General features: G+C 37.5%; 1 protein-coding gene and 1 non-coding gene across 5 annotated transcripts; one reads left to right on the top strand and one right to left on the bottom strand.

Annotated features, from left to right (window-relative positions):
- Window positions 1-133,796: 133,796 nt before the first annotated feature.
- On the bottom strand, window positions 133,797-133,960 carry LOC118143547 (U1 spliceosomal RNA). The gene has a single exon (XR_004727740.2). It is a non-coding gene; the product is annotated as a U1 spliceosomal RNA (small nuclear RNA).
- A 37,265-nt stretch (window positions 133,961-171,225) lies between these two features.
- On the top strand, window positions 171,226-286,717 carry PLPPR5 (phospholipid phosphatase related 5). 4 transcript variants are annotated; one of them, XM_009001766.4, is made up of 6 exons: window positions 171,226-171,551; window positions 217,859-217,991; window positions 221,208-221,458; window positions 255,043-255,219; window positions 261,407-261,541; window positions 283,519-286,717. In XM_009001766.4, the coding sequence occupies exons 1-6, from the start codon at window positions 171,315-171,317 to the stop codon at window positions 283,549-283,551; spliced, it is 966 nt and encodes a 321-aa protein (XP_009000014.2). In that variant the 5' UTR covers window positions 171,226-171,314; the 3' UTR covers window positions 283,552-286,717. The 4 variants fall into 4 exon arrangements, with proteins under 4 accessions (XP_009000014.2, XP_035108123.1, XP_078189200.1 ...); XM_035252232.3 differs by having other exon boundaries at window positions 261,407-261,526; window positions 283,519-285,426; XM_078333074.1 differs by lacking the exon at window positions 283,519-286,717 and adding an exon at window positions 278,664-278,862 and having other exon boundaries at window positions 261,407-261,526.
- Window positions 286,718-288,358: the final 1,641 nt, after the last annotated feature.

The raw sequence follows: 288,358 nt of genomic DNA, 5'->3' as shown, positions 1-288,358 counted from the left end.
TGGTGGTTGCATAGGGACACGGTTATATAAAAATTGTTAAGGTTTTAATGTAAGCATATATACGTTTTATCTATGCTATGCCTAAATTTAAAATATTAACAACTATAAAAAATACTCAGGTTACAATTAAATGAAGTCAAACTCAAGATTCTAAACTGTATTATAATATAATTTCTTACATATAGGGAAAAGTGCTAGAAAATTAAAAGTGGTTACTTCTTGGACAAAGCTTTTGTCTGATGTGTATATTTGTGAAGTAATAATGCATTTTTAAAAATTATTATACTTTAATTTCTGGGATACATGTGCAGGTTTGTTACATAGGTATACACGTGCCATGGTGGTTTGCTGCACTCAGCAGTCTGTCATCTACATTAGGTATTTCTCTTAATGCTATCCCTCCCCTAGTCCCCCACCCTCTGACAGGCCCTAATGTGTGATATTCCCCTCCCTGTGTCCAAATCTTCTTATTGTTCCACTCCCACTTATGAGTGAGAATATGCAGTGTTTGGTTTTCTGTTCCTGTGTTAGTTTGCTGAGGATGATGTTTTCCAGCTTCATCCATGTCCCTGCAAATAACATGAACTCAACCTTTTTTATGGCTGCATAGTATTCCATGGTATATATATATGTGTGTGTGTGTGTGTGTGTGTGTGTGTGTGTGTGTATTTATCCAGTCTATCATTGATAGGCATTTGGGTTGGTTCCAGTCTTTGCTATTATGAACAGTGCTGCAATAAACATATATGTGCATGTGCCTTTATAGCAGAATGATTTATAATCCTTTAGATATATACCCAGTAATGAGATTGCTGGGTTAAATGGTATTTCTGGTTCTAGAATCTTGCGGAATTGTCACATTGTTTTCCACAATGGTTGAACTAATTTACACTCCCTCCAACAGTGTAAAAGCATTTCTACGTCTCCACATCCTCTCCAGAATCTGTTGTTTCCTGACTTTTTAACGATTGCCATTCTATCTGGCAGACTGACCATTAAGAAGCAGGATTTGCTGGTGGGAATTTCAGGAAAGATGCTTTTTGGTCTTTGTTTTGTTTGGAAGCTGGTGGAAGAGCGATCTGTGTCCCGCGAATGGGTATTGTAAGCAATTGGCTATTTGACAAGGCTTTAATATAGCCATCAAGAAGCACACCCACCTAAATGGGCATTCATAACCAATAACCAATTGGAAATCATTTGGTTGCACTATGTACTCACCTCAGGAAAAGACAACTGTGTCTTACTTCAATGCACGACCGAGTAGGACAGAAATTACAGATCAAAAAAGAAAAAAATTGTAAGTAAGTAGGGCAAAAGTGGAAAACTTTTGGACTTAGACTTACAGTCAGAAGATCTGGTTTGAATTCCAGATCTAACTCATAATAGGCATGTAATTTTCAAGAATATGATTTATGACTAATTTTCTTATATATTTAAATATCTTGCAAATATAAAAATGAGACAAGTAAGACGTTTTGAACTTCAAAGCATTCACACAAAGTGTACTGTTGTATGCTATTATAATAATATATAATTGTGTGTGTGCGGAAGATGTTATAGAGAAAACTCAGAACACGTCTTACATATGTTTCATTCACTCCAACACATATCATTTCCTAAATCCTTCTGCAGTGAAAAGCCTCCTTCTTAGGGAAGTCATCTCCTTCCTCTCTCAGTGTGATTTCAGGGAAAGCTGGCATATTACCTGCCCCTGCCTCCTAACTACAAATGATTGGTCCAGTCCTTGGAAACTGACCCAAGGCTGGAGAGAATATTCCTTAAAAATTTATGAACTAGATTAAGAATTAGACATAGTTCTTCTTTGATGGTGGAAATATGAAAACGTTTAACAGCCACACTTCTCATCCAGTAGAAGTAGCCCATCCTCAGTGAGAGAATAAAACAGGGAGGCAAAGAGAAGCAGGATCACAGAAAGAGCAAGTGAAAGAGAAGAGAGCATAAGAGAGTGAGAGGACGTGAGAGAGTGACCCGGCAGCCTTCACTCTGTCGTTTTAGTTGTTTCTAAGCTGAGTTGCATCTCTGCTCTGTCCACTCTTTGCAGTTGAGCTTGAGATAGCCCAGTATCCTTATGATGAATTTCTCCCTTTCTTTAAGCTAGTTTGCTTTTGACCGTTTGAAAGCTAAAGGATTCATATAGGCTGAATTCCTTAGGAAGCAAACTCTGAGATGGTGATTGGCATGCAGAACGTTTGCTCAGGTGTGTTCTTGGGATCAACTCCTGTGAAGGGAAGGGAAGGCAGCAGGGCTGAATAGAAGGAGAAGTTGAGATGGAATGCAGTCTCAATGGAGACCTTAGCTGACCTGACAGACAGCCTGGAAACTATTATGGCCATAGAGATCTGTTTTAATTTGGGGCAGGAGATGTTTTCCCCTTACATTCAGGAGTCACTAGATGTAAGCCATGTTAGAAAGAGTGTGTAGCTGTTGGTGACATATTTTTCTGCAATCAAGGCAATCAGCGAAGTGGGGTGGTAGTTGAGGGTCATTCTCTGGCTGTAGCATCTGGGGGAGTAAAGTCTTCCTTCCTGAATTGGGGATCTGGGTGGCCCATTACAGAATCCCCATAGTCCAACTTATATCCCTTCTATCTGCATAGATTTCAGGTCTACAGAAAAAAACAGGTTCACCTGCAGGACTTGTGAGTGTACCTTTAAAGTTAACTTAAACTATTCCCAAAGTCGTTACTAAAATTGAATGCTTCTTGAATCCTGTTATTTCATCATCATATAAGCTGTTTAATTTTCTTTATTGAATTTCAAAGCAGAGTTTTCAATTCTTGTTCTGGATCAGAATACTCTGCAGAGCTTGTTAAAAATACAGACATATGGGCTGCACTTTGGAGTGACTGAAACAGAAGTTCCTGAGTAGAGCCTGGGAAATCATATTTTTAAAAGCATATAAATGGCACAGTCCTTTTGAAAGGGAAGATCAACTCCCAGATACTAGTTATAAACTCCAGCTTCCATTGGTTTATTATTCTTTAAACTACTTAAAAAGGAACAGGCTATTCAAATGTACAGCTTATTACAATGTAATTAATGACTACAATAGGCACCAAATTCAATGTCAGCAAGCAACCTATGATTCACTGGCCCTGGCGCTGTCATGATAAAATAGGACCCTGTATCTCCCATGCTCTTAAAATAATCCTAGGAGCAATTGTGCTTCTGGTCATGTTTTTCTCCTTCTTGCCTTCTGTTCTCTTGGCCTTTTCACTGGGCAGTTGCTTTTGTTGGCAGCTGTCACACTGTCCCGTGTTGCCTTCACTTCCATGAGGTGTCATTTCCAATAGGCATGATAACCATTTCTACTCTTGAGGACAACAGTCTCCTCCAATCTTTGCCACTGCCAAGGGGCACCACCTATTGCTGGCTTTCCTGGGAACCAGCATGGCGATCTCAGCTAAACACTATCGCCAGTTCCACTGGGTGCTGCTGGTGATGCACTGGGTAAATGCAGAGCCAAATAGATTCTGGCACTTTTAATAAATCAGGAAAAAAGATAGTCTCATTTTTTTATTAAAGATAAAATCAGGTCTATTTGAGTAAAATATGTCTTTTACTTTTGACTTTCTGCCTTCTCCTAGGTTTCAAACAAGTACTCTCTCAGACCCAATTCTGAGTGACAGTACGTTGTACTAAAAAATCTTCCCCTATTCAAATTTTTAAATACTGTTATTAGATGTACGTGTGTGTACCGGTCTTGTCTTTTAGAATTAACTTCTCTGGGAAGTTCCTTAGTCCTTTAAATAGTTAAGTCTCTTAAGGTCTGTTTGACAAATTGACCAAATACACTTGTTGATATGGTTTGGCTGTGTCCCCACCCAAATCTCATTTTGAATTGTAGCTCCCGTAATTTTCACGTGTCATGGGAGGTACCCAGTGAGAGGTAATGAAATCATGAGGGCAGGTTTTTCTCATGCTGTTCTCATGACAGTGAATAAATCTCATGAGATCTGACAGTTTTATAAAGCAAAGTTCTCCTACACATGCTCTCTTACCTACTACCATGCAAGACTTGACTTTGCTCCTCATTCACCTTCTGCCATGATTGTGAGGCCTCCCCAGCCATATGAAACTGTGAGTCAGTTAAATTTCTTTCCCCATAAATTACCTAGTCTTAGGTATGTGTGTATTAGTGGCATGAGAACAGACTAATACATTTGTTTATGTGTGAAACAAGCAATGGATATAGGTTAGTCTCAATGTAGAACTCTTCATCAAATTCTTCTATAGAATACGTGCTTCCTGGATGAGAGTAATAGTAATTCCTAAACTTGCCTTTTAGTATAATTATTCAGGAGGTTTAGAAGAGAACACAAGAGAAAAGTTTTGTGACTTGTGGCTAGACAAGAAGGTTTTAGACATGACATCAAAGCACAATCCATGAAAAAATGTGATAATCGGACTTTGTCAAAATAAAAAGATCTTGCTATAAACTGGGAAAAATATTTGCAAATTACCAATTCAAAATATATAAAATACTCAGGCCAGGCTCAATAGTTCATGCCTGCAAACCTAGCACTTTGGGAGGCTGAGGTGGACAGATCACTTGAGGTCAGGAGTTCGAAACCAACCTGGTCAACATAGTGAAACCTCAGGCCTACTAAAAATACAAAAAAATTAACCAGGTATGGTAATGGGCACCTGTAATCCCAGCTACTTGGGAGGCTGAGACAGGAGAACCACTTGAACCTGGAAGGTGGAGGTTGCAGTGAGCTGAGATTGTGTCACTGCACTCCAGCCTGGGCAACAGAGTGAGACTCCATCTCAAAAAACAAAACAAAACAAAACAAAACAGGAAAACTCAATATCCAACAGTAGGAAAACATAGAAATCAATTTTTAAAATGGGCAAAAGGTTGGACACTTACCAAAAAGATTATGAGGATGGCAAAGAAGATTATTAAAACTGTTAAACATCATCATTCATATGTGAAATGCAAAGTTAAGCATTAATGAGATGCCAGTGTATGCATATACTTATTAGAATACAGAAAATAAAAAATCCTGACAATACCAAGTGCTGATGAGGATGTAGAGCAACTAAAACTCTCATACACTGCTGGTGGTCGTGAAAAAAGGTACAGGTATTCCATAAAATGGTTTGTCAGTTTCTCATCAAGTTAAACATGTAGTTATGACTCAGCAAGTCTGATTTTTTGGGAATGAAAGCTTGTGTTTAGACAAAAACCTGTACACAGATGTTAATATAGTAGCTCTCTTCATAAAGTATTTCCAAAACTGGAGACAGCACAAAAATCCTTCAACGGGTAATAGAGGATGAAACTATGATACCTCAGTAAAATGAAATATTACTCAGCAATGAAAAAGAACAAAATACTGATTCATGTCAGAATTTGAATTAATTTTAAGTGCACTATAATGGGAAAAAGAAGTTAGTTTCAAAAGGTTGCATATCACATGATTTCATTTATATGACATTCCCAAAAAAGATGAAAGACAGAAATGAGCAGATCAGTGGTTGCCAAAGGTTGGGGGAATCGGGTGGAGAGATTATAAAGAAATGACACCAGGGAGTCTGAGGTAATAGAAGGAATTCTTTCCATCTCCTGATAATGGTGGTAATTACTTGAATACGTAAAAGTCGCAAAATTCAAAGACCTGTAAAAGAAACTCTGTGACTACACGATAATTTCAAAAGCAGTATTAATGTTTGTTAAATCCTCATGCTTACAACTGACAAGGATCTGGATGAGTTTTTCAGCTTCTAGCTATAAGGAGCTTATACAATAACATTAGCTGTATTTTCTCTTACTTTTGACCTTGCAGTTAAAATCTCACCTGGCCTCTATGTCTCCTTGTATTAAATCTATATGTTAAATATTGTGTGTGTGTAAGGTATATTTTCTTTGCTCTAACTGTGTTGGCTTCATTTTGATAAGCCCTTCCTATAAGATGACAATAATTTTGGTTTAGGTTTGCCCCACAAGCAAAAAGAAATTACCTCTGTCTCAGTGCTGTGGCTCATGCCTGTAATCCCAGGATTTTGGAAGGCTAAGGAGGATGTATCACCTGAAGTCAGGTTTGAGACCAGCCTAGACAACATAGTGAAAACTCATTTCTACTAAAAATAAATAAATAAATAAATTCTCTGGGCATGGTGGCACACTTCTATAGTCCCAGCTACTTGGGAGGCTGAGGCAGGAGAATCACTTGAACCCAGGAGGCAGAGATTCCAGCAAGCTGAGATCACACCACTGCACTCCAGACTGGGCGACAGAGCAAGACTCCATCTCAAAAATAAATTAATAAAAATAAATGATCTCTTTACAATTGCTTCAAAACTCTCTGAAGGAAACAATTTTCTTTGACCAAGCTATGTGTCTCATGCCCATTCCTCAATGTATCAATTGGCAAGGAGAAAGAACTTTCTCTTCGTCTAGACCTTTGTTTCATGTCTGCTGTTGAGCCAGCCTTATTTATTTTCAGACAAGTATGAAGTAAATATGGTTGACCAAAGGCATGCTGGATAGACAGAAAACATATGTCATCTCTATCAGACTTAGTGCTGGGAAAGACGCTTAACTCTCTTTGTCTCAATTTGACCACACAAAAAGGAAATAATAATCATACTTTCTTCAGCCAATGACGTCATCTATCCACAAGTAAGCTGGATTGCTAACTGGCTGCTTTATGTCTCCCAGCCATCATCACAGGATGTTAGAGACGGTTAAAATGAATGAAGCAACAGTGCCACAGTACCTACATTTCATGCCTATAAACATTGTAGGATGCTAGTAATGAAAGGGTTCGTAAAGAGTCACCGGTCTCAGCCCTCTGATTTCAGGAAAAGTGAAACTTACACATTTCTAGAAAGAAGGAAAAAAAGTATATGTATGATTTTCATGGCATAATATTCTAAGATAAACCCTTGGTAATGTATCACCACCTCGATTCCATCCTTAGGAATCTCAGAACTATCTAAAATTCGACTAAAGTCTTTCATGTTATTGCTTATATGAAACAACAAGTAAACTCATGTCCCATTTTTCTATCTTTAGTAATTTTTTTAAAAGGAAAACTGTAGCTGGCCACTCTATTTTAAATACCTTAATATATATGGAATTGAAAATGTTATTAAGTCATAAATTCCTCCACCAACAATGCTCTCCATATGCTAAATTCTTGATCCACAACATTTTCTTTACAAGTGGCATTTTTAACACTTTAAATACCTATATTTGAACTCTTCAAAATTTCTGAACAATCTCTTTCAGGGCAGCAGAAATCTGAGCTCTACACATTTTCTCAGTAACAACTAAAAACACGAGAAATGTCTCTAGAATAGGAAAAGAAGCATGGGGGGTCTGGAGAAAAGGTTATTGCAGGATTCTGAGGGAGTCCCAACACTTTCCAGACCATCTGGCTGAAATCTAATTGCTAATGAAATGAACAGATTTCTTTTATCCACAAGTATAGCCTAAAGGGGAATTAAGCCAGGATTTTCGAGAATGCCTGGCACAAAAGAGCTGTTGTCAAAGAAACCTAAAAAGGATAGTGATAATGATAGTACATTAAGCCACACAAAATATATATTTTCATTTGCTTTTGGAAAAGAGAGTTAAGGCTGCTTATGTAATAAATTATTATTACCCACTAATTCAGCTGCACTAATTAGAATCAATTTAATGTCTCAAATCTATTATAGAAAATGAATACCAGCCAGGACTCCGATTTTTTTTTTTCCTGAAAAAACTGATACTGTAGCTTTAATTGTGCATGGAACTGAAAAGGTTGTCATGGAGATGGGAATCTGTGATAGGCCTGCTCCACTTCTCTCTGGCCTTGTTCTGAGCCTGAAGTGGAAGGTTCTATTGTTAGAGTAGGATTTCAACTTCTTCCAATAAAACCTGTGTTCAGATTTTTTTCAATGCAGTTTTGTTCCTGTTGCTATCTTTTGTTTCATAAAAACAGTGAGAGTGCTTATAATGATAATGAGAATGTTTTAGAATATTCTGTTTGTGATTGCTGGAGAGCACAAAAAATGGTGTCCAACAAACTCTGATAGTCACTGCGGGCTCCTGCAATAGTTTGGAAACGTTTGCCACCTAGTGGCGGCAATTAAGAAATGCTGAGAGATAGTAAACATTGTGATCTTTTGGCTGTTAGGAAGCAGAAAGAAAAGAGAATTTCTCTATAAACAGATTCTTCATCTCTTTTAGATATAGAACAATTCTGATTTCCCATTTATTCTTAATTAGTTTTTAAGAATAATGTATTACGGGTATTTGTTTATTTCATTTAAATATTGAAATGACTGACATAACATTGTTTATATCTATTATATTTTAATATTTATAGATGCTAAAGTAATATCCTGTGTTTTATTTCTGACTTTTTTGACTTCTCTATTTTTTTCTTGACCTAGGGGTTTATAAATTTTCTTTTATTTTTGAAGGACCAACTTTTGGTCTTCTTTATTAATTTTATGTTTGTTTTCTCTTCATTGGGCTCCTGTGTGTGCCGTTATTTTTTTTCTGCTACTTTCATTGGATTTTCTTTTCTCATAGTTTCTTCAGATAGATATGTAAAGTGTTGATATTCAGTCTTCTTTTCTAACATATGCACATAAATCTGTACATTTTACCTACGCATGACTTCAGTTGCATCCTACATATTTTGATATGCCAACCATGTTATCATTTATTTCTAAACATTTTCTAATTTTCTTTTTTTTTTGAGACGGAGTTTCACTCTTGTGATCCAGGCTGGAGTGCAATGGCGCGATCTCGGCTCACTGCAACCTCCGCCTCCTGGGTTCAGGCAATTCTCCTGCCTCAGCCTCCTGAGTAGCTGGGATTACAGGCACGCGCCACCATGCCCAGCTAATTTTTTGTATCTTTAGTAGAGACGGGGTTTCACCATGTTGACCAGGATGGTCTCGATCTCTTGACCTCGTGATCCACCCGCCTCGGCTTGAGCCACTGCGCCCGGCCACATTTTCTAATTTTCATTGTGATTGTTATCTACGCCGTGTTTAACACCTATATACATGATAGAAATTGTTAAGAGTTTTGTTTTTGGTTTATCGTTTTGTTACTGCTTTCTAGTTTAATTCTACATTCTACAGAGAATAGAACTCCTCTGAGATTTAAAATAAATAAATAGATCCATCAAAGGAATTATTATTTAATAGACTTCTGGTCTATTACACTATTTACACCTGGTGCTTCTCTTCATGCTGTTGCTTGGAATTCCTTTAAGGATCAGCTCACATGTCAATTACTCAATAAGATATTGGCCAATCCCTTCCTTTGATATTTCCTTAATCACAATTAATTTCTTCTTCTGCTGCACAGCCTTTTGTTCTTACTGCTATTGCAGTACCACTTACATTATATCTACAGGTGAGCGTGTGTGTGCGTTTATTCATCTTTTGCAGATTAAGAATTTTCTTGAGAGAAAAATGCTTTATTTTTCATTCCTCTGCACCTACATTACTAGCGGGGGTGTGGTAGGCGTCCCATAAATATTTACGAAATTAGTGCATTGTCTGCCTTTTATTTTTCAGCCCCTCCTGAACCATTCTGCCTCCCCTTCCTTTATCCTTTTTAATCCTCCCCATTGGGATGGTGTCCCCTGCTACAGGGCCTTTGCGAATGGTTTGGTTTGCCTGGAACAACACTCTTCCCTCCACTTTTCACCTGGTTCACACCGACTCATCCTCTGGTTCTCAGTTCAGATATTTTCCTTTGAAGGAAGCTTTTACCCAGTCCCTGACCAAGTAATTCTCCTTGTACCACTTTCAAGGTATATTATTGTTATTCTTAGTGCTTGTAACATTTTCTAAATTTTTCACAAAAATAATTATAAAAGTAAAGTTATAAAATCAATTTGAAAATATTTAACCTTATTGGCAAAAAAAACAGACGAAAACGATTTGAAGGGAAGAATACTCATTCGAATACTTATGTTATTGCAAAAACAACAATATATTGAAAACCCTCAGTTATGCCTCTCGGTGGAATTTTCAGTCTCTCTTCAGTTAGCAAATGCACAAACAACCCCGAGCATGTGCATGGCTCATTACAGTGAAAAAACACAAGCTTGGATTCAGGTCTGGTTTCCAATAGCGTGGCTATTTCAAGCCGTGAGATTGTGATCTTAGAATTTTGATTTCTTCGCCTGTTAAATGGGTTTAACAATAACCATTTTACTGGACAGTTGGAAATATTAGCATACCCTTATTCTTCTAAAATCATCCTTGTTAATTGTTGCTAACCAAAATGTGCTATGAAAGCAAAAATAAGTAAAGATATTGTCCTGGCACTCAAGTAGACCTGTGGCAGAGTTCAATATATAAATCAATGATTATTATGATGAGAGATAACAGTGAGAGGTATGAATAATTCAGGAGCATGGACAGGAGGGCAGTGTGGACAGGCAGGCGGGGGTGCCCCAGTGCTGTCAGTGGGGGTAGGAATAAGCAGACAGTGTTGCCAATCTTCTCTTACACTGGAAGCATATTGGCTCGTACATGTTCTAGCACACTGGTTGGGCAAAACCTTGTCACTTTCCAGCCACTGGGTGCATGATTTGGGGTATATCTTTTTTTTTAAATTGTACTTTAGGTTCTGGGGTACATGTGCAGATCATGCAGGATTGTTGCGTAGGTACACACATGGCAATGTGGTTTGCTGCCTCCATCCCTCTGTCACCCACATCTGGCATTTCTCCCTGTTATCCCTCCCCAACCTCCCCACCCCTTCTGCTGTCCCACCCTTGGCCCCCCCAACAGACCCCAGTGTGTGATGCTCCCCTCCCTGTGTCCATGTGTTCTCCTTGTTCAACACCTGCCTATGAGTGAGAACATGCAGTGTTTGATTTTCTGTTCTTGTGTCAATTTGCTGAGAATGATGGTTTCCAGATTCACCCCTGTCCCTACAAAGGACATGAACTCATCATTTCTTATGGCTGCATAGTATTCCATGATATATATGTGCCACATTTTCCCTGTCCAGTCTACCATCAATGGGCATTTGGATTGGTTCCAGGCCTTTGCTATTGTAAACAGTGCTGCAATGAACATTCGTGTGCATGTGTCCTTATACTTTTAATTTCTATGTGCTTCAGTTTTGTCCTCTGCGATGACAGTAGTAGCTAAAACTCAACAAAGCACTCACTATGTGCCAGGCATGCTTCTAATTGCTTTATGTATCTTAATTTCCTGAATCCGTACAAACAACCTCATTTAACGGAAAAGGAACCAAGGACTGATGAAGTACCAAGTATCTTACCCAAAGCCAAAGAAATAATAAAAATGGCAGAACTGAGATTCAAACTCAGGCAACATTATCTCCAAAGTTTTAACCATAACTGACTCTCTATAGTTCAATGAATAATAATAATAGCTGCATACCCAGCACTAACCACATGACCTGCACACAGGAAGCATTCTATCAGTTTTGGCTTTGATTATTATTAGTTAACTCTAGCAGTGGAACTATTAGTTTAATTTAAAGTATTTTTTAAAATTTAGTTAATTATCCAGGAAATATTTCAAAATCTTGTTTCTCTAGTTTTTACCAATAGATGTAAGCAGATTGCTAATTATGGGCAATGTTTTTGACTTTCAAGAGCCCTCTTGTGGAAAAGTATAATAATCCAGGTAGCATTTTTATTTATCTAAGGATTGTCATATATGTGAAAAGAAATCCTAAATGTAAAGAAAATTCATTATTTTTTTAAATCTGGCATCACATTAGGTTTCACTAAATGTAAGAAATATGTTACTGATGACTCACATTATGAAATTAAGTAGGTAAAACATCGCAGCCCTGTAAAAAATTAAAAAGCAATTCTACAGAAAAAATGAAATCTATTTCATAAGCAACAGCAGCATAAATGACATGGCTTTACAAGTAGTTCCTGTTACCTTTTAAAATTGTCAGAGAAAATCTAAGTTTAAACATTACAGGTAAAAATCTACTATCTAAAGAAAATAATTACAACATTTTCATTTAGTATGAAGTGATAATATTCTTTTCTTTTGTGTCAGTTATTCATTTTAAAACAAGTTTAACTAAGGAATTAACCTTGAACGAGTAATAACCCTGAATATGTTTAAATATGCTATAGTGTTTAAAAGGTTCTTAGAGCAATTGAAGATATGAACTGATTAAATATTAGTGCCTAGATGAATCATTTATTAGATGACTCTATTGTGAGAGTTAATGCATGCCTTTCACCTAGGAGAAAATATTCCCCTGGCAATGAGTATTTATTTGTCTCTAATGTTCCCTGGTTGTTATTGCAGAAATGTGTATCACAGCGCCTTTATCTCTACTTTCATTTATAAAATGATGCTGTTATCTGCTCTCGAAGCAGGGAGACAGCTGCACTTTCTAACTCATGTTTCTGAATCATAATGAGTGGTCCTAGCCATGTGCTTTTTTCTTGTGTGTTTTTTTCTTCTTATCTCCACTCTAAAAATAGAGAGGATATGAAAAACTTGCAATTCTTTCCATTCCATATGAAATTTTTTGTGGTCAAAAGATCTTTTAAATACAGGCTTACTATTTCAGTAATTTCCAAATCTCATCAATTTAACTTCTTAGGAAGAGCTCAATGTTAACTTCCAACTTGCTTCATACAAAGATGTTTACTGAGCATCTGTACTGTTACCCAGGTAATGTGCTAATGTTTTATGGCCATTATCTCTAATTATTTTTACAATAAAAAGACACCATCAATCAGGGTAATTAAGTTGCTCAAGTTCCCAGAACAAGTAGATGCAAAGCTGAGACTGGAACCCACGTCTGTCTGACTTAACTGATGGTTTCCCCGCTATTTTTCAGTGGCTTCCTGGGTTCCTTAGAGACCAGAAAACGTCTTAGGTGCTTCCTAATTTTGGGGAAGGATCTGAGAAGTGTCTGAGTAGGCAGAACTTGGGTTTTCAGCATGTTGCAGAGAAACTTTTTATGTTTCACATTTTGAGGTTCTCAAAGATTTTTTTTTTTGCAAGAGTTCTGCAACCAAAAACAAGATGAATACCGGTTTAACTACATTTACTTGCTCTTATTTCCTTCTCTCTGAATAGGGAGGGGTAGAAGTTTCCTTCAGTGACTTCATTTCCTATTACCACCATCCCCCTTTTCCATCTTCCTGAATCTCACTATAGGTTTTCTCTTGAGTGCTGATTTAGTCTGTTTTAGTACAATATACCGAAGTATATCACAGCTCTGAAGCTCTACCCGTCTTTCTCTTCCAGCTACACTTGAGATGCAAGCTAGAGAACGAAGAGGTAGGGCATAATAGGAAATAGAGTCCACACCTGCGTTCTGAGACCAGTTGGAATATCCAGTTAATATTAATCTCTTAGTTATCACTCTGAAATCTTTTTCTCCATCTATGAAATGGAGTTATTTTGAGGATTAAATGGGCTAGCCCATGAAATTCATATATTAAAATGCTAAATGAAGATTAAAATATTAATGTTCTTTCTGTGTGTGTGTGTGTGTGTGTGTGTGTGTGTGTGTGTGTGTGTCGGAGACAGAGTCTCGCTCTGTTGCTCAGGCTAGAATACAGTGGCCCAATCATAGTTCACTGCAGCTTCAACCTCCCTGGCTCAAGCAATGCTACTGCCTCAGCCTCCAGAGTAACTGGATTATAGGCATGCAACACCATGCCTGAGTGATTATTTTTCTTTTTGTAGAGACCCTGTCTCAAAATAAAGTATTAAAATAAAATTAAAAAGTAAAATTACTGGCGGGAAAGTGTTGGTGCTAGAAGTAAGCATGGGTTGGAGAAGCACTTTAAATGGAGCTGGCAGAGAGGCAGAATCCTGATGGCCAGGTTAAAGAATCTTGATCTTATCCCAAGCATCTCTTAAGTATCATTTTCTCAGGTCTCTTCACCTTGATTTAGTTCTGATAAAACTAAAAGAGTTTAGAAACCTTCTGTTCCTAAGAAGAAGAAAAATCCTAAATTCAACTACTCCATAAGGGAAAATAGTACTTCAAGGAAGGGCTAAATGACTTGGTCAGTGCTCTCCTCTGAACTGCCAGTATGGTGGAGTATTCTCCATGAGCCCCTAAGTTCTTTTCTAGTGCTCTAGTTTACAAAATATGATTCCACAGCTAAGTGTCTGATTGCACTCGTAAAGAAACCCAAAAGAGGCATAGTTCGATATTGCCCTAAATGTAGTGACAATAAATTTGCTTAGGAAATTTATTTGATTTCTCTTTAGTAAAGGGAATAGTTGCTTTTGCGATCAGAAGTCTGTCACTTTCTTCTAATATTCTAGTTTCCAATACATCTTTAAGTAGAATTTCTTTTAAAGAAGACTTGTACATGGCAGTTTTATTGCTTGGAAGCTCAATTTTTTACCGGGAGAAATCCTGAGTGAAACAAATGGTATGTTTTCTGGAAAGCCTCACAGCTATAATTTTTCCTCCTGTGTATGTCAAAAGAAATGAAGTAGAGAAATAAGCAGGAGGACAACCTGGTAAAGACGGCTTAGAAATCTCAATATTTATGTCATTTATCATTAGCAATGGAACTAAATACACCCAAAAATTATGTTAAGGAAGGTGAATGGAAGTAAAAGATGAGGTAGTAGGAAGAGACAGAGTAAAAAGAAACGAAAGAAAGAAAGAGAAAAGGAAGAAACTGTTTTTATATAACTACATCAAAAGACTAAGCATCCTACCCTAGATTAGTATTATGCGTGAGAAGCTTTAAAATTACAAAAGCAAATATTCATATGGCTCTCACTATTGAGTACCTACTAAGTGACCAGGTCTTTACGTGTATTATCTTTGATCTTCACAGCAATCTTTCAAGTTAATTATTATCTCTGTTTCATAGATAAGACTACTGAGACTACAGGTCAAGCAACTTTCTGATAAAAAAAGTTTTATCAGAGCCCACGTTTTTTTCTTATGCTGTAAAACCTCTAAAAAAGAGTCCTCAAATGTGACTACTACCGTTAAAATCAGCCATAGGAATGTCTTTTGAGTACCACATCAAAACAAACCAGTAAACAAATATACCCATTTCCCATCTCCAGGAGATGTCTCTGTTCAGGTTGTTTTGTGTGACCTCTACCTCTATTTCTTAGGAACATCCATTACCAGGGCTGCCATCAGGAAGCGTAACATGGAAGCTTGAGTTTACCATCACTTTCAACTCCTTGACTAGTAACTTACTATCTTTCATAGGTGAGAAACACATTTGTTGTGAGTCATCACGAGGAAATGTAACTGACTCCCAGGTTGCCAGAGACAGGCAACCAGGTAGGAATTGAGAGCTACAACTTCAAATCCTAATCACTTTCATTCATAGCAGATGTAAGTTTCAGAACGGCAGCCTGCAAGATTCTTTTGGGTAGTAAAGATAAAATCACCCACATAAACCATGGCTTTGCCATCTGGAGTGTATTCTTTGGAACTAGTATAGCTGAGTAAAAAAAAAAAATTTCCTTGGCAAAATATTGCTATCCTGTTGCCATAGTCATAATTACATTTCTTTCCATTTTATCATGTGCATGCTTTTTTTTCCCCTTGACCTATTTCTGGGATGCATTTTTAAGATGGAAAAAAAATTCAAGTTGATGTGATAACAGCATCTGGTTTCTCAAATTAAACAGGCAACGTGTATTACCTTTATATTGCCACCTTATTTTTCCTTAAATTATTAGTAATAGAAGCTTTCTGGTGTATGTTTGGATTTTAGAATTTAGGTGAATATATTTTGAATCACATTTCTAAAATCAAGTTGATATTCCTGAAGTAATTTATCCACTGAAGTTGTTGAGTGTGATTCTATTTCTGATATTAGAAGTAAAAAATATATAGAAAATGATATCTAAATATTTTAATTAGACAAACATTTATGAAAAAAATTAGCAAAAATATTTGTAAAACCTATATTCAGTGGTTTTCATTTTTGCTTTAAGGAACTTGTAAAACATTGAGTTAGTTTTGTTACTTTTGTCAGATAAGAAATACTTAAATTTTCCAAACTGTGCTGAGTGAGTATACGAGTTAATAGATATTCTTCAGACTTTGTCTAAGTTTTGTTATTGGTCAAACTATTAAAAAGCCCTGTTTGATAAAGGAGAAATAAGGGACCACAATAGATAATCACATTTTAAAGATTTCCCTGTCAATGATGAAAGAAAAAAAATCTTGTTTTATACAAATATGCACACATACACATATGTATATATACACGCATGTGAATGTATATATATTTACCCTTACACCCATGTATTTCTAATTTATAAACAAATAAAAATTCACTCAATTGCCTCCAAATTGTGACTAAAATATAATACAATTCTCAGTATTTAAAAAATAATTAGATGGAGCTTGAGGCCATTATTCTTAGCAAACTAATGTGGGAACAAAAAACCAGATCCTGCATGTTCTCACTCATAAGTAGGAGCTAACTGATGACAACATGTGAACACATGGAGGGGAACAACACAAACTGGGGCCATCAGAGGGTAGGAGGTGGGAGGAGGCAGTGAACAAATAATCCGCACCACACACCTCCATGACACGTGTTTACCTGTGTAACTAACCTGCACATGTACCTAAGGTCTTAAGTTTTTTTTTTTTTTTTTAACAGAAGAAAAATAAATGAAGAAGAAAACAGTAAAGATATATAGCCATGTCAGCTAGGAATATCAAAACACTTTTCTGTCTTTTAACATCTTCACTAAATTATTCAATATTGAGGAAAAGAAACAGAAATTTCTAATTTTATATTTTAAAATAAGTCCTGTATTTTATGTTTATCACATAGGTATTCATTTCATGAGAAAATACCTAAAGAACTCAAATTTCAAGTTCTGATTATGTCCGCAAAGAGAATTTAATATATTGCATATGTGAGAATATGATTTCTTTGAAGAACCTCAAGGGTTGGGGACTTTTCTGTGGACATGAATGAATTATTAAAAAATGAGAGTTAGGCCAGTAGTTTTATTGACTTTGACAAATTTCATTAATATTCATAAGATTTGATTAGCTTAGTAATGCTTTGTTTTGTAATATACTTTGAATAATTAAAATAAACTCACAAAAATTGTTACATTGGGACCAACTAGACTCTAAGTGCTTGACAGATATTATTTTGGTTTAATCATCTTCCAAGACATTCTCCAAGGTAGTTATTAACCCCATCTTACAAATAAGAATAACATAAACATCCAGAGGTTAAGAAAATAGCCAAACTCATACAATTCAGTATTCAGCCTCAAGGTTGATGTCAAAGCCTGTGTTTTACTATTACACTGTCTTTCCTGTAATCTACATGTTTATTTTCAGCCATTGCCCATTATTTCAGCGTTAATTTCAGGTTGCACTGCATGTGCTTGTAATCTCTTTTCTATCTGGATGAGACACAGTAGACTAGGATTTGTTGTGGTACCACGTTAACTCTAAAAGGTCCATGACTTAACAGCAACCATGCTTTATTTCTTACTCATGTATGCTGTCAAGTTGAAAACTGGAGCTCTGAACTAAAAGGTCCCAGGAAGACTGAGGTTCCACCTTCCGGAAAGTTGCAGGTGCTGCAAGAGAGGGAGAGAGAATGGGGTGTGGCACAGATTTTTCAGTGCCTTCACCTGCAATGATGCAGTCACTTCTACTCACATTTTATTGCCCCGGACTAATCCAAGGGCCCATTTAACTATACGGTCTTAGGGAAGCACAGCTTCTCTTATTCAGGGAAGAACAGAAGGTTTTTCTTTGGTGAACACTGGTAATATCTACCATAGCACTAATATATGTTAATTCTAATTAGCCTTAAGAAGTCTGATAGGTATTAATTGATATAATATTTAAAAGACTATGCCCTCCAAATTATTTAGGGAAAAGCACCTAGACCATATAGTGCACAATACATTATAAGAGGATCAGAGGGAGCACAAAAACAAGCACACAAGCAAAAGAATTAAAGGAATGAGGGAAATAAAGCCAAGCATAATTATTAAAAATACTGATCAGAAAATAACATAGCAATAGAATTAAATTTTGAAAAGATGGTGTCAGCTTTATTAAAGAAACAAAGTCCAACTGCAATGCATGCTATGTGGATGAGTCTTATCTAAATCTAGTTAAAGTGTGACTAATTTTGTATGAGTCAAATCCAGACAAAAAGACAGTAGGAGATGAAATCAGAGATGTACACAGAATGGCAGGTATCTTGAATAGTTTCTCCACCAAATATGAAATAATGAAAATCAGTTAAGCAAGCATCCAACCCAAAAAACTGGGAAAGATCACCAAAATATATGTGAGGAAAGCAATAGGAATGATTTAATAAGAATATTAATGAATTTTGAAATAAGAGGGGAAGGTAGAATAAAACAGAAATTTCCCACTTATGGTTCTTGGAAAACAGCAGCAGTAACAACAACAGCAAGATATCAAGCTTTATCAAGCATCAATATCAAGCTTTATCAAGCTTCAATATCAAGCTTTATCAAGCATCAATATCAAGCTTTATCAAGCTTCAATATCAAGCTTTATCAAGCATCAATATCAAGCTTTATCAAGCATCAGCTATAGTTACCCTGAACATAAATGTTAGTGTCACAAGAATTAGTATATTGTTTTTTTTTCAAGGAGAAACTATATTTTGCATTTAATCATTCTCAGCTATATGTCATTGCTAACTCCAGCCAATTTTCTTCCATTACCAATATATTTGATAATCCAAATGAAGAGAAAAACAAAACAGACAATAACAAGAAAATTAAATCATGAAAGATAGAAAAATTTTAGAAATTAAAAACTAATAATTTTCTCAACTAATGAATATATAAAATCTAATATAAACTGATATTATTGATAAAATATAAATTATGTATTTGACCCAAGAAGAGAAACACTTTCAAAGCACAATTACTAGAAAATATTTTGAGAAAGTTGTCAAGAGATCCTTGAATAACATTTCCAATCAAAATGATTTCAAGGATGTATTCTTTCAAAACATGAATAGAAACAGAAACATTGGTACTTAAACTGTGCCTGATTTCAGAAAAAAGAAATCCTTTCAATTATTTTGCAAACTGAAAATTACACATACACTGGAATCTGACAGATAATATAGAATTAAAAATCAAATCTTTCGGTAATCTGTGCAAATAAAACACCCCAGTAAAACAAAATAATAATTAAAAAAAAACAAATTTGAATATTGATGCAAAAATATGTCATACTCTCCAAATAGTTAATATAATAATATATTTAACATTTCTGTACATGACCTAGTGGCATTATTCTTGGAATTAATGAATAGTTCAGTGAACATCCATTATCTATTAATATGATCAGTTATTTTTGGAAGTTACAAAAGTAGGTAAACTTATCAATGGGTACTAAAACAGGTTTTCTAAAATTCAACTATGATTCCTTTTTAAAAATTATAAACAAAAGAAGGATATTATTTATATTTTTATATACTTAAATGATATTATATTTTAAATGGTCATTATATTAAATGCTCCTTAATGTATAATTATGATATATGTCTCATGGTTTGCAAAATGCTTTACAGTGAGCCATAAAGGTATTCTATTAAAGTCATGAATTAGAAAGACACAGATACTTGCTACTATCTCTATTATTTAATATTGTCACAGAAATGTTAAAGGAGTTAGAAGTTAGAGAAGTAAATACAATGTGTATGCACTGGAAAAGAAAATATAATACATGAATGTCTCTGAATGATATTGTCATATGCTATGTGCCTAGAGATGCCAAGAAATTAACTGAAAAACCAATAGAAGCAATAAGAGAGTGTGGTAAATCAAATTGTCAAATAATCTAAATAATGTGCAAGATAATGTAAAAGCCTCCATAATGCCAACAACCACCAGATAGAGGGAAATTAAGGAAAAAAGATATGTCATCTACAATAATAATAAAATGATAATTTTCAAGAAAAAAACTTTAAATAAATTAAGCAATACACATACGTATAAACCACAGACTTTACTAAGAAGTATAAAATAAAATTTGAATGAAAATATAGACATCTTCTATTCTTCATTTGAAATTTTTAAAAAGATGTTGATTCTACTAAATGAATTTAAATATGCAATGTAATACCACTCAAACTCCCACCAAAATGCTTGGAATTTTGTTACGTGATTCTAAAGTTCATCTGGAAGAGTACACATGGGGAAAACTTAAAATATAGCAGTCATGTGGTATGTAGCAATAAAGCAGTGCGGTACTGCCTCAGAATGGGGAAATCAATAGAAAGGGCCAGATACAAGAGATCAATCAAGTATACGTGGGATAATTTTGTCGTAAGGTATATGATAAAAGTAGCATTTCAAATTAATGGCAGACAAATAGTTTATTCAATAAATAATATTGAGATAACTAGCTAGCCTCATAAAGGAAGTGAAATTGTCTGTAATAGCACAGACATAAAGCCTATTGATCTGGCTCCTGGCCCTTCCATTTCTCCACTGCTCACTGCCAGTAGCTAAGAGAAGCCATCGTCACCTCTCTCCTGGACTAGAAGAGTCTTTTAGCAACTCTCCCCAATCCCGGTTTTCTCTTTAACTTAAATTTGAACAAACATCAGATGAACTAACCAGAGTTTAAAAGAATAAAAATTCAGATTATGACATTTATATTAATAGGAATTTTCAGGAAAGTTTTCTGAGATCATTACTAATTACATAATTTTGTTTATGGTTATATGATAAAGCCAATATTTTAACAGTATCTCACCAATACTGTGATTTCAGACCTAGAATGAAATTTTGGAATATAATGAAGTGAGGCTCCTATGTTCAAATACAGTCACTTTTTTTTATTATTCTCTGATTTCACAATCAGAATTAAACTTTGATGTAAATAATAAATAACGTTAGATGATACAGAAACAATTCCTTTGGTTTGGAATAGGTTATATTTATTTGGGGAGTAGTTTTCTCTTTGTAATAGTCGCATTTTTTATAGGTTTACATTGGGTGAGGGCCAGATCTCAGTACTTACAAAGTATGATTCTCTGACCAGCTGTTTCTTTTCCTGGTACATGCATGGAATGAAGAATCCCAAGAAACATCCTGTAACTATTGAATCAGAATTTGAATTTTCACAAAATTCTCATGTGATTCTTAAGAACATTAATATTTAAGAAGCACTGAACCAGAGTGTCTTCTGGGATAATCTCAGCTCAATCTGCAATTTGAAATTTTCTTTCCATAATACATGAAATCATAGGGAATAAGCAGCTCAGTGCATCTTTCTGTTTGCCTACCTCTTTTCTACCCCTTTGCCAAGTGTAAAAATTAATACATAACACAGAAAATGAGAATTGACAGGGATGTTTTGCCCTATTTTCCCATGATATCAAGCTTTACCAAACATCAACTGTAATTATCCCAAACATAAATGTTAATGTCACAAGTAGTAGTATATTTTTCTTCTTTCAAGAAGAAACTACATTTTGCATTTAATCATTCTCAGCTATATGCCACTGCTAACTCCAGCTTGTTTTCTTCAATTGCCAATGATATATATGTATATATATATATAAATATATATATTTACTTATTTTAAATTTACAATTCAAAGCATTGTGCAAAGATGAAAACATTGAAGCAATTTGGTTCCATCAGTATGTGCATGTGTTACTACTCTGTATGACATTTATAATCTCCCCTGGTAACAAATATGACTTTACAGTTTATGAATGACCTTGAAACGAGTATAAATCTGAAACATGTATTCCAAGTTTTGAGACTATGCTTCTAAATTTGTCTATTTTATATATATATCCACTTACCCTGGGGAGACAGATTTTTTTTTTCTTTTTCATTCTTTCAGTCAAATAATCTTGAACAATAATTATGGGTCTACTTTTGAGGCATAAGCACTTTCTAATCTTTCCCTTCCATCACAGCAGGAAATTGCTTATTGGTATTGTGTATTTCATTTAAAACCAGATGATCTACTCAACAAGATAAATCTTAGCCATATGTTGGTAGCCTGAAAAAAATACCCTAAACAGAAAACATGTTGAGAAAGTAAGGTACTCAGAGAATTGTCCACGCTGCCATTTGTTTTAGGGATTTGAAAATCACGAATATATGCTGTTCTCCTGGATCTCAAGGTACACAATGATTTTTATTTTTTATAACAATGAATAAAGGTCTCTTTTCAACCACTGGAGTTTTCTTTCTTAGACTGTGAAAGAAAGAAGAAGCTCCTTTTTTTCTCACAGGGAAACTTCCTATTGAGTAATTCCTGTGAGGAGACATATAGCTTCATGGAAGGGAAGGAAGGGAGGCCTTGCTGCTGATCTCCCAGACTCACCCCGCAGTGTGGTGTGCAGGGTGAGTCTGGGAGAGGAGATGGCATCACATAGCACTCAGGTTGTGGCCCCAGGTACAGTGAGGTACTCATGGCTACACTCCTCCAGCATCTCTTTATTCATTTTCTCAGCAACTCTCCTTTGAACACATACACTGTTCTAGACACTCAAGAAAAAGGCAGACAAAACTGTTTGCCCTCAAGATCTACTATTCTAGTGAAAGAAGACAAAAATAAATTGACCAAAAAGTGGAATATTAGAAATTAAGAGTTATGAGAAAAAAGTGAAGCAGGGGAAGGGCACAGGCAGAATTAGTAGGGGTCTCTGCAGATGGCTGGTCAGCTGCCTTTCAAGAATCAGTTAAACACTATTTGAGTCTCAGAGTTCCCCTGTGTTGTATTACATGGATGCTGACAAAAGGATTCTCCTTGTTCATATCTATAGGAGATACCATTACAGCCCTGTGTCTCAGGACTGATTTCTTTTCCATTTTTATTCATTTATCTATTCAGTTATTTTTAAAAAAAATATATACTTGATTGTATAATGCCTCTCATCATAACTATCTAAGGGCTTACTGTCGCTATCTGTGTAAAATCCAAAATCCTTACCATGGCCTATGAATCCTCTACCTACGAGCCCATGATTGGGTCTGCTACTGCCTGATTTATGCCCTGCCTTTCTCCTCCTTGCTCACTCACCTCCAGCCATCATGGCCTCCTTGACACACCTAATCTTGCCTCATGGCCTTTATACAGCTATTCTCTTTACCTTGAAGATTCATTGTCCAGATATACACATGGCTTGTTCTTTGGTCTTTCCTCAGTATATTTTCAGAGAAGTCTTTTTTGAGCCTCCACCCCGACCCTCATCTACCCCATTGATCTGTCTTCTTCCTGGATCTCAATTTTATTTATAAATACAGACTGAGTTTTATAGCCCCAAAATGGATGATTTATGAAAGGTTTCTCCATGTAGCTGACACATATGCTGAGGTGCTGATATGGTTTTAGTCTGTGTCCCCATCCAAATCTCATGTCAAATTATAATCCCCAATGTTGGAGGTGGGAACTGATGGGAAGCGATTGAATCATGGGGGTGGATTCCCCCTTTGGTGCTGTTCTTGTGATAGTGAGTGAGCATATTAGTCCATTTTCGTGCTGCTGATAAAGACATACCTGAGACTAGGAAGAAAAAGAGTTTTATTGGGCTTACACTTCAACATGGCTGAGGAGGCCTCAGAATAATGGTGGGAGGTGAAAGACACTTCTTACATGGCAGCAGCAAGAGAAAATGAGAGAGAAGTAAAAGCAGAAACCCCTGATAAAATCATCAGATCTCATGAGACTTATTCGCTACCACAAGAACAGTATGGAGAAAACTGCCCATATGGTTCAAGTTATCTCCCACCAAGTCACTCCCACACACATGAGAATTACGGGAGTACAATTCAGGTTGAGATTTGGGTGGGACCACAGTGCCAAACCATATCATTCCACCCTCAACCCCTCTAAATCTCATGTTCTCACATTTCAAAACCAATCATGTCTTCACAACAGTACCCCAAAGTACTAATTTCAGTATGAACCCAAAAGTCCACAGTCCAAAGCCTTATCTGAGACAAGGCAAGTCCCTTCTGCCTATGAGCTTATGAAATCAAAAGGAAGCTAGTTGCTTCCTTGGTATAATGGGGGTTGAGGCATAGCCATTCCAAACAGGAGAAATTGACTAAAACAAAGGGGTCACAGGGCCCATGCAAGTCCAAAATGCAGCAGGGCAGTCAAATTTTAATGCTCCAAAATGATCTCCTTTGACTCCATGTCTCACATCCAGCTCATGCTGATGCAAGAGGTGGATTCCCATGGTCTTAGGCAGATCTTCCTCTGTGACTTTGCAGGATACAAGCTCCCTCCCAGCTGGATTCATGGGCTGGCATTGAGTGTCTGTGACTTTTCCAGACAAATGGTGCAAACTGTTGGTGGATTTACTACTCTGGGGTCTGGAGGATAGTGGCCATCTTCTCACAGCTCAACTAGTTGGTGCCCAGTAGGATCTCTGTGTGGGGGTTCCAACCACACATTTCCCTTCTGCACTATCTTAGCAGAGGTTCTTCATGAGTGACCCATCCCTGCAGCAAACTTCTGCCTAGATATTCAGGCTTTTCTATACATCATCTGAAATCTAGGCAGAGAATCCCAAACCTCAAGTCTTAACTTCTGTACACTTGCAGGCTCAACACCATTTGGAGGCTGCCAAGCTAGAGGTTTGCACCCTCTGAAGCAATGGCCTCAGCTCTACATTGGCCCCCCTCAGCCATGGCTGGAGCAGGTGAGACACAGGGCACCAAGTCCTTAGGCTGCACACAACATGGGGACACTGGATCTGGCCTACAAAACCATTTTGTCCTAGGCCTCCAGGTCTGTGATGGGAGGGACTGCCATGAAGACCTCTGACATGCCCTAGAAACATTTTCCCAATTGTCTTGGGGATTAACATTCAACTCCTCCTTACGTATGCAAATTTCTGCAGCCAGCTTGGATTTCTCTCTTCAGAAAAGAGGTTTTTCTCTTCTATCACGTTTCCAGACTGCAAATTTTTGGAACTTTTATGCTCTGCTTTCCTTATAAAACTGAATGCGTTTAACAGCACCCAAGTCACTTCTTGAATTCTTTGTGGCTTAGAAATTTCTTCCACTAGCTACCCTAAATCATCTCTTTCAAATTCAAAGTTCCACAAATCTCTAGGGCAGGATCAAAATGCTGCCGATTTCTTTGGTAAAACATAACAAGAATCACTTTTGTTTCAGTTACCAACAAGTTCCTCATCTCCATCTGAGACCACCTCAGCCTGTACCTTATTGTTCATATCACTATTAGACTTTTGGTAAAAACCATTCAACAAGTCTTTAGGAAGTTCCAAACTTTCCCACATTTTCCTGTCTTCTTCTGAGCCCTCCAAACTGTTCCAACCTCTGCCTATTACCCAGTTCCAAAGTCACTGCCACATTTTTGGGTAATTTTTCAGTAATGCCCCACTTTACTGATACCAATTTCATTTTATTAATTTGTTTTCACACCTGGGACTAGGAAGAAAAAGAAGTTTAATTTGGACTTACAATTCCAAGGCTGGGGAAGCCTCAGAATCATGGCAGGAGGTGAAAGGCACTTCTTACATGGCCGTGTCAAGAGAAAATGAGAAAGATGCAAAAGCAGAAACCCTTCATAAAACCATCAGATCTCATGAGAATTATTCACTACCATGAGAACAGTATGGGGAAACCACCCCCATGATTCAAATTATCTCACACTGGGTACCTCCCACAACACATGAGAATTATGGAAGTACAATTCAAGATGAGGTTTGGGTGGGAACACAGAGTCAAACCATATCAGTGAGTTTTCCTGAGATCTGGTTATTTAAATGTGTGTAGCAACTCTGCCCTCCACCTCTTCCTCCTGCTTCCCCTTGGCCTCCCACCATGATTGTAGGAGCAGCAAGACAATTAAACTTCTTTTCTTTATAAATTACCCAGTCTCAGGTATTTATAGCAGTATGAGAATGGACTAATACATACGCAAGTGACAAAGATGGATTCAGTCAATGAAAATCAGAAGAGGTGCTTTCTAGGCAAGTGGAAATTGAGGCAAAAGGTCTAAAGTGGGAATGAGCTTGACAACTTTGACTTACAAGAACATCCATGTGGTCAGAGCAAGGAGGACAAAGAGGAACAAAGTTTTTAGATAAAGTTGGAAAGAAAAGCAAGAGCCAGATCATGTGAGAACTTGGTTTATAGTAAAGAGTTTAGGTGTTATTCTACATCTGATAGGAAGGCTTCATAGCATTTTTGGCAGGAAAGCATTTAGGCAGGTAGTATTTTTAAAGAATCACTTCAGTCATGCAGTAGTGCTATTTACAGAGATTTGGAAGATGAGAGAAGAAGCCTCTTTGGAGGAAAATCATGAATTTTGCTTCCGCTCTCCTTGATATGATACACATATAAAATATCCATATGCAATTATTAAATGTCCTGGAGTTCTGGGAAAATACTATAGATACATTATTATTAAAATGAAAGACACTGATTAATCAAGTAGTATTTACTGATTACCTTCTGTGTGCTCTTCACAACGTGAGATGCCAGAGGAATACAGAAGATATATATTAGACATTCTTATTTCTCTAAGAAACTTTCAAGCTAACTAGGAGTATAGCTAAAATCATAAATTGATTATAGTGCATTTAAGTGCTAACTTTTTAATCTCATCAATAAGAATTGGGGGAAGATGATGATTAGTGTGTTATTTGTCAAATAACAGCTAACGCTACTTTGCTAGATTCTTTTTCTAATTTAATTATTGTCAACTGCAAATTCACGTATTCTTTGTAACTGGAACATAGTAGTGAGGAAAATAGACATGGTCTCACTTCTCATGGAGCTAATGATCTAGTAAAAGATGAAATATTTATGCAAAATCTGTGACCTAAAGCTGTGATGATTGTTATAAAATAAATACTCTTATGTGTTATGAAAACATTTGAGGGACTTGGTCTAATCTGTTATCAGGAAAAGCTTCTGTGCTCAAGTGTTAATTTGAGTAGAATGTGAATGAAGAGCAGGAAGAGAGGATAGGGGATAGAGGTGGAAGGAAAAGCATTGATTTCAGAGAACAATGGATGAAGCCTCTGAATTGTTGGAATCACAGTGCACTTGAGGAAGTGAGAGGAAGCTGTTATGACTGGAGGGACTGGAAGGAGAGTCAAGCAAACGATAGATGAATAGGTTCTTATAATCACGGGAAGAGCAGTGAAAAGTCAGTGAAGGATTCTGAACAGGGAATGTCATGATCAGATTCTTATGTTTTAAGAATGTTCTAGCATGTATATATTCAACAGGTTTGGGAGAGCATAGATCTGGTTTGGTAGGGATAAGAAGTTCCTATAGTGTGAGAACCTATGATAGATGAATGAGATGCTGGTGGTGAGGCTGTTAAAAAGTAGGTAAGTTTGATATTAAATAAATACACAGATGGATAGATAGTAAAGCCAACCGGATGTGGTGATAGATTACATGAAGATAAAGGTGTCAAAGATGATTGTCTGGTTTATGATTCCCTGGTTTGATGATTACTTGGTTTGTGTAGGAACCTGGTAATCGTCTTTGACATCTATGTCTTAGAGGATGGTGTTACCCTTCACTAAGATGGGGCATTTATTTTTGTTGTTAATAAATTTAAATAAGAAAGTATGAAGAATACAGACATGAAGGATATTTTAAATAATATCTATAAAAATCAGTCTTTAAAATGACTGCTGTTTATGACCACACATTAGACTTTTCTTATAACAAAAAGACTGATTTATTATTATGGTACAGCTATTTCCTTCTACCTTAAGAAAGAAAAAAATTACCCCCAATGGTGTATGGTATAACCTTTAGACCTGGGCTAAAGAGTTTATTTTATGACAAAATATTCTGCAAAAAGAAAAATTCTGTCTAAAGTGTCTGTTTCATGTGCAATTAGGAAATATGCAGTCAAAAAAAGGTCTTTTCTCTGTGCTTTTTTTTTTTTAATTTTAATTTTTTTATTTTTTATTTTTTATTTTTTTTTGAGACGGAGTTTCACTCTTGTTACCCAGGCTGGAGTGCAATGGCGCAATCTCGGCTCACCGCAACCTCCGCCCCCTGGGTTCAGGCAATTCTCCTGCCTCAGCCTCCTGAGTAGCTGGGATTACAGGCACGCGCCACCGTGCCCAGCTAATTTTTTGTAATTTTTAGTAGAGACGGGGTTTCACCATGTTGCCCAGGATGGTCTCGATCTGTTGACCTCGTGATCCACCCGCCTCGGCCTCCCAAAGTGCTGGGATTACAGGCTTGAGCCACCACGCCCGGCCTAATTTTTATTTTTTATTGCATTTTAGGTTTTGGGGTACATGTGCAGAGCATGCAATACAGTTGCATAGGTACACACATGGCAGTGTGTTTTGTTTGCTTTCTCCCCTTCACCCACATTTGGCATTTCTCCCCAGGCTATCTTAAGTTCAAGAGTACATGAGCAGGATGTGCATGTTTGTTACATAGGTAAGGTAGGGCATTTAATAATGTCATTTGCTTTCCAAAACAATGTGTTGTATTGGTCACTGCACAGTGACCTTGTAAAGTCAAATGAAGTTTTAAAAGCACACTGTAATTCCAGATTACTTTATTTTTCAGGGCTTTATCTTACAGTGCTTTGCATTTAAGCCAGATATATCCTCTATATATAGAAACTCTTTTATACGCTTGAATAATTTTAGATATTTACTTGCTATAAGTTTACCAAGTTAATCTTGTTAATTTTCCTCACAAAAGCATATCTATAATACATTCTGACCATGAAAATCTTCTTAGCTAATAATTATGATTAATGAAAATGATGCTGCTTCCCTCAACTCTCATCTGCTGTTTTCTCTCATTATAAGCCATCTTCATCCTTTAGAGAGAGCAAAGGGAGAAATTTTATTCAATGAGTGGCACATATTTGCAAGCTTTCTTACATTAATCTCAAGATAATGAAAATTTAAGAAGGCGAAGATTCTTTCCTCCTGTCTGCCTTTTTACATTATTTCCTGATAACATGTCTTTTTACAAAATGAAATGCACATAACACAAAATTAACCATTTTAAAGGGTAGAATTAAGTTGCATTTGGTATGTTCATGATGTTGTGCAATGATAACCTGTATTAAGTTTCAAAATATTTTTATCACCCCAAAAGAAAATCTCATGCGCATTAAGCACTTACACCCGTTCTTCCTTCTTCCCAGCCTCTGGCCCTCACCAATCTGCTTTCTGTGGATAGTATGTCTTCTACTACTTCTCAAAATTAGCCTTTATGTTTAAGTATAAAAATATTTATTCAGAATTTACTTAACATTTAAGTATATTCTTTTGCTATATTAAATTTAAAAGCTTTACCAGCATAAAATTAACATTTATATCTAGCCTACTAATTCTGATTTAATAGGTTAATTTAAATCTCACAGTTGTTTTAAATATTTAAATTCATTCAACAGATATTATAATAACTGAATTATCATAACTGAACACCTTTTACATACTAGGGATCATAAGGATAAAAAGAAATATAATAGGCCAAGCCTGGTGGCTCACACCTGTAATCCCAGCACTATGGGAGGCCAACACAGGCAGATGGAGGTCAGGAGTTTGAAACCAACTTGGGCAACACAGAGAGACCCTGTCTCTACCAAAAATGCAAATAAAGTTGGGCAGGGGGCACATGCCTGTGGTCTTAGTTACTCAGGAGGTTGAGGCAGTAGGATTGCTTGTGCCTCTTACACACACACACACACACACACACACACACACACAAACAGAGAGGAGAGAGAGAGAGAGAGAGAGAGAGACAGACAGAGAGAGAGAGAGAAAGTATAATACATGGTTCTTATATTCAGGGAATAGATTTTAATAAATTTTATTTTGAGTAGTCAGTTTTATTATCAGTAGTAAGTATAAATTGTCAGTAGTAAGTCTAAATTCAGAATCCATCTCATTTCTCAGGTGGAGAAACTGAGGCTCATATGCTAGAAAATGTTTCTATATTGTGCTCTGAACCAATAAGAAGCTACTGACTAGTCAGGAGTGTCAGAGTTTTATTGTCTGAGTCTCTGTATTGTCTGGCAGTCTATTATGAACATGTATATTTGGTCTAGCATATAGAAAAAAAAGAATCTGATTCTTTAGTTGGAGTTACAGTTTGAGTGGAATAATATTCTAAGTAAAATTAAAATGCTATCAAGAAGAAAATAAAGCATTTCAAAGTATGAAAATTAGGTTGTATCTTTATTGGAGAGATAGATGAAATTTATTTAGTTACCAACAACTACTCCTTTTGCAAAAAAAAAAAAAAAAGGCAGCAGGAGGAGGAGATAGAGGAAATTTATTGACAAGACACTGGATATCTTCAGTAATTTAGAAAGAGTTGAGCAATCATATCACTTAAATCCAAGGATGCAGGCTCAGTGTCTCTCCTTTTTAGATTTCAAATTCCTAGGGAAAATTTAATTTGCTTGATTTGGACCAGGTATCTACCAAAAGATTGACTATTTATGGTGAGGGATAGAGGAAGAAAACACACTTAAATGACTTCTGGGGATATTCCATTCAGTACAGTAGCCTTTTCCAGTAAAGCAGAAATAATGTCTGTAAGATAAATAGCTCAAGAGCTTATATATTGCAAAGACATTAGTGTTTGTTTCATGTGCAATTGAGAAATATATTGCTTTAAAGGATATAATGATACAAGGGTCAGACAAACCACGTTCCACAATTAAGTAGCTTAAAAAGTCAGACAGGGAAAAACAAAATATCATCGAAGCTGCTTTACACAACTATCAATTTTGATCACAAATACAGAATTGCAGTGACATTCTTCTATATCTTCTAGCTATGCAGTCTCTGTATTATAGCTGTGTATTTTAGAAATAGGAAAATAGAATACTAATGCAGTGTTTCAGATATTACATTTCTGGATTGAAATACATGACTCCTAAGAGAAATACTGATCGTATTCATAACTCTCTGATCTCCTGTGGAAAGTGTTAATTTATTCTTCATGACCCGATTACCTATCCAGATGAGCCAGGCTGGATAACCTGCACACTTAGAAAATATCTCTTGTTCCTTGATATGATTTAGATCTGTGTCCCTGCCCACATCTCATGCCCAGTTGTAATCACTAATGTTGGAAGAGGGCCTGGTGGGAGGTGATTGAATCATGAGGGTGGATTTCTCCTTTGCTGTTCTTGTAATAGTGAGTTCTCACAAGACCTCGTTGTTTAAAAATGTGTAGCACCGTCTCCCACCCTCTCTTCCTTTTGCTTTGGCCACGTAAGATGTGGCTGCTTCCCCTTCGCCTTCCACCATGATTGTGAATTTCCTGAGGCCTCCTTAGCCATACTTCCTGTGCTGCCTGTTGAACAAAGAGCCAATTAAACCTATTTTCTTTGTAAATTACCCAGTCTCAGGTATTTCTTTATAGCAGTGTGAGAATGGACTAATCCCTTTACCTCAAGAGAAATACCTGGATTGTTTCCTTTTTCCCTCCTCTAAGCCTGGGTGGCACCTAAGTCATAGTAAAGATCAGACGTTGCACAACACAGCCTGCAAATCTGCTTCTGCAGAGAAGCTCCATTTTTGTTTGTTTTGCTTCTTGTTTTCTGCTTCAGGCTTAGCTTAAAGAAAGGGGTCTGCTACTAAAAATAACAGCCAATCGATTGTAAGAAACAGGAAAGTTGCAGACGTTTTTACAAAAGGGGAGCATTGAAAGGGGTTTAAATAGATGACAAAAAGAGGAAACTCAACTCCAGATAAAAGGAGATTGTGAATGAAATTCAATCACACAGATGAGGTAGAGATGTAAAGAACTTTCCTACAGCATCCCCAAATCCCATTTTCTATGTCCCAGCATTTTATTAATGCTTTCCTTTTCAAGAAAAATAACTGGAGGTTAAAGAGAATAAAAGTGAGTAGGGCCTAAAATCTGAAAACCAGGGTTCCGTTACAGTTGTGCTATGTAACTGATGGCATTTGGCAAACTATTTACACTTATAAACCTCACTTTTCTTATGTACAAGGAGATCTTGTGATCACTGCTGATTTTTTTAACTCGGCTGCCATTGTAGAGTTTATATCCAGTAGGGAAACAGGGACAATAAAAAATGTAAATGTTGATAAGGACAATAAAATAAAAGGAGTACTGGTGGTTTTGTTCTGAAGGTCAGTAGAGTGGTGTGTCCTTTTACAAATAGTAGTCAGAGAGGGCCCCTGAAAGGATAGCATTTGAGCAGAGACTTAAATGGAGGGATGCACCAAGCCGTGCACCACTTTCTAAGGTAAGAATATTTCAAAAAAAGGGAATAGCAAATACATACACCCTGAAATGGGGGATTACTTGGTATAATCTAAGAAGCCAGGATACCTTAAGCAGAATGACCAAAGGATGAAAATGGAATCAGAGAAGTTGATCTGGGGGTGGGAGGACATGTGAGGATTTGGGATATTATCATGAGAGACATGGGAAACCATTGAAGGTTTTTGAGCAGAGAAGTGACAAAATGACATATTTTAAAGAAACCACTAAGGCTGTTCTATGGAGAATAGACAGCATGGGGTCATGAGCACAAGTGGAGGCACCAGTTGGAAAGTTGTTGCAACCATCCAGGTGAAATATAATGCTGTTTTACAGATTGTATCTAGAACCTGTAATATACATATGTGCTATTACATTTTCTTTCTTTTCCATTCTATTCCATTCTGAGAAATCCAGTTTAGCTCTGAGTATTTCTCCCTATTTCTTGCTAAATCTAGGAAGAGAGGATTGGCCCATGATGCAATTTCCATAAACCTGACTCCTGTGATCTAGTTCAAGTTATTTTCCAGGCTCTGGTCTGTCCTATTAATAAGAATGCACAGCATTTACTGTGTGAAAATGGCTGAGATGTCAGAATTCACCTAGTGATATTTTGAAATTTACATTTTACTTTGTAAGTGCAGGTTTTCTTTATTAGACAGAGGTAGATAAGAACATAATTTCTCTTGGGCTAGATTCCTTTTAGGTTTGCATTTGTAATGAAAAGCACCATGGTTAGGGAGAGCTGTTACTTTTAGAAAATTGGATTAAAACTGGATTAAAGAACATTTTATTAAGAGCTATGTAAAAACATCATCGGTTTAAAAATATATGGTATAACCCAATCAGATTAAAAGATAGCATATTACAACTTGCACTGCTTGGTTTTAATGGGTTATGGTGATAGTCATAAGCTATTGTGCTGAGGCTTGTTAATGTAGTTATTCAAATTTTAAAATATGACAACCTTTATAAAATATTGCTTCTATTTCTTGATTTAAATATTTATTTTGTGAAGGTGAACAATAAAGAATTCTTAAGTTTTTTGTTTTTGTTTCATTTTTTTTCTATTCTCAACATAGAACTGATTTAGTACAAAAGGTTTGGTCCAAGAATAGCTCAAATGTCTCAAATCCATGATCTTCAGGAGTCCCAGGTTTAGGGGAAGCAGCAATGGGGAACATTAGTCAGGACACAGTTTTTTAAAAACTGCTTATAATTCTCTTTTGCAAAACAAAGAGTCACCTTATGTGTCCATTTCAAAAGCAGATGGTGATGATTGCAGAAGTGTTGTTTTCCACAGCCACTCACCACTCGTTTGCATTCATCCTGCCACCTCATCTGACAATATTTGCCACCAAGACTTCTATGTTACAGGAAACCACACTTTAAAAAAATTGCCGTTTACTAAATTTTACTAAAATGATTCACTTACCACCTGGGTTTTCTGACTTGTTGCCAAACTGCTCTCATATCTCTATAGTCTCTTTTTAGAAGAAATTTAGAACTGCAAAGTTTCCACTTCTAATTCATTAATGTTTTAAGCAGACAGTTACCTCTCCAGGCACTCCACAATCTTCATAGAAAATAAAATCATGGACTATACTGGTATATATATGGGTAGGGGGAGGAGTAGAGATATAGAGAAAGAAATCAAGGTAAAGATACCAATCAGTAAGGATTCAATAGACGTATCCAAAGTTCAATTTCTGTATTTTTCAGAGAAAAAATACTTAACAAAATGAATCCATTTTCTAAAAACAAAGCATGCAAAATTAAGTGTAACATAATTGGAAATGCAGAATATATTTTTATTTCTTTGAAAGGTTATATGAATAACAAAGGCCAATATTACAGTACAAAGTCTTCATATGTATATAATTTGTGCCTATTATCGGATCTATTGAGTTGTCTTAAGATTGCTGGGTAAAGGAAAAGTGTAGGATTAAAGCCAAAAGTTTTAAGTTTAAGCCTAGTGGGATGACTTTGGTCATTTAAATTTTCAGAACTACTTGTATTTCCTTTATTTTTAAACATATGAATTTCCAAAGTCTCTCTATTTCTATGCTTATATCTGTTTCTATGCTTATATCATAGGATTGATGTAAGAGTCAAATAGATTACAAATATAAAAGCTTTTTGAAGGAACAAAATATTTAATATAAATCTGATTGATTTTTTATATTATTACCTTTTCATAAATCAACAAATGATCTCTAGAAAGTGAAGGCAGAATTATGTGTGTTTCAGAGCATAAATATTTAATATAAATCTGTGATTGATTTTTTATATTATTACCTTTTCATAAATCAACAAATGATCTCTAGAAAGTGAAGGCAGAATTATGTGTGTTTCAGAGCATAAATATGTAATACAATGACTTCTACATGTAATTGTATAATTATATATACTATCTTAGTTCTTTCTGGCATATTTCAATTAAATTAAGCTTTCTTAAACTAAGGTATGTAAAAAAGAAGAGAAAATATCTTTTTATTGTATACAGAATAGGAAAAGGTAAAAGAAGGCAAGCTTTGTAACAAATTATTATTTTTCACATTAATTACATCAGAAATAGTGACATCTCTTAATATTTCCAGGTGGTATATGTTATTGTTTGCCAAATATTTACTGCCTTTCCACACCCAATACCTCTATGGAAGTAGATACAATCTTAACCTCAGTTATTGCCCTGGTCTGTGAACTTCTGCCCAATAAATGGGAGTGAGAGTCTGCCAAACCTAATCCTTATGAACAGCTACTCCCACTACCCTTTCTGGGAGCTTCTGATTTCCTTACAAGAAAATGTACCTGAGGATTTTGCTGTACCTCCTGTCTGGGTGCAAAATGAGGCACACAGAATGGCATATATTCTATAGCCTATCTTCAGTCCTGCAAGCAAGTGACTAAATGCCTATTGGTGTATGTTACTGACTTTGGAGTATTGGTTAGGTGGCATTATTATGACAATAGCAAATGATTAATATTGTAATTAGTCACTACTAAGCTCTAAATGAGCTTGTGACCTCTTCCCGGTCTAGGCTTTAGAGTAATAGCCTGTTGGAGGAAGGAAAGTTTTGGGTTTTCAGAGCAGACACTAGCACCCAAATCACTTATCTTAGTGGATGGCAGGAAGTAGAAGGAAAAAGAACAAATGCTCTTGGTTTAAGATTTGGGAAAATGAAAGTTTACTTAGGTGAGAAAACAAAAACAAAAAACACCGGATAACTCAGTTTACATTGTATAAGGAATCAAGGAAGTGAATCAAGAGGCTATTAGTGTTTCAGAACAATCCCTCCCCCTGGAAACTAGAAAATTGGAGATGAAGTGTACCCTCTTCACAAACATACCTTTGCGCTTTTAATACATTGGACTTAACTATTAAGCCTAGGTCAAGCAGGAGCACAGCCAAGTTCCGTTACAGGATCCTCGTGGTGTCCCTTTTCTGGCTGCTAATCTCTGTGGTCAGTGGCACCTTTGCTTGAGTTCTTGTCCTGTGTCCAGGAAGACTGGGGTATGCAAACAAAGGGAGGGTGCACAAGATGAAGAGGAGCTTCACCGAGTGTTAGAAACAGCTCAGAAGAAACACACAGTGGGTAGCTTCTTTCTGTAGGCAGGTTGTCCTGTTGAGTGTTCAACTCTCAGCAGAGAGGAGGCCCTGGAGTGAGTGGCTCCTCTCTGCAGCAGGTCATCCTGACGAATGTCTAGTTCTCAGCAGAGAAGCAGCCCTGGAGAGGGTCACTCCTCTATGGAACTGGTAGTCCCAGTATCTCTGCAGGTCTCTGAAGCTCTCAGCAGAGAGGGTAGCTCCTCTCTGCAGCTGGTCACCCAATTAACTGCTCAGCTCTAGTTGAACATGGATCTTTTATGGGCTTCAGAGGGGAGGAAGTGGATGCCAAGTGCTTCATGAGCAGCCATAGGCAGGCCTGGAAAAGCCACCATAAGTTCCCACTTTGGTCCACGGGACTGATGGCCTGCCCCCAGCCTCAGGCCCTCCCTGGCCTGAAGGTAAGGCTCTTGAGAGACCCGCCCCACTTCTGCTGAGGAATCTGTCTGGCTCCGGCTGCTGTTCTTCACTGCCCAGGATCAGCCACACTCTGTCCTAAGATCAAGCAGGTGCCAACAGCAGGTATAATGCAAGCAGCGGGAGCAGGCACTTCTGAGCCTGTGAGGGCAGTGGGGACCTTCCCAGGTCCCCAAGAACACAGGGAGGCTCAGATCCACAGCTGCAATTTGGGCAGCTGCAGCCTCTCCGAGGAGGGCGGGACTCCAGCCTGGTCCCTGGAGCAGAAGGTCTGGGTCTGCAGCCACAGTTTGGGTGATCGCAGCAGCACCCAGGAAGCTCCCACTCCAAGTTGGAAGGGGCTGGGCTCCATGAAGTGTGCAGCCTGGGCAGCGCCACCCCACTGCAGCCTGGTGATGGCAGAAACAGACCATCTGGCCTCTGCCATCCCTTTCTCAAAGACAGAGGTCCGTAGGCTGTCGGGCAGTTCTGCTCCTACCTTCATAAGCCCCTCCTTCTATTCCAACCACTGTCCCTCTCTAGATCCTCCTGATAGACATGTAATACACTTCTTACTGAGAAAGACTCTGAAACGGGTCACTACTGTAATTAATTAAATTGAATCCAAGGTAGTGCTAAACTCAAAGCCAAAGGTTTATTTTTGATTTATGTTCTCTTCCAAACTATGACTATCCATGTGGTCTGCCCTAACAATGAAATTTAGATATTCTAATAATCAATGAAAACATTCTTGAGATGCTAAAAATTTCTACTATAAACTTTGTCCTATCACCACATTTCCTGGGAGAAATTAATTCTAAAGTTTAACTGTCTTTATAAATCTAAAGCTAAAGTCTAAAATGAATTCAAATCTGATATCAAATTATCTTGTCTTACGAATAAAATATTCAAGGAAATCAAGGTCTTCCATCTGTCCTCTAAAACATTTCATTCTGCCCCATCTCAGCTAGAAAATTCATGTTGGGTGGATTTGAGGTTTCTTCAGTTCTGCATTCTAGACTGTCTCCTAACAGAATGGTGGATTATTTTAATGGAATGAGAATTATTCTAAGGCCTCAGAATTAACTATTTAGTCACTGATATTATGCTTAGGAAGCTCAAAGATTTAAGAGGATATGAAGATTTTATAGCTGTGCTTCCTTGCCAAGATATAAAGTGAGCGACTCTCTACCCCTAACGAGTTAACTCAGGCAGTGTTGTGATCCTAGACACCTGCTTGTATTCAGTGTTGCCCACAGCAGCAGCGGGAGCACAGTGGCATACGGGTGAAGGGGAGAGATAAAAACAAATCTTAACTTTAGGCTGATTCTACACCAGTTTGCCAGAATCAATGCCAACGAAATAAAACTTAATGGAGAGAAATCCTTCTACAAGAGGTTAATTTTGACATTATGAAATTCTCATCTCTAGGGAAATAAAATATCTTCCTCTGTGTAAAATCTCTGAATTTCCACTTTGCTTCTGAACGCTGAGTGTCTGGTAGTCTCACGGTGACTTGATTGTGGCTGTAGGAGCTATCTGTACGCTCTCGAGAGCAGGCTCTGGCGGACTTTTTCCATCACGGCTATTGCCACTGCTTTTTGCATGCAACTCTTTGGACCCGTCTCCTGAAATCTAACTCCTAGGAAGGTTTTCTCTTCATTCTTGCATTTGTTTAAATGGAGAAATCCTTTCCTCAAATTCTTAAGTTGTTGCTGCTATTTTTAAACTTTTATTTCTTTATTTATTTGTAGTGCAATCATAGCTCACTGCTTCAAACTCCCGGGCTCAAGCAATCCTTTTGCCTGAGCCTCCCAAGGAGCTGGAACTGCAGGCACATTCCACCACACCTGGCTAATATTTTTAATTTTTTTTTTTTGGTAGAGTATTTCACTGTGTTGTTCAGGCTGGTCTCAAACTCCTGGGCTCAAGTGACCCTCTTACTTTAGCCTCTCTAAATGCTGGGATTACAGGTGTAAGCCACCGTGCCAGCCAATTGTTGCTGCTGTGGATGCTTCTGAAGTTGTGTCCCTGAGGGCCTGAGAAGAATCAATACTTCTGCCATGTGCATATACATTGGATTCAGTAACCCTAAAGCCATGGTCAGAGCTTGTGTTATTAACTAATCCAGACCAGTTGGAGACCACGTGCCGGGGCCTCACACTGGAGCCTCTGAACCAGCCACATGAATGCAAGATTTGTCCCTCCACAGGACTATGGCTACAAGATAGGATTTGGAGCAGTTTTCCAACACTGTCTCTTTAGGGCTAGTAACAACAACTTAAAATCGGAAACCTCACTAGTTCACAGGAACACCAGCTTCCTTGCAGTTAAAAGTAGCAACTGTGATGCTGCCTCCCAAGGCATTTGTTCAAAATCCAATTTTGAAAAAAAGTGAATTCTATCTCAGCCACTCCCTCAATGGCAGGGCAGGCTGCCCCTTTGGAAACAAGAGGATAAGTCGGAGCAGCATAGGGTCTGTGAGCCTTGCATGCCTTTTAGTTAAGGCCACTTGCCTGCAATCCTTCCTATATAAAAAAAGCCACTCACCTCTGGGCAAATCTGTCATGCCTTCAGTAATGCAGCAAGGTCAAAATCTTGCCTGGTTTGCCTGCTTGATGTCCAAGGCTTAAAGCCACTGACTCAGGCTGCTGCCAACGGTACACCCGGAAAAGAATGGCGTGATATACACCAGCAACACCTGCTGGAGTCACAAACTCACATGCTCTGTACTTTGTCAAGCCCCAGCAAAGCTTGAAAGCATTCACTCTAACAACACTAGAAATCTAGGTTTTTTTCTTTTTTTAAGCTAAATGCCGGACCCTGTTGATCTTTCAGGTAGCCTCACCCACCCAGTCACAGGAAGCACAAGACAATAGGCATCTACTGGAGGGAGAAGGCAGTAACTACCAGTTCACTGCATATTTGAGAGTAGACCAATGACATGCTCTCTGCAGGAAGGCCAATTCAAAGGGGAAAGAAGAGAGAAACAGGTGGAGCTCAACCCAGTTCTTCCTGTCAAATCCATTAGTGATTGTGATGAGGCGCTGAGAGACAAGAAGTGCTTAGGGAATTCAGAAGGAGAGAGAGAAGTCTCACTGATCCCTCAAAGTAAGGCTTCAAAATATTTCTGTCATTAAAACACACTTTTCCCCAATGATGTGAAGTACCACATGTTCAATTACTTCATTTATTTTTATTCATAGGCTTGCAATTGTCCATTCATTCACCGATTTCCAACTGTTTAAATTATAAAGGTGTTTAAGATTATATTTTAAATATTTAAGTAGATAGTTATCCCCTCTTGCTCTTTTCCCACACTAATTTGATGAATATTTAAGGAGTCATTTTCCGAGATTTAACAGTAATAGTTTTCTGATATTTTGAAATCAGATTATAGATGTGGCACAGGATTCTAATACAATAAACACTAACATATACTTATTTGTATTTTTTTCCTTCAACTTCTAGACTTTGAGCTCCAAAAGGGCAAGGGGGACTTATTTTCAGTTCTGCATTTTATACAATAGTTCCCACATATGTTGTGATTGAAACAACAAGATTTTCAAAAAATATATAATTATTTGAAGTTTGGTAACTTGATGCCTCCAGCTTTGATTTTTTTGCTTAAGATTGTGTTGGCTATGCGGGTTCTTTTTTGATTCCATATGAAGTTTAAGGTAGTTTTTTCCAATTGTGAAGAAGGTGAATGGTAGCTTGATGGGGATAGCACTGAATCTATAAATTACTTGGGGCAGTATGGCCATTTGCTCAGTTCTTCCTAACCATGAGCATGGAATATTTTTCCATCTGTTTGAGTCCTCTCTTATTTCCTTGAGCAGTGGTTATTAGTTTTCCTTGAAGAGGTCCTTCACATCCCTGGTTACATGTATTCCTAGGTATTTTATTCTCTTTGTAGCAATTGTGAATGGGAGTTCGCTCATGATTTGGTTCTCTGTTTGTCTGTTATTGGTGTATAAGAATGCTATACTATAAGTCTACAATAATCAAAACAGCATGGTACTGGTACCAAAACAGAGATATAGACCAATGGAACAGAACAGAGGCCTCGGAAGTAATGCCACACATCTACAACCATCTGGTCTTTGACCAACCTGACAAAAACAAACAATGAGGAAAGGATTCCCTATTTAATAAATGGTGTTGAAAAAACTGGCTATGCAGAAAGCTGAAACTGGACCTCTTCCTTACACCTTAACTCCAGATGGATTAAAGATTTAAACATAAAACCAAACACCATCATAACCCTAGAAGAAAATCTAGGCAAAACCATTCAGGACATAGGCATAGGCAAGGACTTCATGACTAAAACACCAAAAGCAATGACAACAAAAGCGAAAATAGACAAATGCGATCTAATTAAACTTAAAAGCTTCTACACAGCAAAAGAAACTATCAGTAGAGTGAACCAGCAACCAACAGAATGGGAAAAATTTTTGTAATCTACCATCTGATAAAGGGCTAATATCCAGAATCTACAAAGAACTTGAACAAATTTACAGGAAAAAAACAACCCCCCAAAAAAGTAGGCAAAGGATGTGAACAGATACTTTTTAAAGGAAGACATTTATGCAGCCAACAAACATACGAAAAAAAAACTCATCATCACTGGTCATTAGAGAAATGCAAATCAAAACCCCATTGAGATTCCGTCTCATACCAGTTAGAATAATAATCATTAAAAAAATCAGGAGACAACAGATGCTGGAGAGGATGTGGAGAAATAGGAACACTTTTACACGGTTAGTGGGAGTGTAAATTAGTCCAACCACTGTGGAAAACAGTGTGGTGATTCCTATAGGGTCTCGAAATAGAAATACCATTTGACTCAGCAATCGTATTACTGGGTATATACCCAAGGGATTATAAATCATTCTATTATAAAGACACATGCACACGTATGTTAATTGTGGCACTATTTACAGTAGCAAAGACCTGAAACCAACCCAAATGCCTATCAATGATAGACTGGACAAAGAAAATGTGGCACATATACACCATGGAATACTGTGCAGGATGAGTTCATGTCCTTTGCAGGGACATGGATGAATCTGGGAACCATCATTCCCAGCAAACTGACACAAGAACAGAAAACCAAACACCACATGTTCTCACTCATAAGTGGGTGTTGAACAATGAGAACACATGGGCACAGGGAGGGGAACATCAGACACTGGGCCTGTTGTGGGGAGGGGGAGCTAGGGGAGGGATAGTAGGGGATGGGGGGATTGGGGAGGGATAACATTAGGCAAATACCTAATGTAGATGACAAGGGGATGAATGCAGCAAACCACCATGGCATGTGTATACCTATGTAACTATCCATGACCTGCACATGTACCCCAGAACTTAAAGTATAATTATATATATATATATGTGTGTGTGTATATATATATATATATATATATATATATATATATGTAAAATTCTTTGTACACAAATGCCTTTTTAAAAGTATCTACTTGGATTCCCTTTCTCTAACTTGTTTATCAGCCGTATGCTGTTTATTCTTCCATATCCAGCAAACAATGTAACCTTCTCTGAGAAGCCTTCACTTACACTTGTCCACGTAGAATCTTAGCCTCTCCTCTACGACGCTGTATTACTATCTATCAGTCTCTGTTTTATCCTCAGCATCTTTTTACTGTGTATTTATTTATCTGTCTTCCTAGAGATAACAAGTTAGGCTATCGACAGAACTGTGATATTCATATTTTTTTCACCCTGAACATTTCCTGACATATACATTTGATAAATGAATGAATGCAAACAATGCAAATTGCTTTTGCTTTGTAATATTTGTTACAAGTGAGAATAAATCTTCTTGTGTAACTATTCTGTGTTTTAATGAATGCTGTTACAAATCATTTTAACTAGGGGCGCTATTAGATTGGCACGGCTCTAGCACTTTAAGTTTCTACCAAAGCAAATCAAACATCTAGCCAATCAGAAACTATCAACTAACCTCTCCCTAGGAACTTGCCACTCTAACCAATTAGTTAAGTGTTCTTTGTCTTGCTTGTGCCAACACTACATAAAAGTTTCCTTTCTCACTTTGCCATCGGAGTGCCAAACTGTTTGCAGTCTGGTGCTGCCCAATTTATGAATCACTGACTGCTCAGATAAACTCTTTAAAATTAGAGTGCAACTAAACTTACTTTATAACGATGTCTTTCTCATTAGAGAGTAGGCTCTAGGAGATTGGGGACCATGTCAATCTTGTTTACCACTGTATTGTCTGGTTCTGGAACAGAGTAGCTTGTCAAAAAATATTTGTTGAATAAATTATTATTACTTCTTTGGGATATAATGAGACCTTATCAAATGTTTATGTGAAACATTTGCATAGAAAAAATTATTATATAAATGATCAGTAGACATTACAGAAAAAGAAATAATCCTATTTTACAATAGGAGTCTTTAAAGTCATTAAAAAAAATTTTTTTTGAGATGGAGTTGCACTCTGTCATTCAGACTGGAATACAGTGGCACAATCTCGGCTCACTGCAACTTCTGGCTCCCAGGTTCAAGCAGTTCTCTGCCTCAGCCTCCTGAGTATCTGGGACTACAGGTGCCTGCCACCACCCCCAGGTAATTTTTTGTATTTTTAGTAGAGATGGGGTTTCACTGTCCTGGCCAGGCTGGTCTTGAACTCTTGATCTTGTGATCCACCTGACTCAGCCTCCCTAAGTGCTGAGATTACAGGCATGAGCCACCACGCCCGGCCTAAAGTCCCTATTTTAAAAGTCATCAAGAGACTGTGATCACAGAAGATGTCCTTCAGCAAAGTAATATATTTTGCTGTAAGTCAGAATATGATGGGAAATCTATTCATAAAACATTGATAGAATGCATATAAATAGGACTTTAACAATTGAAACAGCAGCCATAAGTTTACTGTGTCAACAACAATTTGTTAGCATGAAAGCTGGATAAAATAACATAAAACGAACCATAACACTGTTTCACTTTTATTTCACTCGTTACTTCCAGAATAAATCTTGGCGTAAAATATTTGTCAGAGTTGTGTTGGAAAGTAAGTCATGATATATAGAGTTAAATAAAACTCATCTGGTGAGGATTTATGATTTATAGGGCGTGACTTCCCAAACCCCAATGTGTTGCACTGTGATGTTACAATGATTATTGACATCCGTAGGCAATGGACATTTTTCAGCAAATGTAGGACCACTGTCATATATATGGTTCATTGTTTACTAAAAGGTTGTTACGTGGTATATGACTGTACATGGGAGATACCCAAAGAAGTGAGTAAATATCAAAGAGATAGCTTATAATTGAGACTTAAATACCATCCTCAGAGGAAGCAAAGAAAGGAGGGTAAGGAATGGCTGGTTAGGGAGGTAACCAGAAAAAGTAGAGTGAAACAAGAGTAAGGTTTGTTACGTAGATTTAAATTGGTTACTTTTCCATTGATAAGATTTTCTGATGATTTAGTCATCCTTCTCCTGATACAGAAAGAGAGACATCCTTACAAATGCAGATTTCCTTTATAATGTAAATTGCTCTTACAAAAGGGTAATTTCTACTCTTTTTTCAGGGCTTCGTATGTGTTTGCTATTTCTAAAAATAAGCAGCTCGAAATAATTCTTATGGCAAAGAGGCATATTTTGGGATGGCATATTCTGGTTTCCTGCATGATCATATATACTATATTTGTATGAATAACTGCAAGCATAAATCCTAATCATAACCTCTCAGGAACATTTAAAATAAATCTCTCTAGATCCTGTTAAGAATACATTTGAAAACCTAACTGTAAAACCTTTTTGGAACTTGGTTATAGTAATAGCCCAGTGGGCTCCTCTGGTCCACTGAACAGATAATTATCAATTCCCTGAGACAGGGACATTGTAGTAGAGAAAGGTTTTAATTGACATGATGCTAGCCACATGGGCGACTGGTTTATCACTCAAATCAGTCTCCCTGAAGTCTCAGAGGTTAGGGTTTCTATGGATGATTTGGAGGGCAGGGAGCTAGGGAATGGGTGCTGCTGATTGGTTGGGGAATGAAATCATAGGGGATAGAAAATTATCTGTGTACACTGAGTCTACCTCTGGGTGGGACCAGAGGACCAGTTGAGTCATGAGTCATGTGTCCAGGTGGGGTCCCTTAGTTGCAAGAATGCAAAAGTCTAATTAAAAAAAAAAACTCGAAAGACTATCTCAGGTTCTACAATGGTGATGTTATTTATAGGAGGAATTGGGGAAGTCACAAATATTGTGACCTCTTGCCATATGACCTCTGAGCAGTACAGAATTATAGAATGTATACCTACATCTAATCAGAATTTAGGTCCCTCTCATAATCCTGACCATGAGCCTTTTATTAGTTTTACAAAAGTGATTTAGTTTTGGGAAGCACTATTATCATCCTTGCTTTAAGTTTAAACTATAAACTACATTCCTTCTCAAATTATCTCAGCCTATGCCCAGGAATGACCAAGGACAGTTTGGAGGTTAGAAGCAAGATGGAATAAACTATGTCAGATTTCTCTTACTGTGATAATTTTGCAAAGGTGTTTTCAGCATGATTCATTCATACTAATAATAGCCAATATATATTGAGAATTCATTGTGTATCAGGTGATGTTCAAAGCAATTTATACACGTTGCCTCATTATTTGTTTCAAGCTGCAACATATAGAGCAGGTGTTACTATTATTACTCTTTGATTAAAATGGGATTCAAGGCTGAGAGAGGTCAATGATGAGGCCTATGTTAAAACTGTCAGCAAGTGGCAGAGCTAGACCATGAAATCAGTTTTTTCTATCATCAAAAACTGTGGATGTTTAACCACTGTGCTCTTTTCACAGGACAAACTGGTGGTGTAAGAAACACATCTTTCTTGGTCAGGAGACTATTAAAAGTATACATGAATTTGAATACATTTTGGCATGACATCACTTTCCTCTCTTTGCATGTTTGCATTTCTTATTACTCTCTATTGCCTTAGTAAGCAGCTGATTTGGCTCAATACAGTTAGTTTACCTTCCTTGTTACAGAAGACATTTGATTTTTCAGACTCCTGCTTTATTGAATCAAAGAAGTAGTAAGTTTGGAATCTGGGAGGGAAAATGAAAGGGCATAGGATCACTAAGACTAAATGAAAAACCAACCAAAAATGCTCTAAAGAACATCTCTGTCTATATCTATCTTGGCATCTGTCAACCTCTCCATCTGAATTGGCCTTCAGTGTAGACCTCATTCAATTTTCACTTCATGTATGCCGGGATTTTTGCATGAAGATACTTCAGTTTGGGATTACACAGAATGAAATTGACTTGGAGGACACAGATCTTTCCCACAGTCATTGTGTGATCTAGATGAGAAGACTTCTGGCTGAAAGCAACTTAATAGAGGTGGTATAGTGTAATAAGAAATGTGAGTATAATTAGAGAGACACAGGTTTATAAGAGAAAGAGCATGGGCTTTTCCAAACTCTCACTTTGGGAAACTACCTTAACCAACATGTTTTACTTTTGGCCTATCCAGGGATGAGAATAGCAGAGAACTCCTTTTCTTTTAGGAAGAATGTATAGAGCTCTGAAATGTAGTTTATTTAACTTTTTTACAGTTTAACTTTGGGATGGGTACAGTTTTTATTTTATTTTATTTATTTATTTTTTTTTTGAGACGGAGTTTCGCTCTTGTTACCCAGGCTGGAGTGCAATGGCGCAATCTCGGCTCACCGCAACCTCCGCCTCCTGGGTTCAGGCAATTCTCCTGCCTCAGCCTCCCGAGTAGCTGGGATTACAGGCACGCACCACCGTGCCCAGCTAATTTTTTGTATTTTTAGTAGAGACGGGGTTTCACCATCTTGACCAGGATGGTCCCGATCTGCTGACCTCGTGATCCACCCGCCTCGGCCTCCCAAAGTGGGGTACAGTTTTTATAATTAACCCATCTTTTCTTTGAGATTGTCCTTTCTGCTATTGGGCATGTGAAATAATTTTTCATTTTGAATACTGTATTTTTCAGTTTTAGAATTATTATTTATCTTTTTTGTATTTTTTGGCTATAATTCCCTATCTATTTATGCTTATTGTTTACCTTTTTCATTAGACACTTTTACATATTTATAATAGTTATTTTAAGTTTCTTGTTTATTAATTCTAATCTCTGAGTATCTTTGTGCTTGCTTGTATTGACCATTCTTTTTTTGAAAATAGGTTACATTTTTGTGTTTCTTTACATGTCTTGTAATTTGTATTCTGGATATTTCTATAAAGGAATAGTAGAGACTGAAGTAAATGTATTTATCGCCCTAATCGATTATGCTCTTTTCTCAAATCTATAATTTCGCTAGATCTGGGAGGGGTTACAGTTTGAGTCAATTTCAAGGCACCACTTGTTCCAAGTAATTTGAGGGCCCCTTAGGACTCTCACTCAAGCAGAACTTGACTGAGTTAAGCACCCATAACAATCTTATGAGGTCTTAGTGCTTTATATGTCTTGCTTTTAACATTACCAGAAAACTTTCTCCACTCTCCAGTCCTCTTTCAGCTTTCACCATTCTATACATCTTTTTCCAGTCTTCTGCTCTGAGAAAGAATTGGCAGGTGGGTACAAACTTGCTCTGCATCTAGAGCTCCTTAAGATTTTAACGTCATGCCAGCCTGTGTGTGCCCTTTAAAAGTTTGGCTGGCTTCTCCTTACCCTGTAAATTTCACCATCTATGTTGGGCCTGCACCTTCCCCCACTATGTTTCTATGGATGAACTTGGCAGGAGACACCTTTTCTCCTAGGAGGAGTTTGTAGAGCTCTGAAACTCAGTTCCTTTAACTTCTTTTGTGCACCTCACCTTTCTGATGGGTATTAAAAATTATAATTTCTTTGTACTTTCGCCAAAAAATTCGTTAGTTGTTCTGTTGAAAGCAATGATTATTTGTGATTTTTCTATATATACAAACTGAGAAAATCTGGCCTTAACCATTCTGAGTCACGATTTTGTTCTCTCTATAAGGGAAAATTTTGTGAGGATTTAAATATACCATGTGAAAACTACTTAGTATGGAGCCTGACATTGGTAGGTGGTACCTGATAAATGTTCATGTCTTTCTCCATTAAGTTTGATATCAAGGATGTCAAGTAGAGATACATGCAGCTGTGTGGGTTTTGCCTGGTTAGCATTTGGAAGGGGTTAAGTTTTGAAGACACAGAGCATAGATTGACAGTGAGAAAAAGAAAAACTGAGTTTCTGTCTGCTTTATTTATTTTTTTCAACCAAAGTTTACAGAACACTTACTTATGGACTGTCTTATGATAGGCATTGTTCTTGAAGAGACTTCTAAACCAGAGATCTTGTACTTGTTTTTTTAAATCTTATCAATATAGCCACTATCTTCTACAGAAGCAAACACAGTTATTTCTACTTAGATGCTTGTTTAAAGGGAATGGGAGATAAAGTGGGAGTTGTGGAAACATAATGGAATCTGATAAAAGAAAAATTAAACCAAGAAACAAAACAAGCACAATGGGTAACAAATGCGAAGAGGAAAACCATCCAAGGACAACAGACAATGGCTGACAGTGTTTATCCTTCAATGAAGGAAATGGATTCGTAAACACTTTGTGATATTCTAGAGAAGAGCTACAGATCAGTGCTAGGATTCATCTCAGCGCTCCACACCTGGAAGAATGAATTGGCTTACTGAGGGGGTAGAGGAAAGATCAAAGAGGGAAGCTGCACTGTCAGTTACACTTAACCCTGTTTGAGTTTTCTCTTGATGGTTTTCATTTACTCTGAGCAAAAAGCATCTTCTTGTTAAAGCTGCTTTTTCTCCCAACAGGATAGCCAGATGGGTGACCCCAATAGGAAGATGAAGTAAGCCTTTATGTATGAAAAGACTGTTGTTAAATGGAATAATTACATTTTATAGTGTGCGGATTTTCAGATCAGCCAGTTTTATTGTGAATACATGATTCACAGGAACAAAAGAAAGAAAGGAAATAAAACATAAAGAAAGAAAAAGGTAAGAAGAGAGTCCTGTACATTTTATTTGGGTCATAAGCAAACTAAGACCTCAATGAATTAAAATCCTGTGGGGGTAGGAGTAGAGGTGGAGTTATCCATTTGCGAACTTGACCTATCAGCTGTGACATGAGGCTTCCAGCTGCTGGCAAAACCACTCATCTCTCCCTGGAGGCAGCAGCTGGGCTCTCATCATCCTCTCTATAATTTCCTGCCTGATCTGGAAACATTTGATTAAAATACAAATGCAAAAGCAAACAAACAAAAAAGTTCTAACAAATATCAACGTGTATATAAAGGCCAAATACTTTATTTCTCCTAAAGGCAGTCTTTCTTTTTCATAAAGAGAGTTCTGCTGTGCCATCTGCATTGCTGCCATGTTATCCCTTCTCATTTCCTGTATCTCTGTGGAAGGAGAGATGCCATCAGAAGTCTGCTCTCTAAAAACGGAAACTAAGATTCTCCTGATTGTATGATTTACTCTGTTGAATATAGCACCACATATTTATTATTATTTTATTTATTTTTGAGACAGAATCTCGCTTTGTCACCCAGGCTGGAGTGTAGTGGCGCAAACTTGGCTCACTGCAACCTCTGCCTCCTGGGTTCAAGCGATTCTCCAAGGAGCTGGGATTATAGGCACCTGCTATCATGCCCAGCTATGTTTTGTATTTTTAGTAGAGACAGGGTTCACCTTGTTGGTCAAGCTGGTCTCAAACTCCTGACCTCAAGCAATCCACCTGCCTCGGCCTCCCAAAGTGCTTGGATTACAGGTGTGAGTCACTGTGTCTGGCCCCATATATTTTTTAAAATTACACTTATGAATATTACTCCCTGACAGTCTTTTTGTGGCAGTAACTACTCTAGGAAATAAACATATTCTGAGTGTTCAATTTATAAGTCACTGGCCTTGGTAACTCTTTCATTACTGCCCTCCTTGGCATACTTGAAACCATAGTTCCCCAGGCTTACCTACATCCCAGCACTTACCACATTGTATTTTAAGTGAGAGATGTGATGGCATATTAGAAAGTATATGAGCCTTGTAATTCATCACAACATCTCAGATACTAGCTGTTTGACATTGGGCAAGTTACTCTAAGATTAACTTCTTTCACCTGTAAATTAGTGTAATAAGATTTCTACATGTTGGCCTTTAGGGAAACAGTCAGTGCTAAGCAGAAGCAGATGGCACTAGACTGGCTGCCTTAGGAATTTTTATTCTTTCCTTTATCAATTCATCAATTTCTGTGTTCTTTCAGGTCAAACAGAACATCATAGTTATACTAATTCCTCAAGATTCATGTGGCTTGTTTTTGAATCTTTGATGCACACCTTCCTAATGTCCTCAAATTGATTCTGGTTTGAGCATTGATAAACCCTGATCTCTGAAATTGAGTCTGGCACCAGATCTCTTCTGATCTGTGAGACCTGACTGAGAAACACCTGAGAGGGCACTCTGCTTTATTTCTCCATTTAGAGTCTTTGATGGATAATAAACAATTCCTGATAGTGGCTGTGGATGTTAGAGACCCAGAGGGAAGGAACAGTGGAATTTATCAATTTCCCAATGAATAGATAAAGGATAAATATTCTTACTACTGGAGGAATGTGATTTCTTCTTAAACAAAGTTGAAAGAAAACTCAATAAAATAATCACAAACTTAAAACCCCACACTTCATGCAATACAATTTGGTCTTCCACCATTTCAGTGGAAGATCTCTGATAAGCCTGCTCCATTCCCAGAGATCTTGCAGGATTCTCAATCTCTCTAATAAAAATTTAATCTAAAGAAATTTGACTTTTATTAGTTAAATATCAAGTCCTATTTCTATGCTCAATATAATCTGCTGCATTTACTTTGTATTTGACTAGCACTTAAATGTTAGATATTAAGAGAGAAAGACTCCTTAGGTCCCAGGATCCTGAACACACTTGGGCTTAAGTAGTCACATGTGTCTAAACATCATGAAGGAAAGATCATTTGTTCCTAGAGAAAAATATGGGCAAAGGAATACTTTAAAATTCTCTTCTACTGTCTTAAATTTAGTCTTAACTCTAATGTAATGCTGGTTCTCCAAAAAGTTAAAAATCATCACACAGATAAATCTTTCTTGCCTACGATAGTGTAGACTCCTGACAAGTCAAGAACAAGTCTGTTCTTTCCAAGGCTTGCCTCTTACCACTGCAATTGCAAGAAAAAGGAATCTAGAATACATGTATATGAGAAAGAAAAAAATGTTGACCCTTAGGTCTTGGGTGAACTGTCCCAGGATTCCTTCCCAAGGTCTTCCAATGCTGAACAGCTACTGTGGCCCCAGAGCTCTCCTCACCTCACCAATGTTTGGAAAATTTCTCCAAGCAGGCAAAAGAGGGAAGCCAGAAAGAGCAATGGCTGCAATTTCTTCCAACAAGTAGCTTCAATGTCCTTAGTTCTGTATCAGCTATGGAGAAAAACTACATTGAGAAACAGGGATGTGGGTCCTGAACTTTAATGCATTCATTAAAGTTCATCTTCACTTCTGAACTTCACTCTAACTTCACTTCTGCTGTTTATGACCTCAACTGAATTTAATTGCTCATATTTCATTTGAAGTTTTCTAGCATTTACAGTTATTTCAGCCTAGTTATAGTTACTTAGCTATCATTCATGAAATTCTAGTTTATTTTACTGCCCTGAAGATTGGATCTCAGCCAATTCTGAGAAATTATATAGTTGCAGTAGACAATTACTTAAAATTTGATGATGACAAATTAATGTTACTTGGAAAAGTTATAATTTCTAATTCTTTATGTTGCTAAGAAGGGCTATCATAACTTATATATCCTATTGTCTCAATAAGATATTCCTACCATGTAAAAATATTGAATTCAGTGAGAGAAAATGTCCCAGAATGTAAAGCACAAAGACAAAGTATTAAGAATATAAAAGAGAGTTATGAGACATGGAAAATCAAATAAGAAGGCCAAATGTACATTGAAAAAATTATTCAGGTCTATGGAGCTGGAGCTAAAGGAAAGAAAAAAAAAAGAAAGAAAGAAAAGAATTTTTAGAGAAAGACCAGAGATAATACAGGAACACAGGAGAGACATTAGTCAAAGGAATAATGTAAGACTGTTTACCAAAGATTAAAAGTAATATAAGCCTTCAAATTAAAAGTATCCAGCAATATAAATTTTAAGAAGACACACACTTAGGCACATAATTCTAAGTTTTTTGAAGCTGGAAAGGAGGATCCTAAAAGCTGATATAAGCATTTTAGAATAGAATAAAATTGGAAGAGCTAGCAAAGATGGCTGACTAGGAGCAGCTACAATGCATGGTCCTCACAGATAGGAACAAAAGGGGAAGGTAAATACAACAACTTCAATGGAAACATCTAGGTTCTCATATTGAGACTGACCTGATGGAGCTGAAAAACACAATATAAGAGTTTCATAATGCAATCACAAATATTAATATCAGAGGTCTATTCAGACCAGGCAGAGGAAACCATCTCAGAGTTTGAAGGCTGTCTTTCTGAAATAAGACAGGCAGATAAGAAGAGAGGAAAAACTATGAAAAAGAATAAAGAAAACTCTGAAAAATATGGGATTATGTAAAGAGACCAAATCTATGACTGATTGGTGTACCTGAAAGAGCTGGGGAGAATGGAACCAAGCTAGAAAATATGTATCAGGATATCATTTAAAAGAACTTTCTCAATCTTACTAGACAGGGCAATATTTGAATTCAGGAAATGCAGAGAACCCCAGTAAGATACTACATGAGAAGATCATACCCAAGACACATAATCATCAGATTCTCCAAAGTTGAAATGAAAGAAAAAATTTTAAGGCAGCCAGAAAGAAAGACCAGGTCACTTACAAAGGGAAGCCATCAGACTAACAGCAGACCTCTCAGCAGAGACTGTACAAGCCAGAGAAGATTGGGGACAGTATTTAACATTCTCAAAGAAAAGCAATTCCAATAGAGAATTTTATATCTGGAAAAACTAAGCTTCATAAGGGAAGAAGAAATAGAATCCTTTTAGATAAGCAAATGCTGAGGGAATTCATTACCACCAGACCTGCCTTGCAAGAGCTCCTGAAGGAAGCACTATGTATGGAAAGGAAAAACTGTTGCCAGCCATTACAAAAACACACTGTAGTACACAGACCAGTGAAACTATGAAGCAACCACATAAACAAGTGTGCAAAAGAACCAGCTAGCATCATGATGACAGGATCAAATCCACACATGACAATATTAGCCTTAAATGTAGATGGGCTAAATGCCCAAATTAAAAGACACAAAATAGCAAGCTGTATAAAGAACCAACTCCCATTGGTATGCTGTCTTCAAGAGACCCATCTCACATGCAAAGACACACATAGGCTAAAAGTAAAGGTATGGAGGAAAATTTGCCAAGCAAATGGAAAAAAACAAAAAGTAGTAATTGCAGATCTAGCTTCCAACAAAACAGATGTTAAGCCAATGAAGATTTTAAAAGACCAGAAAAGAGTATTATATAAGGGTTCAGTTCAACAAAAGGAGTTAACTATCCTAAATGTATATGCACCCAACACAGGAATACCCAGATTCATAAAGCAAGTTTTAGAGGCCTTCAAAGTAACTTAGAACCCCACATAATAATAGTGCAAGACTATTGGTGAATACCCTACTGACAATATTAGATAGATCATCAGGACAGCAAATTAACAGTAGTATTCAGAACCTGAACTCAGCTCTAGATTAATTGGACCTGATAGAGTTTACAGAACTCTCCACTCAAAAACAACAGAATATACATTCTTCTCATCAGCACATGGCACTTACTCTAAAATCAATTGCCTAATTGGATGTAAAACACTCCTCAGCAAATGCAAAAGAATTGAAATCATGAGTCTCTTAGACCACAGTGCAATCAAATTAGATCTCAAGACTAAGAAATTCAGTCAAAACCATACAATCATGTGTAAACTGAATAATCTGCCCCTGAATGACTTTTAGGTAAACAATAAAATTCAGACGGAGATCAAGAAGTTCTTTGAAACTAATGAGAACAAAGATACAACATACCAGACTCTCTAGGACAAAGCTAAAGCAGTGTTAAGAGGGAAATTTATAGCACTAAATGCCCACATCAAAAAGCAAAAAAGATCTCAAGTTAACTGAATGTCACAATTAAAAAAGCTAGAGAACCAAGAGCAAACAAACCCCAGAGCCAGCAGAAGATGAGATATAACCAAAATCAGAGCTGAACTGAAGGAGATAGAGACATGAAAAACCAGTCAAAAGATCAATGAAACCAGGAGCTAGTTTTTCAAAAAATTAATAAAAGGATAGATCACTAGCTTGACTAATAAAGAAAAAGAGAGAGAAAACAGAAATAAATACAATCAGAAATAATAGGGAGGATATTTCCAACACCAACACCACTGACACCACAAAAATACAAACAACCATTAGAGAATATGATAAATACCTCTCTGCACATAAGCTAGAAAACCTAGAATAAATGAAATGATTCCAGGATACATACACCCTCCCAACACTGAACCAGGAAGAAATTGAATCCCTGAACAGACCAATCATGAGCCCTAAAATGGAGGCAATGATAAATAGCCTACCAACCAATAAAAGTTCAGGACCAGATGGATTTGCAGCTGAATTGTACCAGATGTACAAAGACTGTCTGATACCATTCCTACTAAAACTATTTCAAAATATTGAAAAGGAAGGATTCCTCTCTAACTCATTCTGTGAGTCCAGCCTCCTCCTGATACCAAAACCTGACAGAAATACGACAAAAAAAGAAAACTTCAGGTCATTATCTTTGATAAACATCAATGCAGAAGTCCTCAACAAAATACTGGCAAACCAATTCCAGCAGCACATCAGAAAGATTATTCCCCATGATCAAGTAGGGTTTATCCCTAAGATCCAGGGTTGGTCAACATACTCAAATCAATAAATGTGAGGCATCACATAAAAAGAACTAAAGACAAAAAACACACGATTATCTCAATAGATGTAGAAAAGGCTTTTGATGAAATTCAACTTCCTTTCTTGTTAAACTCTGAATAAACTAGATATTAAAGGAACATACCCCCAAATCATAAGAGCCATATATGAAAAACCCACAACCAACATCATATCGAATGGGCAAAAACTGAAAGCATTTCCCTTGAAAACTGGCACAAGACAAGGATGCTCTCTTTCACCACTCCTATTCAACCTAGTATTGAAAGTTCTGGGCAGAGCAATCAGGCAAGAGAAATAATTGAAGGGCACTCAAATAAGAAGAGGAGAAGTGAAACTACCCTTGTTTGAAGATTACATTATTCTATATCTGGAAAGCACTATTATCTTAGCCCAAAAGCTTTTTAAGCTGATAAGCAACTTAGGAAAATTCTCAGGATACAAAATCAATGTGCAAAAATTGCTAGCATTCCTATACATCTATTACAGTTAAGCTGAAAGCCAAATCACAAATGAACTCCCATTCACAATTGCACAAAGAGAATAAAATACCTAGGAATACAGCTAACAAGGAAAGTGAAAAGTCTCTACAAGGAGAACTACAAACCACTGTTCAATGAAATCAAAGATGACATAAACAAATGAAATAATATTTCAGGCTCATGGGTAGGAAGAATCAATATCATTAAGATGGTCATATTGCCAAAAGCAATTTATAGGTTCAATGCCATTCCCATTAAACTACCACGACATTCTTCACAGACCCAGAAAAATCTATTTTTAAAATTCATATAAAACCAAAAAAGCCCAAAAAGTCAAGGCAATCCTAAGCAAAAAGAAAAAAAAGCTGGAGGCATTATACTACCCAATTTAAAGTATACCACAAGGCTACAGAAACCAAAACAGCATGGTACTGGTACAGCAGCAAACACATAGACCAATAGAACAGAATAGGGAATCAAAAAATAAAACTGCACACCAACAACTATCTGATTTTTGACAAACCTGGCAGAAATAAGCAATTGGGGAAGGACTCTATTCAATAAATGGGGCTGGAATAATTGGCTAGCCATGTGCAGAAAATTGAAACTACACTCCATCCTTATACCATGTACAAAAATTAACTCAAGATGGATGAAAAACTTAAATGTAAAACCCAAAACTATAAAATCCCATGGAGAAAATCTAGGCAGTACCATTCAAGATATAGGTACAGGAAAAGATTGTACTACAAAACATCAAAAGCAAATGCAACAAAAGCAAAAATTGACAATTGGGTTTTAATTAAACTAAAATACTTCTGCACAGAATATAAACCATCAACAGAATAAACAGACAACCTATAGAATTGGAGAAAATTTTTGCAAACTATGCATCTGACAAAGGTCTAATATTCAGCATAGACAAGGAACTTAAACAATTTACAAGACAAAAATGAACAAACCCATTAAAAAGTGGGCAAAGGACATGCATAGATGCTTCTTAAAAGAAGATGTATGTGTGCCCAAGAAGCATATGAAAAAGGCTCAACATCACCTATTATTAGATAAATGCAAATGAAAACCACAGTGACATACCATCTCATACAAGTCAGAATGGTTATTATTAAAAAGTAAAAAACAACAGATGTTGGTGAGGTTGTGGAGAAAAAGGAGTGCTTTTACACTGTTGGTGGGACTGTAAATTAGTTCACTCATTGTGGAAGATAGTGTTGTGATTCCTCAAAGACCTAAAGACAGAAGTACCATTCAATCCAGTAATCGCATTATTGGATATATATCCAAAGGAATACAAAACATTATATTATAAAGACACATGCATGCATATGTTCATTGCAGAACTATTTACAATAGGAAAGATGTGGAATCAGCCCAAATTTCCATCAATGATAGACTGAATAAAGAAAATGTGGTATGTGGACACCATGGAATACTATGCAGCCGCAATAAAGAAGGAGATCATGTCCTTTGCAGGGACATGAATGGAGCTGAAGGCCATTATTCTTATCAAACTAACACCAGAACAGAAAACCAAATACTGCATGTTCTCACTTATAAATGGGAGCTAAATGATGAGCACACAAGGACACTTAGAGGGGAATAGCAAACACTGGGGCCTATTGTAGGCTGAAGGGTAGGAAGAGGGAGAGAAGCAGGAAATATAAATAATGAATACTAGGCTTCATACCTGATTAATGAAATAATCTTTATAACCAACCCCATGACATAAGTTTACCTATGTAACAAATCTGCACATCCTACATATGTAACTCTGAACTTAAAATAAAGGTTAAAAATAAATAAATAATACAATTTTAAAAACAGAATAAAATTGACTATTTTATTCTAGAAGTGGGAAATAGAATGACAACATGTTTTTCAATGACAACACTGGATGATCAAACACAATGAGACATCCCTCACTTAAAAAGTTTTAGAACAGGCCAGGCACAGTGGCTCATCCCTGTAATCCCAGCATTTTGGGAGGCCAAGGCAAGAGGATTACTTGAGGTCAGAGTTCAAGATTAATCTGGCCGACATGGTGAAATCCCCTCTCTACTAAAAATAGAAAATTAGCCAGGCGTGGTGGCACATGCCTGTAGTCCCAGCTACTCAGGAGGATGAGGCATGAGAATTGCTTCAACTCAGGAGGCAAAGGTTGCAGTGAGACGAGACTGCATCACTGCACTCCAGCCTGGGCCAAGAGAGTGAGACTCTGTCTTCCCCACCAAATAGTTGCAGAATATTAGGAAAATAAAACTTACACAAGAGTGGGCATAAAATTTCTCTGTAGCAGCTTAGTTAGTTATATGGTTTGGCCGTGTCCCCACCCAAAATCTCATCTTGAATTGTAATAATCCCATGTCAAGGGTGGGGCCAGGAGGAGACAATTGAATCATGGGGGTGGTTTCCCTCATTCTTGCAGTAGTGAATAAGTCTCACAAAATCTGATGGTTTTATAAGTGGGTGTTGCCCTGCACAAGCCCGGCTGCTGTGTAAAACGTGCCTTTGCTTCTCCTTTGCCTTCTGCCATGATTGTGAGGCCTCCACAGCCATGTGGAACTGACTCAATTAAACCTCTATTTTTTATAAATTACCCACCTCAAGTATGTCTTTATAGCAGTGTGAGAACAGACTAATACAGTTAGCTAATCCTCAGCTTTAAGGAGATATTTTTCAGTGAAGTCCTTAATAAATGGTTGACTCTTCTGGCAAACAGTAGAGAGTAAAATTTCTTTCCTTTCTTGAGTATGCCAAAGAGACTGTAATGATATAAATAATACATGGAATATTTCTCAGCCAGGAGGTGAACAGCCCAGCAACAAGCACTCAGGACCCGTGGGAGGAAGACTCAGAGTAGTTGAATCACAAGCCCTATTCTTTCAGTTACTACAAATCAGAATGTTGGAGAAAAGCAAAACTTTCCCAAGACTTTAATTAATATATGGATCTCCTCACAAATGGATAAGCAAAGTTATAAAAATTTTAAGCATCCCCAAACCAAGGTGATATATTACCATGGGATAGTTGGGGATGAGACTCTGATGGAACACGTAGGAAGTAGACAACCAAGAAAGCCAGAGGATTTCCAAGTAACCCCTGTAGTGAGTTTTCCTTAAAACTCAGAGTAGTATCATAGCTACCAAATAGCATGTGCTTAAGGCAATGTGTGGTAATGAACTTACTAGTCCATGGCCCCTATGCATTGACAAAGTCTGAAGGAATACATATCAAAATGCTAGCAGGAATTATCTCTGTAGGGTAAAATTATGCAATATTTTTTATTTTTTCTTTTTACACTCATTTATAAAGAGAAGTAAATACTTTTATATTCAGAAAAAAAAATAAAGCAATTGTTTCTAACTGGCAAAGTAGAAATTAGAACTCTGTTAGTATTGGTAAATTCGGGCTGCCATAATGAACATACTGCTAGAGGAGCTACGAGTAGTCCAATTAGAGCAAAAGAAAGTAGAAAAGATCAGTAACAATCTAGAGTGTTTTTTTTTCCTTCAATGTTTTATAGCCTATGTTTATCTCACAATTTCTGTTTCTATTGCGAGAAAAACATACTGTGACAGCTCCTACATGACCACAGCTCTGAAATGCACAAGGAGACTTTCTGATTCACCATGAATCACCCACGGTATGCTGCTGGATATCAGCTATGCTCCACATTTTACAGTGGACTGCTGAATATCACACAAAGCCCAAGGACATGGCTTCAGTTTCCAACATGATGCTTGCTGAATTTCTGGGCTCTGAATTAAGATTTCTAAAGAAAAAAAGAAATTTACCTATTATTTCAGGTGACAGAACTTACTCATCCCCTAACTTCTTCTGTATATAAATAGAAGTTTCAGTGGGAAAAAATTCTCAGCCTTATGGGTAGTTGGCTGTGGCCTTTTGAATATGGTCTGTCCAATCTAGAAGTGATGTTTATACATCTTTAAAAGGGTAGAACATAATTTCCTCCCACCCCTTTCCTCATTCTTGCTCCCCAGAAAGCAAATATGGTGAAAATAAGCCATACTGAACTACTTAGATGAAGCAGACACTGTGGGATGACATAGTAACATGACAGAAGAAGCCCAGATTTTCAGCACTGGGCAGCTGTACCTGTCCTATACTATGTACACCTGGACTATTACTTAAGTGGGAAACACAATTCTTTGCTTTGTTTAAACTATGTGATTTTCATCTTCTACTTTAGTCCTTTAATTTATATATTGAACTCATCACAAATAGATAAGTCAAGTCATGAAAGTTTTAAGCCTTTCTAGGTAATCTACTTTTATGTTCAAAACTGTTGGAATAACAAGGGAACAGTCTTTTATTGGGATAGTTTTAAAACACTTTTGTCAAATTTAAGGACTTATTATTGTCAACCTAGAAGGAAGAAGCTGAGGCAAAATTAATGTAAGCAGAGAGTTTATTTGGGCCAAACTTGAGGATTGCAGCCTGGAAGCATAGATGCAAGTGGCCTTGAATATACACTCCTATTTAGCAACCTTTACAAGCAGGTTTTTAAAGGAAAAGAACAGGCAGTACCTAAGTTGTTTACCAAGAATTTTCAGTAAATTACCATAAGTATTGTTTGGCTATCCGTAATTTCTTGTACCACAGATTCTAAGAACATGAAGATGGTGGATGAAGAAGATGGTCAGAAACAAAGTAACTTTAAACAACGGCCCCCAGGCGTGTGTGGGGGCATGACTGAGGTCCTATGCTAGTGTTTCTCTAGGAGTGGATTCCTCTTGGAGCTCAGCCTGCTCTGAGCCACTTTTCTTTTCTCACTCTGAAACCAGCAGCTTTTTACATGCTGCTTCCTTACCTGCTGGAAAGCTAACACATTCACTTATTATTTTAAAACCTCATAATTTACAAATCAAAGTTGGAACTTTACAAAAAGGAAACCATTATATTTAGGTTTTCCCCCTCCAAGAAAATGCAGCACATAAGCTACTAGTTAAATTGCTATGGCGGGGTGAAAAGATAATCTAGGCAAATACTCTCTGAAATTAGACACAACCCATTATGGCAGTACTCTAGAGCACACAAGGTTATTGGAGTTATTGAAGATTTTAATCTCTTTTTCTTGAATTCCTCAATAGAAGCTACAGTCAATTGCCAATACAGTTATTTTATTGTAGAAGGTGCGTGCCTGTTTATGCATTGCTTGGGACACAAGGGGACAATCAATGTAAATCAATTAATACAGAAGATGGTAGTAAAACGATATATAAATGGTAATAAAATGTAGAATAATATTGTAGGGATCTCTGGCAATAATAGAATAGCATTGGTGCAACACAACTTCATTAATTTTGCCTTGAAAGTATTATGTGACTTTTTCTGCTGGTATTCACATACTTTAAGAAAAAATACTATTACAAAAATAATAATGTTGCCCATTCTTCTCTCAATTTTTAGCACTAACAGTGAATAAATGTAGTGCAGTTAAGCCAAATTTCTGATCTTCCCCCTAAATAATTTCTAATGGGATGCATTATTTGGTTTGAGGGATAGAAAAAGCAGCAGATTTACCTTCCTAATTATGTTTTTCTGAGACTAATATTAACATTAATTAGCATTCAATTTGCACCCACAAGGAAAATGATTCTAGAATTTAAATTTGCCAAGTTAAGCTATGTGCAAATTAAGTAGATTTTTCTGTGTATATTATTTTCCATGTGAAAAATTTTTAAATTTCCCGAGTGGGCAAAAGCAAAAACTTTTAGAATAACTTACATTTGAATACCTTGAATAATTCTTTCAACTTTTTGTCTATTTTATAGCAATGTAGAAACTGTTTTAAGATTACATAGCTAGTAACAGTTCTTAAGATATCCCCCTACAATCTCATCATCTTTTATGACCACAGAACTGCTACCCAGATACTAGCTAGCACCAAATTTATATAGATAAGCATTGAATCTGAAATAGCATGTGAGATCCCACTTTTAACACCTTGGTAGCTATTACCTAATGTATTAGTTTGCTGGGGCTGCCATAGCACAGTACCTCAGATTGGGTTGCTTACACAACAGAGGTTCGTTTTCTCACAGTTTTAAGGGGTGGATATCTGAGATTGAGATATCAGCAGGTTGGTTTCTTCCAAGAGCACTCTTGTTGGCTTATGGATAGCCATTCTCTATGATTTTCTTTATCTATGTGCATGTGTCCTAAGCACTTCTCCTTATAAGGGTACCATACAATTGAATTAAAGCCCATCTTAACAGTTATATTTTACCTTAGTTACCTCTTCAAAGCCCTATCACCAAATATAGTCACATTTTGAGGTACTGGGTGTTAGAACTTCAACATAAAAATTGTAGAGGAAAACAATTCAGCTCATAACATCTAGAACATACAGTCTCCTTTTTTTTATCACATCTATCTCAAATATGTTTTCTTCAACAGGAGTGTACGATTAATCCATTTGGTTGGGAATTCAGGTCTGGAGGACCAGGTTCCATATTCACAGTCTGTTTGGAGAAGACAGACTTTAAAAAGTCTTCTTATACACAATATTGCATTTGAGCATCAAAACGAACTTTTGTGGTAGGTATTATTATTACACTCATGAAATAGATGAGAAAATTGAGAATCATGCAGGCTAAATGTCTTGCAAAAGGTTTAACTGATAAAGTGATTGATAAAGTGATGACTCAGGTAGTCATCAGATACCACACCCCTTTCAAGGAGTTTACCAACCAACTTCTCTGTTTCTTCCCTTCCTTTCTTTTCACTTTCTTTCCTGTCTCATTTTTTTCTTTTTTTGTTGTTTTAGATGCTCTATTTAACTTTTTATTTTTTCAAATGTTACAGAGTCAACAAGGATTGATCTTTAATTAAACCAGATGAAAGCACCAAATAAATGTGCCAATATTCAACCAGCTTTGACCTACAAAAGCACGATTCGATATGATTCAGTTTAGAAATACCTTACAACCAACACTCGGTTTCCTGGTTTTGTCTCCTTTGCACTTGTTCACTTGAGATGTACCCTCATTGTTTGCCTTTCATCTGACCCCATCCCAAACCCAGCCATTGGTCAGCCAGTTGTGCCCTTCATGATAACAACCTAAGACCAAATTAGAAGGGTCAAGGCAGACATGACAGTATGTATGTTGAGGAGTAAATAAGTGAGTGGATCATGAGCAAATAGTGAAACACAGAGACCACTTCTAAAATTTCTAAAATTACTATTTCTTTACAAAAAAAAAAAAGACAAAACACAAACCAAAACAATTTTCATCCTGACTGATATCCAGTATGCTAATGCATCATTGACAATACTTACAGAAGTTATCTATTACTATGCAAAATATTACCCCAAAATTTGATGGCTTACGTGAATACAGTTAACATCTCACAGATGTTCTGGTCCAGGTATCTGGGAGTGAATTAGCTGGGTGGTTCTGACTCAAGGTCTCTCACATTGATGCTGTCAGGGCACATTGGCAGGACCTGCTGTTATCTGAAGGCTTGGCTGTGGATGAAGGATTTGTTTCCAAGGTTTCTTACTCACACAACTATTGGCAGGAGGCCTCACTTCTTCACTGACTTGTGGCAGGAAGTCAAAATCCCTGGCCACGTGGGTTTCTTCACAGAGTACGGCAGCTGACAAACTCTAGATCTGGAAATCAAAGAGTGAGTCAGTGAGCAGAAGACCACAGTGCTTTCTATGACCCAGTCTCTAAAGTAAAACACCATCATTTCTGCTATACTTCATTTGAAGTGAGTCACTTGGTTCAGGCCACAGTTAAGGGTAGGGGAACTAGGATGCACTTCTTAAAAGGAAGACCATCATAGAATTTGTGGACCTGTCTATAACCATTGCCCATATATGCGGTGTGAAGAAACATTCAAGTTCAGAAAATTCAATGGCTCTCAAACAGCAATTAAAGTTCAAGCATGGGCTTCTTAGGTCTTGGCTTATTTAAAAGTACAAAAATATTTTTTGGTTCTAAACCATTGCACATATTAGGCAACGTTGACCTTTTATTTATGGTTAGCTCATCCCTTGCTGACATGTGGTTCTATTCAGCTTTTGTTTTCATTTAAATCCCAAAGGTACTGGTAACTTGTACAACTTTTTTTAAAAAAGATTTTTAAAATGTAGCATTATGAGCAGTATAACAAATCAGTGTATAAAAGTTATCAAAAACTCCTCCTTACTTTTGCTCCAGCTCGCCAAAGGACAGCACCAATAGCTGAAGAATAATCTCTTCATTTTCAAAGGACATCTCTCATAGCTTATACTGTTATAAAAATATTTAAAATGATGTTTGCAATATGCCCTTGTAGTATTAATCCTTATTTTTTTCTTCCAGTTTAATAAATATCACATTTTCTTTTTCATCACTCATTCATTGCACATTTTAAATTTTGTAAAATATTACATTGGGTTACATGTGTCCCCATGGGAGAGGGAGGCTACTGTGGGAATGACCATCCTGGGTAATACGGGCTGGCAACACTTATAATGTAGCAGGTGCCTAAGGACTACATGACCCACAGCTGAAGCAAGAGTCCCAGTCATTAGTTTCTCCCTCTTTCTCCCAACTTTTTCTATTTCATCTTAAATTTTTGGGGCTGCTCATTTTGTTTGTTTTTCATCATCAACAGTTAGGATTAATCTTTTATTGTAGAATGACTTCGCAGTCAGCTCTACTTTTCTCCTAAGGCTTATATGAAAGTAATTTTCAAGGAAGTTCAGAAACCCTTCCATCTCTTCCAATCCCTTCAATCCTCGCTGAAGTGCTCCTCCCTGCATTCTCTTGCTTCTTGAATTTATAGCCTGGTAAAGTGACTTTCTTAAGTATAGTGCTGGCAATAAAGCCCAAAGTCCAGCTGCTTTCTCTTGTGTCAGCTCCGTTCACCCTCTGTTCAACTGCCCCTGGGAATACAGGCTACTTTTCCACGACCCCATTTCTTCAGCCCTACCCATTTCTTTCCAAGACTCTAGTGAAAGTGTCAGAGTAAAACTGAAAAATACATGCATCCCCAAAATGAATGGATAATTTGGATATCTGATTGTCATCACACAGATTTCTTATCATTATGCTCAGAAATTAAAGCATACATATAAAGAAGTAAAATAAAATGTTTTAAAAGGAATTTTATTAATGAAATTCAAATGTCATGCCCATGCATGGCATAAACTTCCCTAGCTAAATAATACTGTATTCGATATGACTCATTTAAAAGCCTTACATCTTGAAAACCTTGTATTTTTAAGTGTAAGTGGTCTGTGATCACTACTTTGCTTTTTCCATAACTGCATCACTGCACCATGCAATGAAAACCTCTTAAATTAAGTATGTAGTGGGGAATAATCGTTGGCAAATAGAATATTCCATGTAAGTATAATTTTTATAATTACAAGACCATTTCTATTTTCTATTTAAGCTTCCCTGTGCATTATAGCCTTCTTTTAATTACCAGGATTTTCATATATGTTCTCGCACTTTTATTATAACTAAACTGCTACTGACATACTTTTATAATAGGACATTAGAATGTAGGGCAGGATGTGGGAACAATTCTTTACTAAATGCTGAACTGTCCTATACATTGTAGAGCATGTAACACCCATGGTCATTGTGCCTACCTATCAATAAAGGGTCTAACTCATTATGACAACCCACTTTCCATATACCATTTCCAAATATCCTATGAAGTGAGACATTCCACTGAAAACCACTGAACTATGAGAGAGTGGTGGTTTGGCTCCTCTCAGTAAGGAGGCTGATCTCAAATGTTTATAGCAAACTGAACTTAGAATATGGGATATATCAGCATTTGGGTGTGGTCATGATATTGCAATACAGGGAAAAAAATTACATTTCCTCACTGATATGGTTTGGCTGTGTCCCCACCTAAATCTCGAATTGTAGCTCCCACAATTCCCCCATGTTGTGGGAGGGACAAGGTGGGAGATAATTGAATCATGTGCTGTTCTCATGACAGTGAATAAGTCTCACAAGATCTCATGGTTTTATAAAGGGCATTTCCCCTGCACACACACTTCTTGCCTGCTGCCATGTAAGAGATGCCTTTACTTCTCCTTTGCCTTCCACCATGATTGTGAGGCCTTCCCAGCCATGTGGAACTGTGAGTCCATTAAACCTCTTTCCTTTATAAATTACCCATTCTCGGGTATGTCTTTATTAGCAGCGTGAGAGCAGACTAATACACTGACCACTTCGATTTCATCTACAGAGGAATTTATATATGCTTTCTGTTTTGAGGAGTTCATATTCATTTTTTCACATCATTGTCTGCTCTTGATTCCATATAAACATCTACCTTTGACTCTGTAAGTTCTTCTGGTTTTGCCTACTTGGCTGTTTGAAAGGCAGTCAAACTTTTTACTTGTGTATTTATTTTTCATAAGGAATATAATCAAAGTGTTAATTGATAATTCTGTGTAGATGATTCTACTGTTTTGACCCATGTATATCTAATAAGGTGGTTTTCATATTAAGAAGATTTTATTTTGAAAATTTTAAACTATATAGCAGGGATACTGTGGAAATTCCTTGGAATTTGAACTCCTGCTGTAGCTTAGGTTTCAGAACCTCTTCCTCCTTCCCATAAACTTGGGGGCAGGAATTCCTTTGAAGGGGTTCTTGACAAGTTTATTAATAAAAGTCCATCTAAGAAAATGCTTAAAATTGTGATGGAGCTGGGGGAGGGACAGGTGCAGAGCTGTAGGGGACGATGTTACCATGGTACCCAGTGAATTCCAACATAGTGTTTCCAGTCAAATAAGTCTCTGTCCAACAGATAAAGTCAAATGTTTTTTATCTGATTATGTGTGCACTAGGGTAGAAGTGAAAATGTCTGATGATCTCTCAAGCCAGAGGGAACATTGAAAAAGGAAGGATCCTTGTAGATGCTAGATGCAATGTTAAGTGGAAGATACTGATGTTTTCAAACAATTACTCAGAATGCTAGATGTTAGTTCCTGGTAAAGACAAAGTTAACTTTGTAATGAGAATTTACTGAGCTTCCACAGAGCATGTAGCCATATACAAAGTGGATTTCAAAATCATTGAATTCTTTCTTTCTATCCCAACAGGAAAATATGTTTCCAAATCATCAAAGCCAAGAGTTTAGTAGAAGTGACACAATTTTCCCCTGCTTCATCTTTGTAGAGGTAAGAAAGCTCTGGGCATTTACCATTAGAATATATATTATTCAAAAGAAAGATACTATTCCTTTAATACTTACTTCATGTAGCCCTCTTGACATACATTAATGATTTAACTATGGAAATATGTCATGGTCTTGTTTCCATCTGAAGTGTTCTATGGTCATGGTAGTTAGGAACACAGGTACAGTATTTGTGTCATGCACAAATGCCTTTTCAGATCCAAAGTTATTCTTTTATTACCTCACTGATCCATCTCTTTCTATCTTCCCCCATTTTCTAGTATCTACCCCTCTTCTCACAAGCTCTTCCTTATCCCAGAACTTCTCAAGCCTTGAGAACCCCATAATGTTAACTTTACTTGATTGTTTGTTGCAGCTACAACTGACCCCAATTTAACCAGCAAGCCCTGAGGTTAATATCATGCACTTTAGGATATTTCTCCTCTGGATCAGCACCTGGATCAGCACCAATCACCTGTTTCAGTTCCCAGCACTTCACTTTGCTTCTCCAACCTTCATTCCTCTTCCACATGACAAGATCTATGAGTTCTAGTGTTCTTTTCTTTGAGTCTCATTTCGTCCATGAAGGAGTGTAAGAAAGTTGGTTTAATGGGAAGTTAGAATACATCTCCAAGAATTTCATGTTATACATACAGGTCACTCATGTGCTGGCATGAAGCATCTCATGGGAGATGTAATGTGCATTGGATAGAATCATTACTTATCTTGGCTTTTGAAGACAGTGTGTGTATAAGTAACATATCCATAGTAGTGCATCAACAATAGTCAGGGGACACCCAGTTGGAACCTGTTTGACCAGCCCACTCTACTGCTGCATATTTTTTATTAAGTGTATATAAAACATTAGAAATATCACAAATACACTTTTTTTATTTCTGAGATAGAATCTTCTCTGTTGCCCAGGCTGGAGCACAGTGGCTTGATCTTGGCTCTCTGCAACCTCTGCCTCCCAAGTTCATGTGATTCTTCTGCCTCAGCCTCCTGAGTAGCTGGAATTACAGGCACATGCCACCACACTTGGCTAATTTTTGTATTTTTAGTACAGATGGGGTTTCATCTAAGAAACCAGGCTGGTCTTGAACTCCTGGCCTTGTGATCCTCCCTCCTCGGCCCCCACAAAGTGCAGGGATTACAGTGTGAGCCACCACACCAGCTGCAACACTAATACATTTTTACAATGATATCACCTTTTTGATATTTATGTATTTCCCATGTTATAATAAGTAAAATTAATAATTTAATTAAGCCATAAATGACAAATTGGTAATAGCTTCTTTCAACAATGACTTTAACAAGGTGAGAGCTTAGCACTTGATTATTACAGTTACTTTCTTGGAGTCTACCTCCTTTTTTTATACTGCAATACTTTTCAAGTATCCTTCGTAAAATGACCTAAGGCACTCTTATGTATCGGGAGGCAAAAATATCAGGATAGAAGGAGAGGGTGGGCAGTGAAATCATCTTCGTTTTCAAACTTATGTTATTTAAAATATTTTTTAATGAATGAAGTTTTTAATGAATGAACTATGTTTTGAAAAAATCAAGCAGAAATCCAAAAGTAAGGTAAAATGAAATATTTTTAGTATTTATGGCAAATTACTTTCACTTTAGCATGAGCAACATTTACCTAAAGACATTCTTACAAATGATGGACTGTAGACAATGCTTTCTTCATGGTTGGTTAAAAGATACCCAACGAGCTATTTCTACATGCTATTGGAGAAAAAATACTAAAGTGCTATTGGAGAACAAAATCATTTTTCTCCAATCAAGGAAATAAAAAGATCACTGCAGTGGGAAGAGGTTGAAATTTTAATTTCAGACCACAAGTAAAACTGGAAGAAGCTCCTAAGTAGCTGAATAGGGCTGGCAATGAGAAGCACAGATATGAGAGTTTTTGCTATTTAAAGTTCTGGAGATTATATAGAGCAAGAGAACTGGAGCACAGCGGGATAAATGACAACCTCTAATGCCAAATCACGTTGCTCTCTAAACTGAAACAATTCTGGTGTTTGGGGAGCAATGGATGTCCTTTAGAAGGATTCTAACAACTGAAAAAGAAATGCTTTAGGGTGAGTTGGGGATGCCAGCTAAATTATCTGTGGAGTACATCCAGGAATCCACACGGTTAAGCAGAGACAGAAAATAGTTGGGACTGAAGCGGGGAAGGCAGAATGGTGACTAGGTGTTTCAAATTAACTTTAAATAGTATTCTGACTGATGTTAATGTAGGAACAGAGATTGTTGGTCTATTGATTTACTTTCAGTGATGTTAACTTGTGCTCCAGTCGAGTATACCAGAGACTGGATAAAAACACGTTGCATAGCATTCACTGATCTACATAACTTTGCATAACCAGTGGGAGGAAATTCACGCATGTCCCTCCTTTCCCCACTATTGCACCAACTGCGTCCACTCTATACTTAATTAGGTAGGTCAGAATTTTACATTCTGACCTGTTTTCTGGGATCCTCCTTTGTTGGCTCAACTTCTGGCTGTAACAGATCCACATGCAATGAGACAAAACCAGCAACCTCTGCTGGACCATCTGCCCCACTCCCCTGTTTGCTTCCTAGACAGCACTTTCTCTTTTTCTTAAAAAAAAAGAAACTTCTGTTTCTAATTTTAAAGTAATAAATTGTACAATAAATAAATGTTACAGATAAGTATTTGTAGTGTTTAAGAAATACTATATCAAAGTTTTAAAATTTTCATTTACTCATTTCTGTTTGAATGCCTTATATATAACAGACTCTGGGGATACAATGGTAGTGAAATTACATAATCTCTGTCTCCTCATGAATGTTACATTCCAGTGATCTGAGAAAACAATTAACAAATAAGTGAGTAGAGTATTTATGGTAGTAATTGTGGATAAATGCTATGTAGAAAAACAAATCAGGAGATGAGGGTGAGGTCTAGTGATGGCAGATGGGGCCTCACAATTTTCCTTATAATGTTGATACTTATAGATAATATCTATTAATATTTTAGCTATCAATTATCATACATTTAAAATACAATTATTTTAGTTTTTAATCCATTAACACATATACATAGCTTAAAAGTTAAAAAAAGTGTTGAAAATAGTAACAAAAATTGCAGTATACTAATTCTATGTCCCCCTACTATGAAGTAACTTTATCTGTCCTGTATCCCCCATCTCATGGCCACTGCCACAACAGATGCATGGGGAAAACTGCCAGACTACCACCAAGGTTCCCTGAAGGTTCAAGGGCTCTTCAGTCAGCTTGTGGTATGTCTTGGGGCTCACTCTTCAGTGCAGTAGGTGTCTCTCTGACCATAGGAAGTCCAGGAATGCTGTCTAAGAGCCAGGTCCTGGACTCAGGGACCTAAAGAGCCCAGTTGGTGCTCTACCCTCACTGTGGCCAAGCTCGTTCCTAAGGTGCAAGACAAAGTCCTCTTTATTTTTTCCTCTGCTTTTCTCAAGCAAGAGTCTCACCCATTAACCATCACAGTTGGAAATGTGCTGAGTCTCACCTGAAGCCAGCAAGTCTCAGAGTCTCACCCATGGCCCTTGATATAGTACCTGGGTATCACGGCTGATATTCAGGGCACAAAGGCTCTTCAGTTAACAGGTGATGAATCCTCTCAGGATTGGGTCTTTCCCTTTAAGGCACTGGGTTCGCTTTCGGCCCAGAGTGTGTCTAGAAATGTCTTCTAGGATGTAGGGCTTGCAAAAGGGGTCTTATGACTCTGGTCAGTGCCCTATCATGCTGTGGCTGACCTGTTATCCAAGATGTATGACAAAGTCCTCTCTATTCTTCCCTCTTTTCTCTTCAAGTAGAAGAAAGTCTCCTTTGGAGCTGTGAGCTATGCAGCCTGGGGTTAGGTGGGGGGTGATGGCAGCACTCTGTTAGCTGCCCTGGCTAGTGTCTCAGCAGATCTTGTGTCCCTGTAGTCCACTGTCTCTGAGCCTAGTTCAGCACTAGGACTCACCTAGGAGTTGCAGTCCTTGTGGTCTGGACAGTTTTTCAAATTTATTTAGAGCCCCAGAGCAATTTAGCCAATGATAGTGAGGTTTGCGGTAACTCAAGATCAAGAACTCAAGTTTGGACTACTGGGATTGGTGATTCACCTCTGGCTAGGGCTGGTTTAAATACTCTCTCTGTGGCTGGGCATCAACTGAGTATGGTTCAGTTTGTTTTCTGTTATAGTCGGGCAGCACTGAGTTTACTGCCTCAAAATTGCTGTGCTCTCCCTCTCCCCAGAACACAGAAATGCGTTCCACACCACTCTGTCACTGCCAGGGGAAAGGAAGGAGTGGCAACTGTTAATTCAAGACTGTTTTTTCCTAACTCTTCAGTGCCTTTTTTAATGATATGAAGTTAAAACCAGCTACTGTGAGTGCTTAACAAGATTTTTTTCTTCTGAAGGACCAAAATGCCTCTTTTTTTTGACAGAGTCTCCCTCTGTTAGCCAGGCTGGAGTGCAGTGGTGTGATCTCAGCTCACTGCAAGTTTTATCTGCTAGGTTCAAGCAATTCTCCTGTCTCAGCCTCCGGAGTAGCAGGTGCCACTACACCCAGCTAATTTTTGCATTTTTTCAGTAGAGATGGGGTTTCACCATGTTAGCCAGACTTCCTGACCTCAGGTAATCCACCTGCCTAGGCCTCCCAAAATGCTGAGATTACAGCTGCACCTCGTCTCTATTTTTATTTTTGGTTCTTTTTTGTGTGTAGATGGTTATTACATTTGTGTTCTTGAGGTGGGGGGACAATCAGTGGAGACTTCTATTTCACCACCTTGCTCCACTCCAAGTCCCTGAAAGTAATTTTAGTGGTGGGATCTTTTTTATAAAAATTAAAGTAATGGTTGTATTCCAGATGAATCTTTTCTGTAAAGTGAAGTCTGGTAGGAGGGAGACCACATAGAACAATATTTTATTAATTAACTTTAATGGTGATAAAATCCCAAGCTATTAAGTGGCACGGTATATAAAAAGGAACTGATGCATTTAAGGTGTTTTTTTCTAAGGAAGTTTTGAATACTCACTCAATGATTAAGTACCTAGAAAAGGGAATAGAGAAGTTAAAGAATAAAAACTTCAAGCCTAGAACCAACTTTGAGAAATTCGTGTGCTAAGAAATATTTTCAGTATTAGGTAGCATTCTAATGCTGAAACCATTAATATTGCTATTATATAGAGTATAGGTGATCTAGAACCTCAGCATTTCCTGCTTACATTTTAAAAATTGTAATATTCTCCACATAGTCTTATCTCCTTCTCTTCTTCATTTTTATGACCAAGTTTCTGGATTCCTCCTGAAAAGTATTATATCTTTTTTTAAAATTGCACTTTAGTTTCTGGGGTACATGCGCAGATCATGCAGGATTGTTGCCTAGGTACATACATGGCAAGGTAGTTTGTTGCCTCCATCCTCCCAACACCTATATCTGGTATTTTTCTCCATGTTATCCTTCCCCAAACTCCCTACCCCCACTCCACTGTCCCTCCCCTAGGCCCCACCCCAACAGACCCCAATGTGTGATGCTCCCCTCTTTGCATCCATGTGTTCTCATTGTTAAACACCCGCCTATGAGTGAGAAAATGAGGCGTTTGATTTTCTGTTCCTGGGTCAGTTTGCTAAGAATGATGATTTCCAGATTCATCCATGTCCCAGCGAAGGACATGAACTCATCGTTTTTTATGGCTGCATAGTAGTCCATGGTGTATGTGTACCATATTTTCCTTGTCTATTCTATCATCAATGGGCATTTGGGTTGGTGCCAAGTCTTTGCTATTGTAAATAGTGCCACAATGAACATACATGTGCATGTGTCTTTATAATAGAACAATTTATAATCCTTTGGATATATACCCAGTAATAGGATTGCTGGATCAAATGGAATTTCTGTTTCTAGATCCTTGAGGAATCACCACACTGTCTTCCACAATGACTGAACTAATTTACACTCCCATCAACAGTGTAAAAGTGTTCCTATTTCTCCACATCCTCTCCAACATCTGTTGTTTCCAGATTTTTTAATGATCACCATTCTAACTGGTGTGAGATGATATCTTACTGTGGTTTTGATTTGCATTTCTGTAATGACCAGGGATGATGAGCATATTTTCATATATTTGTTGGCCGCTTACATGTCTTCTATTGAATCTACTGCTCTATGGGTGGTATAAGATGTGGGAGAAGTACAGTAGCTGAACTGGAGTGCTGGAGTGCATGGAAAAGCCTCCCATAGCCTCTATTGGGTAGGGAGGGGGGTCCTCGCACTTCCCAGGTGAGGCAGTGCCCTACCCTGCCTCAGCTCGCCCTTCTTGTGCTAGACCGACCGTGCAAACAGTCCTATGAGATGCACCTGGTACCTCGTTTGGAAATGCGGTGATAACTCACCCTCTGCGTTGCTCTTGCTGGGAACTGCACTCCAGAGCTGTTCCTATTTGACCATCTTGGATCTCCCAAAAGTATAATATCTTAAAAACAATGACTCTTTTATTACTTGACACTCTGTATGTCTGTATGAATGAAATGCTGACATAACTTCTATTCTCTTCTGGATTTTTTTTTTTTTTTTTTGAGATGGAGTTTCGCTCTTGTTACCCAGGCTGGAGTGCAATGGCATGATCTCGGCTCACCGCAATCTCCGCCTCCTGAGTTCAAGCAATTCTCCTACCTCAGCCTCCCGAGTAGCTGGGACTACAGGCATGCGCCCCCATGCCCAGCTAATTTTTGTATTTTTAGTAGAGACGGGGTTTCACCATGTTGACCAGAATGGTCTCGATCTCTTGACCTCGTGATCCACCCGCCTCGGCCTCCCAAAGTGCTGGGATTATAGGCGTGAGCCACTGCACCAGGCCTCTCTTCTGGATTTTTAAAAATTATTATTCAGATCATATAGTGATTTGAAAATTAACATAGTTTCTTCATATGGTATAATTTCCAAACCAAGAAATGTATACGTTTTTACACAGGTTTTTATAAATAGATAATATTTTTAAAAATCCGTCTTTTTCCCTTCTATTTTTAATATGGATTAAATTGCTAAACAGTATTCATTTTTTGAGTCCTATGCCCAAGTTTTATTAGAACCACATAAAAATATTTGTGGAATGAGCAAGTGACTATACCTAAATGTCATGAATACTATAGATTAGTAGATGCCATCTTTCTCCAAAATGAACATAATCAGGTATCTACTAATGCATGGAACCAGGCACTCAGCGATATGGGCAGATAAAATATTATAGTTGATTAGGAGAAGAAATATATACCTAAGATGGCAAACAGCTCCTGACAGTTGCCTCCAGCAAACATTTTATTTCATGGCTTATATTAAATCCCAACCTTCTTTTCAAAACTAAGTCTTAAGTTAAATTGTCTCTGTCTTTTCTACCACAAAAATATTACATATCTTAATTCCTCAGAACTGTCAGAATAGAGAAATGTGTAAGCAAACAAAATAAATGGGGAAATAGAGCCACATTTTTATGTATTTGAATTTGTCTTGTGTTTATTCAACTTGGTAGGTAACTAGAACACATACTGTCTCACAAAGTCACTATGCATAAGTAGGTAGTATTTTCTATTCTATTTTACTATAGGACAATAAAATATTTATATTATTTATATTCCATCTGACATATTTTAAACCCAGTTGGCTCTTGAAAATTATTTGTGACTCCTGCTGATTCTTCACCTCTCCCTCTCATGTTTCTTTTTATCTTTAGAGAAAGACATTTTTCAATTGTTACTTCTAAAGAAACAAAGAGCAGCATTGTTGCCATATATAATACTCCTTCCATCAGACAATTTTTGAATTGCTTTGATAACCTAGCAATTTACATTCACTCCCTTCAGGTAGCATTCACACTCCACAAAGGCATCTTCCACAGCAGGCTTATTGCTTTTTTAATCCTATGGAGTCTTGTATGAAGACAACTTCAGACCACAGGCCTTCCACCCAGTCACAACTGGACCCAGTAACACCCTGCTGTGGTTCTTATTTTCATCACAAGATGGCTTGACGGTTATCATTGCTAACTTTCCAGAGGAATGGTATGAGCAGAAATGTTTAGAAGATTTGGTTTTTAGTCTCTATAAAGATTGGCCAACTAAAAATAATTATTAAAAAAAACAACCTCCAAACAAAAGTTTTTCTTCATTCTGACCAAAGGCATAATGAAACACCTTGTAAAATCTACTTCACCAAAAAAGGTGATTGGTCAAGTTCTGTATAAATAGCTGGATGTATGTATAGTGCTGAATGCTTACTTTTACTCAGTTCATTTTTTAGAGAAGAAAAATAGCTGTAATATTAACTGAGACTACTAAATACTAACACAAATGATGAAAGGGCAGTGTGTTGCAGAGAAAGACCACTAAGTTGAGATGCTCAGGATCCCTGGGAACCCTGGGATCACTTAGTACAGAATAAGTTTTGATTTGTGGATAATTTGGGAGTTAGAGTCTTAGATTCAAATTCATCTCAATAAAAGTGAAAGCTTATGAGGTTACTGTAATCTCTCTCTGGGACTCAGTTTTCGCATCTGTAAAATGGAAATAATTATAGTGACTACCACAGAGGATTGTTGTAAGGAATAAATAAATTATTTTATGTAATGTATTTATCAACATGCCTGATGCGTATTTGGTTCTCCTTAGTGTTAGTTGATTTTTTTTATTTATTCAAGAAATATCTACTGTTCTACTCTCATATTATAATCCTTTCTAGATATTACAATTTGAAAGTAAAAGCAAACTGTACTTGTTATTTGTGGGTTAAATTAAAAAATCTGTATCTTAATAATAAATTTTTTTCAGTTTATATGATTTAATTTCTATTGCTTAAAACCAAAGTGCTTTAACTAAGACACACGATTTGATGTGAGGGAGTGAACTAATATTTAAAGATCTAGAAATCAAGTCCAATTTGATGTAAGATTTCTTGTTAGTCTTAACAAGAGGAGCTATAGAAACATAAGACTAAAAACTGAAGCAAAACTGAGTAGCAAAGTTAGTGCGTGCCTGGGACCCAAACCAAATTGTGTTGAACATATTAGTGCTTCCTTGGCAGATTTTAATTTTCAGCCATTTCCTTATGGAAATATAAGCTATGAAACTGTGGGACTTCTAATAATAGTAATGGTCAAAGCTCACTGATACCATAGCAAAATGATAAAAATCCCTGCCTCCAAATTGTGTGCCTTAGGAACGCCCCGACTCACATTCTGATGTATTTTCTACATGGAATACAGAAGTGAATATATATTAATTGTTTATTAAAATTTATATTTTATGTAATTAATATATACTGGGTTCCTGGAAAATGTTTTTGAGAATATAAGATAATTTTTATACTAATGGGATATATTAATGTACCCAAGTAAAATATGTAAATTACCTTCTGCTAATTCTACAGTTATTAGTTAATGTCACTTGTTTGGGATCCTAATTTTAGTTAGTTAAAAAATTATAATCATGAATAATGTATAGATTATTTTGAGATTAAAGAGGAGCTTTCCTCAGTAGTAAAACCAATTTTTATGTAAATGCATCCTTAATCCTAATCTTTATGTATTGATGAATATCAGGAACATTTACTTCTCATACTGAAGTATAATTTCTGAAAAATTAAAGAAATCATTTCAAAAGTGAAAGAAGTTATTCTCTCCAAAGGAAGAGAGATCCAAATATAGTACTCCAGGTATAAGTTGAATGATGAGATAACAAAAATTTCTACCTAAAACCTTTACAAATTTGGAAAAGTTGTCAAATGCTTTACCATCTAAGAATTCCTTTTCCAGGAAAAGATGTTCTACTTCTAAAAATATTTTGTGATGTATTTACTTAAACACATACCACATTTTATTTAAAGTGCTTACATGGAATTTTGCATCATATCAAATGGAGGAACAAAAATTGTATTCGTATTCCCATATGAAACAACTTAAGAAGCAGACATAATATGTCAAACAACGGTTTTCAGATGTTAGAAATCAGGCAGTGCCAGAGAATTATACGTGAGAGAGATGAAATGATAAGTCACATGACTGTCCCAGCAGTTCCATAGGAGCCACAGAACAAGGGGGGATCCTAAGCACAGTCTAATGTTCTTTCTGAGTTGAAGCATTGAAGTTGATAGTCCAGGAGTAAAGAAACAGCTAGAGAGAGAGAGAGAGAGAGAGAGAGAGAGAGAGAGAGAGAGAGAAAGAGAGAGAGAGATCTACAGAGGATCCTCTTGGAATATCTAGCTGAGTATGGATCAGCACATGCATTTGAGAAAAATATTCAAAGCTAGAAAGAAGACTATTTAAAAGAAATAGTGGAAACGATTGCTAGATACTACATAAGGCCAGGAATAATTTGCACTTTTTTGAGCTTTAAGTTCTGGGATACATGTGCTGAATGTACAGTTTGCTACATAGGTGAACATGTGCCATGGTGGCTTGCTGCACCTATCTGCCCATTATCTAGGTTTAAGCCCCAATGCATTAAGTGTTTGTCCTAATGCTCTCCGTCCCCCTTCTCCCCACCTTCTGACAGGCCCCAGTGTATGATGTTTTTCTCCCTGTGTCCATGTGTTCTCATTAAACTCCCATTTATGAGTGAGAACATGCAGTGTTTGGTTTTCTGTTCCTGTGTTAGTTTTCTAGGGATGGTGGTTTCCAGTTTTATCCATGTTCCTGCAAAGAACATGAACTCACTCTTTTTTATGGCTGCATAGTATTCCATGGTGTATATGTGCCACGTTTTCTTTATCCAGTCTATCATTGATGGGCATTTGTGTTGGTTCCAGGTCTTTGCTACTGTAAATAAGTGCTGTAATAAATATACCTGTGCATGTGTCTTTATAGCAAAGAATATCAGAGATTGAAAATCAACTTACTAAAATAGGGTGGAAAGACAAGACTAGAGAAAAAAGAATGAAACAAACAAACAAAAAAAGCCTCCAAGAAATATGGGACTATGTGATAAGACCAAACCTAATTTGTTTGGGGTCCCTGAAAGTGACAGGGAGAATGGAACCAAGATGGAAAACACTCTTCAGGGTATTATCCAGGAGAACTTTCCCAACATAGCAAGAAAAACTAATATTCAAATTCAGGAAATACAGAGACCACCATGAAGCTACTCCTCAAGAAGAGCAACCCCAAGATACATAATTGCCAGATTCTTCGAGGTTGAAACAAAGGGAGAAATGTTAAGCACAGCCAGAGAGAAAGGTCAGGTTACCTACAAAGTGCATCCCAAAAGACTAACAGTGGATCTCTCTTCAGAAAGCCTACAAGCCAGAAGAGAGTGGGGGCCAATATTCAACAATCTTAAAGAAAAGAATTCAACCCAGAATTTCATATCCAGCCAAATGAAGCTTCCTAAGTAAAGGAGAAATAAAATTCTTTACAGACAAGAGCTCCTGAAGGAAGCACTAAATATGGAAAGGAAAAACCAGTACCAGCCACTACAAAAACACACCAAAATATAAAGACCAATAGCACTATGAAGAAACTACATCAATTAATGTGCAAAATAACCAGCTAGCATCATAATGACAGGATCAAATTCACACATAAAAATATTAACCTGAAATGTAAATAGGCTAAATGCCCCAATTAAAAGATACAAACTGGTATATTAAAGAGTCAAGACCCATCGCTGTGCTATATTCAGGAGACCCATCTCATGTGCAAAGACACACATAGGTTCAAAATAAAGGGAAGGAGGAATATTTAGTCTCTGATAAAACTGACTTTAAACCAACAAAGATAAATAAAGATGAAGAAAGCATTAGATAATGGTAAAGAGAGAAATGCAGCAAGAAGAGCTAGCTATCCTAAATATATATGCATCCAATACAGTAACACCCTGATTCATAAAACAGGTTCTTAGAGATCGACAAAGAGACTTATACTCCCACACAATGACAGTGGGAGACTTTAACACCCCACTGTCAATATTAGACAAATCAATGAGACAGAAAATTAATAAGGATTTGAACTCAGCTCTGGATCAAGCAGACCTAATAGACATCTACAAAACCCTCCACCCCAAATCAACAGAATATACCTTCTTCTCAACACCATATAGCACTTATTCTAAAAGTGACCATATAATTGGAAGTAAAACACTCCTTAGCAAATGCAAAGGAATTTAAATCACCACAGAGAGTCTCTCAGACCACAGTGCAATCCAATTAGAACTCACGATTAAGAAACTTACTACAACTACATGGAAGCTGAAAGCCTGATCCTGAATGACTGCTAGGCAAATAGCGAAATTAAGGCGGAAATAATGAAGTTCTTTGAAACCAATGGGAACAAAGAGATGATGTACCAGCATCTCTGTGACATATCTAAAGCAGTGTTAAGAGGGAATGTGTTATAGCACTACATGCCCACATCAGAAAGTAGTTTGCATTTTCACCAGCAGAATTTACAAAAATTAACTCACAATTCAAGAGATTTCATTCAATGTATTCAGAAGTGTATTGCCTCAGTAGCTGGAAAAAAAAAAGCCATCAACTAAATGTTGCTTTGGTCTGGAATAACAAACTTAAGTCTCAAAACTATCAAGCTGTTCCCATTACCAAGCAACAAATTCATCACATCACATCATATCACATTCATTGATTCAAGTATTTCTATACATGAAATACAAAAATATCCAGCATCCAAAAAAGAAATATTTACAATGTCTAGCATACAGTCAAAAACTACAGGGCAGGCAAGAAAGCAGAAAATATGACCCATAATGAAAATAAAAATTAATCAAAGCTAGCACAGAAGATGACTGAATTCATGGATAAAAACAATAATACAATCATTTAACTATGTTTCATAGGTTCAAAAAAATAAACAAAAGCTTAAACATATTAAGTAGAAATAATGTATTTTAAAATACCCAAATAAAAACCTAGATATAGAAACTAAAATGTTTCTACATTGTTAAAAAGTATGTATACACTGAATGGGATTAATAGCACATTAGACCCTGCAGAAGAAAAATTAGTGAACTTGAAGACACAGCAATAGATAACATAAGCAGGAAAGTATAGAGCAACATAATGATACACATGTAGCATGATACACATGCAGATGGAATGCCCAAAAGTGGAGGAGGAAGTCAGAAAATATATATAAAGAAAAGACTGGGTAAAATAATTCCAATTTTTATGTAAACTAGAAGTCTGCACATCCAAGAATTCAATAAATGTCAAGAGCAAAAACGTGCAGAAAAATTCATTCAGACACATTGTAATCAAATTTCTGAAAAGGAGACATAATAGGAAAGTTTTGTGTCCAAAGGAAAAAAAAATGACAACAGACTTTTTGTGGAAAGTCATGTAAGAAGGCAACCATGGAGTAACATCTTCGAAGAAATGAAAAACAAATTGTCAACCTAGAATTTCATATCCGTAAAAAATATATTTCAAGAATGAAGGTGAAATGAGGACAAGACAGTATGGTATTTTTACTTGACAAATAAACAAATGAAATAGAATGGAGAGTACAGAAACAAATACATATATCTACAGTTGACCATTAAAAAATGTAGATGTTACAAGCACCAATACACCATGCAGCCAAAAATCCTTGAATGACTTGATTCTCCCAAACTTACATACTTATAGCCTACTTTTGATTGAAATAAAATAACATACTCTTACCAAAAACGCAGTCAATTAGCACAAATATTGTATGTATTATAAACTATATTCCTACAATAAAGTGAACTAGAGAAAAGAAAATGTTATTAAGAAAATCATAAGGAAATCTAGGCATCATGGCTCACATGTATAATCCTAGTACTTTGGGGGGCTGAGGTGGGAAGATGATTTGAGGTCAGGAATTTGAAACCACCCTGGGAAACACAGTGAGATTCCATGTCTTAAAAAAAAAAAGCCTGGCGTGGTGATGTGCACTTGTAATCCCAGCTACTTGGGAGGCTGAGGTGGGACAATTGCTTGAACCCAGGAATCTGAGGTTACAGTGAGTCATAATTGGGCTACTGAATTCCAGCCTGGGAAATGCAGCAGCACTCTGTCTCAAAAAAAATAACAATAAAGAGAAAATATATTTAGTATTATCAAAGTGGAAGTGGATCATCACAAAGGTTTTTATTTTGAGTAGGCTGCAGAAGAGGAGGGATTGGTGAATTGGTCTTGCTCTCTCATGGGTGGCAGAGAGGGAAAAGGTGGAGGAGGTGGAAGGAAGACAGAAGAAGCAGGCATTCCCATGTAACTTTATGGAAACACACTGTAATTTCTTTCTGACTTTTTTTGTTTTTATTTCTCTAAAAATGTTTCATATGGTATGAATGTTTCCACTGTTTGCTTTAGTTTCAGTGTCTGTATCATAGAAGGATCTATGTTGTAAAAGAAGTAAAAATCAGTCTTGAATAATCAGAGCTCTTCTGCCAGATAAACTAATGCTAATTTGTTTTCTAGCACTGCTTCTTCTCCATCTTCTTTATGATCATCTGGCACTGGTTTGGAAACACTCATCTTCATGAAATCATCTTTTTATAATTCCTGTGGTGTGAGATCTATCTCTTGATTTTCTCCAAGATCTGTATCTTGAAACCCTTCACCCCTTACCCGCCCCATGATTCAATTGTTTCCCACCAGGTCCCTCTCACAACTCACAGGAATTCAAGATGAGATTTGGGTGAGGACACAGCCAAACCATATCATTCTGGCCCTGGCCACTCCCAAATCTCATGTCCTCACATTTCACAGCCAATCATGCCTTCCTAACAGTTCCCCAAAAGTGTTAACTCATTTCAGCTTTAACTCAAAAATCCACAGACCAAAGTTTCATTTGAGACAAAGCAAGTCCCTTCCACCTATGAGCCTGTAAAATTAAAAGCTGGTTAGTTACTTCCTAGATACCATGGGGTACAGGCATTGAGTAAATACAGCCTTTCCAAATGGGAGAAATTGGTTAAAATGAAAAGAATACAGGTTCCATGTAAGTTTGAAATCCAGTGGGGTAGTCAAATCTTAAAGCTCTAAAATGATCTCCTTTCTCCTTTGACTCCATGTCTCATGTCCATCCCACGCCGATGCAAGAAGTGGGTTCCTATGGTCTTGGGAAACTCCACCCCTGTGGCTTAGCAGGGTACAGCCTCCCTCTCATCTTTTACGGGTTGATGTTGAGTGCAGCTTTCCAGTTGCACAATGCAAACTGTCAGGTCTGGAGGATGGTGGCCCTCTTCTCACAACTCCACTAGGTGGTGCCCTAGTAAAGACTCTGTGTTGGGCTCCAACCCCACATTTTCCTTCCACATTGCCCTAGCAGAGGTTCTTCATGAGAGCCCCACTCCTGCAGCAAATTTATTCCTGGACATCCAAGCATTTCCATACATCCTCTGAAGTCTAGGCAGAGATTCCCAAATCTCAGTTCTTGACTTCTGTGTACTTACACATTCAACATCCCATGGAAGCTGTCAAGACTTGGTGTTTGCAACCTCTGAAGCCATGGCCTGAGTTGTACTTTGGTCTCTTTTAGTCAGGGCTGGAGCAGTTAGGATATAGGGCACCAAGTCCCTAGATTTCACACAGCACAGGGACCCTGGGCCTGGCCCACAGAACCGTTTTTTCCTCTTAGGCCTCCTGGCCTATGATGGGAGAGGCTGCTGTGAAGACCTCTGACATGCCCCAGAGACATTTTCTCCTAGTTACTTATACAAATTTCTACAGCTGGATTGAAATTCTCCTCAGAAAATGAGATTTTCTTTTCTATCACATTGTCAGGCTGCAAATTTTCAGAACTTTCATGCTTTGCTTCCCTTACACAACTGAATGCTGTTAATAGTACCCAAATTACCTCTTGAATGCTTTGCTGGACAGCAATTTCTTCTACCAGATACCCTAAGTCATTTCTCTCAAGTTCAATATTCCATAAATCTCTAGGGCAGGGACAAAATGCTGCCAGTATTTTTGCTAAAATATAATTAGATCCATCTTCATTCCAATTCCAAACAAGTTCCTCATCTCCATCTGAGACCACCTCAGCCTGGACCTTATTGTTCATATCACTATCAGCATTTTTGTCAAAGTCGTTCAACAAATCTCTAGGAAGTTCCAAACTTTCCCACATTTTCCTGTATTCTTCTGAGCCCTCCAAACAGTTTCAACCTCTCTGCCTTGTTACCCAGTTCCAAAATCACTTCCACATTTTCTGATATCTTTTCAGCAATGCCCCACTCTACTAGTACCAGTTTACTATATTAATCCATTCTCATGCTATTAAAGACATTCTGAACCCTTGGAAATTATAAAAGAAAGAGGTTTAATGGACTTACAGTTCCACTTGGCTGGGGAGTACTCACAATCATGGTGAAAGGTTAGAGGCACGTCTCACATGGTAGTAGACAAGAGAAGAGAGTTTGTGCAGGGAAACTGCCCTTTTTAAAGCCATCAGATCTCATGAGACTTATTCACTATCATGAGAACAGCACGGAAAAGACCTGCCCCCATGATTCAATTACCTCCCACCAGGTCCCTCCCACAAGACATAGAAATTCAAGATGACATTGTGGTGGGGACACATCCATACCATATCAGTTCCTCTTTTGTCCATCTTGCATGTATAGTTTGTCTGTCAAATAATAATCTTTAATGGCATTTCCAGGTAACCTAGAAAAAATAAATCCAGAATCTTTACTATAGTTTACAAGACTACATTATTTTGCTCTTGGTTACTATTTTGACTTATTTTTTCTTTTTCTTTTCTGTCTTTCTTTTCTTTTTTCTTTTTTTTTTTTTTTTTTGAGACAGGTCTCACTATGTTGCCCAGGCTGGTCTTAAACTCCTGGGATCAAGCAATATTCTTATTGGTCTTCCAAAGTGCTGGGATTACAGGTGTGAGCAACCATGCCTGGTATACTAGTCTGTTCTTGCACTGCTATAGAGAAATACCTGAGAATGGATAATTTATAAAAATATTTAATTGGCTCAGCATTTCACAGGCTGTTCGAGAAATATGACAGCTTCTGGGGAGACCTCAGGAAACTTTCAATCAGGGTGGAAGGCAAAGGGGAAGTAAGTATATCTTATATGGCTAAAGCAAGAGGAATAGAGAGAAGAAAAAAGTGCTATACTCTTTGAAACAACCAGATCTCATGAGAACTGAGCACCAAGGGATCAGTGCTAAGCCATTCATGAGAAACTACCCGTTGATCCAGTAGCCTCCCATCAGGCCACACCTCCGACACTGGGGATTACAGTTCAACATAGATCTGGGTATGGACACAAATCCAAACCATAACACCGGGCCTCTCTCTGATTTCATTTTCTACCACTTCTTCTCTCGCCACACTGGTCCTTTTTGCAGTTCATCGTGCTGAGAAAGTTCCCATTTCAAAGCCTTTGATTTGCCATTCTCTGAGAATTCTTTTCCCAGATATTCCCATAACTCATTTACTCGCCTAATCCAGATGTCTGTTCCAACACCTACTTCACAATAGCAAGTTCCTCGCTGTCCTTTCTAAACAACCATATTTGTCATTCTTTGATTCCTATCCTACTTTATTTTTCCCTTGTAATATTTATTATCATCTGACATTATATAGATATTTGTTCTGATTTATTTATTTATTTTCTCCCCAAGCAACTGTGAGCTTCGTGGAAAGGCAGAGACTAATTTTTTTTTTCACTGCTCTAATTCCAGTGCCCGGAAGAGTGCCTAGGACACACTATTAAATGAAGGAATGAACCACGATGGTTCAGAGTTGGGTTTTGGATAAGTAAAGAAAAGCGTTGTATAGAATCTCAGACTTTCTTTCCTACTTCTAACAAGCTGTTTTACTGAAGCTGAACTCAAACAGATCATCTCTGATATAAGCACTAACAAACTAGGCTTTCAGTTTGTCAGCTTAGCACCTGAAAGTCAAACATGCATTAGTGACTGACTATATACAATTAATTAGCGACCAAAATATTCAATAAACATAATTTATTTAAATAATGATCAAATGATTAAATATCAGATAGAATAATAATCGCACATGGACCTGGAACCCTCACAAGCATTAGGAAATGTCTTTGGTGGCCTTGTTCTTAAATTCTATAATTTTTCTCATCTTCTATATTCTGTATTCATATCATTGGTTTGATAAATTTTCTTGGATCTTTATATTAAAACAGCATGAAATATGTAAATTGTTTTTTAAGTCATAGTTGTTGTTTGGTTGGTATTTATAGCTTTTACAGAAATGCAGCTAAGCAATTCATTTATCATCATTTATTGTGAGTGTCCAGGTCAATATTGTTTACTTCATTCTGAGAATATGGTGTTATCTGGTGCTTTGTTCAAGTCAATTAAATTCAGAGCATGCTGCTAGGAAATGAAGGGATTCTCTGGAGAAAATGACATATTTCCTGCCTCAAAGAGACTGTCAGTTCTAACATTAATATAAATTGGGTTTCTTTCTGGATATGACACTTGGTTTGTTTCTAGCTGAGTCAATCTTTCCCTTAGATTCCTCAGCTGAAAAATAAAGCTAACAATATCACTGTTAAGAAAAAAATAGTAGAGAATGGTAAGGTAATGTTTACAGTTGGAACTTAATAAGGTACAAACTAATACATTCTAGAATGTTTTGCTTGTGTGAATCAGTAAAGAAACTGGAGTCTGCTTTAATTTTGATTAGAGCTGGCATATCAATTAGAACTAGAATATATAACAGCCCAGTGGTTTTAAAGTTTTCTGTGAATTATGTTAAATGAAATTTTAAGCTGAAGCATAAGTAAACAAACTTGTTAAAACTGGAACTATGCACCTGGGTATCACTTAAATGGAGTTTGACATCTCTAAGACTTACCTCTTGGAAATTTGTCACAGATACAAATGCTTTTAAGCAGAGTCTGACAGTTTTATGGCCTCTCCCACTAATTTAGATACAGTTTTCCCATTTGGCACCATTAGACAGATATTACTCATTTCCAGGGCAGCAATATAAGTTGTCCCAACACACAGAAATAAGGGAAAGAAACTTAGTTGCCTTGGTTTTAAGGATAACTCGAGTCTTCATCTCAGTAATCTCCATTTGCTATTTTTAAACTATAGACAGCCTTCCTAAATTCATGGTATCCAATCCTTGTTTTTGTGATGTTGTCTGAAAAATTAGAAGCTCATCAGTGATGTACTTTTGCCTTAAATAAGATTATCTGTCACTCAAATGTACTCACGTGCACGTGCACACACACACACACACACACACACACACACACAACCTGATTCCATTCAAATTGTTGGTCACGACCAAAAGTGAACTTGCCTTTATCTGTTCTGACAAGACAGTGTGGACAGAGATCTTGTAGATCTCACATTCACCATTGTATCTCAAACACCAACCACACTTCCTTTGTATTTATACATGTACACAGGCATGCATTTATTTATTCACCATTCAGTTGAATACATGCATGCTTTCTCTGTATCTGACACTGTTCTAAAGACAAGGAAGTAACATTGAGGAAATTGGTTTCTGCTCCATGGAGCTTACAGTCCTATGTATGATTGGTGCCCTATAAATACTTGTTTAGTTGATGAAAACATTTTCTTTGCTCATAAATAAAGACGCAGTCATGGTAGATTTTTTTTTTTAAACTAAACCTGTTTTTAAAGCAGGTTTAGGTTCACAGCAAAATTGAGCACAGAGTAGAGTTCCCCTATAACCCTTCGCCCCCCACACAGCTTCCCTGCCATTAACATCTTACACTAGAGTGGAACTTTGCTACAGTTAACAAACCCATATTGACACTTCATATTACTCAAAGTCCATAGTTAACTTGTGGTAAACTCTTGGTGTCATACATTCTTTGGGTTTTTGAGAAATAAATAATGATTATGTATCTGCCATTAAAGTATCACACAGAATAGTTTCATTGGTCTAAAAATCTGACCAGACTTTTGAAATTCTATTATGAAATTTAGAGAAACTAGATTGATTGGCAGCTTCTTTCAGATTTTCTTAACAAAAAAGTTCTGGTTTATATGATATTTGAATATCAGAGGTACCAGCCACCCAGGCTGAAACATGCTTTCAGATCAGATGATCTCACAAATGCATAAGGGATCTGGTTTCTCAACCTCTTATAACAAAGCAGTGTCTGAAGTCTTCCCCAAAATGAGACAGTTTATGAACTTTAAAAAAAAAAGCTCTGCCTTTATTATCACTATGCATGAGCATAACTTTGACAGTCCTTTGGTTAGTCCTTTTTTCTTCTTCTGCAAAAGGGTGGATGATTTGATTTTCAGAAGCATGTTGTCTAGAGGTGCTTCTTTATAAATTAGAAATTATGCCTGGTATGATGCCTTCATCAGTGATGCCACAATCATAAAGGCTGAACGGGATTATTCTTCAGACTTTCCTTCTGCATTTGACCACTCAGTGGGCTCTGGTCTTTCGAGCCTAGAGACCTCAGAAATTGGGATCCATTGAACACAGTACTCTCTTCCTGACCCAGAGATTCTTGGGACATCAAACACAATTTGAAAGTCACTGTTTCCAATTTCCTCATTTTCTAGAGAAGAAAGCAGAGACCCACAAACATAAATCTACTTGCTTCAGGCCATATAGTTCAGTAGAGATAAAAGTTATACTAGAACATCAAGATTTGCAACATTCATTTTCACTGCTCTATATTAATGATACCTTCTATGATGTATTGTCATCAAAGTCAATTCATCGTAAATCATGATTCAATAGAATTTTGCTTAGAGATAATATCTCTGATTTAGTAAAGAATTTTGCAGAAAAATGAATCAAAATTCTTCCCTTGAGGATACAGTTTTCAGGAAACAGAAACATGACATTTCACACCTACAAACATTTATTGGTCCTAGAAATGTTCATAATCCTTTAATGACATTGCTCTTTTCTTTCTGAATTCCATGTGCCAGGGCACCAGCAGTCATTTGCAGGATTCTTGGATTTCTTCAAATTCTATCATTTTGTTAGATATGACTGGTGTGGACATAGGATGATTCAATTTTATATGTAAATACATATACATATAGGTATTTAACCCTATTTAACTTCAGTGTAATTATGACCAATACAACTATTCAACTACTGAAACCAGAACAAAAGAATGTCTTAAGCCTCTGAAATTCCTGGGGAACTTAGGCAAGCCACATAAAATGATTCTCATGGATGTTGGCCCTGGTGTGAGCATAGCCATGTCTTCAAAAAATATATATCATATTCAAATCATCTAAGAATAGTGTAAGAGTTCACTACCACTTCCATCTGATTATAGAATTTTTGAAATAAATGGAAACTGACAATTTCTTTGAGTCAAGGACTACAGCATCCCTTAAGGTTTCACTGGAGTACTCATAACAGAAGGATGTCTACACTGTTTTGAAGACCTCATGAAGAAAAGTCCACAGAGTTTTAATTATAAAAAGCATTTATATGATATGTTAATATGCTTGCACATGATTTTTCCTACTATGTATGGTAGTAATGAGGATAAAATGCGATACCAAAGGCAAAATGTTAAGCACAGAGTCTGAAACAATTATAGAGTTTAATATATTTCATTTCTATGTCACCAAAAGTAAACACCAAAGAAATTCCAAAGATAGTAAGCTAGTTGCATGTGTACTTTTTTCTACTAGACTATAAGCCCTTAGAGCAGCCACTATTATTTTTTTTCTGCATTCTTGGTGCCTAGTTTAGTGTATTACTGAATACTAGAAAATAATTTGAGAAGAATGCAGAAGAAGAGAAGACAGGGTGGGAGAGAAGAGGGAAATGGATGGAAGGAAGAAAGGAAGGAAGGAAGGAAAAAGGAAACAAAAAAGGAAGGGTGAGAGTAAGGAATAGCAAACAGGCAAAGAGACACATTTCTCTAATAATTTCCTACCACTTTCAGTATAGACAGACATCCAACTATTTAGCATGGTTTACAAGACAATTCTTTTTTTTTTTTTTTTTGGGGATGGAGTTTCGCTCTTGTTACCCAGGCTGGAGTGCAATGGCGCGATCTCGGCTCACCGCAACCTCCGCCTCCTGGGTTCAGGCAATTCTCCTGGCTCAGCCTCCTGAGTAGCTGGGATTACAGGCGCGTGCCACCATGCCCAGCTAATTTTTTGTATTTTTTTTAGTAGAGACGGGGTTTCACCATGTTGACCAGGATGGTCTCGATCTATTGACCTCGTGATCCACCCGCCTCGGCCTCCCAAAGTGCTGGGATTACAGGCTTGAGCCACCGTGCCCGGCCACAAGACAATTCTTTGCTCTTAGGACCTCTATAACCTCTTTAAATACATCTCATGTTCAGCTTCAGCCACACCCAATTAAGGGCATTTCCTCTAATATTCAGTCACAGTCCTGGGCTTTGCATTTGTTATTCCTCTAACTAGAACGTATCCACTCTTCATCTGTGTCCCCTTGTCAACCTAGCTAACTTCTTATCCTTTAAGCCTCTGCTAATGCATTTCATATAATCACAGTATTTTTTTTTTACTTTCCTCTTACATCTTCTCTTTCCGTTTCAATAAGATGTCTCGTCATTTTTTATGTATTTATACATGATAGTATATTTGTTTTCTCAGAATATACCCAAATATTTTTATTTACCATCCTATTTTACTCATACCAAATTCACATATAGTTCTTAAAACCATATCTTCACAATCTTCTCCCCCAAACATTGCCAATTGTCATCTAATTTTTTCCTGATGTGCACTCAGGAACTAGTGTTAAACCTTTCTCCTTTAAGTAGATATACTCTCTTTCACTTTAGAATTCTGGAATATTCTTTAATAGAGCTTTTTTTGTTTCTTTTTTAACTCCAATGCTACCTTTTTAAAAATTAAGCTTTTTATTTTGTGTAAGTATAGATCCACATCTAGCTGTAAGAAATAGTACAGAGAGATGCCAAATACCCTTCACTTCATTTTCCCCAAGGGTAACATCTCTCACAACTGCAGAGCAACAGAACAGTTCCATCATTGCAACGATTCCCTGTCTTGCCTTTTAAACCGCAGTCACTTCCAACTCCCCAGCGCTGTCCCTAACAGGTGGCAACAACTGCTTTTCTTCATTTCTATAATTATGACATTTTATATATATCATAGAAATGGGATCATTTAGTATATGACCCACTAGAATTAGCTTTTTTCACTCAGCATAATTCCTGGAGATCCATCAGAGTCGTTGCATGTATCAACATAGTAGTTCATTCTTTCCTATTGCCGAATAGTATTTCATGGTTTGGACGTACCGCAGTTTATTTAACCCTTTACCCATTGAAAGACATATGGGTTGTTTCCAGTGTTTGTCTGTTTCAAATAAACTGGCTATAAACATTTATCTACAGGCTTTTATGTAAACATAAGGGTGCGTTTCTCTGAAATATATGCTTAGGAGCACAATGATTGGGCCACACTGTAGTTGAATGTTTAATTAAAAAAAAACTATCAGCTTTCCAAAACAGCTCAACATTTACATTCCCTCCAGCAATGCTTGAGAAATCCAGTTTGTCCATACCTCATCAGCCTTTGGTGTTGTCACTATTTCTGATTCTAGTGCTTTTAATAGATGTATCGTTATATCTCTTTGTGGTTTTAATTTGCATTTTCTTAATGGTTATGATGTGAAACGTTTTATCATGTGGTTATGTGACACTTGCATATCCTCTTTAGCGAAATGTCTCTTCATACCTTTGTCCATTTTCTAATTGGGTTTATTATTGTTGAGTTTTGAGAGTTCTCTATATTAATGAACATCTATGAGTTGATATATTTATGTTAATGATAATTTGTAATGAATGTTAGTCCTTTGTTGGTAATATGGTTTGAAACAATTTTCTTTCAGTCTGTAGTGACATTTTCAACATGTTTAGTGTCTTTGCTGGATCAATGTTTTTAATTTTGTTGAGGTTTAGTTGTTCCGGTTTTTCTTTTATGGGCCCTAGTCTTGGTGTAAAGGTTAGTAAGTTTATGTCTAGTCTTAGATCCAAATACTTTCTCCTATTTTTTCAAATAGCTTTATAGTTTTATATTGTGCACTTAAGTTCATAAGACAATTTGAGTTAATTTTTGTGAAAGGTATGAAGTTTAGGCCAAGTTTAAGTTTTTTGTGTATGGATGTCCATTGGCCTGCAGCATGATTTGTTCGAAAGGCTACTTTTCTTTCGTTAAATTGTGTTTGCACCCTTGTCAAAAGTAATTTTTGATTTGAATGTGTCCCCCAAATTCCAAATGTTGGAAACTGAATCTTCCATGCAACAGTATTGGGAGGTGGGGCCCAATAAGGGGTGATTAGATCAGAAGGGCTCTGCCTTCATGAATAGATTAATACCAGTATTGCAAGACTGGGTTAGTTGCCACAAGAGTTTGTTCCAAGTGAGTTTGGAACCCTTTCAGTTTTGTGCCTACTTTTTCTTCCACATTCTAACATGAAATAACATAGCAAGACACCCTCAGCAGACAGGATCTCCTCAACCTTAGACTTCCAGACACTACAACTGTAAGAAACATACATATTTTCTTTATAAATTATCCAGTTTGTGGTATTCTGTTATAGCAACACAAAACAGAAGAATGCTGGCATATTTTCTGAGTCTATTTCTGAATTCTCTATTATGTTCAATTGATCAATGTATCTATCCCTCCACTGATACCACACACTGTCGTGATTGCTATAGCTACATAGTAAAACTTAGTATTAAGTGGAGTGGTTCTTTCTACTTTATTCTTACCTTTCAAAATTGTTTTAGCTATTCTAGGGTGCTTTGCCTTATACATTTTAGAATTTGTTTGATTGTGGCTATGAAAACCTTGCTGGAATTTTTGTAGAAATTGCATAAACCTAGATCAATTTGGAGATAATGGACGTTTTTATTATGCTAAGTCTCCCAGTCCATAAATGTGGTATGTCTCTCCATCTATTTAAGTCTTCTTTGATTTCTTTCATCAGCATTTTGGAATTTTCAGCATACAGCTCCTGTACATGTTTTGTTAAATTTATACCTAGGTGTCTCATTTACTTAGAGAGATCATATTGATCCTTTAATTTCAGTTTACACATATTCATTTTTAGTATATATAGGAGAGAAATTGTCCAAATCAGAAAGGAAGAAGTAAAATTATCTCTATCTTCAGATGATATAATCCTATATGTTAAAAAAAATCCTAAAGATGACACAAAAAAACTGTTTGAACTAATAATAAAATTCAGTAAAATTACAGGTTACAAAATTAACATACAAAAATCAGGATCATTTGTATACAGAAATAACAACCTACTTAAAAAAGAAACAAAAAAATCAATCCCATTATATTCCACAATAAAAGTATGAAGAACTACAAAATAATGAGGAGTAAATTTAACAAAAGATTTATAGACTGGAAACTATAAAGCATTGCTGAAAGGAATTGAAGAAGACACAAATCAATAGAAAAATATCCTGTACTCATGGACAGGAAGAATGAATATTATTTAAATGTCCATAATGCAAAGCAGTATACAGATTCATGCAATCTCGATCAAAATCTCAATGACGTTCTTTATACAAGTAACAAAATCCATCCTAAAATTAACAGGGAACCAAAAATACCCCAAATAGCCAAAAAAATTCTTAAAATAAAAAACGAAGTTGTAAGCATCACAATTCCTGATTTAAGACTTCATTGCAGAAATGTCAGATATAGTATGCACCTAAAGTAAAATAAAAAATAAAAATAAATAAATAAAACTTCATTGCAAAGCTATATTAATCAAAACAGTATGGTTCTAGCATGAAAAAGAGACACATGGCCCTGCTCAGTGCTAACACTACCCCAAAGGGGAATCAGGGCACCCTCTGGTTCTGTCAGACTGTGTTTACACTCCACCACCACCTTGTTTCCTTAGGATGAATGAGATTTTTTTCATTGGTGTTTAGCTGGAGTAGGGAGGATACTGCCAAAAAAAAAAAAAAAAAAGGTTTCTGCTGTCAGGCAATCTTTTTTCATGTCTCTTGGCTAAAGGAACAGGTTTTCTTTGGAGATTTGTGTCCATGTCAATTGGGAGTTTGGGGTTGGAAGCTTCTGGATCTCCTTGTCCAGAATATAAGGAAGGCACTGAGAAATCCAGTGGGCCTACTGCTATGTCTTTCCTCAAGTTTTGAGATCCTAGGCAGAACATTTTCTTTCTACATTTTGGGCTTCCTACGTTTGTTTGTTTGCTACATATATCCGAAGTTCTTTTGTTGTAAGAAGGATCTGAGAGGAACAGTACTACTAATCTTGATGGAATCTGGAGATCTCCAAGGCTAACTTTTTTCATATATTAAAAGTATTTGAGTTCAAAAGTATAACCATTACATTACCTAGGTGTGTATGTGTTAAATATGTGAAAATGTAATAAAATATGACACCTGCCATAGGACCCTGCTAGAGTGATATGTTTCCCTTAAATGATGTAAGAGAGTGATTAAATCGTAGTCTCTCTTCACTGCATTGCACTTTTCATTCATCCATTTATTTATTCATTTACTCCTTTGATCTATGTTTGTTAACTGGTTTATACAAGCCACAAAACTCCAGGAATATAAAGATTAAGATATATTTTTACTCCAGTTTTGCTGCATTTACCCAGTAGCCCAAATGAAAAATTTAAAAATAATTGACTTCTTCCTCTCCGTTAACCATGCACTCTACATAAAATTTATCAGCAAATTTATGTCCCCTCTAATACAGGTCATAAATCCATCCAGGTCTCTCCATATTTCTTATGAGCATCTAATTCAAGCTGCTATCATCTTTCATTAAAGCTCACCTTTCAAGCTGATCTCCCTCTCTCAACCAGCAGCCAAGTAACCTGTTAAAAGTATCAATAAGAACATGTTAGTGCCCACCTTAAAAGCCCCCCCCATAGTTTTCCTTGAGATGAATAATAAAATCCAAATTATTCATAATGGATCTTAATAGCTTGCCTAGACTTCCAATCTACCTTAGATGACTCTACTATCTCTCTTTAAGCTTTATACTTTCCCAAGTTGCTCAAACCCCCACCTTTTTTCTACCCTGAGTTCTCTGCCTTTGCAGTTTTCTCACACTTAACATTCATTCCATCACCCTTTCCCAGAAAATTTCTGTTCAACATCTTGAGCTCTTAAGCCCTTGAAGTTTCTTAAGGCTTTCCATTTCTTCTAAAATTACTGAACATCTCTGTGCCTGCCACTGTATTTGGAGCTGGAGATAAAGCAGTAGACAAGAGAAAAAGACAGAACCTTGGCTTTTGTGGACCTCATATTATGTGAGTGAAGACAGACAATGTATATGAAAACGCAGAAATTAGCGAAATTTCAGATAATAATAAGTGCTCTGAAAAAGAAAAACACGATATGATATGGTGGGAATACCTTGGTGGTATGGGTAGAATGGAACTGATTTTGGAACAATACATTAGAGATAGTCTCTTTGAGGAGATAGTATTTGAGTTGACAGATGAATAGTATGAAGGAATCAATCATGTAAAGATCTAGGGAGGAAGAAGATTTTAGATAGAGCAAATAACTAGTGCAAAGACAGAAGAAAAATGGGCATGCTTGGTAAGCAGATGAAAGGCCAGTATGGTGAGGCTTTGATGGTGGGCAGTGATCTTGAAGAGATGGACAGAGACCAGATCATGCAGGACCATTCATTTTGTGATGAGCTTTGGGAAATACTGTAGTGTAAACAGAAGCCACAGAAGGGGTTTAAAACAAGATAGTGACACAATTTTATTTATATGTAAAAAGATCACTCTGGTCATGAAATGGTGAATGGTTTGTGAGTAGGCAAAGAACAGAAGGAAACGGGTTGAGACGCTGTTTTCATGGTCTAGGTAAAAGGTAATGGCAGCTTGAAGGAGGGGAGAGAAGAGGAGAGGATCATTACAGTTTGAAAGTCTTGCCAGTACTCTTGAATCCCCCTCACTTCTCCTCCAGGCATGATCACCCTCTCTTTTTATAACAGCATAGGTAGATATGCTTTGTTGGGGTATTTTGTATTGTCTTGTTCCACAATTTGTGTAATTGGTATCATAATTTTTTGTCTTTCACTCCCGTCTTTCCATATTTTAAGATTTTTCCATCATGTTGCAGGCAGCTATAATTTGTTAATTCTCATTGCTGTTACACCATTCCATTGGTGATTCTATAAAAATTTACTCATTTGGAGGGTAGCGAAGTATGTCACCCCAAAATATTCCACTTCGACATAAGGGTTATTTTGAATTGCAGGCAACTGAGAAGAAGCAGATACAAGAAAAGTTTTCTGTCCTCCCGCATTTGCCTAAAAGCAGGGCATACATTTATAAAGATGTCTCCCCTTCCTCCTCTACCGGGGAGGACAAAGATTGATCACCAGAGATACATTTAGACTCTTATAACCCAGGAAACAGAACTAGTGGAATCAACAAAACCAACTTTATTAACTAGACTTTACCTACCATTAGTCTCCCATAACTTGCCACCTTTTCTTTGAGCTAAAGATGTTATATAAACTGAAATTCTAGCTCATCTCTTTGAGAATTACTCATTTCTTGGATACGTCTCATATATATGTGAAATATACATGTTAATAAACTTCTATTTGCTTTTCCTTTGTTAATCTGTCTTTCGTTGCAGATATCCCAGTCAAGAACTCAGAAAGGTAGAGGAAAAATTACTCTTTCTTCCTACACATTTTGCTGTTGATGGACATGTGGGTAATTTCCAGTTTGGAACTATTACTGATAGTGCTGCTATGAACATTCTAGTACATGCTATTTGGAGATATGAAGTAGGATTACTAGGCCATAAGACACGCATATGTTCAACTTTAGAAGATACTGCCAAACCATTTTCCAAAGTAATTGCACAGATTTTTATTCCCACCAGCAATTAATGACAATTCCAGTTACTTGGCATTTTTTTTTAATTTTCATGATAGCCGTTCTGGTAGGTTTAAGAGGTATAAATTTCTATTTTTTGATATGTTTATTTCTTATATTTACTCTATATTGTTTTAAGCCTTTGACCCACACTCTCTTTTTGTTTCTTTTACTTTTAGACACCAACTTCCAAGTTCAAATATCTTTTCATTTCATCAATATGTTCACAATCCTCTGTGAGTCTTTGCTGCCAAGTAAAAGAAGAGCACTTGCTTTCACAGTTATTGCTTTCATAAGCCTTCTTATCATTGAAATACAGAAGTATTAAACTTTCGACAATCCTACATTGTCTTACATTCAATGTAGGCTCTAAGCGTGATTCTGTGGATTCATGGGAGTTTTACCAGTAGCTGATTTCAAAGTCCCTTACATCTTCAATTTTTATTTTATTTGAGTAATTTTCATCATTCTTTTTGTGAATCCTCTTCCATTTGGATCAGGCTCTACTTGTTTCTGCATCAATGGTATTTCCCCTCTTACCACCCGTTTTCACCCAGTCTAGGATCCCAAAGCAACTCTTAGATACAATTATTCCACTTTGATAGAAAGTTCTATTTTATATATGAGTTTAATTTTCCAGAAATTCAAAAGTTATTTTCCCTAGAGAAAAGGGTCATGGAGCAACACCATTTTTAAATGCTTTAAAATGGAAACTCTTTAATAAGCAAAGTAATTCAAGATCATTTTCATGGATATAGAATTATCCAACTTGTTCCTAAATCAGCTTAAGAGTTGACAGTCCTTATATACTTTGGACGATAAAGGTGATTAATACTTCTGGGATTTTGCCTATCCTAGCACTCTGTCAAATAGTAGTTACTTCAGCTAAAGGTTATGGGTACTACAGTTTAGGACTGTACCTGCAGCTGTGCTTGTGGGAATACCATTGATTCAGGAAATAAAGAACAATAAGGGTCTACAAGCAGGTAATTGAATTTCCTTGCACATGTACTTATAAAAACATGCCTTGTTGACACTGCTGGCAGTTAATGAGGTATTGAGGTGCTGCTGCCAGAGTCCCTTTAGCCACATTATTCCATATTCTGCTTTTAAATAATTATAAATAGTGTTGGAGAAATCTCAGAATAAACTATTGTCTTCTCATTGTCCACTGCTAGGGTTCAGTTATGGTTAGATGAGGTGCAGAACAGATTTATTAGAAATTTTCTCATGACAAGGAAGCTTTCTACAAAAGAACATAAGCTGTGTCCACTGCTGAATTTCAAACATATCAGATCCTATCTGATGAACTGGTGAGTTGGCCTCAAAAAAGTCTGATTGTGAGCAAGAGATTAAGAGCTCTAAGGAACTCATTCCAAGGAACCAGGCAAATGGTCCTGACCTGACAACAAAGCCATCAGAGGAGGAGAAACTCTGAGTACAATGTCTTGGGTGTTGCATGATTTCCTTCTAGGCTCAGCTTCATCGATCTAAAAGTTAAAACAGGAAGATTTTTGCTTTTTCACTAAACACTGTAAAGCACTATATAGTGCTTCCTTGATGCTGCAGCTTCTCTGCTAGAGGGATTTGCAGTTCCAGGGTGTGTCAGACGCTGCTTGCTGTGTTTAAATACTTTGTGGAACAGGCAACACTAATTTTCACTACGGTAACAAAGATCTATTTAAAAAATATTTGAAGGGAAACAGGACAACTCTCAAATCCTTTCACAGGTCACACCCACCCACCTTTGTGGTAACTGAGACCTTAGTGTGGGCCTTCAGATACCTTGGGTGCCCACACAAGCAAGAGGAGAGTGTCTCATAACCATCAAGTTGTGTGGTGATCGGCAAGCAGCCTCTGACACACCCTGGAAGTGCAAGCACCACTGGTAGAGAAGCTGCTGCATCAGCGAAGCACCATATAGAGCATATAGTGAGAGGAGCAGCGTAGATGCTGAATTAGGTCTTGTTATATGAGACATTTATTGGAGACTCTCCGAATCTTTCATAGCCAGGTATGTGGAGTTAGGGTGGAATGCTGTGATAGAAGAATTTTTTTCAAAGGTTGGATTTTTCTGTGTAGCCAGGGTAATTTGACTTATCATAGGATAAAAAGTTTAAATTCTCCTTAAAATTGAAAGTCTTCTCCGCATATGTCCAATCATCCAGCTATATAAACATCAATGTATTCATTTTATACATATTCAGAGACTGCCCTTATTTCTTCCCTCTGAAGACAGAAACAGAATTATTTTCCCATGTGGTTGTGCTTGTTATATAATTTCCTACATTTTAAAGTTCTTTGTCTTGTTTTAATAATCTTAATTTTAAAGTTCTTTCTTAAATCCCTTTTTCTCTTTGGTTTAATTTTGAAAATGGTTCTTTGAGACCTAAAATAGCAATATTTCAATTAAAATGGGCATATGTGTTGTATAACTCCTGGTTCTAGCTAATTGAAAATAGAATCAAGCAATTAAATAAAGAACAAATTTCAGTGCCAACTTTATTATTGGTAAAGCTAGATAGAGAGCCCTGCATAGATTTGAGGCCAGGTTGGCACTTCCTATGCCTTCTCCTGAATGAAGGCTATCTGGGTTTTAGGAATGTATTCATCTACTCTTAAGCAGAGACATGGGATCAGAGAGAGCAGAGGACAAGCTGCGCTTGCCGGGGGCCTTTTTTGGTTTGCTTACAGAGGATGATGGAAATACAAGTCAGGCCCTTAGCGCTTGAGAGTAAGTGAATTTTTGGAATGGGGGAGGGAAAAGGGAATCCCTTAGCAATGCAGCATTTCAACTAGTGACCCCCTGCCTCCCAGTGTGGCTCACAGACATTAAGCTCCCCAAGAACTCACCGATTAGATATTTTACTCTGCTCCTACCTGACTATTTTCAAATACCCCTCTCAACAAGGAGGAATGGAAAAAGAAATCAGGGAATGAGCTTTCTTTTTGAACACTTTCAAACAGTTTGTTCCCTTAACCTTTGACCACAGCCAAGCATATGGTTAACCAAAGCTGTGGCTGTATCTCTTCAGAGAAGTCACTAGCAGAGTATGAGAAGAGCCCCACTCCCTATTCAGGAGGCCTCTTTCCACTCCCTGTCACTGTCCCCTGGGTCTCCTTCAGGGACAGCAGTGAATAGTTTCATTTTTGTTCCCAGAAATTTCAAATATTGTTCTGAATAAACCATTAACTGATGTAACTCACAGGGTACAATGCACTTTTATCCAACAGCTCATCCTCTATTTAATTTCCAACTTCAAATTATGATCAACTATATTGTCACATAGTTCTAATTAGAGAGCATTTAAAAACATTCACAACAAAAATACCTCCAATAATACAGTATAACTTCATAGTTGACTCAAACTTAAATAACATGGAATTCCCTGAATTATTATATTCTGAGAGAGAAATTAGGGACCCAAAACAAAATCAAATTAAAGTTCATTAAATTTTAAAGAAATTAAAATAAAAAATCTTTTCTATTCAATGGTTTTCTATTTTCGGTAAGAACAATTTCACTCATGTAGAATCTGGGCTCTTTCAGAAGCAGATTGGCCCTTTTCCATGAGACTAAGGGTACCAACTTCAAAGTTTAATTACTCCATTTCAAGTCACTCAATTTCAAGCCACATCGTGTGTGACGTGCCATCAGACAAAGAATCCATAAAGTCAATAGGATACATATAATGATCTCAGCTGTAGCTCTCACCCATGCAATTTAGAATAGACGAAATAATTTCAATTCCCCCAAAGCAGTTATTCCTGTTCATAATATAATGCAACATTACAATTGCCAGCACTGAACCACAGAAAACCAGGAAAGAAGAGAGTAGATTGGAATACAGCCTTGCCAGAATGCCCAATAATCTAGGCTAGTTTATCAAGTGTTTAACCTGTGAACTTAAATTCAAGTATAAGAATATTTTAATTAAGAAGTTAATTATGGCATAGCTTCCGCATTTAATACATTCTTACATTTTGCAATATTCATGTGTGTGTATATGTATATAAATTTTCTGTGATGGCCTCACCAGCCTTCAGGCCTTATTTGAAGCTCTTTTCTTTCATTTTATGTGCATTTCACATCTTTTCATTTCCATATCTCCTCGGAGCCATATGATTCTGGCATGTGGATGCTGAAGGGTGAGCATGCTGCCTAGGGATACAACCTCTTCTTCCTCTGGAGGGCAGAGTTCCCCACATTTAGAGTCCATCCTCCAGAATTCATTGCATTGTATTCTGCACAATGCCAATCTTCTGCTTTTTTTTTTTTCTGGATTTCTCCAACAACAAAAATATCTAAAGGCATTTTTAGCAGCGAGCCATTTGTCTGCTGCTACTGCCTCCCCCTCTAGAACGCCTTGGGCTTATGGATCCTGTGCCTTAGAGGGATCTTTCCCTTGTCTCACATCCCAATTGCCTTAGCTGGAGATTTTCCTTCAGTAGATTCTTGAACTGAAGCAGCTGCTGATTTTTAGAAGCTTGTGCCCTTAGTGGATTAAGAGATGACACACATTTCCTACCTTTGTGCATTTTGTCAATACTGCCTTTCCAGAACTTTGGAGTTGGTAGAGCTTTAATCCCTAGGATCCTTCCATGTCATCCCAAATTTTGCTCTTTGTCACCTTTCTGTCACTTCCCCATAGTGTTCTGTTTCTCTTTGTTCCTCTACTGTCAGCTAGGCCCAGCTGACCTTTTAAAATTGTACTAATTTCTCAAAATTTTCTCCTCTTGTCTAAAGGAACAACAATAGTATTAATTATAACAACTAACAATGATTGAGCATTTACAAGATGTCAGATCTTACGCCTAGAGATTTAAGGGCAGGCTTGCTTATTTCCAAGTTACAGATAAGGGTATTGATGATGAATGAGGTTAAAGTATTTTTTGAAGTTTACAAAATCTAGATGAAACTGCAAGGTAAGGTTAGAGGAAAGCGATGAATTACCCATTATCCACACTTTAATAGAGCATCTCTATCCCTAATACACGTACACAAAGTTCCTCACCTTACCAGTCACTACTGCAATAGAGATGAGACGGGGAGATAGCAGGATCTATTTGGTTTGATCTATATCAGGATCTAAAGGCAGCATTTCTTTGTGGTCAGTGGCCCAAAGTTTCTAACTGAATTGTTATGGAGACTAAATGATTTCATATAAATCAGCCCTCATTATTGAAATAATTGCTGCTCTTTTCTCAAGAATATTGCAAAAGCCTCCAATCCGCTATAGCCATGTGAGGACAGAGGGAATTACTGTGCTCTCCAATAACAGCCAAATCCAACACATTCAGACAAGGATGTGACTATTCACATTATACTGGAAGGAGAGCCTGTTGATTAATTCACATCATATTTCTCTCTTTCCTACAGCGTGGAGGAAGAGCTCTGTGTACTGATTACTATTTAATGTGTGACTACGTGACTACTTCCCTTTTATGATAGTAGTGCTTGATCATTTATTCACAGTTATATACAAACATTAAGAAGTTTTTCCTAAGAAACTGACTTGATTTTAACATAATATACGGCAAGTCATTGCAAAAAATGATAAAATGCTTAAACAAGAAAAGAAAATGAAAGTCATTGGTGATTCTACTTCCAAGAGGCAATTCCTTAAATATTTCAGTGGTAATCAATTAGGGCTTTCTCTGTTATAATTGCACATACCTTAGAAAATGTAAAGTGTCACAACCATTTCTAAAGCATTTACTAATTTTTAAGAATGTGTATTTTTTTTTAATATATCGCTTGAAAAAAATCTAGGCTGGGTGTGGCAGCTCACACGTGTAATCCCAGCACTTTGGAAGGCTGAGGCATGCGGATCACCTGAGGTCAAGAGTTTGAGACCAGCATGGCCAACATGTTGAAACCCTGTCTCTGCTACAAATACAAAATTAGCCAGGCATGGTGGTGGGCTAATTTTAATCCCCACTACACAGGAGGCTGAGGCAGGAGAATCGCTTGAACGCAGGAGGCAGAAGTTGCAGTGAGCCAAGGTCACGCAATTGCACTCCAGCCTCGAAGAGTGAGACTGTCTCAAAAAAAAAGACAACTATGTTAACACATAGAGACATCAACATCTTTAATGCTTTGAGGTAGTCCATTGTATGGTTGTATCTTCATTTATATGTCAGTTCCCTATAATCAGCATTTAAATTAGGTGCAGTATTTCACTATTAAAATATATGCTAAGATGAATATGATTTTACATATATATTTGTGCACTTGTCCCATTATAATCCAAAAGATGAACAAATGAATCATTTTTTGGTGTTTCGCAGAAGATGTATTAAAAATCAGGGACATTTGCTGGCACATACAAACCAGAATGTGTCTGAGGGGGGCATATACAGAGAAACGTATTTTGTTTCTGAAGGCGAAGCAAGTCTAAATCACGATTTGCTCCTCAGTTCAGTTTTGCTGCTCTTGCAATGAAAAGTTCTTGCAAGTGTTTGAAACTAGCTTAACTACAAATTTAGTTTCCATGGTTGTTATAAAATTTTCCATTATTCTGTGCTTTCGTAGCTATTTTGTTAATATTTTTCATTAAATTGTACATTTTTAAATATAAATAATTGCAAATAAGAAAACATGTACAACACTTTTTGAGACACAGTCTTTAATTTTGCAAGAAAATTCTGTTATTTTCAACAACGTTTTTCTGTTTTGTGGGAAACTTTAAGTTATTCAACCACTAGTTAAAACAGCAAGGTCAAAGAGAAATTCTCTGCTGGATTATGTCATAATGAAGAACTCTAGAGTATTTTAAAGGGTAGTAATATCTGGTCTAGGTATGGAGAGAAATAGTTCGTACCCATGGGACCATCGAGGTGGATCCTCACACTTCTGAGTCAACTCACTGCCACAGCTTTACCTATGTTTTGCTATGGAATCTTTTTAGACCACCAATTAGGACCAGAAAGAAAGTCAATAAACCAAACTCAGGGATTGACCTCCCAGTAAAAACAAGTAGAAGAAAAACAGGTATGAGTAGCCGATATTTAATCTTTCATAACTTTACTTCAAGTTGATGACTGGCCTACTACTAGGTATCATGGCTATAATTTCAACATCCATATTTCATTCTTCAGTCATTTATTCAACATTTATTTATTGAGCATTTGTTATATTACAGGTTATATTGTAGGTTCTGGAGATGCATTAGTGGACAAAACAGAAATTGCTGCTCTCGTAATTAATGAATGACTATTTTATGATTCAGCAACCTGTCTCAGATATACCTAGATATTTAATATCAAATCCAGATCTTTGGAATTTTTGAACATAGAGTTTCCTGACACCTTTTCATACCTGATAGTGAGGGAATGTATTCCCTTTCCGGGTCCAAAAGAGGGCCTGGTTTCAAAGGCAAGAACTTCCCAGCACCTTACCTCCCCCTGCGTCTCCATCAGGGAGCATAGAGGTCTTTGTTTAACTTTTGCGCCTGTGGGAAGATAGACTGCCCAGATAAGTTTCTTTTGTCTAAAAAGCCCGCCAGAAGCTATGGGAGGACTCTGGACCAAACAACAAATCAAAGGTCAGAATCAAAGATCAATCACTCTAGCGGAAGTTTAAAGGAACTCTTTTCCCAGAACAGAAAACTTGAATAGGGCGGAAATTACTCCCAGGTTAAAAGTGCCCTTCTCTCTCATCTGGGCAGACTCCTTCTCTGGAACTCCTTCCACAACATTGCGGGAGCTGCTTTTCTTTCTCCTTTTTCTCTCTCTCTCTCTGCCTAAATAAATCCCTTTTGCAAAACTCTTTGGGGTCTGATATTTACTTAAAATGAGCCCGCCATGCCCAGTGGGGTCCTCTCCCCCATTCCTGGGTGAGTGAGGGACCAAGGGCCTGGAAGAACACATCCTACTGGGGACGTGAGCCTAACATCTGCAATTCCATCTCAACAGTTTGATTTTTATTTGACACTTGACTGTCCTAACATTGATAAACTCTACATGGCAATTTGTAACAAAGACATACCAACTTGATTGTGCACGAAATCAGTGTTTATGCTTGTGAAGGAGTCACAGATTTACATCCACAGAAAATAGAGCTTACTTGCAATAACTGATGTAATCTTTAACAGCACCTCCCTGCCACGCTCACCAACCATGCTGTGGAGCAGAGAAAATATAATTTAGTTTAATTCAGTAACTTACATTGATCCAACAATTTAAACTTTGTTTTATAGATGACCATCTTATTTGGGTAAATTCTGCATCTTTCAGGGTTCCCATCTTTCCCTCTGGTATTTCCAAGAGGGTCTCAAATTACAAAACATGGATGGTTACATAACCCATAGTGGTTGAGAAAATGTTAGCTCCACTGACAAGTCTCGGTATCTGCTGATGTACCATGCTGACATTGTGCCTGGGGAATGTATTGCAGCCTCCTGGATCTGATCAAGGCCCAGAGACTACCACCCCCAACTCCTGACTCAAGCTTACCTTTACTTACTGGTGCTGAGCGGGCTTGGGTGTGACTGCAGCACACTATACATGGCTGTGCTTGACTCCTAGATCACTCGATGCCTGCCAGACCACTGTGGAACCTCCAGAAGTTACCATAACTGGACTCCCAACTATCTCTGCATCCCCACATTCATCCCAGTCTGAGAGCATGTGGTATTTTTCAAGACTTTTTCATGGCATGTGGGAGTTAAGAGTGATTTGGGAGTTTTATCTAACGCTATTATTCTGCCTAAGATTCCAAGAGAAGGTCAGAAGGAACAGGCTCTGAGGCTATGTCCTCTTTGAGGTGGTTGTTTAGATAGCTCTTGACCAAGGGCTCAGTGCAGCTGATTTATCTCTCCATATCACAGTTGGTGTTTGATATCATAGCCATGTGTACATGTCAGGTGTGGTACAAGTCCTATATTCCCAGCTTGTGGCAAAAAAGATCTTTAATTTCCCCTGGGATTTTTCCATTTAAGAATTGACCTAACTTAGTGATGTACATAGGATTAGATGAGCTAAAGTCACAGCTCATAAAGCAGAACCACCACCAAGTGGCTACAAAAGCTTTTGATTGAGGCTGACTGAGCAATTGATACAATCAAACATAATAGAGATACAGCCTTCGGCAGATGAAACATGTCTGGATCCTCACTGTAGTATACAAATTGTTGTCAGTAGTCTTTATTTCCTCAAGTTATTTACAATTTTAGGTACATCCAGTTTGCATTAAGGCATAATGAACCTCATGTGATTTTAACATTGTTGGCCCAGTTTTAAACTGACTTGTTAATGTAGTGTGAGTTCCTAGGATTACATTGGGTCTATCAGTCTAATTAGGTTGCATGCCCACTGGGCATGGACTGTGAGTACATTACAAAGTTTTTCTTTAAGACCTAGGGCATTTTTATGTCTCAATAAACGTCTTTTGTGCTAAATCTCACAAAGTGGTACTCAACCATTTAAATATTGCAAAAATGAAATCACAGGATTTATGGAACTAATACTTTCACTCAATTTGAAAATTGGCCTCTGACATTTTTCCATAAGAAAGAGCATTGTTACTTTTATATACTTTCTTTCCAAAACAGTGAAGGAAAAAAATCTAGTGACCTGTATTTGTTAGATAGATGTTCAACTATTGTACTCCTATAATTCCATATCTACCTAAAGACAATTTTAAAAAATTATACTGGATTATTTTCTTCCAAAGTTTGGTAGACTGATTTATTGGTGATTCATCTATTTAATCAGTAACTCAAGATGACCTTAGGGTACTTTGATTCCTCGGTTAAGCTGAACGTTAACACTGGTCTACGTAAACATTACTTTGGTGCTTCACCAATAGCTAATTTTTTTTTGAGGCAGGATCTCACTCTGTCCCCCAGGCTGGATTGCAGTGGCATAATCAAGGGTCACTGCAGCCTCAACCTCCCCTGGTCAACTGAATTGACAGCCTCCGTCAGCTTACTAGCTGGGACTACAGGTACAGACCACCATGCCTGGGTAACTTTTTTTTTTTCTTTCTTTCTTTCTTTTTTTTTGGTAGAGATGGGATTTTACTATATTGCTTAGGCTGGTCTCGAACTTCTGGACTCAAATAATCCACTTATCTCAGTTTCCCAAAGTGCTGGGACTATAGGCATGAGCCACCACATCTGGCGATAGTTAACTTTTAACACTTCATCAGAATTAATCCTTTTCTAGTGTTCACAGCTATTTGTAGTACATATACAATCAGAGGTGAAAGTTTTCAAGATAAGTTTTCTAATCGGATCCCTATACCGTGGTATCTAGGCCATAAGATCCACAAGGACACAGACAAGTCTTTTACAGCTCTGTTTTACAACACAGAGTCTGGATGTGAAAAGGACACAACCAAATAGGGATGAGTATATACCTGGTTCAAATCCCTCCACACTAAGAGACACCCAAACATGAGTTCGTGAGATACCACCTTGGGAAAGAAAAGGGATATGAGGCTAGGAAACTTTGTCCTATGATGCTCCAGAGGACTCATAAGTACTTCAGTCAGGAGGAAATCCATTCAAGATAAAATGCTCTATGTAGGCAAATATTTCCCTGAAAATAATACATCTGCATCTTGATTTGGTCATTGCAGCTTTGACTTCTTTTAGAACCCTTTGTAGGTTTCACATGGTCTATAAGACCCATATGAAGCACACAAAAGAGAAAATAAGCTCAACATCATATAAACATTTTATAGTATCAGAGAATCCTAAAGTTAAGAAGAATCTCTGAAGCCGTAAGTCAAAGCTTCTACCAAAAATTAGAGATTCCTCTTCGCCCATAAAAATCATCGAGCTTGAATCCCTCCACTGATAGAAATGACATTCTTTGTAACTATATACTTAGATGCTTGTCACACAAACTGGAGAGGTCCAGATCTTAGAGAAATGAATAAGCCTGAAGAAAAGAACGGTACGTGTGCGAGAGAAGAAAAAGTTACCTAATTCAGAATAAAACCTATATCTACATCAAAGAAAATCACTATGCTTCAGAAGCCAATATTAATGAAAGAGACCAAATCCTTTCTACAAATGTTAGAAAAATTTTAATTTCAAGGACAAAGCAGCATTTCTGTCATATTAGAGACTGCTAATGGACAACTTCCCCTTCTCCTCAGCACCCTGCCCCAAATGTCTCCTCTCATCTCCTTTTGTGGTAAGAAGGAAAGAAAAGCACACTGCCATGTGTGTTCCTACACAACTGTCTTGCATGCTGTGCTCATGTTCCCCAAAACCTAAAATCCAATTAAAAAAAAAAAAAAAAAAGAATATTTTAACAGAGCTATCTAAAGTAAGGATTCTCTTCTCAGCCTAAGACCATAAAAACCCTAGAAGAAAACCTAGGCAAACTCATTCAGGACACAGGCATAGGCAAGGACTTCATGACTAAAACACCAAAAGCATTGGCAACAAAAGCCAAAATAGACAAATGGGATCTAATTAAACTTCAGAGCTTCTGTACAGAAAAAGACACAATCATTAGAGTGAACTGGAAACCAACAGAATGGGAAAAAATTTTTGCAATCTACCCATCTGACAAAGGGCAAATATCAAGAATCTACAAAAAACTAAAACAGATTTACAAGAAACAAACAAACCCATTCAAAAGTGGGCAAAAAGAATATGAACAGACACTTTTCAAAAGAAGACATATATGAGGCCAATAAACATATGAAAAAAATGCTCATCATCCCTCGTCATTAGAGAAATGCAAATCAAAACCACATTGAGATACCATCTCATGCCAGTTAGAACAGTGATCATTTAAAAACCTGGATACAACAGATGCTGGAGAGGATGTGGAGAAATAGGAATGCTTTTACACTGTTGGTGGGAGAGTAAATTAGTTCACCCATTGTGGAAGACACTGTGGCGATTCCTCAAGGATCTAGAAATAGAAATTCCATTTGACCCAGAAATCCCATTACTGGGTATATATCCAAAGGATTATAAATCATTATATTATAAAGACACATGCACACGTATCTTCATTGTGGAACTGTTTACAATAGCAAAGACCTGGAACCAACCCAAATGTCCATTAACAATAGACTGAATAAAGAAAATGTGGCACATATACACCATGGAATACTATACAGCCATGAAAAATGATGAGTTTGTGTCCTTTGTAGGGACATGAATGAATCTGGAAGCCATCATTCTTAGCAAGCTGACACAAGAGCAGAAAATCAAACACCTCATGTTCTCACTCATAGGCAGGTGTTTAACAATGAACATGTGGACACAGGGAGGAGAGCATCACACACTTAGGTCAATTGAGAGGGGGTAAGGGGAGGGACAGTGGGGTGTGGGGATGGTAGGGAGGGATAACGTGGGGACAAATATCAGATATAGGTGATGGGCTGTTGCAGGCAGCAAACCACGTTACCATATATGTACCTATGCAACAATCCTGCATGATCTGCACATGTACCCCAGAACCTAAAGTACAAAAATAAAATAAAAATAATCAAATACCTTAAAAAATATGGCCACGTAATCAAGTTCTGGTCCCAATGATATAATAAGCAGAATTTGTACATGGTTTCTGGTCCATGCCCATTCCCTTAATAGGAAGAAGTGTACCCACCCCTTTGTTTCCTTTCCCCTTCCAGCTGGCTGAGACATGAGCATGGTGGGGAGCCCTCTCCGATGTGGATAAGGCAACACTCTGGAAATGTCAGAGCAATAAGATCAAAGGAACTCCATCTTAACCCTGAATTGCTTATTCTGGGGTTATTACAGAAAGAAAGACAGAGAGAAAAAAATGTTGAACTTGTTTTAAGCTACTTTTATTTTAGGGTCTTATTATCACATAGGTTTCCATATAGATGAACTGCAAAGAATCAGCCTTTCAATAATATAGGTGTAAATTTGTTTAACCAATATAAAACAAACTTAAGCATCCTACAACAGTTACAATACATTCTCTTCTTCAACATCTGATAAAATATTGTAAAATGTTAAGTCACAAGAAACTCATTAAACCACAAAAGCAAAAATGTGTAGAAATGGTTTTCTTTGAAAAAGAAAACTACAAAATAGAAAATGATAATTGAAGAAAACTGAAAAATGTTTAAATATTCCTCTTGGGTCAAAGAAAAAATTAAAGTTGTAATTACAGATTATTTAGGAAAATATGATAAGGAGTGTCCATTAAAACTTCTAAGATATGACCCCAGTACTGTGATTGTGGTATTTCAATGTCAGTTTCCACTTTTAGGACCAGGACTCACTGAAAAAAACTAATTTCAAGTATGGGTAAGAAAATTCATAATATGGGTCTGGAACATTTGTCATAACAGAAAGCAAGAAAGTTCTCATAGTATGCAAATTTCATATCAGAATGACTCAGGAGTAAACATGACGAGGTTTCCATTGGACAAAGATGGGGATTTTGAGCAATAATAATAATATCTGCTCTGGATAGAAACAAATCAGATATAATTAAATCCCTGAATCTATAAGGGTAAGTAACTCTCCAACTCCCCAAAATATTCTTTGAATATCTATGAAGGCACTAAGGAACCAACTCAATATTTTGAAAAATATAAACAAAAGAAATCATTCAACCTGCTATTCCCACAGGAACTATATCTCAGAATAACTAAATAATTGATGAGTGAAAGTTCGTCTTTTGTGGAAATTTTGCAGCTAATAAATGAAGAATGATAAAAGTGCAAATGGTCATTCTGCAACTCCAGTGTAAATCTAATGTAAACAATCTAGGCAGTAATCATTAATGGCTACTAATATGATAAAAATATAATCAACATATTATGTATCTCTTGATGAAAGCACATAACTCTACCTATGGAATGAATATGCTCAAGCTTCTCAACATACAAACCAATTTACAGTGAAATAAGAGACAGAGAAAACCTAGCAAATGACACACACACATACAAAAATCATCAGAATCCATACTGTGGAAAACTCTTTCGAATAATAGAGTAAGTTGACAGCAAAAGAAAATCACCAGAATCTGTACTGTGGGAAACTCAACTGAATAACAGAGTATGTTTTTCTTCAATAAAAGTGGGGAGGAGTGAGGGAAAGAGACACAGAAAGGAAAGGCGGGGAGACAGACAAGTGAGAGAAAGAGCTGTAGAGTATATTTAAAAGACATACCAACTTATATAAGAAGTTAAGAATTATTAGATAAAATGATACAATGTCTCACTTCAAAATGATCAAATGGGAGATCTATCTGGAGAATCTATACGTGAAAGAAGATTGGCCATCAATTGATATGGCTCCAATTGGGTAATTGATGCACACAGGGATCATATCACTGTTACGCTTCTATGTATGTTCAGACTTTCCTAAAATTCAAGACTTGAAGTTATGGGATAGGAAAAAAAAAGGAATTTCTCAGGAAAATATTTTAATCATGGATGTCCTTATTACTAAACAAGGTATAAACAAATCAATCAGCTCAAGAATTTAAAAAATGAGTAACAACAAAAAAACTTCAAGGAATATAAAGTAAATTTAAAAATTAAAGCGGATAGTAAGGGTTTCAAAAGTATGATGACTTCTATGTCACAAATAGTCTTTAGTAGAGTAATTAATTCATAATTTCCTCTGTAACCTCTGTGAGAGTGATTAAGTCAAGCAGTCTTAAAATCTAGCTTAATAAAAAAATCCTTCTATTGGAATTCAGTCAAAATAAGCACCTCTCTTTATCTACATTCCTTGTTTCTAAGAATATATAGAACTTTTCATGGATCCTGGTGTCGCAGGATCAGTGGAGGTGTCGGGAATGAATTCGTTCAATCCAGTCAGAATCCTGGCTTGTTCTGAGACCTCACAGCTGTAATTTTAGGACTTCTGGCTCTCCTCTGACTTGAATTCTTGCAGATGAGCCAAGGGGATAATGCACTACAAGGCTGCAAATCACTATCAACACACAAATTCCTCAAGGAATCTCCCAGTATCCCATATATATTTCACATACAGCTGACTGCTGCCTTCACTGGTGTAGATTGCTATTTCCGCTTCCCCTGCTCTCTCACCTGGCCTCAGCCTCCTTCCCTGGTGCTTTCCTTTACAACCTCCATACAATGCAATAACATCTGGAAGGCAAGCTTTTCATATGATAAAATTTCTTTTACTCAACTAAGGTAAGATTCCAAATCCAGAGTTATTATACAAACAACAGAGATGATAGACTCTTCCATATAAGGGACCCTGGCATCCAGGTACTTAAGTCTCTAATGTAGAAAGTCACTTTATAATGTACTCCATAAATAAATGGTAAATAGCTACAGTTTATGATATATATTTTTAAGATGTAATATCATTTATTTAAAAATATTTTCTGCAAATCTTCATAATGTTGAGATAATAACACTTATCTCATATTGATGTTACAAAAATTAAGTAAGATAACAACATAAATTTTCGACAAAACTCCTAATTAATGGTACATACACTATATGTCTTAGATTTATCTTAAAAAAGAGAGGAACAAGCATTTAAACACTAATCGCATATTCCTTCTAAATTGTATATTACTATGCTATTACACTAACAATGTGGAGATAATTTTGGCAATAATTCTTATATACATTAGCCAGGACATTCTTCCCATCATTTAGAATAATTATTTAGAAAAAAATCACTATAAAGAAATACAATTTAAATTATTGTTCAATTTAATGACAAAGGAATTATGCATTATGCATCTAATAGAAAAATATTGTGCAAAGAAAATAAAAATGAAGCTATTATTGGAAACTTATGGGTTATTGATTATACTGATATAATTACACAGTTATAAAATTTTGAATTAAAAAACTTAGCATCAAGTGAAATCCTGATTATTTAATTTTCTGTACTTGAGAGCATTATTAATCTTTTTAAAGGGGTTATAAATCCCAATACATAAAAAGTAAATGCATTTTTCTCTGTTGAGTCATTTAGTGAGATGAACATTACAGGAGTTTCACAAATTTAAGGGTAAAACCTTTTGTTTTTTATATTCCTTTGATTCCACTGGTGGAATGGTGAGTGTGGTGGGCGGGACACGAAGAGATGAATCCTTAGCAGGGCATGGTGGTGAACCTGCCGTGCCACATGCTCTCGAGGCTGAGGCAGGAGCATCACGTTAGCCCAGGAGTTCAAGTCTATTCTGAGTAACATAGCAAGCCCTTGTCTCTAAAATAAATTTAAAATGAAATACAAATGTAAAAAGAAGAGATGAACAGGGAAATAACATTTGGTTTATTATAAGGCATAAGCTGGTTTTTTTGTCCACCACAATGTCGAATGGAGAAGACATAAAAAATGACTTACTTTCAAAAACGAAATAGAAGAAAAGTAAACATACTGAAATGCATGTTTGATCACATGGTTGCCTGAACAATCCCGTTTTTTACTGATTTATGTTATTATCTTCAGCTAATTTTAAAAGTTAAAATCTTGTCCAAAGGAAAAAGATTTTTTATTTCCTTTTAAAATTTCACTTTAGTTCTTAAATTCGGTACAGGTTTCCAAACCCAGAGAAATGTCTCAGTTGTGTGGGTAAAAAGGATGTATCCAATATGGTATTTCGTCATATTCTAAGTTCATAATTTTCTTTGTGTGTGTTAACAAGATACATCAGTCAAAAGTCACCCTTCCAATAGGTAGGGCTTTCCCGCTTCCTCTTTTTCATCACCTCCCACTTCAGCTCACTCCATTGAAATATTTAAGATATATATAATGTAGAGGCTAATTAGACCCATCTATCTGATGATCTCCATGATTCCATGACTCACTTAGACATTTAGTTTTCCAAAACTATCCTTCTCTTTGGAAAGACCATCCAAATATCTTGGCCACTCAGGTCTATACAAAACTTTGACTTCTCCACTTGGAATTAGTGTCTCTCTATTGTAATAACTTATCAAAACACCAACCCTGGTTAAATTCTTTTTTTTTTTTTTTTCCTTTTCTTCTCCTGCCCGAAGCAGCTGAACATGGCTTGAGAAAAGAGGCATAATAACCATTGTAATTTTAAATTAATCAGCACAGGTCTTAAGTTGCAAGTCATTCTACCACATTTCCTCTGCTAATTCAAGTTTTCAATCTCCTAGGTAAATATTCTGTATTTTCTCCTCTCATAAAACTCCAATACCCTTATCTTTATGAGATGGCCTTGATTCTTATGTCACTGAGAAAACAGAAGAAACAAGAATACAATGTCCCCATGCTCTTACTACCAAATTTACCAAATTACGTGCATCTATACTCATATAACTAGTCTTTTTTCCTAGGATAATGATAGATTGATTGTTCTATCTAAGAACAAACTGTATCTTTGTGCATAGAGTTATATTTTTCTCACTTTTTCTAAGATATTCTCCTGTAATTGATCCTTTCTCTCTTCTATCATTAATTTCCCCTCTAATAATTAAAGATAATTTTACCAGCATAAAGGCATGCCACAATATCTCCCATCATAAGAAAAAGCCTTTCTTTACCCCACATCTTTTTCCAGCCACTATTTTCTTCTTCTGCCTATCTTTACAGCAAAATCTCTCAGTAAGTTATCCATCCTCACACTTTCCACTTGTTCGTTCACTCTCTGAAATCCAAAAGGTATTTGTCGGCTAAATAATAATATAACATGTTTGATCTTCCATTATATAATGTATTGTAACTTGTTTTTGCTATGTATGTAGTTCCACACACAAATGTATTATTTTCTTTAGAGCAAGCAATGATGCCAGACACTAGACCTGCATTCTGTACATATTATCTGTTTTCTGTTTTATCTCTTACAACTCTGAGATAAGGATATTATTAATATTTTATATATGCAGAAACACGTTCAGAGAGATTAAAATAGCAACACGGTTACTTTTCAATATTCTCACTCCTAAATATCTAACAGAAGGCTTTTACATTTTAGTTCGATTTTCTAACATTTAGTTTAACCTGTGCTATTTTAGGATAATTTCATTAAGTATCAGCTTAACTAAATGTATCACATACATACTTTTGAAACTTTGATCTATAGAAATTGCAGTTGAATTGACTACTTAGAAAACTATTTTCTCATTTGCCTTTATTTACTTCTATAATCATTAATGAAAACACATATTCATTAATGAAAACACACTTAGAGTTCTGCAAAATAATGGAGTTGCCTAAACTATTGACCATGAAAGGCTGGAAAAACATGCTATTTCAGCTCAGTGAGAGATGAAAATTTTTATTTTTAGGAATATTTTTTGGAAACAGTAAGTTTTAATGAAGTATTTGAAACTCGAATTTAAATGTTTTATTGATCAATTTAAATTTTCCATAACCCAACCTTTAAATTTTTTGCAGGCTTTATTTTTATGCTGCTAATTTTCTATTACTTTCTAACCACACTCCCAAATTCCATCTCCCAGATCTTAATAGTTCCAATTCCTACAGATGCAATATAGGCTAGAGCAAATTAAGAAAAAAAAAAAAGTAGAAGTTTGCTCTCCCAAATTCTCGCTGTAATTTTCTATGTCCCTCTCTCACACTCTCATATAAGTCCCAGTTAAGGAAGCAATGATATTAAAGTTCCAGAATGAATCTGTGAGGATCTAGAAACTTGAAAGAAGCTGGTATCAGAGAGAACCTTCCCTTCACTGCTGTCTCCTTTCTGTCTTGCTCATCTCTGTCCATGGTTGTCATTTGTCCAAGGGCACTGTATCTATTGCCACTATGCCTGGAAATCATCCTAGGCACTTCTTTTCTCTCACTATGCTTTCTGTCCCTAATCAAATCAATCGCTGTGTCCTGTTTACTTTACCTTCTAAATAAATCTCCAATGTATGAACTTCTCTGTCTATTGCTGCAACCCTGGCCCAAGCTCCTGCATTATAGCAACAACTTTCACATATGCCTTCCAGCTGTCAAGCCTTTTAAATAAACAGCCAGTGTGATTTATTTTAAAGACAAATCAATTTGTGTCTATGCAAAAACACTTCTATGTCTTCCCAAGGTGTTAAAGAAAAAAGTTCAACTCCTTACCGTAAGTTATAGGATTCTGTGTTTAGTCTGACTAATACCACTTTCTCTCACTGCCTACTATTCTGTGCATGAAAAACTGCTGGAAGGTTTTCAGGTGAAAGTCCCTGTGCCTAGAACGCGCTTTTCCAGATTCTGCAGAGTTGGCTTCTTTTCACATTCAGGTCTCAGTTTAAATGACTTTTCCTTAAAGAGGCTCACTCTGACAACCCAAAGTAATTTTTCTAATCGTATTCTTTGTCAGAGTTTTATTCATAATAGTTTTTGAATTTTCTTCATAATATTTTTGCCTCACAATTACATATTTGCTTATTCTACGTGTCTTTCATTAGACTAAGCTTCACGGGACAGAGACAATGTCTATGTTGCTCTCCAGTGGACACCCAGGGTCTAGCTCGATGCCTGGCATATGGTACTTTCTCAATAAATAATTGTTGAATGAATGGATGAACAGACAATTCAATGAAATTGCTTGATTATTTAGTACAGATTGAATATTCCATTTTGTTGAAAAATCAAACTTTCATTTTCACAATTCTTTGGTTTAGACCATTTTACAAGATGTTTAAGCCAATTTAAGCTTAAATATGCCTAAAATTATAGACAAAACAAAAATATGTATAGTCATATTTTATGGTACAGTTTTACTTTTTTATGTTAAATGAGCAAATTTTTAATTCTGGAGCATCAGTTTTATTAACAAAGCATTAATTATTAGAGCATATATGTTGAGGTTCCCTAATTAAAAGCGAAGGCTTATGTGATTCTGCACTATGGATGCTCTTCTTCTGACAAAGTTCCTCATGAAAACATCTTCAGTTTGTGCCTCTTGTCCTTTGCTGTACAAGGCTGAGATTTATTGAGGTTAAAGCATTGGTCTGGGAAAGGAAGTCACATTGTCCATCTTCATCGCTTTCATATTCTACCATATTCAAAGAAACTCGTGCAAATAGATGTCCGAGAGTGACTGCCTCTGCAGACTCAGCAGATGTATGTATATCTTTGTTTGGGGTCAACTAGGTCCCACATCATCTGTACACCTGCATGACACAAAAATCAAAATTGGTTCTTTATTTTTTAAGGAAAATTCTTAATGTAAAAAGTTAAGCTAAAAGGAAAAGGAAAAAATAAATTATAGGAAATTTGACTATGGATGTAATAAGCAGTCACATTATAATCTAGGTTAAATTCATTACTGCAGAGACAAGAAATATTTTAGCATTACCACCTATTCACTTTCTAAAACACTACTAAATTTTGGGAAGAACTTGTGAAAATAAAAACAGTTAAACTTTTTTGAACCATTGGTTTATGAGAGGTATTTTTCTAAGCACTTCATGTGCATTAAATAATTTATGGTCCACAAACTTTCTATTAGGTGGATGCATTATCAGTCCTGTTTTACAGATGAGTAAATATGATATAGAGATATTAAGCAACTTTTACAAAGTCACAGGGCTACTATAAGGCAAGGATGAGATTCAGATTTAAAGCCCACATCCTTAAACCTCATGCTATACTGCCCTCAATACATAAACTGTATTCCAATCCACTTTAAAAAAACTTACAGATGAGGAAAATCTGAAAATATGTACAGGGACAAGGTATTAATTGTTTCATATAATTAATAGTTGTAGTTTCCAAAATACTTCGACTATACTATTACATTAGTTCATATAGATAAAATAATTAACACAATAATTGGTATATACAACCTGCTCAAAAGGTGGTACTCTTCACTGGATTCTCATCTTGACTCTATGAAGTAGAGTACAGGTGTCAGGGAAGATAAACTGTCCATGGTAATAAATTAACCCGACATAATTCAACACAAGTTTATTTCTCACTCAAGCAAAGTGCTGTGTGGGTCAGCATGCATCCACCTTCAGGCATAGATCAGAGAGACTAAAATCCTTCACAGGGGTTACCATTTACAAGCCTTAGTCTTAGCCCGTCCATCTCAACACAGGGATACTGGATAAAGGGATAGTGCGCAGTGAAAGAGACAGACCACGTAATAACTCCCCTAGTCCAGTCATGTCTGCTCTCATTTTCCTGGTCAGAATCAGTCATGTGATCTGAAGGAAAATCCAAAAAGATATTAGAAAATCCTGTTTTCCAATGGGCCTGTAAAAAGAAATAGTATAATAAAGAAAAAGCATTGTCTCTGCCACAAGCATTGCCATTGTCACATTAGTATAATGAGATATGTAGAGGTTGATAGGCTCTTGACCATTCAGTTAGTAAATGCAGAGGTAGAACTTTAAACAGGCTTTCTGTATTTGAAATTAATTAATGGTCATTGCTGCAAGTTTCATAACCAAATAGCTATAATTTTATAAAAAAATACTATTTTCAGTTTGAAATTATGAGGAGAACTAATGAAAGAGGTGCCTCTTAAATTGTTACTGAAGGACAGATGGAATTTGTGTATGGAGAGATGGGGCAAGGGAAACCCAGGCAAAGTGAGAGAGTATATACAGGAAGTAGAAAATAGTCTGACCAAATCAGGACGATTATCCTGCCCGAGTAGAAGAATTCACCTCTATTTGATGGATATAAAAATCAGATTGCTGAATTGATACAAACATTAAGAGAACTTTTTTTTCATAATTTGATCAATTTGTTTTCTTTCATTTTTATACTAGTCATAGCCTTGGTTTCTAAATGATGCTTGAAAGTTCACATTTAAAGTTCGCTAGGGTTGAAATACTTCAAAATATTCTTCCAATTCCCTATATGATCATTAATGATCAAATATTGATAGGTACTTAAAAATGATCAGAAAGGCCCTCAATATAGAAATAGTAAATTGAAAAAAATGAACTTGCATTTATTTATTTATTTACACATCTGATATTTCCCTTTCAAGGATTTGTTACGTTTCAGGTAAGGTGCTAGATGTAGATTAGACATGATTGGGATGGATCACTCTCATTCTTTTTACAAGCATAGGCTAAGGCATTCAGCATAGAGCTAGAATGAACATGGTTTGCAAGAATAAAAATATGTATTATACGTACATGTATTTTTCCCCTTTTAAAATAACTCAAATTTTAAACTAGCAATAGAAAGTAAAGTCAGGTAAAATTATACTGATAACCAAAGGAACAGAATGTTATTTTATCATACCCAGAAGCATTTAAGTAAAGCAGCGAACCTTTTTTTTCTATCTTTATATGTATATTATCCTAGGGAGACTGAGGTTATAGGAATGGAGTTGAAAAAAAGAAGCAAAATCTCCCTAGGCAAAGTTCCAACAAGATTTAAACTTTTTATTTCTATGAGGCATGCTACATGTGGTATTACTGGGATGAAGCATCCAGGAGCACAGAAAATGACATAAATAATCCAGATTTCTATCTGTTTATCTCTTACAAATTAGGCAAAGAGGATGCACCCAAGGACAGACTAGCTATATAAAACATGACACATGTACTCTATTAGAGGACCCTTGAATGTTTACATTTTTTGGTCTCCTTGGTTGTAGAAAACTGGGCAAGACTAAGATTACCTTACCTTCATCTGTCTTGTAAATTGAAGTGATAAGTAAATTTTGGCCACATTTTTATCATGCCCAGCAGTATTAGGAACAGTAGACTATCAAGGGATGACAAACTATCATCACACTTTTCATACAAAGTCGAAAAGACAAATTTATTTTAGGATTTTTGTTATTCAAAGATGATGAATTTTGGTATAAATTACAAAGTGTTATAATTTAAAACCAACTATATATCCTAGAATGCAGTCTAGGATTAAAGGAAGTTTTGGCAGCGAATAAAGGTAAATAATTGTGGAGAGATAAGATGGCCCATTAGATGCAGCCAGAAGTGCTACTCCCATGGAGAGAGACTGGATTATTGTGTAAATGAAGAAACTTTGAAAAGATCTTTAGAGAGAAAACACTTAGTCAATGGAGCCATGGCTCAGACACCAAGGCTGAAGTGGGAGGAAGCCATGAGTCCTGGGAGGGGTTGCTGAATGCCAGGATTAGTTCCCACCACTCAATAGCTACTAAGGAAGGGGTGACTGAAGAGACAGAGGGGCAGCCAACTCTTGCTGCACACTCCTGGGATTCCTACTACAACAGAGCCCATGACCTCCATAGACATTTGAACTAGCAGGGGAATATGCACTAAAAGTAGGCAGAGACAGGGCTCCAGACTGCACAGAGCCCAGGAAGTCTGTGCACATAGGGCAGCTGCAGTGCAATGTGGACATATTAATAGGTGCTCAACTCCCAAGGCTCCCGTCTCCCTCTGAGTAGCTCTAGTCCAAGCTGAACACAGGGCCAAGAGAGAGCATAGCAGGCTTTCCACTGGGACTGGCGCACAGCTGTTCTGCAGATCTACCTGCCTGTTAACCCCTCCCAAAGCCCATCCTTGGCCTCTCCTGCAGGAGTGTGTATGGGCTGCACCACAGTGCAGCCTCTGCTGCCCAACTTGCATGTTTTGCAGGGGCCCCAGCTGGGTACCTTCCTGGAAGCCTGGGTGTACTTTGGATCCTCCAGTGCCACTGGTGCCCAACCCCAAGGGACTGGAGATGGAACCACGGGCTGGTCTCGATGCTTCAGGGCTGCAGTGCAGCTCATGAGTGCTGAACCAAGATTCACAGCTGGTGCTCCTGTGGGGGAGGAGCCCCACTCTCAGAACACTGGGAGAGGTGAGATGCTTGCTAGTGGGCCAGCGCCTGAGCAGAATGTGCCTTCCTTTACAGGGCTGGTTCTGGAAGGGTGTTCCCTGTTTGCCAGCTGTGGCCTCTGCCTGATGGAGCCACATGGCTCAGAATACCTAGTAAAGGAAATGCGGGCTTTGTGCCAGTTATTGGAGGAAGCTCCTCCCAGGCTGAGGAGCAGACATGGTGAGGGGATCATCTTTCTCCCCCTCCCCCACCACAAAGAACTGCTGCAAATGCACTGAAATACAAAGGAGACGCATGGTTAACAGCCTATCTGCCAGTCATTACTCTTCACCACCACCTACTGGTTCGCATCACAAATTACAACATCAAAAATAATCTGCCCATATACGTGGCCTGTGAGATCCAGGGCAAAAATCCATCAGTAAATAAGAATCCATCACCAGCGTAATTGGGAATTACACTTCAACATGAGATTTTAATTGGTTAGTGAAAACTTTTGATGTAGAAAATCAAATTATTTACTGGAGATAGGTAGTGACGAATAAATCTACAAGAGATTGAATATGTTAGTAGGGCTTCGTGGTTTTTTTGGAACAGGGAGGTTAGCCACCTAAAAAACCAAAGAAAGAAAGTGTTTGTCTGTTGTCTGTCTTAAGAAACAAACAAAAACAGGCCGGGTGCAGTGGCTCACGCCTGTAATCCCAGCATTTTGGGAGGCCGAGGCGGGCAAATCATGAGGTTAAGAGATCAAAACCATCCTGGCCAACATAGTGAAACCCTGTTTCTACTACAGAATACAAAAAAATTAGCTGGGCGTGATGGCACACGCCTATAGTTCCAGCTACTCAGGAGGCTGAGGCAGGAGAATTGCTTGAACCTGGGAAACGGAGGTTGCAGTGAGCCGAGATCGCACCACTGCACTCCAGCCTGGTGCCTGGCGACAGAGCAAGACTCTGTCTCAAAACAAACAAACAAACAAAAAATATTCACAGTCAGTAATTTTGCCCTTTGTAGCCACATGGATGCAGCTGGAGACCATTATCCTAACTGAATTAACACAGAAACAGAAAACCAAATATCGCATGTTCTTATAAACGGGAGCTAAACATTGAGAACACGTGGACATAAAGCACATATGGAGCGCTTGCTATAGAAAATATGAGACATTTAAAGGAACATTCAAGAACTTTGTACCTGCTCCCAGAAGACAAAGATACCACGTGATGAATAGTGCTGATGTCAGTATGGAGGGCTGAATGAGGGTGGAGCCTAAGGCACAGTAATCAGAGTGATATAACTTGGGACAGAATGAAGAACTAACTTGTTGGTTTTCAATCTTCATGTGGAAACTTGGGGAAAGAGACTGTGTATAAATACCAGATTAGATAGAAGAATTTCAAAAGAGAACTGAGGCTTGAAGTGAAGCTTAAGTGAAGGGTAGAAAGAATAATGAAAAGAAAGAGTTAGAGAATTCCAAGACAGGGGGACGGCATGAACAGAGATATGGAAAGAAGATGATGAAACTTGGGAGTCAGCATCAGGGAGAAGCGGGAAGTTATTTTACGGTGACGTCAGGAGGTTCAGAGCAAACAAATGATTTTAGAGGGCCGGGCGCGGTGGCTTAAGCCTGTAATCCCAGCACTTTGGGAGGCCAAGGCGGGTGAATCACGAGGTCAAGAGATCGAGACCATCCTGGTCAACATGGTGAAACCCCATCTCTACTAAAAATACAAAAAATCAGCTGGGCTTGGTGGTGTGTGCCTGTAATCCCAGCTACTCAGGAGGCTGAGGCAGGAGAATTGCCTGAACCCAGGAGGCGGAGGTTGCGGTGAGCCGAGATCACACCATTGCACTCCAGCCTGGGTAACAAGAGCGAAACTCCGTCTCAAAAAACAAACAAACAACAACAACAACAACAAAAACAACAACAAATGATTTTAGAATTGAATCTAAGATTAGATTAGAGTTAATTAGAACAGAGTCATTATTTAACATAAATTCCATTAGAAATTATTTTAAAATGTGTTATTATCTCATCTGAAGGGTAGTCTGGAATGACTGAAAAGGGGTGAATGGGAGGGTGAGATGTGGAACCAGGGAAACTGCAGATTACAGGTAAGAGATGATAAGAGGCCAGGGGTACTCTGTGATATACAGAGCAAAAGATGGTTTTCTTTGACTACTAAAATTAATCTGGTCACAATGACACTTCCTAATCCTTTCCAGGAACTGCTTTTTCACAGCTTTTCTTACCACTTTATTTTTATTTATTATCTATATCTCCCCTGTAACATGTATCATTTTTGTCTGGTTTTCGTTGCTATATTTCCACAATCTAGAATAGTAACTGACACATGGTAGTTGTTCAATAACTTTTTAAAAATATTTTTTATTGTACTCTAGATTCTGGGATACATGTGCAGATCATGCAAGATTGTTGCATAGGTACATACATGGCAATGTGGCTTGCTGTCTCCATCCCCCTGTCACCTATATCTGGCATTTCTCCCCATGTTATCCCTCCCCAACCTCCCTACCGCCCACTGTTCCTCCCCAACCTCCCTACCGCCCACTGTTCCTCCCCTAGTAACCACCCCCACAGACCCCAGTGCGTGATGCTCCCCTCCCTGTGTCCATGTGTTCTCATTGTTCATCACACGCCTATGAGTGAGAACATGTGGTATTTGATTTTCTGTTCTTGTGTCAGTTTGCTGAGAATGATGATTTCCAGATTCATCAATGTCCCTACAAAGGACACAAACTCATTGTTTTTTATGGCTGCATAGTATTCCATGGTATACATGTGCCACATTTTCCTTGTCCAGTCTCTTATTGATGGGCATTTGGGTTGGTTCCAGGTCTTTGCTATTGTAAACAGTGCTGCAATGAACATACATGTGCATGTGCCTTTATAATAGAATGATTTATAATCCTCTGGATATATACCCAGTAATGGGATTGCTGGATCAAATGGAATTTCTAATTCTAGGTCCTTGAGAAATCGCCACACTGTCTTTCACAATGGTTGAACTAATTTACACTCCCAGCAACAGTGGAAAAGTGTTCCTATTTCTCCACATCCTCTCCAGCATCTACTGCCTCCAGATTTTTTAATGATCGCCATTCTAACTGGCATGAGATGATATCTCAATATGGTTTCAATTTGCATTTCCCAATGACCAGTGATGATGAGCATTTTTCCTTATGTTTGTTGGCCTCATATATGTCTTCTTTTGAAAAGTGTCTGTTCATGTCCTTTGCCCACTTTTGAATGGGTTTGTTTGTATTTTTCTTGTAAATCTGTTTTAGCTCTTTGTAGATTCTGGATATTAGCCATTTGTCAGATGGGTAGATTGCAAAAATTTTTTTCCCATTCTGTTGGTTGCCGGTTCACTCTAATAATTGTTTCTTTTACTGTACAGAAGCTCTGGAGTTTAATTAGATCCCATTTGTCTATTTTGGCTTTTGTTGCCAATGCTTTTGGTGTTTTAGTCATGAAGTCCTTGCCTATGCCTACATCCTGAATGGTTTTGCCTAGGTTTTCTTCTAGGGTTTTTATGGTGTTAGGTCTTATGTTTAAGTCTTTAATCCATCTGGCATTAATTTTAGTATAAGGTGTCAGGAGGGGGTCCAGTTTCTGTTTTCTGCACATGGCTAGCCAGTTATCCCGTTACCATTTATTAAACAGGGAATCCTTTCCCCATTGCTTGTTTTTGTCAGGTTTGTCAAAGATCAGATGGTTGTAGATGTGTGGCATTCCATATGAGGCTTCTGTTCTGTTTCATTGGTCTGTATCTCTATTTTGGTACAAGTACCATGCTGTTTTGATTACAGTAGCCTTGTAGTACAGTTTGAAGTCAGGTAGTGTGATGCCTCCAGGTTTGCTCCTTTTGCTTAGGATTGTCTTGGCTATGCAGGCTCTCTTTTGGTTCCATATGAAGTTTAAGGTGTTTTTTCCAGTTCTGTGAAGAAGGTCATCGGTAGCTTGATGGGGATAGGGTAGAATCTGTAAATTACTTTGGGCAGTATGGCCATTTTCACAATATTGATTCTTCCTAACAATGAGCATGAAATATTTTTCAATCTGTTTGTGTCCTCTCTTATTTCCTTGAGCAGTGGTTTGTAGTTCTCCTTGAACAGGTCCTTCACATTCTTTGTTAATTATATTCCTAGGTATTTTATTCTCTTTGTAGCAATTGTGAATGGAAGTTCACTCTTGATTTGGCTCTCCTTTAGTCTATTATTGGTGTATTTCTGCACATTGATTTTGTATACTGAGACTTTTCTGAAGTTGCATAACAGTTTAAGGAGAATTTGGGCTGAGATAAAGGGGTCTTCTAAATATACAATCATGTCATCTGCAAATAGAGACAATTTGATTCCTCCTTTCCTAATTGAATAATACCGTTTATTTATTTTTCTTGCCTGATTGCTCTGGCTAAAACTTCCAATACTATGTTGAATAGGAGTGGTGAGAGAGGGCATCCTTGTCTAGTGCCAGATTTCAAAGTGAATGCTTCCAGTTTTTGCCCATTCAGTATGATATTGGCTGTGGATTTGTTGTAAATAGCTTTTATTATTTTGAGATACATTCCACTGATACCTAGTTTATTGAGAGTTTTTAGCATAAAGGCTGTTGAATTTTGTTGAAGGCCTTCTCTGCATCTATTGAGATAATCAGGTGGTTTTTGTCTTTGGTTCTGTTTATGTGGTGGATTACATTTGTAGACTTGCATATGTTGAACCAGCCTTGCATCCCTAGGATGAATTCTACTTGATCATGATGGATAAGCTTTTTGATGTGCTGTTGCAATCAGTTTGCCAGTATTTTATTGAAGATTTTTGCATCTATGCTCATCATGGATATTGGTCTGAAGTTTTCTTTTTTTGTGAGTCTCTGCCAGGTTTTGGTGTCAGGATGATGTTGGTCTCATAAAATGATTTGGGAATGATTCCCTCTTTTTGTATTATTTGCAATAATTTCAGAAGGAGTATTACCAGTTCCTCTTTGTACATCTGGCAGAATTTGGCTGTGAACCGATTTGGACCTGGGCTTTTTTTGGTTAGTAGGCTATTAATTGCTGCCTCAATTTCAGCCCTTATTATTGGTCTACTCAGGGTTTCCACGTCTTCCTGATGTAGGCTTGGGAGGGTGCAAGTGTCCAGGAATTTCTTCATTTCTTCCAGGTTTACTGGGTTATGTGCATAGAGTTGTTTGTAGTAATCTTTGATGGTAGTTTGTATTTCTGTGGAATTGGTGGTGATATCCCCTTGATAGTTTTTTATTGCATTTATTTGATTCTTCTCTGTTTTCTTTTTTATTAATCTCACTAGTGGCCTGTCTGTTTTGTTGATCTTTTCAAAAAATCAGCTCCTGGATTAATTGGTTTTTGGAAGGGTGTGTGTGTGTGTGTGTGTGTGTGTGTGTGTGTGTATCTATCTCTTTCAGTTCTGCTCTGATCTTAGTTATTTCTTGTCTTCTGCTAGCTTTTGAGATTTTTTGAACTTGCTCCCCTAGCTCTTTCGATTTTGACAATAGGGTGTTGTATTTTTCAACTCCGTTAGTTCATTTATATTCCTATCTATATTGTCTATTCTTTTCAGAATTTCGTCAAACCTTTTTTCAAAGTTCTTAGTTTCTTTACATTGGGTTAGAACAAGTTCTTTTAATTCCCAGAAGTTTCTTATCATACACCTTCTGAAGCCTACTTCAGATAATGGAACACAGTCCTTTTCCATCAGGGCTTGTTCCATTGCTGATGAGGAACTGCAATCCCCTGTAGAGGGAGAGGGGTTCTGATTTTGGGTATGCTCGGCCTTCTTAGGCTGGTTTTTTTCCCTTTATTATAAATTTATCCATCTGTCGTCTTTACAATCACCGCCTTTCGAATTAGGTTTCTGAGTTGACGTCCAATTTAGTGATTCCCAGTGCTGGGATTCAAGCAACTCACTGTGGTGGCCAAAATTGCAGTGATAAGACTGATGGTGCTCTTCTGCCTGGGAATCTCTGGTCTGGCTTCCTTCTTGAGTCCACAACAAGCTCTGCCTTCCTGGAGCTCTAAACACTGGTCAGTAAGGGAACCAGTCCCGTTTACTCTGCATGAAGAGTTGCCACGCTAAGGCACCAGCAAAACCGCTGCACCGGCCACAAGAGTCGTGCTGGCGACCCGTGGGGCTCCTCCACTAGAAATCTGCTGGTCCATGAGCGACGAAAATTTATCTGAAAGTGTGGCATCCTCTCGTTCTCTGAGCTATTACTGGGAGCTACAATCCCGAGCTGTTAGTGATCAGCCATCTTGGATCTCTCCTCAGAGATCCAAAAGTACAACATGAGAACTTAGTGAAATAAGGGCAAGTTTAAATAGCAGAATGGATCAAGCAGAAGAAAGAATATCAGAGGTAGAAGACCAAGTTAATGAAATAAAACGACAAGACAAGAATAGAGAAAAAAGGATGAAAAGGAATGAGCAAAGTCTCCAAGAAATATGGGACTATGTGAAAAGACCCAATCTACGTTTGATAGGTATACCTGAATGTGATGGAGAGAATGAATCCAAGCTGGAAAATACTTTTCAGGATATTATCCAGGAAAATTTTCCCAATCTAGCAAAGCAGGACACTATTCAACCCCAGGTAATACAGAGAACACCACAAAGATATTCCTCAAGAAGAGCAACCCCAAGGCACATAATCGTTAGATTCACCAGGATCGAAATGAAGGAGAAAATACTAAGGGCAGCCAGAGAGAAAGGCCAGGTTACCCATAAAGGGAAGCCTATTAGACTTACAGCAGATCTCTCAGCGGAAACCCTACAAGCCAGAAGAGAGTGGGGGCCAATATTCAACATACTTAAAGAACAGAACTTTCAGCCTAGAATCTCATATCCTGCCAAACTAAGCTTCACAATTGAAGGAAAAATAAAACCTTTTATGAACAAGCAAGTACTCAGAGATTTTATTACCAGCAGGCCTGCTTTACAAGAACTTCTGAAAGAAGTATTATACATAGAAAGGAACAACCAGCATGAGCCTTTCTAAAAATATACCAAAAAGTAAAGAGCATCAACATAAAGAAGAATTTACATCAACAAATGGATAAAACAGCCAGTTAACATCAAATGGCAGTAACCCTAAATTTAAATCGATTAAATCCCCCAATCAAAAGATATAGCCAAAACCTAACAGTATATCCAAAGATACACAAAGACTCAAAACAAAGGGTTGGAGAAAAATTTACCAACCAAATGGAGAGCAAAAATAAATAAATAAACAAAAAGCAGGAGTTGCAATTCTCACATTTGATAAAATAGATTTCAAAGCAACAAAGATACAGTGGTAAAAGGATCAATGCAACAAGAAGAGCTAACGATCCTAACACCCAGATACATAACTCCTGCTTTTTCTTTTTGCTCTCCATTTGCTTGGTAAATATTCTTCCATCCCTTTATTTTGAGCCTATGTGTGTCCTTGCATGTGAGATGGGTTTCCTGAATACAGCACACCGATGGGTTTTGCCTTTTTATTCAATTAGCCAGTCTATGTCTTTTGATTGGGGCATTTAGCCTATTTACATTTAAGGTTAATATTGTTATGTGTGATTCTGATACTGCCATTTTCATGCTAGCTGGTTGTTTTGCCCATTAGTTGATGCAGTTTTTTCATTGTGTCGATGTTGTTCACCATTTGGTACATTTTTGGAGTGGCTGGTACTGGTTGTTCCTTTCTATGTTTAGTGCTTCTTTCAGGAGCTCTTATAAGGCAGGCCTGGTGGTGATAAAATCTCTCAGTAATTGATTGTTAGTTTCTTCTTCACTTATGAAGCTTAGTTTGGCTGGATATGAAATTCTAGGTGGAAAGTACTTTTCTTTAAGGATGTTGAATATTTGCCTCCACTGTCTTCTGGCTTGTAGGGTTTCTGCCGAGATATCCACTGTGAGTCTGATGGAGTTCCCTTTGTGGGTAACCCAACCTTTCTCTCTTGCTGCCCTTAGCATTTTTTCCTTCATTTCAACCCTAGTGAATCTGATGATTATGTGCCTTGGGGTTGCTCTTCTTGAGAAATACCTTTGTGGTGTTCTCTGTATTTCCTGGACTTAAATGTTGGCCTTCCTTGCTAGGTTGGGGAAATTCTCCTGGATAATATTCTAAAGAGTGTTTTCCAGCTTGGATTCATTTTCCCCATTACATTCAGGTACACCTATCAAACATAGATTAGGTCTTTTCACATAATCCCATATTTCTTGGAGGCTTTGTTCATTTCTTCTTTTTTTTTTCTTTTCTTTTCTTTTTTTGAGATGGAGTTTCACTCTTGTTACCCAGGCTGGAGTGCAATGGCGTGATCTCGGCTCACTGCAACCTCTGCCTCCTGGGTTCAGGCAATTCTCCCACCTCAGCCTCCTGAGTAGCTGGGATTACAGGCATGCGCCACCATGCCCAGCTAATTTTTTGTATATTTAGTAGAGACGGGGCTTCACCATATTGACCAGGGTGGTCTCAATTTCTTGACCTCATGATCCACCTGCCTCGGCCTCCCAAAGTGCTGAGATTACAGGCATGAGCCACCCGACCCTGCCTTCACTCTTTTTTTTCTTTAATCTTGCCTTCTCTTTTTATTTCATTGATTTTATCTTCAATCTCTGATATCCTTTCTTCTGCTTCATTGATTTGGCTATTGAAACTTGTATATGGTTCATAAAGTTCTCTTGTTGCATTTTTCAGCTCCATCATGTCATTTATATTCTTCTCTAAGCTGTTTATTCTTGTTAGCATTTCATCTCACCTTTTTTCAAGATTCTTAGTTTCTTTGCATTGGGTTAGAACACATTCTTTTAGCTCAGAGAAGTTTGTTATTACCCACTTTCTGAAGCCTGTTTCTGTCAATTCATCAGACTCATTACCCATCCAGTTTTGTTCCCTTGCTGGTGAGGAGTTGTGATTCCCTTGGAGGAGAGGAGGCATTCTGGCTTTTGGTGTCTTCATCCTTTTTGCACTGATTTCTTCCCAGCTTTGTGGATTTATCTACCTGTGGTCTTTGTAGTTGGTGACTTTTGGATGGGGTCTCTGAGTGGATGTCCCTTTTGTTGATGTTGAAGTTATTTCTGTTTTTTAGTTTTCCTTCTAATGGTCAGGTACCTCTGCTGTAGGACTGCTGGAGGTCCACTCCAGACCCTGCTTGCCTGGAGATCACCTGTGGAGGTTGCCAAACAGTAAGGTTTGTTTCTGGTTTCTTCTTCTGTTATCTTCATCCTGAAAGGGTGTCCACCATATGTCAGCCTGATCTCTCCTTTACTATTGTCTCTTTGGATATACAGGGGTCAGGGAGCTGCTTAAGGAGATAGTCTGTCCCTTATAGGAGCTCAAGTGCTGAGCTGGGAGTTCTGTTGTTCTGTTCAGAGCTTCTGGGCAGGTGCATTTAAGTCTGATGCAGTGGAACTCATAAAAGCTTTTTTTCCCAGGTGCTCTGTCCTGGGAAGATCGGGCTTTATTTATAAGTTCCTGACATGCTACTGACTTTTTTCAGAGATGCCCTTCCCAGCAAGATGGTAATCTAGCCACAGTCTGCCAGCAGAAGCATTGCTAAGCTGCTGTGGGCTCTGCCCAGCTGCTGTATGAACTTCTTTGAAGTTTTGTTTACAGTGGTACAGTTAGAACTGCCTTGGTAATGGCAGTCTGTCTCAGTAATGGTAGACTGTTTCAGTAAATGTAGACTACCTCAGTAATGGCTGATTGCCTCAGTAATGGTGGACTGCCTCAATAATGGCAGACTGCCTTGGTAGTGGCAGACTGCCTTGGTAGTGGTGGACTGCCTTGGTAATGACTGACGCCCTTCCCCCCACCAAGCTGGACTATCCTGGATCTAGCTGTGCTTGCTGTGAAACTCTCAATCCAGAGCATTTCAGATTGCTGGTCTTTGTGGGTGTGGGACCTGCTGAGCCAGATCACCTGGTTCCCTGTTTCAGCCCTCTTTTTTTCAGTTGAATGGGTGGCTCTGTACCCCAGGCATTCCAGGAGACTGTTGAAACAGCCACCCGGATTTGTGTGAGTTTTTGTGCGGAGACACACAGCATCAACTGAAACAGCCATGCTGGAAACTTGTGGCACTTTCAGCCTGGGAATCTCCTGGTCTGTGGGCAGTAATAACTCGTTTGGAAATGTGGTAATCACTCACCCTCTGCATTCTTCTCACTGGGAAATGCACTCCAGGGCTGTTCCTGTTCAGGTATCTTGGATCTCTCTCTGGTCTCAATGAATTTTTTATAAATTAATAAATAAATGTCACCAAAATTTTGCAGAAGGTAGTACTATGTAGCAAACTGAATGTAAAGAATGAGAAGAAAAAAAGAAAAACTAAAATAATGATTTCAGAGAACACAGCTTAAAGTGTTATTTTAAATGGGAAGAACAATTGAAAGCTTTTATCTAACGAAGGGAATTTGGAGATAGTTTTAGATGGGAGCCTAAATAATATTGGGAAAGTATTATTTGGTTAGCACTGTGTCACCAGCACTTAGCATGCTACCTAGCACAAGGCTGATGTTCCATAAAGAGGTTTTGAAAGAATACATACTCTACTGGGTTTGAGTATTAGTAAATGTGTTTTTTGTTTGGAGTTTGAAAAGTAGGACTGAAGGTCAGGGAAAAAAAATGTTGACAAGAAAAACAGATTTAAGCCTTGCATAAAAGCTGGACAATCTGGTGTGGCAGAGGACTTTTTAGAGCTTGGGAATATATAAAGGGTTTACTGTATTCATGTAATTAATTTTGCATAAGAAAGGCTAGCCTCCCTGGGCCAAAATCACGTTTTAAAAAATTTATTAGAGATTAATTTGAGAAATTTGCAACCTGGAGGCAAGAGCATAGGCATGCTAAAGCTTTGAATTAATATTAGGAAAATGTGTCTTTTATTCATTAGGCAAATTTCTAAAAAGTTATCTGCAAATTCAATAAGGGCAAATCTACTTACATTGACTTATAGTAGAACAATTTATTTTATCTGCATTTCTCATTGATTCGCAATTGACAATCCTTCATAACACCTTCACCATTTCTCTGCCCTTCCGGATATTCTGTCAATTAGTTACTGAAGTGTCAGCATTTAAATTCATCAGGAGCTGTTTATTTAAAGGCTGTCTGTAATGAATGCTTCACTTATATGAGAAAGTCATATTTATATACATTTAGTTGTCTAAAGAGCAAGGATCATGTATCATCAAATTTCAGAAGACTTTTGGTATAATCAATTTATAAAGAAAGCATAGATGGCTAGGTGTAGTGGCTCAGGCTGTAATGCCAGCACTTTGGCAGGCTGAGGTGGGTAGATAACTTGAGGTCAGGAGTTCAAGACCAGCCTGGCCAACATGACAGAACCCTGACTCTACTAAACATACAAAAATTAGCTTGATATGGTGACACACATCTGTAATCCCAACTACTCAAGAGGCTGAGGCAGGAGAATTGCTTGAATACAGGAGGTGGAGGCTACAGTGGGCAGAGATTGCACCACTGCATTCCAGCCTGGGTGACAGAGCAAGACTCTGTCTTAAAAAGAAAAACAGAATATCTGAAAATCATTATTTAAAGGAGCGAATGTTGATACAAATTAGTTCATTTAAGAGTAAAAATAAGTATATGATGTTTTTAACTAGTGTGAAAATGTAGTAAGCTATTAAAATCTCTGTATTTGAAATTTTCCAAGAATAGGGACTTGATATGAAAACTTGGAAATGTTACCAATTTTCTTCTATGTCATTCTCTCTGGTCTTAAGTCAGCCTGGGTAACAAGAGTGAAACTCCGTCTCAAAATTAAAAAAAAAGATACATTAATTCTGGCAGGGGGGTAGCTGTGTTATCTGTGTATCATGTATACATACACATAAATAATTAATCAATGTATACGTTTTTTCTTTTTTTTTAATTTTTATTTATTTATTTTTTTAGAGATGGGATTTCGCTCTTGTTACTCAGGCTGGAGTGCAATGGCGCAATCTCAGCTCACCACAACTTCTGCCTCCTGGGTTCAGGCAATTCTCCTGCCTAAGCCTCCTGAGTAGTTGGGATTACAGGCACACGTCACCATGCCCAGCTAATTTTTTGTATCTTTAGTAGAGACGGGGTTTCACCGTGTTGACCAGGATGGTCTCGATCTCTTGACCTTGTGATCCACCCGCCTCGGCCTCCCAAACTGCTGGGATTACAGGCTTGAGCCACCGCGCCCGGCATTACATTTTTTTTCTTTAAGAAACCTAGAGTGCACAGTTTAAATCCACTTGAGCTAATTAACATTTAAAAAAAAATATTTTTATACCATTTACATTAAAATACATGTTTTCATCTACATGAAAACAGATTTCAAACACATTTTGAGTATGACTTAGTAAGTTCTGAAATTAAGGACCAAATTCCAGAAGGAGAAACCTGGAGGACAGAAAGCCTGTCAAATCCTCCCTTTTAGATTTCCAGAGAATTTATTAAAGGTGCCCAGTTAGTACTCAATGAATAAATAATGCCCTTCCAAAATAATCAGATTTATTGGATTACATAGTGATAAAGCTACTCTTTTTTTCTGTCTTCCATAAAAGCAGACAAAAATATTAGCAACATGAGTGAGATGTAGGCAGATATATATGTACCATGCTAAAAAGTTTTAACTTTATATGGAAGATAATAGTGAAACACAGGAGATTTTCGGCAAGCAAAAAAACAATGTTCATTGCTTTGTAAAGTATCTGATACAGTTGGCTCATTGTATCTGTGAGTACCACATTCATGGATTCAGTCAACCACAGAAAGAATACATGTGGCAAATATATTGTGTCTGTATCCAACATGTACAGATGTTTTTCTTGTCACTATTCCATAAAGAATACAGTATAACAACTATTTACATAACATTTACATTGTATTAGGTATTATGAGCAATCTAGAGATGACAGAGTATACAGGTGAATGTGTGTAGGTTTTATGCAGACATTATCCCATTTTATATCAGAAGCTTGAGCATCCATAGATTTTGGTCTCTGAGAGAGGTCTTGGAACCAATCCACTGAAGCTACTAAGGCACAACTGTATATAATAGACATTCAAAAAGCAATGTTGAATGAATGAGTGAGTGAATGGTGGTGCATAGGGCTCAAGGGAGATTGCCTGAGTATAATACATTAATAATTTTCTTCTCAAATTTAGAAATAGCATACTTGCAAGTTGTTGGTAATGTTTATAGTGAATGTTTCTAAATAACAAATCAATTCATAAAAGCAACTGTTCATTTATTCATTCACTAATTTTTTCTTTAGTTCATTCCTGTGACAGATATTTCTTCTATGCAAAGTACCATATAAAATGTCATGGGAAGCAATGATAATACATTTTGTTCCAGCAAGAAATCTAGATCCCAATAGAAACAGTAAGACCAATATTCAAATAATTAATACAACATGGTCTGTGGTGATAAGAGTGAGAGAAACAGAAATTGAAGTTTACTTTAGGCTGGCAGTTTCTGGAATACATACATGTAGTTTCTGAAATACATATCATTTGGGCCCAACTTTAGATGAGTAGTCAAGTAAGCAAAAAAAAAAAGCAGGAGTTGCAGTTCTCATCTCTGATAAAATAGACTTTAAAGCAACAAAGATCAAAAGAGACAAAGAAGGCCATTACATAATGGTAAAAGGATCGATACAACAAGAAAAGCTAACGATCCTAAACATATATGAACCCAATACAGGAGCACCCAGATACATAAGGCAAGTTCTTAATGACTTACAAAGAGACTTAGACTCCCACACAATAATAGTGGGAGACTTTAACACTCCACTGTCAATATTAGACAGATCAACCACACAGAAAATCAACAAGGATATCCAGGGCTTGAACTCAGACCTGGAGCAAGCAAACCTGATAGACATCTACAGAACTCTCCACCCCAAATCCACAGAATACACATTCTTCTCAGCACCACATCACACCTACTCTAAAATTGACCACATAATTGGAAGTAAAGCACTCCTCAGCAAATGCAAAACAACTGAAATCACAACAAACAGCCTCTCAGACCATAGTGCAATCAAGTTAGAACTCAGAATTCAGAAACCGATCCAGAACCGCACAGCTTCATGGAAACTGAACAACTGGCTCTTGAATGTTGACTGGGTAAACAATGAAATGAAGGCAGAAATAAAGAAGTTCTTTGAAACCAATGAGAACGAAGACACAACATGCCAGAATCTCTAGGACACATTTAAAGCAGTCTCTAGAGGAAAATATATAGCAATAAGTGCCCATATGAGGAGAATGGAGAGATCCAAAATTGACACCCTATTGTCAAAATTGAAAGAGCTAGAGGAGAAAGATAAAAAAAATTCAAAACCCAGCAAAAAACAAGAAATAACTAAGATCAGAGCTGAACTGAAGGAGATAGAGACATGAAAAACCCTTCAAAAAATCAATAAATCCAAGAGCTGGTTTTTTGAAAAGATCAACAAAATAGACAGACCACTAGCCATACTGATAAAAAAAAAAGAAAGAGAAAAACCAAATAGATGCAATAAAAAATGACAAAGGGGAAATCACCACAGAGTCCACAGAAATTCAAACCATCATCAGAGAATATTACAAACAACTCTATGCACATGAACTAGTAAACCTGGAAGAAATGGATAAATTCCTGGACTCCTGTGTCCTCCCAAGCCTAAACCAGGAGGAAGCTGAAACTATGAATAGACCAATAACAAGGACAGAAGTCGAGGCAGCAATTAAGAGCCTACCACACAAAAAAAAGCCCAGGTCCAGATGGGTTCACAGCCGAATTCTACCAGACACACAAAGAGGAGCTAATACCATGCCTTCTGAAACTATTCCAAATAATCCAAAAAGAGGGAATCCTTCCCAAATCATTTTATGAGACCAACATCATCCTGATACCAAAACCTGGCAGAGACCCAACAAGAAAAGAAAACTTCAGGCCAATATCCATGATGAACATAGATGCAAAAATCCTGAATAAAATATTGGCAAGCCGATGGCAACAGCAAATCAAAAAACTTATCCATCATGATGAAGTAGGATTCATCTCAGGGATGCAAGGCTGGTTCAACATATACAAATCTATAAACATAATTCACCACATAAACAGAACCAAAAACAAAAACCACATGATTATCTCAATTGATGCAGAGAAGGCATTCGATAAAATTCAACAGCCCTTTATGCTAAAAACCCTTAATAAACTCGGTATCGATGGAACGTATCTCAAAGTAATAAAGGCTATTTACGACAAACCAACAGCCAATATCATACTGAATGGGCAAAAACTGGAAGCATTCTCTTTGAAATTCAGCACTAGATCAGGATGCCCTCTTTCACCACTCCTATTCAATATAGTACTGGAAGTTCTTTTTTTTTTTTCTTTTTTCTTTTTTATAGGGGAAAGCGTGAACTCAGTCCCCCACTACCACAAATTATGCAGTCGAGTTTCCCACATTTAAGGAAATCACAGGGGTCAGCACATCCGGAGTGCAATGGATAAGCCTCGCCCTGGGAAAACCACCTTCATGATCATAGTATCTCCCCTGCCAGGTAAGTATAGTACTGGAAGTTCTAGCCAGAGCAATCAGGCAAGAAAAAGAAATAAAGGGTATTCAAATAGGAAAGGTGGAAGCCAAATTGTCTCTATTTGCAGACGACATGATAATATACCTAGGAGACCCCATTGCCTCAGCCCAAAAACTCCTGAAACTGATAAGCAACTTCAGCAAAGTCTCAGGATATAAAATCAATGTGCAAAAATTACAAGCATTCCTCTACACCAATAACAGACTTAAAGAAAGCCAAATCAAGAATGAACTGCCATTCACAATTGCTACAAAAAGAATAAAACCTAGGAATACAACTCACAAAAAACGTAAGGGACCTCTTCAAGGAAAACTACAAAACACTGCTCAACAAAATAAGAGAGAACACAAACAGATGGAGAAACATTCCATGTTCATGGTTAGGAAGAATCAATATCATAAAAATGACTATACTGCCCAAAGTAATTTACAGAATCAATGCTATCCCCATCAAGCTACCATTGAGTTTCTTCACAGAACTGGAAAGAACCACCATGAACTTCATATGGAACCAAAAGAGAGCCTGCATAGCCAAGTCAATTCTAAGCAAAAAGAACACAGTGGGAGGCATCACACTACCGGATTTCAAACTATACAACAAGGCTACAGTAATCAAAACAGCATGGTGCTGGTACCAAAACAGAGATATAGACCAATGGAACAAAACAGAGGCATCGGAGGTAACGCAACATATCTACAACCATACAATCTTTGATAAACCTGACAAAAACAAGCAATGTGGAAAGGATTCCCTATTTAATAAATGGTGTTGGGAAAACGGGCTAGCCATGTGCAGAAAGCAGAAACTGTACCCCTTCCTGACACCTTACACTAAAATTAACTCCAGATGGATTAAAGACTTAAACATAAGACCTGGTACCATAAAAACCCTAGAAGAAAATCTAGGCAAAACCATCCAGGACATAGGAGTAGGCAAGGACTTTATGAACAAAACACCAAAAGCATTGGCAACAAAAGCCAAAATAGACAAATGGGACCTAATGAAACTCCACAGCTTCTGCACGGCAAAAGAAACAGTCATTAGAGTGAACCGGCAACCAACAGAATGGGAAAAAATTTTTGCAGTTTACCCATCTGTCAAAGGGCTCATATCCAGAATTTACCAAGAACTCAAACAGATTTACAGGAAAAAAACAAACAAGCCCATTCAAAAATGGGCGAAGGAGATGAACAGACACTTTACGAAAGAAGATATATATGAGGCCAACAATCATATGAAAAAGTGCTCATCGTCACTGGTCATCAGAGAGTTGCAAATCAAAACCACATTGAGATACCATCTCACACCAGTTAGAATGGTGATCATTAAAAAATCTGGAGGCAACAGATGCTGGAGAAGCTGTGGAGAAAAAGGAACACTTTTACACTGTTGGTGGGAGTGTAAATTAGTTCAACCATTGTGGAAGACAGTGTGGCGATTCCTCAAGGCCTTAGAAATAGAAATTCCATTTGACCCAGCAATGCCATTACTGTGTATATATCCAAAGGACTATAAATCATTCTACTATAAGGACACATGCATACGAATGTTCATTGCAGCACTGTTTACAATAGCAAAGACCTGGAACCAACCCAAATGCCCATCGATGATAGACTGGATTGGGAAAATGTGGCACATATACACCATGGAATATTATGCAGCAATCAGAAATGATGAGTTTGTGTTGTTTGCAGGGACATGGATGAATCTGGAGAACATCATTCTCAGCAAACTGACACAAGAACAGAAAATGAAATACCGCATATTCTCACTCATAGGCGGGTGATGAAAAATGAGAACACATGAACACAGGGAGGGGAGTACTAAACACTGGGGTCTATTGGGGGGAAAAGGGGAGGGCCAGTGGGGGTGGTGGAGCTGGAGAGGGATAGCCTGGGGAGAAATGCCAAATGTGGGTGAAGGGGAGAAAGGAAGCAAAACACACTGCCATGTGTGTACCTATGCAACTGTCTTGCATGTTCTGCACATGTATCCCCAAACCTAAAATGCAATAAAAAATTTAAAAAAAAGAAAGTAGGATGTTAAAGTCTCCCCCTATTATTGTGTGGGAGTCTAAGCATCTTTGTAGGTCTCTAAGAGCTTGTTTTATGAATCAGGGTGTTGCTGTATTGGGTGCATATATATTTAGGATAGTTAGCTCTTTTTGTTGCATTGATCCCTTTACCATTATATAATATCCTTATTTGTTTTTGATCTTTGTTGGCTTAAAGTCTGTTTTATCAGAAACTAAGATCACAACCTCTGCTTTTTTTTCTTTCCATTTGCTTGGTAAATATTTCTCCATCCCTTTATTTTGAGCCTATGTGTGTCTTTGAACATGAGATGAAAGTCTTTAATATAGCACACCAATGAGTCTTGACTCTTCATCCTATTTCCCAGTCTGTGTCTTTCAATTCGGGCATTTAGCCACTTAAATTTAAGGTTAATATTATTATATGTGAATTTCATCATGATGCTAGCTGGTTATTTTGCACATTCGTTGATGCAGTTTCTTCATACTGTTGTTGGTTTTATATTTTCGTGTGTTTTTGCAGTGGCTGATACTGGTTTTTCCCTTCCATATTTAGTGATTCCTTCTGGAGCTCTTGTAAGGCAGGCCTGGTGGTGAAAAAATCCCTCAGCATTTGCTTGTCTGTAAATAATTTTATTCCTCCTTCACTTATGAAGCTTTGTTTGGCTGGATATGAAATTCTGGGTTGAAAAAAATTTTTTTTAAGAATGTTGAATATTGGCCCCCACTCTCTTCTGGCTTTTAGGGGTTTCTGAAGAGAGATCTGCTGTTAGTCTGATGGGCTTCCCTTTGTGGGTACCCTGACCTTTCTCTCTGTCTGCCCTTAACATTTTTTCCTTTGTTTTTACCTTGAAGAATCTGATGATTATGTGTCTTGCAGTTGCTCTTGTTGAGGAGTATCTTAGTGGTGTTCTTTGTATTTTTTGAATTTGAATATTGGCCTTTCTTGCTAGGTTGGGGAATTCTCCTGGATAATATCCTGAAGTGTGTTTTCCAACTGGATTCCATTCTCTCTGTCACTTTTGGGGATGCCAATCAATTGTAAGTTTGTCTTTTCACATAGTTCCATATTTCTTGGAGGCTTTGTTCATTCCATTTCAATCTTTTTTCTCTATTCTTGTCTCATGCCTCCTTTCAGTAAGTTAATATTGAATCTCTGATATCCATTCTTCCACTTGATTCGTTCAGTTGTTGATACTTGTGTATGCGTCATGAAGTTCTTGTGCTGTTTTTCAGCTCCATCAGGTCATTTATGTTCTTCTCTAAACTGGTTACTCTAGTTAGCAGTTCCTGTAACTTTTTGTCAAGTTTCTTAGCTTCCTTATATTGGATTAGAACGTGCCCCTTTAGCTCAGAGGAGTTTCTTATTACCCACCTTCTGAAGCCTATTTCTGTCAATGCATCAAACTCATTCTCTGTCCAGTTTTGTTCCCTTGCTAGAAATGAGTTGCGATCATTTGGAGGAGAACAGGCATTCTGGTTTTTGGATACTTCGGACTTTTAGCACTGGTTTTACCTCATCTTCATGGATTCATCTACATTTTGTTTTTGAGGTTGACCTTTGGATGGGGTTTCTGTGGGGGAGTTCTTTTTGTTGATGTTGATGTTATTGCTTTCCGTCTGTCAGGCCACTCTTCTGCAGGTCTGCTGGAGTTTGCTGGAGGCCCACTCCAGACTCCATTTGCCTGGGTATCACCAGGAAAGGCTATAGAACAGCAAAGACTGCTACCTGCTCCTTCAGCTGGAAGCTTCTTTCCAAAGGGGCACCAACCTGATGCCAGCTAGAGCTCTCATTGTGAGGTGTCTGTTAAACCTTGTTGGGAGGTGTCTCCCAGTCAAGGGGCACAGGATTCAGGGACCCACTTGAGGAGGCAGTTTGTCCCTTAGCAGAGCTTGAGCACTGTGCTGGTAGAACCCTCCTTGTCAGGAGCCATTTCTTTCCTCAGAGCTGGCAGAAAGGAACATTTAAGTCCACTTAAGCTATGCCTACATCTGCGCCTTCCCCCAGGATCTGAGATTGAGGGAAGATTTTCTCTTTTTGGGTCCGCAAGGGGGCGTAGTTTTAAGGGCAAGTATTTTCCAGCACCATGCCTCCCTCTCATCTCTCTCCATCCAGGAGATTTAACCGTTTACGTTTGAATTTCACAGTCATGGGAAGAAACTAAGAGTCAATCACTCCAGCAGAAGTTCTAATGAACTCCTTTCATTGGCCAGGAGTCTTAGAAAACGTGGGGGTTCCTCCCAGATTAAAAGTTCCCTTCTTCCACACCCCTTAGGACTCCATGTTTGGATCTCCTTCCACAAACACTCTCTTCATGGAAGCTGTTTTTCTCTATCCTGGATTTTCCTTCTGGGGTCCCCTTCCACACTCTCTCATGGAAGCCTGTCTTCCCCTCCTAAACTCCGTCTCTCTTTCTCTATTCCCTTTCACTCAGTGTGGAAGCTGCTTTCCTCTCCTGGATTCTATCTTTCTGGATTCTCCCACTCAGTGGGGGAGTTAGCTGTTTCTTTCTCTCTCCTTCTCCTGTTTCTCTCTCTCTTAAAATAAATCACTTTCTACAAACACTTTTGAGTCTAGCACTTAACTATAAACTGCACTGTGGTCCCCTCTCTCACTCTTGAAAGGGCAGGAGACCAAGAACTGGAGAAATATCCTCTCAGGGGAGCTAAGGGCACCTTGAATCCCTGAGCCCCAATATTACAAGATGAGAGTTTTATCTATAAGCCCCTGACTGGGGCTATTGTCTTTTTTTTTTTTAAGTGATGCTCTGCCCAAGGAAAAGGAATCTAGACAGGCAGTTTAGCCACAGCTACTTGGCTATGCTGTGTTGAGTTCTTCCCAGTCCAACTTTCAGGCCTTTTTAGTGTAATCAGGGGAAACCCACCTACTGAAGCCTCAGTGATGGTGGATGTCCCTCGCCCCACAAAGCTGGATCATCCCAGGTCAACTTCAGACTGTTGTGCTGGCAGTGAGAATTTCAAGCCAGTAGTTCTTAGCTTGCTGAACTCCATGGGAGTAGGACCTACTGAGTGAGACCACTTGGTTCTCTGGCTTCTTAACCTTTTCCAGGGAAGTGAATGGTTCTGTCTCAATGGGGTTCCAGGTGCCACTGGCGTATGGGAAAAAAACACAGACGAAAACAAAAAATTCCTGCAGCTAGCTCAGTGTCTGCCCACACAGTCATCCAGTTCTGTGCTTGAAACCAGGGCCCTGGTGGTGTAGGCGCATGAGGGAATCTCCTGTTCTGCAGATTGCAAAAAACACAGGAAAAGCATAGTATCTGGGCCAGATCGTACAGTCCCTCATGGCTTCCCTTGGCTGGGAACAGGAGGCTTCCATGCTCCTTGCACTTCCCAGGGAGGGGGCAAAAATTCCACTGTGCTTCTGCTGCCCTCCATGGGTGGCACCCACTGTCTAACCAGTCCCAGTAAGATGAACAGGGTATCACAGTTGGAAATGTGAAAAACACCTGCCTTCTGCATTGGTCCTGCTGGGAGCTGTAGACTGGAGTTGTTCCTATTCAGCCATCTTGCCTGCTATATCCAGACTACGTTTTAACTAAGTAACTGATTCAAGCAAAATAGCCAATCAAATAACCCTGGATTTATTTTGCATATAAATAAGCTGTCAAAGCACCAGCTATTCACATTGAGTTATCTTTTCTAACTTGTAGAACAAATATTAACAATCTCCTTTATCACCAATATTTTAAAAAAATTAAAATTTAGCAGTGTTCTAGTTTTCAAATTTTATCCTTGAGAAAACAAGTTGTAACAGAGAATGATTTAGTGGATATGCAGATACTGCAAACAATATGTTACATTTTATAACCCAATAGTTTATATAATGCCTTCATTTATCCTATTTCAATAATTTATTAACAATTTGAGTATTACTTGCAGAAAATGTATCAAATAATTAATAATCATGTCAGATTCATTATGCTTTTCCATTTGACAATAACTGAACTCTTTGGTGTATTTTACCTCACTTAATTTTCAAAATGACAATATGCAGTAAATATTAACATTCCTATTTTACAAATGAGAAAGCTTAAGTGTAGAGAGCTTAGGTAACCTGTCCAATGTCACATAAACAGTATATGATGATCAAGATTCAAACTCAGATCTGTCTTTTCCAAAATTGGTGCTCTTAATTACTGTATCTGCTAAATAAAGAAGTAGTAAAAAATATGACTCATTCCTAATGCTGACCAAGGATAATCAACTACGATAATGGGATACAAGTAAAAAATTGGGACTCAAAGTTCTGAGAAGAAGGCAGTATCTTCCCTTTTCATATACCAATGCCATGCCTTGTTCTTTGGTGTGTAATAATTGCTTAAGATGCATTTTTTGAATGAATAAATGAATACAAAGAAACATAAAGAGGGATTGGAGCATCAGGAGAATAATAAGAATAAGAAATAAAAAAGTTAAATGTCTACCCCACAGCCAAATATTTATCTAATCAAAATGTACATGTTTGGACCCAGATCATCTAATTCTAACTATGTTCTTTCTCAAGGTTACTAGAGTAGCCTACCTTTGGCATTATTCAGGAATACAGCACATCACAGAGATGGTGCATGTCATTTACTAAGATGGCAATATCATTTTTTGTTTGTTTTTTGGCTTTTTAAATTGTTTCAGCTTTATTGGTGTATAATTGACAAACAAAAATGGTATAGTAAGGTCTACAACTTGTCAAACTAGTTAACATTCTCATCATTTCACTTTGTTAACATTTGTGCATTTGTGTGTATGTGTGTGGTAAGAACACTGAAGCTCTACCCTTGAAATGGTTTAGCTGTGTCCCCACCCAAATCTCATCTTGAATTGCAACTTCCACAATTCCCTCATGTTGTGTCAGAAATCTGGTGGGAAATAATTAAATCACGGGGTGGGTCATTCCCATGCTGTTCTCATGATAGTGAATAGGTCTCACGAGATCTGTTGGGTTTGACAACAGGAGTTTCTCTTCTCAAGCTCACTCTTTTTGCCTGCTGCTATCTATGTAAGACGTGGTGTGCTCCTCTGTGTTTTCCATCATGATTGCGAGGCTTCCCCAGCCACGTGAAACTGTAAGTCCGTTAAAACTATTTTTCTTCTCAGTCTCTGGTATGTCTTTATCAGCAGCATGCAAATGGACTAATAGTATAAACTGGTATCGAGAATAGGTGCTGCTGAAAAGATATTCGAAAGCATGGAAATGACTTGGAATTGGATAACAGCAGAGGTTGGAACAGTTTGGAGGGCTCAGAGGAAGAGAAAAACGTGGGGAAGTTTGGAACTTCCTAGAGACTTGTTCAATGGCTTTGACCAAAATGCTGATAATGATATGGACAATGAAATCCAGGCTGAAATTTCATTGGTCTCAGATTGAGATGAGAAACATCTTGGGCACCAGAGCAAAGGTAACATTTATTATGTTTTAGCAAAGAGACTGGTGGCATTTTGTCCCCACCCTAGAGATTTGTGGAACTTTAAACTTGAGAAAGATGGTTTAGGGTATCTGGCAGAAGACATTTCTAAGCAGCAAAGCATTCAAAAGTGGCTCACATACTGTTAAAAGCATTTATTTTTAAAGAAAAACAGCATAAAAGTTTGGGAAATTGCAGCCTGACTATGCAATAGAAAAGAAAATCCCATATTCTATAGAGAAATTCAAGATGGCTGCAGAAATTTGCATGAGTAAGGAGAAGCCAAGTATTAATCCCCAAGACAATGGGGAAAATGTCTCCAGAGCATGTCAGAAGTCTTCATGGCAGACCCTCCCATCACAGGCTGAGAGGCCTATGGGAAAAGATGGTTTTGTGGGCTAGGCCCAGGGTCCTTGTGCAGTGTGCAGCCTAGGGATTTGGTGCCTTGCATCCCAGCTGCTCCAGCCGTGGCTGAAAGGGGCCAATGTAGAGCTCAGGTCATGGCTTCAAAGGATGCAAGCTGCAAATCTTGGCAGCTTTCTATGAGTGTACAGAAGTCAAGAATTGGTGTTTGGGGACCTCCACCTAGATATCAGAAGATGAATGGAAATGCCTGGATGGCCAGGCAGAAGTATCCTGCAGGAGCAGGGTTTTCATGGAGAACCTCTGCTAGGGCAGCAAAAAAGGAAAATGTGGAGATGGAGCATACAGAGTCTTCACTGGGGCATCACCTGGTGGAGCTGTGAAAAGATGACCAATATCCTCCACACCCTAGAATGGTAAATCCATTGATAGTTTTCACTGTGTACCTGGAAAAGCCACATACAATGCCAGCCTGTGAAAGCAGCCAGGAGGGAGACTGTATCCTGCAAGGCCACAGGGATGGGGCTGCCCAAGACCATGGGAAATCCCCCCTCTTGCATTAGAGTGACCTGTATATGAGACATGGAGTCAAAGGAGATCATTTTGGAGCTTTAAGATGTGACTGCCCCGCTGAATTTCGGACTTGCATGGGGGCTGCCATTCCTTCATTTTGGCCAATTTCTCCCATTTCGAATGGCTGTATTTACCCAATACTTGTATCCTCACTGTATCTAGGAAGTAGATAACTTGCTTTTGATTTTACAGGCTCATAGGTGGAAGGGACTTGCCTTGTCGCAGATGAGGCTTTGGACTGTGGACTTTTGAGTTAATGCTGAAATGAGTTAAAACTTTGGGGGACTATTGGGAAGGCATGGTTGGTTTTGAAATATGAGGGCATGACATTCGAGAGGGGTCAGGGCAGAATGATATGGTTTGGCTGTGTCCCTACCTAAATCTCATCTTGAATTGTAACTCCCACAATTCCCACATGTCGTGGTAGGAATCTGGTGGGAGGTAATTGAATCATAGGGGTGGGTCTTTCCCATGCTGTTCTTGTGATAGTGAGTAAGTCTCACAACATCTGATGGTTTTGAAAACAGGAATTTCCCTATTACAGCTCTCTCTGCCTGTTGCCATCCATGTAAGATGAGATTTTCTCCTCCTTTCCTTTTGCCAGGATTGTGAGGCTTTCCCAGTCACGTGTAACTGTAAGTCCATTAAACTGATTTTTCTCTCTAATCCCGGGTGTGTCTTTATCAGCAGAATTAAAACAGACTAATACAACCCTTTCAGTAAATTTCAAGTTTATAATTCAGCATTATTAACTATAGTCAACATGCTGTACATTAGCTCTCTAGGACTTATTCATCTTCCACAACTGAATCTTTTTATATTTGACCATCTTCTCATTTCTGCCACCCCACACCCCTCTGCAACCATCATTCTACTCTGTGTTTCTGTAAGTTTAACTATTTTGGATTCCAAATATTAACAAAATAAGGCAGTATTTGTCTTTCTGTGTCTAGCTCAATTCATTTAGCATAATGTCTTCCAGGTTCATCTATGCTGTTGCAAATGGTAGAATTTTATTATTTCTAAAGGTTGAATAATATTCCATTATATAAATATATACCAAATTTTCTTTATCCATTTCCTTTGAATATTTAACCAGAATTGAGATTGCTGAATTATATGGTAGATTTATTTTTAATTTTTGGAGGAATCTCCATACTGCTTCCATGATGGTTTCGACATTTTCACCAACAGTGTACAAGGGTTCTCTTCTCTCCCCATCCTTACCATCACTTCGTATCTTTTGTCATTTTGATAACAAACGTTCCAATAGGTGTGTTTTGATATCTCCTTGGGGTGAAGATGCACCCCAATTGATTTGCATTTCCTTGATAATTAGTGATGTTTAGAACTTTTCATGAACCTATTGGCTATTTCTGTGTCTTTTATTTAAAAATGTCTATTCAAGTTCTTAGCCCATTTAAATTCAGATTATTTGTTTTCTTGCTATTGAGCTGTTTGCTTTTCTTATATATTTTGGATATTAGCCACTTATCATGTATGTGGTTTACAAATATTTTATCCCATATTGTAGACTGTCTTTTCACTCAGTTGATTGTTTCCTTTGCTGTACAGGTTTTTACTTTGCTGCAATCTCACCTGTCTAATTTTGCTTTTGTTACCTGTGCTTTTGGGGTCATATCCACAAAATCAAAGCCCAGAACAATGTCATGGAGTTTTTCCCCTATGATTTCTTCTGAAATTTTACATTTCAGGTTTTGCATTTATATCTTTATTTTGAGCTGATTTTTATATATGGTGTGAGATAAAGGTCCAGTTGCATTTTTCTGTAGTAGATACACAGTTTCTCCAGCACTATTTATTGAGGAGACCATCATTTCCCTATTGTGTGTCTTGGAAACTTTGCTGAGGATAGATGGATTGTAAATGCCTAGATTTTATTTCTGGGATCTCCCTTTTGCTCTGTTGGCCTATATGTCTATTTTTATGCCAGTACCATACCATTTTGATCATGTAGCTTTGTAATATATTTTGAAACAAGGAAGTGTGCTGCTTCCAGCTTTTATAAATGGAATCCTTTTCTTTTCAGATAGCTCATTGTATGTGTATAGAAATCCAACTGGTTTTTGTATGTTTATTTATTTCCTGAAACTTTTTTGAACTTGTTTATTATAACAGTGTTTTGGTTGAATCTTTAGAATTTTCTAAATATATGATGTGTCATCTGCAAAAAAAAGATAATTTTACTTCTCCCTTTTCAATTGGTATACGTTTTATTTATTTTTCTTGTCTAATTGCTCTGTCTAGGACTTCCAGTGCTGTGTTGAATAGAAGTGGTGAGAGTGGGCATCCGTGCCTTTTACTGGATCTCAGAGGAAAATATCTGAGTTTTCCTCCATTGATTATGGTGTTAGCTGTGTGCTTTTTATATATGGTCTCTATTGTGTTGAGTTCCTTTGATGCCTTGTTTGTTGAGAATTGTCATTATGAATGGATGTTAAATGTTGTCAAATGCTTTTTCTGTATCTATTAAGATGATCATGCAGTTTAAATTTTCATTCTGTTAATGTGATGCATCATACTGATTGATGGATTTGAATTTGTGAAATCATTCTTACATCACAGAGATAAATTTCACTTAGTCATAGGGTATGAGCTTTTTAATATGCTTTTGAATTCAGTTTGCTCTCTTCTTCCAATTTTCCCACAATACATATGTTGGTCAATTGGATGGTGTGCCACATTGTATGCTTTCTTCAATCTTCTTCATACTTTTTTGTTTTTGTTCCACTGACTAGCTAATTTCAAATGATCTGTCCTCAGGTTTATTGATTCTTTCTTCTGCATAATTGAGTCTGTTAAAGAAGCTCTCTATTGAATTTTGCTGTTCAGTCACTGTATTCTTCACCTCTAAGATTTATTTTTGGCTCCTTTTTATGGTTTCTATTTTTAAAATGAAATTTCTCATTTTGTTCACATCTTGTTTACCTAATTTCATTTAATTGTCTATTAAATTGTAGTTCACTGATATTCTTTAAGATAATTGAGTTCTCTGTTAAGCTGTTCATAGAATTCCATTTTTAAGATTGGTTACTGGTGCTTAATTTTCTTTGGTAGTGCCATATTTGCCTAATTCTTCATAATCTATGTAACTTTGCCTTGGTGTCAGTGTATTTGAAGGAGCAAACAGATTTGTCAGTTTTTACAGTCTGATTTTGGTAGGTAAACACCTCCTTCTGTTGAAATAATAGGCTGATGGGACTGCCTCTGAGAGCATAGGCAAGCAGGGCTGGAGCCAGGTTAAAGTATAGGAGGCCTTTATTCCGATGGTATAGATGAATGTGACTCCCTCTAGGTCCTTAGGATGAACTAGAGGAATGCTGGAGCTGAGTCACAGGACTGCTTCATGATCCACAGCCAGGTTCAAGTTCGGCAGGCCTGTTAGGGGGGTTATTTATGAGCATGGCTCTCACCAGATCCCTGGGTGAGCAAGACTGCCCCAAGATCATGGTAGGGTGAGGCTGGAGCTGAGTTAGAGGGCAGCTTCAGGATTCACAGCCAGGACAGAGGTTGTCAGACCCATCACTGAAGCCACAGATGGTCATGGCTCTTCCCAGGTCTCTTGATGGATGGGGTTAGTGTCCCAGGTCCCTTGATGGACGGGGTTAGTGGCAAGACCACAGCAAACCAGAACTGGAGTGAAGGCCACAGGAAAACAGGGCTGCTTTTGGTTCACAGCTGGGATCATGGTCAGTGAGCCTGAAACTGGCGTATGCATTTTCCTTCTCAAAAAAAGCCATTCTTGATGATGCATTCCACTAGGGTTTCACAACTTCTTAACTGTATCTCAAAGTTGTCACAAACTCAGTTTTGCATGTGATTGGCTGCCAAATCATTGTTTCTATGGAGAAAGGCAAGCTGGGGACCTACTATTCCACCATCTTGCTGCCATCACTTTCAAGATAACAACGTTCTTAAACTGGGGTTTTGCTCCATATTTACTACAAGGATTCAATGTTTTATTGTATGCACCAGGAAAACAGTAGGTAGTGATTAAAAGCATGAACTCTCAGTCAGGTAGACTGGGTTTAAATTTAGGCTCTCCCCTTTACTAGCCATGCAGTCCCAAGCCAGTTGCCTTAATTTCTTTGGTTTTATCATTTATAAAATGAACATAATAGTACCTTGGTTTTATCATTTATAAAATGAACATAATAGTACACAACCCATGTAAATCCATGAAACCTTGGTTTTATCATTTATAAAATGGACATAATAGTAGACAACCCTTAAAACCATGAGGATTGAATATGCAAATCCGTGAAAAGTGCTAAGCCAGAAGCAGAACGGTGATTACATGGGGCTAGGGTATGGGGTGGCGTTTTAGTTCATTCTCACATTGTTATATGAACTACCTGAGACTGGGTAACATATTAAGAAAAGAGGTTTAATTGACTCACATTCTGCAGACTGAACAGGAAGCATGTCTAGGGAGGCCTCAGGAAACTTAAAATCATGGCAGAAAGTGAAGGGGAAACAGGCATGTCTTACATGACCAGAGGAGGAGTACGAGAGAGCAGGGTCAAGGTGCCACACACTTTTAAACAACCAGATCTTGTGAGAACTCACTCACCATCCCAAGAACAGCAAAGGGGAAATCCACTTCCATGATACAATCAACTTTTACAGGCCCCTCCTCTTACCTTGGAGATTACAATTCAACATGAGATTTGAGCAGGGGCCAGAAATCCAAACCATATCAACTGGGGATTTGGGAAATATTGGTTAAATGATACAAAATTTTTGTTAGAAGGGAGAAATAAATTCAGAAGATATATTTAATTATATGAAGTGTATACTGTATATATAAAAATTGCTAGAGAGATTTTACATGTCCTCACCACAAAATAATAAGAATATGAAGTAACAGATATGTTAATTATATTGATTTAGTGATTACACAATGTACACATATATCAAAATATCATGTTGTATGCCATGAATATATACAATTTTTATTTGTCAGTTAAAAAATTAAAATTAAAAAGTGCTTAGCACATTGCTTAATGTATATTAGTCTTAAAGAACTGGCTGTTATTTTATGTCATCATGTATGTTAGTTTCTCAGGGCAGCCATAACAAAGCACCAAAAGATGGTTGGCTTCAAACAGCAGAAGTCGATTGTCTCACAGTTCTGGGAGTTACAAGTCTGAAATCAAGGTGTTCACAAAGCCATGAAATCTCTCTGACGGTTCTGTGGAGAAAAGCCTTCTTTGCCTCATCCAGCTTCTAGTATTTGACAGTAACCTTGGCTTTCCATGTCTGTCTTCTCCCTGGTCATCTTCACATCATCTTCCTTCTATGCAGGTCTATTTCTGTATCCAAATTTCCCTTTTTTATAATGACACTAGTCATATGGATTAGAGCTCATTTTGATGTCACCTTAAACTAGCTACCTCTTTAAAGACCCTATTTCCAAATAAGGTCGCATTCAGAGGTAACCAGAGTTAGGATTTCAATATATATGTTTGAGAGGACACAATTCAACCTGTAACACCAAGCATCTACTTTTAATACTGCTGCTCAGAAGAGCCATGTAACTTCAAATCGCTCACCCCAAAAAAGTGATGTGAAAAGTACTTAAAGTGATTATTTCTTTAAAGACCCTATTTCCAAATAAGGTCATATTCAGAGGTAACCAGAGTTAGGATTTCAATATATATATATTTGAGAGGACATAGTTCAACCTATAACACCAAGCATCTGCTTTTAATACTGCTGCTTAGAAGAGCCACGTAACTTCAAATCAACCACCCCAAAAAAGTGATGTGAAAAGCACTTAAAGTGATTTTTCTTTAAAGATCCTATTTCTAAATTAAGTTCACATTTGGAGTTACCAGGAGTTAGGATTTCAATGTATATATATTTGGTAGGACACAATTCAACCTGTAGCACTGAACATCTACAAAAAGTACTGCTGCTTAGGGGAGCCACGTAACTTCAAATCACCCAACCCAAAAAAGCTTTGTGAAAAGCACTTTTCTGAGAACTGTCCCTTGTGTGTCCTACTTTTCTTCTCAGCTAGCTCCTGATAGTTTCAATTGAGAGTTGCCTCTTGGGTCTGTTTAGCTGTCACTCCTGGTCTAATTAGGGGAGCCACTGGCTGACCTAAGCATCTGTCCCCAGTAGGGCCCCAGTTCTGCTTTGCTTGTTTTAGTACCTGCCTCTCTAGTGATATGACTGCCTCCCTTGGAGGCTGCCCTTGTCCTCATTTTACCTTCACTAATTCTCCATTGCATAAAGGATAGTATTAAGAGCTCATATTTGTGAAAAATTTTTATGAGTTATTCCAAATACTCACACTCTATAGGCATTGCCTTATTTAATGCTTACAACAGTCCTATATGGTAAATTGACCATTTCACAGATGAGAAAACTGAGGGTTCAAAGAGCTTACATTGTCCCAAATTGCACAGCTCGGAACAGACAACACCAGAATGTAAACCGAAGTATATCTAATATCAAAGTTTGCTTCTTAGCTATACAGTAAAAGGCAAACAATTTATACAATCTGAAGAGAAACCAGAGTATGAACCTTGCTTCTTAACTATGTAGTCTCTGCTCTAAGAGGGTGCATGATTCATGGGGAAAGAAGTTTATAAACACAATAACTAAAGAAAGTAAAATGATTACACTAAGAGGTAAATATAGAAAAATATGTGAATACCCAAAAAAGGGTCCTAATTCTAATGGGAATTATCAGAAAAGGCTTTCAAAAGATTATGATTCGTCATGCATGTGTGGAAGTGTGTGCTGTGGGCAGAGACGGAGAGATCACGTATAGTATACATGATCCTGTATAGTATTCAAGAGTTTGAAATCTTAAAGATGGTAGAGGAATGGAAGAGCCTGTATAGTATACAAGAGTTTGAAATCTTAAAATGGTAGAGGAATGGAAATTACACTACAGAGGAATGGAAATTATACCAAGAGAAGATCATATTAACAATTCTTATTTAAGCAAGGAAAATGACACATCTGTTCACGTGTTGGAAAATTCAGTCTAAAGCAATATTAAGAGGAGAGTAGAAGGATATAAATCAAGAGATAGGGCATTTATCAGAGGCTATTGCCTGACAGAGGCATGAAATGATGGTGCTTGAGTTAAGATGGTGGCAGAGGGAATGAAGAGGAGGCAGAAGATTTCAAAGAGAAAGAAGGTATAATTATAGCACTTGGGACTGATTTAGTGTTCCCATCAAAAAAGAGGGAAAACAATGAAACAATGTCCAAGATTCTGGTATGATTCCTGGACACACAGTGATGCTACTTGCCTGCAATAGGGCACAAGAAGAAAAACCAGGTGTAGATAAAGTGAGGGCAACTATGGATTTAGTTCTGAATATGTGAAAGTTGAGGTACTGTAAGTCATGTAAGTGGAGACGTTTCTTAGGCAGGCAGATGTATGGGCCCAGAGGTCAGGGAATCATTATCATTACCTCCTAAATGATCTTGTTTCTGTCTCTGTTCCTCACATCCCTCTGCAACCTGTTCCCCTACATGGTAAGTCAGATTTTGTCCCTTCTCTATTTCCCAACAATAGATTTCCATCTCATTCAAAGTGAAAACCTAAGTCTTGACTATGACCTACTAGGCCAGATGAACTGCTGCCCTCTGACCACTTCTGATCTTATTTCTTAGTACATTCCCTCTCATGTACTCCACTCTGGCCACACAGGTACCTTTGTTCTTTTTCAAGTCAGGAAAGTTCCTACTTCAGCCAGGCAAGTTCTTTGTTATTTTTCAAGCCAGGCAAGTTCCTACGACTACATTTGAAGTTCCTTCTTCCTGGAACATTCTTCCTTACAGGTATACCTGTGGTGGGTTCTTTCATTTCCTATAGATCTTTACTCGAAAGCCATCTTCTTTCTCACTGTGACCATTAATTGTATCTAAAATTTCAACTGTCATTTGGCATTTCCTCTCTTCATTCTCAGCTTTATTTTTCTCTGCTTTGTATTCATCACTATTTGACTGACACTACTTTTTACTTACATGCCTTGTTTTTGTGCTCAAATGCAAGCTCCCTGAAGCACAATGATTTAGTCTGCTCGCTGCTCTATCTGCAGTGTCTAGATGAGTGCCTGGCGCAAAGTAGGCATGGAATAAACATTTGTAAATAAATGAATGAATGGGAACATCTACTCATTCATTCAGTAATTATTTCTTGTATATTGTTCCAATTGCTCTAGATTCTGGGAAATAACAAAACAGATCACATATCTGCCATCATAAAGTTTACTTTCTAGTTGAGGAGAGCAAAAATGCCAGATGGTGACAAACACTATGGAAAGAAACAAAGGAAGCTAAGGAAGATGGATTTCAGAATCATGAGCACACGATGCTGGAGTCCCACGTGAAAATGAGGGGTAATATATAATTTCTGAGGTAGGGAAATACCAGCATTTAAGGGATTAATGGAGGAAGGGAAGTCCATGAAGAAATCTGAGAAATGGAAGAAAAGCCAGTACATGGTGGTTTCATGAAAATCAACAAGTGAAGAAACTTGAGAAGGAAGGAGCAATTCATAACGTCAAACTTCTAACTCATAGAGGTCAAGTACTATAAAGACAATAATATGTTTTAAAAAATTGGGCATTTAGGGGAATTTACAAAGATCAGTCTCAAGGAGCAGTAAGATCAGAAGCCAGATTACCATGAACTAAAATGACAACAACACAAGAAATTCAATTTGGTAGATGTCATCCACTCTTCTCAAAGAAAAGGAAAAACAAAGAAAAAAACACATATGAAAGGAATAAGTGAATTAAGAAGACAGCTAGGGGAACAACTGAAAACTCCATTAGAACTGTTTTGAATACAGTCATGGAATTGAAGACAGTTCTCTCATTCTCTCTCCTGCTCTCTCTCTCTCTCTCTCTCTCTCTCTCTCTCTCTCTCTCTCTCTCACACACACACACACACACACACACACACACTGACTCACACACTTTGCCCTCAGATAGCTTGCAATTGAGTACAAAAGAACCATTATAATCTTAATTTTCAAAGGATGACATTCTTGGAAGCTTACATGAAGTTCCCAGAAGCAAACAAACTTTCATAAAGTTTGGGCTTGGTTAGTGATCAGCAAACTATAGTTTTGTTTTACCCATAGGTTTAATGAAAAAATAGGTGAGTCACAAAATGTGTATCAACAATAAGGACAATATCAGCAGCTGAAATAGAATGAGCAGCAATTAATTTTAGCACCAACTAAAGTAGAATTAATATCTATTGAAAAATCTCAATGTTTTTAACCCCTAAAAGAATAAACAGATCTAGGAGATAATCATCAATGGTGGGTAATATCAGTAATACAGAAAAACAAAACAAAACAAATGGTATTTATTTCCTAATGAAAGTACATAGCAATGCCTAGGAGGTATTTTTGCAAAAACATACGAAACTAGATTGATCTTCTAATACACAGAAATATATGGGACAAAGGAACATGTCAATTGACACTATCGGCTTGCAGTTATCAAAATCTAGCCTATGGGGACTCTTTAGCTTTTTTAAAATTTTTATTTCTTTCTGTGGCAGGGTCTTTCTCTGCTGCCTAGGCTGGAATGCAAACGGCATGATCACAGCTCACTGCAGACTTGACCTCCCAGACACAATCAAACGTCCCACCTCAACCTTCTGAGTAGCTGGGAGCACAGGCACTTGCCATCATATCTGGCTAATTTTTGTATTTTTTTCTTTGTAGAGATGGAGTTTCACCATGTTGCCCAAGCGGTCTTAAAGCTCCTGGGCTAAAGACATCTGCTTTCCTTGGCCTTGAGAAAAATGCTGAGATTACAGGCAACTCTATGGTTTAAACAATTAATGTTTAAAATAAATTGCAAGAGAAAAACATATGGAAGAGAAACCTATAAATTAATATAGAAATTGCAAAATCCAAACCTTATTTGATTCTTTATTTGAAGAAACTATTAAGAAAAGGGATAATGGGGAAATGTGAATATTGACTGGGTATTTAATATTTAATAGTTAATATTAATCATTTTATTTTTTTAAGTGAATATATATACATAATATATACTGAACTATTTATGGATGAAATGAAAGGTTTGGAATTTGTTTCCAAATAATCTGACGGAAATTAAGAGTGAGACTAAAGATAAAGCAGGATTGGTCATAACATGATGATTATCAAAGGTGGGCAATAAGAATCGCGGACTTATTTTACTATTCTCTAATTATTTACAGTTTTGAAATTTTCCATGATTTTTAGCAGAGTGGTTAAAAATACTGTATTAATCTATTTCTAGGTTGCTATAAAGAAATACCTGAGGGTGGGTAATGTATAAGGAAAAAAGGCTTACTTTGGCTCACAGTTCTGCAGGATGTACAGAAAGCATGGTGCCAGCATCTTCTTCCGGTGAGGGCCTTAAGAAGCTTACAATTATGGTGGAAGGCAAAGGGGCACCAGCATATCACATGGCAAGAGAAGAAGCAAGAACCTGATGGAGGGAGGTCCTTGACTCTTTTAAACAATCAGAACTTGAGTGAATTAACTGAAGGAGAATTCACTTATCGCCAAGGGGATGGTGCTAAACCATTAATAAAGAAGCTCCCCCCATGATCCAGTCTCCTCCCACAAGGTCCTGCCTCCAACGTTGAAAGTCACATTGAAATATGAGATTTGGAATGAATAAACATCTGAACTAAGATCACTTAGCTATGGGATGTCACTGGGATTCTTTTAAAATATTATTTCTGTATTTTTCTGAATATTTGAAATGTTTTCCAATAATAGTACAAAGAAAAATAGGGTGATTAGTACAGTACCTCCCATGTAAGAGACATGGTAATTTATAGCTCTTAATACCACATCCTGAAAGTAACCAGCATCCCTCTATATCTCAGTTTATTCATTATTTTATGGATTTCATTCTTTTAATGAGTTTTAAGAAGCTAATTTTCAACTGAGACTAACTCACTGATTCAGGGGAAATTATTGAATTTTCTTACTCCTTTTATAACTTCATTTTCTTTTTTAAAAAAGTAAGAACAAATGAAAGTTCATTGTTAATAAAGTTTATTTTTCTGTGCTTCAAATTACTCGAAGAAAGTCATTATTCAATATAAAGATTTTATATGTAACCAATATGTAACATACTTTATGATATAAAAGAAAGATTTTGATACCAGAGCTAAATTACAGAGGAAATAATGTTTGTTTTCAGATGAAGTTACATATAACTTTATCATTAATAAACAAAATGCTTTTACATGTAACTAATCTTGTGAATGACTACATTGCTTTTGCCTTCTGTTTACTGCATATTTGAAACATTTTAACATTTTCTCACCAAAAACAAAAAAGGTAGAAGGCACAACACATTCTTGATTCTCACGGCAAGTGCTAGACCACATGACAAACCTTGTGAAATTAACTTTCTCCTTTGCCTTTTTCCCATGCTATGCTGATTTGATGTGCCCCATGACTTGGTTTAGTCACAAAACATGGCATTGGATCAATCAATGAAGTTGGCAAAACTTTAGTTGCTCTGATATAAGATTCTTCTAAAAGGAGTCATTTTAATAAGACATTTTAGCTGCTAAGAAATAAAAATAAAAGTGTGTTTATTCTTGTTCTTTTGTCCAAAGGAAAAGGGAATAAAAGGGTTGGTATGGGGAGTGGATAGAGGCAAGGGAGTGCAGGACTCATTTCCTGGAGGTGAAACACTTTAGGCCTGCCTTTCATCTTCAGGACTTAGTTACAGGTATACACCACCAGGCCCAATTAATTTTTCAAAAATACTTTTTGTAGAGACAGGGTCTCATTATGTTACCCAGGCTGGTCTTGAACTCTTGGCCTCAAGAGATCCTCTCACTAGGGCCTTTCAAAGTGCTGGGATTACAAGCATGAGCCACTCTACCGGCCTAGTAAATAATTTAAAATTAATTACAAAGTTAGACATAGCCCATCAGCAAAGGTATATTAACTATTTCTTTAGATCTGTGAGTAAAAAGAAATGTTAATATCCTTTGCCTCCCTACTCAGTCCAACCTCCAAGATTGAAAGAAACTACTCAAGGAAACAAAACGGATCTGTGGGTCAGACATATGTACCCAGAATTGCTGCCTCCCCACAAAAACGGAGCATATCTCTGGATCTTTCATCTTTTAAGTAGATAAGATTTGTCTAGTGGAAAAATGTGAACCAATGAATGTCACTGACACTCCCAGTCAGGTAAAACACTGCTCCCATTTTGGCAAAAATGAGGGAGACACACCATGAGTATTACTCTAGTAGAGGTCTCTCTCTAAGGAAATACAAAGCTATGTGTACACACACAGTGTGGGATAGTCTCCATTTGCATTGTTTTGATCATCATCTTTATGTAAATCATTTCCAAGGCTGTACCTCCAAGTCATTATGTGTGTCAAAACTTTCCGATATTAAAACTACCTACTCTCATCTCCATCCCCTGCCCCATGCTCCCCTCTGTTTTGGTCAGCAGCACTGTGACTCTTCAGTAATCATCATTCACATCATCTTTGTTCTATTGGTTCTTCTTTTAAAGCATCTCTCGTGTTCATCCTTTCTCTCCAATTTGTACTTCTTCCATTTTATTCCACTTTTTATTTTTCATGTATCCACTTAACTATTGATTAAGGCAGTGGAGATACAAAAGAAAGGTACCTCAATTCATCCTTCATGAGGATTAGAAAAGTGAATGACGAATTATCAAATAGTAGCCCAAACAAACGTATAGTCTCCACATAGACAACTGCAATGCCTCAGAGGCACTTAGTGCTATGTTAGCCTATAATCGCAAGATTAGGGAGGTGGGAAATGACTTCTCTGGGAAGTGACGCTCATGTTGAAATGTAAAGTATGAGTAGGAGTTAATTAGACAGAAAGCAGAGAGGAACACTCTAGGTCACACTCTGCATGTGCAGATGCCTTATACTTAGATGTAGCACGGTGAAGACAGGTTTGCAAGAAGCTAAGCGCTGAGTTGGGAGAACATGGTCCAGAGTCACAAAGCTGGAGAGGCTGGGAGAGGCCATGTAGAGCCTTGTATACAATATTAGGGAATATTTTCTTTATTTTGAGATGAAAGAAAGTTATTGACAGGATTAAACAAAGGAGCAACCTGATCAGATTTGATTTTCGAGAGATCACTTTTGCATTTTTGAATCACTGCCTTTGCTTCTTAACTGATTGTATGCGTGCCTCCTATCCCTTCACCTTGTGAATTATCATACATACCAACATCCACATAATCGTCGCAGTGTGCTGTTTTAATCTTATCTGTTTCTTGATCAAATAGTTTAGATGGCTTCCCCTTATTTTTAGGATATAGCCCAAACTATTAGATCTGTTCTGCTAAAGCTTGCTACCATCTGGGTTCAGTCTCCCTGTCAAAAATAATTTCCCACCTCTTCCCAACACTGATTGATTTGGCTAAGCCAATCTTCCACTTTCCTTGCCAACACACCTATCTCACTCCTGCCTTTTGTTTCTTTGTTCAACGTTTTGAGGTTTTGAAACTCCTGCCAAAATCTTTCCTCTTACCAAAATTCAAACATATTCAAGATTCCACTCAAATCCTCCCTTCTCTGTGAAATGTTCCCTAACCAATCCAGATCATTGTGTGAGTGCACTGCCCCTAAACCCTGACAGTACTTGCATAATTGTGACAGAGCTAAACAAGAATGGGCCTTTCACAGGCAGATTTCCCTTGTGAAATGCCATTTATTTCCTATTTTAGGCACCATCATGTTGGCTTCGTACGTCAATTTAGACCTAGACTACGACCATCTTAGCAATATCATTTTGTTATGTTTTTTCATTATGAATGTGATACTTTTTCCTAAAGAAAGTTTTGGAAATGAGAGAAAAAGCAAAAGAGAACAAAAGTCTAATTCTACTTCTTATAAAAGATTTTCAGAATTCTTAAATTTTTTTGGTAATATTTTTAGTTGCTGCATGATAGGCTATTGAGTTGCTGTTCTACAGTGTGTTCAACCATGCTCTGCTTCTGGACATCAAAAATTTTCCATTTCATCATGATGTAAATAAGGTAGTTAAACCATAATTCCTTTTCATAGGTCTCAATTATGTTCTTAGGAGAGATTTAAAAATACAGACTTACTATGTCAAGAAGCCAGTTTTTGTCACTTATCAGCCAACAGTTTTTTAACAAGGCTGTACAAATAGTGCATGAAAATATTCATCTCAGCACATTCTCACTCACATGGGTTTTTTATCATTGCATATATCTTTAGTAATTCAACATTCAAAAAATAACAGTGTAATTTTGATTTGAATATCTGTATTTAATGAGGTTTAAATACATTATCTGAGAGAGTGTATATTCGTTATCTCAGAGAGTGAATGTTGGGAAATTACAGCAAAAATGGACGCAAGACTAGAAGATTGCAGTAGCCAGAAGGCTCTTTATCCTGAGGCTAGATTCTTTGATTAATGCTGCAAATACATGTGCTATGCTGGGTATGTGTCAGGCACTATATTCTATATCAGATTGGCCATAAAGCAGTGGTTCCCAAATTTTGCTACATCTTGAAATCACTTGGGGATTACTAAAAACTGTGTCTATACCTGGCTCCCACCCACAGACATTCTGATTTAATTGGTATAGGGTGTGACCTGGGCAGCAAGAGTTTTAAGTTTCCCCAGGCGATTTCAATGAGCAGCAAAGATTGGGAGCCCTGTTAGGGTGAAAAAAGGTGAAGTCACAGAATACAAGACAACAACAAGCAGTGTTTTAAGAGTCTGTCAGACTTCCTCTCCAGGGGGTTATGTCAGACAGTGGCTTTGAACAGTCTTGCTTAGATGACTCCAAAAGAATCAGAGTAAGCATTCGGCAGAACGAGACACTGATGACAACCAAATAGCTGTTTACTATCTCAGCCTAAATCTTAGTTTTATTTTGAGAAGCCTGGTAGCCACAGATGCATCAGAGGTGACCTCCTCAGTATCCCTTGTGAATCTGATGGGTGGAGCGGAGCTTTGCCTGAGAAAGTCATTGTTAAGACAGAACTCAGGCCTTTACTCAGGATGCCTCGTAAAAAATATTAGCATAATGTTGTAAATATATTTAATATTTTGATATATGTGAATCACATTAAAAATAATATATACTTTTTTATATTCCTTGTGAATTACTTATTATAGAGTATATCTCTCCTAGCAAATATATAAAATGTGTGTGCAAAGATTTTTTTATCCATCTCCTTTTAATTTAGTTGTTGAAACATACGTCTCTGAATGTAATGCTTATGAATCAGTTGGGTAGAGAGGAGCTTTGCCTGAAAAGTCATTGTTAAAACAGAACAGAATTCAGGCCTTTACCCAGTATGCCTTGTAAAAAATATTAGCATAATGCTGTAAATATCTTAATATTTTGATATACATGAATTGTTTATTAAAAATAATGTATACTTTTTTATTTCCCCAGTGAACCACTTATTCAGAGTATATATCTCCTAGGAAATACATATAAAGCGTGTGCAAAGGTTTTTTATCCATCTCCTGTTGACTTAGTTGTCAGAACATACAGCAGCTGCTACAGCTAAAGCCCATAGTCTTAGACATTTTTCTTTCATTGCACTTGCACTCTGAACATCATTAGTACAATTCAGATGGAAATTTTGTAGAGATGCAATATTGCTAAAAGATTGTATGTCTCCAGAAAATTTGAACCCCCCAAATTTGATTTATTTAATATATTTGCATTTTAATGGTTTTTCTGAAAGGGTAATCTTCTAATCAAGATGAGCTGCTATGGTTTTACTGAGTAATTCACAATTTTCAGCTCATTTATATGTGTTTGTTAATATGCAGTATGAATATTTACACAATGTGCAAGCGCATATGGATTATGTTTACGTGAAATGCATGTGTAAAAATTTGAAATACTGAGCATTTGGTATTTTGGTTACCTTACAGATGTTACTCCTTTAGTTTAATGTATTCCATTGAGTCAGTCTCCCAATTTCAAGGTTAATAATAACTAATGCCTGTGTGGTACCCTAAAGTTTATAGTACTCTTCACATACTTGAACTCATTTGATAGCATCCCCAAACCCTTGGGAAGGTTCAATAACCCTATGGAGCCACGAGTAAACTAAAGAGCCAGCTCTTCCTCCCAAGCCTCCATCATTAACCTTCAAAGATGCAAGTTCTGAAGCTAATTCCGAATAAGCTGTTAGATTCAGGTAGTAGACATGGTCAGGGGATGTGGTCAGAGGGTGACCTACTATCTGATATGGCCAGATTGAATTCTGGCACTCTCTCCTTCCCAGCCTCCTGCCAAACTCCACTTTCTAGGTTGGATTGACACAAATGTGTTTGGTTTCCCTCGAATGCCTCCTTCCTAGTCCCATAGTTCTCCACAGGCATTGGTGCAGTCTTCCTAATCACTGGGACAGAGTGCTGATTCCTGCCACCCACTGGCTATCCTGAAAAGGAGCTATTGGAGTTAAGTTCTCTCCAGCTGCTGGATGAGATCTGCTCTTAATGCATTGATTTGTCTGAGATGTCCACAATACTCCTTAGGTTAAACACTATACATACCAACTTCAAAAGACTGGTACATGTCAGTCACCATTATTCCTAAGCACCATGTTTTATCATCTCTCAAAGGCAGATATCTCAGAATATGTGTCTGTCCATATGGAACTAAAGACTCTCACAAGACATGTCACCTTCTGTGTAAAAATAAAACTATAAAAATATTAGAAGTCTTACTATATTGTCATCCTTTCTTCTTTTTCCATGTTTCACATATTTCTTTTTCCTTGATGTTTTGTTGTGTACAAGTCTATGAAGTATAATATATATATTACATATAGTTCAGATCATCACCATAATAACAGCCAGGATGCACGACAGTTCCATCAGCCCAAAGAACTTCCTCATGATATTTTCATAGTCACACCACATTCCTTCCCCAAGGCCCTGGGAACCACCGATTTACTCTCTGTCACTACAGATGTGTCTTTTTTTTTGAGACAGAGTCTTTCTCTGTTGCCAGCCTGGAGTGCAATGGCGCCATCTCGGCTCACTGCAACATCCACCTCCCAGATTCAAGCAATTCTCCTGCCTCAGCCTCCTGAGTAGCTGGGACTACAGGTGTGGGCCACCACATTCAGCTAATTTTTGTATTTTTGATAGAGACGGGGTTTTATCATGTTGGCCAGGATGGTCTCAGTCTCCTGACCTCATGATCTGCCTGCCTCGGTCTCCCAAAGTGCTGGGAGATAGGTGTGAGCCACTGCACCCAGCCCAGATGAGTCTTTTTAAGAATGATATAAAAACAGAACAGCACTATATATAACCTTTTAAGACTGGCTTCCTTCCTTCACTATATTGTCTTTGAGATTTAACCAAATTATGGAGGTTTTTATTTTTTTTATTGTTCATTAGTATTCTATGATATGGATATGTCACAGCTTGTTTATTCAAATATATTGTTGAATACATATAATGGTATTTTTGGAATTGGCATAACATATTAAAAATTATCAATATGATGCAATAGAAATAACCTTGGGAAATAGCCAGAGCTAGATTCAAACATCAATTCTATTACTTTTTAATTGTGGGCAAGTAGGAAAGTAATCTGACCCTCAAAATTTTTAAAGTGGGGAGAAATGATATTAATTTCATAGAAATTTCAAAATAAATGAATAAAATGAAAGCATGAGTGTCTAACACCTGGTAAACAGTCAAACATGTCTATCTTTCCTCCCATCTGTCATAAAGTTAAGGCAGCCTGGTATATATTTTTAGAAATTGTTATTATCCTGATTTATAGGTGTGGAAACTCATAATACTGACTTTTTATGAATGATTTTGTTAACAGACAGGAGATGATCTATTGTACTATGCATAGTAGAGATTTTGCATATCATAAATTGTTAACAAGTAAGTTTCTACACAAGTGCAAAACGCTAGGTTGCATGACTTTCCAGTACAAGGTTATCTTATGGAGTGAGTTCCTACAGGCCAGTAATTTGGTGAATCTGTTTGAAATATAACCAGCACAACTGGTGATGCTATGTAATCTGATGCTGACATAGACTGACGGAAATTTTATCCGTTTCTTCTCATGCAGTCATATCCAACTGGAAAGAAGGAAGCAAAACTTAAGTGCAAAGAAGGCTTGGGTGGTCCAGACAGCATTAGGACAGCCTTCTGATGAAGGTGATTTCTAAGCATCCTTATCTCAGTTGATACTGGATTCCATCACTTGTCAGTAATTGATCTGTTGCAATTCCTGAAGCATGGCATATGGCTTTCTTATCAGTATGAGCAAAAAGATGCAATTAAATTTCTAATCCAAAGATAAAAAATATGAGTGTGCTTATCCCAAACTCCCCATGTTTTATCATTTCCTACTTCTGGCTATGTAGGTGAGTAAGACTGACCTTCAATATCAACATTTACAGCATGGAAATCACATTGAGGAGGGTTTTAGTGGAGTTGTTTTGTCAAATAAATCATTAAAGTTATGTGCCATTAATTCAGTTTTTACTCATGCTTTCTGACTTTTATAATGAGGTAATAAAAATTAACTCTGTCTCACACTTAACTTTAAAGAGTTCAAATCTGTCAGATTTGGAGTCATGACATCATTCAAAATGAATACATATGATTTATTTCTCAATGTTAGAATTTATGAGATCATCTAGATATTTCAGCAATAAAGCATACCTATATGACTCTGTATAGACTGATCCATTTGAAATTGTGAGTGGGCAAGTCTTTTTCACCTAAAGAAACGGCAATTTCACATTATTCCTCCTAAGAAAACATTCCAAGATGTTGCCTTAGGAGAGCCATGGAGTCTTCCCAGAAGATTATAGTATGTAACAGCCTCCCAAGTAGAGTCTAAGCTACTCCGGAAGCTGTTATAAACTAAATTGTATCTCCCTAAATTCATGTGTTGAAGACCTAACTTCCAATGTAATGGCATTTGGTGACAGGATTTTTAAGCAGGTAATTAAGGTTAAATTAAGTAATAAGGGTGGGTCCCTAATCAGGTGTCCTTATAAGCAGCAGCAACACCAGAAATCAATGTCTTTCTGTGCACACACACAGGGAAAGGCCATCTGAGGACAGGGCGAGAAGGCAGCCATCTGCAAGCCAGAAAGAGAGGCCTCACTGGAAACCAGTCTTAATGGTTACCTTTCCCTTGGATGTCCAGCGTTCAGAAGGATGAGAGAATAAATTTTTTTTAAAAAAAAACAGAGTCTCACTCTGTCGCCAGGCACCAGGCTGGAGTGCAGTGGTGCGATCTTGGCTCACTGCAACCTCCGCCTCCCGGGTTCAAGCAATTCTCCTGCTTCAGTTTCCCAGGTGGCTGGAACTACAGGCGTACCCCACCACACCCAGCTAATTTTTTTGTATTTTTAGTAGAGACGGGGTTTCACCATGTTGGCCAGGATTGTCTTGATCTCTTGACCCCATGATCCACCTGCCTCAGCCTTCCAAAGTGCTGGGATTACAGGTTTGAGCCACCGCACCCAGCAAGAATACTTTATGTTGTTTACAGTCTGTGGTTATTTTCTTATGGCAGCTCAAGGAGACTGATAAAGGTGTCTACCTAATTCTCCTCTAACCTCCTTGGTTAGGTAAACAAGACAGATTATCAAATATTAAAGAGCTATAGGGGCACCTGTTCTTCAAACCTACAGCCTCATCTGCAGGTCCACTGAACACCAAAATGAAAGCTCTGTGTCACTCAAGAGCAGCTTCCATTTCTATTTCCAAAGGAGTAGTTTTATGCTCCTGTAGAATTACAAATAGATTAGGTTTAAAAGTCTGCAGACTCAAGCTCAAAATTTCTCGAGGCCTTTGCATTGCATGATGTAACAGTATATGTAAGTCCTGTGCTTATCATTTATTTTGCCCACTCTGCCCCAAATTCATTTGCCACATCCCTAAAATGCCACCATTAGTGACTTGTTTCCTAGACGTTAACAAGTCCTAAAAGTGAAACTGCAAATATACCTGTGGTAGATCCCTTTGTAACACAAGTTACAAAGTGTATTTGTATATTCTCTCTCATTTATTTCTCTCAACCAAAAACACACATTGCTGTTAGACCAATATGCAAACTGAAATATCCCACATTTATATTAATCAGGTAGATACATAAACTTTTTTTTTAAGACAAGATCTCACTCTGCCACCCAGGCTAGAATGCAGTTCATAATTATGGCTTACTGCAGTCAACCTTCTGGGGCTCAAGTGATCCTCCTGCCTCAGCCTCCAGAGTATCTGAGACTATAGACACACACTTCCATGCCCAGCTAGGTTTTAATTATTATTACTTTTTGTAGAAATGGGATCTTGCTATGTTGCCCAGGATAGTATCAAACTCCTGGGCTGAAGTGATCCTTCTTCCTCTGCCTACCAAAGTGCTGGATTTTCAGGTGTTAGCCACCTCACCTGGCCAAGCAACAGTATATTACAGTAGAAGAATGTCTAGACTAAGATTTAGAGAACCTGGATATAGGACATGCTTGGAATCCTTTCTCATATAAAGTCATTTAGATAGAGTTAAATAGAATAGATACACATACACTCAGTCGAAAGCAATAAGCTACCTGACTATGATAAAAATATGACCTTGTCTTGCTGAAAATAATAAAAGTAATAAAGTAAACTGGAAATTAGAAAACTGAGAGGTTCTCTCTCTTACTCTGTAGTTACATGACCTGAGACAATTAGTTAATTACTTTGGAACTTGTTTCTTTGTTTAAGATTAATGGGATTCAAATTGTAGATCAAGGTTCACTTGTGGCTTTTCTTGTCTTTGATAACCGACTTAGGAAAAACAGACTTCCTTCATGCTCTGTCTAGTTTCCTAATCATCTGCTTTGAATGAAGTATTCTGTCATGAAGAATGAAAAGGTGGACAAAATGCGATCGTCTCAAGGGCGTTTTTCCATAAAAATTTCAGATAATTTTCAGAATGATGGTACAAAAGCTCTGGCTTGATTTTCCTCCCCTAAATTTCCTCATACGTGAATGGATTACCAAATTATGGGATTTTATTCTCCCCAAGAGTTTACAACTATAAGCAAGGAAAGTAATTTTCATTAAGGGAAGAAAATAATGTCTTAATTACTGAAATGGAAGATACTAAGTCATGAAAAATTTTAACTTTAAAAATATAATTATTTTCTGAGTGCAGTGACTCACACCTGTAGTCCCAGTACTTTGGGAGGCTGAGGTGGGCAGATCACCTGAGGTCAAGAGTTTGAGACCAGCCTGGCCAACATGGTGAAACCGCATCTCTACTAAAAATTACAAAAAAAAAATTAGCTGTTCATGGTGGTGTGTGCCTGTAAACCCAGCTATTCAGGAGGCTGAGGCACGATAATCACTTAGGAGGCAGGGATTGCAGTGAGCCGAGATCACGCCATTGCATTCCAGCTTGGGTGACAACAGTGAAACTCTGTCTAAAAAACGTGTATCTATATGTGCATATACATATATATTACACATATCTATGTGCATATATATATATATATATAATAGATATATATTTTTTAGGCCAGGTACAGTGGCTCACATTTGTAATCCTAGTACTTTGGGAGGCCAAGGCAGGAGGATAGCTTGAACTCAGGAGCTCAAGAACAGCCTGGGCAATACAGTGAGATGTCCTCTCTAAAAAACAGTCAAAAAATTAGCCAGGAGTGGTGGTGCACACCTGTAGTCCCAGCTACTCAGGAGGCAGTGGTAGGAAAATGGCTTGGGTTCAGGAGGTCAAGGCTGCAGTAAGCCATGAGCACACCACTGCACTCCAGCCTGGATTACAGAGCAAGATTCTGTCCCAAAATAACCATAATTAATAATCATAGTAAGTGTTTATACCATACCACTGTGAAATTAAACAAAATCATTTTGAAAGAAAGTTGGGGGAAGTATTTGAAAAAGAAGCATATTACTGTGAATATTGTTTTGTTTACTTTTCTGAGTATCCATGTTATTGTATCAGTATTTCTAAAGACATTTCATTATTATATCAATCAACCATTATAACCAATGCTTGAATGTGTAATGATGCTTTTCATATTTAATTAAGGGATAAGTATAAAATATTTCCACTTGTTTTTTTTTTTTTGGCACTGATGACTTGCTTTAATACATCTTTAAGCTTATATAGATCTCCAATAAAGGTAGAAGAACGTGAATAGTAAAACCTTAATTAACTTCATAAAAGTCTCATAAAATTGGGTATCCTGGGAACTACAGTTAACAGAAACCCTCCTTTTCGTCAGAACTCTTAGTTAGTAATCATAACATGCTGAATATACTGCATTTATCTTTGATGATCTGACATGGGGGTCATATTTTAATGTTCAGTTCTTACTGTTCATTACTGTAGCAGTACAAGATGTAGAAAACTGATTTTTTTTAAGTGTTTATGGTGGGATAAACTTGATATTTTGTGAAACAGTTCCTGAAATATAAATATAAATAAATAAATATATATATATATTTTTAAACAACAAGACTTTATTTAGTGACTACTATACATCAGAAACGGGGTGGGGGTGCTATTTTACTCACATATTTTTGATTCTCACAACTGTCTCTACTTTACTGAAGAGGTGTAACAGTGTTAGTCTTGGTTTACTTCTCTTCCAAAATGTGGTATGCAGAACACTATTAAATCTTCTCCATTTAATTGAGGCTTCCAGTATGGCAGGGGGCCCAGTTATGAATAAAGCAGGTTTTCATTAATCAAGATTATAAACCTTGATTTGTTCATCTGCTCTTGAACCCAATTTTTAAAGATGAAAATTAGTAGTTGATTATAGTCCAAGTATTAGCATAAAGAATAATTTTGGGTGCCTGGTTTCTGCCATATTTTTATTTCAGTCATTTACCTAGAGCGGGACACTGAAGGACAACCAGGCAAAGGCTGATTAGCATTCACAGTGTGTAGCTTTGACAAAGAACCTGCAGCTGCCATCAGCTGCCCCATGTGTTCCATATCATTGCTAAAGAACCTTTGTTTCTCAAAGTATTACCAGGGTTTGTGATTTAGTTTAGGGTGTTCCTCATTTATCATAACACAAATAATGACTTTCAAGTGTCTTCAAGAAACACGAGGTTACAAAGAGACTTCTGTAGGATTTTATGCAGCCAAAGTTCCAAATGGATCAATGAAAGTTTTGCTGATCCAGCAGTGGCAGAATTACACCAGTGTGATGATGAATAACAGTCACAATAATGATCGATCACTGGCTCTCACGAATGGCCTGGGCTCTGTACAGCATTTCGGTGAAGTAGGCAACATTCTCCTCATTTTAGGATACTGCAGAAACTGAGAAACTGAAATGACCTGCTCAAGCCCCACAATCGTGATTCTATGGAGCAAAGATACAAACTCAGATTTGTTGAGTCCCAATCCTTGCATTTAACCATCTTATGTACTTTTCTTAGTAACTGATTAAAGTTATTCTCAGGGAATTTGAATATTTTTAAATGTCCTCTGATTTTATAGACTCATGGATTTATACTTAACAATGTGTATTTTTATGATTAAAACACATAGTAAACAATATTCACAGATATGGAAACAGACCAGGCAGTGATTAATCTGAGTTTTTGTGAGCTGGAACACAGTGATGGGAAGAAAACCCAGGACCTAGTTAGATTAGGCATTTTCTTTTCCTAATCACATATTTTCTAATGCAGATTTTCCCAATGCTTCACTATTTATGAAGCATTTTATAAATATAAACCTTTTGACACCTTTGCATATTTTTCATTCACCAGCAAACTGAGACTCAGAGAGACTAAATAATTGCCAGGTTTACACAGCAAACATTATCAGCATGTTCCGATTAACTTTTGCTAACTTAATAATTTAAAAGTGTTATGTTCTCAAAGAAGCATTCCCTTACATATTAGTTAAGTATTTCATTTCTTTCCCAGACTTAATATTTTATGTTATTTCAGCTCTATTCACCTGGTCCATTAATTTCATATCTGCACCTTTGGTGAAATACAACTAGAGTCTCTAATAAAATATGTGTTTGTTTGTGATAACTGTGTTAAAAGTGAAATTTAAAATAGTGGAAATGTAGAACAAAATAAGCTATAATATAGTCACAGAGTAAGGCACTTTAAAGACATCTCAGTGGTCCCAAGATAAGTACCACTTGTCCAGGTCAGAAGCATCTGGCCTTTGAGATTAACATCCTGTTACAACTGGATACTCAAAGTCAGAGACTCCAATTACTACCCTAGCTGTTTTTCTTCCTGTTTTCTTAAGAAAGCAGCTAAGTCCTAAATTAAGCACTGAAAATCATTTTGTGAGGATATAGTCTGAACAACATCAATAAGAAGAGCTCAAAGGTGTAATTCCAAATGTTCCTACCTTTTCAAACCTGCCTTTCAGAATTTTGTATCTTTGAATTTATGTGAATGTCTACACACATTTCTTGAGTTAACCAGATTCTACATCTTATTTGTCTTATTCCAGCTTCAGAGGTATTCCTCATATCAAGTAGTCTGGGAGTTAGTAGACAAGTGTATTTGTTCATTCTCCAGATTCAGTCCAATTATAAGCTGCTAGATATTGCCTCTTGCAGGCTTTTAAATAATTTTAGAATGAAATACAAGATACTCTTACTTACTCTGAAAGCACTTACCTGGCCTATTAAAAAAATCTTTTTCCAAATCTTCCACCAATCTATATATTAATATTTAAAGTTCCTCATTAGTTCAAACTCATCTAACTTTGTGCACCCTTGAATCTCCTTAACCATCTCTAGCTCAGATTTGGCATTATAAATATAGGTTATTGTTATGAATATTGAAAGGAGAAATCTATTCTTTTGGAGATGCTTCCCTAGTTTGTCTTATGTAAAAGCACCTCAATCCTTCATATTCCACCATCTCAGCTACAAATTTTTTCTCTGGTTTTGCATACGGAATGGGAACATCTTAGGAAAATGGCTGGGCTTATGTACTATTTACTCGAAACATATGGAAATCCACATTTAACATTCAGTATCTTTTTGGGGAATGTTCGGATATGTATACTATGTATATAAACCAATGAAGGTCAAATCCTTGGCCCTTAGAGGAAAATCTCAATCTAGCTCTCTCAACAATAAAAGATTTATTGCATAGAACCCAATTGATAATCATCTTGAGGAGCCAGGTACAGATGTTCTGTACTCTTCTAGCAGGCACTTTAGGTTTTCAAAGTTAAACAGGAAGAATACATTCACTTACCTAAATCATCCACAAATATTCAATGCTTGCTCATTCAAGGACTCTTCACTTTGTCCTTGTACTTCCTACCAAGGTAAAGGCCCCCTCCACCTTGACTTTTTGTACATCCATCTTCTGTCTGTGGAAAAATAGCTATAAACCATATGGACAAGGGCTATATATTCCCACGCCAGCCAAGCACCTTAGTAGAGCATATAGTATCGGGGTGGAGAGAGGACAGGTATTGGAATCGGTAAATATTCCTCCCAAGATTTGTCTTAATATTGACCATGGTTCATGTTTTCTGGTGGAGAAACAAGGTAGGAGTGGGAGTGGTTAAGTCATGCACATCTAAATATAATAGGAACGATGAGAAATTGGAAAATAAAAGTTATAAATGCCACATTCTTAATCTAGATTATTCATGTCAGTAGCAGGTGAGATAGGCACAGTTTGAGCGACAAGACAGTGTTTTGCTAAGACTGACAGCTATAATACATTTGAAAGCACAATGATGTGCCTAAGAATGAAATTAAGGATTCGGGCAGGATTATAAAGGATTTAACAGCACTAGTGCTGTTTATAATTTAGAAAGAGCCAGAAACTTAAAAGAAAACTGAGGCGGGATTCCAAGGGATTCTTTGCAGTTGGAAAGACACGTATTTGGAAAAGAATTAGCTTAAATGACTTAATAGAAAATAAAGTGAAGAAACACCTAAATAAGTGCCTACTTTGGACCAGGTAACTCACATATTTTCATTAATTGCCAAAATAAGCCCAAAGGTTAAAAAATACTTCATTTTGTACCCCGAGAAGCTCAGGCTTAAGAAGGTAAAGGAATTACCCCAAGGGCACATAACTCTTTCATCCACCCTGAACCACTTCTGTGAATATCTAGACCACTCACATATTCATGGGAGCTGAATTTAATACTGGTATCCTTATAACATGTGTTAAGATTCAATATTAACTTTGAATTTCAGCGCTGGATGGTTAGCTAACCATGAATCAGTCAACAACATTCTTTGACCATCTAAAACAGACAAATAATGGGGGATATTAGAATTCTAAAGGAATATAACACCTTATTCCTGAGATGAATAGCATTTGAAGGAGAAAACAGAATGTGCGCAAATCTGTAAAAAACATGTGCACATTTACAGAAATATGGGTTCATCCAGAATCATTCTGTAAGCAATTAAATGAGAAGAACGTGACTAGTGATGGTTGTGGAAATGCCCTGAGTTACTTAAGGTGGGTTAGACACCTTAAGATTTGTGTTTAGAAATTAAATTTTACAAAATGTGCCAAACAAAATGAACTTAGCATCGTTTAATCCTTACAGCCACCTTGTAAAGTAGATAGTAATGTTCTTCCTATTTTACTGGTGATGAAACTAAGTCAGAAAGAGTTGACGCATCATGCCCAGGTTTCCAGAGGTGGTAAGCGGCAGAGCGGGCATTTGCACCATGGCAATACCAGAGTCACTGCTCTTCTGCTGAACTTAGGCTTTCTGCTTCATGTAAGTGACCATGTAAGTGTGTGGGCCGTGTTTATCCAGATTCTGACTCCTTAACCCTTGACAAAGTTTCTACGTGAAAACATTTTCCCATTGTTCTTAGAGGGGTCAGGTCATTAATTTACTCAACACATTTTTCTTGAATAACCATAATGTGCAACACAGTGCAGTGCTCATGCTGGGGACACAGCGGTGAACAGGTCAGACAAGGACCCTGCTCTGTTGCATGGACTGTGCTGGGCACTTCATACACAATAACAATGCATTACAATGCATCTTCGTTGTGAAAAGAATGCGCACTTTCATTAGACTGAACAAGGGTTACCCTTAAAAATTAACATTATTCTTCCAAAATTTCTATTGAGTGAGACGGTTTGGGGGGATTCCTAAGAACCAGAGAACCAGTTTAATTGCCCTTACAGTCTTAGAATGATTTTCTGAATGAAGCCTTAAAACAAGTAGTTACATTTTCATAATATAAGCTGCTCATGTCCATTTTGGAACAGCTTACTCCCACTGCCCAAAATTGCACTTGTTACACACTTAGTGTTGTTTATCCCGCAGCTCTAAGTAATTCGGTGTGGAATGGTGTTTATAACAACGTGGAGGGTGAGGTAGGTATAAGACCCATCGCACATTAAAGAAACTACCAATCATTTGCCAAATTTCAACTGCTTTTTAACAGTTGTTGTCGTTTGTTTGTTTTCTGATGTTAAAGGCCCACCTCTGAAATTCATCAAGCTACACCCTTTTACAATGAGCCAACATTCTTGAAACCTTTTAAGGTGATCCCAGGTTTTAATAAGCAGGGAAGGGCTCTAAAAGTGTTTTCCTCCTCTTGCTTCTATACATGCTTCCTCACCTGCTCACTGGAGTAGAGGGGTGTCAGCCTGAGGCTCAGAGAAAGACCCCTTGTGAGTCTGCTGACTAAGCTTGCAGCAGGGACCCACATGGCATGACAGAACGGGCTCCTTGCATACATGCAGTTCCATAGTTAGTTACATGCCCACGCATAGGCGTGGATACCCATGGATGTATGCATTTTTGTATGCATGTGCTGTGAGCCAGCATTGGTCTCCCCCTCCTTTATCCCGACCCCTGAGGAAACCCTGCAGTTTCCTGGAATTCAGGGAATAAATAACGAGATGAGGCAAATAGTCCTTTTTCCTTCCCTGGTGGCTGGGACTGCTCAGAGCCGGGAATATGCAATGCCTTCCCTTACAAGCAGCTAATAAAGACAGACTGAAAAGATGAGCAAGAGAATGCATGGATCCAGAAAGGGGCCGCTGCACAAGAGATGATGCTTCGGGAGCTACTGGGCTGATTTCTTTCTTTCTTTTTTTTTAAATATACAAAGCCCTGGGAGGCTGCAGGGGAGGCAAAGAAACCCTGAATCTAAAATCCTGAGATTTTTCTAACAGCTCCTAGAAACCACCGCCAGGCTCCAGCCCCGGTCTGGGTCAAGGAATTCCAGGGATGCAGGCTGGACGCACCGGTTGAAACTCGAGGCGCCGCATCTGCACTTTGCGCCTTGGTGGGCTTTGCGCTGGGAAGACGCGTCCACGCACCATTTTCCCAGGCGTTGTGCGGGGAAACCGCTCAGCTGGTGCCTCGGCAGAGTTTCTGGAAGCTCCATCTCGACTGCCTCCCCTCCCCCCTTTTTGATTTTACCCCCCGCGAGGAGCTTCTCCAGCCCCACAGCGTCCGCGCTCTGAGGGGTACAGGTGCCGGCGTCCCGCCGGCTACCGCCGCGTCCGCCCACGCTGCCTCCTCCCGGCTGGCCTGGGGGCTTGACCCAGCGCCGCCGCTTCTCGAATGGTCTCGTGCAGGGGCGCAGCGGCCGCTGCCCGTCGCCCGGGACTCCCCGCCCTCCCTCGCGACCCCGCGCCGGGGCGGGCGGCGCTAGCGGCGGGCAGGGGGCGGGCAGGGGAGAGGGGGCTCGTCCGGGGGTAGCCGCCTCCTCCGCAGCCCGCCCGAGCCTCGAAGCCCGGACCTGCCTTCGCATCTTCCTCCAGCGGCTGCATCCCGCCTCCCGCGCCTCGTCCTCCCGCCGCCCCCGCCGCCGCGCCCCCGGTGGCAGCCTCGGCGGACACGGCAGGGGGCCCGCCGCGTCGGCCGTCTGCTCGGCTCGGCTCGGCCCGGCCCGGCCCGGGAGGCGTGCATGCCCCTGCGGCCCGCGGCGCTCACCAGCAGCATGCTCTATTTCCAGATGGTGATCATGGCAGGGACGGTGATGCTGGCGTACTACTTCGAGTACACGGACACGTTCACCGTGAACGTGCAGGGCTTCTTCTGCCACGACAGCGCCTACCGCAAGCCCTACCCGGGCCCGGAGGACAGCAGCGCCGTGCCCCCCGTGCTCCTCTACTCGCTGGCCGCCGGGGTCCCAGTGCTCGTGGTAAGCCCGGGGGCGCTCGCCCTCGCCCTCGCCGACTCCCTTCTCGCTCCCCTGGCCTTCGGGGTGGAGGCCCCGCGGAGGGTTGGGGCGCGGTAGGCTTTGCCTCCAAGTTCCTCCAAGTTACGGGCAGCCCCTTCCCCAGAGGACATTCTGGGGAACGTAACGGGTGGGTGCGAAGGACGCCCCCAGCGCTTCCCGCAGGCCACCCCCGCACACCCCCGCATCCTCCGCGTTGGTTGCAGCGTCGGGTGACGGGGCAGGGATGGAAGGGAAGAGGGGCTGTAGGTGCTGAGGGGTGGGCATCGGGGTTGCAAAGGAGGTGAGCTTTGGGAGTGGATCTTAAATCCATCCAGTCTGTGGCCTTGCCTCACTCAACTGCCTCCTCTCCGATTGCTCCTGGAAGAGCAGTGGCTGGCGGGCCAGCGAGGAGACGCGGGATCAGTTGCTGGCGTGTGGAAGGGACTCCCGCTTCCCGAGTCGGGACACGTATTTCTGTTTCACCACCTCCTTCCCCTTCAGATGAAAGTGCCAATGGGACTAAGCTGACCAGGGAAGAAATATCTGAAAAAGAATTTGAGAATTTCTAAATGAAGAGGCCTCAGCAGCAGTGCTTTGCTGAAAAGCAGGAGCTGTGCCTCAATTACCAGAGCACTTCAGATTTATTTAAAGGCTGCTCTGCTCCCTGGGCAGTTTAAGCCCTTTTCTCTTAGAACCTCACAGAGCATGTCTTTTGGATTTATTGAGTGTGTGTGTGTGTGTGTGCGTGTGTGTGTAATGAGAGAGAAAGAATGACTGTACAGATACACACACGTATATATACACACATCACATATATACATATGAAATTACCGGGATAAGTTACACATAATAACATTAATTTTATTATAATAATTTACATATGTGAATATTCTACAGATTTATTCTTAGGAGAATTGTTGGTGTTTCTTCAGAAAACCTGCTATGTTATGGTTCCTTTAATGTTGACAAAGTCTTGGGGGTTCCCTTCTTGTGATGTGCGCTGTCTGTCTCTCTCAGTAGATAACAAACCGGGAATTAGAAACTGAAGAGAAAAGGAAAAATGAAGTTTTATTTGCAGTAGCAAAATGTGTAAATTGCAAGAATGAATGTTAAGAATGTCTGCTGAATCCATTAGATTTGGATATTCATCTTCTTTTTTGAGTTTAGGAGCAATAACTTACTAATTTGCAAAATAATGAGAAGTTCCTAACACATAAAATAGAATTCAGTGAACAAATCAAGGAATTTCTTGATAACCTTAGAGAAACTTTTTCACATGTTCTGTGATAGTTGACTTCAAAACCTCTAGCATAATGGTTTGAAATGTGTTAGACCTTGCCCCAGATAATGTTTTGCTTTTTAAAATATATATTATAAGTGGCTAAAATTGGTCAATGGCCCCAAATCCAGCCTTCATGTTTATGTTCTCTTCTCTCTATTTTGCAAGCTGGCAGAGAAAAAAATGGTCGTTTTGTGGGGGGCACTTTTTACTTTCTGGAGATCTGGGTTTCCTGTACATTTTTTCCAGGAAACTGAATGACCCAGATATTTTTTCAAGGATGGTTTTAAAGAAAAAAAGGAAAAGCTTATTACTTTCAGTTCATTGGTTTGGTCATAGCTATAATCAATAATGTCTGTAATCCATCCTTTAATTACCATTTTATGTCTTATTTAAATGAGATAGCACTTTTCAGTCTTAACCAGCCAGTCATGGTGACAGGTGCTAGTTAGAGACAAGAACACACTGGCCCAAAGATTTGGCTGGTTCTCCACTTAGAGGATATATAGGATGGAGAAAAAGAATGAATCAGTCACTATTTAGTGCGTGCTCTATTCTGGGTGCCAAATAGTCATAGTTGCATATATTTCTTAGAGCAGCTCTACCAGGAGATATTATCTCCAATTAATATTTGAAGAAACTGAGGTTCAGATAATAAATTGGGAATATCTGGAAACATAAAAAGGGTAGGTATGACATTTGTATGCCTATAGGACTGATACCGAAGGCCATGCTACTTCCACTGCTTCCAAAGAGCTTGTTGTCTGAAAGAAGATGGAAACTGGCTGGTCAGGCAGGCGTTGAGACTGTAAGTGGATACATTTTTCTAAAGTCAGAATCCAACTTGATTTCCATGTTTTGACTTTTAGTTCTTTTAGGTACAAGAGAATGGATTTGGGAGCCAGTTTAGAATAGAAGGAAGTGGTGGGTTTCGGAGGATAGCTGTGCTTCCGGCCTTTGCTTTCCCTTCTGCTTCTGGGAATAGGGCACTCTGTCACCATGTGAGGGTCTGGGAGCAGTAAGGGCAGCTCTGCCTCTCCACTCCTCTCAAGAACACTGGGTTAGCATGCTCACTTGGCATCAAAATAATAATATTAATAATGGTGTTAACAGTACCCATCATTTGTTGAGTCATTACTTTCTTCTGTATACTCTAATAGACTTGCTACGTACCTTATATCCTTCTGATATTTGCATTTTCTCTGAAAGCAATAACTATTATTCTCATCTAATATTTGGGAACACAAAGGCTTAGAAAGATTGTTCAAAGACCAAGGCTAACAATGTTAGACCCAGAAGTCTCCCCCTACTCTATCATACTCTCGAGTGTGGTTTTCCTATAACAGGATGAAAACTCAATTTGCTCATGAAACATTCTTCTAAATAAATGCCTCAAAAGGTCTCTTTTACATTTTTTGTGCTGTAGTAATAAAGGCTCATATATAGATCTTTAACTTTCAAACTGATTTCAAGTTCTTGAGAGTAACTTTGAAAAGCAGTTCTCACTACCACAATCTATATATTTGATTCATACTTGTGAAATTCAATTATGTAAAAATTAAAAACAATATGTATTTTGAATTTTGTCACTTTTACATAGTGCTGACTTGGGGCGCAGGTTCGGAGCCTAATAAATTTGGATTCAAATCCAAAGTACAGTCTGATGCTTTGTTAAGAGTTGGGAACTCTACTTACTGTGTAATCTTGAACAATGTATTTAAGTTCCTTAAGCCTCAATTCCCTTAGTGACAAGGTTTTGAATATCAAATTATAGTTATAATATGCAAATATCATCTTTGGTCCACAGTTGATACTCTGTAAGAGTTCACTACATCATTAACATTATTATTATTAAGAAAATAGTAATTCAGTACATAGTTATTGAATTCCTGTGTTCCAAGCGTTATATCTGGCAAAGTAGAGGTTCTTAAGGCAACTTCAGCAGTAAACCATAGTAAGTGATCCTAAGGTGTTTACAGCATAATTTGCGGACTTAGATAAACATACCACAGATCATAATTATGACAGAACTTATACATGTGTATGTGTATATGCATATACATGCATCTGTATCTACCACAAAGACCTCTAGTGGTTCCGAAGAGGATGAGATCAGTTTTATTGGAAGACAGGGGGAAAGCTTCATGGAGAAGATGGTGGCATTTAAGGGGTGTCTTGAAGGAGAGGCTGAAACGGAATTTGAGTTAGGACATCACAGAAGCAGTTCCGTGAACAGCCCTGTGGAGGCAGCAAAGGGAGACTGTACTCTTGAAACAAGTTGGTTTGTTTTGTTTCTAAGAGTGGTGTGGGGAGAAACTGGGTATACACCTGAAGAGGAAGGCTGGGGTCACAAGACCTGGAATGCCATGCCAGGCTGAGAGATTTTCTCAATTTGGTAGGAATTTAGCAGAGACAAAGTCTGATGGGTGGTGTTTTAGGACATTTGTTAGGTAGTAGTGTATAGGACTCTAATGCTACCAAAATACATAATTTGAAACTCTTCATATTCAAGTTTATTTTCTATTGCCTAATATTATTTCAATTGTATTTTCAGAAAACACCTGTAATTTGGGCTTATTTACACAAATGATATAGTTTATAAACTCTTTGAAAATAGGTACTGTTCAGTTTGTTCTGTATAGCATTTGCCAGAGCACTGCATACTGCTTATACAGGTATAGATTTAGTTAGTGACCCTTAGTGTTCATTGACTGAAAGAACTGGTGATGACAATGGTTTCTGCTCCCCACATTTGGATATAGTGACCACTAGCAGCTATTGTTCCTTAGATCCCTGAGCAACATAGTGATTGAAAGGAGATGAAGTTAGATTGCTATCTTCATAAAGCTAAAATAAAGAAAACCAGCACCAGCCAAGGCAGCCCCTGACACTGAGCACAGCAGGTTTGAACGTTAAGGTACATCTCAGATTATTTATGTCTGCAACCCCAGGAAGCTCCCTCTGGACCCTGAGACTTAGATTTGAGAAATGTAGCTACTGCTGCTATCCCAAGGGTGCTGGCATCATTGCATGTGGTGAAGATAGGTGATAGAAGGTCATCTCATGCCCAGAGCTCCCCATTGGATCGATGTGCCTAAACTTTCCCATAGACCTCTTTTCTCCTAAACTCTGCCTTAGGTATCACTGCCCATCCCCATTCCTGGATCACTCTCCTGTGGTGTGGTACAGGAGAAAATGCACAGGCGTGGGTTACAGATGTGTCTGGATTCTTATCCTGGTTTCTCCCACTTACTAGCCATGTAACATCAGTCAAAATGTTCTCATTCATAAACTGGACATCAAAACACCCACCTCTTGGAGACTCAGTACATGTAAAGGTTAAGATCACAGACTTTGAAGCCTTCTTGGGTTTGAAGGCCAGATCTGCTACTTTCCAGCTGTGAGAATTTGAGCCAGCTACCTTCTCTATGCCTCTGTTTTCTCTATTGTAACATAGAGGTAATGAATACTGGCCTCACAGGATTACTGAGTATGAAATGGGTTAACACGTGTGAGTATCAGAGTAGTCCCCCGCTGTATATGTGTTAGCTCCTGTTAGGCTTTCCAAGGCTGTGTTGATTCAGGAAACCTCTTTAAAGCACCTAGCAAAATACTTATGTTTGTCAGTGGATTCCAAGGCCAGAAAGAAATTCAATGTGGATAGAAACCACTTAGTTTAGTCTACTGGCCATCACAAATTGGGTGTCTGAATAAGAAGAAAAGCAAAACCTACTCAGGATTCAGTTCTTAGAATAAAATTAATGATTCCTATCTTTGGTGACTCCTCTGTTTGTCCAAGTGGGCTAAAATTAGCTAAAATTTTTCATGCATTTCTTACACACCAGCCACTGTGTTAGGTGCATTTAATGCATTGCTTTGTTTAATACTCCCCAGGAGAGTACCTTCCTTAAACATAGGAGACTATCATTAAATATATTTTACAAATGAGAAATGGGAAGTTTAGTGAGATTACTGTATGTCAGAGTCGAATTATTTAAATTCATGAATATAATCAATTTTCACAATAAAATCATGAAAGAGATTTGGATGTAAGGAGGTTAGATGACCAGTTGAGTCCCATGATGGCAATGCCAGAGTCCCCAGAGCCTGCGCTTTTAATTTTGTGTTATATACTTGTATCCTAACATGTTAATTAGTCTTTAAAGAATTTTACTCATAGTGATTCAATACTAGGAGTCAAGTTTTTTCAAACCTTTTATCCTCAATTTCAATTTTCCTCCTTTGATGGAAAACTTCATGTTCTATTGTAGATAATGATTTCAATGGGTGGTATAGGAAATTGTTTGTTTACTATTAAGCTTGGAAATGATGTAGAGGAGTAGGTGGCAGCAGAAGGGATTCAGAGATATTTCTGTTGTTTTGATTTGAAGTCATGTGTCTCATCTCAGTAGCACACCCTGCTACGGTGCTGCAAGCACCACATTTATGTGGAAGCATCCTCTGGTTCTAGATCTGCAAACTGTGGTACATGGAGAAGTGAAGCTGCTTCTGTTTCTAGGGCATTTTTCTTAAAATGAGACCTGGCACTGGATTTTGGGCGCAATGAATGCAAGGAAATTGTATGGACATATGTCGTTTCTCTCTTTCTTCCTTCCTTCCTTCCCTCCCTCCCTCCTTCCTTCCTTCCTTCCTTCCTTCCTTCCTTCCTTCCTTCCTTCCTTCCTTCCTTCCTTTCTTTCTTTCTTTCTTTTCTTTCTTTCTTTCTTCTTTCTTTCATTCCTTTCTTTCTTTCTTTTCTTTTCTTTCCTTTCTTTCTTATCTTTCTTTTTTTTTTTTTGAGATGGAGTGTTGGTCTATCACCAATGCTGGAGTACAGTGGTGCGATCTCAGCTCACTGCAACATCTGCCTCCCAGGTTCAAGCGATTCTCCTGCCTCGGCAGGAGATTCTCCTACTCTCCCGAGTAGCTGGGATCACAGGCACGCGCCACCACACCTGGATAATTTTTGTATTTTTAATAGAGACAGGGTTTCACCATGTTGGTCAGGCTTGTCTCAAACTCCTGATCTCATGATCCACCCACCCTGGCCTCCCAAAGTGCTAGAATTACAGGCGTGAGCCACCATGCCCGGCCCCATGCCGGGCTCTTCTTTAGTAAGAGCCTCTGTGCTTTTATTAGATTGTTGGATATATCCAAAATCCCCTAAAAATTAAGATTGACTCTTTGGGGGTATGTGGGTCTGTTTAAACTCCTTCTTATGTCTCTTAGGATTTTGCTTCACTTAGATATTTTCACTCATATTCATTTATTTTCTCCTTTCTTTCCTTCTTCCCTCCCTTTCTTTTCCCTTTCCCTCTTTATTCTTCTTTGTCTCCTTTTCCATTTATTTTCTCTCCTTTGGATACTGCCAAGGAGATGGTGATGCTGAGGGAAAGCAAAGACCCACAACACCAGTTAGCCTGTTTTTCTCCCTTCGCCTCTTCCACCCTTCTCTCTCTTTCCTGCTCCTGTCTCCCTCCATGTTCCATTGCTCATTATCCATGTGGCTTCTCTTGCCAGTCCCTTATCTGAAAAATATTGACTTATTCCTTCCTACTTTTCAGTGCTGTTGTGAGAGTCAAATGGTTGAGAAAACACTGTGGAGACGATAAATCGCTTCATACATATAAGGAAAATGTAATGTGAGCAGGTTACCTGGTTATGCGGTCATGTGGTCACTGGAGATGGTTAGCACTGCTTGCGGCACTATTTTGCCGGCTTTAGTCTGTGGTGTGGAAAAATAAATAAGATTTTTATTCTTCTTTTCTGATTTAGAAGTATAAAAGAATAGTATAGAAAGAATAGCAAAAATAAAAAACAACAACAACAATGTAAAATAGTCACCTAACTAATTATTAATGCAATACCCAATGGTGTTTTCAAAATATTTCAATAAACTCTGAGTATTGTCAAGATGATTTGAAATAATGTTTCTAGGGAGGATAGTTGATACCATCTTTTAAGTATATAATGTATCATATTAATTTTTAAATTTGTACTGTGCCACAAACACATTATTGGCAAAAGTTTTTAATGATAGTGTATCTGCTACGTAATGGGTATAATGCTACTGCCTGGGCTTCCAAAATAAGTAAGGCATATCCCTGCCCTTCAGAAGTTCAGACGAAATACTTAAAATTACATGTCCAAGCCTCAGATTTTTAATCTGTAAAATTGAGATAATACTTAACCTGATACCTAATAATTAAATATTTACATGCACTAAGTGCTCCATATGTAGTAGCTGCTTGTTTAACATGAATGCTAATAACTTTTATTGGGAATGCAAAGCAAGTGACATTATGTGTACTTAATCCTTTTTGTTGAGTGAATAAGGAAACCATTGACTATTTAATCCTTCCAGATAGTATATATAGTAACATATCCAGGGAGCTCTAGCAATTTGCTCCAGTTGGTAAATGACATATCTAGGATCTGAACCTATTACTTCAAGTCTAATGCTCCGTTGGCTGCAGTTGCCCACTAATTCGATTTATAGTATAAATGATGGCTTTCCTAGCAGCAAGGGAGAGTTAAAACATATTGAATGTACACCAATATGTTCTTTACAGTAACCACATGCTTGTTAATATATAAGTTTAGTTATAACCAAACATAAAAAGAAGAATTTAAAATCTATGTTTAAAGATAAAGCTTTATTGATTTCTAAGACCAGTGGAATAGCCAGTAGAACTAAATCTTCCCAGCTCATCATTCTCATTCATTCAGGGTGAGAACGTAAGTTCTGAGGTCAGAGTTATGATCTTAACCTATAGTTAGGAGCACCCTTATAACAGACTTTGGAATATCATAAGGAGTATCATTATTATGAAAGATATTTTTAAATATGTGAAATGGAGTTTTAGATTCAGTACTATTTAAACTTTTTATGAGAATGCCAGTTTTCACTCAGCAGGTTGGTTACTTTTTTAGTCTTATTATGACAGATGTAGTTTGAGAATCACTGTCAGTAAAATCGCCGTTTTTTTGGTGGCAAAAACAGGATTCTAGAGTTTTATTCTCCAGGCCAGGTACATTTAAAACCTTACAGAGAGTTTTTTGTGGGCTTTTCTCACTGATAAAACATTTGTGAGTTAAAGCATATGTATGTGTGTCTGTGGGGTTTGGTATACATGTCTGTATAATAAATTTGTAATTTCTGGTATGAATTTATTTTTATGTTCCTTTCTTCTCACCTCTATAATGCTTCCCCCCACCCCCACAAAAACAACAAACAACTTTCTGGAATATTCTGATATATTCTTCCAAACTAGTACCAATGCCTCTATGTAGATCTCTTGGACTTTCTCAGTTGAATAACTGCATTCTCTTCTATGATCCCTTCATTTTTTACACAAGTTGTGAAACTCAGATAACTTTATCTTACACTTTATATTGTGTTTTCTTTAAGTTGCCATAACTAGACTTGAGCATTCCAAAGTCACGTGGTAGTATCTGATTCAAGCCGATTTTGTCATGCCCAGATTTTAGGTTATTTTTACTAGATGACGTATCCAGGCACCAACTGAAGTTCATGGTGATGATGTTATAATGAATTAAATTCAAGTGTCAGAGCAAATTCTGCTGTGCATAGAGTTATTTAATAATCACTTATTAAGCAAACAGTTTACAGATTTTGTTCTCTAAGTTCAGTGAATTCCTGACTCTCTGTCCTTGAGACGTTTTAAGCTCATGAAATCCTATATAAAAGTGTGGGCACAGCCACTGTGGGATACTGGGTTCTCAAGTTGACATACTCCAAGCAGACATGCTTTAAACCAAGGGCTGGACTCTAAGTCTATTAAGAATAAGCCATTGAGGGAGAGGGTACAGGCCTTGCTAGAATCCTATACTCTAGTTGGGTGTACCGCTGTGCCATGCAATTCACTTATATAATAAACCCAAGTAATAAACGTAGTATCTCATAGGCAGTTTTTCGATCATGACCCTCCTCCCACCCTCTACCTTTAAGTAGGCCCCAGTGTCTATTGTTCTCTTCTTTGTGCCCATACATACTCAATGTTTAGGTTGATTCAATTTCTTTGCTATTGTGAATAGTGCTGCGATGAACATATATGTGCATAAGTCTTTATGATACAGTGATGGATATTCTTTCGGGTATATAATCAGCTATGAAATTGCTGGGTCAAATGACAATTCCGTTTTAAGTTCTGGGAGAAATCACCCAATTGCTTTCCACAATGGTTAAACTAATTTACATTATCACTATCAGAATATAAGCATTCCCTTTTCTCTGCAACCTTGCCAGCATCTGTTATTTTTTGACTTTTTAGTAATAGCCATTCTGACTGGTGTGAGATGGTATCTCATTGTGGTTTTGATTTTCATTTCTCTAATGATTAGTGATGTTGAGGTTTTTTTCATATGCTTGTTGGCTTCAAGTCTATCTTCGTTTGAAAATCTTTGATTTTACCAATGAGTTCATCTTTAGCATTCATCATGCGAATTCAGTCATTACTTTCATCAATGAAATGTTTTTTATATCCACAGCGCTAATTAAATCAGTTGGTAATTAACATGCAGATAGTAAAAAGGCTTGTAACAGCCTCTGGAGCAGGACCTTTCTGATTAAATGCTGGTGACTACCTAGGATTTGGCATTTTGATAACACTTTAGCTGACTACTCCTTAAATCAGAACATAAACAAACGGGTACATACATACCAGACAGATTATGGTGAAGTGCTTTAAATTGCAGACTTCGTAACTTAGGAACTAGATCTTCTTTGTCCTCATTATTTTTAGAATAGACTTTCAGAATTTGTTCCCTAATGGATAACTTAATAATAATTGTGGAATTGATTAAATTTTATTTGCCACATGGCCACAGCTACATTTTGCTGGTCTATTGAATTTTTCAATTTTTCATTAATTTGTTGATGACCTGTTTTGTGTTTGGGTTGGCATGGAAATATCTAAAATGCTTGGAATAGAAAGAATGGAAGTATAAAAAGAAAGAGTGAGGGAGGGAACTTTTTCTACTTCCATTCCTTCTCTCCTCTCCCCTCCCTCTTTCCCTTTCTTTCTTCCCTGACTTAATTTCTACCTTCTTGCCTTTCTCCCTCCCTCTGTCATCCTTCCTTTTTCTGGATGAATACTTGGTGAGCAACTTCTATGTGCAGCATACCTTGAGATTAAGACTTAAGAGATTAAATGACTTGTTCCAAATCCAAAAACCAAGATAAAGCCTACCCCCCCACCAGATATTTCAAAGAAATGTCTGGAATAAAATACTTATGAAATTATAGAGCAGTTATGTACAAATGTGCCCCTGACACATGTACATAACACCAAAATAACATGTGGCATTAGCTCTATAAGGAAAATAGAATTTGTGTTGATACAACCAGAACCTCTATGCTGAGTGAATTGTGTTCTGGTGAAGTGATCCCTTTCTTAAAGAGTGATTTCAATAGTACCAGCAGAAACTGTACTTTTCAATCTCCATTTCATATTTAGCTTTTTCTCACACCTGGGTGCATAGAAGCACTTTTTACACTGAGAAACATCTTGTATTTCCAGAGATCTCATCAAAGCAGCACACCATGTTCTCATATATACCAAAATTGAGCAGTCCTGGGTAGAGATAATGTACATGGGGATTCATGAACTAATATTTCCAGTTAAAAATACTAGACAGTATCTTTGGGTTGGCCACGATGACCTCTTCCTTCACATGTGTCTTTGCAGTCTTGGGTTTGCTCAGTTACTAAAATGAATGAAGAGACTTAGTCAAAACTATGTGATAACCTTTTTGGTCTTTCACAAAGAGATCATTATTTCCTCTTCTCGCTGGCTTCTTATCACATGATTACTTGGGGTTCCCTTTTTATTTTTTTTGGACTAAATCTAAATACAGATATGAGAATCCAGTAGACTCTTTGTTCAAGCCACACTGTCAGACTCTTTCCGTCATCCCATTTTTGGAAAAGATTCGTGACTCCAGTGTGAAAGAGAACATGCTTCTTCACAACTGGAACTTTTTAGTCGTGAAAAATGGCTTAGATGTTATACAATTTCATCTCTTAATTTTCAAATCAATGCCTAGAGAGCTTAAGTGACTTGTCCAAGGTTGTGCAACTAATGAGCTAACACAAACACACAAGTAGCAAACGCTTAGTGTGTATGGAGCACTTAGTGTGTATCAGACATTGTTTGAACTACTTTATACATATTAACTAACATAGCCCTTACATCAGCATTGTGGGGACCTATTGTTATTTCAACTTACAGATGAGGACACTGAGGCACAGAAAGATTAAGTGACTAACCTATGACCCCACAGCAAGGAAGTGACGTACCTTGATAGAACGGTTCCATATGTGCTTTAATACAGGATGACCCTTCTTACTAGTACTGTGTCATTTTTGCCACGTCCTGGAGACATTAAGGCCACCTGCAATGAGTCTTTCTAACTGGAAGATAGATGAAGAGTATGTGATTACTGTGAGGGTTTTTTTTTTTTCCGTGTGACTATATTTTGTCCCATAAGATTTTACTGAATACTGTATTTATAGCTGAATACTATGATAGTGAAGAGGCAGCAAAAGGGGTAAAGAGCATTTAATACCCACATCATTTGACTTGATGATGATGCTTTTTTGTTTCTAACATCAAATCTTTTCAGACAAAAGGTAACGCTACATTGGCAACTTGCTGCAAGTGGATATCACCAAAATCTACCCATTTTTGATGCACAGATTTTGAATTCTTACTGTGTTATTTTAACATAGCATATTATAACAGTATAAGCGACATATAGAATACCTGTTGCATCCAAGATATAGTCATCAGTTTGGCAACTAGTTAGAGGAAGAAGCGTTATTCAGTGGTATACATTTAAGAGAAAAGCGTAGGTATTTATATATTTATATTTTGAACTCGTATTTGTTTTCGAAGAGACACAATGTGTTCTTATGAGTACTGTCATAATAATAACAAACATAGTAGCAGGACTGGTCCAGTCTTGGCACCTTTTCCTGGGAAGCAGCAGTGGCTTAAGAAAGCAGTTCTATGTGCTACTGTATTTGATGTTATTTTCTCTGTTCTTAATTTTGATTTATTTAAACACTTTCCATCCTTTAATTTAGATAGCTCTAATGCTGTCTCTTTCATAACTCTTTCCTTAATGCTTCTAGTCAACAGTAATCCATCTTTTCTCTAAACTCCTTTTCTTTTGCCTTTATTTTATATACTCTGCATAAGATTAAAGGGTACTTCTGGGTATGGGAAGGATTGCTGGAAAGAAAGCAGACAAATGAAGTGAACGGTGACTCACTGGCCTGACAGGCAGGCACTTAAGTGTTCCTACTTGCTCTGCTGCTTACTAGCTTTCAGCCCTTGAGAAGGTTAACTCCTTCTTTTTTCCCGACCTCTTTATCATTAGCTCTCTGGTTAGGAAAGGTTTGAACTCCAGCTGGGAAAGGATACTGACTCATTGCTTCCCCAGCCAGCTGTTTCTATGTAAAAAACAAGTCTGACTATGGGGATGATCTACCTTCCAGTGAAATAAAATCTGTCTCTCTAAATCTCCTCACTGGCCTCAACTCAACCTTTTGAAGTTATGTGGAACAACATAAGCGGTTTCCCAGTGTATGAAGGTATGTTTCAGTTCTCTGACTCCTCCTTTCTTGAACTGAGAATCTTTAACTTCATATAACATGGATTTGAGTACCTTCTACCATTCTGGCTGCCCATATCTGACTGTGCGTAAGATGTCTTATGTTCTTAACTGCTGTCACCACCACTGAATGATGTATTTGAAGTGTACTTTCACTCTAGCAAATAGAGCAGAAAATGTACCTATTTTGCATGCTATATTTTTTTCCTCGTTACATTAGTCTTGGGTTGGGTGAAAAGCCACCTTGTGGTCAATTCATCTCATCCTTAGAGTAGATTTATCTTTTTTTTTTTTTTTCCAAATAGACAAAACACAGTATGGTGACATTGTCCTGTTTCATGAACATGGTAAATGTTGCTAAGAGATCATGGCATTTTCTCTTCTGCTGAGACTAAACTGGGCTTCTAAACTTTAAGAGCGCATTCCAGGCAAACTCATCTAATTGAATCTACTGTCTTGGAATCAGATGATTATTAAAATGCTTCCAATTGTGTATAGCATAGATGATGTAGCATACTATATTATTGAGCATTATAGTTAATTACATACACATATTTTGGCTATCAAACAATTGTACATTCCTATGTACTAGCATATTTGTCTTGCACATCTTTGCTTCTCACTCACCACATCCTGACTACCCTAATGCCTTTAAAATGGTAGATATAAGTAACTATAATATTTGTGTATTAAAAAATATAATTAATAGAAATTGTTTTAGATACTCTTGTTTCTTTAAGACTATTGTTAATTTCCTGGTCACTTGAATAAAAGATACTTTTTGTGAGAAAATATATTTAGGTGCACTGTATATCCATATATGCCTAAGTTATGAAGTCTAAATTATTTTTCCAAAGCTCAAGTCTTTAGTTTTACTTTATTTCCTAATCATCACTGATTTCTAATATTTTCCTTATGTATATTCATTTCATTTTTTATTTAATCAAAGCTATATAAAACAGTCCAAAGTAAATCTCACTTCAAATGGAGAATATTTCACATAGTCATCCTTTTGTTTTAAAAATCTTTAACATTGCCATATTTTGCCTCTGTAATTAGTATTTCACATCCCCATATCTTTAGTTGTACATATCACATAGTTTCATAACTTTAAATTGTCACTACTTATGTATTTATATAATACAGTGTGTGCTCTTTCTTTTTTGTTGCTTTTTGGTTTTATTTTGAGATGGATTCTCCTTACTCTGTCACCCAAGATGGAATACAGTGGCGTTATCTCAGCTCACTGAAACCTTTGCCTCCTGGTTTAGATGATGCTCCTGACTCAGCCTCCTGAGAAGCTGGGATTACAGGCATGTGCCACCACACACAGCTAATTTTTTTATTTTTAGTAGAGACGGGGTTTCACCATGTTGGTCAGTCTGGTCTCAAACTCCTGATCTCAGGTGATCCACCCACCTTGGCCTCCCAAAATGCTGGCATGAGCCACTACACCTGGCCTGCTCTTTATCAAATGTGATATTTTATATGCTTTTATATACTTGTTAACAAATTTTTCTGAAATTAATCAGGTGACTTAAGATCATCTTCCTTCACTTTTATAAATCAAGCCACTGTCAAAATTATAACACATTTAATTGAAATATCTTAATTGGCTTTTATTTGTGATTCTAGAATTGGCTAACAAATCATTCTATAAAACAGAGTGAATGTTCTAAGGAGCTGAGCACAGGAGTCTGGTTTTATATATAAAAGGGCTGAGGAAAGAAGAAACAGAAAACGAAAAGCAGATTGATTGCTTCACAGTCACTTCTCTTATACAGGCTAAAGCAGAGTGAACTTCCTTACCATGCCAGCCAGTACTGGCTTGTTTGGGATTTTGGCTGTTGTCTCATTCTCCTGATCACTTGGAATAAGTAACTTGGTATTTGCTTGGTGACGGAACTTTGGCATGGATGATTGCATTTAGTTTGGTTCCTTAGGCCTACTGCAGGAGCTCAACCCAAGCCAAAACTGTATATTAATTTAACAGTTCTCCCCTTTTGATCACACTCTTACTTTAGGTGTATTGGAGCATTACCACAACTCTGTTACTATTATTCTAGGTTTCTGGTCTTAACACACCATTTGTGGGTTACAGATTCCTCATGATTAAGTATTTGAGGTTTTTTTTTTCTATTCCAGCCAAAGAGACCATTTGAAATTTCATGGAGAGTTGAATGCAAACATTTAAAACTTGAGATAATACAGTATACCAAGGAAACTATTATGATTATCAGGAGAATAATTCCAGGAGTTTGGAATATGTTTCTTAGCCAGGGTCCCCATGAACCAAACCAATTAAAATAGAACAGATGGAAGAATGAGCAGATGATGATTCTACCCATTTTAACCCAGTAGGCTGTTTATTAACTTTTTGCCACCACGTTCCTACAGTGCTTCATGTGTTTATTTATGTGCAACAAGAAGTGTCAGCAACTGCACAGATTCTTCCCTGTTCATTTAGTAGGTAATCTGATGACCCATGACTCTGTTAAATTAAAGAGGAGTGAGAACAAGAGTGTCTAGAAGTCTTACTCTATAAAAGGGATCACTGGGACAACTTGAACAGCAGTTGTATTAGGGATGTACTGGGTGGACTAAAGGATTCCTTAGTTCATATGAAGATCTGAGTTTGGCATATCAGATCCAACATTTCATCGAGTTATCCACAGAAGGCACCAATTGTGAAATTACAACTATAGCATGATCCTACCAAGGGAAAAAAATAGGCATAAGCAAGGAAAACTTAAGAGATGCAAGAGTCTCATTATAGGTTCAGACATCTTGAGAAAAGTAGTACACAGCATAAAGTCATCAACTTCTTGTCCTAATTTATAGTTTCAATGTCTCTAGTCATGGTATTAACTGTTTGGTGAGCTCTCTGTATGGCCCACACATCAGGCATGAGACATATTTCTTGAAATTTAAATTGAGCTGTCCAGTTTTAGCTTCTAGGGCTTCAGGAACAAAACAGTTCTTGTTCTTATAGAGTTGTAGCCAGATACTGGAGGAAACTAGGTAATTCAAGATATAGTCTAGCCTACAAGTTGATAATAAAACTTGAAAACAATGAATAGGGCTACAACCTAATAACAGGTGTAGTATGATTTTTGTTCATAAACATGTTTTTTCTCTACAGTTACACCATTTATAATAAAGATAATTAGAGTAAGACCAATTTGTTTGCAAAGTAGGTCTAATCTCGTTAAACTTGGCCTGATTATTTACGTAAATGAAACAAGAATAGTGATTGAACACATAGGCTCTCTTCAAGTTTGCTTTGCTGCAACATTTTACAAGGAATTTCAGATTCAACTTCTTAAAACCTGTCAAGGCTGGAAAGCCAAATCAAAGCGGACTTTAGACTTTACCTGAGTACATATGGGTTCATTCTAGGTACTTTCTCAGATATCACATCCCAAAGTTTTGGTAATATAACCAATATTTCTGACTCTATACTGTTATAAGCAGAACATATGCTTACTGAACTTACAGAAATAGCTGTATTTGTTATATGGAGAAAAAGTAAATATTTCAATTTTTGTTCATGAAAGTATACTATACCAAATTGCTGTAAGTTTTGGATAGCTTAAGAGAAAAAAGTTTTCTTAAACCTAGAAAAGCAAGTCAAAAGAATCAGCAATGTTTTTTTAAAAAAACTATAAAACACGTAATTATCAGTTCATTTCATCTCATGTAATTAATTTTCATTCTGCTTGCCTTTGGTTAACAGTTTCATGAACCCACCAGTTTATTCATTAGAGTAATGGAAATTCTTATCCAGTCCCATGGTATGATCTTAAAGTTATCAGAAAACAGCATTTGTGAGAGTCTTTTCCATGACTTTCTTTGAATGCATAACATTAGGATTACAGTTGCTTGCAAAGGCTTTCAGAAAAGCATTAGAATAAAGTAATTAACTGTGGACAAAATGGCCATTAGTTAAAAGATCTGTTTTGGGTTCATTATGATAATGCCACAGCTCACAAGGAAATATGGTTCTGTTGTATACCGCGTTTTAAAATAAAATAATTAGGCTTATTTCATATGTTAAATTATATGGGAAGCACTTTCAAATATTAAGTGATGCAAACCTTCTTTAAGTGATATTTATGGGTATGTTACTGATAAGTGTTCTAAAATACTGTATGAAATTCCTAAAAATCGAATCTGTTATTAGTCATAATTTTGGTTTCAATACCCATCTTATACTAGGTAAGATACACGTCCTTAGCGGTTTTTCCAGGGCTTAAGGGGAAAATCCCAAAGTTAATTTGAGACCAAGAAAACTTAACTTCGCATATGATTTTGGGAAGTTGATCAATATCAAAGTATTTAAAACATTTGATCAAAACAATATTACATGTCACTGTAAAGTAATAGTCTTTATTTATCCAGAGTGATAATTGTAAGACTTTAAGAGGCAAATGCAGAAATTTATATCGTTGTCAGAAAACTTAGCTCTTTCAGTATGGATAAAACTTAATTTTCTTATGTAATCAAAGATCGAATAAAGAAAATTTGAAGCATACAGAATCATCTTGATAACAGAATCCTTGTTTTCTAGGCCAATTATCTAAAAGGCTAAAAAAAAACCCATTTCACTATTTTCTATTAAGAGCAAATCAATACTCCAAGAAAACCTTGTCATTGTTCACAGAGGACCAAATTTTAATTTTGCATCAGTGTACTTTTGATGTGTAATGCTCCCTATTTAGAAAAACATAAAGAGTTACCTTTTCATTTTAGCCCGCTTAATCATGCATAAAATTTCTTTCACAAGATTCATCTTCCAAAAATATTCTACAGTTTTCTTATCTATTCAGTTTTTGTACTTTTTCAATGTTCTCGTTTTGGAATAAGCTCTCTAGTTTGGAATAAAAGATTATTCTCTTATTCCTTTAACAAAAATACATCCTCATACTTTATAACTTCTTTAATAAAAACCACCTTACTTTCCTCACACCCACAATTGTGTCCCTTATTATTTCTACTTTTAATTCCCATATGTTAATTAGAATTTTAAATTCCTAGTAACCTTAAGTGTTAGTGAAAACCTACGAATTAAGCAGTTTTGAACTGCCTGTCTTATACTAACATTTTATGAATGTTGGTACCTGTTACAGCTTTAAAAATACGTGTTTCCTCTAGAACAATTTTTTCATGTTTACCAACAGACCTAAATATATTTAGCTTCTCCACACCATATAAAAATAAGATGCCAAAGTATATATACTTTAAACTTACGTTTAGCAATTAATGTTTTAGTATTTTAGCTTACTTGGAAATGACTCAGATATTTCAAAAATATCCATTACTTAGTTTAATAAGACTTTAAGATTTCAAGTTACTGAAAAAGATTTTTGAAACAGTGACAAGCGCATTTATAAACTTTTATCCCATTTACATTCTCCGAATTTACTCATTCTTAACAATTATACTTCAGTTGTTTCTTGAACAATATTAGCCTTTGAAGGAATTCAGGAAATGCCACCTCAAAATATGCTGCATTGTAGACAGTCATGTGTCCCTTAACAACACATTTGTCAGAAAGTACAACAGGGATCCCTTAACAACAGGGTTACTTTCTGACAAAGGTGTTATTAGGTGATTTCGTCATTGTGCCAACATCATGAAGTGTACTTACACAAACCTAAATGGCATAATGTACCTACATTGACACTATATAAAATAATCTATTGTTCCTAGGCTATGTACAAATAGGTACAGCTTGTTACTATACTCAAGACTGTGGCAATTATAGCACGGTGGTAACTATTTGTGTATATAAACAGATTTAAACAGAAGGTAAGATAAAAATGTGGTCTAATAGATTAAAAAATGGTACACCTGTATAACGCAATTATCATGAAAGGAGTTTGCAGGACTGGAAACTGCTCTGGTGATTCAGAGAATGAGTGATGAGCGAATGTGAAGACTTAGGACACTACTGTACACTATTGTAGACTTTATAAACATATAGACTTTATGTACATTTAGGCTACACGAAACTTATTTTAAAAATAAAGTAATTGTGCTACAATGTTATGATGGTATAATAACACTAAGACATTTTTCAGCTCCACTGAAAGGTTTTGAAACCACAGTCCGCTATGTAGTCAGTCAGTGACCAAAATGTTATTATAGATGTTTGTAACTCTACTGATTACTTTGAAATAAGGGCGCTTGAAAAATAGCATAATGCAAGGTGGAGCTTTCTGAATTCCCGTTCTCTGCCTAAAGACAGATCATCCTAGAGGAATTCAGTTATTATCAATCCTTTCCCTAGGAAGTTCCAGCAATCAGGGACGATTAACTTTTATTAAAGGAGAGGAGACTTCACCAAACCTAGATAGTCATCATCTAAGACCTTCTTCATCCTAAACAAGAAAAAGTGTAGGTGGGAATCCAAATTAAGACAAAATGGTTCAAGGTGAGGCTTGTTTAGATCAATAAACTCTTCTGTTGTAAGAATTTTGAGTGATTTTTCTTATATATTTATTATTATTATTATTATACTTTAAGGCTCTGCGGTACATGTGCAGAATGTACAGGTTTGTTACGTAGGTATACAGGTGCCATGGTGGTCTGCCGCACCCATCAACCCATCATCTACATTAGGTATTTCTCCTAATGCTATAAATTGTTATGAAAAGTTTTTACATAGCCAGCTCAATAAAAGAAAGATATATTTTGGAGACAAATTTAGTTAGATAGGTAGTTTTTCAACTTAGCTTGTTTTCTTAGTAGATTGCTGATTTCAAGGTGGAACCCATTAACAAATAGAGCAAAGAAAGTATTTTCTTTGCCTGGACTCAACATGGATACCTCTGAAAAAGAAGCAAACCTGCTCGACCTGAGGTCCTAACCTTTATAAACATCTTAGATTTCTTTTCACCTTTGGAATAGAATAGTAACTAAGGGAAAAGCTTGGTAGATTCAAATTTTCTTATCAATTAGTCACTTTTAAGACTTTTATTTGCCTTTGCGAAAGAGTGCTTTAAGAGTCAATAAAAATGTTTTAACATTTTTTAGAAGCTTCTGAACGTGATAGGTGTTCCTGAGTGGGCTTAATTTGAAAGCCCTCAATTTTAGATGCACTTCTTAAAGTGCAATGTTGTTCATCTGGAACATTTACATAATGGACACATTAATTCCAAATTATCTTTAGTAAGATTTCACCATTTTTGTAAGCATTTGCAGCTTCCAGGGACTAATACTTAGACATGTAAAAGGAAGACATAGCTGGAAGGGGGAGTACTCAATTCTTTAGAAATTAAGGATCCCGTTTTTACATTGAATCTTGGTTCTCTTAGAACACAGATAAGATCTTAGAGGGAAAAACTACAGGTCTGGGTCATGTAATGCTTCGTCAGGGTATCTTATTGCATGGACACTCTCATGATGCTGGTGGGCACTGCCCTGTTCCATGTCCACCTTACCCTAACACAACAGTTTCATTTTCTGTTGCCAGACTGCTTTAATGGCTCTTAAGTTATTAAAGTCTTATTATTAAGACTGAACCGAGTCCACCAGTTGTTAAGTTTTAGCTTTGACTTTGAGATATCCTTCAGCAACTTAGTGATATTCCAGTTTCTGTCTGACTCAGTCAGGAACCTGAAGCCTCCCTTACCTAAGTGCACAAGAAAAAGAAATTAAGAGAACAGAATTCAAATTACATGTGAATTTCAAAAACTTGAGTTTATGCCCCCTGCAGTAATAACCACTTACAGCAATAGCTGTCAGTTACCTTTAAAACTGCAGCTCTTACCAGTGAGTACTCAGCCACCCCAAACCCAAAGGTTATGTGCTCTCCTTGGTCCCTGCCCCGAGGTCAAATGTCTTCTCACAGCACCAACTAACCCTGGCTTCAAAAGCCAATAAAATCAGGGACATGATGCAAAAAGATCAGAGTCCTACCTAAGAGGAACTTAAAACCCTTGGGGCTCCATGAGGAAGACAGGGGACCTCAAAGGGGTCAGCAGTGCCTCTCTCGCTTTCCTCAAAGAAAGAGATCTCTGGAGTTGTCAGCAGTGATATTGAGGTCCCTTTGGTTGCAAGAACCATCAAAAGACAAAATTACAACACATTTAATTTAAAGATCTTAATTGGCTATTACTTGATTCTAGAATCCAGCAACAACTTATTCTATAAAATAGAATGAGTGTTCCAATGAGCTGGGCAGAGGAGGTTGGTTTTATAGTAAGAAAAGGTCTGAGGAAATCAGAAATAGAATGCAAAAAGCAGATTGATTGTTTCAAAGCTACTTGCTGTGTAAAGACTGAAGCAGAAGGGACTTCCTTATCCTGCCAGCTAAAACTGACTTGTTTGGGGAATTGGTCAGATAAACAACTTAGTTTCTGTTCAATGACATGGAATGTTAGTATGATTGACTCCATTTTGGTTTGGTTCATTGGACCTAGTGCAGGAGCTCAGTCTAAACCAGTGGCATCCTATAAATTTTACCTAACAACGCCAGTACAATTTTCATCTGAAAATGTGTATATATGATAAAATTAGAACACTTTTTTGGATGTTGTTCTCATGGTGCATTCAGAAAGCTGGCAGAGTTTCTAAATGAGATGACTCACGATTTTATTGTCACTCAGGATCTCTGAATCATACTCTCTACATTTTTATCAGTAATCATAGAGTAAGAGTTGAGACATTTGACTCAACACGTAGAACTATTTTTGAGAAAAGTTTCTTTCCTCGGAGAGTGATAAAAATTAGTGGTACTTTAGAGAATGACATGAATGAGTAAAGGAAGATTCAGTGCTGTATGGGCAGGCAATCACTTACAACTTCAATTAACTTCAGGAAGAACAGATAAAATAAAATTAGGATTTTATTGTTTATAGATACTGTTCATTGAAATTCAGGATTTCTCAATTTTTGTGAAATATCAAACAAGTGCAAATTAGCTTCTCACCTTATCATATGGTTTCAAAATGAAATGGCCTATTAGCAGTCTTGTTAAAGTACAATGACTTAAGCATGCTTAAGTTGGTATTCATTAATTTATTCCTCCATGCAGCTATTAAAAACGTTTACCAAGTCTTTCTTGGACAAGTCTTTGTGCATGTAATGGGTTCTAGATAGAGATAAAAGAAAGGATTCCTGTATTAGTATATTTTAACTAATCCTGTTTGAGGTATGTATAACTGGAAGTGAGATGAGGTCGAGTGGAGTGAGAAAAATGGAAGAGGCAATCGTGAAAGAGAAGGTTAATGAGAGGAAGTAGTGTTGCTAGTCAGGGAAGTGAAGGATGAGTATTCCCAGCAAATAGCACGCAAAGGCTGAAGAGAGCTTGGTCGGCTGAAGGAACTACAACAATGCCTAGACTGGGAAAGTATATAGCACAGAGGTAGTTAGCTTCAGAACACAAAGCTGTTTAGTTGCAAATATATTACAATGGTACTGAGAGGCTGAAGTCAAGATTTCTTTATCAGCTTGAAGAGGTAAACCTGTAATACACAATCCTAACATCTTACACTCACTTTTTTTATTTTCAAAATGGTGCTTCTAAATCTACCTGTCTCACAAAAGTAATTCTATTTCTGTGACCAATTTTAGTTTATTAAACTAAAGAGAAAAATAGAATATTGCTTTAGAGTTTTAAGAAATCTAGGGCAATATTTAGCATATGGGTGCTAAATATTCAGCTGTTAAGTGTGTTGCAGAATTCTTAGGGTTTTCTCACTTTGAAATAAAAATTAATACTGTGAAATACATTTTAATTAGGTGGTTACAAATAAGTCAACTTTTGTCACAAACATATTACATGATTTTAAATTGTTATTTGCCTCATGGACAATGCTAAAAGATCAATATTTGTGCAATTATGAAAGTTTATGTTGGAAGTAGAATTAAAATTAAATTGGCAAGGTTATTGTTATTTCCATTGCTATGCTTTGCTTCTATAATTAAGTCATCTTGACTTGCATTTTCTAAATTGCTTAACAGATGTGTTCACCTCTATAATACATGTCTTCAATCTTCTCATTATAAATTGGAAATTAAAGTGTAACATATGCACCTACATTTTGCTCTAGAAATTTGAGGTTATGATACTATGGTTCTTTCAGTAAAACACTGATTGTAATTAATGTGAAGTTGAACGGTACTATTCCTGGTAGGTGAAACTCAGGTTTTTCCAGTTTACACTATTAAGGATTAATTGTGCTTGGTTTTCTTACAAGATGCACTATCCTAAATTTAGTCATCTAATTAAGATTTCCATTCATGGGCAATGACTTCAAAGAGCACATAAGACAGGTTTTTACACAAATAAGCTTTGATTGGATTAATTGGATTTGCATAAGTTTTATGACGTGAGTGTACTAGAGTCTTGGCTTCTTTCACTTATGAGAGAGAAGTTAAAGGAGTTTTAAAGAGAAAACATAAAAGTTTTCAAAGGAAGTAGGCAAAAGCAGTCAGGTTAATGGCACGGCAAGTACACACTATAAGGAACTAAAGTAGTTGTTTCTTTCAAGAGAAAAAGGGTGTAGAGCATCCCTGATTCCTGAGGTGGGTTTTGTTATCGATACTACCAGTGAAACCAGTAGTGCATTTAGGACCAGGAAGACAAAACTAAGGATGGCTACTTGGATTATGGGCGGGCAGGCAGGCATCAGGCAGATAGCTCTAAATAGGGGGCCACTTGGACATGAGAGAGCAGTGCTAAGCCAGAGTTACAGAAGTGAGGGCAGCCTGGAACCAGCATGCTGAGAGGTAAGGAAGAGCATAGCAGTCTGGAGGAAGCAGAGATGTGGTGAATTCGAGAAAGGACACCTCAGTAAGATGAGGCAGACTGGTCAGATTCAAAGTCAAAAGAGGGCATCTAAGCTTCCTAGCATCCTAGATGATAAACAAAAAGTCATTATAAGAAAACAGGGTGGTGAGATGAGGTCCTGGCACACAATCTGGGGTGCAGAGCTTGGCAGCCCAAATCAGATTACTACAGTCAGAGACCAGAAATCCATTGCAGGAGGCAGAAATCTGCAACCTGGGACCAGAAATTGATTCTGAGGGGAGTCTGAACAACAGATGTGAAGTAATATAATTATGAAAGCCTTGATATGGAAACAACCAATCTGACCTTACATTTGCTAATACACAAGCTATCTGCAGCACGTTCATCCTGGCATTCATGTATTAAATAATAATGTGATGCCTGTAGTAACAACAACATGGCTCCTTACATTTGTATACGTTCTATCACTTAGAGGATAGCTCACAATAATCACACAGCATGGATATTACAGTCATTTCGAGATGATAAAACTGAGGCTTAAAAAATAGACTTGCTTGCAGTCATGTAACCACAACCGCAGCAGAACTTAACTTATAACATGTGCCTGTCATTTAAAACCTCTGTTAAGTACTTTGCAATAAGTAAAGAACAAGAAAACTGTTCTGAAGATAAATTAGAAGGCTCTTCTGACCTCAGGAACTTTACAGTCAACATGAGCATCATAGAAAAACAACCTAAATGAGAAGATAAACTTTCAAAACTGTATTCCAGTACCTAGAAGAATGCCTAGGACCTGAGAGGTACTCAGTCACTGTTTTATCTATAAATGAATATCAGGTGAAATGCTGGCGTAGCTCAGTGATGAAAATAATCAATTTGAACTCAGGATATAGAGAAATCTTCTCTGAGAACATGTGTTTTAGCAGTTCAGTGACAGGATGCTTCCATGTCATCCTGTCAGTTGTGTTTTGATTTGAATGGGAAGGAAAGATAACTAATATTCATTGAGGCAGATTTAGAATAGACATGCCTGTGTTTGAATCTTAGCTCTCCTACTAATTCGAGTAATATGGAATACATTATTTAACCTCATTGGTTTCTCAATTTTCTTATGGTAGGTGTTCATTGTACAGAAGGTAGTGCTTTTGAACATCTTAATTATTTTTGGTGAGGGGAGCTGATTTAATTTTCACAACAGATCTATCATTTTGGATTATCATTACCCTTTTGCAGAAGAAGAAACATTTAAAAACCACCATGTAATCTGCACAAAGTTAAGTAATTTAAAGCCAGGTTGCTTGGCTCCAAAATTCATTCTTTTCCCACCATCCAGTAACAGCAAGAGATGTGCTCCAGGGGTCCATGGGGAGTTTTGAAGAGAAGGAGCATGTTTCTTCTATTTAGTCCATGTTGTAGTATTGAGGAATTTGTAGAAAGAGAAAGAGAGTCATGAACAAGTGAGGAGAGCAACATGTAGCTGAAACAAATCCCAATGCAACATCGAACCATCATTAAAGGAGAAGAAGGTTGAAGATGGGATAAAAATGTCTATGTGAAAATCACATGGCTGAGATACCAGTTGAAAATGTAGCACTTATTTGAACAATTGAAAATGTAGCACCCCTACCTCCGTTTCTTCCTTCATTCCTTCTTTACTTCCTTAGTAATCATTGGTTGGTTTTCTTCTCTGCGTGAGGAACTGGGTAAAGGTCTAGTGATACAAAGATAGAGTCAGGAATTCATTGCTGAATGTAATCAATGTAGATGCTAGAGGAGTTAAAACTCATTTCTACTTTCTTCTTTTGCATTTGACAGACGAAATTTGGAGCAAGCAAGATTTTACAACTTTTATCTAAGTTACATTCGTTATCTATTTCACAGGTGTACCACCAGAGATAGTCTTATTGGATCATTCATGGACATTTGGAAAAAGTTAGCATTCTTGATATTCTACCATGCCGTTGTTACCTGTTCTCTTTGGTTACTTGTTTGTAAGACTGACTGAAAAGGTACTTTTCTAAAACCTCATTTACTATAGTATTTGTATATACTATATATGATGTGAGTGCTCCCTAAGAACCTTCTCTAGGTCAGAGGCTAGTTCTCTACCAAAAGATAAACCTTTTTCCAAAGCAAATGTTAAGAGATTATTTTTTTTACAGAGAAATTAACCTGAATGAAAACATACCAGGAAGAATGTATTTTCAAATGTCAGCATGGGGAACTAGATAAGGGGATGTGGTTCACAAAAAAGAATGTATTGAACTTGCTGCATTCCGATAACTTGTGCCAGTAAAAAGGTCTTTTTTGCTTATCATCTAAACTTCCTAGCATCCTAGATGATAAGCAAAAGGTCATAATAAGAAAAACAGGTTAGAAATTCTAGATATATTAGCATACATTCATAGAACCAATGAGAACATTGCTTTGGGGCAGGAAGATGGGGAAAAAATAAGAAACAAATTTTGTGAGTTGATTCCATTGTGATCTATTTGTTTTGGTTATTATAGAATATGTAGGAATAATGGATCATGGATTGATTGTTACAGATTAGACCTCAGATGTGATTGACATGTTTAAGCTGGATCTAATTCAGGAACATGAAGAATATTACGACAATTGATTAAAATGCCCATTGAATACACTAGAGTTTCACACATATTTATTTAATCCATCCACAAATGTATGCCCAGTTGCCTGGTGGAGTCTCCATCATAGGCCATTTTGTCTTTTAAAGACTGAGATACTGGAATAAAGAAACGATGAAAGTTATCTAAAAGTTCTGCTCATATTTATATTTCTACTAGAAAATCAATCAGATGTGCATGCCAAAAGAGGCCTCAAAAATCTATGTCCATGATACCTGTGCAGATCTTTCCTGTGCTCTGGCTCCTTTTAAACCTGGGACCTATTGAGCAGTTATGATTGTGGAGCAATTATTTGCTGCTATGATGGGCCAGAGGACATGAGAAGAGAATCTAGACACGATATCAATAGTACTATAAAGTGAACCATATTTAAAATTTTGTAGTAGCCACATTTTTAAAAAAGAAACAGGTGAAATAAATTTTGATAATTTATTTTACTAACTCTGAATTTTGCACTTACAGCATACCTCAATCTGTTGGTTTCTGGTGCTCAGTAGCCAAATGTTCAAGGCAAGGGGCAATTTCACCAGACAGGGCAGTTGTAGATTATTTTTTCTTGCTGATTAAAGAAACTTAGTGGTTTCCTAGTCTACTTTTTTCTGTGTGTTTAGGAAATACCATTGAATTGATATGCACTATTTTGATCTGTACTTTAGAAGATCAAGATTCAGATATATTCAGAAGATACATCTGAATAGATTTTTAAAGCCATTTTCTCAAATACTTGGTTTTACTCTACCTATGTCAAATACAACTTTTATATCACCTTTTTATAAAAATACTTTTTCATTAATGACAGGACATAAAGAAGGATGTAAAAATATTAACCATAAAATAGTAGAACATTTTTGAAGCTTAAACTTGGATCAGGGCATATTATAGATTTCCCTTCCATGTATCTCCCTGTGGGAGGAAAAGCTTCATTACTATGTGTGGATTCTCTTCCCAAGCCCTCTTCCTTTTGTTCGCTCTTTTTATATGTTTTTTTTTAAGCTGTTTGAGAAAGGTTATTCATGGCATCATTAAGCCATTCTTTTTTTTTTTTTTTTTTTTTTTTTTTTTTTTTTTAGTAATAGTAAGATGATCTCATCTTCAGCACGTGTCTTAAAGATTGCAGGGCCTCTGTATTTCCTAGAGCCACAACTGCCCTGTCTCTATCATAGTCCATTTAACATATGTATTAATTAATAAATTCTTAGTGTATATATATATTACATGCCAGGTAGCTTGCTAGGTGTGGGATTAAATAATGAAAAGGAAGACCTCAAGGATCTCACAGTAGTGGGAAAATTGTCCAAGAAGATTACAAATATTAACATATGTTGGTCACCACTACCCTCAACAGGACATATTATTTGTTCCTTGTTGGTTTGGTAGAGCTTAGGTCAAGATATTCTGATATGCTGGAAATTGGGAAGTGTCCCTCTCTTCCTTGACTTTTCTTAAAGGTGCAAATTATGTTCACATGTATGGGTTCCAGCCTACCCTTTTTCCAGGCATATACTCCTATCAGGGGAAGCTTACGTCTCTATTTGTGTATAATTGTCAGAGGCATCAGATCAGGTTGGATAGATAATGGAAGAAGTTAGTGCTTTGCTATCTTCAAATAACATGTAGCCTATATTTGTACTTTTGTTGACAACTTTGTTCATATTGCAAATATTGGCAACAAATATGCTGCTGCAACCTTAAAAGGCTTCAGTTCATCTATATGCATGGATCAGTGCTTCTCCCTGCTTCCTGCGCATCTCCAAGGACATGAATCACATGCCGTGATTTTTGTCGATGGAAGAGAACAATACAAAATCTGTTTTTCTCTGGTTCCAATTTACAAGTGTTACCACTTGCCTGAATGCTTTATGCAAAGATGGGATTGGACACAAAAACCTATTATGCATCAGGACAGGGTGAGGCAGAGTCCTACTCTATAAAATCGATGAGATGAATTAAGTCAGCAAGAACAAGGATGTGGAAACATTTGAGGTATGGATGCAGTAAAGGCATAGAAGGGTAGACTCTCCTGATGATTCTCTGGGTATCTGGTCCTGCAACAGAACATGATCTCTGAGAGGAATAGTTACAAAAGAGGCTGTATCAGGGAGGTCTGCTGGGGAGTAGTGGCATGTCCTAGTAGGTGGGCAGAACAGAGCTCCCAGGAATCTAGGAGCAGGTGGGTATTAAGAAAACCTGTTGCTAAGTAAGAGAATAGTGCCTGAGCCACCATATAGGGTTTAGTAGCAAAACTCCACTGCCTGTAAGACAGAGAAGAATCACAGTCCCAGACAGTTCCAGCCTTAGAGCAACTGAGGTGCAAAGTAAGTGATCAAAGCAAAAACTCAGGAATAGGGATCTGCTAATTGAGTTCTGGTACAAAGTAGAAATTGCATTTCAGGAATAACACTCACATTTTGTTATCAAATATAGTCCATAATGTACATGCTGAATGAGCAGAGGGGACTTGATACTGAATCACAGCTTGGGCTACACAGCTGTGTAACTCTCTTGTGCCTGAGATCAGAGTTTTCAGAGATCAGAGAGAGTTTAGGGAGCAAGGGAAAAGAAATATATTTAAGCACCTCTGACTTTATGAAGAGAGGTGACTTTATGAGGGGATGGTGGGACAGAACTAAGAATGAAATAGGATGAAGCAGCTGTAATCCATTTGAGAGTTTCTTCCACTTTATGCTCTCATCCAATTGATTTCATCATTTAAGTCAAACCCAATAGCAGGTCATCTAATGTCATATTTTCTGTGTGTGTGGAGAATTCTTCCATTGACTTAACTAACAAAGTTTTCTGAAAGGCAAAGGCAATGTGAAAAAGTTTTGTGCTTTCATTACTGTCAAGCTTTTACTCAGAGGTCACCAACAACAACCTCCTTGCTTGAACATATACTTCCTGAACATTTACTTCTTCCACTTATTTGTGACACTAATGTGGCTGATGGAGTAGCCCAGTTTTGAAAGTCTATATCCTTTGGTTTCCATGGCATGATAATTTTCTTCTAACTTGCTGACACTTCTGGCCAGTGTCCTTTGTGTGCTTCTCGTTTGCTTCTCTTTGTTGCCCACTCCCCACGTGTAAGTGATCAACAAATTGACTTTGGAGCCTTCCTTTTCCTCTGCTCTTTTCTTTTTGTTACTTGCATGTGCCCTTTTGTTTTCTCTCTGCTTTAAGCATGGTTCACTACCTTGAAAGGATTTACTACACCAGGCACTTCCTGGGCTTTCTACTTCCTATCTCTAGTCTCCCCTGGCTTTTTCCAGATTGATTTTCCTGCAGCATAGGGCTGACCTCACCCTCCACTGCCCATAAATTTTATGGCCTCCCACCATCAACAAAATTAAGTACCAGCCTCTCACCTGGATCCCAAACCATTTACATCATGGTCCCGGGATAATGTCCCATTAAGGCCCCTGTATCCAGTCTGCATGCCAGCCAAGTGGGCCCACTTGCTGTTTCTCAAGGATATTCTATACTTCCCCTTCTCTGAGACTTCATTTATATTCTTCTTAGCATGTAACAGTATCAACCCTATGTCCTGGTTTGCCTGGATCAGTCCTGGTTTATTACTTTTGTCTTGGTATCCATATTATTAAGCCTCCCATTTCACACTCGAAAGTACAATAGTTTGAATGATAATTGTTCACCCTACGTGTAAAGCTCATCCACTTGTTGCTTCTCTCAGTGTTATTCCCCAGCCTCCAGTATGTTTAACTTTCTTGTGGTCAGCATAACTCTGTCCTCTCAAGCCATGTGCCGTATGAAAACACCAACTTTCATAAGACTTTCTTTCTCTGTCCCCATCCTCCTGTCCCTAATTTAAGGTGTTCTTTTCCTAATGTTGATCCCTACACTTACCAACACAGTATTATGGTTATTTGCATTTACAAATAGTTATTTGTATATTTTAAATTTTATCTTCTATGATACTTCACAAGTTCAAGGTCTTTGTAACAAATGGCTGTCACCTACTAATAACAGAAAAGTCTGACTTAGATATTTAAACAATTAGGAAAATTTATTCTGTCACATAACAAGCAGTGTCAAGTTAGGATAGCTCAGAAGTGACTAATTCAGTATCTGAACGACAGGTCGGAGATACAGGTGTCTCTTCTCTGTCCACTCTGTCATAATATGTATGACAGAGCTCCTGGCTGGCTCTCCTTGTGATGACACAATGACCAACCTTTTTCTAAACATCACATCCAAACATAAGGATGTCTAGCAGGAAAAAAAAATTATTCCGTGTGTCCCTTTAAAAGAAATAAACTTCTATTTCAGAAGCATCCATCCCTACCAGAAGTCTCCTCATGCTTCATTGAGCAGAATCTCATCCCATGCCCAGACCTACACTAACCCCAGATCAGAGCCATCAGGACACAACAAATCATTCATCCCTTGAGGCAAACCATGGCCCTGACTCCCCTGAAGATCATAGCCATTCAAGAAGGTTGGTAACTGAACAAAATCAGGCTTTTTGAGGAGAAAAGATAATCAACATGGATAAGGCCAACAACATTGCTACATATAAGTTTAAGTTCAATTAATAATTGACTTTAGTTTGACTTCAGTATATACAGAATTTTAATTTGCCTCAATATTCCAATGGTATCATAAATTATAAAAACTGATGTTCAATAGGCTTTAAACAGTATCAGCACTACATATAACAGGTTCACTTTAATACTATTTTCCTTAAGTTCATATGGGGAGATTATAATTAAGGTTTTGAAAGAAAACTTGATTGAGATTTTAATAGCCATCTAAAACTGCTGGCCAGCAAACTGCTCAGATGCTCATTAAGAAGAATTGTTTTCTGCTGCTTTTTGAGGGAATGTCTTTCTAAGTATTTGTTCATAGGATTTCAGATATATATTGCAAACTCACCTTTTGGTATTGGATTGCAGAATTCTCGAATATCTGCCAACTGTGAAATGTGACAAACAATAAATAGGTCAAAAATTTGTAATTTTGAAATGTCTTCTAGTACCAAGGGGAGCTTAGGAAGAGGAGCTGCTAAATGAGGATCTCTGTTTCACACACATTAGGAATTCTTTCTTATTGAGGGTTCATTCAGGCCCAACACCACTCATGATCCTTCATGGTTAAGTCAGAGGTGGCAGGTGGAGAATGTACCACAGAAGTTAGTATTGTATTCTGCAAATGGGGGCTCATTGGAGCCCTGAAGTGTTGTTACCAGTCAGAAACACAGATAGTCCCAGTGGGGAGGCCATGCGGGGGTCCTCGCCTGCTCTGGGTCAACATGAGAATTCTTAACATGAAAATATTCATCACAATGAAGGAGTCAGAAAGACTAATTCTGTCTTTGAATGAAACTGAAAGAACAGAACGGAAAGAAACTGCTTCTAAAAATTTCACTGGGCGTTGCTGCTCAGAGTTATAGACCTTGGTGCCAGGGGGCTTGCAGCTGGCATTTTCTGTTTTCAGCAACACTCATGCTAACTGCTGGGATGTGATGACTCTCAATATTTTGACAGCCCACAAAAGGAATCAGTAGAAAAGCAGAATCTGAGATTTTGCATGATTTGGACATATGGACAAATATTCTGAAGCAGGAAGGGGCTGGATAAGATTGATTGCCGTACAAGTATAAAAATCAAGGATTCCTATCTCAAGAGTTCAGCAGAAAAAGAATGGAAATGTTAATTTGAATCTTGAAGGGAGGGGAAATCAGATAAACACTGATTAAGTTATATGTGAAAGTATAGTCATACTTTTTTCCCCCTTAACATTAGAATCAATAGAAATGGTTTCACACCACTTCCATGGGCTTCTGATATGCTATACAACATCTGCAAATAAATATATAATCATTATTGCTTTGAGAAGCAATATGAATCTGTAACTCTTCTCCAAAGTTTATTTTTTTCATAAATGAACTTCCTGTTATATTATCTGAAATTATGTTATTTTCTTCACCTCCCACCAAAGTGCCCCATTACCAATATCTCAAAAGACATTTTGGAGTAGTGGGCTGCTTCTGAAAATAAGATGTAGTAGTCTGGGGAAACACTGCAGAAATGAACATTCTAGGCCTCATCACATTGCCAACCAATACAGACTTTGTTCTCTACTCTTCACTTGAATAAATGCAGTGTTTATTAGCGCATCTTATTCGTCTTATTTATTGAGCTTTTCTATGCTTTATACAGAAGAGCTTATTGGAAGAAATTATACTCATAAGTGCAGCAGTTCAGATAAAAAGTTGTAACTGTTCTTTCTAAAATATAACAAAATAATAATATAATGTCAAGTTTGACGTTGAGTGATACAGTAGGTTGATATGTATCTCAGAAAGTGCTTTGACTCTATTCCTTCAAAAATCTCTTATGATGAATGAAATTGAAGTCAGACTGTCAGGTCTGTCATTTCCTAGCTGTGAAATTATTTAACTTCTTTGTGCCTCAATTTTCTTACCTGTAAAATGGGGTAATAATAGCTACCTCATAGGGTAGTTGTGAGGACCAAGTAAAATTAATATATGTAAGATGTTTAAAATAGTACTTGGTCTAGGGTAAAGGTTATTTGACACTTTGTAAAATGACAAGGAAAGGAGACATATTTAAGAATTTATATTATAAATTATATTATAAAATAATTAAAGGCATTTGGAATAATAATCTGGTTTCTAAATGTATTTCCCATTATGTATTAGAAACTCTTAAATTGGCTTGGATAATAAATTCAACCAATTCCAAGCTGTTATGGTTTCACATTTAAATCATAATTGTACCTTTTCCTAATACACGTGAGCAGTAAGCTGGAAAGCTGCATTTATCCCAAGCATAAATGAGACCAGACTGCAAAATGAATTTGTGTTCCAAAACTCATTCATTTATTTTTAGGTTTCAATCATGCTTTTCTTTGTGTATTCTCATCAAACATTTTTAATGGCTTGGTAAAATATAAGGATTTCCTATGTAATCAACATTTACTCTTCCTGTGAAGGCGTTTTAAAAATAAAGTCCTTTAAATGTCTAGTCCCTTTTTCAGTAAAAATGAGTGGCCTTAAAAGACATTTGTTCTGGCAGTCTGTTTAAAGATGAGAGAGATGAAAGCCAAGAAAACCGGAAGAAGATGGCCTCAAGGGAACGATCTGTATGATGAATTTGAAATTGCAAGGAATACTGTTTCTGCTTTCCCAGGCAGAGCTGTCACTTCAAAAGCTTATTTTCATGAAAAGGAGAGTGTTATTCAGAGTATCATGGTTTGGTCAATTGAATATATACTCCCTGAATGTAGCAGTAGGTCATTTAAGGGTGACCACTGATAATTCACTCTCATTGTACAACAGAAACAAGTATTTTGGAACTGAGGACATCTCAACCATAAAACAGCATAAATTTTTCTGAACTAGGCAAGAAAGAAAGAAGAAAGGGAGGGAGGGAGGGAGGGAAGGAAGGAAGGAAGGAAGGAAGGAAGGAAGGAAGGAAGGAAGGAAGGAAGGAAGGAGATAGGATTTACTATCCGCTGCCAGACGTTGGCAAAGAGCCACCCCACTGATTCCAGTATCTGATAATTTTCCCCAGACACAGTTGTCAGACATTCCAGGATGTCCAGTGAGGGAAAGTATAGGTCTTCCATATGATAAGGAAAACAATGCTTTTCTTCCTAAGTCATAGATCCGAAAGGTCAGGTAAATCCTTATATCCTCCCAGCCACTTCTGCTGCATATAAATCTCAAAACTACTTAAATGCCTTTTTAGTTTTGCACCTGGGTTACCTTTTAGACTCATACTTGTTATCTCCCATTGTGTGAATTCATATTTGTTCTCTTTTGTTTTAAACTTCCCTCTCTTCGTTTTCTAATAATCAGGGAAGTGGAGAATCAGTCTGTCACTTTATAAAGACAGAATTTCTCAGCTTTACTTTTGCCTTCTGAAGATCTCTAATTCTTTCCTCTATCATATAATAGCTACACTAGCCTATCTTTCCTAAATTCAAGTTTCTGTCCTCTTGAAAGGAAGAAGACTTTTGCTTTTCCCTATTCCTTGTAGTGTTTCTGGGACACAAGCTCTACCAGATATTTAGGATTGTCCCTAGAATATAGATTTCTAAGCTCGAGTAAGTTTGGAAAACACTGGACAATAAAGTTCACAATTTTCTTCAACAGATTGCCATGCTTTGGGTTCATACAAGAAAAGTAGTTGGGAGGAAAGTATACTCACAAATTCAGAATGTCATACAAGAAAGCTTAAGCTGTTAGACTTGTCTTCCTAAAATAAAGCAATATAATCAAGTATTGTAATGTCAAATTGAACTCCAGCACTGGGTTGCGTGGGATTGAGTCTGGCTTTATATCTTATTAGCTGAATGACCTTATGTAAATCACATAATCTCTCTGTGCCATTGTCTCCTTATCTATAAGCTGAGCACAATAAAATAATGCCATCATGGGGCTGCTGGAAATTATGAATCTTTTTACAATGTTTTAAATTTATTTTTTCCACATTTATCAGTACATAGTAGACTTATCTATTAATGGGGTACATGAAATATTTTGATACAGGCATACAATGCCTAGTAATATAATTTTTGAGTCTTGATGGGCAAGTAAGGTTTTAGCTGATGTTTCTTCACCAGAATTTTTTTTCCTGGAAAATATCACATAACATCCTGCTAAATAAATATTACTTGAGAAACACTGACCTAGGAACCGTTAAATTTTGCTTTTGCTTCAAAGGTTCATTTCTAAAATCTCCATCATCTCAGAGTCCCAGAGAATATTCAGATTTTATTATGTTGCTTTTTTATTGTTGATAAAGAAGAAAAGGAACTAATTCTAATGGGCATTTTAGAAAATCTGGAATGCTTACTAATAACCTACATCCTAATTTTTTATTAATTAAAAACCAGCTCTTTTGAGGAATGACAGGTACATTGTAACAGTGCTGACCAACGGTAGATCTGTGAACATGGAGACGTTGACTTTATATGTTAAAATTAAAAACAAACTGTATGTGTATAACATGAATTTATATTACAGGGCTCTTATAATTCATTTTTCTTATGGCTTATGTTTGCTACATTTATGAGTGGTTGGGCAAAGCGTAAACATCATGCAAAGCTTAATCAGCAGTATTTTTTTTTTAGCTGGGAAAGTGTTAGTGGTTTCATCAGCTTCTTCTTGTTGAAAAAGAATGCTCGTAGCTTGTGAATCTCTGTGTTCTTGTTCAATGGACTGAATCTCCTTTTTCTGTATCTTCCCACTGACCCTTCATCCACATGTGCCATAAAAGATTTGTGTCAGAACCTTTACTTTATCCCAAATTATCAAGCAACTCTATTATCCTGTTCTAGGCATCCCAGACTCCTTTACTCCCTAACAAGAAAAACACTAATCCAACACAGATATGACTTGAAAACAGCCTTCAGGGTTACCTAATAATGACTAACATTTACGTAGTGCTTACTCTGTGCCAGCCCCTGTTCTACAAATGTTATAACAACAACCTCATTTCTATAAGTAACAGTAACCTCACAACCACCCCATGATGGCATTGTTTCTGTTGCTTGCATCCTGTACTCTCAAGTCCTCAGGTCCTGGAGAGTTAATATTGATTACACCACTTAGATGAGGCTGGAAAAGACTGGATACCTTTCTGCAAGAGTGTTTCAAAAAGGAGCACTGAGTCTCTTTTTGTGCAAGTTCTGGTGACTTGCACACTCAGTTCTCAGTCGTCACTTACCCCTAATTTCATCCCTTGTTCATTCATCCAATAGTATTTTTACATGTGTCTGCACTGGCACATGAATAAAAAAGTCCAAGCTAAGTTGTACGTTTCTTTGATGGCCTCCCCATTTTAAACAGGGTGAGCCATGCAGTAGACTCACAGACAGAAGATGTGAGTGGCCTTCCTGGGTGCTGAGCGTTGATTAAACAAGCCACCCTCCTCAGGACAGTTCATCTCTTCACATTCACTTAAAATACATAGAAAGTGACGGTGTTGGATTTGTTTTTACTTCAGGATTCATTTAATCTCTCTTTCTATAATCCCACGTTACCGCAATGCCTAGAATAGCTTTCTGCACAGTACAAGTACATAATAATTATTTGTTTGAATTAGTATCTAAAAATTCCTTTTAACATATCCTTGACAAATTTACAATGTGTAGAAAGGAGTTTTAGACCCCTTGAAATAGCTTATAGAACTTAAGGGCTTGTTGAAACACACATGGCCAGACCCCCACCCCCAGAGTTCTTGATTCAGTAGGAGAGGGGCCTGAGAATGTGCATTTCTGTCAAGTTATCAGACTGATGATATTCTTGGTTCAGGGATCACATTTGAGAGTTACTGTCTGTAGCGCTCTCCAAATAGATGCATATCTTTCCCAGTTGAAAAATGAGTTAATAAGCTCATCCCACCCAGTGGTTGGAATGGTAGCTTCATGTGTTTCTTATCCTCTTGTGTTTACATTTTAACAGGGGTCTCCTAAAGACTGCAAATCTTAAAGGATCAAATCCAGTTCTTGACCTCATATCCTTCCATCTAAGCTGCCTTTGTCCCTCCACTTCTCTTAAACTGTCCTCTCCCCAGAGTATTAGGGCTTCCTAGTTGCCACATACCCACAATCATAAGCACGGCTAGTAACATATAGGCTACTTTATTCTTTATTTTCTTCTTCTGTAACTGGATTTTAATAATGGCACCTACCTCACAGGATTGCTTTGAAGATTAAATTGGCCAGTATTTGGAAAGTACTTAGAAGGGTGCCTAAAACCTAGGCCCTATTTATGTAAACAGTGTAAATGAGTCTTTATTGTATGTTAAATGTTTCCCAAATGTTCCTCTCAGCACATCACCTTCATGACTTGCATCATAGCTGCCTATCAACTCAGCTATCATTCATTTTTTTCTTAAAATCAATTTACCAACAAATTATTATAAAAGAATTACTATTATTACCACAAATGGAAAACCAGTATCACTTGATAAATAGAAGGGAACCATAAAATAAATACAAAAAGCCTACATTGTTTTAAAAATTCTAGCCAGGTACTGTTTTCTGCAAAAGACCTAGAGACTGACACTTGCTTTCTCTCTTTCTAAAACAGGGAAAGTAGCAAGTTCCAGCTTCTATAACAGATAAAACCCCATGTTTCACTGGATTCACATATCAGAGTTTAAAGCTTAGGTGTGTCCCATGACTGTACTTCTGTGGATTAATTTTGCTTTTTGGATATTATTTCACACACCTCAGAAGGGTGCAAAACACATCCCAAATACTATCACACTGATTACATAACTTCTATTTTGCTGCATTACATCTGAAATGGTTTTCTTGTACCAATTTCAAATCAATGATGCATGGATATCTTTGAGTCACCACCAGCTAGAGGGGAGAGGAATTTCTAATTGTGTACTTATAAATGAAAACAAAAAGCTATTTGGAGTTTGACATTTGATGACAATCTACAGCGATTTTGTCTTCCTAGTAAAATTTCGGTATTTTGTCATCAAGGGCTGTACCTAACAAAGTTGGCGTATGCATAACAAAGGCTGAGGTATGAGAAAAAAGTTGTGTGCACATCCTGGAGACGCTTACAATTCACACCTGCCTTCTTGCAGGTTGCCATTCATCAGAAGAATGGGCCTTTTTACTCATTACCAAAGAAGGTAATTGATAAAAAAGAAAAAATAACAGGGCTAGATACCAGATCTCTTCTCAAAGACAGGATGGAGACTTAGACGAGTCATTAGGAAGGGACAGACAGTGTGTAGGCCCAGCCTGTTAGGCAGGGTAAGATTCAAGAAGCTTTGTAATGTTCAACGCTGAGTTTAATAAAGCATAATGTAATGTCCAGCAAAGGGATGGGGTGTAATAAGGTATGTGGTACTCAAGTTTGAGAAGGTCTGTCAGCGGGGTGCAAGGCTTCTATCAGGTTGGGTTCAGGGGCAGAACTCTTCCTCCCAAAGAGGTAGACTGCAATAGGGAGGGGACTGTGACTCAGAAACACTACAATTGCTCAGACGCAGCTCTGAATGCATAAAATAGTGAGGCCAGCTGTGGTGGTTCATGCCTGTAATCCCAGCACTTTGGGAGGCCAAGATGGGCAGATGGCTTAAGCCCAAGGATTCAAGACCAGCCTGGGCAACATGATGAAATCCCATCTCTAACCCCCCTAAAAATTGAAGTATTAGCTGAGCATGGTTGTACATGTCTGTAGTCTCAGTTACTTGGGAGGCTGAGGTGGGAGGATTGTTTGAGTCCAGGAGGTCAAGTGAGCCATGATTGCACCATTGCACTCCAGCTTGGGTAACGGAGTGAGGCTCTGCTTCCAAAATAAATAAAGCAGTGAAAGCCCTTCAGTATTCGTTTCTGCGCCCTTGGTGGGCCTCTCATTGAATTCCACATCAGATTGATAAGGACGATGAACAGTCACTAATCTTTCCTGGAGGTCGTTTGAGGGCTTCTTGTAGAACTGGGAACAGGTGGGAGTTTGCCTCTCTCGGCAGAAGAAGAGTAGAGATGGGTTGAACTTAGAGGGCCCAGATGAGGGGAGCTGGAAAGAAGATACAAGAGAAACGAGGTGAGGGTTGACAGCTCTGTACTTAACTGTGCCAACCTGCCCTCTGTCTATCAGCAGAGTCCTTTCCCCCCTCCTTTTTCTTTCATGTCCCAGGCAATGGAGAGTTTTTGCTGAGGCGGAGAAGGAGTACCTCCGTGAAATGCCTGATCCATGGGAGGCCAGTTGATCCTTTCCACTGGGACCACAGGTGTCCAGCCCAAGGTTCTGCTTCTTTCTCCTGCTCTGTAGACACCTGGTGCCTGTGGGAGGCAGGAGGGGGCACGCTTCTTCTCAGTCGATCTCAGTTAACACCGTTTATCACCTCAGCTCTGCCTGGAAACAGCTTTCATTGGTTAGTTCACAGAAGAAGGGAAGTTTTATCGAGGAAAACTATGAAGTGACAAAGCTTTTAGCATCTCCATCTCTGGCTTCTGTGACCTTGAACTCTCACGTTTCCCACTCCTAGTGGGGAAAGCAAACCAGCTATGCTCTGTGCCCCAAGGCTGCTTTGGGAATCTACTGAAAATGGTAGTCAGTGATTCCAAAATTAAGAACCCCTTCTTGATAAAACTGAGAAAACAACCAAAACACCAGGTCCTCATTGGCGTCTAAGAAGCAAGGATATGCAAAGAAGACACATAGACATTTCAGTGAAAAGAGTGTCTCAAAAAATAACAATGGAGTTACAAAGGGTGATGTGAATGTTTTTGGTATTTATTGGAGGATGGGCTTGTGTGCTAATTAGGATCAGGAAAATCTCTTTTTCTATACTCAGCTCTCTGATGCCTGGACACCAGAGGAGTTCCGGAGGTCCTTATGAGATGCTTTGTGCCCCATCTCCTTCCCTTTGAAACTATAGAGATGCTAGGAATGTGGTAGGACTCCAGGGTGTGACCTGCAAGTGGGCAGCAGAGACTGACCTACCTAAACCTGGAGAAGCTGGAGGAGAAGCTCACAAGTTCCTAGGCAGAGGCTATGGTCAAAGTAACTCTGAACTTGCATTCAGGAGCTGACCGTGCTGGTAACCACATGACTTGGGCATGTTCAATCTCTCTCTCTCTCTCTCTCTCTTCTCCCGGTAGGTTTCCTTATTTATGAAATGGGCAGACTGAACTGCATTTTATTCATTCATATGATATTCACATTTATTGTCAGTCACTGTGCTATAATACTAGAAGTTTAAAGATAACATTATGCAATCCTTACCTCAGAGAAGCTCTCAATTGAGTGGAAGAGACAGATGTTACTGATACTTATAAAAACATGTGGAAATTATCATAATAAATATACAGCGTGCCATTGAACACAGAGAAGGGAGGGATGAACTGCACCAGGAATAGAATAAAGTTGCGATAGAACAGGCAATATTTAAATCACGTCTCAAGCACAGAACCATGCACTGCCTACCAAGCTATACTAAGCTATGGACCAAGCATAAAAACCTGGATGTATAAAAATGCTGGATGTGTTGGAGAATGAAAATGCTCAGCTGTGACTAGAGCACAGAGTGTCTGAAGGCTATGCAGGAATTGCTGAAGCTGAAAAAGATAGGTTTAGGCTCAGCAGTAAATGACCTCTTATGAAATTTTAGTTAATCCACAAGCTACGAGGACACACTGAAAATTGTAAATAGAAAATGTGGGCTGGGTGTGATGGCTCATGCCTGTAATCTCCATGCTTTAGGAGGACTGCTTGAGGCCAGGAGTTCAAGACCAGCAGCATATTTTTATTTCTACAAAAACTAAAAATAAATAAAGGAAAAAATTAATTGGGCATGGTGCCACATGCCTCTAGTAATTAGTCCTAGCTACTTAGGAGGCTAATGTGGGAGGATGGCTTGAGCCCAGGAGTTCAAGGTTGCAGTGAGCCATAATTGCCCCACTGCTCTCCAGCCTGGGTGACAGAGGGAGACCTTGTTTCCAAAAAAAGTAGATTAAATTTGGATTGTACAAAATGTGCTTTCGATAGACCAATCTGGCAGTAACAGTTTGAAGAGCATAGAAAATGGAAGCACAAATGCAAGTTATGAGTATGCTTTAATGCAGGAAAATAGTGAAGAGGGACTGCATTTTAAAATGGAGGTAGTGATAAAAGTGATCTTATTTGAAATAGAATTAGGATATATAATCAGCAAGATTTAGCCATTGATGGAGATTTGGTTAGAAGAAATAAGATCTCTTGTACAACATGGTGACTATAGTTAATAAGAATGTACTCTACACTTAAAAATTGTTAAAAGAGTGGATTTTTAAGTGTTTTACCACAGAAATGATAATTATGTGAGGTGATGCATACGTTAAATAAGCTTGGTTTAATCATTGCCTAATGTGTACATATTTCACATTATGTTGCACAGCATAGATGTATATAATTTTTTGTCAATTAAAAATAATATAAACAAAAGCAATCGATGGAGAGAGACAAATGAGGGAAATTGAGGTGTCAGCATGAATTTTGTAAAAGAGTTTTAGCTTGAGTCCAAGTAGAAATTGAATGGATTAATCGGGATGGTGACACGGAAGAGCAGGAGGTTCAACGTGGAACATGTGGATTTTATTTTGGATGTAAAGGCTCTGTGGCCTTCCAGTAGGTAGACATGAGCGTGTTGAGGTGTTGCTGTTTAGTAGGTGGATGGAGACCTGCATCTGGAGTTTAGGGGAGATATACAGATTTAGGACGACTTAATGGAGCAGGGGTTGGTAAAATCTTAGGAGAAATGAAGTCAACCAGGGAGGGCTTCAGTCAGAAAAAAAGAGCCAAAATAAAATACCAGATAACATAGAACTTAGGTCTGTAACTCACCTACCAGAACCTCTGATTCAAATTCAAGAGGACAAAGAGAAATGTATGCATTAGAGTCAATATGACTGATGTGGTGTTAAATTAGTCATAAAAAGATATAGGACAACAGAAAATGAAAATTCCCTACTCTGTGCCTAGTACTGTGCCAAGCTTAGAAAGAAAGAATAGATAAAATCATTAATAGAAATATAAACTGCATACAATTACATATATATTAGACTGTATACTAATGCTGTTGGCCTTAGTAGCAATATTGCTATTGTTATTGATGCTCTTGTTGCCAGTAATTTTTTTCAACTGTTAACATTTACTAAGTGCTACCCTGGTATTGTGCCTCTGCGTTCAAGGCAAACTCAATCTACTTTAGCTCCTGTTGAGGTCAAGCTGAGCGCTAATAGGAGAAAGGTTACCTCCTCTCCTCCAAATACTTGCGTTCTGGTTAGGGTTGTTTCTGAATCCTCTGCACTTATCTGATAACAGCCTTTAATTGTAGTAAGGATCATACCCTGTCTGTCTTTGGTGCTGTATATATTTATATTCTCCTAGAAGCAGTTATTAAGTGAGATTAGAAGTACAAGAGTTGTTAGAAAAAACACCTGTGAAACACAAAGGTTGAGGGATGAGTCAGAGACAGCAAAGACAGCCTTCAGACTGTGATGGAGGTCTCCCCAGTGTGTGAGAGGAAGAAAGAAGGTGGGCTGGATGAAAAACACTTCAGCCTAGGTGAGGTAGTCTAGTAGGGGTAGTGGGATTGCATAGGAAGCATGGCTCTAAGAAAGATTTGGTCAGGCTCATGGGAAATGTTTAAACCAAAATTGCCAGTTGGAGGTGTCCCATGTTTCAGAAGATTAGGCTCACCTTAGAACCCCTACCTCGCTTAGTCATTGGCTAGGAGGAGCCTGTAGGAAGGAAGTGTGGCCTCAGCATGGGTTCAGTAGCGGATCCAGAGGAGCAGCAGCCAGCACCATCTGTCTGTAAACATCCCTGCAATGGGAGATTTGAGTGACATGTTTCATTGCCATCACAGAGTCCCTCAGTGACTCAGTGATACTTCTTTCCAAGTGTTCTCCTAGCATATGTGTCCAAACCAGTCAAATAGAGTTCAGCCTCTGCAACCTTGTACCATTATTAATCATTTTGCTTGTGTCTACCCAGTTAGATTATAAACCTTTCTTCAAACATTAGTGTCTAGTACTGTGCCCTTGACTTAGAAGCCATTTAAATAAATACATTCATTATAATTACAGTTATTTTAATTTCATTTTTTGAATTTATCTGAGAGCAGGCTGGGTGTGGTGGCTCACACCTATAATCCCAGCATGTCCGGAAGGCAAGGCGGGTGGATCACCTGAGGTCGGGAGTTCGAGACCAGCCTGGCCAACATGGTAAAACCCCATCTCTACTAAAAATTAAAAAAAAAAATAGCCTAGTGTGGTGACATATGCCTATAGTTCCATCTACTTGGGAGGCTGAGGCAGAAAAATCACTTGAATTCGGGAGGAAGAGGTTGCAGTGAACCGAGATAGTGCCACTACACTCCAGCCTTGGTGAAAGAGTGAGACTTCATCTTCAAAAAAACAAAAAAATTATCTGAGAGCAGTAAACAATTGGAGTGTTCACTCAGGAAGTTGGGTAGGGGAAGTTAAGAGAGAATATCGTTTGGATGAGGGGTTCCATAGATATCACAGTGAGCTCTTGGGAAAGGAGACTAGAGCGTGTGAATCAGACATACCCTTGGAGGAAAGCAGACACCTACGCATATGCATTTGATGAGATGAAGTCCAAATAGGTGGACAGAATACAGTATCCAGAGAACATGCTGGAAAGAGCTAGTCAGGACCAATTACTGGCCAGAGGGAGTCCAGCAAGATGTGATGGACGAGAGTTTGACATCAGCATCTGATCACAGCAGCTGTCTGCTTTTCATAACTACCTTCTCTACCCACAGTGACATTTTCATAGACCGCGACATACCTTCTTAACCTTGGTTCATTGGACCCCGGAAGAGATGCCGTATCTCAACCTAAACCTCCCGGAAACTTGGAATTGAGGTTTGGAAAATTGTATCAGTTGAACTGTTCCCTTGGGCTGAGCTGACAAATTCAAAGACAAGCTTCTTGAAGACAGTTGGGGAAACCATGTATGCTCAGAATCAGGAGCCCTGTCTGGCAGAAAGGCATACACAGAGAAACTGACATAAGAGACAGTGAGACTTCAGGGAACGAGGGAGAATGACATGGTGACAACTGTGGCTTGGACTCCTGAAGACTTTCCATTCATGGGCCCAATTCCCAAGTTCCCTGCCCTTCAATTCTGAGGAAACTAATTGTAGAATAAACTTACTATTTTGGTTAACATAATTCAAGTGGGTCTCTTGTAGTAGCAGCCAACTGATATTGCTGAAAAACCGTTTTGGCAGAAATGCTCAGGACAGAAATTGGAAATTCCGCAACATGAAATGCGCTGAGATGCAGGTAAGCAAGAGGTCAGCATTAGAAAGCCACCGGGAAAAGTGGCCCCAACAAGTCAGTTTTTGGTCTGTTAAGACCCTGGTAACTGAAAAGAGCTATTAAGTCTTCACAAGGGACTTCACATATGCCCTCTGGTTTTAGGAACTAGGTATAGGATAGATCCTTCATCATAGGAACAAGCCAGAAGTTGTTTACTAGAAGTCAGGCAAAAAGTCAATAGCAGACTAGGGTATTCTGATCTACTGAAGCTGAGATTTTTTTGAAAATGGGATTCCTTTATGCATTCAATAAGAATTATTGGATACCTACTACCTTCTAGGAAGTTTAACATGTCTAGCCTAAGTTTGGGTTCAGTGCACCATGGGATGGGGTCTGCCTGGGGATGGAGACTCAGTGTAAGCTGCAGTGGAGAAGAGGAGGCTGAGAGGGCAGCCATCACATGCAGAGCTGGTCAGCTCATGAAGTGGAGTGGATAATGCATAGCTAGAATTTGGAACATTCTGTGGTAAGGCAGACCCAGAAGAAGTCGAATCTGAAAACCCAGAAAGCATCATCATAGTAATTTCTTTCAAGGTACAGTGAAGAGGAGGTGGGACATGAGAAAAAGTTATCCAGAAAGAGAGATAAGGTATCAAAAAACAGTTCATCATCTTGGAAGATTCTCCAAATACTCATGAAAAATAATTCTTGTGTATGTTTTGGCTGGATGAACTGTTTCGTCACACATCTGCTCTACTTCACCAACGCCAGAGTTAAAATTCAAGAGGAATTTGGAAGTTCTTATCTCTCCCAATTCAATCCAGTCTCACCAAATAAGCAAGATTAGTCTCTTTTGATTTACAATGTCTTCTGATTTAACATTGAACTCTGGCCTCCTTGGAAAAAGAAGTATAGTAAGAAGAAAGAAAAAGAAGGGAGAAAGAAGGATGAAAATGAAGAGATGTCTCATAATCTTTTGTTCACACTAGGGTAAAAGTATGTCAAACACCTAATCTCCTGGAACCTCCTTCTCTACCTCACACTTTCTATTCTGAATATCTTGTAATCATAGATATTACTTTTCATAGAGACCCCAAAGGCATTTCTCCAGGGAATGTCAAGGACTCCCTGTGTAGCATGTTAATTAAGCTTGACAAGAGGTAATAAAAGCAAACCTCACAATGACAACTTAGTAGACACACTATTGGCTCCAGTTTCTTTTTCTCTTATTTCTCATGCTATTGTATTAAATGGAGTCAGAAATTTCTGCTTGGTTTCTGATGGCCTTAAAAGAAACACATTATTTAACCTCGTAAATCTGCATTTCCTCATCTATAAAATGGAATAATAATACTTGCTGTATTACTTCGCCGGGTGATTTTGAGGGCCGTGTATAAAAATCACTACCAATGGCACAAATACCAATGCAAGGCCAGGTCCTTTAATAAGTCAGCAGAGTAGAGCAAAACATCTGTAACAGAACCTTGTTCTTCTTGCCAGCACTTGGTCAACCTACTTGTCTTCCAAGTCTTGGTGTTCTTTACTTGTAAAAAGGGTAGGAGGCTATTCCCAGTTTCATATGGTTTTGATGAAGATCAAAATAACACTTGAAAATATATTAATTATGACAAGTAATATATTAATTATGACAATTCCTGGTAATGTCACAGAATAGGAGGTTCTCAAGGTCAAACGTGCAGATTTATTTTTTCTTATTTATTAAAATATTAATATGATTTTAAATTAGTATGTGTATATCAAATGCTTTAAAAGTATTTGCATGGAGAATCTGTTGTGAATTCTCTAGCAGAGTCAAATTTAAACAAGACATGGTCACTTAAGTAATAAAACATGGAATTTAATTACACACCAAAAATAAATGAGTATTTCCTTTAATGTTTTTGTATATTTTATTTTTTAAGACTTTCAGAAAACAAAACTGTCCATTTTTATTCATAATTTTTCAGCATGGTACTTTCCGGAATTGAGAAAAATATGGTTTACATACATAGGGACAAGTCTGTAATCAAAGGCTCTAGATAATCAATTATGGCTCCGTTTTACATTGAGATTATTAGCATTCAAAAGAGCTCCATTTTAAATTTTAAAAATAAAAATATTTTACATCTGTACTGGTTAAATTCTAATATTTCTTAATCTTTGATTTTCTTTCAAGATAATAGTTGGAGAAACTGCTGTCTTTTGCCTACAACTAGCCACAAGGGATTTTGAAAACCAGGAAAAAACTATTCTAACTGGAGACTGTTGTTATATAAACCCGCTGGTGCGCCGAACTGTCCGATTTCTTGGTATGTGTTCATTAAATTATTTTTGTTATTTCTAAAACAGTGTCCATGCATAAGCTAACCCTTAAAATGACCCACATTTTAACTGTATGCAAATATTAGGTTATTTTTTCTTTGAAATGTTTTAATTTGCTTTTAAAAATAAACAATACCCACTGCTTGGGTGACGGGTGGATCAAAATCCCAGACATCACCATTAAAGAACATTCATGCATGTAACAAACACCACCTGTTCCCCTAAGATCTGCTGAAATAAAAAAATAAATTAAAAATTAAAAAAAAAACATTACATACTACTTTCTCTTTAATATTTCAAGATTCCACTTTAGGATGGCATTTCCACATTCCTTTAAGGAAGAAAGAACACCACATTTGGATGTTTCAGATTCTTTAAGAACCAAAAATCACATGACTACTGTGTTTATGAAAATCTTTGAGCAATACTTAGTGGGAGGGTGGTGATAATCCAGGTAGGTTGCTGAACATCACGAAGGACAAGAAAAATAGCTTGGTAAGTAGAAGAAATGTAGCACTCCATGCACTATTTCTAAGTTGATTTTTATATAACTAAAAGCATATTGAGGATTTTATTAGAGGACAAGATTCACTAATAACTTTGAATCTCAAATACTAGCAATAATAAGTATATGCATGATTGAATTATTGAAAATCATTTTAATTCAATAGGAACTTAGCCTAGACACATTTTTTAACTGACTCAATAATAAAACATTTAATATAAATGTTTCCTGGATTTATCAGATGAAATAAGCATATCTGTATATACTAAATGTCATTTAAGATAAATTTTATTAGTATTAAGAGATACATTAAAGATAATGTAACTCTTCAACATATTTCTCATATTGAAGGGATCAAGATGAAGACTTTGAAGATATCATGCATATATCACCTAATCTATCTGTAAACCCATTAAAGACTAGCCAAATGTCATCAGGCTTTTAGATCTCTCTGAAGACGAAAGGTTTTCATATCCAAGACCGTTCTTTTTACTGACATCAAGTTATGTATCTCCAAAGCCCAAGTTGAAGGGACAGCTTTTATATGAAACCTTTAAAGTTATTTTTTCACATCTATCAATACTGTGTTCTTGACTAATTTCTTCCTGTATAAGCAATATACAACCATATGCTCACAATTAAAAGTATTTAGAGAAATAGATGCTTTCCTAAATACTGTTAAGGAAATTACATTGTGCCTATTGAAGTAAAATATTTTTCTTCATTCACACACATATTTCTAAAGAATATTTGGTTTCAAGTACAGTATGCTTTTAAGTCTCTACATGCTTCTTCTTATATGATTTTATAAAATATGAAAGCCTCATTTGTTTCTTGTTCACTTATGATTTGCATGTTTCTAGCTATAATAAAGTGGAAGCATGGAAGTGAAGCATTACTGTGGAATAGCACATCACTCTTTATAGTGACTTTATTCTTTGGGTCAGTGGAGTAGATACACTCGTAAGATCCCAGTTTAATAATTATCTTTGTAGTCAACTACAGTATTAGCCTTGGGCCTGATGGACTGATATTTTAATTCAAAAACTCATTTGGGAACTTTAAAGTATCAAGATACATTGCCACATTCTTATCAAATATTTCAGTCTATTATAAACAGGAAAACCCATTACACCAAACAGCCTACATTTCAAAGGCATACAAATGAAGAAGACTTGTAATTTAGGTTCCCATGCTTGGCCATGAGATTTTGGAAGGAGAGCTTTTATTGAGCTCAGTTCTCTTTAATTTCTCTGTCTCTCTCAAATTTCTGATTTTGATAACCTTTACTTTGTGTGACTCATAGAATGCTGGTGAGATGTTAAGAAGAGCGTCTTATTGTTTTATTTTAGGATTTTTAGATAAAGAGAGAACTAATATCTTTGTTTCATTTCCATTTGCACACGCATAGAATTTTGCTGTGTGGGGGTTTTTGTGTGTCAACCTTTTGCAATCATATATAATATTTCAAAAATTTAAAGGAACAGCCATGCATCTAATACTGGAAAATTATTTGATATGGTACAACTTTTATGGTGATATACTATACAACAGCCAATAATGATGAAAAGGCTTGGAACACAAACAATCCAGAAATATATGACCAAGAAGAAAAACATCTAATATTGTAGCATAAGTATAAGACATTTTAATAAATCAGTACTTTTAGAAGTATTACTGTGGGATAGTTTAAAAAGGTCCTATTGGATTTTATTCTCCAAATTATAGAAGGATGAATTTCTTTTCATTGTTACCACATCCTTGAAGATTGTAGCTGTAAGTTTAATTGAAATTAATGCCAAAAAATTATTTTGCCTGTACAATAGAAAAATAAGTTTTAACAATAATGACCAAGGGCGTTAAATTTAGAAAGTGTTTTTGGTATTCAAGTAAATTGGCAAGTTCCTTACCAAAGAAGGAAAAATATCTATGGACTTAGTTTTATATCTTCAGATAACCATGGCAAACAAATTTTAAGACTGTAAAGATAATTAATAACCTATGATTTTGATTGTCTTGTTACTAAATAGCCCAAATTGGATCGATTGAAAGCCAGTCCATAAAAGATAAGGTGGAACTAAATTACTAGCTGTCCTGTGACTTTAAAAAATGTATTTCTGAAGGCATTGTAGAGATAACTCTGAAAGCATTATGCTTTACTTAAGATTTTCCACATTTAAATGAAAACTAATGGCACCGGATTTACTGCTAATTGGCACCTCCAGCAGCGTTAACATGAGTCTGAGAGTAAGAGTCATAAGCAAAGAGAGACAACCGCTTTGCTTTCTGTTAGTGAGACAAAAAATATTTTCAAAAATAGGGAAAAAATAAAATTGCTAATGTTAGTAGAACATGATAGACTCTACCCTCTCAAGGAACACATGGACTGTATGAAACAATTGCATTACCCAGGGTCTGAGAATAAATGTCCTTATTTTATCTTATGTCCTATAAACCTGCCGTGCACAAAACCTAGTAGTAGGCAGTTCAATATGTTAAATAATTTACCACTTCCACCACTCCCAGAAAGCCAGGGAAAGAAATGGAGAGGAATAAAATGAAAGAAACTATGTGTATGTATGGAATATTTTATAGTTTCTACAATATTTTCATTTTGGTTTTTTATAAACTGAAATTTACACACACACACACACACACACACACACACACAATTAAAATTATTTGTTTTCTTCCCCAGGAATTTATACATTTGGACTGTTTGCTACAGATATCTTTGTAAATGCTGGCCAAGTCGTCACAGGAAATCTGGCCCCACATTTCCTTGCCCTGTGTAAGCCCAATTATACAGCACTTGGATGTCAGCAGTATACACAGTTCATCAGTGGGGAAGAGGCCTGTACCGGCAACCCAGATCTCATCATGAGAGCAAGAAAAACCTTTCCATCCAAAGAAGCAGCTCTCAGTGTCTATGCAGCTATGTATCTGACTGTAAGTAATGATTATAAAATTGTTGTCTTAGTCTGTATTACTGTTAATTTTTCCAATCTAGAAATTCTTTTTCCCTGCCATAATGAAAGTCACTTAAAGCACATTCATATCTTTCCACAGGACATTTAATCTATTTTTAATAATAGCTATTTGTACTCTGAACAAAATTAAGTCAGTTGACTCTCATGAGATGGTGTGGATAGTTGGTTGCATTGAAAAATATAGCCATTAACATTTCTATTTGAGAATATGTTTGTCTTTAATTAAACAGGACTTAGAGGAAACAAATTTGTTCTGTAGCATTCCCCATGAACTTGTAATAGCACAATTAAGAGAACTGCTCAGGCCTCTTAGCTGCCCACCCAAGCTCTCATAGTCCCTGCTGGTGGTGAAAGAGGCACTTATTTTTTCTAGAAAGCACTATTGTTACTGGCAACTATATGATCATCATATCTCAATTAGTGTTTAACATTTTCTCATAGAACTAACCAAAGTGTCCTTGGAAATCTATGTATTTTTCCTTTAGTTTTGAGTATTGTCCATCATCTTAGTGGTAAGAGCCAGGCCCCAATGCAGCTATCCTAGGACCTGTAGATGGAAGTGGTGAGTACATTATGCATATACAAAAGGAGAAAGAGTGACAGCCTTGACAGGCAGCTCTTGTCCCCAACAATGGTACCATCAGCCTCTCCCTCTTCACGAGAATGTGCCTTGCAGCTCAGGAGGTGGACTCCAGAGGTCTTCCCTGTAGGCTTTTCCACAAACTCCAGTAAGATCAGATCATGTTTTTTTAGACAGAGTCTCTGTCGCCCAGGTCAGAGTGCAGTGGCATTATCTCGGCTCACTGTAACCTCCGCCTTCCAGGTTCAAGCAATTCTCCTGCCTTAGCCTCTCGAGTAGCTGAAACTACAGGTGTGTGTCACCAAACCCACCTAATTTTTGTATTTTTAGTAGAGATGGGTTTTCACCATGTTGAAACCAGGCTGGTCTCAAACTCTGACCTCACGTGATCTGCCCACCTCAGCCTCTCAAAGTGTTGGCATTATAGGCATGAGCCGCTGCACATGGACAAGTCAGAGAATTTAAATATCGTCTGGGGTTCTCCTTCCCAGTGGTGCCCATTCTGCTTTCCTCCAATTTCAGCTCATTAACAAGAGATCTATAAAGTCCCCAGGACCAGTTTGAAGCTGAATTTGATTATTTCTAATGACTTAGAAAAACTTGGAATTATTCTTTTACCCTTAGGGAGCTATTTTATAATGGAAATGTTTTCAATACAATCATGTCATTTCTAAAGTAGAGAGAATATATGGAATACCCTGTGACATCTCTACTTGAGATTGCAAATAAAGATTACTAAATAGAAGGACAATTTAGGAAGGGAAATAACAGATTACACATAACATTTACAATGGCAGGATAATTTTAGAGTATGCATTTTAATTTTTTTTTTAGGTGAGGTTTTTTTGCTCTTGTTTCCCAGACTGGAGTGCAATGGCATGATTTCAGCTAACTGCAACCTCCACTTCCCAGGTTTAAGCAATTCTTCTGCCCCAGCCTCCCTAGTAGTGGGGATCACAGGAATGCACCACTATGCCTGGCTAATTTATATTTTCTGTAGACACGGTGTTTCACCATGTTGGTCAGGCTGGTCTCAAACTCCTGACTTCATGTGATCCACCTGCCTCGGCCTCCCAAAGTGCTGGGATTGCAAGTGTGAGCCACCACCCCTGGCCACATTTTAACATTTTTAAAGTTTTTAAGCCAAGTTAATTCTATCCCTGACTGCCTGAACATTTTTAAAATTCCATCCAAAAACTTTTTATGAAGTCAAGGATTCTTTCCTTAATCCTGTTCTATCAATTTTCTCTTCCACTGCTTCCTAACTTTTCTGAAGTTTGTCTGTTACAACTTTCTTCTTGCCATCTCACTGTGCCCCCAAACTCAGTTCTTTTAATTTCCCCCATTTTCTTTGGTCCATCTTCACATTCTAAGGTACCTCTAGGCCTGATATGAAGTATGCTAACCCATGCATATTCTTTCCTATTAAAGAAATTGCTTGAATGCATGTTTCAGCTTTACTAATCTATGAAGCACTCAGCCTTAAAATGGGGATTGAAACTTGAGTGAAGCAGAAGTCACAAAATACTTTTCACTCATTGCCGTCACATCTAAATTTGACGTTTATAATTGTATCTGGGTATAAATTGCAAATATACATACATGCCCAAGCCAATGACAGGAGACAAATTCCAGAATACTCTCTGACAAATATTTTAATACTAATAGACATTAGATTCAGACAGGGTGTGGTGGCTCATGCCTGTAATACTAGCACTCTGGGAGACTAAAAGGCAGAAAGATCATTTTGGAGTTTGAGACCAGCCTAGGCAACCTAGCAGACCCTATCTCCACAGAAAAAAAGAAAGGGGAGAAAAAAAACCTCAGCCAGTGTGGCGCTGCATGCCTGCAGTCCTAGCTACATGAGCGACCAAGGCAGGAGAACCTCCTGAGTGCAGGAGTTTCAGGTGACAGTGACCTGTGGTCACTCAACTACACTTCAGCCTGGGTTACAGAGCAAGACTCTGTCTCTAAAATAAATAAATAAATAAAAATTTAAACACAGTGCATGTTAGATTTTGCTGTGTAACCAATGTTTGCCAGTGGTGGTTCTATAATAATATACTCGGCCCTTTTATTCTGGCAAAATAGTGTTTCAAAGGCATTGCCACAGGAGAAAGTATTCTAGTATGCACTAGAAAAATCTTAACATATTGTCTTGCTCCAGTCGACTGGCCACTGGCATGCATTTGTTTTAGAAACTGTTGAGTTATAAATCATACGTTCTGTCACAAAAACTGGGAAATATTAATGACAATAATTATTATAGCAAACATTTGTTGAACCTTTACTCTGTGCCAGGCACCAATTACTTTACTTTTACTAACTTATTAATACTTTACTAATTCCCTTGTATTTTTAAAGTTATTTATCTTAATTATTGATTTAATAATTGATTATTTGTGGTAATTTATTGAATCCTCATTTTCCTAAAGAATGTGATATTATTTTACCCATTTTATATAAATGAGGAGACTCAAAAAGTGAAGTACCTTTCTTGGATCCACGGAACCACAGATTTTTCTGGTGGCAGTTTTTCTGAATGTTCCAGAGAAGGAAATATTATATTATTTTAGCCCTAGTGTGTACATATGGAGCTGAATTCTTTCCTGCACAATCCCAGCATCCAGTAAAGTGTAAAGCCAAAGGTGCAGATGGTAGAATCATTTAGAGCAAAATCCCTCAATAGACACTCCAACGCTGGGAAATCTTCTACCATTACACATTGGTTCAGACTACAAGCTAGGATTCCTCCTTGTAATTACATTGATGGGTACCTCTGTCTTTTTTTTTTTTTTTTTTTTTTGAGACGGAGTTTCGCTCTTGTTACCCAGGCTGGAGTGCAATGGCGCGATCTCGACTCACCGCAACCTCCGCCCCCTGGGTTCAGGCAATTCTCCTGCCTCAGCCTCCTGAGTAGCTGGGATTACAGACCTCTGTCTTTTTAACTATAGATTCTGTTCTCTGCTGTTTCTCTCTCTTTCCCCACCGTGTGTGTGTGTGTGTGTGTGTGTGTGTGTGTGAGTGGCTGCTACGGCAACTCTGAATATAACTCCTGCTGCAAAGGTAAACTTATAGGCAGGCTTTGCTGTTATATTTGAGCTTACATACAAATATATTTCTTCCCACTTTCACTAGAGATAACTTGGGACAACTTTATAATAGAAATTCTGGGGTGTTTGAAACTAATGAAATCTCATGGAATGCTTGCCAGCAAATAGTAGAAAACAGCCATATATTCAATATCCTCTGTGGAAATGGTCTTGTGGCTGTATTTAGTTAAAGGCATATTTATTTAATTTGGTGTTGGTGTAATAAACATACATAAATACATAAATAAAATCAATGAGCCCTGTTATGGAGTATGTAAATAAGAACTGAGAAATACTTTTTTGATGCCTCTTTATGGGGATTAGGAAATAAAATTGAAGAATCTGAACTCAGCCTTGGCATCTGACTTTAATTAAGGCCTTGGGGATACGTTGATCATGGAGCTTTATTTTACTTTACTGAGAACTTTCAGGAATTAAAAAAGCCCTATTTCTATTTTTGGAAGTACTGAAAAAAATTGTGAGGGTTATTTAACCCTCAGCCATCAAATTTATAATTCAGTGTTCAGTGACATTAGAATATTTATATTTGTCTTTGTGGTATTACTTTTCATATAAGTGAGTAAAGGTTTTTCAATTAAAAGCAAATGAACTTCAAGGTTGATTATGAAAATTTACGTTTGATGAATTTCCAGTTAACCTCATAAATTGTCTAAACAGACAGACATGAAATGACCTCCTTGGTCACTTCCAATTCTGACCTTAGGATTTTTGAAAATGTCAAGGAAAAAAAGGTCCATTACATTTATTGGCCTCTGTTTCTATTAAGTGTTGCTGCATCCTAAACCACTCTGGACCTTCAAACAACAACAATCTGTAACTCTCAGGCTACACAGGGTTGACTTGCGGATTTCCTGCTAGTCAGTCCTTGCTTCTCTAATGGGACACACTCAGCTAATGAGAGATCTGGAGTTTGGGCTCAGCTGAGACAGTGCAAATAGCTGGTGCTCTCTCCTTCTCAAGAGGGCTTTCTCGCAAGGGTCATCTTCCCTTATGACATCTCAGAGCCACCTTCCAATCAAGTAATGACCCAAGCTGCAGGGTATCTTGAGACTTAGGTTCCTAAGCTTGTTACACATCTCTGTCACTGTATTTTATTTTCCAGAGAAATCACAAAGCCAGACCAGATTGTTGGGGTTAGAGAAATAGATTTTACCTAGAGATGGGAGGTACACCAAAGTCAGATTGTAGTGAGGAGTATATATACTGGGATGGGAAGAATTTGTGGCATTAAACAATTTACCCCAGTCTTTTCCCAGAATACTGGTGGAAACTCTAAAATATCATTCCCTCTCTCCCCCTCCTCATTGGTGGCGAGTCGTTGGCATTATCCAACTCTCTTTTCCCACACAGCCACCTTTTATAATAAGCTCACAAAGTCCCATGCACAACAGCCACTGCTTACAGGCTGCTGAGACAAGGGTTAAATAAACACAATCCACTGGTGTCTGTTTTCCCCACTCTGCTTTTGAGACTTATTATGTAATTCTGTATAGGAGGGTGACCCAGCCCTAACTCAGAGGTATAAGGATTCAGGGAGTGGATGTCAGTTTACTTGTAGCAAGTGATTTCATGAGACTGGTCAGGGATTGTATTTAGAAGAAGAAAAATTGGGTGAGCAAAATGAAAAGCTCCAGGCTGCCATCATATACTTCTTTTCACTGGCAAATGAGATCTAGCTGCCATCAAAAGTGATTCCTTAAATCGCTTTTGTACATTATTCCTCCCTGCTTAGGAATAATGTACTGCTGAAATGTATAGGGTCCCTGTGCTCTAAATTTCAAACGAGCAAATTTGATGAAGTGTCTACTGTGTAATACATCAAAAATATTTACTGAGCATGCACTCATAATGTGACTGCTATAGTACTACTGTGACTACTGGTGCCATGACCACTATTATTAGTCGACTGATGTTTCGCCTATTAGCCTTCAGCTAAGTGTTATTGATGTAGATGGAGGACAGTACAAAAGACATTGTGAAGCACACACTGGGTTCCAATATTTTCAGTACTATGGACCCATTTCATTATTAACCCTGTCTCCCTTTCCCTACATTCCTTCATGAACTGCATGTTTTAAAATCGTTAAACACTTTTTAAATCTTTAAAATATGATCCCATTTTGTCTTAGGCCCAGATATTAAATAATTGCTCATAATCATAAAATATAATAATGCTGTTTTGCAGTTATATACGTGCAATTATTAAAATGGCTTGGATGATAATAATTAAGTAAATGACTAAACACCCAGGATACTGTGCATCCTTACCTTAATTTTACTTGGCTTTTGTAAAAGACACTTATATTTGGGTATTTTGTGATTGACATGTGGCTCTATAATGGTATCTGATTCTTCAGTCACATCACAGAAACTCCTGTGCTTTCAACAACCACTAACAACATGAGATCACCAGTATTGCCAAATGATTTAGTGTATTCCCAGCCAAAAGCAAAGAATGTTGACGTTTTAGTTAATGCATGTGGGCTTATTATGGGTAAATATAGCATTCGATTAGGCTCTTTGAAATATTGAAAAATGTGTCATAAAATTATATTTACGTGCCTGGGGTCTCTTAGATGTTAGCAAACATAGGCTTGGGGACTGCTGATAGTATCTTGAACATTCTAATTAACAAAAGAGGACTTTCTATTCTAGGACAATATAAGATAGGGCTGTATTACGGCTTCCCAGGACCCTAGGTACCTGTGCCTTCATGGGCCCCTTCCACTATAAACAAAATGAAAAATGATATTTTACAACTGTATTTCTATAAAAATTATATATGAATATTGTACATTAAATATTTCCTTTCACCTAAAAATTCACATTTACCTTCTGCTTCTAAAAAAAGTTATGATATTTTCATGGGTCCTTCAAAGTGTCATGGGCCCTAGGTACTGTGCTTACTGTACTGCTGGGTTAGTCTGTCCTGAAGAGGGTATATAATATAAAGTTCTTGATGGAATATGATTGTTAGAGTATCTCTCAATGACAAGTCCCACAGTGTTCAGGAGAGACGAGGTCCTGCTAGCAAGCATCACAGGAAGTGCTTCAGAGGAGAGTAGTACTTGGGGTGAGTCTTCAAGATGGACATGATTTGGTTAGGGGAAGAAGTGTCCCTGGGAAGGGCAATAAATAGCAGGAGCAAAAGCAAAGAACAAGAAACACTGAAACAATCAGAAACAAGTAAGGGGGAACCTCAGCACAGAGGCATAGATGGGGAACTGTGGAACTTAAGGATTAGCAAGAGTGACTAAATCAGGAAGACTTTGTAAACCAACCTGAGGCTTTATGACTTGAATTAATAAGCAATATGGAGCTGAGAAATGACATTACAAAGCAGTGCTTCAGAATGGCTGTGTTTGATTTAATTCCATAAATATATATTGAATACGTAGAATGCATCAGGTCTCTACATACTGATATAAACTCCTTCTGGAGCTTAAAAATGGTCTGGTAGAGAGTAACGAGAGAATTAAAATTGAAAGAAACTAAAAGCAAAGGAAAGCTTTTAAGAAGATCATCACAGAATCTCAGGCATAAAATCAAAATCCTGAGACAGAATCTCGGGATTTGGATTTGGATTTGGATTTGGATTTGGATTTGGATTTGGATTTAGCTGGTTTCCTTAAGATTGGGAGCCCTCATGCTGATGCGACCAGGACCAGATGAAATGAAATAAAATTCATAGTTTCTGAGGGATGGAATAAGCTAGGACTCTGTGAGCTGCCAAGCCTGAGCCCACGGCAGGGTGAGCACAGATTGGAGCTGCTAGGGAATCTCTAAGCACCCTCTCCTGAGGCACAGGAATAGGCACATCAATCTAGATCTCGAGCCAGTACTGCACTGTACACCTCAGAGTTTCTAAAGCATCATGAGCTAGTACACTGTGGCTAAATGTGGCCGAGTTCATGGGCCAGTTTTTCTGCTGTTTTCTTGCAAACCCATGTCGCAGTTACCATTTATTGAAAAGTGGCTATGGGCCTAGCATTATAGTAGTTACTTTACCTTACCTCTTTATATGGCTAATTCTTTAGAATGGCTGAAATGAAAATATGGCTGTCTTTATTTTACAGGTAACAAAACTGAGACTATGAGAAGCTAGTTAACTTGTCCAGGGTGATTCAGCTAGTATGTGTTACAGCCAGGAATGTGACTCAGGCCATTGTGACTCTGAATTATTATTTGCTCTTTTCCATCACATTGTCTCCCGGGATGTACACGCATTGAAGAGAAGGCAGCCAAACTTTGAGTTATCCTCAGAGTCCAGTGCCTCACACATAGCAGATGAAGGAAACTTGTTGTTGATTTTAATTAAATGTTGCATAGTATGAATTAGGAAGATAGTTGAAAATGTATGTGCTCTAGAAACTCCTGTCTCGTGTCCTGTTTTCCAGGTGACCAGGTAGCTCCAGCACTAAAAGTCATATAAATAGTTTTGATTATTGGATTTTAATGGTACTTTTTTAAGTGAATGCATATTTTGTTCTCATAATTTTTATATGTTCTGCTCTGCACATCATTTAAGGTGTTAAATAACTTTCCTTTTTAAAGTGACAACTTCTAGGCATTTTTAACTTCTTTACCATATGCAACTATTAACTGCATTGCAACAAAACTAACCCTGGCAGTGCTTATAGCTGGGTAGAACTCCATGGTAGGGACAAGGTGGAACAGAACAACAACAACTTATAATGAGCAGCTCTGAATATATGGTTGTTAGATATCCTGGGACCAATATTCCATTTCTGCCAGGCCCAGTAACATGCTCAATTCTGTTTTTCAAAAGACACGTAATTATCTGCTGCAGGTGACATGGCCTTATTCCTGCATCCTTGGGGCATACATGGTGATTTCCCCACTGGAGCTTGCCATAAGCTTCAGACTATACGTTTTCCCACCACTGACACATCAAGCCCTATAACATCTGCTGGATCACATGGCCCAAGTACCAGGGCTGCTCTCCCCACAGCCTGTACCTGCTGCAGAGCCCTTTCTTGCTTCAGGTCCTGAAGGTATTTAAAGTTGGCAGCTTTTTATGTCACCCAATATCTCAGTCCATTCAGACTGCTATAACAAAATGTCATAAACTGCATATAATATATAAACAAAAGAAATTCATTTCTCACAGTTTTGGAGACTAGAAAGTCCAAAATCAAGGCTCTGGTAATTTAGTGTCTGGTGAGGGTCTGCTTTCTGGTTCATACATGGTGTCTGCTCACTGTGCCCTCACGTGATGGAAGGTAAGAGCTAGCTCTCTGGGCTCTGCTCTCAAAACCTAAGCACCCCACCTCCTAATACCATCACTTTGTGAGTTAGGATCTCAACATATCAATTTGTGAGGGGGATACAAACATACAGATAACAGCACTTAGCATATGAGGCAGAGCAATACTTACTAGTATGGGATGTATTTTTACCAAAACCCAAAATGATCTACAAGGTACTGTGCTTCCTTCTTTGTGGTAGGGATATGAGATGCAGCAAGTGTCTTTTACTTTGGAAGGAATGTCTAGCATGCCTCTGACCACTGGATCCCTTAAATCTTTACTGATGTCATTAGGCCCCTGAATACTGTAGGATTTATCTCCCCAAATCGGGAATGTCTTTGTCTTACCAAGGCCTACAGTGTGCAGCCACCTCTTGTTTATCTTGTCTTGTCAGCATGATGTCTTGTATGTAAATGATCAATGACATCTAAACTGTGGGACATCCAAACTATCTCTATCTCTTTGTCTAAGTTATGGCAGAGAGTGGGAGGGTTAATAGAGAACTGACATCAACTGTGATGTAAGGAATTGCCTATTTCAGGTGCATGTGAACTGTTTCTCATCCTCTTTCTTGAATGAAATTGAAAAGAACCCATTAAACAAATCAATGGCCAATATTAGTTGGTTGAAGATTCAGTGGTCTACACTTGTTCTTCAGGATCTGTACAGTCTAGTGAATTACATAGAAATAGAAGAATCAGCACTCCTGGATTATTGAGATCTTAAGAGGTGACATTAAATCTTCACCATCCTCCCTCCAATAATGCAGTAGTTTTTTTATTTATTATCTTGGAGTTTCAGAAGCTTCCAACTGAATTCCCCCAATAAGTAGTTACTCCACCTGTCAAGTACTGTGCATCCCCATTTATATACTAATGGACTGAGAAAATGACCCCTGGATATGCTCACAGACTTAGTAGATCCGCTATCAACCAGACTTTGGCCTGGACTCAATTATCACCTAGGCTCATATGTCCCTACTCTGTCAGCAGGGCAAGATGGCACTAATTCAGGTCTCCAGGTATCATTGTCTGCACAGACCTGTGTCCAGTCATCCTCAAAATATCTGGATATTCTTTTTTCTACAGTGTATGGAAACCTGAATAAAGGGCTGTGGGTCTTCTCGAAGAAGGACTGGGAAAATCATTACAATGTATACCTCCTGTAGTGTTTCAGGGTCCTTCCTTCTGGGGACCTGATGCCTCTATAGGCAAGGAAGTCATTCAGTATTGGTAACTGTGCAGAGAGTTGAAGTTTTTCACTGAGGCACCCACCTTCAGGTCATACATTCCCAATTTTTGGGCATGATATATATTGGGTAGTCTCATGGCTCCGTGTCTGTTTTGCCCCTAAGGGATGCTATGTTCTATAAATCATCTCTAAAACTTTCTGTGTATCCATCCCTTTGGCTGTCACTCTGGCTTTGTGAATTGTTATGACGATTGGGACCCATGGGATTTTGGTAATTAGGCCCAGCACCTGGGCTTTCTTTCTTCAGGGACCCTGTAATCCCCATTGATATTAATGCACCCAGCTTTGTGACAGCCTCCCCTACCATCAGCCCCGACCCACAGAGAAGAGGCAGCACTGAACTTCTGAGTGATGCTGGTGTCCCTCTCACAGGTACTCTCTGATGCCTCAGTGAATGGCATGTCCACTCCTCTAGGCTAATAATTATCTGGTGGGCTTTCAGTTCTCCTATGATGTGTACCTTCCAGTAATGCCCAATTCCTGGAGCCTTTTAATTCCTTCCTCTACTTATTTGCCAAGACAATTCAGGAATTTCGCCCTCATTCAGATAGGGCTATCACTTTTTCCATGCTTGTGGGAGCCAGCCCAGCAGGGAGTTTTTATTATCCAATGCACTAGAGATGGAAACTCAGCTCACTGCTTTCCTTACACCAGAATGACACGGTATTTCTTGAATGGTGATTAGAGAAACTTACTTGTATGGCTGCCACACTGCTTTCACATAGCTCTAATGCAGAGAGGCTCTAACATGCTAAGGCACAGCCAGAGATGAATAGTGTAATATAGTATCTTATCTGATCCTCCCTGAGTCAAATATATTTACATTTTAAGTGCCTTAATATATAGGAAAAAAATGTATAGCACTCTAGGCCGGGCATGGTGGCTCAGGCCTGTAATCCCAGCCCTTTGGGAGATCACTTGAGGGCTAAATTCCATCTCTACTAAAAATACAAAAAAAAAAAAAAAAAAAAACAGCCGGGAATGGTGGTGTATGTCTGTAGTTCTAGTTACTCAGGAGGCTGAGGCTAGAGAATTGCTTGAACCTGGGAGTTTGCAGTGAGCTGAGATTGTACCACTAAATTCCAGCCTGAGCAACGGAGGGAGACTTTGTGTCTCTCTTTCTCTTTCGTTCTATTTCTTTCTCTCTCTCTCTTTCTCTGTCATCTGTAATTGCAGTTATCAAACTCCTTCTAAATTGAGGATACATTTAAACGGAGGAGATTTCTTGGTCCCTCTTCTGTTGTATTACAATAAAGATTACCTTCTTATAAGCACAGTGTGCTTTGAGCTATTTGTTTGTTTATGCTATTTAAAGAAACTCTTAGAAGGAGAACAAAAGCCTCCAAAGAACAAGTAGAAATCTCTCTATAATAATACAGCAATTTCGGGTATAAAAATAATTATTGAGTTCTTACGGTGTTAAGTACTTTATGTTCAGTATATTTACTGCTTTCTTTGTTCTGTCAAATACATTAATCGGGCATCTTTCTATTACAGAGACTTATGCTATTAACTTTTGTACATTATAGGGAAATATATTCTCCTTGGACATGCTAAAACTTTCACCATCAAAAAAAAAAAAAAAAAAAGACGAAACCTACAACCACACAAAAAAATTTTCATTAATTCAAGGTACCGTCCATCTTTAAAAGAAATTTCTAGAAAGATTATTTTATACTTTCTCACCTTATGAACCAGTTACATGGGGTTTGTCCCTTCACCTCCACCACACACACACACACACACACACACACACACACACGCACACGCACACGCACACTCTCCTGAAACCACTTCTCAGACTTCATCCCCCAGATCTTACCAAGAGCATCTTCAGATGCTTGTCTTGCTGGCCATCTCAATAGCATTGATACTCTTAATTATTCCCTCCTAGTTCAGCTTTTCTCTTTTTAAGATGTTGGAAACATTGTATTCTTCAAACTTGCTTTTCTGCTCATTAAGTGGTGTATTGCAATGTCAGAAAACTGTTACCAGCAGTTGTCCAGGTTCTGCTCTAGATCTTTTCTTCCCTCTGTTATCCCTTCCAACAGTGATCTCATCTGTTCCCACTTCCATGCCTTTCAAGTGAACCCCACAACTCCTTCATTGACTTTAACCTCTCTCTTCAGCTCCAGACTTTATGCCTAACTTGAACATGTCTCTGGAGTGTCTCATCAACACCTTACTCACAGATTTTTAACAAACCAAAATCAAGATCTTGTCACTGCTCCCAACCATCCCCTGCTTTTGTGTCTTCTGATTTGATTATTGGCATTCCTACCCTCCCAGTTACGCAAGCCTGAAATATTTGAGTCATTCTCAACTCCTCCCTTTTCCACACCCCTACATCCGAAAATGTCTGATTAATTTGGTAGGTTCCATATTTGAAATATCTCCAAAATCCAGACTCTTCATACATGTTATCCTACTGGTTGACTTTAGCTTCTTTATATTGATTGCCTTGACTATTGCAAGAGCGTCTCCAATAAGCTTCCTGACATAATTCTTTATCCCTGTCCATTCTGTGCTTTGCCACTGGAGTAACAGCCCTGAAGCATGAGTTGTAAGCACTTCTCGCTTTGCAGAAAAAGCTCTCCATAGCCTCCTCCCCCACACCTTTCAAGGGTGACACTCCTTCATGTGCCATACCATGCCTTCTTAGCCCTGGCTAAAAGCTGTCTTCCCTCCAGATATGGACTGAATTGTGCCCTCCCATGATTCATATGTTGAAGCCTTAACGCCTAAGTGATGTATGTGGAGATGAAGCCTTTGGGAACTAATTAGGGTTAGATGAGATCATGAAGGGGTAAGGCCCTCATGACGGGATTGTGTCCTTATAAGAAGAGACAGCAGAGAACTTGCTTCCTCACTGTCTCCACCATGTGAGGACACAGCAAGGAGGCAGCATCTGTAAGCAGAAAGAGCCCACCTCAGAACTCAAGTACCAGCACCCTCATCTTAGACCTCTAGCTTTTAGATCTGAGAGAAAATTAAGTTCTGTTGTTTTTGCCACTCAGCCTATGGCCTTTTGTTGTGGTGCCCAACATGACTCTCCTCCTTTACTGCATAATGCCCTCTCTCCCTTCATGTGAACTCAGTCTATATTAGACTACTCTTGATCACTCTAGGCCACTCGTTCCCACGAGACTATTTGTGCTATTCTCTCAACCTGCATTTCCAGTGCCCCCAACCTCCGTAATCACCGATCAAAATTTTATTCACCTTTTTGTGTGTCCATCAGCGTGCTCTATAATAAATAATAGAAAATGAGTCAAGTTGAATTAAACAAAATGAGGTGAAAGGAGAGGCTTGAAAATGATACTCAGGGAAGGAGCAGGAACCAATAGAACCTAAGTAGCCAGAACCACAGCCAAGACCAGACACTAGGAAAGATGTGCTGAGGATACACGGTTCTGACTGCAGGACCCTGGTGCTGCAGGCACCGGGCACCACCACTTCTCCATGCCTCCACCTGCATTGCCACCACTGCAGCTGCCAAGTGGCAGAAATGTTTCACTTCACCTGCTTCTTTGCATCATTTGTAGAGCATCTGGTTGACTAAGTGTGGATCATGTGCCAGTGGCCACACTCAAATTTTGGTTTAGCTTTGCTGGTGGGATAGAATATATGCTTCCCCTACAGGAGACAATACATGTGGAGAATTTCCCAATCACAAGAAGGGGGTGAGATGCTAAGTAGTGGGAATTTCTTTTTATCTTTGCAACCAGGATTAAGCATGATCTCCTTTTAAAGCTTTGTCTCATCTTTTTATTTAAAATTAACCTGCCCATCTTCACTGGTGCACCTACCTAGCTTATTTGACACAAAAGCAAATCACTTTTAGCATTCCTTTGTCAAAATGGAAAAATTATTTTCAGTAATATGTGATAATAATCACTGTTTTATTGATTTATTTAGTTTTAAGAATAGGTAAAGCATATTTTAAAAATATGCTATATATGTACTGTTAAATTTAAAAATTTAAATACAAATTTAACTTTTTAACTTTTGTTTTAAGTTCAGGGGTAATGTGCAGCTTTGCTATGTAGGTAAACATGTGTCATAGGGGTTTGCTGTCCAGATTATTTCATCACCCAGGTAGTAAGCCTAGGACCTATTAGTTATTTTTCCTGACCCTCTCCCTCCTCCCACCCTCCTCTCTCCAATAGGCCCCAGTGCATGTTGTTCCTCTCTATGTGTCCTCATCACTTAGCTCCCACTTGTAAGTGAGAACAGGTGGTATTTGGTTTTGGTTTTCTGTTTTTATGTGAGTTTAATAAGGTTAACGAACGCCAGCTCCATCCATGCTCCTTCAGAAGACATGATCTCATTCATTATTATGCCTGCATAGTATTCTATGGTATATATGTGCCACATATTCTATATTCAGTCTATCATTGATGGGAATTTAGACTCCAAACACTGGCGTTCCAGTGAACCAGACACAACTGCTTCTTGTACGAGCCCATAGTTGACTCCATGTTTTTGCTATTGTGAGTAGTGGTGCAGTGAACATACACGTGCATGAGTCTTTGTGATAGAATGATTTATATTACTTTGGATATATCCCCAGTAATCTACATTTATGTAAATATATAAATATTTTAATTTTAAAACTATAAATATTCAGTATGCTGGTAAGTATGGACTAAAATTTGCGCTTATCCAGCAAAAATACTATACATTTTCTTTGAGACAATCTTGCCCTGTTTCTCAGGCTGCTTAATTATTTGTATATTCCTCACTGCAGCCCTGAACTCCTGGGCTCAACCACTTTTCCCACTTCAGCTTCCCAAGTAGCTGGGATTAAAGGTATGAGCACCACACCCAGCAAAAACACTACACTTTGCATTCACACTATTTTATTGTTTTAAGTTTTAGATATGAATAAAAACTCCAAGTGGTCACATAGAGTGGAAGAATTGAAATAGCTCCGGTTATCTTTCTTCATTTTTACAATTACTATGCCATCATGCCTTTTTTCCTTTTTTTTTCTTTCTTTTCTTTTTTTTTCAAATCTACTGTTTAAATGCAGCACCACAGGAGTTGGAGACACTAAATGCACCAAAAGCTACAAATGGTCCCCAACCTCTACAAACTTACTCTTCAGATGAATATAAGTAGCTGAGTCCACATGTTTGCCAGGGGGCAAATGTATATAGCTGGGCATTCTTTGAATTAATTTCCGTGTGTAACGCAGTATTTATTAGAGATTATATAGCGAAAGTGTGCTTATTTGAAGCTTACGTACATATAATTCTCGACAATAGCTGCAACAGTTATTTCAACTTAAATCAGTGTTCTGTTTGCTATTGCTCCGTAACAAGCCAACCCAAACTTAGCATAAAACAACCATTTTACTATGCTCACAGACTCTGTAGGTCAGATACTTGAAAAAGGCAAAATGTGGCTATCTTTTCCCTTTTCCATGTTTTCAGCCTTAACTGGGAAGATTCAGTCTGACATCAAAGGTGACTTAATAGCCAGGACATGCAGTCATCTGAAGGATTGCTCGTTCACCTTACTGCACCTGGGCTAAGAGGAGGTGAAGACAACAGCCTACCCATAGTATTTTCTCATGCCTTGGCTTCCACACAGTGTGGCAGCTCCAGGGAGTGCAGCTTCCTAAAAGGCTCCAAGCACCAGTGTTCCAGTGAACCAGGCAAAAATGCATCTTATGAGCTCATAGTGTCACATCTACTGCATTTTCTTGATAACAAGTGAATTACCAAGGCTGCTGAGATTCAGAGGGGGGGAATTTGACCCCTACCTCTTGATAGGGAAGATTTAAGGATGCAAGGGGTTAGAGACTGTTACAGCCATCTTTGGAGAATACAGTGTGCCACAACCAACAAAAGATTTGGAGGGCAGGAGTGTGTTATCACTGACACTGTTTAGAATTGCTAGAGCATGGCAACAATAAAGAACAGATAGACATTTAGCAGGTTTTATTGTTGCATCCCCTGATTGCCTGCACCTGGGCAGACTGCTGTGCTCCACCCTTAGTTTGCCACTGCCCATGTTCTGATCTCTGAAGGCCTTGGTAATGTGGCACTTAAAAAGGTTAGTGATTACCCTTGTCCCGTTATCATGTATGTATTCCTACCTCATGTAGACTACAAAGTCTCTGAGGCTACAGACTTTCTCTGTAGCCATTACAGTGCCAGCCAGAGTGTAAATATAACCCAGACTTAGAAAACTATGTTGATCGAGTCCAACAACAACAGCCGTATATTCAGTGCTTATTATTTGGAAGTAAGACTTTCTAATAGATGCCTTGCCCTTGTCTTCTAATAAATCTATTGTCTCAGTGTATTGTTAGGCAGAACAAATACTCGAGACTTAGAGGCTGTGCCTACGCAAAGCACTGGATCGATTGTTCTGAATAATAGGTCTAATTCCTTAAATAAACTAACCATTTGCATTTTATCTGGCAATTCTGTTAAATCCAAGAGAGATGGTGTGATCCACCTTGACATTTATATAAGACCCCACATATCCTCCCACTAAGCCTCTTCACAACTCCAACCTCAACTGGGACAACTTTTAAGTGATCCCATAGTTGGATATACTGCCTGAAGGAGATCCATGCCTATGCTGAGGATCAGGAAGTTTTGCTGCACACCCGTAAACAATCCTAAGTACCCCTGGCATGGTGGCCGGTGGATTGGATTTGAAAATGCTGGCTGGAGGCCTTCTTGTCCCTAGCTGAGTCTGTGGCTGCTCATGGCCATGTCTTCAGCACCTTGTACATACAGCATGGGATCCTTCAGCAGCCCACTTCAGAATGTTCCTCACACACTCCAAGAAGTCCTAAGACTTAAGACCTTTTGACTCTTATTTCGTTTCACAAAAGAGTACACTGCATTTGTGTGAATAATAAGCAATTTCCCCTTTGGGAGGCCGAGGCGGGTGGATCACGAGGTCAGCAGATCGGGACCATCCTGGTCAACATGGTGAAACCCAGTCTCTACTAAAAATACAAAAAATTAGCTGGGCACGGTGGTGCGTGCCTGTAATCCCAGCTACTCGGGAGGCTGAGGCAGGAGAATTGCCTGAACCCAGGAGGTGGAGGTTGCGGTGAGCCGAGATTGCGCCATTGCACTCCAGCCTGGGTAACAAGAGCGAAACTCCATCTCAAAAAAAAAAAAAAAAAAAAAAAGCAATTTTCCTCTATTTGTGCCAGTACTGTGCTAAGGGCTTTACATAGATTATCTCATTTAATCCCTACAGTCAAATTTCATGGGTACAATTATAATTCTCAAATTAAAGCTTAGAAAACTGAGGCTCAGAGAAATTTAATAACTTGCCCAGAGTCACACAGTGGTCTATGCTGGACACAGGGTCTGAGTCCGGAACGTCTCCCACGTGTACTCTCTCAACTACTTCATTCCATCGCCTCCCGCTTGCAGCCAGTAAACTCGGGTCACGTTGGGGTGGTTGCCCCTGCAGAATTCCAGGTCCTTTTCCCTGGGCACTTCATTCTGGGTGGCTAACGTCTCTTTAGTTTTTTGGAAGAGAGTGGTCCTCTTCTACGCACATGGCCATGGCATAATGCAGTGCTCTGACACTGCTGGCTTTTTAGTAAAGAGTGAGAGCAAGTAATCAAAGTGCACCTGCCAGATGAGGAGTACTAAAGGAACCAAAGCATGTAAGGCAAGCACATTTCTTATATTTAACTATTCTTAATGGCCCCTGTGTTCTCATATTCCTTGCTATTAAGTTGAACTTACAGTGACACCCACTAATTCAATGGAGCTATTTTTAACAGAGAATCACAGGGACGTTGCACTTGTTCTTGTCATCGGTTTCCCTGATCCCATAAAGTTTTCTTATTGCGTACTTTCTATTTCATGAAGCTCTATGGCATTGATAGCATAAATTGGGGATTATTACAAATATAATTAAAATAAAGAAAATTAAACAGTAAAGGTGAACACTCATATTACCTCGTATGATAAAACTGCTCTCCACTCCCACTTGTACAAACTTAGTTCAGACCCTCATTATGGCTTACCTGGATTGCTCATAAAAATTTTCTAATAACCTCTACTCTCCCTGGTTGAAATTCATTCATTCTTTATATGATTGCCTGCACAACTTCCTAAAATGGAGATTATGATGTGCGGGCCTGGCTTCATGGATGTGGGACCTGGTTCAGGTCCTGTCTCCAGCATATACCAGCTCACACAGGGCCCATGCTCATTAGGACTCCATGCTTGGTTTAATGTTGTGCTGTCACTATCTTCTAATGTGTAATGATTTTTGAACAACAGATCTGTCATTCATTTTTATTTTGCACTGGACCTTACAAATTTTATACCCAGTTCTATAACATACAATCATGAATCCACCCCCATCTCCATAAAGGCTCCAGAAGCCGTTCTGTGAATTACCTAAGAATTCATGAATGTGGTTTAGAAGCATCTGGATTTTCTGTAAACATCCTTCCACTTTAAACTTTTTAAAAATTCTGTGAACCATCAGGTGCTTTACAGATGGAAGGCTAACAAAGACCTAATGTTTACACAAATACATCAAAAACAATCCAGCGATAATGAACCAAATGTGACATTCATTTTGGTTTGTAGTGTGCTTGCGTAACTGTTTGATCGGACACCTCATTCTGTTGACTTGTACTGACCTGTTGGTCACACACAATTCCCAGGGTTTTTCTTCTGCAGTGACCTTTATCTGTTACATTACATTAACAGATCTAGATTGTTATTATTATTGATTAGTAATTTTCACTGTCATCAGTTATCTTAGTGTCCAACAAGAGATTTCTAAAAGAGCTCAAAATATATGAATCTTGATTTCACTATATTTTTAAGTCAATTTATAACTTCTAGACAACATGTGAGAGAAGAAATATAGGTCATAAAACCAAACAATTTTAAGTTGGTTAAATTACAAACCATTGAAATAAAAATTGATTCACTTATTAGCCAATTTAACGAATTATTACTGAGCACACAGCAGGTCTAAGAATTTAAAGGCAAAGACACTCAGCCCCTGCTTTGAGGGTGCTTAATACCCAGATGCAGCCGGGAGTAGGAGGCCAAAAACAACTCAACACTACCAATTACATGTTTAATAAGTGCTATTGGGGCTGAGTGCGGTGGCTCACGCCTGTAATCCCAGCACTTTGGGAGGCCGAGGTGGGTGGATCACAAGGTCAAGAGATCGAGACCATCCTGGTCAACATGGTGAAACCCCATCTCTACTAAAAATACAAAAAATTAGCTGGGCATGGTGGCGCGTGCCTGTAATCCTGGCTACTCAGGAGGCTGAGGCAGGAGAATTGCCTGAACCCAGGAGGCGGAGGTTGCAGTGAGCCGAGATCGCGCCATTGCATTCCAGCCTGGGTAACAAGCAAAGAACTCCGTCTCAGATAAATAAATAAATAAATAAATAAATAAATAAATAAATAAGTGCTATCATACACGGGCACAGGGTAATGGGGCAGCCAGAAGGCTTTTCGGAGGCAGAAGTGATAGCTAAGGAAGAGACAGTCAGGCAAGGATGGTGGGTGGTTGAGGACTGCATTGATTTTTTTAGGGCTGCAAATTACCAAACAACTGGTGGCTTATAACGATATAAATTTATTCTCTCATGGTTCTGGAGGCCAGCAATCTGAAAGCAAGGGTTTAGCAGGACTCTGCTCCTTCTGAAGGCTCTAGAGGAGAATGCTTCATTACATCGTTCAGCTTTGGTGGCTGTGAGTGTTCCTTGGCTTGCGGCAGCCTCACTCCAATCTCTGCCTCCACAAGGTAACATTCACATGGCCTTTTACTGTGCATTCCACCCTATTTCTGTCTTTGTCTTCTCTTCTTTCAAGGATAGTTCCTATTGGCTTTAGAGCTCACGCTAAATCTAAAATGATCTCATCTTAAGATCCTTAACTAATGACATCTGCAAAGATGATTTTGCCAACTGAGGGAGTATTCACAGGTTTCCAGGATTAAGTCTTGGATGTAACTTTTTGGGAGCCACTATTCTACCCACTACAAGGAGTCAGGGAGATAACAGAGTAATTTGGAGCAAATGATAAGTAGTTTAACATGGCTAGAGCATAGTTTCTGGGATGGGAGGGTAGGATAAGGCTGAAGAGCAATGAAAGGCCACATCAGGAAGACCTTTTTCCTAATGCTTGGAAGCTGGAACTTTTTTCTGAGTGCAGCAGAAACTTTACACAACTGCTTGCCCTTCGGTGAGCTTTCTGTGCCCCTGCTTGTTCCTTTAGGGAAGTGAACTAATGTTGCTTTCCTAGTCCAACTAGAAAATGTTAGTATTTGCCTAGCACATTTTCAAATATGTTTTATGATTTGCCAAGCTTTTAAAGTTGATATATTTCATATTAGACCTTTACATCTTATTCTTGAAATATGAGTGATATGGTGGCCCTGGACTTATGGTCACTAATGCAATAACTGGTTGGAGCTGAGCATTACTCTCCCCTTTAGAAGGCACATGTTCTCATCCGTTGGCCTCGGTTCTCATTCATTGTTTCTTCAACACAAGGCTGGGGCCATTGACTCTATATCTCTCTGCCTTTGCTGTTGGCTTTTTCTTTACTGGCACACTTGGTTCATTTATATTATCCGACTTTCCCTTAAGTGAATTTGTAATGCTCTCCTTACAAATAGTGTTTCCTCTTTTTATCAGCCTAGAATTCCCTTCCCCTCACTCTTCTTCTTCTGTCCTTTCATTTGTAAATTTCTTATAAAAAGGGCCCTTAGAGGAAGTTTTGCCCTCACGTCTGGGTTGGTTGTTGTTTCCATTTTGATTGAGGGAAAAAGTCTTTTTATACTTGAAACTTGAAAGAAACTGTTGATCAATCTGGACTTCTATTACCTGTGAATTTTTGTGTGATTTGTGCTCATAAAAATTTGTGCTCATAAGAATAACTGGAGTTATGCAAAATAACTTCAGTTATTCTTATTAAGTAGTCATTACGTATCTCTCATTTCTCTTGAACTAAGAGCTCCTTGTGGTCAGCAGTGACAGACTTCCCTGTCTCTATATGCCTAGCCCAATCTCACTGTCCAGGATGCAGGAAAGGCACCGCAGATAGTAATTGAAACTGGATAAATGAGTGGGAATGAATGATTGTGGGAATGAATGAATGTATTCTATACACTTTCTCTTTCTCATGAAGCCTCAAGCTGTTTTGAATGTATTCTAGAAACTTTTTCTTTCTCATGAAGCCTCAAGCTGTTTTTAAACTTCTAACTAATAACTTTTTCTGTATTCTATATTTTCAGTGGTATTCTAGAAAATCTTTTCTTATCTGCCGTGAAACACACAGTCTGCATCCACTCTTCCTTTCCGTGTTTTCCCCAGGGATGACAAGCTTGCATCCACTGTCTCCTACCTAGCAGCAAGCACATTCCTGCTCTGCTCCCTCAGCTATGTCTGGTTGCCACCCAAGCTCCAGGTCCCAGAAAAGCAAAAGAGCTGGGAGCACATATCTGTGAAATAATTTCTCCTGTGTCTCACATTCCCATGGACAATTATCCCAGAAGTATCCCTAAACTTCTCTGCCTTCTGGTTCTAACTTCCATGTCTCCTGATGCTGCCAGTGAGAGCCTCGTGTCCCTATGTTCTGTTTTCCTCCCCTGGTGCCTGCGTTGCCCCACCTGCCAGAAACGCCCCTCAAGCACCTGGAACACTGTCCCCTCTCTTTTTGGATTAGTAACAAATTCCTCCGCATGGCTTTCAAGGCCAAGCTAGTTTCCCACCATAGTTCTCCAGCTTTAGCCAGATACATCCGCTCACTTTGCCCAAATCTTTCCTGATTCCAGGCCTCATGGTGCCTTTCCTCACATCACTACATGCATCAGAGACAGCCCCACCCCTGGCAGCCCCTTTACCAGCAAAGTCCTTCCCAAATCAACCAATATTCTCCTGCTATTTGAATGGTCAGCATGTCTTCAGTACTTTCTCAGCTTTCAGAGCTGGATGGAAATGCCTGCCTGCCACCATAATTGGAGCTGCCAAGTAGTTACAGCACCAGCTTTGATTATGCAAAGCTCAGCTCTTCATCTCTGCACTTAATTCTTTAGTGTCATGATCTCATCTGGTCCTCAGAACAGCTCAGTTTCATAATTCTTTATTAATTCTGAAATGTTTTTTTTAAAGCCCTCTCTAAGTAAAGCGAGACAATTGTTTTGTTTGTACCTGGATGAAAAACTTTATCTGACCTGAATTTACTGGGTTTTTTACTTACTCTGCTTACTGTGAGAACCCATCTGTTTTGAGGTAGAAGTGTGAATGTGTTTCACTGTACGGTGCAGCATCTGACCGCACTGGAGGTGTCAGTGGGCAGTACATAGATTATGTTACCCCAAATCTGGAAAAGTTCCGAAAGCTGAAATACTTCTCTACTTGAGGGCTCTGGTAAAGGAGTGTGGATCTGTAGTAAAGAAGTCCATGCTGCTTTCCACAGTTGACCAATGAGAAGACTAAGGCTCAGTGAGGATAAGTCATCACCCAGCTAACATCATAGCCCTAATCTAATGAAGGATGAAGACTGGAACTCAGATCCTCTGATACTATCTGGGGCATTATCTATGCATTATAACCAATTAATGTGCATGCTTTAGGGTGCTGGAGGGGAAGTAGAGATTCCTTACCACAGCCTGTTAAGTACTTAGTTTTTTAGAAAAATCAATAGATTCCTGGAAAATATACAGCTTCTTAGAGGTAATTTCCAAAATATAATAACTACTACACACTTAATAGCTAAAGTAACGCATAAGGCCAAAAAGTCACATCGATTATTCATTGTCGGAGTTGCTGTACATTTTGTACATATTTTTGTTCTAATTAAATATAAGCAGTGTGATATACACAAGCCCAGTGCTCCAAAGCAGTACGTTCATTTATTAATTCATTGAGTGACCCTGTGCCAGGGCTGAGTATTGAGTAAGGGGCAAAACAAACATAACCCCTGTCTCCATGGAGGCCTAGTTGGTGTTTTAACTCAGTTGTTTGAAACTGTGATCGGATGGAAATCATGTCATACATAGAATTTGGGTATTTTACTCAGCCTTCAAAAGCCAATTTAAAATATATTAGTGTACTTAAAATATATTAATAGTGCTATAGGACTACCATGAGGAACAGTGTTTCCATGAGAAAAAGAGTGGAACATCTTGATTCTTGTATGTCTGGATAGAATTGTACGTGTAAGTGGAGCTATAGATTTCCTGCCTAGAAATTTCTGTTGGCCACTAGGCCTGAGACTTGTTTTATTTCTCCCTCACTGCACTTTCACCTTCCACCCATGACCTCACCCAGTTCAAACTCATGGGTGCACATAAGCATGCATCCAAGTAACCAACAGTTCTAGCCAGTTTAACATCCTAAATATTCCACTCTGTTCATAATTGCAGCCATGACTCTAGCTCAGGATGTGATGATCCAGCACTGGGAAATGCTTCTCCCAAAGTGATATTTTAAAATTCAAATATACTCCTGTCACGTTCTTGTGTCTCTTTTATGGCCTCCCATTTTCTTTGAATAAGAATTCCAACTCTTTCACTTGGCTCACAAAGCTTTTTTAACCTGGCCCCTGTTAACCTCTCTGGCCTAATTCCTGCTACTCCCCTCTCCACTCAGCCCAGCCCCGACCCACACAGCCTTCAGACTGACACACTGAGTCATTTTCAGCTCCTCCTTCAAACATGCTCTTGAAGCTAAGTAGTCTTACCTCCAATTGAAGACTACTTCAGTCCCACCTTCCTCTCCAAGGCTGACAGAGAGAGGATCCTTGACTTCTGTACTGCATATATTAATAGCATCTTTGTTTGGGCATGGGCTCTGTAACTGAACTGCTTGAGTTTGAATCCCAGCGTCATCATCTATTAGCCTTAAGTCTGTGGATAAGTTACTTAACCTTTCTGTGTCTTAGTTATCTCTGTTGTTGAGTACTAATGTTGTGGAATTGTTTGGATTACCTGATTGACTGCATGTAAAGCATTGAGCACAGTACTTGACACGTAGTAAGCATTCACAAAATTTTAACTTTTATTATAATTAGCTGTTACTGAGACTGAGCCAAGCACCATACCAGGCACTGAGGTTACAAAGAGAAAAGGATATTTCTATCCCATATAAGCTAGCATGGGAGAAAAAGATGAATATTTTTATGTAAAAATGATAACTCTTTTTATAATTATGAGCAGAATATTGGGTAGCAAAGTGAGAAAGAGTCATCCTGCTCCTCCAACAGCTGGGACAAAGATATTTTAGGTGCAAGCAGGCACTAAGCAGAGAGATGTGTTTTGACATCTTTGATAACTTAACATGCCTTAAACACAGAGCTTTCAGTATGAACGGTAGAATCTGGTAGGTGTGGGAAAAGAGAGGTTACAGAGGTTCATCCTCATCACCTTCCTCCTTGAAAGGGAGTAAAATGAGAGTTGGAAGCTGGGTGAGGACTCAATGGATGTAAGAAGCTTTTGGTTGAATGAAAATTGAAGGAGTTGGAGAGGGAAATCGCAAGCCTTGAGACGGGAGAGAAGAGCACTTCCTGAGGATGCACCCAGGAAAACTTCTCCCCCTCCTCTTTGCTTACTTACCGACGAGGGTTAGGAATGAGTTCAGAAATATGCTATAAACACACTCTTAAATTTGAAGACATCCTCTGAAATGTCACACTATCATTAATATTGTTGATATTTACTGAAATTAATGTAAAGTATTTTGTTGCTGATTACAAACCTGTATGTGCTGCAATGTTATATTTATCTTTCTGAGGTATGATGGGCCTTTTTCTGTTATTATATAATTTGAGACTGTTTCAACAATATCACACAGTATAGAATCCAATTGTCACTTAATGTTTAAATTTTTCTGGTTCTCTATGATATACATATATATTATAAAGTATACATCATACAATGATCAGACATATAATCACATTATTATTAAGTATAGTTTATTTTCTTATCTGAAGAAATCCTGAGAAATATTTTGAGTCCTAAAGATTTTAAGTGCAAATTCAAACAGTTTTGAGAATTATTCAGAGATACTGGAAATATGCTTTTATTGTTATACTACTCATTTCTTGTCCCTGACAGTAAATTTAACTTTTTTATTTATGTATTTTAAGTTTTGCAGGTTTGACTTCGTTTTTGTTTAAGGTGTACCAAATCTAACCCTTCAATTCGCCCAACAGTCTTGTGCATATTTTTATAGTGTTTACAATTTCCAGATTAGTCTTTTACATATTGATTTTAGTTCCTTACTTGCTAGTCTGGGAATTTTAAATCTTGGAGATGATGGGATTGAATTATAGCAATCAAAGATATTTTGCTTTCAGGTAATTCTTCAGACGTTATACAACTTTTTTTTTTTTTTGCTTGTATCAAACCCAGAAATAAGATCACAAGCTTTTTTATGTAAATATCGTCTCACTTTCTATTTGGTGTATGGAAAACAAATGTTAAGTGGTGAACATGTGTGGGTCTTGATTTCATAGATATTTTTGTTTTTCTAGCTGATGGATGAAGTGCCACATTTGCAGTTTATTTATTGGGTTGGGGGGAATCATACTGGAGATAAATGGACTCCAAGTAAAATCAGCCATGGCTGCACTTTAGGGATTAGGTAAATGTGTCAGTGATGAAGAAGCTGTTATTCATAACTAAACCATCAATCGGCCTTTGTGCTGAGGGCAGCAGAGTTACTGAGCATATTCAGATCTTAACTTCATGTACCAGCTGGTCCTGAACACTGAGGTTGTTGTTACTTACATCACATTTGTGACTCCTTAGTGTTTTTCATTCAAGGACACCAGCTACAGGATAAATTCTGTGTTCATGATGATGTGATCTTTTGTTACCATACCCATTAAGGATATTGTAAAGAAAATGAATGTTTACTCTTGATTTTCAAATACAATAAGGAGTTTTATCTCTATGGCATAAGTTAGAATACATTATTTCTCCTGACATAGGTATAGTTTTAATCCAAATATATTTTTAATCCTTTCGGTTTATTCTAATAATGCAAACAGAAATTCTCACCATGCCATGGGATAGTAATAAAACTTACACTTCTTATGTGATTACCATTATAAATCCTACAGATTATTATAGTTCTTTACATTTGTGTGTGTGTGTGTGCGTGTGTGTGTGTGAGATGGGATCTCACTCTGTCGCCAAGCTGGAATGCAGTGGCATGACCTCAGCTCACTGCAATCTCTGCCTCTCTGGGGAATTCTCCTGCTTCAGCTTCCTGAGTAGCTGGGATTATAGGTATGAGCCACCACACGCAGCTAATTTTTGTGTTTTTAATAGAGACAGGATTTCACCATGTTGTCCAGGACAGTCTCAATGTCCTTACCTTGTGATCTGCCCTCCTCAGCCTCCCAAAGTTCTGGGATTACAGGCATGAGCCACCGCACTTGTGGCTTATTGTAATTATTTCATTTTACACGTGATATAACTAAGACTCAGAGAAGTTCAGTAATTTGTGTAAGATCACAGAGCTAATTGGTAGTAGATTGAACTTTTAACTCAGACTATTAAGTTCCTAAAGCTGAGCATTTTTCCTAGCTTACACTGACTAAATATGGAATCTCCCAAGTAGCTAAAGGTATCAATAAAAGACAAAACAATTGGTTAACTTTGACGAAGTGAAATTTTAAAAAAATAGCCATTATGGTATTTAGAATCTGAAAGAGATAGGCTGAATGTGATAGTTTAACTTAGAATATTCTAAATAAGTCCATGGTAGCATAATTTTATTGCACTTTTTGCCATTTGAAATGGTAATATATTAACAAAGTCTACTGACACTCAGGCAGCCTGGAAAATGACTTTAGGATCAGTGCCTAACTCGAAGCAATATTATAAATAACAATAATAAAGTAGCAATAATTGCTGAAATGGGTATAGTCTTTTTTGGAATATTCGCTGATCATTTTGCATAGCCTTTTAAGTATGATTGTCTTGTATTGGACAGCATTGTCCAATAGAAATAGAAAGTGAACCATATGAATATGATTTTTAAAATTCTAGTAGTCACATTTATAAAATAAAAAAGGTGACATTGATATTTAATATTTTGTTTAACCCAGTGTATCCAAATTATTACCATTTCAACATATATCAATATAAGTTAGTAATTAGATAGTTTGCATTTTTCTTTTTCAGAATTTTCTAAATCCAGTGTATGTTTGACACCTGAAATACATTTTAGTTCAGACACTAAATTTTCATTTGAAATCCTTATGCTGTATTTAGATAGAAAATTTACAGTATAAAAAGTAGATGTGAAGCCCAATTTGTTTCAAACATATATTAATGTTTTCTTTTTTTATGTAGATGAAATATATTAGACAATTATACATGAGGGAGAATAAAGTGATATGAACAAGAGGCAGATATCTATACTTGAACTGGTAAAATGACAATACAGATAAATTGTGTATATATAATATAATACCTAGAACAACTACCAAAAGCTACAAAGAAAGATACCCTTTTAATTAAAACCAAATAGAATTCAGTATTTAGTACTATATAGTTGCCCTCACCACATTTCAACTGCTGATGGCTATAGTAGCTACTGGCTACCATACTGATTCAGTGCCTCAGAGAAAGACCTCAGGGTAAGAAGAAAAAGAAGGGCTTAGCTTCAGTAGTTAAATGAGGCTAGCTTTGTCAAGAGAGAACAGGAATTTCTAAATCTCAAAGCTTTAATATCAAAAGCAGAATTTGAATATCAGTATTTTATGAGTATAATAAAATATAATAATTACAATTATGTAAGTATTACTATATTTTTATTATCTGAGTATTTTATAGAGAAAACACAAATTATAAAGGGTGGTACCATTGACCTAGGGGAGGGGAAGGGAGTACTTCCTGTCCCAGGAAGTGGAGGACTGGAGGAGAGGGAAGGGCTGAATGGCAGATTTGCCCACATAGGTGAAAACCCTTACATTAGAAACCCAAAGAAGGAAGTTAGTTAGTGGATAAAAGAAACTCCAGAGAGGTTGAGGAATTAACAGAAAGTAGAAGAGCTTGTACTTCATTTCTGGCTTGAAACTGGGAGAAGAATTCCTCTTAATATACCCCTGCAGCAGGTAAATCAGGCCACAGAGAAGACAGTGGGAGCCCAAGGACCCTGCAGCAGAGCTTGGGAGGGCAGGCAGCCCACCTGGGGCTAGAAGGAAGATGTGCTGAAGACGAAAGGATCTTATTTCCTGTGAGCCTAGATGGACCAAGTCAGTGTGGAGGCACAAGCACATTAGCAGTGGTCGTCAGTAGGGCACCAGTGAAGCATTGGGATACACACCGGGGAGTGGAGGGCAGTAAAGGCTGCTGGGTTGCCTCCCCACCTTGATCTTAAGATCTTGCAGACCTCCAACTAGACCCCAGTGTTGTTTTTCCAGAAGAGTGAATGATGAGAAACTGAGAACAGTTAAGCATTTATTCAGAATTCCTCCCATCCCATTTCTATTCAGTGGAAGATGGGTGCTTATGATGAAGTTTCAATGGAAACTAGAGTTACTGCATGTTTTACACAGTCTAGATTGCAGCACTGTATAGAAAATTTGTGATTTCAATATCCCACTGCTTATTGTACCTCCAGTACCATCCCTTACCCCCATCACAGTCCTGAAAGGTCTGAATTAAGTGAACACAGGTGTGTCTGGCAAAGTCCATGGTCTTTCCACCATCGCATCACAATTTTGTTACACCCCTGATCAGAAACTTTTACATTGCTCTTTGGAAAATTTATCAATGAGACAAGAATATCAAGTCTGGGTACATAAATAAGACTTTCAGGATACTACATGGTTGGCTTGATAGATGAATGCCCATTTTTTAAATAAAAATTTTATACAAAAATTTTAAGTAGCAGTTTGTAAACAGATCTCAGGTGAAGTGCCATGAGGCTCTGTCCTTGATGCTGTCTTGTTAGTGGTGATCTCTCTGGAGCTAACTAGAAGCTCGAAATAGGAGGACTAATATAATGTGATAAATGCCAGCGTAAAAGTTCAAAATGGTGTTGACAGGTTAAAATATTTTTGTTTTGAAAACAATAAGAAATTTTATTTTTTGAACAATTTAGGAGTCTGGGATAAGGGGAACTTGGGAAGGCATCAGTTTCTGTGAAGAAGTCATGGAAGATTCAGTGGACCACAAACCCAAAGAAGGAAGTTAGTTAGTGGATTGACCAATAATGCTATGGAGTTATTACACACAGTTTGACCAATAATGCTATGGAGTTATTACACACACACACACACACACACAACTAATCTAACCTAATGCTCTGTTAGATTGTAACAATCAAAGTCATCAAAATGTAGAAATCAGTTTAAAGGTAATTGAATCCTAACCTGACTATGATAAACAGATCAATGAATAAGGTGCAATCTAGAAGTCTCAACTGCACTCTGGGCCAGTCAGATGGCACTCTAGGCAGCGGTTTTCTTAATATAGGGCTGTGCTCTTTGAGAGAAGGACTAACAGATGTCAAAAGCACTATAGTGTCCAGGGTGCTGAGGGAGCTCGCCATGCTGAGGGGAATTGAGGCTGTTTCATCTGTAGAAAAGAATAGGCAAATAATAAAAGAATACATATAATCAACTGCAAATAAACAATTAATGGATGTCTTTAGAGCTAAATAGCATAAGAAAAAAGTGAAAGAAGCATGAAAACAAGAAATGGAAAAACATTCTCCAAAATCTAGGCCACAATGAATAGCCTAGACTTGGCTTCTATGTCCTCCTCTAGTGAAGGAAACAATGAAAATAAATTACAACCATACATTGTGGCAAGTGTTCTCAGATGAAGAACAAGGTGCTTTGAGAACACTGAGGACGATTATGTATGTTGTATAGGACACCTTTCCCCGCCATGTCCCTTTTGCCTGGAACTCTCATGCTCATTCCTCAGGATCTAACTACAGATGTCTTCTGTTTGAAGAAACCTAACACAGCCTCTGGTGCATAGTAGGTGCTTAATAAATATTTGTGTGTTTTTATTTTCATTTATTTTTATAATAGTTTTGTTTCATTATTAATAATAATTCAATGTTTCTCAATTTACACAAAAAATGGGTGTATAACAATTGAGTCCGTGCTTATTATAGACTAATAGGACATTATGATTATACTTTAGTAAAAGCAAACAAGTAAGCAAAACCTTTTTATATGTGTGTTAATTATCGTATATATTTATATAAGCAAAGAGAAAAAGTATAAAAGAATATACACCAGGCTCTTAACAGGGAGTAAATGATCAACTTTGGCTTTCTGCATCTTAGTGCTAATGGATATTTGTGGGATGGATGAATAAACTCTGCTAATAATGATTAAATGGGTTGCCGGTAGGGTGGTGAGCATCCACTGACCCAAGAGGACTGAGTGAATACCATCCTCCTCAAATCACATACCTGCTCTTTGTATTTTATTTTAGCTACATTTTGACATCTGGTTAACCTAGATGGTTTCAAAAGTGAATTAAAAACCAAGAGAGCATAAGTAATCAATTTCTGTTCTGTATCCAACATGCTTAATAGATTATTATGCCATAATTTCCTCTTCTGTAAATTAAGAATAATAGACTTTCTGTAAGGATAACACAATTAGACTGGTTAAAAAGGCACTTATGTTCATAAAGCACTGAAGAGTTGCTGAGTACAAGTGAAAGCTCTCTTAATTTTTCTTTTGTTACATCCATGCCAACTGATTATGCGGCAGAAAAGTTTGTACATTATAAAGCAGTGCTATGATCTACTTTAAAGTTAAATCTATAACCCTTGAAATTCACATAACCCTTGAAATTCAGCCACTGTCCACTCTCCACTGTGATGGAGGGAAAAGCCAAATTCCAGGCTAGTCCTAAAACAGAAGTTTTTTCATGAGTTTGCACTGTGGCTTGACTGTCTGTGGGCTCCTTATAAACCTTGCTTGAGTCATTAGGGCAATTCAATGATAAACTCAATGTTCAAGAGAAACTTCACAGGGATGTAACCCAAGCCCACAGTTTACTATGGGCCCATACAACTTGGACAAGTAAGAACCGGACTGTATCTGAGACGGCTTTTGGGGGTGAGGGAAAGGCAGATGTTTTCCTAAGCCATTATAGATTCTGTAGGATATTTTGCACAAGGACCACATTTACACTATTTCCTACTTCTATCTAATAGCAGAGCACAGACGTAGCCTTACTCCTATGATTCTGTGGTAGCCTCCGTTCTCCTGTCTTTAGTTTCTGACTCTCTTGCATTCACTGATACCCAACTTATGCTCATTGGCCATTTCCTCCAGGCAAGAAATCAATGAAGAAGAAAGGAAGATTAAGCGATACCTAAGTGCCTTCCCTTTACTTCCCATTTACATCTGTTTCTTCTCTACGGTGCCACCACAATCATAAAGTTGTGTAGTCTTCATAATAAGCTTTATCTTGATTCAATTTTTAACCTATGTAATGGAGGTAATAACGATACCTAGAGGATTGTTTTGAAGATTTAATGAGATAAGTAGTTTTTAATAAAATACCTAGAACATTGCCTTGAAGAGCAATCACTCATTAAATGGTAGCCATAATTGATATTAGGAGTATTAATATTATTCATTTATCATCCCACATTTATTTTTTCTTAATGAAGACAGAATATCTTGAGTACTAACAGATGTAAAGAAATGCAAAAGTAAGAAATAATTAACCAGCCTTATAGCTGTGTTAAAGAAAACCTCACAAGAAGCCTGAATTTCCCTCTCTATTTATATGCACTAGTCATACAAGGAATTACTCAATTAGCGAAATCGCTAGAAATGTGAGGTGGTGTGATAGCCTGGCATTGTTATTCATGTGGGCTGAGCTCTAATTTAACACATTCTCTCAGAATGGCAAAAGCATCGTTTTCTCTTTCTTATATCTTCCTGTTCCCTTCCCATGTATATTTATCCTCCAAAACTGAAATTATCAAGCTTTTACTAGCACTGGCTTAGACACACAGACCCAGCTCCGAAGGTCACAGGCCAAGATGGAGGCAGTTCAGTTCCCACTGCCTCAGAGTATTGAGAACTGGGATGGATTGTTAAAGGTTAGAACTTGGCTAGAGAGATGCCTTGTGTCACTTGGACTGCTTACATATTATACAGTCCCTTCTGGCAGCACAGGGCTGCAAACTTTGCCCAGAAAAAAAATAGAGAAGATAATTACTGGATGTCATAGTGTTCTAAAATGGCTGGTGTGAACTAAAAACTTAAATGCTGATTTTGCTTTACTCTCTTAGGCAGATGTATTGTTTATTTAACCAGGGACAATAGTTTAGGGTTTATATGCATTTCTAAGTATGTTTCTGAGTATATTATCAGCACCAGATATTTACTGACGTTTATACCATAAATCTGATTATATTATCAGTCATCTCTTTCACAGTTGCTCTACTAATGACTTGAAATAATAATTGAAACATTCCACTTACAGTCAACAGATTTGCTTATAAAGCAGTGCATGAAATTGTGAGCAGTTGAGCTATAGAATAAATTGATGGGAGAAGGACCAAATTACTCTTGAGCATGGTGGCTCACGACATTTCATTTGCTGCAGTCAGTTGATACTGTATGTTCATTAGCATATGTCAAGATGTAAGAATTATAGATATCTATTCATCGTTTTGTTTTGTTTTTAGTGGACGCATTTCTCTTATTGTACTTAAGTGTTTTATTGTCCTAATTCTGGTTCATAAAATATAGTTAAAATAATGTCACAATTTCATTTAACAACATGAAAGGAAACCTTGGCAGTGCATTGAACCTTAAATTCTTTCTTCAAACTAACATCTGTTTGGTAGAAATCTATTCCACTTTATTTCTCCTAGCTATATTCACAGTTCTGGTTTTTATCAAGTATGCATCCTTTCATTATGGTATATACAAATGGAAACGTTAAAAACACTTACGCACTTCATCAGTTTTCACCTTTTGGACAATATTGTTGAGGTTGACCTAAAGTGAAAATTCAGATCAAACAAGAATAGATACAGTAAGAATAAAAAGAAAAAAAGACAATTGGAATATCTGTGCTTGATGTTTCTTGATGATTAATAATGTTATGTTAAGAATTGACCATTAGTAAGACATTGCCATAGAAGGTAAGTAAAATGAAATAATTGCTACTCTTAAATTCTGCTTTTAAAAAACTTCATTCAAGAACTTCATAAACTATAGTTAACAATTTGAACCATACAGGTGTGTGTGTGTGTGTGTGTGTTTGTACATACACATAATATGCTATGCTAATAAAGGAAATACCTTCATGAAAATCATGTCTTTTATTTAATGTTTCAGATGTACATTACCAACACAATCAAAGCCAAGGGAACCAGACTTGCTAAGCCAGTTCTATGCTTGGGCTTAATGTGTTTGGCATTTCTTACTGGACTCAACAGAGTAGCAGAATATCGAAATCATTGGTCAGATGTTATAGCAGGCTTTCTGGTTGGAATATCTATAGCAGTATTTCTGGTAAGTACAAATGTATTTATATATCCTTGGGTTTTTTAATTAACATGTTAATTTAAAAAAAATTTATAAGAAAATACACGTGTGAACCACCGGGTTTGTCTAAATGTAGTATATCAAACAAGTCATTCATTTAAGTCATTCATGTCTTCCTCCTCCCCCATTTGTTCTGCCTCAAGTCAGGTTTGGAGTTTAAAAAAATGCATATCTTACACTTAAAGTTGAACAAGATATTTTCATAAACAATAGAGCTGGCCTAAAAACATACTGTCCTTCCCAAATAGTTTTTAAGACTGAGTAAAAACTGCCTATAATATTTTTTAAGGATTTATAAGAAACATATATATGTATCACTCTCTTTAATTAATTCCCAAGGTCCCTGGGAGACTTAGACTCAACCTCCTGTCTTTCCTGGAGATATCCTGCAGCCTCATGAAAACTGAGGGCCCTGGCTTGGACCAAAACCTTTTTTTTTTTGCATTCACACACCACAGCTGAAAGTGAATAACATTCAAAAAACAGCACCAATGACAAATTTTACATAAATCCTTAAAAAATGTTATTGGCAAAGCAAAGACCATAGAAGTAGCCAAAATATCAAGCATTAGTGCCAGATACAACTGTGTTTCGGCTCCGCGGGTCCATAACATCTTCACTGGCATCTCATCAGCTTTCTTGTTTATCTTTAGCTATTGCTACTTTCCTCCGTGGGTCCATAATGTCTTCACCATCATCTCATCAACCTTCTCGTTTATCTGTGGCTATTGCCACCCTCCCTATACTTCCAGTGAACACCTTGCCTTACAAGGCCAACACCAGAATGCTGGTGCCAAGTGACTTCCCTGTCTGGTGAATGTTGAGCTGAACCCTGGATCCCCCTTGAGGTCAAGACCCTCCTATTGCACATGTTGAGAACATTTCATGATAGCCCTTTAAACACTCTCATACTCCCAGGAAAATGACTTCATGAAAAGTTTATATGAAAATAATGCCTGTATAATAACTAAAAATGCATTTATGCATTTATTTGCAACCATAAGTGTGAATGCCTATAGGTATATTTAAATGTGGCTAAATAACACCTCCCTAAAAATTATAATAAGGATCTATAAAGGTTAAACAAAATAGTGCATGTTCAGTGAATGGCTACATGAATGACTGGAAAAAGTTCCACAAATGACAGTTTGCTTCTTCTAGGTCCCTTTTACCCTATGATAAGATTCGTGTTTTGAAAATATATTTGCAGGATGATGTGACAAAGTTGAGGATAGAAGAGATGGGTTCTGAAGGACCAGGGAAACAGGATGGTATAAATTGGTCCTCAGTGGCACAAGGAGGGAGGATATTCATCATGTCCTCCGGGATATTTAGGAGGTGGCATGGTTTGGTCCCTGGTGGAACATGGAAAGTGATGTGGACGAGGCACAGGGAGCCTTCTATGATGATTCCCAGTTTTCTCATTTGGGAAACACAACACACTTATTTTGAGTAGTAACTCCAGCTCTGGCCTGTAATATGTTGTAATATCCTGAGGTGTTTCTAATTATCTTGCATTGTGTGCAGAATTCTAAAGTGATTCCAAAATAAAATTAATGCTAATCTACTCCAGGTCTCCAAAAGTAGAATCTCCTGGTTCATTCCACACACCAGCTTATTCTCTTGGTTCATTCCAGACACCAGTGATTCATTTAGGCCTGGTTCATTTCCACTATGAAAATATGTCTTCCATGTTTTGTAACTTTGCTCTCTGACCATACTCTTTGAATTCTAGACGTGATTGTTTCTTACTAAAATAGTGAGGCCTTTCCTGAAACACGTTTAAAATGACTACCCCTCCTTGAGGATTCCTTTCCTCCTCCCCTACTTTATTTTCTACATAGGATGCTTCAGCTTTTAATATGTACTGTTAATTAGTGTGTAATAAATTGCTGTGCAGTAAACCACATGTAACATGTTTGGTTTGGCTTTGCTATCAGTCTCACTAGAATGTAACCTCCTTATGAAGTAAGTCTTCTGTTTGGTTTGTTCACTGCATAGCCCCAAGAACTAGAATAAGGTCTAGTACAGAGGAATTACTGAGTAAATACATGATGAATGAATTAATACACGAAAAAATGAATAAAGAATTTTTTATTTACTTCCCAGGGCTCTTTTAAGGATTATGTGAAGTCCCACATGTAAGAAGGGCAGCCTATTGCAAACAAGACACTAAATACCACGGTCTTCACATTTAATGACTATTTTCAAACCCTTGACACACGTGAGATTTGGCTCAGACAAGATCTAATTTCCCCAGGAACCTTCCCTGATCAGCTGATTTTTCCATTTTTCCTGAATTTCTACCACTCTCTCAGTCTGTCCTGTTATAATTTAATAAGGAATTATGTACTGTGTTAATCGTATCACTCTTATCTCATGTGAATTTTGTTTCAGGTTAGAGAGCAGAATCACCATCCTTAGCAAAATACAAAGCAAACACTAGTTGAATAATAGCTGTAGATTATTATATATATGACAGTGTGAGGCAGAATGGCTATTGAGCCACAACAATAGCTTGTCATGTTTTCATATATCACAATAATAGTTATGGTGCTCTTTACTACATTAATGCAATTAACCCTCAGAACAGATCAGTAAAATGTAGTTTTTATTGTCCTCATTTTTGCAGGTTTAAAAAAATTGAGGCCTGATTATAGGAGTAGCTTGCCCATATTCACAAAGTTAGTAGCTGAGAGATCCAGGATTAAAATCCAGACCAGTTTGACCCCAAGGCCCATGCACTTATACCCATGCAATAATTATGTTTCAAATGAACAAGAAAGGATCAGATTAAGTTTTCATCACTAAGGAAAAAGAAATTATCATCTTTGTAGGAGAAAATAGAATTATGACAGTTATACAAATAGAAGTCACTAATGTAAAAATAGAATGTATGAAAGCAAAGTAATGTTAAATTAACAATCACATCAGAAAACTTGAGAATTTTTGTCCTCGATGCATGCTCATTCATTAATCTGTTCATTCACTGTGACAGTGGGACCACAGTGGTGAGCAAAAAGGAGCGGCTCTGCATGTGTGGAACTTGGAAGAGACACATCAATCAAAGTGTTATTTTAAATGATGTTTAATTTCATACTAACTGCTCTGATAAAAAGAATCACAGCTCCATGTGAGCAAAAAGCAAACAAAAACAAAATAAACCATCCCAGCTAGGAGTTCAAGGAATGCACACACGAGGAAAGGATGCTCAGATAAGACATCATGGCTGAGTTAGATATGGCATCCAAAGACAGTGGACATGAGGTGTATCCAAACAGCAGTAAGTGAAAGGGAACAGAAAGTACTTTGAAAACAGAGGAAAGCTGCAACAGTGGGCCTGGGCCAGGGTTTACAGTTTAAGAAAAATGGAAAGCCAAGCCATGAATGGCTTTAAGGGGTAACATAATCCAGTTTGCATTTGGAAAGATCATTCTCATATTATCATGGAAAAAGAGGGTGCAAGATTAGATTTAGAGAAACAGTTTTGAAAGTTGTATAGGAATCCAGGCAACAAGTGGTGATTGCTTAGTTTTTGGAGTTGATAGAGGAGATAGAATGAAGCAAATACAAGAAATCAATATATTTAGAAAGTAATATTGAGCAGATTCAGTAACTGGTCAAGTATAAGAGATGTAAAGGATTAATTCAAGTTTTCAGCCTTGTGCAGCTGCACTGGGGTGGAGGTAGGTGTTGGGGATGGGGTGGCACGTTGCCTTTCTTTGAAAGTATCCAGAGAAAAGATCAAGTTTGGAGTGGGTGCTGGAGGCAGGCAGATCTTGAGTTTAGTTTTGAGTAGTTGTTGAATTGTCATACCTTTCCAGCCAAAGAAATGAAGTTAACTTAGTGCTCAATCGTAACCTCTTCACTTTTTAATTGAGAAAAGTGAGACCCTGAGAATTGTCCAAGAACATGCAAACTCAGGCATGCTCAGGATCAAAAACCAGTTCCCTTGCTTTTTCTTATCAGCATTTTTACAAACAGGACATCTGTTCCATACTTGTAAATGGTAGCAGATGTGTCTTATTAAATATTGGAATATAACTCTACAGAAAGGTAATTTCCTTCCTGATAATTAAAATAATAAGAATAATCCTGACGCTAGTAGATACAATTTAATGAGTATCTGCTATGCGTTAGTCACTTAAGTATTTCATATACAAATTCTCAATGGTGTTTCCCTGATCCTTTATTAAGGCAAAGAGATAAGCAATACATCCTTCAAAGAGTTTCCAAAACCTAAATAATACGAAATAATTATAATTCCAGAAGCCCATATTGATACTAGATGAACTTTCCTTTATCTCATGAGTTCCATATATTTATGTACAGTTACTTTAACAAATTTTACTTCAAAATAATTATTAGCAATGTTATTCATCTTCCAAATTTTCCAATAATTTATAATACTCCTGAAACAGAAAATCTGTATGTGTGTGCAGATTTCATGAAATGAGTGTGCAACTGCTTGTTTGTTTCATTGTTGTTATTGTTGGCTAAAATTCTTGATTATTTCCTTTGTACTCTAGAGCAGTGGTCAGTCAGCCAACTGTGGCCCATAGACCAAATTTGAACTGCTGCCCATCTTTGTAAAGAAGGTTATATTGGAATATTGACACTCCATTTGTTTATGAACTGTCAATGGCTGCTTTTGCACCAAAAAGGCAGAGTTGAATGGTTGCTGCAAAGGTTGTAAGGCTGTAAAACCAAAAATGTTTACCATCTTCTTTTTACAGACAAAATTTGCTTACCTTATCACTAGAGCAATCAGTATCTATTAGACCTTTGTGGACTCATGAAGCTGGCAGCATCATGAGATAGCAATCTTATCAAGTACCCATCTCCAAGCCCTTACTGCCCCTTACTTTAAAGATCTTGGTGGCAACTGCAAAGTTGAGGTATCAAATTATCAGGTTTTGATCTAATTTTCTAATCTGTAATTCTTCTGGGAAGTGGAAGGATAAGAAATATGTAACAATTTGCAAAGAAGTTTTTTTTCTGACATGAATCTCAGTACGTGTTATTATTTTGTAGATTTGTAAGTTATAGTTAAAAAAATGGAAAGCAACCAAGATCTAATTGGCCTTTGAAAATATTCAGTAATGAACTCTGCTAAAGAAAAGGCTTTTCAATGTAGCTTTTGTGAAAATATGAAATGTAAATGTATAATTATATATTAAGTACCCACTTCACAAAATGAATGTTAGGTTATAGCTGCAAGTAAAACCTGTATTTTGATTTGTAATAGAATATGAAATGCAGTAAAGAAACTCAAGAATAACTTTCCCAATAATACTTTTTTATGGTATAACCAAACAATAGCAAATAATTTTCCTGGCATGTTTATTTCATTATTTCTTAAATATGATTCACCTGCATTAGAAGCTTCTTGAATGCATTTTTGAAGTGCCAATTCCCAGGCCCCATTCTTCATTTATTAAATTGGAATCTTTAGGGGAGGGCTTAGGGATGTGCGTTTTAACAATGCCAGAAATGTATTTTTATGCACATTAAGTATGAGAACCTTTGGTTCAGTTCAAATTCTGTCACCTTTGAGATAAAATCAATTGAAACTAGGGTCAATTTCCTTTAGGTAAAGGGTTTTCTATTTCAGTGGTAGCCTCAGTAAGCTATTGTTGGAATGCCAGGTATATATGAGACACAATAATAGATGATAAACTAGGTTAATTAGGGATGCTCCTAAATTTGAGAGTGCCAATTGTAGGTTTATTATGAATATGATGATACTGAAGCAAAGAAAAATAATTAGCATTTAAATTAAGTTGTAGATTAGCCATATTAGGAAAAGGTTAGCTTGCTATGAATTTTTATAAGGTTATGGTATTATGATTGATTAGAGCATTGACTATATTTTAATGAAAATTTTAGAATAATAAAATTGTCATAATTAAGTGAGCTACATATTAACTGGTGAGTTTTCTTGAACATATCTGCATTGGAGTGGCTTTAAAATTTATACAATAAATTTTATAATAAACAGGTATAGTAAATCTGGATATAAATTCATATACATGTAACATTTAAGAAATTTTAATACTTTCTTACATGTTTAGATTCATTAAGCCCCTCAGAAGGGTGAAAGCCACTATGAGCACTGTTCTGCTTTAACTGTAATTGTTTTCTGAAATTTTAGGTTGTGTGTGTGGTGAATAATTTCAAAGGAAGACAAGCAGAAAATGAACATATACACATGGATAATCTGGCACAGATGCCAATGATCAGCATTCCTCGAGTAGAAAGCCCTTTGGAAAAGGTAACATCTGTACAGGTGACTCACAATTTAAATTCTAAATGTCTAGAGCAAATGAATTATATTCCTGTATGTATATCTGGAGCATGTCCACACAGTTTATGTTGATTTACTTAGTCTCAGGGTATACTGTGATATTTAGCAATAATTTAGCCACTGAGGAGGTAATAGAAAAATATATATCACATTTTAAAATTCTGTTTGTAGGGCGGTCGCGGTGGCTCACACCGGGCCTACAGTCAAGCTGAGCTCTTTGGGAGGCCAGGCGGGAAGATCCCTTGAGACCAGCCTCGCCAACATGGAAAAACCCCATCTCTATCAAAAAAATAGAAAAAAGAGGTGGGCGTGGTGGCATGCTCCTGTAGTCCCAACTACTTAGGAGGCTGAGGCATGAGAATCGCTTGAACCCAGGAGGCACAGGTTGCAGTGAGCCAAGATCATGCCACTGTACTCCAACTTAGGCAACAGAGTGAGACTCTATCTCAAAAAATAAAATAAAGTATCTGTTTGTATTCCTCATGCCAAAAGCTGAGGAGTACCTGTATGTGAAATCCATTTAGTACTTTGCCGTAGTTTCTAAATAAGGAACATTGTGTACTGGTCTCACACATAGGACAAATAAGATAGTTTTACTTGAGAATATATGCATTTTTTTACAAAATATATTCCATGTCTTCCATGTTCCATTTATGTAAGAAAGTGCTCAATACAATGCCTGGCACAAAATTACGGTTCAATAAAAATTTGCTGAATCTCAGTGCACAAAGGTCTGACATCAGGAAAACACCAATTGTGCTCTCCTAATCAGGGAGATTGCTCCGTTGGGCTGAATGCAGCCAGAAGGTAGCACTTGGACCGGTAGGCCAAGGCCTCATTAGGCATGGCAGTGAGCACAGAAACCAGGTATTTTCTTGAGACTTTTATGAACCACGTAGGATAATACTTCCTAAATGTTGGTGCAGTTATGTGCATTTGTAACTAGTTAAGTGATTGCTCTGAGGGTTACTAGTGGCTTCTCTTCAGTCCTTTCACTTCCACATTTTGATTAATATCTGAGCTGAAGAGTCAGTACATGCTAATCAGGTGTTCAGATTGTGTGAATCTGTGTGAGATAATTAACATATTCAATGAAAGAATAAAAATTTTTCAGAGACTGTAATACGATACAATTCATTATTAACTAGAAATAAAGGAAACAGTTTGTATTTGGATTTTTAAAAATCTTCACGTATAAAGAAGGTACACCTTGGTGAACTGCACAAATGAAAAAGGCTCGGGGTGTAATAGGCACCAAGTCAACATGTGTTGACAGCATAAGGCTGCCAAAAGAGTTAAATGATCTTAAGGCCCACTTGGGGAAAATGATGCCCTGAATGAGGGGATTGATGGTATGCCCTGCTAGGCTCTGGTCAGACCAACTTTTAATACTGTGTACTGATCTTGACAACAGTTTTCAAGTGGACGTTGATAAAATAGTTGGCACTCAGTAAATATTTGTTAAATAAGTGAATGAATGTCTTTAGGATGGTGGGTTTACTCAACATCATGGATAATGAGGGACTGTTGGAGGAACAAAAAAAGCGCTTGAAGAAAACTCATGAAAGAAGCAATAGCTTCCCGTGAGAATCTAAAGGACTTTTGTATGACAGAGAAATGAGAATTGTTCTGGAGGGTGTCTGAGATCACAATTAGGATAAAACAAAGGAGAGTGAGCGTAAGAAGATCAATAATGGCTAGAAAGAAGGAAAATCTCTGAAAATGAAATGACTGCCTTAAAAGAGACAAAATTTCCTTTTACTATAGGAACTCCAGAATAGCTAAAAAATAACTTGTCCATGATACTTTAGAGAGAATTCAAGCATTCAGGTAAGAATAGAAGCACTTAATAATAGTAACATACTAACACTAATAACTTCCATTTAATGATGATTGTCAGTATGTGTCAAGTCCTATGCTCTACAAATACAGTCTCAGCCCTCACAATTTTTAAACATGGTCCTCATTATAATGGTAGGAACTGCTAATACTCAGTATTCCTTCTCCCCTTTTTCCTTTTAGTAATTGAATTCCCTAATTTTAGCTACATTCATGACAGCCCAGCTACATTCTATATTTCCCAGCTTCCCTGGCAGTTAGGTGTAACCATGAGACCAAGTTTAGGCAAATGGAATATGAGCAGAAGGAAAAGTACAACCTCTGATTTATCTCTTTGAAGACTCTTGCCCCGGGCATTCTCTACCCCTTCTTACCAACTGGAAAGGTAATGACTGGAGCAACCTTGGAAATCACTTTGTGATTGTGACCAGTCTACCCAGCCAGCCTGGGTTCCTGGATGAGCGTATGGAGCAGAGTTCATATACCCAGCCTAGATGGTTCTGAGAAAGCAGTGAACTACTTTCTCCTCTAAGACACTGGATTGTTTTAACTTTTTTTCTATAGTGACTTAGCTGATACCCTATTATAATGCATATTCCCATTTTACGGTTAAGAAAACTGGACTGCCAAATGGTTAATTTGCAAAGCCCAGATCGTTGATAATCAGCTGAGAAAAAGTATACAATGTAATATTTTGAGACACACATCTTTATAAGAAAATATGTTTAAAAATGGAATAATCTGTACAAAATTAGATCTTGTTTAATTTATTAAATAAAGATTAAAAACAGTGGAATTTAGCTGGGACACAGTGGCTCATGCCTGTAATACCAGCGCTTTGGGAGGCTAAGCTGGAAGGATCTCTTGAGGTCAGGAATTTGAGACCAGCTTGGGTTGTAACAATAGTGAGACTTTATTTCTACAAAAAAATAAAATAAAAAAATAAAATGGTGGCATGTGCCTGTAGCCTAGAGACTCAGGAGGCTGAGACAGGAGGATTGCTTGAACCCAGGAGTTCAAGGCTGCAGTAAGCTATGATCACACCACTGTACTCCAGCCTGGGCCCATCTCTAACATCTTAGAAAAAAAAAAGGTTGTGAATTATAGGAAGAGATCTTAGACATATTTTGAATAATATGGTCAGGGTAACTATTACAACCTTTTCATTTTGAATACCTCTGAAATTAACTTCAGTAATAATCACAGCCTTCTACTTTTTAACATTTGTTAGCATGGCTGTTCTTTGGTAGCTTTCTAGCATTGCCAAATCTTCATATATATCATTACACCATTGTATCTGTCAAATTATTTAAAGGATTCTTTTTGTTGATGTTATGCCAGTTCATTTTTATTTAGAGCAAGCTTTTAAATATTAGATGGTAAAAGTGAAAATATTCCATTAATCTATAAATTGCTAGAGATGAGTATTCATTAATATATGTATTTATGTACATACTAGGTTAAGTGGCATGTTTCTTTTATTAATTTTTTTGTCATCACCAATTTATGCTCTTTGTTTTCACTCTGATAGCTAAGAAATAAAAATGGTTTGAATCTGATTCGGTTCTCCCCTTACTCATGTAGTGCCTGGGCACCACACCCTGCTGAGCTCCACCTTTACACCTCCATCTTTTTATTCCTGTTCCCAGGCAGAATGCTGTCTGCACAGTGCAAGTCCTGCCCCCTGCACTCACACAGAGCATGGGATGATCATGAGGCCAGGTGCCAAGAATACATCTCAGGCTTGCTTTTGGAACAGTGCCGCTGAGAGGACATGTACTGGTGTTCATCAGGCAGAAAGGGAGGAAGGCTGTCACTTAATGGAAGCCTGCAAGAGCTTTCTCTTTTTGTGTGTGATGAGGAGCATTTGGGATAAATATACAGCAGGTCTTCAAATTACATTATTTCATTCAATATCATTTCTTTCTAACACTGAGAAAAAAATCACACTCTGGCTAGGGCTGCTGTCTGTGTGGAGTTTGCATGTTCTCCCCATATCTGCATGGCTATTCTACCCTGTTTTCCTCCCACCTTCCAAAGATGTACCTATTAGGTGAAGTGGCATGTTTAAATGGTCCCAGTGTGGGTGAATGTGATGTGCATTATGTTAGTGCACCTGCTGTGGGATGATGTCCTGTCCAGGGCCTGTTACTTCCTTGTGTCCTGAGCTGCCAGGCTAGGCTCTGGCCACCTGCTACCCTGAAACAAAATAATTGGACAGATAATTATCGTGACTGTTTTTATTAATCTTTCTTAAATGTATCTATAATTACATTTATTCCAATGTTTTATATTAGAAGTGTTTTGGTCTTTATTTAGAAGTTTGCAACCAGAAATATGCCATAGAAACTTAATTCTTGTTTATATCAATTAGCCTATGGTCAAATCGGTTATACCTCATTCTAATTAAACTTGGTTTCCAAGAGCCTGTCAATGTCACTAAATGAGTACTCACCTTATTGCATTCATCATGGTTCATACTGGTTAACAAGTAATTGCAAAATTCTTCCCAGTACTTTGATCTTAATAATTGATAGTTGGAGAGTGACATTAGACCTTAAAGCTGGGCCTCTGAAAAGAGTAAGGGAGCCCTGTGTGAAAGTTTTTTCTGAAAGCATGGCCAAGAGTTTTAGCATGATGCCAAGCTGTCATTTTCTGGTTGTCACTTTTGTATGGAGGAGGCAGAGGGTTTCTTTTAGAAGTTATGTACTTACAGAACCTTTTATGTTCAAAGTGCATGTTTGAGAAGCTATAAGCTGCAGTGTAATTAGAGCATGCAAGCATTCTTTATTTTTATGCCAGCAGTTTATCCCTCAATTATAGGGAGTTTGTCATATAGTTAATTACCACAGTTTATGAGGAAAAGTACTGATTTTTCTGAAAGCCAAGTGTATCTGAACATTCATTACATTTGGTTTGTGAAAAGAATTAGTCATCTGTGGAAACTGGCCCATTGTATCCCAATGTCCACTAAATATTCAGGTTACCAGTAACTTCATGATGGCTGTTTGTCATATCAAATCATCAAAAGCTTAAATGTATATGAGTAGCGAATTATTAAATCAGTGAGGTCCAGGAAATTGTAGTGTAGTGCTTCTGCTCATGAGTTCTGGAGGCAAACTAGCTGAGAATTTTGGGTAATTTTGACCTTAGGCAACTCATTTAATGCTTGGTGATTCAGGTTTCTCTTTCATAAATTGATCATTATATGAGTTCAATAAGTTAATGATAAAGCAGTTAAAACAGTGTCTGGTACCAATGAAACCCATAATAATCATAACTACAATCATTATTATTATTTAATAGCTGAAATGGATGAGGTAAATCAAGGCATGGAAAGTTTTCCAATATATAACAAAATTTTAAAAAAAACTTTATACTTATATATATTAAATGTATATATAAAAAGTCAATTATGCAAAATAGCATCTACTTATCTTTAGTAGCATAGAAAGGAACATGTGGAAGAGAGAGAGAAAGAAAAAGAAAGAGAGAGAAGCAGACACCAGTAAGAGCAATGCTTAAACTTAAGGAAGCAACTGAGATTCATGGACCATGACCTTATCCACATTCCTGATCGAATCTTCCTTCCTTCCTTCCTTCCTTCCTTCCTTCCTTCCTTCCTTCCTTCCTTCCTTCCTTCCTTCCTTCCTCCCATCCTTCCTTCATTCCTTCCTTCCTCTCCTTTTACAGTGAAATGCTATACCAATTATGAATAATTTTATAATGGAAAATAATTATCTTTTTAAAAGTTATTCAATTATTTAAGCTGTTCTCTAAGGAGGTTCCCATGCTTCCTCAGTGGATTGACTGCTGATGTGTTCAGATTGACAAAAGGCCCTCAGAAAAACTGTCCCAGGGTCATTTAAAACCCTGTACTTCTTTAGGACTCACATGACCTTTCTGCAAGTGTTTGGTTTATTTTTATCTGCCAAATTGTGCATGGAAATCTTGGTGGTATCTGTCACACCTTCATGCCAAGGGTTCAGCTTTCTGTGACACCTTGCAGCCATTCCTATTTTAGGTACCATTAGCCCTGGGGCCCTTCATGTGAGCTGTGTGCAGGTGCTTGTCATTTACAGGAGCCACAAAGCCATCATCCAACCAAGGACCCAGGGAGTCAAATCTCCTCGTGGTCACACCAACTCTTTCTCTCCAATTCATGCTTTCCTGGCTCTGGTCTTCAATGGCCCATGTATCTCTAACAAAAGCATCAGTGTTGCTGGTTTCAAGACATCTCCAAAAAGATTCTATTAATTATCCTTAGGAGTCCAAGAAACAAATGTGTAACTCCTTCTAGGAAATAGAGATGAAGACTCCTATATTATCAAAAATAACATAGGAATTAATATCTTAATAGCCTAGTGAAAACTGGATAGAGTAAATAGCTTTGGGATTTTGACTAGATATGATATAAATAAATCCATTTTTAGGAAATCCCCCAAAGGACAATTCCATTTTTTCTTTGCTCTTAAAGAATTACAATGCCGTATGAGTAGCTAAAATTCTATGCAGCCTCAATAATGTCCCAAAATTCCAAAGAGTGAGAATGAGAGCTAGGAGCAGTCTCTAAGAGAATAAGGAGTCTGCTTCATTTAGAGAACATCTCAACACTTTGGATCAACACCATTTTGAGACAGAGTTAGCAAATAAGCAAATACCCAAAGAAAGCTCTCAGACAAGAAGCTGTCCTGTGATTAGGCTTCTCACTGTAAGGGGTTCATGACAGATGAATGAAACTTTTTCTGAACTGGATGGGTACCCCACCCTGGATGGGGAGTTACCTTCATTCAAAACCAAAAGCTGCCTCCAAGAATTGCAGATACTCATGGAAAAGAAGTAGACTGAATGAATCAGTAGTCTTTCTGGTTTCAACAAACATAAGCATGAATGAAACTGTGTAGAAACAAAGTGACCTTCCTGAAAATGCTCATGGTCTTAGCTTCTTCTCACAGTGCACTCAGACTGATAAGTCATCAAAGTGATGATAAAAAACTACATCCTCCAGGTCTTCTGCTCAGATGTAAGTGGAGGATTCCCTGGCGATTCATGGTTATTATTAAGAGACTGCTTATGAATCCTTTCCCACTCATTTTAGGAAAATGAGCTGAGCTAAATCATTCTATTTCAAGCATGAATAATCAGAACAAGAACTCAAATCCTTTAAAATGACATAGAGGAGAGAGAAAGAGTCATTTTAATAGATAGAGCATGTTTTGTTTTGTTTTGTTTTGTTTTGTTTTAAAAAAAGATTACAAGAAATTTGGCTGGGTGTGGTGCCTTACACCTGTAATCCCACACTTTGAGAGGCCAAAGCAGGTGGATCAGTTGAGGTCAGGAGTTTGAGACAAGCCCAGCCAACTTGGCAAAACTCTGACTCTACTGTAAATACAAAAATTAGCCAGGCATGATGGTGCACACCTGTAGTCACAGCTACTTGGGAAGCTGAGGCAGGAGAATCACTTGAACCTGGGAGGTAGAGGTTACAGCAAGTCGAGAGTGTGGCACTGCACTCCGGCCTGGGAGACAGATCCAGACTCCATCTCAAAAAAAAAAACAAAAAAAAACAGATTACAAGAAATTTAATTAAATTTATTGTGGATAGGATCTTCTTTCCACAGTCAAGGAAATTAAAGAAAACATGTGAAATGAATGTCAGATGAAAGATAGCTGACACAATCAGGAAAGTAGTATAAGTAAACAAATATTGCCATGGTGGGATTAAAGCTATGCTAGAAGCCATAAAGAACAAAATCCACACTGGAAAATGCTGTCGGTTATATTACTGACAGGTTTTATAATGAAAGAACATGAGAATTAAATTAATATCTGAGAAAAGATCATAGATATTGAGGACATACCACAGAACCCGAACATATGAATCTTTGTATCTGAAGATGACAAATGAGGCAATAGCAATATTCAGAAATATACATTAAAGGAACTTCTCTTCCAAATAAATAATATATACTTTTATATAGTATACTATATATATATTATATACTATAAATGTATACTACATATAAATAGAAATATTTATACTATGTAAATATAAATTTATATAAATATGTATTTATGTATAGTGTGTATATAGTATATATATAGTGTATATACTATATATAGTAAATATTCACTATATACACTATGATATATATACTATATAGTGTATATATAGTATATATACTAGGATAGGATATATATACTATATATATATCCTAGTATATATATATATGTGTGTATATATATATAGTGTATATATAGTATATGTACTAGGATATGATATATTTACAATGTATATAGTATATATATAGTATAGAGTAAATATATATATACTGTGTACTAGGTATATGCTGTATACTAGGTAATATTACCTAGCGAAAACTAATACAACCACAAGACAGGAAAAGTAATTTACTTACCAAGGCTGATAGTGTGCTGGTCTCAGACTTTTGTCTGCATAGCATTGGATGCAAGATCTATCCTACTCTATCTGTTCTAGATGGAGTAATGTCTTCAGAGTTTTCAATGAATTAGTGTGTAACATGATTCTATTTTTCCACTCAAAAGTCATTTAAGTATTAAAATAACCATAAAAATATCAGCTATGCAAGAATTCAATATAATTCAGGAATTATATTGCTCTGAAATAGGTACAGAAAATGTTTAGCAACTAATACACCAGCATCTAGAGATCAAATTAGGATATGAATGAATTGGTGGAAAGAAAAGAAACCATGTAAATATAAAACGAATTAGATTTAACTGTGGTAAAACAAAGTAACAGACACAGTACAAAACTATAAAATTTAGGGAAGATATGTAAAGAAAAGAAAATTATATTAGATGCCAAAATGAGACAATGTGGATATAATACCAGCAAAAATATAAAAGTCTAAGATTCTCCAGATTTCATAAAGGTGGGACTCATTATCACTGCTTCATTCTTGGCATTGCTAACTGGAAAACATATTCAAGCATTTTAAAAAACAAGTTACCAAGAGTAGTTTAAAATGATTTACAAAAGACCAATTGCAAAGCATAAAATATAAACAACACACATGTCAAAAGATTGATGTGTGTAATATAGAAAACACCCTAATTGGTAAAGTTCATGAATAGGCAAATCAGTAGAGAGCAAATACAATTAGAAAATACAAGGAAAAGTGTTCTGTGTGACCTTGGATGAAGGTTAGGAAGGCTCTTTTATGCAACATTAAGAAGGTGATTCTGATCATGTAAGCAGCTGGGTACCTTTCAAAAGGACTTCCTTAACCAAAAATTGGTTACCTTCCAAAAAGGACTTTTTTTTTTTTGAGACGGAGTGTCGCTCTTGTTACCCAGGCTGGAGTGCAATGGCACGATCTCGGCTCACCGCAACCTCTGCCTCCTGGGTTCAGGCAATTCTCCTTCCTCAGCCTCCTGAGTAGCTGGGATTACAGGCATGCGCCACCATGCCCAGCTAAGTTTTTGTATTTTTAGTAAAGACGGGGTTTCATCATGTTGACCAGGATGGTCTTGATCTCTTGACCTCGTGATCCACCCGCCTCGGCCTCCCAAAGTGCTGGAATTACAGGTGTGAGCCACTGCACCCAGCCCCAAAAAGGACTTTAAGGAAGGAAATGGCTTGTTCAGAGAGGAGAATAAGAGAGCAACATGGAACAACAAAAGAATCTGAAAGGCCATGTAAGAATCCAGTTGAATGCTAAAATGATGCTTACTAAATCTCAGTAAACCAAACCATGTTATGCCATTTTGACTGACCAGATGTCATTTGGCAAAGTCTGCTGTTAGTGAGGTGCTGATTTAGAGGACTTATCTCACTTCATGATTTACAGTAGAAAAGGGCTCCCAGCCAGAGTGTCACTAAAAAAACCATCCCTCTCCCCTACCCATAGTATATGCTGATCCTTCAGCTATGGCATTTTCCTGTCCTTTCTTCAGATTCCTCTCATTTATAACTAATGGAAAGGTGTGTGTTGGCATTCCTTCCAGATGCTCCTCATAGGTCAGACGACAGTCACCCCAACAGCAAAGCACTGAGTTCCTTAGTCCTTCTCTCTCTCCTGCCTGTGCTTATTTTCTCTCCAAGGCCCAATGCTGGGTCTATGAGATTGGCATGGGTAAACACATGGAGATAATGTATGAATTATCCATTTTAACTGATGCCATAGAAAATATAGAGGAATAGGCTTTATCTGGTAAAGGAACAAAAATATTTAAAAATAAATACAAGGACAGATAGGATTTGATAGAAAATCGGATATTTGCAATAGATCTAAGGGAAATTAACATCCATATAGTTTAATTATGGCAGTTACAGCAGGCCACAATAACCACTCCTGGCTAATTTGAAAATGCTTTGTGAGGAAATAATTATTTCCATCTAAACCCAGGCATTATTTTTTCTTAGGTTGATGTGATATTAATCAATTGAACCAAAGGGAATTCTCTCTTGCCAAAACGAAAGGGAAAGTAATGATAGGAATAGTTTACAAGATTCAGTTTTATACTTAGAATAGAGGCGTTTCACCACCCTGTATCACCCAATGAAGGTCATCATGTAAAGACACACCCTCCTTAACAGAAACATCAGCTGAATGAAAGTGGTAAGAAGTGATGATAGTTCCAAAAATCTAGAAATATTATAATGAGTAGGTACTGTTACAGATGAAAATTACCATGTTCAATTCCCAAGGCAATTGCAAAAAAAAATATTTATATGGATAGGAATGTTCTGAAAGACTTCACAGTGACCCAAGGAATTGAACTTTACATTGATTGACTCTTTTGCAGATTTTATAGGATTACAGAGGTCATGGTGAAGCGTGAACTGAAATTTATTCAGAGTGATGGGTGGACAGAGAGCTTGGAGTTTGCAGCTAGGTTTGAAGCCTGGTGGTTCAGCTGCATACTAACGAGGTGGAATTAGACAAATCACTCCTCCTCTCATTATCTGAAGAATTGATAGAAACAGAGTTGATACAATGCTGGTTTCCCTATAGGATAATTGTTGGAGTTAACACATCACAGATAAACTTTTTGGCACATAGTGAATGCTTCACACAAGTTAGTTCCCTCCTGCAATAAAAATTTCCTCAATGTTAATTTCACACTATGATACTCCCATACAAAGACTTAACGGATTTTAAAGTTTATGCAGATTATCTATTTCATACATAGCACATATGCAGGAAACATTGTAGTATAAAATGTTGCATATATTAGTGTCATAGCAATAGCAAAACAATCCTGTGGTTTCTTGCCAAGACAAATATGATTATACATTACTGTGTTTCCTGTGATAAATTCCTTTGAGATTTCAGAATGTTGTGCGTGAGTAACTCTGGCAATCTACTTAAGATTCAGTTGATTTTCTATAATGCAAATCTTTGTTTTACAGAGCTTCTGAACTGTAATATAAATGTTATATAGGACCTTGTCAAAACAATCTTATTAGTGATTAGTTATTGGAATAGTTAGTGGAACTAAATATATTCATATTTAGGCATTTTTCTTAATGTAAGCTTTGAGCATTCATGAAAAATATTTGAAGTAAATCAATATTTACATGCTATACTGTGTTCTCGTTTGTTAAATTTAATTTTGTTTAAAAAAAGTAAATTGAAAGTAGAAGCTTAAAAATTTCCAACAGGCATCAACATTTTAGGTTAAAAATACTAGCACATTCTGTTATTATTTTGCCATATGTCATTTTCCTACTTGTACTCCAGTATATTCAGCATCTATTTTTCTATACCATTTATGAATTATGATATACTACACGAAGAATAAAAGCCAGCTTTTCCCCTCAGTTATCTAACAGGCCTTATATAAAAGCATCTTTCAGTAAATTACTTTCAAATATAGAAAAAAACTTTCTCATTTCATTTCTGTGAATAAATATAGAATTGATGGCTGTGTCTTCAAATTATATGATTCATTCAGTCATTAGTTAAGGAGAGAAGAATCAGTGATAGATTTAAAAACCATTTCCAATGCACACATAATTAGTTACACATGGATGGGAACCTAATCCCAGAGGTTCATCTCCCTCTTTTTCGAGTCTATTCCCTTACTGGGGACCATCCTGAAGACATTATGGAGGGCCTTCAAAATCAATCAGAGAATCACAGTACTGTGAAAACTCTTTGATGAAAAAATATAAAATTTATTCGACTAAAACTAGGTAAATAAGCAGTGACTCAATTCACGGTTTTATGAAACAAGTATAGTTTATTTTTTATAGTTTTGATTAAAGAAGCAATCAGGAAATAATTTGCACAAATTGTTTATGATCTGAAAATCTGAATAAGCAAAAGAAAAAATGAATAGGAAGTATCTGTGAGGTCATCACAATAATCATTAGAAACATTTTCTTAAAATAGCCTTCAAGACCCAATGAATGTGTGAATGGGTTTGTGTTGAATACAGAATTTCCCTGTATATTTTATTGCTATTATTCACATAAAAATGCATCCTAGTTATGATTTCAGATCAATAAATATAACAGTCATTTCAGGTATAATATTAAAAGCAAATATTTAATTATAGCTTAATAGATGCTTGGAATTATGCAGAGAGCTTCACATATAAAATATGTGAAATAATTTTAGGGTGTCTTATTTCCATTTTACAGAGAAAGGGACATGGGTTAAGTAATACTCCCAAGGTCACACAACTGGTCTGTGTTCTGAAACAAGAATATGAATCGTTACTTTCCATTTTCACAGAAATATGATCCATATTTGTCACTTCAGAGCTCAAAATCATAATCACTATGCTGCATAATATAATGTTACATTTTTTAAAATTATAATCCATATAAATTAACCATTACATTTGTCAGGCATAAATGATTGCTTCCACTTCCAATTTTCCAAAATTATAAGTAATATTAAGATAAATGTTCCTTAAACATATATTTTTGTAAGCTCAATTAATAACTTAAAATAAATTCAGACACAGAAATGCTGAAGCTAAGACTAGAACACTCCTAAGGCTTTTGGTTTAATTCATATCCTTATGTTCTCTGCAATAATGGAGAACATTGTTCTTCATAATCTTTACGAATCTTATAGGCCAAAAATAAATAAAGTTCTAATTTGAATTTATATTTTTGCATATTTTTCAATAAACTTATTTTGTATTTTCTTTTGTACTGAAACAACCAGATGTTGAAACAATAATTCAATAACTGACAAACCAAATTTTAGACATGGCTTGGCCTTTGGACTTCATTCATGTTATGGCTGGTGGTCCTAATTTCTTAAAATTGGAATTTATTAAAGCATAATTTGGATCCTGTAACATTATCCTTATTGGCATACAGTTTTATGAGTCTTGACAAATTCATACGATCATGAAATTGTACCATAATCAAGTTAGGGAATGTTTCTATGACTCCAAAATGTTCCTGCCTTCCCCTTTGTGGTCAGCCCTCCTTCAGTCTCCAATTCCAAGAAACTACTGATTTGTTTTGGTTCCCAGCATTTTGCCATTCTCAGGATGTTATATAAATGGACTCATGCAGAATATAGCACTTTGAGTTTTGGAGTCTGACTTAATATTTACATGCATCTGTAATCTGGGTTTTTCCCATTTAATTGCTGAGTAGTATCCTGCTGTATGGATATACCATAGTTTGTTTATTCATTTACCAGTTGAAGGTTGGGTTGTTTCCACTCTTTGGCAATTATGAATAAAGCTAATGCAAACATTCATATACAGTTTTTTGTGAATATATGTATTTTATTTCTTTTAGATACTTGGCAGTGAGATTGCCAGGTTGTATGGTAAACATATATTTGCCTTCATAAAAATTTTCCAAGTTATCTGTATCATTTCTAATGGCCCTTATGATTTTGAATGGTTCTAAATTGAATCTTGATGTAGCTTATTCAGATTTTTATCAATTGGTGCCTCTTTGTGAAAAGACAAGCTTTAAAATGAAGAGTTTTAATCAGCTCCTGGTTATACAAAAATTTATCATGTAATTGGCCTGTTATTCACATCCTCCGATTCTTCTCTGTCAAGTAGCATTAGTATGCGTATTTGGCAAATCTAAAGCATTTAAAAAAGGAAAATGAAATAACTCGAAGAAGCCAATTTTATAGGTTAAAGTATTAGTATATAAAACAAGGCGTGGATACAATTTATGATGTTACCTTATCATCAGTTGTTATGTATAGTGAAATTTTATTTATAATCAGATTTGCAATATATGAAATGTAACATTAGTCAAATATGGGGTACTATGGTATCTCTAGCGGGGAGAGAGGGATTTTTGTAATCATATATAGAAGATGATGATGGCTATACTGGAGGAGCACGTAAAGGGAGACCTGTCTAAACTTAGCAATGCTAGAAACGTTATCTTAGAGGAGACCTGCAGGACCATGAGCCAAGTGAAGATGAGAGCAAAGAATGTTCCAGGTGGAGGATCCAGCTTGTGCAATGGTTTTGTTTAGCAGTCGAGATAGAGGCAAGAGTCTTGAGGATGCTGTTAAAGATTGATCACATGATCAACCATGGGGTACAGAAGGAGTGAAAAAGAAGCTGAATTCATGAGGAGCAAGATAGACTGGAGCAGATGGATAAATTAGTAGCAGGAAATTTCCTCATGGCCAAAGAAACCTTGTTGTGGGAGGGAGGTAAGACAGTAGGTAACTTGTGATTTTACATTTCTAACATGATTACTGGTTGAGAATACAGCTATGAATATCAGATAAAATTGTGGTAGAGAGGAAGGTTATCATAGTTGGGGTGGTTAACAAATTTAGAGGACAAAGTGCATGGATACCCACATCCACCAAATCCCATAAACACATTAATATTAATAGACTTCCATGACATTTCATGTCAATACATTTGGGAAACACTGAGTCAAAGTGAAAAAAACAATCAGCTGGATGTGGTGGTGTGCACCTGTAATCCCAGCTACTAAGCAGGCTGAGGCAGGAAAATTGATTGAACTCAAGAGGTAGAGGTTGCGGTGAGCCGAGATCACACCACAGCACTCTAGCGTGGGCAACAGTGAGACTCCGTCTCAAAAAAAAAAAAGTGAAACAAACATGTATTTGCTGAAGGTCTTCTTAACACCTTTATGCATTGTGAAGCTCTGAGTATGACAAATAATGTGCAGCTGTTGTCAAAAGGCTTGAATTCAATTATTTATTTTTTGGAATAGGTTCACTGATGTTTTAGTTGATGCTCTTTGTCAGTGAAAGGATAGCATCTTAAGGAACCGATTTTACATCCCTGATAATGCTTACTTCATTAATCACTTTTCTTCAGTTTTAGGCAGTGGCACTCAGACTAGCATAAAAGATAATTCCATTGCTTGTGGCGCTTGCAAAAAGAGAAGATATCTGGGTTGCACACTAAGACATTCTGATCCCGAAGGCCTAGGCTTGGGGCCTTATGACTTGTACTGCATCAGGCATATCAGGTGATCTGGATGTGCAGCCAGTATTGATCTGGATACACCTGGGCCTGCAGAGCTTCTGGCACAGTGGTTCTCAATATTGGCTGTAACCAGGCCATGCCTCACACCGATTAAATCCTAGTCTCTGGGGTTGCATCAGTATTTTCTTAAAGATCCTGGGTGATTCCAGCACGAAGCCACAGTAGAGAATCAGTGCCCCGAAAGATTCGGTGTGAAAAGACTTAAGCTTCTTTGACTTCTCAGGACTTGAAAATACTTTATAAGATCTGTAGCTAATGCTCTAGTTAAAAACTGGGCCTGCCACTCTCTGGTTTAATTGGCTTATCAGAGAACGCTGCCTAGAGATTCTTTTAGAAGGTAGCTGTTAGATCCTTTCTCTGAATAGCAAAAAAAGGAAACTTCCGAATGGAAACAAAACTCTGAACCAATATAAAACTCTGAACTGAAACAGAAAGGTTAATATTCCCCCAAAAAGTCATCTTTCCCAAGAAAACTCTGGTTCTGTCACAATGATAGCTTTTATGTCTCTAACTTCTTAAAACAACAAGAAATTGTTCAACATAAATTTTAGAATCAGTTTCACAGCTTGAAGTCTGAATTTAACTAATTTCTTCTTAAATGGTTCTAACACTTTTTTCTCTTTACTAAAATACTCACCAACTTCACCACCTACCAGAAGGGAAGCAATGTGACAAAGTAGAATCTTTGATCACATACTCCATGGACTTTGCTTTTTTCCTCTCTTCTGCTCACTTTCCCCTCCTCAAACGACACAATGAATGAAGCAAATGCATGAGTTAAAACAGCAAATTGCAAAATAAACAGGGACAATATTCAAGATTGTGACATCCACTTGTCTTTTCCTGATGCAAGGTAGGCCATGTCAGAATTGTTGATTAATTTATTGGACCATGATTCCTTCTCCAGAATCCTTAGTGGTAGATGTTTTCTCAGAACTCTAAATATTATATATATTAGGAATATGTATATTTGGTTACAGAAGCAGGGTCTAGAACAGCAATTGTAATCACAGATGGGCATTTCTGCAGCAAAACATAGAGTATAAATTGCCTCACAACAGATCAGGTTTTATCACCAAATGCACCAATCTTATAAGAAATATTTTTGAGGTTTGAAAGTTTGTTTGGATATGAGCATTGCAAACTGGTAGAATTGTGTATTTTATAGTCAAAGAGTGAGTTTTATTTGTAAAATTCTAACCAATTACTTAAAAATTATTTATTGAACTTTTCTTTCTTTTTTAAAAACTTTCCTTTTTAGCTTGTTTTGTAAGTAACTATAAATAACTGATGAATATGTTTGAGTAGAGACAGGAACCCTTGTGTATATAATCCCATTTAGTCTTAATAAAAATCCATTCAAGTATGTATTCTTATCTCTAATTCACAGATGAGAAAGCCGGGTCTGTGAAAGGTTCAATTGCTTGCCAAAATTTCAGTTGTGATGGAGCCCACATTTAAACACTTGACATTCAGATGACTTGTCTGCAAAGACCACCGTACCTCACAGCTTCCTCAGCAATAGAGTCAAAGACATAAATCATTGCATGAAAAACAAGTACACAGATCCCATTTTACGTTTAGGTTAAAACCCTATGCTGATTGTTAACAGCCTCTCCTATTAAAACACAAAACTTTTTATCATCAGTCATCTTGAAAGAATGAAACTGGAATAATATTTAATCTCGGCATTTGGTCTAACAATGTTAACAGCATAGAACTTTAAATAAACTAGTACTTTAAATAAACTAAGTCAATATTTAAATAAACATTTAAGTAATATGTAAAACACATTTTGTAGGTGTGCCGAAATCAACCTATTGAGAATGGTCAAGAAGAAAATTCACAGGAAAGGTCCTTTAAAGACTGTCTTGCCAGGCTCTTCAGCTGGATAATGGGAATAAGCCACTGTGAACACCTTCAATTAAGGCAATAAACGTATGTGCGCTGGAGCGCACTTGTTTTGGAGTTGGGTTGCAAAACTAAGGCAAATACAGAAAAATGTGTCCTTCAGTGCAGGTTTCCCTTACAACCAAAAGCAATCTGGAAACTAGAGCTTTTTGTTATTGTTATCATTGTTATAATTATTAATCTTTAAAGTATAATTTATTTTTCAACCATTAATGTGCATTTAGCATTCCTTAACTGAGCAGCCATTAATAATGGCATTTTTGTTTGTTTTCCTGTAGCTGTAATTCCAAACACTTCCCTGGAGTGCCCTTGCTGCATTTTCCCCTTATTTTTTCCACCTTATTTGTTGATTGTTGAGTGACAGATCTTGCCAGACGGCCAGTCATTGCCAAAGTTTCATGGCATGAATCATGACAGTTTTGTCTTAAATAACATTTTTTTAAATTACAGAATGTATTTTCCATAGAAATAGAAATAGGGGTATAGAATAATAGAGATTTTCATGGAGAACTCAGAGCTTTCAAAATGGACATGCTATATAGACTTTAAAATGTATGAAATTTAAGTATCCAGAACAACTTTTCAGAAACAAAGTGTTTGCTTTCCTTTGTGACTCCTGCACTGAAGGACCAGACCCAGTATTTTGCTCACTGGTTTGCTGTGCACCTGAATGAACACTTTCTAATGGATGCTTCATGTAGCATATTTTAATCTTCAACTATTTGGGGTTAAGCTTTGTCATCTCCATGGTAACCTTCTGTAGATGTAATTGCAGAAGGTACCAGGAATTGTGCTGATAAATTATATGACCACTTTCTTCTCGTGATTCAGAATAGAACTTTTAAGCATGAGCTTTTTGGTTTGCCTACTGCTTTTTTGCACTGTCATCTACTAATAAGATTTAGGATTGCATGTTAAGAATTTACCCATATTGAAAAGAGAAACCCCTTGTCAACTAGTTTGCCTCATAGGCAGTCCATTTCTCAAGACAGCAATCTGAAAATATTAAACACAAGTCTGGTTTTCATGTTACTGGAAAAAATCCTGCTGGGGAAGTGAGATCATAACTTTCTGCATAGGAATTAGGCCATCTGTATATTTCAAATTATGCATGTACATACCTTGGTAATGTAAGCTGTATAATGCAGAATCATAGAATAGATTCTTATAGAAAGGACCTCAAGGGGCGCAGTGGGTCACGCTTGTAATCCCAGCACTTTGGGAGGCCAAGGCAGACGGATCACGAGGTCAAGAGACGGAGACCACCCTGGCCAACATGGTGAAACCCCACCTCTACTAAAAGTACAAAAAATTAGCCAGGCATGGTGGTGAGTGCCTGTAGTCCCAGTTACTCGGCAGGCTGAGGCAGGAGAATTGCTTGAAACTGGAAAACGGAAGTTGCAGTGAGCCAGGATTGCACCACTGCACTCCAGCCTGGTGATAGAGCCAGACTCTGTCTCAAAAAGAAAAAAAAAAGGACCTCAATAATTATCTCGTCCCTTCTTTAGATTCCTTCAGGGAAAATCACTCCTGTGCCAGAAGAGAATTAGACTTAAAAAAAGGCTGAGTGTGGTGGCTCGCACCTGTAATCCCAGCACTTTGGGAGGCCAAGGCGGGTGGATCACCTGAGGTTGGGGGTTCAAGACCAGCCTGACCAGCGTGGAGAAGCCCCATCTCTACCAAAAATACAGAATTAGCTGGGTGTGGTGGTGCATGCCTGTAAGCCCAGCTACTCAGGAGGCTGAGGCAGGAGAATCATTTAAACCCAGTAGGGGTAGGTAGCAGTGAGCCAAGATTGTGCCATTGCACTCCAGCTTGGGCAACAAGAGTGAAACTCCATCTCAAAATGAACAAACGAACAATGAAAAAAAACTGAGATAAAGAATTTATCTCTTTCATTTAAGACAAAGTTTCATTTGCTCTTAAACAGTAAAGTAAATGAACAGAAGCTGTCTGATCCGTCTGTACACTCCTTTCATGTTTCATGTACTATGATTAAATTTCCCCTTAATTTTCTCTTCCCTATGCACGGTCATTTCAGTGTTTTATTTTCATCTGTTTATCTGTCTGCTAACCACAGCTACCTTAAAATGGTGAGCCCCAAGCAGGATACTTCTAATCCCAGTCAAATAGGAAAAAATGAAATCATCTCAGAAGTTGAAACTTAAGAGATGTGAAATGGAAAGGATGTTAATTTGGGGTGGGAGTAAGATTTTCCCTAGAATCGTGGGATCTAAAAATATAGTTAGTCTGGAAATCAACTGTTGTTCATATAGTTTAATTTGGTAAAGACTGGCATAGGAAAAGAGTAATATGGCTTTAAATTTATGGGCAGTTAAAAGGAGATCTGGTGATCACGGCATGTGATTTTAATGTCGACTGAATTCCAGTATTTTCTAGATGTCAATAGCTCACCTACAGTTGTATATTCCATGCCACGTTATTAACATTTTTTAGTCTATTTTGTGTTGCTATAACAGAATAGTCCAAACTGGGTAATTTATGAGGGGCAGAAATTTATTGGCTCATGGTTCTGGAGGCTGGGCAGTCCAAGGTCAAGGTGCTCCCATCTGGTAAGGGCCTTCTAGCTGCATCGTAACATGGTGGAAGCACAAAAAAGAGGGCAAGAGAGAGAAGGGGACTGAACTTGCTTTTGTATAACAAACCCAGACCTATGAAAAGGGCATTAATTCATTGATAAGGGGAGAACCCCCATGGTCTAATCACCTCTCATTATGCCCTACCTATCAACACTGTTGCCTTAGAGATTAAGTTCCCAACATGTGCCTTTTAGTGGATGCATTAAAATACAGCATAAGGTGACTTTATATTTCTATTTGAGACAATCCTCATTTAAACCTGTTGTCCCTGTGTAGTATTAGCACCATTTTCTCCCTTCCACATGTCCATGTTTAGATGATAAATTATATGGTCACCCTACAGTTATTACAGTTTCTTTGTCGTACTCTCCAGCTTGCACTTGTGCACTTGGTATTTCCTCTATTTCTGTCAAGCTCTGCAATGATTATCAGAGGTTTGCTTCTGATTATTTCTCTGTTTATTAAAGTCCTTTACTGTGTATTTAATTCTACCTTCCAGGATGGTGGTTGTCCCGTTAAGATCATCTTCAGCAAATTTAATGAGCCTTGTGAACCATCCCTTCATTATCTGGTTCAACAATGGAGGCCTAGGCCAGTGGCCTTTGGGATACCATCCGTGTTCTTTCTTCCCTCCTTTCTTTTCTCTCTGCTGCCCCTTATTGACCTTTTCCTACCTACCAGTTGCCATTCACTGATTAATCTTTAATTTCTATCTTAACATCTTTCCAGAAATTATGTTGTCCTAGATCCTATTAAAAAGTGTTATGTTCATGGCAGTTTTGTGCTGAAACACTCTGTATTAAATTGCATTTTCTCAGTTCACTGGTTTCAAGTACCCATGGGGCCACCGGAAATAAAACTGTGATGTACATTTCCACAGTTCTTATTGTTTTAATTCAATCATAGTGCATTATATAACTCTGACAAGTCATCTTTATCCTAAAGTCATGCCTGAGCTTTTGTAAGGAAAACTCAAGAAAACTTAGAGATGAGCTGCTGAATTTCCAGGCATTTTCATCATGCATTTTTAAATGGGAAATTAAAGTTTCTAAAGTGTTATTAGGAGTTAGTGAAAAAGTCAGCATGCTCTGCTAACTCCTGATTCTTACTAATTTTGTTTTTCTCTGTTATAAAGTGGCTCAAACCTAGAAGATAGTGCCCTAAGTTATAGTCAATGAGATTCTTATTCATGTGGTTTAATATGCCTAAATACAATGAAAATGAATTTTAATTTCTTTACACATATTTTAAATATGTTTTAGTGAATTAAAATACTTTAACTTGAGAAGAGCTATATGTTGAAGAGATTTTATGGTATGCATTCATCATATGAAAATCTGTTTATGATTTCATTTATTATAAAAAGCCAATGCAAAAGCTGTACGAAAACTATACAAAAAACATTTAAAATGGGTAGTATGGTGGTAGAACCCTTTTGTAATGTTGATGTTATTCGTAGGGGCTGTCGGTCATATTAGATCTTGACATAAGCCCATATGTAGCATGATTAATTATATAATACTAGTTTTTCATTGCAATGTTTTAGCAGCCATGACATGGACTGTTGCATGCCTGAATCTATTTAAATATTAGCCATTCCACAGAGTTTCTTTGTACATAATTCGGTTGCTTTCAAAAAAGAAAAAAGGCTCCTTAAGAATTCTATGGTTGAGGTAAACAGCAGAGACTACAGTCTGGAGTCTGGATTCATGCATCAAAAATGAAGTGTTTAAGTAGATTTTTGTCAACTAGCAAATGCCATTTCAGTCTGAGCATTTCACCACCTCATTCTACACCATCTGTCTCTCAGGGAGCAATTAATCTGAAATTCCAACATGCAGCATTAAAATTCCATTAACACTGAACAGAATATTAACATGTCTGGCATTGCCATTTTTATCTCTTCAAATTTCCAGTGTTGACTTTGAATAAAGCAGGTATAACATTGTAATCTATTTGGATAATTAAGATTATTGAAGAAAATATATAGTTAGCAGCTAAAATTATGTAATAATACATAAAACTTAGTTTAACGATGCTGGATGTTTTGGCAACTTCACCATTCAGTATGTAAGCGTAAAGGTACTACCTATTTTACAAGGCTAACTTTCCCAAGCCTCTCACTTTGTCATTTTCTTTTTGCAGAACCACATCACCGCCTTCGCAGAAGTCACATGATATTGAAGCAGATGGTTTTTCACTGCATTGGACATCATCCCTTTTTACCATCCATTCACAACACCCAAAGTTTGTTTGATTGCAAAGGAAGTTTATAACGTTGTTGAATAATTTTTATAATTTTAAAATCAATGTCATCCTATCTGTTTCCCCCACTAGACTGTGAGCTCCTCGAGGGCAGGATTGTCTTTTTTTTTTTCCGTGTCCCTAGCACTTACAACAAAGCCTAGCACAAAGTAGGTGTTCAACAAAAATGTGATGACCAAATGAACAAAATTCCTAAATAAAACATTCACTTTAGTTTCTCATAGAATTACTACAATTACGTTAAAAGAAACCTCTACATAAATCGTATTTGTGTATGAAAACCCTATTTGGGACTAGTTATGTTTTTTTTAATTTTTCATATATCTATTCAGCAGTATGCCATATTTAATTTGAAGTGGACTTTGAAAGTGGTCATGGGGGTTTTTATTTTATTATTATTAAGCATGACATTATTTCCATTCTAACATTTCAGTGTGTGAAATTACTTTACTTTTAGAAAGTATGTTCTATACTAAAACAATGTTTGCACATTATGCTATAATTCCCTTAAAATACCATTCATACTATACATTCTAAGACTGGTGCTTCTGCTTTTGAAGGGGAAAAATGCCAATTTTTACTGTAATAAGTAATGTATCATAATTAAAAATTATTTATTTGGATTTATTTCTCCTGACAATTGTGGCTTAATTGATAACTTGTTTTTGAATGCAGGCAGTATTTAGGATCGTTTAAATGAGTGAATTCAGCACTGGTACCTTATTATTCAGTAATTTCCCATGGGTAACAGTGTCTCAAAAGTGCTCAAAGGCTCCACTCTTAGGCTTTTTTTACTACTAAAGATTCCACAGAATTTAAATGAGAAAGAACTATACCCTGACACATGATTTAAAAGATGTAAATGCTAAAAATATAGTTAGTATATTTTATTTTATATTTGTGTAGTACTTTACAGTTTGCAAAGTACATTTACACTAATTATTTTATGTAATCCTCATAATAACCTTATATAAACATGAAGAGTATGGCTTTATTTTTATAGATATGAAAAATGAAGCCAAGACAGGGTAAATAACATGCAGAATCCCAAACTAGTAAGAGACAGAGTTTAAATTCAGGTTTTCTGGTCCTGAACGCATATTCCGTTCTAATATAGCACACCTGTCATCTCATTTTGGACCCTGAGGCCTTGCAGAGATCAATAGAATCCTGAGCAACTACCTATGGTTAAAAAAATGAAGAAATGCCAGAATACAATTATGAAAGCTCTGCTATATTTTAAATATTTATGTTTTAAGAATGAACCCTTTTCATATATAAAACTATATAGTAACCTGTTTGTAATCCAGTTTTAAAATAATGAATATCAAGAGCCTAGAGGTGAGGTTCTTTGTAAAAGAGAAGCCGAAATTCAACATCTCTCCTTCCACCCCCACTCTCAGGCCCACACCTCCCACTCGGGAGGAGGCCTTAGGGACGTACCTTACATGGACCGAGTGGAATTAAGGATTAAAATCATTAATATAAGAAAGGTGAGCTCCTTAATAATAACTCTGCAATCATTAAAACTACCCTAAGTAACTTTGGCTTATATGGCAAAGTAACTTGGGCAGTAGATAATTGACTGACATGAATCTTTCTAAAGTTTACAGTACTATAGAAAACAAACTTTTAATTTTCTCTGTAATTTTAACAGAGATTAGCAAATAAATATAACCAAAGATTGTCCATTACTCCCCAAATAGATGTTATTTGCCCATTTCTATCACTGTGGAAGAAATGGGCAAATAAAGCACTTCTACTAGGGCCAAATAGAAAAAAAGAAAAGAAGGCCGGGCGCGGTGGCTCATGCCTGTAATGCCAGCACTTTGGGAGGCCGAGGCGGGTGGATCACGAGGTCTAGAGATCCAGACCATCCTGTTCAACAAGGTGAAACCCCGTCTCTACTAAAAATACAAAAAATTAGCTGGGCATGGTGGCGCGTGCCTGTAATCCCAGCAACTCGGGAGGCTGAGGCAGGAGAAATGCCTGAACCCGGGAGGCGATGGTTGCGGTGAGCCGAGATCGCGCCATTGCACTCCAGCCTGGGTAACAAGAGCGAAACTCCGTCGCAAAAAAAAAAAAAAAAAGAAAAAGAAAATCCAAATTTCTACCAATTTTAAACCTCTAGAGCAATTCAATCCTGTTGTAAATTTAGAACATGAAGAAACTTTGAATGTCTTGAACCTCTTTAAAGATTTTTTTTAAGGCAATAACAGTAATAGGGAATTCACTTACTGGAAATGAAAGTGAAGGGGATGATCTTAATATCTTAGAAGGCTAGGTCACTAGCAAGGCTTCCAGAGTTTCATCAGTTCTACTGATTCCACATCAGACTTCCAAGGAGCCAAACAGGAATGTTTTTCCTATTGGAAGCCTTAGCTATATATCCATATGTCAATGTTGCTTCTTTGCACCTTGCTAAACCTGATCTGAATGCAGGAGTTATAAATTCTTCAAAAACTCAAATTTAATCTGGAACCAAAGTAAAATCTTCTCTACTATTTAAACATCTTGGGCTCAAGATTGTACAGTGAGTGATGCTGTCATGAAAAAACTCAGAAGAAAAAGGCAAGATACATGTGAATAAGGCAAGGCCAGAAAACAGCCCTTAATCATGATGCTATTACTGAGAATAATGAAAATCACATTTTGGAAAATATTAATATGTAAATATGTACATTTGTAGTCTAGTAAAGGCAGACAAACACATATCTTTCTGATAAAGTCATCTCCTTTTTATTCTACTTACTTGGGGCCCAGGTCAGTATAATTTGGTCAACCTGAAAATTTTAGTAGTCTCTGTTTGCATGGCAGAAATTCTGCACATGTTTTAACTGAGTCCTATGATAACTTAAAAGGCTCTTTTATGTTAAAAGAGAGGTGAATCTTCTTTGACAGACTTTGTATTTTCCAATTCTAACTGGGCCTCTCTTTTCTCAGGATCTATCCTAGCCAAATATCTCAGTTACATTTACCATACCGTTTCCTTTGTGAAAGAGCAGTAGGGGAGGAAATAATTCTCTGCTGTGCATTGTATTTTTCAAATAAAAAATTAAAAATTCAATTTAAAAATGAATTTTGACTTTGTAATGTATTGGTCTTTCTTGGGGGTAGAGGAGTAAGAAATGCTTGTTAATGTGCATGAACAATTAGTGACTGAAGAATGTTTGGATCACAGTGGGTCAGATTAGACACGTTCCTTGGACAGCTGAGTAACCCTCTGCATCTCGTGGACCATCCTGGGGTCTTACCAACCTCCTTATTTCCAAATCACAACCCCCTAAAACTATCTGAGACACTGAGCAGGTATATGATACACATATACAGGCTCACTTCTATGTTGAGCTAAGCATTTAAGAATCGATGTAATTAGCTTATTCCTGCCTCTAAGGCACCATTTATTACATTTTGATTGCATGCTCTAAAACATTGCCCTGGAAATATACCAAATAGTTCTATTTATGCTTTGAAAATATTGACCTCAAAATTTGCTAGGCATGGGCTTTCTACTGAATTTTCTAAATTACAGTTCTTTTAGAATATCAATTAAGGGAATTTCCTTTAGACTTTAAGTGAATGAATCTCTTCTGAGAAAAACAAGAGTGTTCAAATTCCTCATTCCCGTCCACTTTAGATCATAGTCTGATCTTAGCCTAATAGAGCCTAAGGCATGACTAACATTTAATAAAATAATAAGTCTTCTCTCCCTACCCCAAGTCTTGTGAGCCATGAATGGATCATAGCATCTAAATTCTAAACTCAGATTACTGTCTTTCAATTCCGTGGCCTTGCTCACAAAGGAGCTTCAGATAAGCAAATATAGATGAGTGGACACAACCACCTTCAGTATTCAGATGAAAACTCAAAGCTATGTCTCAGAGATCTCGTTCTTTAGAAGAATGATACTGACAGATGCCATCCTCTGGCATGATTACCTTCATATTATTTCATTTATAAATGTGTTTTCATTTTTGCATGGAAATTCTGTTGCTTGTAGAAAAAGAATGTTTTTTCTTCTTGGGAAGAGCAAAAATGAATTTTTAATTGAATTTTGTTTGAAAGGGAAACCTTTTCCAAATGGTGAGATGCTTTGAGTATTAATCAGGTTTCCCTAGAGGTATTGCTCCTTGTCAAGAAGCACTTACAGCCTTCATTCATTTTGGCATATTTATGGTGTGATTCTGTGAAGCAGATGATTTGCAATGTGCTGGCTAAACAGTGCATAGAAAGATCTGGCCTCTGCCCTTCCAGATTGTACACTTCAGCAGCTCTGATGATGGAGCTGTAAGAGATCTGTTTTAAGTTCAAGTAAGACAACTGGCTTGGAGTTAATCTGCTGCTGAGGACTAAAGAAAGGACATTTTTATAGATTACACCAGCAACTAGATTAATTTTTTTTTAAAAAGCAGTGCCTCCATAAACAGTATTGCATTATTCAACTTGGCTAATTTCGAAAGCCCTGAAATTCTAGATAATAAGCATTTACTATCCTTCGTATGGTTCATGGTTCACCTGAGTTCCTTTTCTGGTCTGAGCTGAAATTTTCATGCAGCCATGATCGGTTTGGGAGGCTCTGGCTGATCTTCACTGTCCTATCTCTTTTTTTTTTTTTTTTTTTTTTCTTTTTTGAGACAGAGTTTCGCTCTTGTTAGCCAGGCTGGAGTGCAATGGTGTGATCTCGGCTCACCGCAGCCTCCACCTCCTAAGTTCAGGCAGT

The sequence above is a fragment of the Callithrix jacchus genome, chromosome 7 (genome assembly GCF_049354715.1).
Source record: "Callithrix jacchus isolate 240 chromosome 7, calJac240_pri, whole genome shotgun sequence".
Classification (NCBI taxonomy): domain Eukaryota; kingdom Metazoa; phylum Chordata; class Mammalia; order Primates; family Cebidae; genus Callithrix; species Callithrix jacchus.
This window is presented reverse-complemented; position numbering and strand designations above follow the sequence as displayed.

What these genes read in the sequence shown, in the direction of transcription:
- PLPPR5 (XM_078333074.1), top strand. Translation starts at nt 171,315, where the DNA reads ATGCCCCTGCGGCCCGCGGCGCTCACCAGCAGCATGCTCTATTTCCAG. An exon ending in TATCTATAGCAGTATTTCTG is followed by an intron (nt 255,220 to 261,406) that starts GTAAGTACAAAT and finishes CTGAAATTTTAG; the next exon opens with GTTGTGTGTGTGGTGAATAA. An exon ending in TAGAAAGCCCTTTGGAAAAG is followed by an intron (nt 261,527 to 278,663) that starts GTAACATCTGTA and finishes CACATTTTGTAG; the next exon opens with GTGTGCCGAAATCAACCTAT.